This window comes from Cupressus sempervirens, chromosome 7 (assembly GCF_028749045.1).
Source record: "Cupressus sempervirens isolate cs-2001-9-10 chromosome 7, ASM2874904v1, whole genome shotgun sequence".
Taxonomy (NCBI): domain Eukaryota; kingdom Viridiplantae; phylum Streptophyta; class Pinopsida; order Cupressales; family Cupressaceae; genus Cupressus; species Cupressus sempervirens.
In genome coordinates, this window is record NC_143124.1 from 596,065,688 (window position 1) to 596,354,045 (window position 288,358).

The window sequence follows — 288,358 nt, forward strand, 5'->3', positions numbered from 1 at the left end:
ATACATACTCCTACTAGGGCTACACCTTTTTCATTTGTTTTATGGTTTTGAGGATGTCTTACCTTTAGAAGTCAAGATTCCCTTACTATGAGTCTCCCTATAGGGGTTAATAACTAATGAAGACCATAGGGCTATGAGAATACATGAGCTAGAAACCCTCAATGAGTGCCACAAGGCTACTTTTGATCACATGAGAGCTTATCAAAAATGGATGTCTACTACCTACAAATAAAAGGTTCATTCTTGTTACTTCCAAGTGGGTGAGCTTGTGCTTTTAGAAAACCCCAAAATCAGTAAAAAAGGGAACAAAATGGAAAATTTGAGCCTAATTGGTTGGGTCCTTACATTGTCACAACAAAGTTTTGATCTGGTGCTATCAACTTTCTACTTCCAAATGGGAACAACTTGTTGAGCCTATCAACATTCTACATTTGAAGAAATTCTATGCTTAAGGGTCATAGCTCAACTATATATATATATATATATATATATATATATATATATATATATATATATATATATTTATTTATTTATTTATTTATTTATTTATTTATTTATTTATTTATTTATTTAATTTATTTATTTTTATTTATTTATTTATTTATTTTTATTTTTTAATCGTGAAGAAATCCTAAAAATTAGAAAAAGTCATAAATAAATTGATCATCTTAGTGTAAAACCTAGCAATAGGTGCTTTGATGTATCACTAAAAAAAATTAAAAAATTGAAAAAAGTCCTAGAAAATTCTCCCAAGTGGTTAAAACCTAGAAATAAGTGAGACCCTCACACTTATGTCTATCAATCTCACTCATTCACTCCACACTACATTTCATAGTTTGGAATTGTATCTTGTCCTCGTCTAGGGGGCACAACTTCTTAGCTTATCAGGGTCTTCTTGTGCATTAGGGTTTCTTTGGTAACTCATACAAAATAATATTTCTCAACACTTCCCCCTTGACATCGAGTTTTTCTCAACACTTTTTTGGATACCTACTATCTAGGATGATATAATATTTCTCACTATCAAATTTGAGTCTCGATAAAATGGCCACGTGATATACATACACACACTTAAATATTAAACTTGATGAGTTATGATGAACTTTATCTTCTTTGTGTGTTGTCTCTTATGATTTCCTTGTTGAGTGTTCCCTCCCTAATAGTCTTTAAAGGATGCCGTGGACTAGAAGACTAGGGGCATGGGGCATGTTTAACTCTCTTTTTGTTTGTGGGTATATTTTGTTATCCTAAGGTGTCTAGACCATTCATGATTTTCGTACTTGACACTTTGGACCTACAATGTGTCATCCTCTTCTCTTTTTTCAAGACCGCACTCATGGGTTATCCTAGCTCTCATGCCTTGATATAAGTGTAAGCTTGCTATACTAAAACTACATTGGTCACCTTTACCTACATGTCTTTGATGCTTAGGTTGGATTCCCACATTTCTATCTAACATAGATCATAGTCATATCCTCATGGTTATACTAGTAAGCATTGTATGATCTTTTGATGTCCCTAATAATGCTCAATCATGAAATCAAAGTCTAAATGTTTTGTGTCCCTTGCAAGTAAACCATTTTTCATACTAGTTTGCATCATAGGTACATTCTATCTTAGTCTTGCATTTTTCATATGGGGAGAGATCTCCCTTCATCTTTCACGAACATGTCAACTAAATGCTTTCATATTGTCTTCACTTCACTTCCTTCATTCTTCCCTAGCTATCTATCACTCCACCTCCAAATGAGGCTCTACTAAATAATCCCTTAGAGATCACTCCCACCTATCATCCTCTTCTCAAGTATCCACTAACTACTTGTCTCTGATTGCTATGGTCATCCTCAACATTTGTAACACTTCCTCTAGGGCACAAATCCTAGCATCCTAGTCATCCTCTCCATCTCCCCTGGTAGGCTACTCCTACCATGGATCTACTTGCTCCACTCTCTTGGGTCTCAATGGACACTCCTCCTCCTCCTCCTTATACTTGTTGTCCTCATCTCTTGTAGCCTGGGCTTACATTTGTCTCCTCCCAACTGCTCAGGAACTACTCCCAACCTCCATCCACCTACCACCCCTACCTCTTCCTCCTTCACCATCTCCTCCATCTCCCCCTTGTCCTTCTAACACTAGTGATGCATCTAGTCATGTAAATATCAAGAAGGGATGCCTTTGCATCTCATATAAATATACCAGATTTGTCGTCACATATGCTAAGTTTGGGTGATAATCCTAGGACTCCAACATCAATGTTGTAGTATCTCTCAAGGCTACATGGTAGTCCAACATGGGAAACCATCCCTGTGCCTCCTCACAAAACTGAGCATAGGTTGTGGTCTCCATCAAGATCACCTACCTCTAAGAAAATTGATGCCATACTCAGGTGATCACAAATTGCTCCACTATGTTTGAGTATCTCCCAACTAGTGGCCAACTATATTTCATGTACTCTAGCTCCCATGCATCTGACCATCTAGCACATAGATGATATGGCCACTAGAAAAAAATGTAAGCTCATCAAAAAGGTATCATTAGTTTTTCACATCCCCACTATGGCTCTAAGGGATGAACCCCATGTATCTAAATATGAATGGCTCACTATGCTCTCACAACTGCACTTGTGGTCAGATCACTACAATATGGTCCCATGGCCATATCTGGGCCAACACTTTACTACATTCCCAAGTATGCCCCTCTTGGTAGGCTATCTCATAGAGCTCATGATGCATATATGCTAGGATGGCAAGTCCCCAAGCCATCCTCCTAAGCTGCCCAATCAAGTCTACAACTAGTTGACCCCATCCTAAAGGGAAGCCCTTCTAGCCCTTGTTGGTAACTAAAGCCTGGGCAACCAATAAGTATTATTTTTGTGATGACTTCATCAATGGAATTTAATCTTTCCACATGGTAAACCAAACATTTTTGCCTACAGCTTAAGAGTCATGTCTTATTTGATGGACACATTTTCCAATGTGTGGTAAATCTTTAAGTTAGGTTATATATTAAGCACATATAATTGACACATGTTGCTATTCTGGAGACATTCCAAGTAATTTTTTATCCTTTTAATATTTGGCCCAAAATAGGTTTCATTGTGGATATGTATCATTATTCCAAACACTTTCTTTAAAACTTGTTCTCCTTTAACATTTTGGATCAATTTTTCCTTTTACTTGAGGTAGTTGTTGGGTTACTCTATTTAGGCAATTCAAAATGATCTGAATGGGGAACATGTGTGTCATGAGGGACTTATGGTTCTTATTATGAATGTTTTGAAATCCAAAAAGGTTGAAAAACCTAGGGGTAGTTTGAAGGTGGTGGAGTATGAAACAGAGGGCAACCTCTCAGAGAAAGGCTATGATATGGACACTGAGGATGAAGTAGAGGGGAGAAATATGAGTTTGAAAGGGGGTATTGGGTGTAGCTCTTAGAAGAAGAAGAAGAAAGCTGAGGGGAGTGACTCTAACCATGGCAGTGACTTTGTTGAGGAAATGATGAGAGGTTCCAAGAATAAGAGGAGTAGTGGAAAGGGACTAGGTATTAAGGGTCACAATGATGATAGGGTTTTGACCCCATTAGATGATGAACTTCTTGCTTATAGAATGGAGAGGAAGAGAAAATTGATGAGGTTTCAAGAGGAGGGGGTTGAGAATTATATGGAGAATGTGGCACTGGAAAGAGAGGAATATGGGGATCAGGAGCAAATTCTAGATTTTGACAAGGATGAGGGTGAGGTTGGCATTACTAAAGGACCTTTAGGAAGCCCTGGGATCATTCTGAAGGAAGTTGGAAATTTGAAACAACAAATGTAGTTTATTGTTAAGGAAGTTGAGTAGGTAAGAAAATTGGCCAGAGGGGAGCACACTTTAGGTCAACATATTGACTAGCTTTTTGAGGTTATTGGAAATGCTAAAGAGGTTAAAAACCTTATGAAAAAGATTCCATAGATTGAAGCCAAAAACAAGGTATTGGAGAAGGCTAATAGTGATAATCAGAAGAAGGTGACAAACCTGGAGGCCAAGGTGAATAATATTGAAAATATGATCAAGAAAATGGTTAATAATAATAGTAATTCATTAAAAACTATGGCAGATAATGTGAGCAGTCTCCTAAAAAAGTATGAGCAAGATAAAGGATAGGATTCCCCTACTGTGGTTTAGAACTAGCGACCTAGCAAATGCACTTGGGCTCATTCTAAGAAGAACGAGGATATAAAAAAGATGGAAGAGGTGAAGGCCACTGTGAAGAATATGCACATCTTGGTAGACTAGGCTACTGACCTACTGAAGACTATGTAACTATTTGAGAGCTGGTTTTTCACTGTCCTTCTATTATCTTTTCAACTTTGTTTCTAGTTAGCCTCCTATTTCTCTATTTTTCTTTGCTCTTTTCGGAGGCCTTTTATATGGTGAACTTTTCTATTAGACTTAGATGTTAGCTTTTATGTTTTTCTCTCAAGACTTTTTGTTATTTTGTAAAAGGTTTCGGGTCCTTTAAAACCTATTTTTACTTAATCAAAACATTTTGGACCGAAATAGGATTTATACTATTGATTTAGGATCATTTGACGGTTATTAAATAGGGTTATTATGTTTAGATGATATAAAATTATGGTTTTTAGGTATTTGCACTTATGGTCGCGCATTTCTTTAATAATTAGAAATTCACCAAGGTTTTATAGAATTACCATGCAATAGAAATAAAATTGTCAATAAAATTATTATTTTTCCTAGTTTGGAAAAAAAAACCAATAGAAATTAAAATTTTCCCACTAAAATAATATTGGATTTGCCATGATTTTATTTTTGTTTTTTTTGGTGGGGTTTCTTTAATTTATCCATCCATTCAGTGTGACAAATAATATCAGGAATTGATTAATTATTCCTATGTTATTCTTTTATGTGACATTATGAGATGCACTCTATGTAGTTGATTCTTGTGACCATCCTGAGATAACATTTGTATTTTTATTGGTATTTGACTTATAGTATAATGATTTGTTGAGTTATGTTGTAGTTATTACCTAGATTCATATGACATCATGATATTGTAATGTGAGTACTCTTGAGATGTGATCATTGGTTGCATTGAGTGATGTATTTGATTACTATACTTTTTTCTAGTTCATATAACAATGTTGGTGGTTATATAAGATCATGTTGTTACTAATATTTTGATCTCACCTTCATGACGAGATGATTTGATGAACATATATACATAGTATAATATTTTTAATATGTTAGGACTACATTGATATTCAATTTGATCGCATCGACATGAAGATCCTAGTGATGTAACATGATGCTTTATGATTATGCATAGTTTATTTTGTATTTAGACTTGAATTATCAATCATGCATTTGGAGGATTTTTACTAGACACATGATTATTGTTCCTTTATGTTGTGGATAATTGTATTTTACTTTTAGTTGATATATGCACTAAGATATCCTTTAAATGATTATTTAAATGTTTTAACTTAATACAATGTTATATGATTTTATGTTGTGTATCAAAGTACTGCAACCATGTTATGCATTTTGTCTATTGGTGTAAGACCCCTCCTCATATGTACTTATTTAAACATGATTTTTTTTAAAATTAAATCCTTTATAGGGGAATTGAATGCATGTATGAACATGATGAAGTAATGGTAGGAGAAATGATGGTGTTCTTGCTAGAAACCATGTAGAGGATATTATGATAATTATGGCTATCTTAAGTATTATGATTTGATAATTGTGGCAATAATATAACTTAATATTTACACTCTTATGAATCATTTGACATTTAAAGAGAAATATTATCAATTCTCTAGAAGAGCCTTAAGTAGCATAATTTTAAATACTATAAACTATACATGGCAATGTGCTAAGGTGGTTAGTTGGGTATCATGTACAAGAGGTTATAATTTTTTATTGGGGTGATTATTTGGTTACTCAGAATTATGGTTTAAATTATAAACATTGCATGAGTTTTCTATGCTACATCTATATAATTAGGTGATATAAATTTATGGACTTATATGATTATGATGATGGTTATGAATTAAGGTTTTATGGTTTAGGTGTCCTAATGAAAATTGAGATTAGTTGATACATTTATGTTTTGATACCCCATGATTTGAGACTTACTACATTGTTCAACTATTTAAATATTGATTTTTACTAACAATGTTATGAGGTGTTTCACCTTATGATGATGTTTATTTATGGTACCTTGATGATTAGGCTGCATGCATTCAAATAGTTTAGTAAGGTCTATTGATGATGTCTATGATGTTTTAGGTATACACATGCATTATGATGATTATTTTAGAATTTTAATTCAAAATGATGAATATGATATGATGATTCAATTATGAGATTATTGATGTTAATCTATGTACATAAATAGGAAAAGTTTATTTAAATAAAAGTTATAATAATTTGATTATGTAAATTTGGTTTGTGTGTGTGTGTGTGTGTGTGTGTGTGTGTGTGTGTGTGTGTGTGTGTGTGTGTGTGTGTGTGTGATTTAATGAACTACTGATATTCACATTGAGTGTGTAGGAAATTTAACCATGGAATTAATTGGAGAAATAGTAACCAAACTTGTGTAAAAATTATAAGACCAAGGTTTAATCCAATAAAGTTATTTAGACCTCATTGTTAAGTGTTTAATTTGTATCATAATTTGAATGTATGTGTATCATTTTTTATTTTGTGATTTTTTGAATATTATGTAAAATTAAATCTTATGGTGTCACTTGACACTCGTTATATGCATATGTGTATTAACATGTCAATTAGGGTTGGCAATATAACTTGTTAACCTAAGACTGATTTAGTTAGTAGCCTAAATTAATTCCCCTTTATTAGGTTTAGTGGAAAGGTTACATCCTTAGGATTTTGGAGATCAAATAGTTCAAGCCACTTGTATAGGTCATGAATTGGTCCTAGAAGCCATATTTAATGTAATCCAAGTGCCCAAGTGGTAGGGGTATGGGTTAGGAACATTTTCCACCCTTCTAGAACTTCCTAGCAACATTTATGACCACTAAAATATCTCAATTTCCCTTTGTTGCGAAAAAGGATCATCTCCATGAGGTTATCAAAGTTTACACTCTTGCTAAGAGGTTTCCTTTATGGCAAGGAAAGTGGGGAGACCAAAGGAGGCTTAGATTCAAGTTTTAGTTATTGCTAATTTTGGGTGGGTGAGTTTAGAAGCTATTTAGAGCCCCTTTGAAGAGTCGGAGGGTGTTCACCCACTCTTTATTTTTGGAGAAGTCAAGCTTTGGAATTGGAAGGAGGAAAGGATTATTTCTTAGATTTTATTTAATTGCATTGAATCTTAATAGTTAATCTTTCATATTAATTCCTAATTTATCTTGCATATACTCTCTTATCCAAAAAATCTAAAAATATTTCATCTATCTTGCTTGTGTATTATCTTTTCCATAGATCTTGCACTTTCACATCATTGTTAGATTTGAGGCAAGTTCCTCATACTTTCTCTCAAATCTTTCATATTTTTCATCTTGTACTCTTTGCATTATTTTTCATATCATTGTGTTGGGAAAGCATAACCACAATAATCTTAAAGAGAAAATTCAAAAAACATTTTTGGGTGCCCTTTCTCATTGAGGTTGTAGTATGAATTACTTGTTTTATTTTATTTTGGAAATGGATAATATGTAATGTGGTTTTGTTTGATGTTTTAGTGTTTCAACTTTTAGAAAATATGTGCATATTTTACACATACAAGTGCATATATCGTTATATACCATTTCAATTCTACATCCCTAGTCTATCATTTAAATCCACCTTGAAATAGGCAACCACATGCTTAGTGGATATATAATCCTTAAGTATGAAAATTTATCCTAGTTATTACTTAACCTATTCTTTGGGGGGGGGGGGGAATTGGTTCCATTCTTGGAGAGGAAGAAATAAGAGTCCTTGGGTCTATGATACATAGGTAAAAGAGTCTTCTTGAAAACTTAAAGAGAGGAGAACCTCACTAGCCTCAAAATTATTCCCTTACAACAAGATGAGCACCATGGTATATTATACTAGGGAAAATTAGATTGGAAGATTTTCTACCCCTCAAATTTCAACTACCACTTCCCATATGGTCATTTCTCACTAGAAACTCTCTTTTATGATTTAGGTTAAATACTTTGTTTATTGTAGTACCTTGTGATGGTTTAGAGTTTACTTGTTTTAATAATAAGATTGGTTTAATACAACTATAATTACCTTTATGAAATTAATTATTAATGGATGAAGTGTGATATAAGTTCTTGTATCCAAGTGATTTATTTGCTTGTAGCTATTTGGTATATGCATGATTAAATAGAATTTATGTAATGAATAAATGGATGTAAAATAAATGAGTTGTATATATTGTGTTGTTAACCTCTCTCTATAGGATTGAGTCAACAAGGAAGAAGGGGTGGATTCAACAGAGTGGCAAGTATTTAGATTCCTTAGAAGACCAACTCAAGATAGCATAAAGAGAATAGTAATAGCTAGAGTGTATTTCTTTTGAGCTCAAATGATTCCTTGGGTGGCATGGTTATGTTGTCTTTATTGATAGAATATCTAGGAACTTAAGTTTTCTATATTCTCTCATGTGATTGTGCATGGAAGACTTGTTCTTTGTTGTTGAGCTAAAAATTCATTAGCTTCTTAATATAAATAAATACCATCATTAATGAAAAAGTGGTTAGCGATAGGTTTAGGTAGTTTAGCTGAGCGTACAAATAAGTTGTTGTACTCTTCTACAAGTTATCATGTAGATAGAAATTATACAATTATATCATTATGTTGTTGTGTTGTTTTACTTTTATATCAACAATATATATTGATTTCGTTCCCAATGTGTAATCAATTTATTTTTCATGAATAAAAGAGAAAATATTATGTTGATTTCATAGATTATTAGTAACTTGGCTTTACTCACCCAAGGGGGTTTACTTGGTGAGTGAACTTTAGAAAATTCATACTTTCCTAGTTAGTCTTCAAAATTTTGTTCTTTCCTACAACCACTTGGAATCAAAACTAGTGATTGTTTCTATTGTCAAGGTTGGAAAAGTAGTTCCTAATTATGAATTCTAAATATCTTATTTCTTACATTTTATCCCCTATGTTGAGAGGTTAAGAATTAAACTCCAACATTTACTTTCTATAATATTACTTCTAAGTTATCAAGGCTTCACAAAGTAACTTAGTGCATATATCTTGTTGCACCATTTCTAGTCTACAACACTAGTCCGACATTTAAATGCACCTTAAAATAGGCAATTAGTTTTTTAGTAGATCTAAAATCCTTAAGTATGGGAAGCTCCCCTAGTGATTAACATATTATTAAGGAAAGCATTTTTTTCTCTATTATCATAGATGGTGTTAAGATAAGAGCCCAATGAAGTCTTTAGTTTTAGTTGACCTAGAATTTGTTACATAATTTTTCAAGATAGTAATCCAATATTTTTACCAATTCGGGTTAATTTAATTTTTTTTACTAGATCTATATGAGTATAAGAAGAAGAGAAAGATATGCATCTAAGAGGTTTTCCACAATGACAACAATAATTAGATTGAACCTATTAATACCCCTCAACAATAATAAGAAGAGAACTCCTATGCTGATGTTGCCCAATAATTACCCATAAGCTCATCCTCCTTTGAAGAATACCCATTTCACATCCATGTTTTTGAAGAACCTAAAGATATTCATCATTTTTCATAAATCCTAGCCAATTTTCATAAAATAATCCTCATCCAGATCCTAACCAAGGTAAATTTAACAATAACATGGTTCATCTAGATGTCTAGGTATGACAAACTCACCTCCTACTTGTTATTTCCAATTTCTAACGAGCATGAAAATAACAACCTTAAGAACATACCAGTGTTGACCTTTCCAAAGTTCTATGTGTCGGTCACAAAGGACCCTTATACTTTTCTCTTTGAATTTAACATCCTTTGTAGAATTTATGATTATAATAATGATTCCAATAGGCTTAAATTGTTTCTTGCAACCCTTAAGAACTCAAATCTTAGATGGTTCTTGGGGTTAGTGGTGATGTTGTTCACAATGGATATGAAATAAAAACTTTCTCTTTGAGAAACTATAATGATTATTGTAGGGGGGGATAATTTAAGAGGGGATATTATTTTCAAGACAACTAAAAAGGAGTATGAGAGCTTAGAGAACTATGTTTCAACATTGTTTTTAAGTCTCCAAAAGAACACCTAATATGAACTAAATGCAGAGTCACAAAAGTTGTTATTGTTGGCAGTCTTAATTGGGAAACAAGATACTGAGGCGGGGGAGGAGGGGGGCGTGAATCGGGATCTATAAAACTTTTATCCCTTAAAAGAATCTTTACTATATTCACCACATTTTGCATCTCATATCTAATTCATGCATAGAATAACTTGTAAAATCAAAATGTTGTAACATGTACATCTAACTACCAATCACATGCATGAAATGTAAACACATAACACAAAGATTTGGTTACCCAGAAACCCTCCAAGGTGAAGGTAAAATTGGGGTGGGGATGACACCCACAAATCTTCACTACTACAGTAACAAAGTTAACTAGTTAGGGTTACAATTTTGATCATTTCTAATTATCTACCCTATGAGGGGTCTGCCCTATTAAAGGTTGTTAAGATTGTTAGGTCTTACCTTGGGAGAGGATTGTATACTTACAATAAGGTAAGGACTTAGTTAAGAGATTTACAAAAGGTTTAAGAGATTATCCCTAATTCAATCTATTAGAATTGTCTCAGTACCTAATCCTTCAATCTGTACTGTAATTGATGATTACGTATCTCTTCTCTTCAATTTTGATATGATCTTTGATCTAATGTATCTTTTCTCAATCCTTCACTACTTCATAGGATCACCATACTCTGTTCTTCTTTACTCTTCTCAAACATGCAACATCCAAAACTTAACTCCTTCACTTCCTTCGCACACTTCACATACTTATATGATAGCTATCCTCACTCATATGAAAATAGGTTCAGATATGCCTATTTAAAAATTTCTAAACAATTTTCTAGATGCTTCCCTTTTTGCCTCTTCATTTGATCAGTTGTTCATTCTTCATAGGGATTGGTGATCGACATCAAAATGTGTAAAAACCTTTGTAATAAAATCTACAATCATTAAATGTCATGTCCATGTCAACTTGAAATGGTTTACCTCAAATTTTCTAACATTTTAGATGTTAATGACAACACTGTGTTGCTCGACACTTACTATCTATAATGCTTAGTCATAACTATTCTTTGTTCTATTGCTCGGCCTTTACTATACTTGACACCTTGTTGAGATAATGGGTGTTGCACACATTGCATAATATTGTTATATTATTTTATTTTATTTTAGTATGTAATGTTGCACCTAGATGGATGTGCAACATGTAGAGATTCTCATGGGATATACTTGATGAGTTGTATTGTAACACTGTGATAATATTTCATGTAATTATTTAACATTGGGGAAAAGAATTAAAATTTCAATATTAAATATGGGGTCAAGGGATTAGGTAGCACATGATTTTAGCACATGGTTTATGTAATACCACTTGGTGGTTTTGTGAGACTTGCTACTATATAAGCAGCCACAAAGGTAGTTGTTGTGTGAGAAGATAAAAGGGCAAAAGAGAAAGAGTCGAGTGGGACAAGGCTTGACAGGTTAGCCAAGGGAGCATTTGTGAAGGTTGGAAGTATGGCATGGGTGTGTGGATTCATGTTTGTTCACATGGATTGCTTGGTCGTAGCTATGGCCTTGAAGGCTTCCATGGTTTTATTACAATGGTGTTTTTTTCTGAATAATACATGGTAATGGATGCTTTTGGAGGCTAGATTTTTTCCTCAATGAGGGTTTCCTAGGGTATATCTTATGTCACATTTTTTTGTGGGTATGTTGTCTATTCTCTTGCATGTGGATTTCAATTGCATGTTTATTTCAAATCTACTATGGGTTATGTGGAAATGGGTATATTCTTTCTTGCAAGTTTCTTTACAAGTGGTATCATAGCCAGGTTTTATTATTGTAACCCTAGAGTGAATCCATGGGAATGCATGAGAGGATAAAAGAAAGGGCAAGATATATTAGTTATTTATTGTAGATTTGAAGGTTTTGGTTTGCTATTATGATGGGATTTTGGTAGATTTTGGAAATGAAAGAGTTTTTTAGTTTCAGCCCATGATGGCCGTCAAATTTAATCCAATTTAAATTTTTATTTTTAAAAAAAATCACAGTGAAAATGGTAAAAAGACTACCTTAGTAAAATGACCATAACTTTCTCTCAGGATATTGGATTTCAAACTCTTATAGGCATTGGAAAGTTAATTTAGAGTACTACAACTTGGTATAGGTTTGATTCTATGATCTTGACACTTTGTCAGGTTTTAAGAGCTTGAAAGTCAAATGTTGTTTATTTTGAGCATAAATTAGGGCATAACTTGGGCATACAGAGTGAGATTTTGGACTTCAAGTAGTCAACGAAAAGCTCTTAGAGAGCTCTACACATTGGTTTAGATATGGTCTAGGTTTGGAAGGATTTATTTGTTGATATATTAATCTAAAAATTTTATGGTATATATTGACTATGGTAACATTATGAGTTTATGACATTGTATATATTTGAAGATTTGGATTTGATGTCATTATATACTCAGTTCATATTTTAGATTGGTCTGACGATGATATAAGTATCAGTATTTGGTTTGGATATGTATCATGACCTACTAGGTCTACAAGTTGTGCAGTGTTGTAAGTGGTCTATACTTAAAGGTTACATTTATGGCTTGGTTATGGGTTGTCTTTGTCCATTTACCTTTCATTATTGATGCATATTTAGATTGGTGGATTTGATTTGCACTATCTATGCCCTAAGTCACATGATTTCCTAATTTTTTTTCTTCATGTAGAAGGGATGAGATGGTGTTACTAGGTATAGTCATGGTGGAGAATTATGGTTGACTATTTTATGCTGACAGGTTGGACACTTTGAGAGTTAGTTGCTTAGTTCATGGATGTGATCATGGTACTATAGATTTTGGTATGACATGATTGGATATACAAGTACATCCTTGATGTTCATTAGTTTGGATTCCTAATTTCATTATGGTGGTTTATATCTTCTTGGTTGAGGATCATGGTTATTTGGTTTCTTTTGTGGAGCTCATGATGTGCACTTTGAGTTCCTTGATGGTTTAATGACTTGGTTGATTCTCATGGTTAGAGGATGGATTTTTTCATCATGTTTCATGGATATCTTGGATACATAGTTTAGTGGGAGCTTGTGGCAGTGATGAGGTGATAGTACAGGATTAGTTCCTAGTTTTGGTTTGTATCTTCTTGGTTTGGAGATCTTGGTTTCATTTGGCAGTAACACTTTGGTTGTGTGAGTGTAGACCTAGAGGATCTTCATGTAGGAGATGAATTTTATGATGGCATAGGTGACTTGGTACCACAGTTGAGTGAAATTTATTAGCATTGATAAATTTATTGAGTGTTTGCAGATGTTCAAGGTTTGTCTTAGATCCTATTGCTGCAGAAGTGTCTTTAACATTTGCATGGTGCACTTGGTTATCTTCATGGTGTGGACATGGTTCTTCATGGTATGTGGAGATGGTTGCATCTTGGTTGCATCTTGTCTTTCATGGATATGGATCTTGAGTTAAGGTACATGAGTTAGTTCGGGAGGGTTCATTTGGGAGATGGTTTAGCATTGGTTATCTCCATTTACATATGTTGTTATGCTGGTTGAGTTTGGAAAATGGTTTTATATTAGGAATGGTTTATGAGTTTGATCTTCTTATGAGAGGCTTACATCCATGATTAGTTATATGGTATATTCTGGGTGTTGTTGAGGCTTCTTTGTTGGAGTTTTATGGAGCAGATCATACTTGTACAATTTACATCTAGAGGTGTGTGTAAAAAGGACATGATACAGGATATGATTTGCATGGTTTCTCTTTGGTCTAGGTTATCTTCCTAGATGTTTAGTTTCACTTACATTGGATTTGAGATTGGTTAGAGATTGTGATCACTTATGTCATGTGAGAGATGTCATGGTTATTCCTTTATCTCTTTCCTCTATTGGTTGTGGAGAGCTTGGGAGACTATTGGAAATTTTTTATGAGAGTTTTTCTTGTAGGTTATTGGTTTATGTATTGTGGATGTTCTTGAGATTACATAGATTCACTTCTTTGAGATGTTTTGAGTGGATTGGTTATAGATTTGACATTATCTTTTGTAGTAGGAGCTTCTTGGTATATATATCATAGGTTTTGCTCTTGAGGCTCGTGATTGGAAGTTACATATTAGATATGTTGATGATGTGAGATTCATTTGGTATATCTTTGGAGGTATAGATAGTTGGATGGGTTTGACATTTGTTGTGGGTGTCATTTCAACTATGAATATTTTGACAACTACGGATATATGTGATTACCTTTGGATCAAGTTTTTGTGCTTGGCATTTCAATTGATACAGGATTTTCTGATCTTCTAATGCAATAGGTTGGGTGGCTTTCCCTTTGGATGGTTTCTATGTATTTTCAGTCATAGTGGCATAATAGGAAGTGAGATCATTCATATTTGAGATGTTGGATACTTTGGTTTTGTTACAAGTACCAAGATGGAGCACTTGGTGTACTTTGATCTATGATGGTGAATTTGTTGGGAGGGATTGTTCCCTTGTTCATTTATGTGGCTACAGATTGACCCTATGCAATGTATACAATAAGTGGAAGATTGTTGAGATAATGGGTGTTGCACGCATTGCATAATATAGTTATATTGTATTATTTTATTTTAGTATGTAATGTTGCACCTAGCTTGACATGCAACATGTAAAGATTCTCATGGGATATACTTGATGAGTTGTATTGTAACATTGTGATAATATTTCATGTAATTTTTTAATATTGAGAAAAACAATTAAAATTCTAATATTAAATGTTGGGTCAAGGGTTTAGGTGGCACATGGTTTATGTAATACCACTTGGTGGTTTTGTGAGACTTTCTACTATATAAGTAGCCACAAGGGTAGTTGTTGTGTGAGAAGACAAAAGATCAAAAGAGAAAGAGTTGAGTGGGACAAGGCTTGACATGTTAGCTAAGGGAGCATTTGTGAAGGTTAAAAACATGGTATGAGATGTGTGGATTCATGCTTGTTCACATGGATTGCTTGGTTGTGGCTATGGCTTTGAAGGCTTCCATGGTTGTATTGCAATGGTGTTTTTTGTTGAATAATACATAATGATGGATGCTTTTGGATGCTAGGTTTTTTCTCTCAACGAGGGTTTCCCAGGGTATATCTTGTGTCACAATTTTTTGTGGGTATATTGTCTATTCTCGCATGTGGATTTCAATTGCATATTTATTTCAGATCTATTACAGGTCATGTGAAAATGGTTATATTCTTTCTTGCAAGTTTCCTTCCACACCTTTTGTACAACTTGGCATCAATGTGCACTATCTACTTGACATTCACTAGGTTCGGCTTATACTAAAAATACTTGGCGACCAAAGACTTGCTCAACTCTTATAGATCTTGGCATAAACATGTTTATTTATAAATCTTTCACATGATTTGACTTATATCTCAGTTGCAGTGATGACCAATGAACTCTACCTTATATATGATTAAGTGTTTGACACTAATAGACAACAAGATTTAGAGATACCAACAATCTCCCCCTTTGACATTAGTGCCAAAAACACTTTTTCATGATTACAACTTTACAATTAAAGAATAAGAGTAGTCCCCCTAAGCCTATGACTCAATTCTTATAGAACGTCAAAAACTTTTCTGATTGAACAAGATAACAATACATATATTTTAAGGACTCTAAGTAGTCTGATTATGTTTGTTTCATACCATGTCTTCTGAACTCTAAAATCTAACTCTTTTATGCCTCCTAATCTCATCATTATCCCATTCAATGTAATCATTAATATTACATTCCCCCTTTGTTTTTGTCACTCATGGTTGTTGCTAGGGTTGAGTAGGTGGAATCAAACCATATTTTTCAATAAATGGTTTATGTATCTAGTTGATCATGGTAAGAGCATGATCACATGTGGTTCTAGTGGATTCCAATACATGAATCTACAATTCCAATCTTGTTGCCAAGTCAATTAAATTGCCAACAATTGAAAGATTTTGATCTATTGGAATTACATCCTTTGCTAATTTTAGTTCACATTGCATAACCTTCAGATGAGGTATCAATATTGACTAGATTGAGATCAGTTTGGCCTACATGTTGTTGTTAATTGTTTGTAATTGGGCCAATTTTCCTAATGCAAAAAATACTTTATTGTAATGCATTGTACTGGATTCAACTAACTATGAAAAAAGCCACTTGTTTGCTTCATTTCATCCTCAATCCACTGTATGTTTGCCTGGAAATCATTTGTGAATCTTGGCACATCACATTAAATATTATACAAATATTGTATCTTATGTACAAGCACTACTACATTTGGGCCCAAATTGTGACCACCTGTCGCCCAAGTGATAGTACCACAAATTGGCTCTCATTAGACAGGCGTTGAACTTTTGTTGTCACAAATTGTGACAAAAAGGGCATCTATTACAATTTTGATAGATGAAGCTTTGATAACTTGAAACAGGCAAGGGAAAGAGTTCATCTTCTTGTCATCCCAATTACGATAGTAGACCGTTGCAATTGTGATGGTCTAAACTTTCAATATGCAATAGTCATTCTGTGGGAGTGATGACTATTCATCAGAATAGTCTGTCACAATTATGATGGGTATGTGACAACAATGTTGTATGTGTGACTACTATCTATTGTAACAAGTCATCACAATTGTGACAGATTGTTAAATTATTTTAAAAAATTGGCGACAAACATTGAACTATATATTTATTGCATTTGCATTTTCTTTTCCATTGCTTATATAGTAGCTACTATATATTTATTGCATTTGCATTTTCTTTTCCATTGCTTATAAGAGTGTTTCAAGGTTGGGAAGCACTTCAACATCCTTTGCATGGTTTAGAAGTAATGTCATTGTGGCAGAGGCTTTTGCAAGGGAATGAGCCTCGTGAGTTAACATATAATGTCTTAAAATAGCTAAGTGCTACCTAACTATGTCCAAGGCATCTACACACTGGAGGCATACTCCGTCTATGAGGCTACCTACATACCCGTATCCACGTGATCAAGACCTTTGAACTACTCACTCTAACAAATATGCAGTTCTAGTTTCTAATTGTTTTGATGTAGTTGTATTCCTATAACCACTAGTGAGCTTTACTCACCCAATACAGCTCTTCACCATCATACACCCACTTGGGTGAATCAGATAGTTTTCTATAATTACAATATTGTAATACCCTGTTGCAACCTATGTGTTGTAGTTTATAGTTAATGTAAGGTTGACCTATATATGTCCTAACTCACTCCTTATATAGTTATGTTTAAAAGCTTGTGACAATAATGAATGGATCTAAATATGACAATAATGAATGGATCTAAATAGACCAGTCAAGTTAATGTTGAAACTCAAAGTTTAGCCTTCTATTTTTAAAAGCCAGGTAGACTAGGTTGCATTTGTTGAAATGTCTTAAGATGAACCACAAGCATAGATTCTTCATTCTAAAAGGGGACCCTTTACTCAAATGTAAAACTAGTTACACATGCATGATTCTTTTGTTTAATGCAAAGTTGGTTTTGAAGCACATATTCCTTTTAATAAATATAAGGTTGATTAACTAAACATCCATATGTGTATAAGCATGGTAAGTTGCCTAGAATTTCATGAGATCAATCTTTAAAGTACTTGGAATGTCCTCATCGCCTCCTACTACTCTCAAGGGAAGTCCACCTACATTGCTCATGAGTAATTCATCACAATTCTTTAGTGATTCTTGTACATCTAACATGCGTACATCCAAGAATGTCCTCATCGCGTCCCACTTAAATGAATCCAATATTACAAAATTCTCCCTAAGAAATAATAGTTCAATTGAAATAAACACATGAAAAATGAGAGAGAAAACATCCATATGTGTATAAGCATGGTAAGTTGCCTAGAATTTCATGAGATCAATCTTTAAAGTACTTGGAATGTCCTCATCGCCTCCTACTACTCTCAAGGGAAGTCCACCTACATTGCTCATGAGTAATTCATCACAATTCTTTAGTGATTCTTGTACATCTAACATGCGTACATCCAAGAATGTCCTCATCGCGTCCCACTTAAATGAATCCAATATTACAAAATTCTCCCTAAGAAATAATAGTTCAATTGAAATAAACACATGAAAAATGAGAGAGAAAAGCAAAAATTTACTTACCAATAGGCATTTCCATCGCATCTGTGGCCATGCTACGTGTTGAGTGATTTATTTTTTTGTTGTGCCAAGATCTCTTTGTTTATATACATACATACATAGACACACACACATATGTCTATGTATGTATGTATATATACACATGTGTGTGTATATATACATATACATATGTGTATATATATATGTATATACATACATATACATATGTGTATATATATATATGTATATACATACATATACATATGTGTATATATATGTATATAGATACATATACACATAATACATACATACATAGATACATACATATAATACATACATATATATACATATGTATATGTATATATGTATATACATACATACATACACACATACATATAGATACATACATGTATGTATATATGTATGTATATAGAGATCTTTTTTAAGGTGCTTATTACATCTTAGCACAATAGAAAAATTAATCCAACTGCATACATATTGCAGAATCTAGATAATAAAACAATAAAATTTACTTAACTTGAGCTAAGTGACTTACCTCAAAATCATGCACACAAATAATGCAGAGTTAATGGACAATGTGTGTGTGTGTGTGTGTGTACGTAGTGGAAATATAATGCCCATTAACAATGATATTAACTCTACCATTTTTCCTAGTCTCTATATATATGTACATACATACATACATATACATACATATATACATACATATACACATACATATATACATACATACATCTACATTCTTTGCATGGTTTATAGGTAATGCCATTGTGGCAAAGGCTTCTGCAAGGGAGTGAGGCTTGTGATTATTACATTTACACAGAAGAAAAAATTTCTTCTTCAACTCCTTACACTCAACTCTTCACTAAAGTTATTCTTCCACTACTGAGAATAGCTACTACAAATTCCTAGAAGCCAAGGGACCCTAGACCTATGCTATGTTTTCTAGAGACATGGGAGATGTTACTACTGGCTTCAATACTTCATAACATTTTGGATCATATAGTGATGCCCAAATTAATAGTAGTAGTAGATACTTGAGATCCTCACAGGGAGATTGTGCCAATACATGCATGGTTACATCCTTGGCTTCCATGGTTGGCCCAGCATATGGAGCCTTTATATCCAACCATTCATCATAAATTGAAGAATGCACTTCATGCCTGGCATGCAAGTGATGCATTTGCATATGTAAATTTATCACCTTGGAAAAAAGTATTTGATCATTGGCTTTGTTCAAGTCCTAATTTTAATGAAGTAACAAAGTGGTTTTTAGGGTGGAAAGGACTATTTTTCCCTGAGCTTCTTGCTAATGAGAGGATAAGAAGTCAGCTAAATGTAGCCCTTGAAATGATAAATCAAGATGTAGAGGGTACGAATGTGGAACTACCTGGGGCTAGAGAGAATGTAAGCTATCACAGGGCAACGGAGCAATGTCAATTTGAGGCACTTTAGTAGCAACAAGTAGCAGCAACATATGCTCAACAATAAACCTCAACTTCCATGGGTAGTGGAATTCACCTGAATAATTCCATGGGTGTACCTCAGTTGATTTTGAAGAAAGTGATTGAAATATATGCACAAGAACATGACATCAAATTTTTCTCTAGAGTGGGACACACACATGATGATCTTAAAATTTATGGTTTTGGAACTCTTAGTATCTATCTAGATTCTGTAAAACAACAAGTGCTTGCATAATCTAGAGATGGATGGGTGATTGCATCATTGGAGAAACTAGTTTAAATGCATTGTGGTTAAACTGGAGGAAATCATTGATAAACCAAACATATAATGAAGAGGAAACTTAAAAACTTCAATGTTAAAATGAAAGCTATCGATGATCAAACACCTATGCTAGAGTTACAACAAAAATATGAAGTTGATTTTAGATATAAACAAAAACCAAAAAAATATGACATAAATCATTCCCCATTTGTTTTGATTGTGGAGAGTTGTGCACAAAAGAGGGTGGAGAGCTCCAAACGAGGGTGGGGAGCTCTAAACAATGGTGGAGAGCTCTAAGCTCTGAACATTTGTGGAGATTTCAATATCATGCCCTTGTGATCACTGCATTTCATTTTTGTACCCTTATGATCTTTGCATTTTTTTGTTGTTCCCTTGGTGGAGATCAGTGGAGATCTAGAATTTCATTGGCATGCCCTTGTGATCACTAGATTTCATTTTCATGCCCTTGTGATCTTTGTATTTTGTTGTTGTTCCCTTGTGATATTTGTGCCCTTGCTCTACGATTTCGTTGTTGCACCATGCCCTTGTGATCTATGTGCCCTTGCTCTACGATTTTCTTCAAGGGGAGATAAAATCTTGAGATGACATTTGAATAAAATTATTGTGATGTTGTTTTACAGACAACCTATATGGATTCACATCTAATGATCATAGGCCAAAGGTATTCATGTGTATCATACACTTTTCATGAAAATACCCCTAGTTACATAATTTATTTCTACCACTGGAGCAAGTATTTGCCCTTGAGTGAGAAACTATACGCCATCTATAAAAGTCCTTTACTTTTTTGGGACATGGAGAACATTCTATGTTAGTAAAATTCAGGTTTGCAATTATTGGCATTTTTTTCCAAAGATATGAACAATGATTGATTAGAATTTCCTACATTTGTTTCTAGATATTACCCACTATCATTTCCTTTTGATATTATTGTCATCTTTAATTTCCCAAATCTATTCATACACACCTTCCTTCTACTCCACCATAGGCAAGGACTAGAGTTGCATGCAACCCTTCTTCTCTAACACACATATGATCAAATATAGACATGAATTACATAGGCATTATTTGCTGACCTACATATGATATTTTATTTTATGCAGTCCTCCATATGACCTATTACAAATATACAGTCTAATTTTAAGAAAAATAATAGTCTTAAATATATGTGATTAAATAAAATAAACAAGATCGTTGTATAATTCTAGTATTACTGATTATGTTAAACAAAATGTTCAATAAAACAAGTATGAAGTAACATAAATGGATCATCTACTCGATCCTATTATGACTTAATGTGAAATCATCTCATCATTACTTGGATGATATTATGCATGAGATCTTTACTCAATCACTAAGAGATAATATAATCTGTAAGTACATATTTCTACATACTTAGTTTGGTATGAATAGTTTCTATTGAATGCAAGGATAACTGCTTGTGTGAATTCAAGACATGAATGATTAATTTAATTTAGCACCAGTACTATGCAAGTGTATATGTATGCATGTAAAGCAGTTCACATAGTGAACTGATATACGTACATTACACATATGCATATAATCATCATAATTGGTTATCCTTGAATCTAACCAAAGCTTTTATATGTGAACAAGAGATACATGTTTAGAAGGAAAAAATACCATTTACATAGGTACCTCTTCTCCACTTGAAGAAAATTGTAGAGCAAGGGAACATAGATCACAAGGGCATGACATGACAATGAAATGCAATGATCACAAGGGAATGACAAAAAATTCCTAGATCTCCACTGATCTCCACCAAAGTTCAGAGCTCTCCACCCTGTTTTGCATGCAGCTCTCCACAATCAATCAAAATAAATGGAGAATGATTAATGTCATGTTTTTTTTTTTTTCTATAATCCATAATCCATAATCCACAAGATCTCTCTCTATATATATACATACATACATACATACATACATATATCTATACATACATATATACATACATATACATACATACATACATATACATATATACATACATACACAAAAACAACAATGCATTTTCTAAGAGTTTACAATTGTTCAACAAAATTAATATTTTACAAGAAAATGCACCTGAAGAACTGTTAGCTCATAAGCAAAAACAAGGTGTTGAAATAGTATAGAAAGTGCTTGACGTGAGAGGTCCACAAGTGAGGGTGTTGACCAATCTTGAAAACTTGAATGTTGAAATGAAAGTTATCGATGATTAAACACTTATGCTAGAATTACAACACAATGTGAAGTTGATTCTAGATATGGTAGAGGCAGATATTTAGAAGTTTGATGATCAAAATTTAAGGCATGAGAGCGAAAGAGGAGGGACTTTAGAAAGAGAAGGAGAAGGAGCGGCTTTAGAAAGAGACTACATAGTAGAAACAACAACTAGACAACATAGAGGATATTATGGGAGCCACTAGATAGAATCCAAGAAAGTGTTGTGGTAGGTACTATGAAATTTGAATCACTTGCAAGTGTCTTTGAGAATTTATAGTCCAAATATCAAGAGGACTACAAGTTGTGCAATTTATCATGTATTGTATTTGCATTTGCTTATAAGAGTGTTTCAAGTATTAGCACAATTTCCTTGCGATGATCCCAAGTATCAAATGCTTATAAGAGTGTTTCAAAGTTGGGAACCACTTCAACATCCTTTGCATGGTTTAGAGGTAATGTCATTGTGGTAGAGGCTTCTACAAGGGAATGAGCCTCGTGATTATGGCATTTACATAAAAGCATAACTTACTTCTTCAACTCCTTACACTCAACTATTCACTGAGGTTAACCTATGCTACATTTTTTGGAGACATGTGATAAGTTATTATCGGCTTTAGTACTTCATAACATTCTGGATCATATAGTGATGCCCAAATTAATAGCAGCAGTAGATACTCAAGATCCTCACAAGGAGAGTGTGCCAATACATGCATGGTTACATCCTTGACTTCCATTCTTGGGCAAAAAATGAAGCCTTTATATCCAAACATTGGTTATTACTTGGGGAATGCGCTTCGTGCCTGTCATGCAAGTGATGCATTTGCATATGCAATTTTATCACCTTGGAAAACTATATTTGATCTTGCTAGCTGAGAACATCTAATTGTTCATTTTATTGTACGTAATCTGATGACAATTCTATGAGAATTTGTAATCAACCCAACTAATCAGCAACTAGACCCATTTAACTAGGTTATTGCTAGTTTCTTTCTAAAAGTATCTACTATGATATTGTTTTGTAAAATTTCTTGTGAAATCTTCCTATTTATCCTGGTCTACATTATTTTTGTGTAGGATCTTGAGGTAAGTTACTTAGTACAAGTTGAGTGAGTTTTATTGTTTTATTATTTGAATTTTGGATTATGTGTGCAACTAGATCAATTTTTTGTTGTGCTAAGATGTAATAAGAACCTTAAAAAAGATCTCTAAGATATACATTTATAGAAGGAAATATAAAGAGATACCTATTTAGAAGGAAAAGAAAAGAACACTTACATAGCCCTTGAAGAAAATTGCAACGCAAGGGCATGACAATAAAATCGCAAAGCAAGGGCACAACATGGCAACAAAATCACAGAGCAAGGACACAAACATCACAAGGGCACGACATGGCAACAAAATCACAGAACAAGGGCATGATAATGAAATCGCAAAGAAAGGGCACAACAACAAAACAGAGAGATCACAAGGGCATGACAATGAAATCGTAGAGCGACCACAAAATGTTAGGATCATAGCAACAAAATGGAGATATTACAACAAAAAAATGAACCAATCACAAGGGCACGACAACATTTAGAGCTCTCCACCCTTGTTCGGAGCTCTCCACCCTCCTTCGTGTGCAACTCTTGACACAGTCAAAACAAATGGAGAATGATTTATGTCATTCTTTTAGTTTATACTCACAAGGGCGTCGCAATTATGATGCCAACGTTGGTATTGCGATGATGTCAAGGACAATTGCAAAAAAAAATGAAAATCACCACAAATTACGCCACTGTCGCAAATTACCATTGCAATTTTACCCCAGATGTTGTAGTGAAGCTCTTATGTGTTCTGTACATGTGTCTGCAATTCAACCTTTAACTCGGCAATTGTTGTAGATATTTTCTCTATAACTTTATTCTCAAATTTCTTTGCTAACCATGCCATTAATTTCTCATTGGCTTCAATATCTCCAATATTTATTTGTTCAACAATCTGTACAAACTAGGAAATAATTGGGGCTTGCCCATCAATATTTTGTACTTTAAAAGCATCAATGAATATTTCCTTTAGATCATGCAACACTTGCTTTTTTTTGTTCTCTTCTCATTTCTCCTCGTTTCTTCTTCTTTTCCAAAATCTCATGCAACATGATAGTTTGTTCCAAAGTGAGATTTGTCAGATCCCATTTTGGCATCTCAATGACTTCATCTAGATTGACAATGATATCTAGAGAACTATCCTTAATTTCTTTTCCTTTACTTATTGATGTAGTGTTGTTGCTCGACACTAATTTTGTGGGAGTAGGTGATGGGGTATCACCATTTGGTCTTGTATGAACTTCAGTGCTTGAGACAACAATTGTAGCACTCGACACTATATTCTTCGCACCTTGTCTTGTTTCCTTGTTTCCCTTGATTTGAGGTCCTGAAACATTTGGTCCTTCTTGACTTGAAGTAGAAATATCTACATTAGTGTCTTTGGTTATTTTATTTGTCTCTTGCTCTTCTCCTTCATTGTCTTAGGACTTGTGTTTCTCACCAATTGGTGTGTTAGGTGTGGTGGCATGAATAGATGAAATGTTTCCTTGTGGGCTTAGCACACTTGAACTCTCTTCATCGCTCTGATCATCTTCAATGGTCACTATCTCTATTTCTTTCTCATCTTCCACTCCTTTATTGGTTAGATCAAAAACTCTTTTCCACAATAACTCATTTTGTTGTCCTATAGCCTCAATCTTATTTTGAAGAATCATAAAAATTGTAAACTTAGGAATAGATCAGTTGCTATACTTGTCCAAAAATGTTGACTTCTAATCTTTTGACAACTCAGGCATAATTTTGGCCAAAGTGTCTTCTCTTATTTGTGTTTCTACTTCTAATCTATTGTTAAAATCAATTCTAGTCTATTATACAAATCAATTGGAATCTTCTTTTCCAATTCAGTAGGAACCAATTTATTGTTATCCATCATATCTATCATGGCCTCCTCTACATTAGATATGTCACCATTATTCAATGTATCATACTTTACAAATCTAAAACTTGATAAGCATGTAGAGCTTCTAAGGTCATCACATACCTCATCAATATTCTTTGGTTTTTAGGTACTGTAACTCAGTGATGTCCCAATTCATCTAATTTGATACTCTCTACATCTTCCTTTTCACCGTCTTTCTTCTTTACTAACTGTCATCTCTTTGTCTAGCTCACAAGGGCTTGAGTTTTCTTCTTTTCAGTACTGAAGCTACTCAGTTTGGTAATCTTGACTACCCCTTTCTTTGTTGATGGCTCAACACTAGCTACTGCCACCTTGGTCCTTAGCTTAGTGCTAGAGGGGAGAGAGGTGCTACTACTAGCTTATTTATAACCTCCTTTGATTAGGCTTTGTGATTTTTACAGTTTTATCCTTCTTTGCTAGTGGAGTGATCACTAATAGAGCTTTACCCTAATCTCCTTCTTCCTCTTCCTCTTCCTCTTCCTCATCATCATTGTTTATGTCTTCATCTTCACAAGACCTGAAGTAAGCTTCAAAGGTTCCTTGCCTTTGTTGTGTGTTCCTAGTTTTTGCTCTAGGTCTTCAATCTTTTTCTTTATTTTCTTCTCTTTTGAAGCTATTTTGATATTAATTGTGATTCTTTCCTTAGCTTCTTGATACTTTCCAAAGGGTTCTGCTTCTGCATCAATTTCATCTTTAAGTAGTGGATCAACATTTGCACTCATGTTGTCACTATCAACTTCATAATCAAATGATTTGAGCCATGCTTTCCTGGGCTTCATTGCCTATACAAATGTATTATCTGTGTCTACTAGAAAGCATACATCATTATAATATTTCATCACTAGCTTTGTTTAGATCCTCATCCTTTTCCTTATTCTTTGTTTAAACTCCTCAAAATATATATCCATAACATTCTCAAAATTTTCTCCAAAGTTATGTATTCACTAATCTATCTTGTGACAGGTTTGCCTTACTCCCAAAGAATATTTCCAATGGTAGGAAAACAATTATGAACATAAAAGAAGATACACATAATCAGTGATCCAAATGTACACATCAAATTCTTCACCTTCCTGATTGATGTCAAGTTTTCTACCAACTGTGATCTTTGCAACTCGGCAAGATCATATTCATGGTCTTTCATAACAATCTTCCAAGCTTGATCGACTGTCATACATGACACATTGTTTAGTCTACTCGACTAATAGAATTTGTGAGAAATGACTCTCACTGTGAACTCAACCTATGATGGCAAAGATGAACAACTCTCATCCATTCCATTGGCCTTTTTGTTAGCCTCAATGACAACATACAATGTTCTTCTTGTCCAGTATTGGATACCCTGTAACCTTGTGAATTGTCTTCTTTGTTATCTTAGTACGTCCATTAGCTAGCCATAACTTCATAGCATGGATTTTTCTTAGTACCACCTTAATCCATTCAATCTTGAAATTCCTCAGAAAATCTAAGGCACGAGTTAACCCTTTCTTTTAAACAATTTTGAATTCATCCTTCAGTACTCCTTCATTACATAACTTTTCATATGCCTATTGCATCTCATAATCACCATCTTCTCCAATCTTACACATGTAACAACTTCGTACATCATGGATCATAATGAATTTAGGTGGTATCGATGATACCCATTGAATCACCTTTCATAGCAATCTCAAGAAGAACTCAAAATTTTGGTGGAAGACAAGCATCATTCTTCACCAATTAAACATTACTTACCTCTACTCCTTGATTCTTTCCTGCAAATGATGATGTTTCCTCATTAGGATTTTGAAGCTTTGTCCCCTAAAAAACTTGGCACAACTTAAATCTTCACTCGATAAAACATTTTCCTTAAAATTGCTTTTGTAAATCACTCAAATTGCTTTATGCTCTTGAAATCTAAATGCAAGGTATGAAAAGTGTCTTTAGATTTTCAATATATACCTCCATTTGTTCGAAATAGGGTCTCCATTAATGTTGTGTTCATTGTTAGGTGGAATCCATCTGTCTCGTTCGATATTGTGCCTTTGAACTCTAGCCTTCACTATATAGCTTGGTCTATTCCATCTAACTCGACCTATACATCAATTTGATATTGAAGTCAATTGATTAGTTTTGTACAATTATTGTTTGGTTCTGAAATCTTATTATTTTAGCTTCCTTTTGCACCTAGTTTGGGGCCCTAAATTTTTGTGTGTGAGGAGAGTCATAGTTTTGAATCCACATAGGTCTAAAATCCTTAAAACCTAGGGTTTTGTACAAAAAATGCATTTTCTCTACCATTCCTTGGTCAGGACTTAATTGCCTCCTTGGAATGCTAGGTATGCTTGTATAATTTGTGTTTGTTCAATTTTTGGGCTTGCCAAGATTGTTTCTCTAATTCTGCAATGATGCCCAAGGCTAATCATTGGGTAGCTTGAGCCAAGAAGAGAAAAATAAAGGTTTATTACAATGAACATTGTATTTGATGGTGGAATTTGAAGGAAAGATAGGCTTCCTTAGACAAGTGCATACTCCATTCAAGTGCCTAGACTTCAAATTAACTGCACTGGCGAAGGTTTATAATCATTGCTTGTAAGACTGCCTAAAATTGTTCATTAAACCTACAAAGTGCCCAATTTGGGTTTAGTATCTTTAAAGGAAAACCCAAGTGCAATTCCTTGATATTGTTTAGAGCTCCCAAATGGGAGTTATAAATTGTAATTTAAATGTTGGGGTTGTTCAACTAGTTCGTAAGCTAAAGGCTAAATACTTGATAGGTAGAGCTAGTTGTATTAGGCCTATTAGGACTTCTTATAGCAACTTAAGCAAGTTTGATTAGAACTCATTGAACCATTGACTAAATGGAATGAAACCAACCTACTTCAATGCCATTAAGGGTATTAGCACAATGAGATCCTAGTTGGTGGAGGAATTGTGATAATAGTCCTTTGGAAGGAGAAACTTGTTAGGTCGACAAGGTTGTGAAAGGTATACAACCTAGGAGCAAGTAGATTGGTTTGCTTAGATGGTTAGTGAGACTTAACTTGCTAGTTAAGCCTTGATGTGCGATGAACCACAAGTTCTTATGCATCATATATTCATGAATGCATTATCACAATCCTAATGAAGTTGTATAACCTTAAGCCATAAAAATGCAACTAACAATCCCATACACATCAATGACAATAAACTAGTTTTACATCAACAACAAACTATAATTGGAACCAGTCTTCATCACCTTCTTCAATCACTAAATCAACAAGCACACACAGACTTGCAAGATTGATTCAACCTCCATCTCATATGGCTATAGGATATTTATTAGTCAAAAATTGTAGGAACTATATTAGTTTGTCATACTTGAGTGTTGCAAAAATAGTTAGTATGGCAATTACCATATCCACATCTAATCACATTTTCCTCAAATATCAGTACGAAGGTGCAATCTATAAGTCTTGATACATATAAAACATCAAGCTCTAAGAACTGTAAACATTACTTAAAAGAGGTTTAAACATATTCATGAAATCTGTCTAAAAGAGGTATAAAATTATCTCATCAAAGGTTAGGGTTCTACAAATAAAGCCTAGGATTAATGTTGGGCCTAACATTAAGTTTATATCATGGTTCAATTATGGTTAGCATCAAGGCTCACTTATGGTTAAGATCGTGGCTCAATTATAGTTAGAGTTAAAAATTGGGTTTACTTAGTTTTAATAGTATTGTTAGAGCTAGAGTTCAATTAGTTTACAATAAGATTAGGATTAGAGTTAAAGAGTTTAGATTCATTAAAGGTTCAATTTGGGTTATAATTAGTTTGTGTTTAAAGTTGGATTATGGTTATAAATTTATAAGGGTCGTGTTTAGGATTCAATTATGGTAATAGTTTAGTTAACATTCAATTTTAAGGTTATAATTAGGTTAGGATTAAGGGTCAATTAGCCTCAACAAAGGTATCTCTTGACATATTTTATATAGAACATTAAAGATGTGTGCACTAGTTATAATGTATAAACAAAGTAATAGTTTCACGTGTGTAACTATCACTAGTAAATAACGTTTTTTTCATAATTTCTATTTTATTTAAAATTTGATATTTTTATTTCCTTAAACACTTCCAACTTACTTTATGTTTGGATAAATGGATGGAATAATAATCCAAATCTCATTGTGATATATTTATTTTGCATCATTCTTAAATTTTAAGTAAAACAACAATTAAATAGAAACCATTGATGAAATAGAAGCAACTTCATGCAATTATTATTTCATTGCAACATATTTAAATAACTACATCTTTGGCTAATTTGTATTGATTGGCTCTATAATTGTGAAAAGCTATTCTAGCACCATAACATACAGTCTCAACTATGATTTGCATTGTGACTTATGAAATTTAACATTGTAACTCCCTTGATAGAAATTATATCTTGTAAAATAAAAGTTGGCTTAAGTGAAGAAAAATTATCATTTTATAATGTTGTGTTATTATTATTGCATTTGAAGACAACATAATATAATGGGCGAGGCATAGATTCTAACATTTTTTTTAAATGATTAAAAAAAATAAAACCCAGTATTGAATTTTAAGTGGTTTTTACGTGATAATATTTTTATTTTTTGGGTAATCGATCTTTTGAAGGTGAGTTTGTGTGTTATCAAGAGCATGTATTATTTGAATATTTGTATGTTTGACTCATTCCTCACTATTTTCCTAAGCCAATGTTGCCTTTTTCATGTACTAATTTTGGTTTCGTCCCAATAGTATTGGTGCACATAGACATTGTACACTACAAGTCAGGAGACATTATAATTAAACTTTCTTAAAGATCTTAAATGAGATCAACTCAGAAACTATGTCTTCATGTGGATTCTTAGATAAATACTCTTCGGTATGTCAAATTCTTATAATTACTCTCCTCTATGTAGGATTCTTAGATAATTACTCTCCTCCATGTTGTAGAAATCATACATCTATTTTGTGCATGTAACTCTATATATAGTACTGGTGAAGGAGGAACTGGTATAGATTTTAACTATTTTGTAAGCATTGAAAAATACATAGGCCCACATCAAGACATTACATTACACAAAAGATCAAGAGATATTAGCAATAAACTCGACTCGAGAGATCTTTAACAAGATAAACTCAGAACCCCTCATCTCCATATGAGATTCTTAAGGAAACTAATACCCTCCATGTTGTAGAAATAATACATCTATAAATGTCTAATTAAATTACTTTTCTCTTACACTTCATTGTATGTGTAACTGCACATGAACTATATTTCTAGCAATCATTGAATAAATCTTGAAAGTCTAAATTTCCAAAAAGCTAATAACTAAAGAAAGACAATACCCAAGTCAATAGCAAGGAGTACCTTTATTTCCCATTTCAATCAATTGGTAATGCTTCTATGTAATGGCATCTTAACCCCTTTTATTTTGGTACAAAGTTTTATGGTAGAAAACATAAATTTTATCATACATGATACATGCTTAAAAGTATACCTCATTTTTTGTTTATTTCTCTTAAGCTAGCTATTAGACAAGAGGAGAAACTCCAAACAGGAAAGTTTTTGAGAGATATATAAACACCAAGAGACATTGATTGAAATTTCCTTACATGTTAGGAATACCCTATACATGTTTTTGAGATAGAGACGTGTTTCTGAGACTCAAAAAGAGCCAGGGTACAAGATTCTAGGTAAACATGTACTGGTGTCACCAAAGATTCAAGTAATCACATGCCCATTTGGACATCTTTTTCAATACAACCGATAATACCAAAAATGAGATCTAGTCTAGCACTTGAAAATAAGAAATCAACAACTTCGTGATGAGCCCCACATCATTTCCTATGATGACTCACACTCAAACTTGTGTTATCATTCTACAACCATTACCTATCCTAATTGCAATTAATTACCTATCCAAATTGTCAATATAATAAAACTCAAAGCAAAGATTAAATTCACATACTGCAAGGCATCTAGCTATTGGACAAAGAATAATGAGTAATGAAATCCGCAACAAATTCTGAGAACCTAATCATTGAATCCAAAATCAATCACTAATTTGCAAGCTCCCCATTTTTATCATTGTGAGCGAGCACTACTAAAGGCTTTTCCTCGATTACATTTACAATGTTTTCATCAAGTTCATTCATGATGGCTTCCACAAATTCAGGCGAGTTGTAAGTCTCCGCCCTATCTGTCCTTAGTGCCAAATACATTGTGAAACTAATATATGCAATAAAAGTGCCAACACCAAGTGCCCCAAAGAATATGATACTTGATCTTGGCAGTGCAGTACTTACAATCCAATTAAAAAATCCAATGGCTAAATAGACCATGTTTACTAATATAATACAGAAACCTATAATCCATGTCAGCACTGTGACCTGAAAATAAAGAACCATGACAGTAGATGTTCAGCAATATTAAGCTACTGATCAGTCCAGCAATATTAGACTAGTGACTAGTCCAGCAATAAAAGAACAAAGAGGACATATTCTGAAATCTTACTAGAAAATATGTCATGACACACAATAATCTAAAATATAGCTCTGCAAATAAAATGCATTATGCAGTAATTCACGTGCCAGAGATTGCTATCAAACAATTATGATGTTTTCCATTTACATTGCGTTGGCTTCGTCTAATTCACAAGATAATATCAATACAAATTATATGGTGATGTGGAAGGTAGAGATTCAAACAACTTGAGGATCTTTGCTCAGGCTAACCTATTCTCAATGGTTAAATTGTAGGTTGCAAAAAGATATACAATTTATTGATAGCACTACAAAACTCAGTTTCCAGACCTTTTTTGGTCAGTCTGTTGTCAGAATCCTCATACACAATCAAGTCCAAGTCATTTGGAAGAGGCATGTAAGAATGGCAAGCAGGGAAAAAGCCTAAGGGTTATTCAGTAATCATCCAAGAAGAGAGAAAACAAAAGATGGCAAGTGATGAAAGGGCAATTAAAACGTAAAAGGGGCAAATGTAGTATGAAAACTCATCATCTTAAGTCAGCTGCCTTTTGAAGGTGGAAAAATTTGTAAGAGAACTACATGTAAGCATAGTGGTAAAGTCCTAAAGCATTGTGCAGATAGCACTTAAAGGTCATGAAAAGAAGTCTATGGCACCATTTAGGACTTGCATTGCCCTCTCAAAGTTCTTCCTGGCACTTGCAAAATGTAGCTCAAATCTTCCAAGGTTCTTCAATACATCCAAGTGTTGAAATGATATAAAATCATACCAATATGATAAAAGGAGGGCAATACTGTTAATATGGGTCAAAAGGTGGCAGATACCTTAATGAAGCATTCCAAGCCTAAAATCAGCACCCTTTAGTCATGGCAAAGCCAGGGATAAACTCCACCAAGGTTCCTAAAAAGGCATGAAGTGATTAGCACCCAGTGTTAAAGGATAAGAATAAGCAAAACTTGGACATGCTTTTCAAGTGGCATTTCCCTCTCAAAATTCCACCCAAAGTCATAGAATAGGGCAAACTTCATATGGAATTTCACCCAAAGCTAAAAGAGGTTTAAGTGACAAACACAAATGCACATTTTATGATGGCTTGTTGCTTATAAATTCCTCCCAAGAAAAAAAAAAAAATTCTGGCAAAGCCACTAGGAAGTTCTCTCTCTTGTTTTCAGTTAGATTAGAGCAAACAACTGAGTTTTAAAAAAGAAAGTGAAGTATGCATTAATTAATCAAGGATGGTCTCCTTTCAAACTTCAACAAATTCCTATCTGTATTTGTGGATAATTCAAGACCGCTTTATCTAGATCCCAACCATTGGAGATTTTACCTGAGAAAACATAACATTAATCTACACTTGGAACTGACAAAATTAAATGAATCAATTGATATTTTGTACTGATATAGTTCTGCATCATATAGATCTCTTAGAAGCTAGTATAAACAAAAGAATGCAATTAATGTCCATGTTCCTAAGCTAATTTCTCTTTATGTTTAGGCAAACTAGTTATGCCTTTCTACCTCATTACCACTTGTCACTCAACTGTAGTCCTATGCTGACACTATTGATCTCTCATTCCGATAAGTGAAAAACTATGTTCCTAGGGAACACGTACCTGGCCAAAATACAGGAGTTTCCAGACGGGGGCGTCCTGGGGATGGGTCTAAGATGTGCCCCAGCCGTCCCCAAAAAAGGCAAATTATTAGTGGACGTCCTCGAAACTTGGGGACGGCTGGGAAAGGGGACGCCTAGACGTCCCCCAACCATACCGGGTACAGCCAGCCATCCCCAAATTTTTTATTTCTTTTAATTATTTTTTTAAATTTGAATTTTTCTTTTTTTTATCCAAAAAAATTAAGAAGTGAATATTAAAAAATAATTGTAAGGCTCCTAACTAGGTCACCCTCCAATATGGTAGGGGCGGAATAGGAGCAGCAATCTGATTCATTTTTCTATGTTATGTTTTTTATGTTGAACATGAACATGATTATGATACATTGATACTTATTATTTTATGGCAGCCCTCTAGCCTTTGGGTGTATAGCTTTAGGCATATTTAGATTTAGATTTATCATGTTTATCATTATGATATTGTTCACTGATATTGATATGCATTTTGACAATTGAGTACTGAAATTGGATATTATTTCCTAGATGGCATTCAAATGTTGTATGTTATGGTTCTATGATGTTTAAATGACACGATTTGTGCTTAGTTTCATATGAATGACATGTATATTTTAAAATTTTCCTATATATATATATAGCCATCCTTGTTTGGCATCTCCCCTATCCCTAAAATCGCCAAAAAAAATTTCTGTCCTGGATACCTATCTTTCCATCCTTCGCCGTCCCCGTACCAGAAACTCAGGGTAACATAGGTAAAAAAAAAAAATCACGAGAGGACACAAGTAGCAAAAAATGGATTTCTTTAACAATCTCTAGAGCATGAATAAAATCATTGGAAAATTTTCTGACCTTTTTCGAATTGACGTGAGGACCCATCTTAACATTGTTGCTTGTAAATTTTAGAAGTGGAAGAAGAGCAAACGGAAGCTCAAAGGAAAGAATCATCTGAAACATTTATAGTCACTGATCAGCCCACATCCAAGCTGGAAAGCAAAGCTCTGGCAATGAAGCGCTTAATTGGTATAAATCATTAATATATAGTACCCAAAGCAGTGTGGTATAAGCAATTCTTACTGAAGAGATAATAATGAGTTTTCCAGCACCCCTGAGACCTCCAATAAGAGCAGCAACCAAGCTAGGTACAATTGCGACACACCTTGTAAGCAAATTTCGGACCCATGGTGCAAACCGCAACTGTAGAAAGCCCTACAGAAAACATTACAGAGAAACCATTGGCTCAGAACTATCAGTTCATGCTACTACAAGGATGAGAAAAAACTTCACGAAAAATTTCCTTCAAAATCAAAATTCTACACAGAATTGTGAAAACTAATACAAAGTTCAAACACAAGGTGACTGACAAAAGTATATTTTTTATGGATTAGATCAATGAAACAAGATGGGACTCTTCCAGTGCCTATCCAAAATGCTATAGTCTAATAATGAGTGAATTAAACAGCATAACCTTTGAGAAGCAAATCAATATCCTGCATATTTAATTTATGGATGGACAGCTTTTTCTAAGGAGAATATGGGGAAAATGGGCATATGCTTTAATGTGTGTGCATGCATATGGTAATGAAGGAAGATGTTAAATCAGTTGTATCTTGCATTGCGTAAGTTAATTAATGCAAAGTCTTTACAACTTTACAACATTATAAACATAAATATCTTATGTAATACAAAAATAAATCATGTCTAATATTCAATAGCTAAATGGATACAACCAAAGCCTATCTCAAAATTTTACAAATTTATCACGGCCAAGTGATTTCTCATCATGTGTATTACGCTCCTCAATGCTACAGTAATGAACTACTAAATGCATTTAATACTAGCATGATATAGGTAAAGTGACCTCAATGTTATTTGTAATATCCCGATGGATACTTTTTCTCCAATTTCTTCACAAATAATTTTCAGAAATATAACAGAGAATTTTTATGCAATTAAATCAGCAAATTTAACCAGCAAGCTCATGTAAAAATACTCAAAATTCGTTATTGCATTATAATAATAGAAAATAATAACATGATCAAACATCCAATCTTAAAACAGTTCCAATAATCAGATTGGAAAAAGACTATGAAATGCACCTATAACTCAAGATTTGAATTCTGATGTGAATTCACTATAGTTGATGTTAAACCGAGTTTGCATCCGATTCACCACAAGAATTCTAAAGGTTCCCGTCCTCAGGTTTCAGCAAGAGAAAGCTAGAAGCTACCCAAAATTCTCCAAAGAGAAATAAAAAAGTCAATCATAAATCCAAGCATGCTGAAAATGAGCTCCCTTTTCCTCCTTTAAGCACAACTGATTGACTCTTCATATTCCCTTGCCTATCTTCATTTTTATTCTCTTTTCCCTTTTAATTGTTCTTTACCCCACGTAAGAGAATAAAAGTGACCTATTAATTTTCCTTTTAATTTAAGAGTTCCTTTATTAAAACAATTTAATCTTCAAGCATTATAATAGACAATCAAATGGACTCAGAAAACCACTTGTGATAGCTCATCAAAAAGGTCTTGGTGAGATACTCCAAGTCCCACACTCAAAACCCAAAAAAGGAACCATTTTTAACTTACTATCAATAGTGAGTATCTAGAAATTCTTGGCATATCAACTCTGATTGGCCTGAAACAGAAAGTGCCTAGGTCAAATCTTGTACTGATCCTTGTAAGCTCTTGGTTAGCCCATGGGACTATGGTGAAAAGGGTTAACACCGTATCAGAGATTCATGGCTAGAAAAAGGGGACATTACAATCCTCCCTTCCAAAAGATCATTTACCCTCAAGCAATTTGTATTTGTATGATGTGACCAAAATGCTTGGATCCCATATCAACCTCCAGGAAGCTGCACCACCAAGCCGTTGTGCTACTTTGATATAAACAGCATGCCTAAAATTGTGAATCCACTCATCAATTCTCAAAAAGAGTAATGCAACAATCATACTAACACTAGGATCCCAGATCACTCCATGTGCATAATATGTCAAATTAACTTACCATGTGCTACTATCATAAATGGGAAAATCCTCAATCCAACTAAGAATTTCACTCAAACTAAAATCACAAGCACTACTAAGGCCAAATAAAGGTGGGAGCTCAACATTATGCCAAACAACTCCCTGAAAAAATAATAACCATGTGAGCTTCCCCCATGGGCCCCACAAGCAAAAAGGCCATCCATCATCCCAATTGTCTGTGATATCCTAACAATCCATACCTGTAATAGGTGGAATATCTAGGATGTCCAACTTCCACTCTAACAAGTATCCTGAATTAGTGATTGTACTGAAGAAGCAAACTTTAATTCTATTGGATATCACTTCCTCCTTCCTGAAAGGAAGAGTACCAAACCAATCATCCATCTCACACCCATGCAGAAATCAAAATAACAAGTCCTTCACAAGTAGCTTGGATGAAGAGCAAAACGCATCCCATACAATGCGGTCATAATGTAATGCACTAACTCGCTCCTCCAAGATTCCATACCTGTCTCTCTGTACCATAAAACAAATAATGCACATCATAGTGTAAAAACTCATACCATCAATATTACCAAACTCAACCATCCCATACTAAGTAGACTCCAACCAAGTGTCAACATTGTGCTCAACATTTGTGATAGTAGAATAACCATAGACACTATATAAATGTGGTTGAGTCCTAACTATATGAGGAGAAGAACCAAGCAATGGACACTCATTTGCACTGTCCTTTCTCCTTATATGCTCCCTGGCCATATTGTTAGCTAAGTCTCTATAGAAGGCTGATTTATAATTAACACTATGTCCCTCTGTCAAATGTAACAAGGTAGCCACCTTCTAGCTGTGATCATTATCAATATGGGACTCTTGATCAATTTCAAGAAGTGTTCCATCATTCAATTCAAATAGAGGATTCTCAATACCCAATCAACATCCATCTCAAAAAGTAAGTTACTATGCTTCATCAAATCAACATCGTGTTGGCTCAAAGTATTACCACCATTATAATTAATATCCTCATGCCTACCCTCAGTTACTACTACACAATTAGCTGACCTAAAAGATGTGTAATCAATCCAGAAGTCTTCAACCAAAGGACATGATGCCATGATGCAAGGAGACTCCTTCAAATTCCCAGGTGGCTGATCCATAATTGTCTTTTTCAGCCTTGTGGTCCCTAAGAACACCGGCTGCTTCATCCCTACTACACTGCCCATATGCCGGAATTTTGTCTCTCTTTTAATGACCCTTTATAGGCTGAAACAAATCTTCTTTCCTTCCTTCCTCAATCTTGCCCCTTGTTAAGAATGGTTTAAATTTTCACTTAAATTGTTTGATAACTTTGTTAACCAAACTACAAGCATCAGAACAAGTAACATGTGTTTGTTTGAAATCAGCCAATATAGTAGTAGAAGAAGTGTTGTGAATCATCACTAATGTCCTCAATGATCAAAGAAATAATGAATTGCATAAAAGATAAAACATTTTGCTTGTGATCCCTTTTAATAGCAAACTGATGGAACATTTCAAGAATTAAGTATTCACAACCAAGATCTAACATAATCACACAAGCTCTAAGTCTTGCAACTGTTCCTAAAATTCTGAGTGTCCTACTGAAGGATAGATTATGGATATTATTTAATACTTGAAAACTTTCTACGATCAATTGGAATACCCCCTTCATAACCTCTCTCCTGCAAGGATCGTCTGTTGTTGCTATCCTCATAACATGAACAAATCATTGAGTAACTACAAGTCTTACCTCTCTATCTAGATGTCTCAACAATGCTGGCTTAACCAAAGGAATCACAACAAGAAGGATGTTGACTTGTTTACTCTTACAACCTACTTTCTCTATTGTGGATAAACAATTCTTTATAGCCTTCCAAATTGCAAAGTAATTCATATTTTGATTGATACAAACATGCAAATTTTCTTTCTAAACTGTAGAGTTTTTCTTTGAGGATTGTTCCTTGTTCTTGGCAAAAAATTTTGGCAGTTGCCTAAACATGTTTGTGGATTTCAGATGCACACTAATGAAAACTAACACCACTGAAATGGTCACCCCTCTTCCAAAGGTCTTGAGGTTTATAATTTTTCATATGCTGAGCTGTTCGTTGAGGCCCAAAGAGAAGTAGCACCTAAACTAATTCAGCTTACAGAGTTTTGACAAACAGTTGTGATACAGTCTGATTTTGTGAGTTCTGATTTGAACTTTGTACAGATGTTGTTACATTGTCTTGCAATACCAATTGTTGCTCTGGAAAGTCAGCAATCAACCTTTGCTCCTCCAGAAACTCTAATTATTACATGGAGTCAGTGTGACAGAAATATTTTACTATGCCGACCAATACAAACCATGGATTGCAAACTGAGTACTTGTGAGCTATTCCCATCCTCGAGTGATTGCAAGCTTAACTTGGTAGAAATCAACACACAAAGGGTTTTTGGAAAAACTTGTTAACTCAACACAGTAGGGGAATTTTGGATTTGAATCAAGTTCACCCAACTATTTTTCCTTTTTTTCATCCATATAAATCTATGAACCATTCTATTTTCTGACAAATGTAAAATTTACATGATTTATTGCATTGACCTGATCCAATTTATGTGAACTTGTTTGTTGATTAAAACTTTACTGATACACTGGTTTGGATAAATGGAAAACATTTTTATTTTTCTTGAGGATACATTGGGTACCTTTTAGGGTTAAAAGATGTAATTACTGTCAAAGTTGTTAATTCAAATACCATATAACTGTATTGTGTTTCAGTTTTAAATGCAGTTAAATTTTACATGATTATTTTTCAAATCAAGTTCAAATTGCTATATATATATATATATATATATATATATATATATATATATATATATATATATATATATATATATATATATATATATATAATTTAGTCCTCATTGATATTGTGGGTTAGTATACAATAAACCCTAGCTTTTCATTAGGATCAGACTAAGAAAGTGGATGTTGTCCCACTACAACTAAACCCCTAGAAGCCATGACTCCACTTGAAAATGTCCTAATGGAGTTGATGGTGGGAACCTTAATTTCAAACCAGCAGTCAAAGAGGTTTAGTGGGCACATCAATTGCCTCAAATATCATCTGTCAAGCATTCCTAATTATTATACAAGCCATGGAATGGCCCTAAAAGAGGTGAAAAAGAGACAATGACACTTTCTATATCACCTGGATAGAAACAAATAGGAGAGGGCCAAGGCACAAGCATAGAAGTGCCCATTCTTCCTAATCTCCCAACAAAATCAGATGTAGACATGTCATTGTTTTTTTAAATTTTAAACATGAATGCTTTCAATTGCTATCTTAAGCCTGATCTGAGCTTAGTCGTCTATTTAAAAATGCATTTTAATTGAGAGTACATCACTCTTGATTTAAATTCTTCGATAGAAGCTTTCAATACTAGGGATAAAGCCCAATGGGGCTTTGATTGAAGCATTTCATGCTTGCTAAACCAAGTATAAAGCTTGACACGAACAGAAGGGCACATTTCAATCAAAAATATCTTGCAATGCCTAGTGTAATGCCCAATTTAGGGCATATAATGAAAACACTGTTTTATGCTTGCTTTTACAAATACAAACCACCTTTATATCTCCTGATCATCATTTTTGTCGAAAAATGCAAGGTGACTTGCACTCTTGATCATGAACCCCGATTTTGTGAGTGAAAGAATCTTTGGATTTACTATATTCAAGCATTTTGGTTTTTCAATCTTGACCATTTGTCAAGGGATTCTACATGACTGAAATGCATTGATAAGGAAGTGATTTGATCAATTTTTCACTTGCCTATATAGTTGCATTGGAAGATCTTTCCTTAGATTTGAAGCAAGGATTTTAGGGTATTTTCTAAAAGACAACTTTTTCATTGCATATTTGGTTTTTCCAAAGAGGCATGGCTTTCTTTTTTTGCATTTGTTCTTCATTTTCGAAGAGTATTTTATGAAGTTTTCACCTCCATGCTCAAAGCACCTAAGGTTTTGTATATATGTTTGTATCTAAGTTTTTATAAATAATTTTCAGATTTATAAAGGCTTTTGTCTTTGAAAGTTTGAGCATATTGTTTTCAAAAAAGTACAAGTTCTTCCCAAAAATGTTGGAAGAAGAGATTCAAGTTTTTCTGCTAATGAAAGAGCTTCAAAAATCCATGTCCTTGTCCACTTGCAATAGGATTTCAAACCCCAATCGCGAGTTCATTTTGCCAAAAAAAAGCCAAGTTATTCCCATACATGTAGTCTGACTTTAAACATCTGATTGGAAATGTTTCCCAAGCATAATTGAAAACTCTTTCCTACTAGCAGTCGGACTTTAAAAACCTGATTGCAAGTAATAAACCTTCCTAAATGCACTTGTAATTGGATTTAAAAATCCTAGTTACAAGCAAGAAAGACACTTCCATTGTACATATATGCATTTGTGCATAAAAGCCTATCATTTTGACACAAAGTGCTTATATCCCGGTCACCTACAAAACTCAGAAAAAAAACCCTAAAATTCTTCATTGTTCCTACTTTGCAGAAGGATATGAAGCAAGAACAACCACATGATGTAGCTTACAAGGAGGTGAAAAAATGTTAAAAGTAATTGAGAGCATAGAATGCTTTAAAGATTGATTCCAAGCACATGGTTTAGAAGGGATTGTGAACATTCTTCCAGTAATGGTTGAGAAAAAAAATAGTGATTTGTTGATGCTACCAAATTCAGATATCAAAGTGTTATGTTTTGCAAATGTTCCCAGCCATGTATCGACTTGAAGATTTTTCGACAACTCACAATCTAATGACAAAAAGACCTCTTAGGCGCTTTGATAGAGGATGATGTAATAGGAGTCATGTCCTGTCAGACAGTTTATTTTCATCGTGCATTTTTAAATTCTGGTGACAGTTTACATGTAACACAAAAGCAAGTTGTAATTCCAAGTGAACTTTCACCTGTAAAGTCAATACATGTAATCAAATTACAGGTCAAGCGCATTAGGACTTGTAATTTGAACAAGTCAAATTTGTTAAAGTTTCCCCGGGCTCTCACAAGTCCTTAACAATATAAAGGAGTGGGCTTCATTGTAAAAAAAACATCTTTTCTTTATGCAAGAAGTCTATGCTGAAATTGCTTGTGGAGTGAACTTTGTGTTTTATAGTACATACTACAAAGTTTCAAAGTGAATACCTAAGTTACCGGTACTTCCTCTTTTGCCTTCAGATGCTGGTACAGTACGTATCGGATTCAGATACATCCAAAAAACCCAGTGGAATCGGACAGGATTCAGATTTTTGAAGGCTGAAACATATTTACAATTTTCAACCCATATCCAAATGTTTTTGTGATGACATGGCAATTTGACTACAATTTGAGTTCGATTCTAGGTATTCTGAACATGATGTGCTTTTTTTTAACCCTTCTTTCCACTTGCAAAAACCCTAAATTTGAATCTGGAAAGCAATTTACATCTGCTGCTTGGTCATTCTTTTGGCTGCAAAACAAAACCCTTTGGTCGGACGGTAGCAGCAGCTGTGAGGACGGGAATCCACTGCAACTGTGACGCCAACCTGTGTTAATCTGTGTCTAAGTTGAGAATTTAGACAGGTATCGAGGTGTGGAAAATCTGCATTTAAAATCTGCAACGCCTCCAAGTTCATTCTGCAAACAGCGTTTAAGTTCATTACAGGTATCGGGGTGTGTATTAAAATGATATATGTTTTGTTTTAAAATTTATTTGATGTTTTAAACTTCAAAACATTATATATAATATGAATCATATATAATTATTAATATAGTAAGTTTTTAATTTTTTTAATAAATTAAATATAACATTTAAATTTAGATTGTAAGTTTTTATAATATTCAGGTAGTATAGTGTTATGTAATATTATAATGACTAATATATTATAATATATTTTAATATTTATATTATAACTGTTATAAATTGTAATGTTATAATCTTAATATATATTCAATATATATTATTTAATGTTTAAAATATAATTTATAAATGTTCCAGTGCAATATTTATGGTAGTTTGTTTTGTTTCTACTTTTCAAGCTGTATATATATATAAGATTTTTATATTTTTTTTGTATGGATGTACCCAGACGTACCCAAACCCACCTCCCAAAAAATTGCCGTACCCACGTATGTGTACCCGTGCCTGTACCTGTACCGGCAACTTAGGTGAATATTAATGAAAGATCCCCACTGGCTATACAGGTCAAATACTGGTAGTTTTATCAGATTAGTCTTTGACAGTGATTTAGGAGATTGTTTTGGGCTTTGATGTATTCTGATTTGTTGTTTTGGGGATTTTACGTTTGTTTGGAATTTCTGACAAATATTGATGGCAAGAAAACAAACCGCTAACAAATATACAATTCTGAGACTAACAACTGAAAGTCTTAATTACAAATTCAAGGGGATTGATCTACAGCTGAACTGTAACAACAAATGAGGTTTAACAAACCAATAAACAATGCTCAATGAACTGAAACAACAAGTGCTGGAAATCGTACCAGCATTAGAAATGAGTTTCAACTGCTGGATGTGTTCGTAACTTTATTTTAAATACAAGTATATGCATTTAACATCACCCCTTTATGGCTTATGAGTAAGAAACATAAATGGTGGAGTTTTAGAACTAACATGCCTGTCCAAAAATAAAACATGTCATTATGCAATATTAATTAAAAAATCTACATTATGGCACAGAGGTCTCTCATTTTTAAATTTACATGTAATTTTAGTTTTAATGCAGAGATATGTAAAGAGACTTTAAAAGTCCACCTTTACATTAGAAACATACTAAAAAGTAATTGAAGTCTCCCATGTTTAGATTTGAAATTTTAAATGGAGTTCTAAATCCATCTTATAAGAAAATGATACCTTTTATGCTTACTTACTGGTTCGAGTTCGATTTGAAATTTGGGTTCGAAGAACCGGTTCACCAGTTCAGTAAAATTTTGGAAAGGGTTTTGGGTTCGTTTGGGTTCGTTTGTACAGAAACATGGATAAAATAATATATATATATATATATATATATAGAGAGAGAGAGAGAGAGAGAGAGAGAGAGAGAGAGAGAGAGAGAGAGAGAGAGAGATCAATTTGAAATTTGGGTTCAAATAACCCGTTCACCAGTTCGGTAAAATTTTGGAAAGGGTTTTGAGATCGTTTGGATTCGTTTGTACGGAAACATGGAATATATATATATATATATATATATATATATATATATATATATATATATATATATATATATATATATATATATATATATATATATATATATATATATGAAGCCTAGAAGCATAGAGTATCATAAAATCATATGATTTAATCTTAATTAATCATTTCAACAACAAAAACACCATAGGCATAAACTTTAAACATGTAAGTTGTAAACATAGCATCATGAATCAAGATCATGCCATCATATATTTCAATTAAAAAATTTCAAGTTCAACATCAAAGATTCAAAACTTTAAAATCATGATATCCATGAATCAAAACAAGAAGTTCAAGTATCATTGTTTCAAGTTCAAGCTTCAACTAATCATAATGTATTAAATTTTAATATTCATCATCTTCTTCTTCTTCTTCTTCTTCTCATAGTCCTTACGCATTAGTTGACTCAGCAATAGAGCTAAGGCCAATGGGATCAGCACCAACGACAATAGTATGGGCATCAAAATCTTCTAAGTCTTCAATTGTAAGCTGAGAAGCAAAAGCATCCAAGTCCACCAACTCTGCATCTACATCCCACCTCTTTGTCTCCCCTTCTTTGTATTTTTTATTCTTGTGTGAGAGGAGACGCAAGTTGTAATGCACAAACACTTCAATATAGCTCGCAATCCAATCTTCCAACTCCTCTTTGCACAAACTTACTTTTGCTCAATCACCTATTTGCTCACAAAATCACCTATTTGCACACCACAAATGATGTTAGAAGCCAAAATAACCTATTTACATTCACTTTTTAGGGCAGCAGAACTCAAAACTTTATCAATTTTTTTATTAAAAACAACATAAAGCCATCCAACACTGCAAATTCGCCTAGGGTTCGCTTGAAATTCGATCTAGGCAATGAAATTCGTCCAGGTTCAGTTTTCTAGAATCTGGGTTCGAACCACCCCCAAGGAATTGGAACCCTGGCCGAATTTTGCTCGAACCAAACTAGTATTTCAAACTAGTTCAAACCTAGATAGGGTTCTCTAGGCAAAAGGATGAACCCGGGTAACTAAGATTCTATGCAATGCAATTGCCAACAAAAAGCCCACTAATGATAGGTTTTAATTTGAAGTACAAGGATATGTAGTCATGTCGAAAAACCCCACTTGCAAAATGCTTAATTCCTTAATAACATTGATAGACAACTCCAACAGAGGCCAAAGATAGTTCGAAACGAGCGGAATTCAAAATGCTAAAATATTAGGATGAAAACAAAATGAAAAACCTAGCAATCAATCAAGAAAAACCAAACAAACTTGCCTTAAAGAATTTAAACCACAAATATTCCGTGGGGTTGTCTAATTTTTTGAATACAAAATTGAGGACAATAGCTGGCTCTAAATGAGGAAAGTAGCTCGTTTGTTCTTAGAAATGAGGAATGTAGAATCTAGAATCTCCAAGAGCCTTAGTATCGATTGGACTACAAAATCAACCATCAAAAAACCAAAACGACAAGTATGACACAATAGACACAAAGAAAAACCAGTTAAAACAAGACAAACTGGTGCAAATGCACTTATTGAAAATGAAGAAGACCTACCTAACTAAATAAAACTAGCCAACAATGAAGCTTTTCGGATAAAACCATTTACTCGCACAACAAAATAGCACCTAATTTTCTCGGCAGCTTGTAGTACCTTGCATGTTCATAGACACCATAGTATAGATGAACCATGACCAACTAGAGCAATGATGTCAATGCTTGATGCAACACCTCTTGGGAGACATGAAATAATTCACCTTCTTGAGATGAATCATGTGTACTACTACTTGAAAGTAGGTCCATGATTTCAGACTATTTCGGCTAAAAGGCAAATGCATGTTTAGCATCTTAATCAATTGTATCTTCATGCTCAAGTACAATTGGAATATCTATCTTTCCGTTGGCCTCCAATCAAGGCAAGTGTCTTATTGGACATCCCCTTAATTGTACATATTGGACATCCCCTTAATTGTACAAAGACTAAACTCTTGCATGTTGTGACTTGCTTGATTGATTTATCAACCACTAGCACCTCAAGTTGATTGAGACAACATTGTTCATGTGATTTAGGTGATGACATGACTAAATTGCATACCTGAGTATGTTGTTCAGAAACTACATAGGAAAGTCTTCATTATTAATGAGAAGTTCCTCTTCGAGCTCTAGGATAGGATATTCATGAAAAATGTATTCAAGTTCATGACCCTGAGATACAAGTGCATCATTTTCAGATGATTAGAACCTTCATGTATGTCCATATTTTCATGTCCACTAACATTATTGTCTTCATTCATTTGAACATCAAAAAAATGATTTTCATCTTTTTCCCTTTTCATCAAAGACTTTTTGAGACTGTGTAAACCATAAATAAGAGTTACCAGCTATATTTGCTTCCTTTTCATGGAAAAGAATAGTAGGATCACTAGCTTCAGTTTCTAGGTGCTTCGATGTTGCCTTCATTGATGGTGCCTTAAGAGCGAGTTTCTTTGGTGATGCAACTATTTGCTTTTTATTTGGTACATCCTTGTGAGAAATAAAGAATATGTCTTGAGCTATTTACCTTTTGACAGAAAGCAAATCAATTTCTAACCCTACACTACAGGATCAGTCCTTATGATGAAAGAAAATGAAATAGAAGAAAGACAACTTCCTTCAAACCCACTTGCTTCAATTCTCATCTGCCCACCAATAATGATATCTTGAATTTCAATCGCCAATGTCTATGCAACTACAAGAATAGTTGGGGCTGCTCTTAACAAAAATCTGACTCTGTAAATTTGAGCATTGAGAAAGAAACACTTCAAATTTGCAGTTGTCGGTTGAGAAACAACTGGAATTCTTCATGTCAACTTGTTGAAATGAGCAACTAATTCACGCATAGGCACATAAGATGCCTTCTTTGGCTGAGTAAGTTGGGCCAATAGTGCCTTCTTCCAACTTGGTTATGAGAGTAGCCTAGTTTGTGATGATTTGTTGTAAAACCAGTCAGTAGCCATGCCTTGGAGAGTTTCCACAAACAATCTTACGGACACGCCCTCATGTTCAATACCAAACACAACATGCAATGTAAAAAGTAGCAATATGTTCATTAGGATGTTGTCCATCACCAAAGAATTTTGGAAACTTCTTCCACGAGGCAAACCTCAAATCAGCTCATCACCTCCTTCCTCACTCCTATGACTCCCATTCGGGGGTCACTGTGGTGGTTCGACTCTCTTTTGGGTCACACCATATCTATGAGACTTCACAAAGGTCATAGTTGACAACACCACTCCATTTCCAATGGCTCTTTGAGACGATCCAGGGCACACCCTTGCCCCGGACTGTATCCTTCAATTCTAGGCTACTTCTCGTCTATGAGGAGTTCTTAGTCCTTTTTCTTCTTTTTCTTTCTTGCTTGTTCTTTCCCCGGACTCCATTTGGTGCTCCCACTACTGGTTGTTGCCCTGTTCTACTTCCAGTCCCTTAGATCCTTGTGGTCTCTTGTTGGACATAAATAAATTTATCTCATCTTATCCATGAGCCATGACGAAGACCATGAAGAAGCGAAGTCAAATTCAACGAACCCAAAGCGTTCCCCAAGGACCTTGGGCAGCCATTTACATGTCCTTGGTAAACGCTTGAAAAACTAAAAGAATTAAAAATTACATTGAATAGGACACGGGTAATATTTCAAACGAAAGCATGGGTTCGAATATGTGCCATGTCTGCAACAAAGTCACAATTTGTAAGTTGTGGTCTCAATGACTTACTCATTTTTAGCCAACAAACTAAAATATCCCTGCTGGCTATGCAGATAAAATGCTGGTGTTTTATCACATTAGTTTTTGATAGCAATTTAGCAGATTGTTTTGGGTTTTGATGTATTCTGATTATTTTTGTTGTTTTGGGGATTTTGTGCTTTTTTGAGTTTTAGACAACAAACAGCTAACAAAGATACAATTCTGAAACTAACAAAAGCAACTCTAAATTACAAATTCAAGAATTTTTGATCTGCAACTGAACTGTAACAGAAAATGAGGTTTAACAAACCAATATACAATGCTATAACAAACCAATATACAATGCTAGATGAACCAAAACAATAAGAGCTCGAAATCATACCAGGCCACAAATTAGAGAGTTTGTTATTGCAAGTCCCATTAATGATGCATATCCAATTTAATACTGCTGCCACAGCCAACGAATGTTGAGATTTCCATTCAAAAGGCTATTGCAGTCAAATAATGATGGTGTCAGGCACTGTAAGACACAATTCCAGACCAGACACACTTGTAAACTTATTGCTCAACCCTTGTCAAAGGCTGTTCTACTTTAGTCAAACAATTCTGGGCTGAGATAATTCCTTCTGCTGGTCCAGATTACTATTGGCATCAGACCTGGTCTGTATTCCTTACCGATCTGTGGTTGGTGTGAAGTTTAGGCTTCTACAGAATGGTTTCTAAGTCCAGTTGATAGTGTTCAACCCCAAACAAATCCCTGTGGCACAACTGGATGCACTTCACTCCACACCTGCAGCTCTATGTGTGACATGTATTATGGCTTTGTGGTTAATAGAAATGATGGAATGGACAGAATTCTACTTCCCTTCATGCAATATGATGATTCCCCAGTATGGATTCCTTCCTCCAACCATTGCAAACTGTCTTTTACTCCAACAATTATCTAAGACTGACCTGGGCATGGGCAATCCCAGTGCTGAGATTATTGACTCAGCTGTGACTGCAAGGGGGTGAAGTCCCTGTAGCCTATAGAAAATGACGCAAACCTCTGGTTGCAAGAAAATAAGTTCTTTCTAATCAAAACCAAAATGCTGGAATCGATGCCAAGACTTCTTTTTATTTTCTTCTCATCAAAGTGAAACCCTAATAAGGTCCTTCATCCACTTTGCACTTTGAATGATAATAAATTAATTCTCCTCTACACTCATACGCCAAGGTGAAATAGTTAATTTTTTTACTACCCTTAATTTAATAACAACTAATAAGTTGTTAGCCTAGGTGATGAATCACCATGGGCCTTATTTAAGTTATAAAAAGGGAAGTGATTATAACATTACATTAGATTTATTATATTGCTAAATTATCACTTTATTGTTATTTAATCAAATCAACTTGGGAAATATTTTAATATATCCTATATATTTATCAAATATTCAAATGAGCTCAGAACTGTAACCCAACTGAAACCACCTGACTATGGATGATGCCTGAATCATCCGAACCAACTGGCAGACTTCCCCTAAAATCTAGGGATGCTCCTAAAATGTAGGAGACTGAGCCTGTCATTTTGAAACTGAGCTCAACTAGTTCTCTCAACTGTGTGCATCTCTGGAATGTCAGGCAGTGAATTGGGAGGTCCTCCTAAAAATTGGAAATGTGTCAAATGTCTCCAAACTGTTCCCAATGGTCTTTGGATACCTCTTGGACAGCTCTCAGTCAGTAATTAAAAATAGGGACCACTCCTAAATTTTAGGAACCCATTCTCAGCTAACCCAAACCATCGAAAAAGTTCATGTCTAGCTCTCTACACCTTGTATGAGTCCCTTGCACACTCCATTGGCCTGTAGAAACTCCAGAAATAGGCCAACCCTGAACAACTGCCTGTCATCCTAGAAAGGGGACATTACAAATAAAGAACAAGTTTACCCATACTTTGTGTTGTGAAGCTTGTGAATGATTTAAGTATTCTTTCTTATGTTGCATAGATTATTCAATCTTTGATTCATTGAGTGTCTTACTTCAATAATCTTTCGAGCATTTGATTTGTGTCTTTTGGAGACTTTGCACTACAAAAGAGACACTTTTATATAATTTAGAGTGACTTCAAATACTTAAAGTTGAGTGATTTTGTGCCTTAGTTTCGACTAAATTCAATAGAACTTAGAAAGTGTTTGGTGAAAGACTTTACACTTTGCCTTGTACTCAAGTTGTTGGTTTATTATTTGGGATAAGTATAGAAGACTTTGGGTTTCTGCAACTATTTCACACTAGAAATTAGATTGGTATCTTTTGTGTTGCTCTTATGTCAGCTTAAAAGCTATTGAGATTATTGTAGCAACAACTCCTTTTTGTTTAAGTTTTAGTGTTGTTCAGAAAATATTCTAAAATCATTGCTAAAAAAAGAGGAATAGATTCTGAGAACTGCCCTTTTTTGCAATTACTAGTTAAGTCCTTGTTGTAGCCACCTACGGTAAGAAAGGAATCTCCCCTATTGCAAAGAGGAGAGAGTAATCTCACTAAACGTTGTCTAAAGTCGCAGTTTTGTAAGTTCTGGTCACAATGACTTACAAATAAATTAGCCAACAAAAATGTCAGTCTCATAGAAGCCGCCAAGCCCTAAAATATGGAGTTAGCAGGAGTCGTCGAGCTCTATCATGGAATTTGTCCATTCCCAAAACTGCAAATTGGAAATCCAAGACCTTGCCAATTCTCTAACAAGATTACACAATCAGTTCTGGCCAATGAACGAGAATCGCCTTGATGCCATAGAATTGGCGAAGAGGTGTAGATAATATCAATATGCTCATAATCTTACGGACACCGAGGAATTCACCGGCAAAGAAGCCACGGAATGGTGAAGAGGTGTATATAATAGCAAGGTGATCTTAATCTTTCAGACACTTAGGATTCACCTGGGCATAGAAGCCATAGATTGGTGAAGAGGTGGAATTAACCTGCAAGAATCAACAATGAAATAAGATTTGAATAATGAATAATTAATAGCTCATGCATATCTCGGTAATGGAATCTGTTGTCAAGTCGAGTGGTGATCGGGTTCACGAACCCAACTGAAATCCTTGGCCAAAGTAGTTTTAGGCATATGTGCCAATCTTAAGATCTTTTGTTTGTCCGCAAACGTTAGTTATATAGGTATAACTAATTGGGCACTCAAACCACCTAGTAGCTCGGATGGCTGGACTGAAGAACATCTCAAGCCCGATCTCGAGGTAGGGAGGGCCATTCTAATAAGTTAGGATGTGTAGGGGTAAGGATAGTCCGAGGTTGGAAGGTTAAACCTATGTCAATGCTTCTCCTCTCACCAATGCCAAAGCTTGAATAACAAAGATAAAGAATTCTTTCGTTAATACTATATGTTTCTTTTACACTTTTACTATTAACCCTTAGAAGAATAATTAGATAGTTTAGTTTTCTAAATAGCATAAATAATGACATTTACATTGAATAAATATTTCAATTGATATAAATCAGTTAAGAAAGTTAGACGTTACTTTATTTTCAATTGAATACGTTATCAATTAAAAATGGATAAATTGTCAACAATGTATTTGTATACTTTTATTTATTCCTTTTGATCTCGATATATCAGCTGAACGTGAAACACAGTTTGATTAGAAACAGTTACTTTTATCATAGTTTTATTCAGTTAATGGAAGTCATTGTCATGTGAAATGGAATTAATTACTTATTAAATCAGATTATTAGGAGATTTAAATTGGTTATAAAAATTCATTTGTTACACACTTGCATGTAAAGTGCATCCTCCATCCGCATTCGCATCTCATCTCACCTTTCATCTCTTGTTGCAAGTTGCACTTACATGTAGTCATTTTTCATGCAATAATGTGTTGAAGACCCTAAGTCATGTTTGAAATCAGCAACCTTCATTTGCACGCATTCCCATGCGTTCCACCTTCACACATTTTCATTTCACTCTATTCATTTTCCACCTTCATAATACTTCATTCTTCATTCTATTTCCATTCATTTTCTGTAATATCCCGAACCGGATTTTTGCTAAACTTTTCGTTCAGCAATATATTCAGAAATAAAACATTCAGATCTTTTCCAGCACAATCATAACCAGTAGAAAACCCAATAGATATCAAATTCTTCTTAGATATAATATCCAACTCATCCAAGATAGATATAATACAATGTAACAATAAAACCAGCAAATTCTCCACAAGAAAATAACCATCTTTCGAAGATATTATTCAAGATTTGAACATATGAAAGTACGTCACAAATCAATAATATAAAACCAGCAATGTAAACCATAGGAAATAATCCAACTGATAGATATCCGGTTTTTTTCTCAAACTGGTATTCAACACTTGAATATAGGTAGATGTATTCCGAAACACAATAGAAAATCAAAAGATTTACCATAAGATATTAACCTGTTCTTCTCATAATAGTATTCAAGATCCAAGCATATAAAATGCGTTACAAACCAGTAATATAAAAACCATTAAACTCTTATATGACTCCTTAGAATACATTATTGCATTTTACAACAGCAATACAATAACCGACTTCCAACATCCAATGCTATATACTGCTTAACAATTAGATTGGAAAAACTTAAGAAAAGAGCCTGGTAAGCACATGTGAAACACCTGAATTGGTGTCTACCTAGACAATGGATTTGCGTCCACTGTCTGCCGGCACAAGGGGCTACGTCCTCATTTTAGCCAAAAGCTAAAGTTTTACAAACACTTTTGCAAGAGAGAAACTGAAATAATAAATCTAGCATATCCAAGAATGGGCCTCTTTCCCTTTTAATACACGAACTGAGACTTTTCAACTCCCCTCTGGCTTTCATCTTATTCCTCTGTGACTCTTCAACTTCCCTCCGGCTTTTTGTCTTATTCCTCCTTGACCTTTAGTCCCCTTTATAACATTAAATTGACCTTTTAATAATTTGAGCCTTCATCTCATAGTCAATTTTAACATTATATAAAATAAGTCTTTTTATTTCTAATGTCCCAAAAGGGGACATTACAAATCTCCTCTCCTTAAAATTGCTTGTCCTCAAGCAATCAGTACCAGAATCCCATACGAATCTGCAGGTAGCCTTGTAGTCCAAACTGAAAACAATTCCAACCATATTACGAAGCAAGATGTCACTCTACAATCTATCTCTGAACCGGATCCCTAGATCCCATATAACTCTCTAAAAAAACCCTGCACCTGTATACTGAAAAACTCTAACCATCACTAATACCACTGAATCTAACCTCATACTAAGTAGAATCACAACAAGGTCCTTGACAAGCTAAAAATGCCTATGCTCAACACCTAGATCCCAAACCCTGTTGTCATAACCAGCCGATATGATAAGATAGAAATGTATCAGTGAACTATGCATGATCCAGAAGATGATGACAACCCAACCTAAATAGATGATGTAATAAACAAGTCACTCAAAAACTGAATGTAACATCCTGGGCACAAAAATTACTAAACTGTCATCTTCAATCTAGAGAATCTCTGAGTACATAGGTATTATAAATAAGAATGGAGCTGAAAGAGCATTCCCTATGATCAAAACAAAACTCTCCTCAAAACTACACCAAAAACTATCCAAAAGCTGATGTAAATAATCCAACCAGCTCCTGTATGGTGTGAAATCAAGAGCCCAATGTAGACTGATCCTATGATGCACAACCGTGGTCAAATCACCACTTCCATCCTATGATCCAAATTCCTTGCTAGGAATCGTACCAGGATTCCATATCCTGAAATTAGAATCATCTTCATCATGATAATCAAAAGGATAGTCCTCATTTAACTCAAAAAGAGAATTATCAAAATCCAATCAGCATCTACTTCAAACACGGGGTTATTGATAAGTTGAATGTGATCTGAAACTTTGGTACTTGGTCTTTTAGGGCAACTATCCAAGTCATAAGTTTGTTGAATGCTATCAAGCTCAACAATGACTTCTTTGAAAAACTCTTGCCTCGCCTTACCCTCATGTTCCCGAGAGTGATTCGTGATCCTAATCTGATTTTCTGCTTCCTAAAAGGAAATCCAAGCATCATTTAATGCCTCCTATGTTTCCTTAAGCTCTCTATTGAGCTCCTTAATCCCATTCCTTTCTTTATTCAGCTAATCAACACGTGTTTCAGCAACCTTAAGAAGGTTATCCCTGTCAGAAAGCAAATACAAATATTCTGATTTCAAAGTTTCAAGTGTTGTTTTGACCACTTGCAAATCAAGAACAAGCCATTCTTCTTCCACTCCGTTTTGAACTTTCCTATAGAGATCCTCAATCATCTTGTGAGAGCTATCATAAAGTACCAAAGATGCCACAACCATTTCTTTATTAACCCTCAGCTGATTTCTGAATACATACATTTCATTATCATGCTGATACATCTCATCATCTTATAGTGTCATCTTGGATTGTTCCTCTGAATTCCTATCATAGGTGTAGGAAATATCCGGTTCATCACGCAAAGACTCCAACCTGCTATTACCTCGTGTGCAACCGATCTCCTCAACCTACTTGTCAAAGCTAATCTCCCAATCGCCAACATAGAAACTTGAACTTTGTGTCACCTCTTCTATGTGATCATCAAAAAGTTGTAAATCAAACAGGGTTGACTATTCTACTTTTTCAAAGTCTTCTATTCAATGATTTTGATCTATTGGAAAATCCTCATACCCATTTTTGCGCAGGTTTTTTTCAAGGATATCCTAACCTAATTCCAAATACTTTCTTTTCACCATGTTAGTCTTATTTTTGCTGCTCTAGGTGAAAATCCATATAATCACTGAACGGTAAGTCATTTTGAACTCGAGTAGGAAGTTTTTGATACTCTTTGTAAATGTTGAATATTTATGTTCTTATATCTGCTGATTGGGGCACCCACGGTCCAGAATATTCAACTCTTTCTTCAGGATTGCTATAACTCATGGAGGGTTGCATATTGACTTGCCTTTCATCCCTTTTGTAATTACTCGTAGAGACAGAAGAGCAGAATCCATTGTTTATAAAACCAAGCTTAATTTTGGTGGATGCCAACTCCTGTTGTTGCAAGACCTTTGTTCCCTCATTAACATCAAAGGTACTTTCCCCAATTGTATTTCCAATAAGCGTCTTGGTGTCAAAAGAATCAATAGATGCTTTGGTTGTAAATTCCAAGCTGCTCTGTAATGGACTTAGTTTTGAACTCATCATACCTCCAGGCTGCCTTCCAACTCTGGTTCCCTGGGAAGTTGGGTTGCTATTGGCTGCTCTAGTTTTAGGCTGTGCAGAGATAACAAAGGAGGTTGCCACTATAGCAGAATCATGCATCTCGAGTGTTCCATTTGCACCTTCATTATGTTGATGATTCAGCATGCTACCTAAAGTGGGTAATATTTCAATAGCATTCATTTGATGTGTTTCCCCACCTATATCAAGCACTATAAGCAATACGTCTGTTTCAAATCATATAGTTCCAAATTATCTTAATAGCACTTCTTATCTATTTTCTTGTTTATGATTGATCACTTCAAACAGTCAATTGATAAGCCTTATTACCTTTTGCAGATTGAGCACTTGTCAATAAATATATCAAAACAAAATCAGTCTTACAAAATAAGGATATCGAGCGTGTACAAATCACATCATACTATCAATTCACCCAAGATTAGCTATTGAACACACTTTCCAAAAAATCATGATAATTCCACTGCATACTTAGTGATCGCATCAACTTTAGGAGTTAGAACCAACACACTAAACAAGACCCATACACTTCAGATTATCCAAGTCTAGGACCCGTGTATGCAAATACCACCAACAATACAAAACAAGGTTCCTTCATGCCATCACAAGACTTTTCTGTCTAAACTCTAATAACAGGGATAAAAAATCATGCACACCCGTCTAGAGATGAATTATTGATTTGTCTCAAAGAAGAAGACATGGACTTTCAAATGAGTTCAAATCTTATTAAATAACATGAGCAAGTTTGACTGCAATATTAGTCAGCTCAGAACTCTCGAAAGACTTCATCCCATTGCATAATCCACTCCTCACAGATGGTACTGTTCTACTAGACAATGATACTGTATGGCGCCATGTTGGAGGCCAGTCTATGCCCATCAAAATTGAAAACAGCAGCATAGTAGACTCCTTAACGTCTATATCTATGTCCAAGTAGCCTTCCACGTTGAGTAACTGACTGCGACAGCATGAATGATATAATGTCTCCGCAGAACATGTTACCTCTACCCAATGTGTTATAATATAATCATGACTTACTATATTTGACATTCCCGACAGGTGAAAACTAACCAATCATGTCTTACTTGAAGGCTTTGAGCTTTTTGTTCTTCAACACATACTTCTCAGTTATCATATTCCATTCACGACAACAACACCCAATTTCACCAATATTAGGCAACAACACAAAAAATATATCCCAAACTATCATTTGAATTTTATGTATACCTTCACGAGAGTTACAAAGCTTTTACCTCTCCGACCCATTTTAAAGTAAAATAATCAATTGGCGGAAAATATATTCTTCTTCCCAAACCGCGAGAAGATGGAATGGCACCCTTCTTTGGCGTTACACACGAAATTACCGACTACTTCCTATATCCATTTTGAGTGATTCTCAAAGTCTTTTAATCTTTCCTGCAACTAAAGTGACTACACAAAATAAACTTCCTAGTTATTCTCTGTTGATGAAGAGGTTGGCACTTAAGCTTCCAGTAATACATTCCTTTCTCCCAACTCACATATTTTTGGTAGTTCTCAAGTTCCTCCAAAAGGAATTTTTCTTCAATTTTCGCTTGTGTTACCTCCGGGTGGTTTTGATATTTCTCTTCTAATAACTTGTATTCAAATGCCAATGATTCCAATTCATCTTTTCAGTAGTGCTCAATTGTGATGGCACCATCAATAAGGCTTTCTAGGTGAGCAATTTTCTCCTCTCTAGCCTACTGTATCAAGAAATTGCATTCTCTTTCATGTTTGTATTATCAATTTGCATGCTTCTGTGATGTCTAGCTACCGCAACGGTAATTGCGAAATTTTGAATGAGGTTACGAGTTTTCCAACTTACGGCATAACTTGCATAACTCCAGACTATATTTCTTAGTACACGATATCAATCACCACTGCGAAGGAAGCCTAAAAAATGTGCAATTTCTTCTTAATATTTCCACTTGAGTCGAGAATGGTTCCTAGCGGCAATATTCGAGGAAATATTTAATCTATCAAAAACTGTACCTCTCAACACTCATTAAATGACTTCTTGAAAATTTCAAAGTTTATAAAATCTTAGGTGCAGAGGTCAATATATGTATTTGATGGAGGTCGCAACACTATGGTTAATTTGTATTCTGCTCAATAAATAATAGAAGCCCAAATTTGCTCACGAAAAGCTCCACAAATAATGCATCCAGATCTAACTGCCATCTTTAAGCTCCAATTTAAATTTTTACCAAGCTCCGGTAAATTTCTTCAAGGTCTTGATCAAATTTGGCTAGATATATTAATATTGTTGGGCCAATATGTCATACACATTCCTGGTAGTTCTAAACAAATATTCTGCACAATATTACCCATCTAAGTCTCTGTTATATGGCTCCAGAATTTGTGTATGAGGGAAACTCTTGTAATAAAATATTCAGTTCTTTCTTTTAATAAGTTTCACAGGATGGCAGGATGTATGGCTCTCTTATAGCTACACAGGCTAGCAGGAAGACTAACTCTGATACTACTGTAATATCTCGAACTGGACTTTTACTAAACATTTTGTTCAACAATATATTCAGAAATATAACATTGCAGATCTTTTTGGCACAATCATAACTAGTAGAAAACCCAGTAGATATCAAATTCTTCTTAGATATAATATCCAACTCAACAAAGACAGATATAATACGATGTAACAATAAAACCAGTAGATTATCCACAAAAAAACAACCATCTTTCCAAGATACTATTCAGGATTTGAACATATGAAAGTATGTCACAAATTAGTAATATAAAACCAGCAATGTAAACCATAGGAAATAATCGAATTGATAGATATTTGGTTGTTTCCTCAAACTGGTATTCACACTTGAATACAGGCAAATGTATTATGAAACACAAAAATTAGAAGATTTACCATAAGATATTAACACGTTCTTCTCATAATAGTATTCAAGATCAAAGCATATAAAATGTGTTACAAACAAGTTTATAAAAGACCATTAAACTCTTATACGACTCCTTAGAACACGTTATTGCATCATACAACAGCAATACAATAATCGACTTCCAACATCCAATCTTAAATACAGCTTAACAGTCAAATTGGAAAAACTTAAGAAAAGAGCCTAGTAAGCACATGTGAAACACCTGAAGTGGTGTCTCCCTGGACAATGGATTTGTGTCCACTGTCTGCCGTGATGAGGGGCCACGTCCTCATACTAGCTAAAAGCTGAAGCTTTCCAAACACTCTTGCAAGAGAGAAACTTAAATCTGAAATAATAAATCCAGCATATCCAGGAATGAGCCTCTTTCCTTTTTAATACACAAACTGAGACTCTTTGATTCCCCTCTGGCTTTCGTCTTATTCCCCTGTGACTCGTCAACTTCCCTCTGGTTTTTTGTCTTATTCCTCATTGACCTTTAGCCCCCTTTATAACATTAAATTGACCTTTTAATAATTTGAGTCTCTGTCTCATAGTCAATTTTAACATTATATAAAATAAGTCTTCAATATTTCTAATGTCCCAAAAAGGGGACATTACATTTTCCATCTTCCATGTACTTTGACTTCACCTTTTCACCAGAGATGATTCTAAAGCTCATTATTCCTCTTCCATTTTCCATTTTCATCTCTCCATATGCATTCGCACCTTCATGAGCAAATACATGTTCCTACATCTTTCCATGCTTCGCACCTCATCCTCCATTCACACTTGCATGTAAAGTGCATCCTCCATCCACATCTGCATCTCATCTCACCTTTCATCTCCTGTTGCATGTTGCACTTACATGTAGTCATTTTCCATGCAATAACGTCTTGAAGGCCTTAAGTCGCATTTGAAATCAGCAATCTTCATCTGCATGCATTCCACCTTCACACATTTTCATTTCATTCCATTCATTTTCCACCTTCATAACACTTCATTCCACATTCAGTTTCCATTCATTTTCCATCTTCGTTCACTGCATATGCATATGATTTCTTTTTGAGATCATTTCGTTGGATCTACGAAGTCTCCAATCTGTTTCTGAATCTTTGTTGTTGATCTCAAATCAACTTGTATGGTGATTCCTTCTAATGATGTGTTTATGTTTTGGGATTTTTGTGTTGCAGTGCAAATGCAAGAGATGCACTCATCATCAAAATCCAAAGGAAAGATGCAATATCAATATGATAAAGATTTGGCTCATGTGACTCCATCATCAGTTGCATTTGTTCTTGATAATGTAATGGACACAATGAGCGGTCATGTGGACATGGCTGATTTTTTGTGAAGAGTTGAAACTCCTATTGGTCATGAGGTGAAGCACATCAAAAGAAGTAACATTCACTTGGTGTCTGTATTTGCAATGGCAGCCATGGAACCTGATTTTGTTCTTGGATGTGCACGGCATTTTAGTCCAAAAGCAAAGACTATCAAGGATGCTGACGACAAAGTTGTCATTAGCCTTGATCCACAGGTCATTGAGCGGATCTTAAAAGTACCACATAGAGTAGAGTGCACAAATCTAACCAAAGAATCATCTTTGACATGCTGGAATGAGCAGATAGGTGATTATCAAAAGTATGTCAACCAATACTGGTTAGACAATAAAAGGAACAACTTCTCAAGATGGCCAAAGACCGTTCATTGATCTAACTTCAAACAAGAGTACAAGGATCTCATCATCCTTCTCAGTAGAGTTTGTGGTCTCAAAGATTCTACGGATTTCAAGCCATGGATGCACAAGTTCATCTTCCAAATCATGAAAAATAAAGAACACATCTTTTGGGGACAATTGATTAGCACTGCACTTTTCCAGCAATCACTCAATGTAGGAACTCCAGCACCTTTCTACATGAACTTCTATCTTTTCTACATTGCTTCTGCCATGGGATCTTTCTCTGGGATCTTTTTCTGCCGTTGCCTTATGAATCTGGAAGGTGGGAGGAACGAAGATTAATGCCAAATCAGCTTAACAAGGATCGGAATAAGGTGAAGGAAAAAGATGGAATCCGTATTGCGCAAGAGAATTTAATTCTAGCACAGCAAGCCGAACGCCGACAAAGATTTCAAAGGATTGCCGACGGAAACCGAAGTGCGGAGGAATTGTTGGAGGAGACCCGGCAGCGGATGGAATTGGTGGAAGAAGCACGGGAGGAGTTCTTGAATTTGTGTTCGCAGAGGGAAGAAAATTCAGACGGGAGAGCATCAACTCGCACGGCTCGCGGTGCCGACGGAGCACGAGCGTGGAGTGACCTCTTCGTCCAGGATAGACTTCCGCGGGAAACAATTTCGGAGGATCCTCCGTCTTCACCAAGGGTTGCAGCTGTCGACACCTCCGGTGTGGGAGTGCAGACTGCCGGTGTGGGAGTACAGACTACCGGTGTGGGAGTGCCGACCACTGTAGGAGTGCAGACCTCCAGAGTTATGGCGGGACCCAAAGAAAAATTACCAAAATTTGAGGGCGATGGTACAGTCGACCCCCTCCGACATTGTAAGACATGTGAGACGATCTAGCGGGCAAATGGAATCACAGATGCCGACGAATGGGCCAGGCAATTTCCGGCAACCCTACGGGGTGTCGCGATTGATTGGTTTTCGGATATGGATCCGTAGAAGCTGGATACATGGGATAACATTAAAAAGGAGTTTTTGGCGGAATTTAAACTCTTACGGGATGATAATGAAATCGTAGCGAAAATTTTCAATACCAAGCAAGGGAAGCACGAAACTGTCTGTGTCTACGCCAGGAGATTGAAAGACTTAATAAACAAAATGGAAAGCAAACCAGCGGACGGGTTGCAGAAAAGGTGGTTTGTGGACGGCCTACGCTCGAAGTTGCGGAGGAAAATGAAAATTGTGCCACCGTCATCATATGTGGACGCGTATAACAGAGCACTGGACCTTGAAAGTGAGCAGAAGACAAAGAAGAAGAAAACTAGCTCCTCTGATTCTGATGACGACAAGCCTGCCGGAGATGATAGTAGCAACGACGAAGGCAGCAACAAGAAGGTTCGTGCCCTACAGAAGGATATGGTTCGCATGATGAAGGAATTTAAAAACATGCAGAAGGAGCCCAAAGGCAGTGAGCTGTGGTGCACAGAGTGTAAGACAGACGGCCATACTAAAGGATCGTGTCCAAAGAACCAATTCTGTGACATTTGTCAGAGCATGGGCCATTCGACAAAGGAGTGCCCCTTTAACATGAAGACAAGAGGACCTCCGCAAGTGTTTCTCACACAGGAGGCTTCCCCGTCGGGTAGTAGCGGAAACACGAATACCGCCGGTGCTACATCTAGAGGATACAAGAATAATAGTAGAGGGCAAAATAACAACAATGCAACCAATAACAATAATGGAAGCCAAAGTCGAACCCAGTATGATGCAAACGGACGGCCGATCGTTCAATGCCAAGCATGTAATTTGTGGGGTCATTTTGCACGGGATTGTGCAGCGGCAAACACATTGAAATTATTATGCAGATGGTGCGGACCCGGCGATCACGAAGATTCCAAGTGTCCAAAGGCTGGAGTAAACTTGATCACTGTTGGCACGGATATAGAGGAGGTTCTGGCAATTACACGGAGGCAAACAGAGGCAAAGAGAAAAGTGGGGGAAGCGCAGGCGGAAATTGCAAAGGCATCGTCAGCGGGGACATCTCAGTTGAAGGATATTACCGGCACCTTGGCAAGGAACTTTGCAGAACAAAACATTGTACGACAGATCCTACAAACGGAGATACCGATCAAGATAAGTGACCTCCTTCTCACAATGCCCCAGTTACGGACGGCCATTCTGAATCATACACCGTTTTCGAAAGCAACGGAGGACACAGGAAGGGACAGTAGGGAAGCGACGGCAACAGACCCAATGCTGCTGGCACTCACCTCCGGACGGTATCCAGCAGTCGTTGAGATGGGGATTTTGGGAAATGTTTTGACAGAGACAATTGTTGACGGAGGGTCCGGCGTGAATGTGTTGCCGGAGGATACTTGGAAGAAGTTGGGAAAGCCGACGCTGTGGCCACCTGCATTTCAGTTGCTCACGGCAGACCAACATGGAATCAAACCGTTGGGAATTCTGAAAGCGCAACCGGTAACAATTGGTACGCAACCATTTTTATTGGATTTTGTGGTCATTCCATTAAAAAGAAAAGGCTATGATGCTATTCTGGGACAGGATTGGTTGGTGGAAGCAAAAGTACAACATGATTGGAAACGCAATACCCTATCAATGGAGCGCGGAGGCAAAAGATTCATAATTGACCTGCATACGCAAATGGTCGGCGAGGAGGCAGCATTGTCAGATTCTGATAGTGAAGGCGAAAGTGATGACGAAGGACAGAGGAGAATGGAACCGGATGAAGGAGGAGTATTGAGACTTGACGGAGGATCGAATGACAACGACCTGGACTCGGTTAATGGCCTTTACCACTGGCAAATAGAAGACTGCGAACTCTTTCCGAGTTGCAATATGCTAAGGGTCGACGAAGATGAGAAAAAGGAGGAAAATGAATGTCCGGAGGAATGCAGGGAAGTGGAAGAAGGAAAAGTTGCCATGGCTGAAGCTGAGGGGAAGAACATATAGTCTGAACACAGAAAAACGAAAAATTCCACTGTCCGGTACATGGTGAATGGACCGTGCGAAAAGAAAAGGTTACACCGCAGCGTAAAATTAGTGGAAGGGCACCGAAAGCAAAGAAATAATCCAGTTGCGTGACGACCGCAGGCACAGTGGGCGACGAGGTTGGCACAGAACAAATGTAAGGCGTACGACAGTCAAAATGAAATCAAAGTGGAAAAGTTTAAGGGCAGTTGGGTTGGACCATATCAGATTCGGAAGGTCGGCGACAATGGAGCGATCAGATTATCAACTTTGGACGGGCAGAAAGTACCTCCGGCAGTCAACAGATCCAAATTTAAAATATATGGGGCCGGGAAGACTCCGTCGCTGTCACAAGATGGCCAGCTGACTCCGTCGTCGTTGCAGAATGGCGACGCCGGGAGACAAAACGGAGGTACCTTTGTTATTTGATTTCTTTTAGGTAATTAAAAAAAAAAAAAAAAAAAAAAAATTTGAAAGGCCCCGCGGGCAGCACTTGCCGGAGGCCCCGCGGGCAACACCTGCCGGAGGTCCCGCGGACAAACCAAACGAAGGCCCGGACAAACTAAAGGGAGGCCCCGCGGGTGGACAAAAGCCCCGCGGGCAGAGTCTGTCCGCGGGTGGACAAACGCCCCGCGGGCAATCTGTCCACGGGCTTCAAATTTCCTTGTCCGCGGAGTTCGGAATGTAGCACGTGAATAAAACGAAGGCAGAACGGGAGGAGAATGAAGTTTAGTTTGCACGGATGTGAAAGACTCTGTCCGCGGAAGCAGCTTAAGCTGCGGAGTTCCTTTCCTGACCGCGGGTTTGGCTTTGTGACATTTTTCTTTTCCCATAACACCGAGGAAGCTGATCGGCAAGGTTGGAAATCCTGCAGTTCCTTAATGCATAGTTCCCGCTACCACTTGCTGCTCCGTTTTCACTATATTGCATATTCTTTTCCTCCCCCGCGGGGTGAGACCTTCTATAACGGGCGGAGGAGGCAAAACTTTAATTTAAAAAAAAACGACGACAAAATCAAGTTGTTCAGAATGAGTGACAGATGATGCCAAAGGGAAGGGGACACATCCGTGGTTGCCAGAAAGAGTGCAGAATTGGCAGATAATGACAGAAATGGTGTGTTCCGTGCATTTTTGTGTGGGTTTCGAAGTGCTAATTTGGTCTTGGTCGGGGCGCTGCCCCAGGACCCCGCGGGGGCGCTGCCCCTCGACCCCGCCGGGGGCGTTGCCCCCTGGACCCCCAGTCGTGGCGGATATCAGTCATGGGAGTCTGACCAGTTGAGAAGAGTTGAAGTTGTTGCAAGCATGGACTTTCTATGTACCAGAGGCAGTGGAAGCAAGTGTTGGCTGTGAGGCTGTCTTGGTGGATGCATAGAGAGCTCGGGAGGAGCTGATCATCCGGTTGGAGGCAGTGCAGCGACACTTGGCTTAGGGTACCGAGGAATTGAAAACAGAGAAAGAAGCACAGGTGGCTATCAAGGTCAGCTTGAGGAGACAGTATTGTGTTAGTAGAGGCTACAGATGTAACGGGATGAATGTGGAAGTGATATGACAGAAGCAAATTTCTCTTGTTGTAATCACTCTATTAATGTATTTTGTTTGTTAATTTGTCTCAGATATTTTGTCAGTCGTCAGGAGACGACTTTTCTTTTTGGGGGGGATGGTGTTAGCCGACTGGATGGTTTCGGCGGTATTTTGTATTCTATAGCCGACGGTCCGGCGATCTTTCTGTAGCCGACGATCCGGCAGTGTTTCTGTATTCTGTAGCCGACGGTCCGGCGGTGTTTCTGTAGCCGACGGTCCAGCGGTGTTTCTGTATTCTGTAGCCGACGGTCCGGCGGTGTTTCGGTATTCCGTAGCCGACGGTCCGGCGGTAAATAGTTTGTAACGGATAGAATAATTGTGGCCGACGAACTCCTTCAGGAAGGTTCGGCAGTAGTATTTATATCCCGTCTGGGATCATTGCAAATCATCATTAATCTAATATTGCGAATATAATTCTGCTATTCTGCTATTATTGTCTGTATGTGTTGACTTCTTTACCTGTACGGTAAACAATCTTTCTCTGGTCTCTCAACCAAAGGAGATGGTCTTCAGATTCTTGTTTGAGATTACTATGACCACATCACTCTGGCAAATAGTAAATTTCATTACAGAAGAGTCTAAGATGCCTTCTTTGGGCATTTCCTACTTATTTGATAGACAATTATCTGTCAAGAGGGTATTTGATGCAGCATGGAAAAAGGTGAATCAATACAACTGTATTTTCATTCAATTTCCAACTTTTACATACTTAAGAGTTGGGTATTTCAAAGGCAAACCGTATACCTTACCTAGGTATGCTACAAATTAAATCATCTTGATGGAGCTAGCTGGACAACTCATGGACGTGCAAAGTGATCAGCATGCTATGCATAAGTGTAATAACTCGAACCGGTTATAACTTCGTAAAACACCAAATTCTTCTCTAATTCAGTTGTTTGACATTTTGTCAAACACTTTGCAAGCAAGCTCTTATACCACTGTAAAATCTTGTGCAATTCTGATTTTTATTTCCTGATTGCTAACTTGAAAATTTCGTCTAACACTTTGCACACAAGGGATATATATTTGATTACTTTCTAAATGCCAAACTTTAATTGATACGCTTGCAAAACTCCAAAAAAACAACAAATGTTTTTGTATAACACTGATTACAAATAGGAAAATATGCATTTACATCACTAAGACATTAGGGCAACAATTCTGATGTAAAACTCTGATATAAATCAGATTACAAATGATCTCTAAATTCTTCACATGCCCTAAAATATTCAAATCTAACCTCCATTCAATACAAATGGAATAGATAGGAACCTGGAAAACTGCTCAAGGGAATCTGAATTGTTTTATAGCAAGTTCCCGTATCACCAATGACACTGTAGCAAATTATTGTAGCAGCGGCACTGTAGTAGCGTCATTGTAGCAGCGGTACTGTAGCAACGTTACTATAGCAAAGTACCTGTAGCAGCGGTACTGTAGCAAGTTATTGTAGTAGCAGTATTGTAGTAAAATTACTGTAGCAACAATACTGTAGCAGAGTTCCTGTAGCAATATCCAACTTATTCCTTCTCCACACAACTTATTCCTTCTCCAAAAATATGGCTCTAGGCCACAAATTCGGCACAATGAAAAGACTAATTTGTCTTCTCCAACAACTGCAACCCTTCAAAAGATATTTCACCACCTCAGTTATGCAAATCTTGGGAGTGTTCATTCCCAACGATCAATGTAGCAACTACAGAATCCTTTGAGTTCACAAGTTACCCAAAAGACATGTCCCCAATTTTCGGTGGCAGTCTGATTAATTAATTTGATTAACTTGGTTGTCCAAAATAATGAATATTTTATGAGGACGACTAATTAATCATTTTAATTAAATAAATAAGTGATATTAAGTTAATTACTTATAAAGTTATCAAATAAATAAATATTAAAAGGTAACTTTATATTTAATTAATTTAATAAAGTGACTTGGATTATAAAAAATATTTAATAAAGTCACTTAAGAGATAAAATCAGAAATGTTCTAGAAGTCTCTGGAGAAGATGGAGAGAAAAGAATAAATAGGCACCCCGGGGCTCTATTCGAATCAAGCAGTTGTTTTATCTCTCTTTGATTTCAGATTGTGATTCCATCACCGGTGCATTGTAGAACCTAGGGTTTCTGCAATTGTCACAACGGGCCATTGAGAACGATAACTCTCAATCGGTACGCAATTTTGAGGGTGTGAAATATCATCTGAATTATTGCAGATTGGAGGTGACATTCAGTCATTTCATCAGGGCGATTATTGGTGGCTTAAGGCCAACTTTACGGTTTATGCATCATTGTTCATTTAGGAAGCAGCAAGGATAGAGTTAGTCATCGTTTCACAAATTGTTGCAGAGATTGGAGAGAATTCGGAAGGAATTAACTTCTAATCAGGAGTTCGATCCAGAACAACAGGACAAGAAGGTGCAATTTGCAGAAGACATTATAGGCATAGATTCATTTCACTTGCAAGCAAATTTGAGTGGCTGGATCAAGTTGGGCATGCGAGTCTCAGGTCAGGCTCGGATGACCTGTCATTGAGGTTACACGAGTTGCTTGGATGAGTCGGCAGTTACTTCAAGACCCTTCCCGTCACAGACTGAGATCCCATTAACGACGAATATTCAAGGGTTGAGACTCGCTGGAACCAGAGTCCTCTCAGTCAGCATTGCTCACGGAATACATACTGCACGTCTTCGCAGGATTCGTATTACAACACGATCGTCAGTTACCTGTTTGGGAGTTAAAGAGAACGCAAGAATATCCCGCGGGTTATGAGATTAATCACAGACTTTTCTGGACTTAGCAGAAATCGTGATTCAATATTGGGCGAACCTACAGACATCATCCGACTCAGCCAGCTAGTTCATCATTTGGAGAGGGTTTGAAAGGGCGTCCAACACGATTTGGTAAACCCGTCAGTTACTACATCAGCCGGACATGGAGAAACCTCAGATACCCGCGATCTCCATATTGGTTAATGCGTGTGCAGCCTGCGATTTGTCCACAAGGAATAATATTGTATAATCTGTCATTAACGTGGATAAGAGATAATCGCATAACCATCAAGCGGCCAGTTTCAGAGGTATCAATACAGCCCCAAACCAGTTGTTGCAGATCCAGCATTTGGAAAACCAAGGAAAAAGGGTTAATCATTGGAAGCTACAGCAGTGTATAGAAATAAGAGCTGAAGAGAGTCGATTAATCTTCTATAGGCATGGGGTTTGAAATCTTCATTTGAGATTTGAAGGTGGTTACCATCTACAGTTGCAGTTTTAACTTCAGCAGTTCAAAGGGCCACATCCAGGTCAGAATATCCATGGTTAGTGCACCAAATTGTTAGTAAACTCTTCCGTGTTTTATGAATAACGATGTCAAGCTAGACATATAATTATTTGATAAAATGTCCCTGAGAATTTTGTAACTGAAAACATTCATTAGAATTGTTATCACTGAGATTGTTGTTCATACTATGGATGCTCTTAGCTTGGCATTACTATTTCTATGATTTCATGCTTTCTAAGCTATTGGCAATGCCAACCTTCAATTAAAATCTGTTAGAAAAATTCAGAATCTTAGACCAACCGTTTGACAAAATTTCTTGAAGACATATTGAGTATTAGTGGCTTGGGAAAAGTAAAACTTGAAGGGGTTATTTCAGTGGTATCAGAGCGGTTTTCTTGCCATCCTGTGGGGTGAGAACCGAATTACATGAGTGATCAGTACTCTACTTCAACCAAGATGGACAGGTACAGCACAAAATCTTCAAGGACACAATCCTGGACATTTGATAGACACAGTATTCAGAGTCGAAGTTGTGGAAAGGAGGGCTATTCAGACATTCAGAATGAACTCAGGAAAATAAGGCATAACTTGTCTGAACTGCTGATCAAGCACCACCGTATAAATGACAGGCTGTCCGATCCAGCTAAAGTGGATAAGTCAACTGGATTTCGATTTGGCAAATCTTCTCGCAAAGCTTTGATTGATACAGTGGGAGATGTTACTAGAAACCTTAATGAGGAGTTCGAGAAACAAGTTTGCAACCAGTTAGAGGTTTCAGTTCAGCCACAAGTGGTAAAAGATATTACGCTGATGGATAGTAACTGTCAACTTGGTACAGTTGTATACAGGCTGCCAGAGGGTGATGTCACAGGCACTCGGGATGGCTTGGTTCCGACAGGCAATGATTACCGTGAGGTGAGTTCAAGTGATGATAAGGATGCTGATGGTGAGATACCAAGTAGAAATGAGCAAACACTGAGTATTCATGATTTTGCTGAGAGAGAGTACCAGGCTCAGTTAGACGCTTCGTCACATGAGGTTGAGACTGGCAGTACTTCACATGATTTGTCCAGCCAGCTGAAGGTAAGTGAAGATAGTATTGTGACTTCCTTATCTCATCATGACAAGATCCGAGACATGATAGAGGATCACATCCAAATGATTCAGTTACAGGATAGACATAAGGAAGTTCAGGCAAAGTCCTCTTGCGTTGACTTACAGGCGATTAGAGAGGGAATGGGAACGATATCATGCTCTGCTCAAATATCAGATTCAAAATCAGTTGGGTCATTCGTTTGTGATTCCAATTCATCTCATTCTCTAGCACATCCAACTGTTTCACAATACCCTATATCTCAAAATCTCCATCCCTTGGCAGAGAAGTACATCCTCTACAGGTATAATAAATACCAAACCTTCTGTCACCATCCATAATATTGAAAGCCAAGTCCTCTACCTGTGGGTCAAAAAAAAAGTGATGAGCACTCCTCATAGTGTAATATCGATAAAAACTCTCAGGCTCTATCAAGGGGTCAGATGGAGCCCTATTTTATTCCCAAAAAGTAAAGGCTCTATTTAAGAGATGATTTTGGAGACATGATGAACTATTATGGCTTGACAAATATATTTACTATTATCACCAGATTTATTTATTTCCTTTATTCATCCCACTTCAATAAGTTAGTTCTTTTCCAATATTCTGCTAACAAACAAGATTGGAAGTCATTGTCTTATATTATACAATTTCAGAACCTCCACTTAACAATAAGGAGAGATGTTAACAAACAACATAAATACAGTGCCATTGTTGATGACTAATGATATGACACTGTGTCATATATGAAGAGTATACGGTTGACACAGTCATATGATACAACCAAAGAGAACCTAGTAGAAATATGATAAGAAATTGAATCTGCAAGATCAGAATTTACTCCCAAACATAGGCCACACCTATGTTCTTCTTGACAGTCAAGACCTAGAGTCATTTAAGAAAATATATATGTATATATATAGATACATACATATACATATATACATACATACATGTATATATACATAAATACATGTATGTATGTATGTATGTATGTATATACATACATACATGCATACATATATATATATACATAAATACATATATCTATACATATATGTACATACATACATACATACATACATGTATTTATGTATATATACATGTATGTATGTACATACATACATGTATATATACATAAATACATGTATGTATGTATATGTACATATATATACATGTATGTATATATACATATACATATATACATACATACATGTATATATACATAAATACATGTATGTATGTATACATATATATATGTACATACATACACATACATATATATGTATGTATGTATGTGTATGTATATTTATGTATGTATGTATGTACATACATACATACATATATATATACATACATACATAGATACATATATGTACATACATATATGTATGTGTATGTATATATAGATGACTCCAGAAAAATGGAAATACAACATATTGAGTTCACTCAAATATTGTATATAGATGATATTTATACCCTCTGTTCAGAAGTGGTGTGCCGTTGTTTAGAAGTGACAAAGTATGGCACTCGTGTGTCTCTTTTCAGAATCGACAAAGTATAAAGGGTGCGTTCAAATCCAATGCCTGCTTTGTGCGTTGGATGATTGTATTCGAATGAAATGTTCGTTAGAAGCCATTGACTAGTCTCAAGGGTATTAAAAACATGATGCCAACTCATGACTTATTTTGTTGGAATCTTAAACCTTTATCTTTGCTTTTCCTCTATGATGTTGGACAAGCAGGCAACTGGACTGGTCGCTTCATTTATCAAATGCTTCTTCTTTAATTATTGCAAGATTTTGATATAGCACCGATATGTACTTTAAATGATAATTTTTCACATCATCCACAAAATGCTACAGAAACAAATATATATGGAATGCACAACATAATATGCCAAAGGCAAACAACAACATTTGTAATCCATAAAATAAGAGAGCAAGATAACATAAAGACTTTCGACAAAAGCAGCATCCAGTGAAGTGTGATGGGAGTGGAATATAAACGACAAATGGAGTGTTGAAATTACCCATGCGTCTATCTTTGAAACATCCATCATATAAGGATATCATCCATACATAGTGGCAATATCATACCTTCAAGGAGGAATATATTTATAGCAAAGAATGAGTACAAGTTCATCCCATACAAGTGATTGAATCAATAGAAAATTTCAAGAGAATGATACGAATGGCGGAAACTCAACTATCAGGAGCAGCTTTGAACGAATCAATAATAAAATGCATTGTTCCAATACATATGATATGTAAGAGAAAGATATATTAAAGAAGATTAGAGTTGATGATTAAAGTAATTATGTTATGAAAAACTGCAATTTGTATTTTGGAGACGCAACCTTTGAAATTTGAAAAGTTGTATTACTTCTATTTTGTAAGATATAAAAAGGATATCATTTACCCAGAAAACCATAGAGTTCAATATTCGAACATCTACATTCAACAAAAAGCATTTTATATCTACTTGTATGGAGGAATAAGGGCTCAATGTGGATTTGTAATATGACCTCTATTATTTTATTTTTTATAATAAAATAAAATATCTTTTGTTTATTTTAAAATGGCTTGGAGATTTAAACTGCAGAGGAATCATCCTTTGTAATTATTTTTTGGAAATTTGCATACAATTTAAATGTCAGATAAGTGGACATGGTCATTTAGCATTTTAAATTCGATCATCACAAATATTGTGAAATATTAAATTGTTTCCATATATGTGTCTAGTTTGTCTCCCTACCGGAGGAGTTAAAATTCAATCTGGACTTATTTAAGATTGCGTAATATTTTGTCTGTCGCATCTTGATCATTTAATTGTTGGCAATATAAGTGCATAAGAACTTTATAAAGTTGTACGTGAAAAATCATTGAAGTTGACTCTATTTCCCGGATGAGCAGAGGCACTGGTCTTTCTATTATTGAAGTTAGAAAATCTATATATTCCTTCTACAAGCATCAGATCGATTATTAAAACCTTATACAATTCATTCAATTCAAACATTTAGCATCTAGTTTCATTTTAAATCGAGTTCAAGGACTTTGCCAACTGAAGAACTCTAAAGTTCAAAACCACTTTAGAAAAGCTCTGAAACAAGTAATCAAGTTTGAGGATAAGGTCTACCTGCCTAGGTGTAGCGGAGCCTAAAGTGCAAGGGAATAGAAAAGTATTCCCATTTGTTGGCCAGAACTGATTGAGAAGTCCTATCGGAGAAGTGGCAGGCTCTTGGATTTCCAATCTACAGTTTTGGGAACCAACAGATTGATGACTCTACTGGGGAACTATCCATTAGATATTTTGGAAGTTTACCTACTTTGATCTACAAAAGATCTTGAGAACTTTTACTCGCCCCATCCGAGTCCACCAACAGATTGGCGATTCTACTAGGGAGAGTTGCTTGCAATAGGTGTTGTGCAGTTACCTAAAGTTTCAGATTTCGTAGACCAGAATCAAAAAGTAGTTGTATCAGTTTTGTTTGGAAGCATACTCTGCTAGAAGTAAGAACCCAGGAAGATCAGAAATCAATACCCTCCTCGAAAGAGGTGGCGACTCTGTTGAATAAAGTTTCAGTTGATAGCTCTGTTGCGGGAGAAGACTCAGAAGGAAATAACTTGATTGTGTCTAACATGGAGAATATGTACTATGATCAGGAAGCAGATTTATGTTACACCATGGAGGAAGTCGATATACACCCACTTGATGCCTTTTTCAATCTAGAAAGATATGAAGGCGAGACATCAGCACATTTATTTTTTTATAAGGATGGTGGATTTTTTCATGAAGTACCTTCAGACATCATGCCTTTATGCAAGGAATTGATAAGAAAGTTTTGTGAGTTGGGAATCTCGCCAAAAGATCCTAATTTGATGCTTCTCTTCCAAATATTGGATGAAAGTCCGAGTTATATATCTCCTTTGGATGCATATTTGAATTTAGAAAAGCAAGAAGATGAATCTGCAACACAATTCTTTATGAGGATGTTTAATACTTATCAAGAAATACCTTTAGAATACAAGCCTCCATCATCTTATCTTCTCAACAGGATGCAAGAATTAGGTCTCTTATATGATTATCAGTTTCTTAACTTTCTCAAACTTATGGATAATGAACTAGTTGCAAAGGAAAATGAATGCGAGATTGAAGTAACATATGAGTCAAATGAAGTTTCAGATTCAAATGGAGATGAAAATTTTGAACATTCTGAAGGAGAATCAGCCCATAATGATACTTATATGCCTACAGATGATAGTGAATGTGAAAATGAGAAAAAGGATTCTCAGAGTGTGGAAGAGATTTCAGCCTTTTTAATATGGAGTATCAAAAACATGTTGAAAGAAATGGTCCAAATTTTTGCTCAATTCACCATGGTGAGCAAATTGATGCATCAATGCATTCTCAAGATGTACTGGATGAAGGAGATGGTAATTCACAGGAATCATAGAGTGAGGTTGAAGTAGAACATCATATGGTATATGAACAAGAGGAAATTTTAGAAGATAATGTTGATGACACATCTGCTGATCCGGACGAAAGCTCTCATGATAGTATGCCTGAATTATCTTTGTTCATGAAGCCATTGTATGAAGAGGAACCAGAACAAGATAATTATAATTTTTCCATGTTTTTGAATCCATTATTTGAGGAGGATTGTCCATGCAATCAAGTTCATCAGCAAAATGATGAAGATAACAGGCCCACTTTTGAAGTTGATAAAACTTATGTTGTGCATTCAAAAGGTGAGATATCTTTCAGGTCATCACATGAGCAGCAATTGCATCAAATATGTGAGGAAGAAATAAAATCAGCAAGGCATCATGAGGAGGATGTATTGAAGAGCAGTTCTGAAAATTGTCCTAGTATCTTATCTAATCAGAAAGAAGATCCTCAAATACAGTTACCTTCAAAAGCTTCTTGTGAGAGGAAACATATGGAGTGTGTAGCAAATTGTATGCAAGGATATATTCAAAACCCTGATCTAGATGTTTGTATAGTTGATCACATACATGGCTATGAGGATTTTCCATTCAGTAAGGACATAAGTATGTCTGATAACCTTTTAAATGCAAAACAGAAGTTAGACATCAAATATGGCATTGTTGAAGTAGAAACAAAGAAGCATACCATCGTTAGAAGAAAGATGGTGTAACATGATCACAATCAAGTGTTTGATAGAGGGAAGAACAAATGTTCACTTTTTGGGAGGGCTGGGGCCACCCAATTTCACCCATGCATCATGTTAAGCATGATTGCTCAGTCTGCTCTTCTAGAGATGATGTTGGAGACTTGATGAAGTATTATGGCTTCAAAAATATATTTACTATTATCACCAAATTTATTTGGTTACTTTATTCAGCCCACTTCAATAGGTTAGTTCTTTTCCAATATTCTGCTAATAAACAGGGTTGGAAGTCATTGTCTTATACTATACAATTTCAGAGCCTCCACTTAGCAATAAGGAGAGATGTAAACAAACAACATAAATACAGTGCCATTGTTGATGACTGATGCTATGACACTGTGTCATGTATGAAGAGTATATAGTTGACACAGTCATATGATGCAACAGAAGAGAACCTAGTAGAAATATGAAAAGAAATTGAATTTGCAAGATAGGAATTTACTCCCAAACACATGCCTCACCTATGTTCTTATTGACAGTCGAGACCTAGAGTCATTTAAGAAAAAATTGGAGCAGTCATACATATATATATATATATATATATATATACTTGTTACACAGAAATATTGGTCAGTATTTACAATCAAATTGTATTGAGTTCACAGAGCAATTCAGATGTTGATGACTCCAGACAAGTGGAAATGCAACATATTGAGTTCACTCAAATATTGTTTATAGATGATATTTATATCCTCTGTTCAGAAATGGTGTGTCTTTCTTTAGAAATGACGGAGTATGGCAGTCATGTGTCTCTTTTCAGAATTGACAAAGTATAAGGGTGTGTTCAAATCCAATGCCTGCTTTGTGCGTTAGATGATTGTATTCGAATGCAATTTTCGTTGGAAGCCATTGACTAGTCTCAAGGGTATTAAAATATGATGCCAACTCATGAGTTATTTTGTTGGAATCTTAAACCTTTATCTTTTCCTTTCCTCTATGATGTCGGACAAGCAGGCAACTGGACTGGTCACTTCATTTATCAAACGCTTCTTTAATTATTGCAAGATTTCAATATAGCACTGATATGTACTGTAAATGATAATTTTTCACATCATCCACAAAGTGCTACAGAAACAAATATATATGGAATGCACAACATAATATGCCAAAGGCAAACAACAACATCGATAATCCATAAAATAAGAGGGCATGATAACATAAAGACTTTCAACAAAAGAAGCATCCGGTGAAGTGTGATGGGAGTGGAAGATAAAACAACAAATGGAGTGTTGAAATTACCCATGCGTCTATCTTTGAAACATCCATCGTATAAAGGATATTATCTATACGCAGAGGCAATATCATACCTTCAAGGAGGACTATTTATAACAAAGAACGAGTACAAGTTCATCTCATACAAGTGATTGAATCAATAGGAAATTTAAAGACAATGATACGAATGGCGGCAACTCAACTATCAGGAGCAGCTTTGGATGAATCAATAATAAAATGCATAGTTCCAATACATATGATATGTAAGGGAAAGATATATTAAAGAAGATTAGAGTTGATGATTAAAGTAATTATGTTATGAGAAACTGTGATTTGTATTTTGGAGACAACCTTTGAAATTTGCAAATTCGTGTTGCTTCTATTCTCCAAGATGTAAAAAGGAGATCATTTACCCAAAAAAAGACAAAATTCAATATTCGAACATCTACATTCAGCAAAAAGCATTTTATATCTGCTTGTATGCAGGAATAAGGGCTCAATATGTCTTTGTAATATGAACTCTATTATTTTATTTTTATAATAAAATAAAATATCTTTCATTTATTTTTAAATGGCTTGGAGATTTAAACTATCGAAAAATCGTCCTTTGTAATTTTTTTTTGAATTCTGTATACAATTTAAATGTCGGATAAATGGACATGGTCATTTGGCATTTTAAATTCGATCATCACAGATATTGTGAAATATTAAATTGTTTCCATCTCTGTGTGTCCAATTTGTCACCCTACCAAAGGAGTTAAAATTAAATCTGGACTAATTTAAGATTGTGTACTATTTGGTCTACCACATCTTGATGATTTAATTGTTGGCAGTATAAGTGCATAAGAATTTTACAGAGTTGTACATGAAAATTCACTGAAGTTGACTCTATTGCCCGGATGAGCAGAGGCACTGGTCTTTCTATTACTAAAGTCAGAAAATCTATATATTCCTTCTACAAACATCAGATCCATTATTAAAAACTTATATAATTCATTCAATTCAAACATTCAGCATCCAATTTCATTTTAAATCGAGTTCAAGGACTTTGCTAGCCAAAGAACTCTGAAGTTTAAATTCGCTTTAGAAAAGCTCTGAACCAAGTAATCAAGTTCGAGGATAAGGTCTACCCGCCTAAGTGTAGCGGAGCTTGAAGTGCAAGAGAATCGAAAAGTATTCCCGTTCATTGGCCAAAACTAATTGAGAAGTCCTATCAGACAAGTGGCAAGCTCTTTGATTTCCAATCTGCGATTTTGGGAACCAAAAGGCTCATCATCATCAAACTGGGAATCAAAAGATGGCTCCAATCTCTGACTCAGAACTATTCAGATGTTGATGACTCCAGACAAGTGGAAATACAACATATTGAGTTCACTCAAATATTGTATATAGATGATATTTATATCCTCTGTTCAGAAGTGGTGTCTTTCTTTAGAAGTGACAGAATATGGCAATCGTGTGTCTCTTTTCAGAATTGACAAAGTATAAAGGGTGCGTTCAAATCCAATGCTTGCTTTGTGCGTTAGATGATTGTATTTGAATGCAATGTTCATTGGAAGCCACTGACTGGTCTCAAGGGTATTAAAATATGACGCCAACTCATGAGTTATTTTGTTGGAACCTTAAACCTTTATCCTTGCCTTTCCTCTATGATGTTGAACAAGCAAGCAACTAGACTAGTCACTTCATTTATCAAACGCTTCTTCTTTAATTATTGCAAGATTTCGATACAGCACCGATATGTGTTGTAAATGATAATTTTTCACATCATCCAGAAAATGCTATAGAAACAAATATATATGGAATGCACAACATAATATGCCAAAGGCAAAAACCAACATCGATAATCCATAAAATAAGAGGGCATGATAACATAAAGACTTTCGACAAAAGAAGCATCTGGTGAAGTGTGATGGGAGTGGAAGATAAAATGACAAATGGAGTGTTGAAATTACCCATGTGTCTATCTTTGAAACATCCATCGTATAAAGGATATTATCCATATCCAGTGGCAATATCATACCTTCAAGGAGGAATATATTTACAGCAAATAACAAGTACAAGTTCGTCCCATACAAGTGATTGAATCAATAGGAAATTTAAAGACAATCATACGAATGGCGGCAACTCAACTATCGGGAGTAGCTTTGAACGAATCAATAATAAAATGCATAGTTCCAATACATATGATATGTAAGGTAAAGATATATTAGAGAAGATTAGAGTTGATGATTAAAGTAATTATGTAATGAGAAACTGTGATTTGTATTTTGGAGACAACCTTTGAAATTTGAAAAGTCGTGTTGCTTCTATTCTCCAAGATATAAAAAGGACATCATTTACCCAAAAAAAGACAGAATTCAATATTTGAACATCTACATTCAGCAAAAAGCATTTTATATCTGCTTGTATGGAGGAATAAGGGCTCAATATGGCTTTGTAATATGAACTCTATTGTTTTATTAAATAAAATATCTTTCGTTTATTTTTAAATGGCTTGGAGATTTAAACCACAGATAAATCATCCTTTGTAATTATTTTTTGGAATTCTATATACAATTTAAATGTCCGATAAGTGGACATGGTCATTTAGCATTTTAAATTCAATCATCACAAATATTGTGAAATATTAAATTGTTTTTGTCTCTATGTCCAATTTGAATCCCTACCAAAGGAGTTAAAATTCAATCTAGACTAATTTAAGATTGCGCAATATTTGGTCTATCACATCTTGATCATTTAATTGTTGGTAGTATAACTGCATAAGAACTTTATACAGTTGTACATGAAAATTCACTGAAGTTGACTCTATTGCCCAGATGAGCAGAGTCACTGGTCTTTCTATTATTGAAGTCAGAAAATCTATATATTCCTTCTACAAACATCAAATCCATTATTAAAAACTTATACAATTCATTCAATTCAAACATTTAGCATCCAATTTCATTTCAAATCAAGCTCCAGGACTTTGCTAGCCAAAGAACTCTAAAGTTTAAATTCGCTTTAGAAAAGCTCTGAACCAAGTAATCGTGTTCGAGGATAAGGTCTACCCGCCTAAGTGTAGCGGAGCCTAAAGTGCAGGGGATTTGAGAAGTATTACCATTCATTGGCCAAAATTGATTGAGAACTCCTATCAGACAAGTGGCAGGCTCTTGGATTTCCAATCTATGATTTTGCAAACCAACAGGCTCATCATCATCAAACTGGGAATCAGAAGATGGCTCCAATCTCTAACTCAGAATTATTCAGATGTTGATAACCCCAAACAAGTGGTAATACAACATATTGAGTTCACTCAAATATTGTATATAGATGATATTTATATCCTTTGTTCAGAAGTGGTGTGTCTTTCTTTAGAAGTGATAGAGTATGGTAGTCGTGTGTCTCATTTCAAAATTGACAAAGGATAAAGGGTGCGTTCAAATCCAATGCCTTCTTTGTGCATTAGATGATTGTATTTGAATGCAATGTTTGTTGGAAGCCATTGACTGGTCTCAAGGGTATTAAAATATGATGCCAACTCATGAGTTATTTTTGTTGGAATCTTAAACCTTTATCCTTGGCTTTCCTCTATGATGTCGGAGAAGTAGGCAACTAGACTGGTCACTTCATTTATCAAACGCTTCTTCTTTAATTATTGCAAGATTTCTATATAGCACCGATATGTACTGTAAATGATAATTTTTCACATCATCCACAAAATGCTACAGAAACAAATATATATGGAATGCACAACATAATATGCCAAAGGCAAACAACAACATCAATAATCCATAAAATAAGAGGGCATGATAACATAAAGACTTTTGGCAAAAGAAGCATCCAGTGAAGTGTGATGGGAGTGGAAGATAAAACGGAAAATGGAGTGTTGAAATTACCCATGTGTCTATCTTTGGAACATCCATCGTATAAAGGATATTATCCATATGCAGTGGCAATGTCATACCTGCAAGGAGGAATATATTTATAGCAAAGAACGAGTACAAGTTCATCCCATACAAGTGATTGAATCAATAGGAAATTTAAAGACAATGATACGAATGGCAGCAACTCAACTATCAAGAGCAGCTTTGAACGAATCAATAATAAAATGCATAGTTCTAATACATATGATATGTAGGGAAAGATATATTAAAGAAGATTAGAGTCAATGATTAAAGTAATTATGTTATGAGAAACTGTGATTTGTATTTTAGAGACAACCTTTGAAATTTGAAAAGTCGTGTTGCTTTTATTCTCCAAGATATAAAAAGGAGATCATTTACCCAAAAAAAGACAGAATTCAATATTTGAACATCTACATTGAGCAAAAAGCATTTTATATCTGCTTGTATGGAGGAATAAGGGCTCAATATGGCTTTGTAATATGAACTCTATTATTTTATTTTTATAATAAAATAAAATATCTTTCGTTTAATTTTAAATGGCTTGGAGATTTAAACTGCAGATAAATCGTCTTTTGTAATTATTTTTTGGAATTTTATATACAATTTGAATGTCGGATAAGTGGACATGGTCATTTAGCATTTTAAATTCGATCATCATAGATATTGTGAAATATTAAATTGTTTCCGTCCTTGTGTCCAATTTGTCTCCCTACCAAAGGAGTTAAAATTCAATCTGGACTAATTTAAGATTGCGTAATATTTGGTCTATCACATCTTGATCATTTAATTGTTGGCAGTACAAGTGCATAAGAACTTTATAAAGTTGTACATGAAAATTCACTGAAGTTGACTCTATTGCCCAGATGAGCAGAGGCACTGGTCTTTCTATTATTGAAGTCAGAAAATCTATATATTCCTTCTACAAACATCAGATCCATTATTAAAAACTTATACAATTCATTCAATTCAAACATTTAGCATCCAATTTCATTTTAAATTGAGGTCAAGGACTTTGCTAGCCAAAGAACTCTTAAGTTTAAATTCGCTCTAGAAAAGCTCTGAACCAAGTAAGCAAGTTCGAGGATAAGGTCTACCTGCCTAAGTGTAGCAGAGTCTGAAGTGCAGGGGAATCGAGAAGTATTCTCGTTCATTGGCTAAAACTGATTGAGAAGTCCTATCAGACAAGTGGCCGGCTCTTGGATTTCCAATCTGCAATTTTGGGAACCAACAGGCTCATCATCATCAAACTGGGAATCAAAAGATGGCTCCAATCTCTAACTCAGAACTATTGGTCGGGTAGGATCCTGGGCAACCCTCTCAGCAAACCCAACCACAAAATCCCTATTGGGAAGCATTGTAGCCAAAGTCTCTAGAATCTTCCTCACTAATCGTTGTATAGCACGAGAGTGCCAAATGAGAGTACCCTCAGATATACTGTATAAAACCTCTTGCAAATCTGAGCTCTCAATCAAATACTCAATGAATGACTCAGTACAGTAGAAATTGTTTGTGGAAGGATCAATCTCCTCCCCCACAATCTATAGTTGATCCCTCTGAAAATGTGACAATGCCAACTGTCCAATGCTACCAGCTGTATAAAAAGAAAAAATAGTTTCACTTCCAGTAGAAGGAAGCAAATCACCATGAGAACCCATCTCCACTAAAGCTCTCACCTCCTCTGTACATACTACACTCATATCCTGGATGAATGTGTTCGCCACATCATCACGTCCCTCATTCTCAACTGTAGAAACAAACTCACCACCAACCACAATATGTAACTAAACAGACTCTAGGGCCAGTGTCGACTGTACCCGTTCTAACTCCACAACAACCTCATCCAACTGTGGTTGTGACTCCTGAAGAGCCCACTGAGTATACTAAAGAGAGTCCATTGTCACCTCAAGCTCCTGGGTGAGCTCAGCCACCTCCTCCTCTTTCCCTAACATCTCATAGTAGGTGGTACCCCACTCTAGAAGGTAATCCCTATCAGTAACCAACTAAGAATAACTATGCTTCAAGATCCTAACAGCCTCTTGAAGTGCATGAACCTCTGCTAGAGAAAGAGTACTATCACCATGCTCATCAGACATAGGAGCACCCCAACCAAATGTAGCTGACATCTAACGGACAGCATCATAATGTTCAAGAGCTAAAGAAATGGTACTATCACTCACCTTCAGCTGACAAGTGACATGATGCCTCTGTAATCCCTAACTCCTATGCAAGATCTCTATCTCACTAACTACACTAAGATAAGAAACTAAATTAGAACTCTCCACCACAAGATCGCTCATATGGGTGATATCTTCCTCGCACAATTCTACATCCGACATACAATTGCCATGTACTTCAACCAACTCCTCATCCGAAGAAATGGAAGCCCTTGCCATATCAATCTCCTTGCATGTCTCAGCTTCCACCTCAATAGTAAGATCCTGTAAGCATTGATCCTAGGACTCATCCAAAACCTCCTCAGAGTCGTCACCCAATATCTGACGAGGGGTGTCATACCCAGTACATCTCATAGCATCATCAAATGGATCATCAGATGTGTCCATACTATCTGCATCGACATCTCTTGACAAAGCCTCAACTGTGGACTCCTGACTCTACACACATGACTCAACTCCAGGCTACAAATCAATAATACTAGAGCATAAACCCACATCTACTGACTCCGCTGAAACACCCACATCACCAACATCATAGTTGGGTGACTCTATACGTGTCTCGATCCCACCTGAGCTCTTGCACTGTAGTAACATCATGAGATCTCACATATAAATCTCCAATAATAATCCTGTCCTTGAGAGAGCCGAAAGTATCACTGGTAACAACTACATCAATTGTCTCTGCACTAACTATAAAACAGCTCTGGGAACCTCAACCTGCTAAAGCTTGGTGCCACTATCCTCTGTTGCCACTGACACAGCCACATGTCCCTATGATATAAGTCCATCGTCAACACTGCAGATAGGATTAATAGGTATCGTACTAAATATAGGTACGTCTACATTAGGGGCTTCTGTCAGGGAAAACTCAAGCTTTCTTCTTTGCAACCTCGATGTCGGCCTTCTAAAGGCGGAAACCATATACCTCGCTGCCCTTTCAACTATCTCTGGATCCAACAAGCTCTTTGCCAACCTCTGTTGACGAAGCTTAAGTTTCTTCATACTTTCCTGCAAAGCATTCATCTTCGCACTAACTTCCTCATTACTCCACTGACTTCTAGAACTGCCACTCCTCCTACGTCCGTTCATGGCTAGAAAATGGTAGAGTGCTGGTCACTCCAATTGCAACAGCAAATCTGACAATAATTAATATTTTCCTACCCCACAAAATGGTAGGAAACCGCTCTCATACCACTGTAATAACCCCATCCGGTTATAACTTCGTAAAACACCAAATTCTTCTCTAATTCTGTTGTTTGACATTTCATCAAACACTTTGCAAGCAAGGTCTTATACCACTGTAAAATCCTATGCAATTCTGATTTTTATTTCCTGATTGCTAACTTGAGAATTTTGTCAAACACTTTGCACACAAGGGATATATATATATACATATATTAAAGTCTGATTACTTTCTAAATGCCAAACTTTTATTGATACACTTGCAAAACTCCAAACAACCAACAAATGTTTTTGTATAACACTAATTACAAATAGGAAAATATGCATCTACATCAATAAGACATTAGGGTAACAATTATGATGTAAAACTCTGATATAAATCAGATTACAAATGATCTCTAAATTCTTCACATGCCCTAAAATATTCAAATCTAACCTCCATGCATTACAAATGAAATAGATAAGAACCTTGAAAACTACTCAAGGGAAATTGGATTTTTTCTGTAGCAGCAATGACACTGTAGCGAATTACTATAGCAGCGTCACTATAGCAAGTTATTGTAGTACCAATACTGTAGCAAAGTAATTGTAGCAGCAGTAGTGTAGCAAGTTATTGTAACAGTAGTACTATAGCAAAGTTCCTGTAGCAATATCCAACTTATTCCTTCTTCACAAATCTGGCCCTAGGCCACAAATTCGACACAATGAAAAGACTGATTTGTCTTCTCCAACAACCGCAACCCTTCGGAAGATATTTCACCACCTCAGTTATGCAAATCAATGAGAGTGTTCGTTTCCAACGATCAATGTAGCAACTACAGAAACCCTTGGCTCCAAAAATTATCCAGAAGAGTAGATGGCAACACATTCGATGCTCAACAATGAGGCTGCCCTCCCTATTTATTGTTTTCCTCCAATAGATGGACCTCCTTCTAGAAGAAATAAAATAATATTTAATTCCCCTTTCTAGAAGATTCTTTTTATTTATTTAATTAACTTTAATTACTTTTAATTAAATTAATTAAATATAAAATCACCTTTTAATTTTAATTTATTTAATGATTTTATAAGAAATTAATTTAATCAATTTCTCCTTATTTCTCCACTTAGCCTTTGGAGAATGAAAAGCTAAGAAATCCATTAAGAGGCTAAAAGATGGAGACATTAGAATATGCCTGATTTTGGTATTACTTCAGCCAAACCCTTGGCAATTGGCAACTATTCAATCAATTTTGTGCCCAAAGAAAAGAACATGGGAACAAAGTTGAAGTTGATCACCTTGAAGAAGTTCAAGGCAATATTTGATTTTGGTTACCAAGAGATGAATTCTCAAATGAAAAGAGTTGACACTCATGTTCATCGCATCGAGAACATTTGGATTGATATGAGAACAAAGCTTGATATAACGAAGATGGACTACTTTAGATTAACCATGTAGCATATTATTGATCTCAAAATGTTGGAGATACCTTCAGATTTCCAAGTTGAAGATGACTACAACATCCTTGATCTGGAGTTTCATTAAGCCGGTTAAGATAAGAACTGTCCTTTTCTTATTCAGTGACAATAGAAGGAAGGTACATCTATCATGGATAGATTTCAATCCATCATGGTAACACTAACAAATGTCTAAAAAATAAAGGCCTTAAAAGAGTTAATCCTAAGATGGGCTTGGACTGTGAAAGCTTTGGCCCTCCTGGTAGAAAGTCACAACTAGAGATTATAGGAAAAGATGGTGCCTCATCTTCTAATGCTAAGGGATCTCTTAAATTCAAATTAAAGGGTGGAAAAGGCTCCAAGTCATCTCAGATCTTTGAACTAGTTCAAGAATTAGAGGAAGAATCAGAAGAGGAACAGGAGACAAAATTAGGTAAAGAAGATACAGATGAAGAAAGGGAAGTCATGATCATATCTCCCCCAAGGTTTACACAAACTCGTGCACCATCCATACATGAAGCACCTTTTCTGGATGAGGTAGATGATGATGTGGATTTATTCTCCACGGTTTTCACTCCTAATTCAGTCTTGGAAGTCAATACAATGGCCCTTCCTATTTCTTTTGTTGCTCCTCTCATTCCCACAAATGAACAATATGAGCATTTGGCAATTGTGTTTGAGGATTTTCCAACTCTTACAAGTGGTCAAGTTTCCCAACTTGATACATCTTTGATGGGTTTGGAGCTTTTCATGACAGAGTGTTGTTAGCATGTTCCTATGCCTTCAATTGTGCGGACTGAATCTTGCTCAGTCATGATAGAAATACAATCTGGATCAATGCCAATGGTCTCCACTATACCTACTTCTACGGATGAAGGTTTCAATTTGCCTGCATGGGTGAGCAGAATAACAACAAAGAGAAGAAAAGTGGTTGTATCGTCGGATAATCTCCGTGTTAAGAAGACTAAATAAAAATCTTTGAAAAATAAGATTGTTTAGAGGATTTTGGTTGATTCAAATAAAACTAAATTTGTTGAAGTTGTTGAATCCTTGGTGGACAAACCTGCGGAAGAACTTACTTGTTCTAATTAAAAGTTTACTTAGGTTGAAATCAGGAAACAATCACATCTGAGTTGTTTACAAGATGCTCAAGATACATTGGCTAATGTATCAAAGAGCAATCACAAGCTATGGGAGAAGAAAAATCAACTCAAACAAGAGGTTTCTCACCTGAATGAGGTCATTCGGCAACAATCTTCTCAAAGTGTTGTTATGTCTCAAACATCCAAGGAAAGGAAGCTAAATCAAGACGCCAAGTCTTGGATAGGAGAAATCATCTCTGAAGGACTCTGAGCCATCACGGAGACATTTGCAATTCTTAGGCGTGTCAAAGGCATGAATGAAATGGAACGAAACTTGATCTCTTATGTGACTCAAGAAGCAAATAATTTGAAGGAAATCCTCAATGATTGGGATGAAATGGCACGATTTGATATAGATGCTTTGGTTTCATGTGACATTCTTCCGTCATGTGAAATGTTCTTTAGATTCCAAGGACTTAACGGTTACAAAGAAGAAACAGTGAGGAAGCTGATTACAAAGTTGCAGGCAGCCCTTGGATATTGTCAGGCAGTTGAAACAAGTGTTACTTGTGATTTGGAACAAATGGGATGTTAGGTTATTGATGAATCTGGTAATCTTGTTGCAGTTGAAAGGGTGAGCTCGGAATATACAATCAGGATCAATGCTGATGTAGATTTTGAAGACTTTGGTTCACACACAATGAACAGGTTTGTCTTGTATAAAACCTCGACAAAACACTTGTTGGATTCTCTGGCAACAAACTCCAAAGTTGTACAATCAGTGTATGCAAATGCAGTGAGGATTGAAGACATATCAAAGACAATGGAAATTGTTGATCTTTCCATTGTGCATGATATCAACGTCAAATTCAAGGCACTGAGAAAAAATCTTTAAGATTGTTGTTTTTGTTTTTATTCCCGTTTGTATGTCTAAGAGGATGCATTACATGGAAAGATGTAATTACATGTAATGAGAGTTGCATGTTCATAAGAAGGCATAATGCGAGTTGCATGTGTAGTTGCATGTAACCCTATATTTTCTCTTTTAGTTAGACTAGGTCAAAGTTGGTTGAGTTTATCCCATTTTTTCCTCCACCTTTTTCTCAACTCATGTGCCTATATAAAGAAGTGCCCCCTCGTTGTAAAAATCATCTTTATCTTTATGCAAGAGAGCTCTAGAGAAATTGTGCCAACAAAACTTTGTTTATGTAGCACCATTTTAACAGAAAGTGAATACAAAGGAGCATTTGAGACTTAACTTTGATTAAGTAAGATTGCTACTTGTGTGAGTTAAAAGCTGTCTACAATTCATCTAAGTTATCTTTGATTCTTGTTTGCTTGTGTTATTGGTAATTGTATCTCGCAAATTGAATATAAAAGAGTTAAGAAACAATTGGAGCCAGAGCTTTGACCAAGACCGATTGTGGAAGTGTATAGCTAGATACTTTGTCTGTAGCTTATACTTTGTTTCTTAATTCGCAAAATAGTTAAGTTATTCTTACTTTTAGGAGTCTTTGTGCTCTCATTGTAAAGCTTTTCCATATAGAAGTACAACCGGACTTAGAGCCAAACCGGTACATTTTCAGCTAGCCTTTGAGTTAGTGAAGGTTTATCGGTATCACTGTTTCCAGCTCTTCATATAAGTGTAATTAGAGATTCACCCTGCTCATTACTCGCTCCACGAGTAACTGGATTCTTTCTTAAAAGATAAGAAGAAAGGATATTGGTAACACCCATTTTATAAAATCTCTCGACTTCTTGCTTACCTTTAGTTGATCCAATGAACGGTGAGAAAGGAAGCCTTCCCTTTAAGGTAGGAGAGACTCTGTCTCACACATTGTGGCTGGTCATCCTATTTTGCAACTAGATTTTTACCCAAAATTGTCGGTTGCAAAATATCCACCCAATGCCTTCATATATAGGTGCTTCCCAAAAATCCCAATTGCACAATCTTATATATTACAATGGTGTTTCCAAATCAAGATTCCTGATCCTGATTGCATAAATTAGTACATGCAGCCTCACATGAAGTTCAATGTGTAGCACACTCTAAAAGGTCCCATTAAATGCCCACATACTATGAATTTCAGGATATTTTTCGTACCGTTTGCATATACCACTACATGTCACTTTACATGCAATGTAATATGCAATCATGTTCAAAATCCCAGATAGCATTTTTGTTTCAAGTCCTACCTTCTTCTGAAATTGGGATTTTTAGTACCTATTATATGTGTTGTTGCATGTAATCTTAAGTATAATTACCTTCAAATTTCTCCATACCCATATGTGCAAATTGGAAATATTTACACCAACTACATGTTTTGTTATATGCAGTCACATGCACAATCACATCCAAAAACCTTAACAATACTCAAGTTTACCCTTTTGAAAATTCCAAATGCAAGTAAATTTTGGAATTTTTTGACATGAATACAAGTTGAACTACACATGCAGTTACACATGCAATCCAAACTGTAGTTAGGATCAAAAACCCCGATTTCACTTGAATCATATGTTTTCCCATTGTAGTACGAACTTCTTGGACCAAGTCCATAAACTTTTACAAGTTGAGCTGCACTTGCACTTTCATCTGTAGTGCACTTCAAAATTTTCGAATTGCAACTATGGCTCACAAAAAGCAACTTTTTTCATGTCAGCCATGTTTAAAGCCTAGTTTGCACATATGATTTACAAGATTTAAAATCAAAGCATGAACTTTGTGGAGAATCATATGGAACTAGTGTCAACACAATCTATTGTTATGGTGTTTTGGTCTTTCATCTCAGTGCTACAAGTGCTCATCCAAAGTCATAATGGCCAACCATCACGCATGAGAAAAAGATGAAATTCAAGTTTCATATATATTAAATGCTTTAAGACTGATTCCAAGGTTGTGGCAAAACAATAAGAAAGTCCATTAACATTTTTCAATCATGAGTTAGAATGACAGTCAATTAACTTGTTGATGGCACGAAATGCAGAGGTCAAAGTGTTGCTTTCTATAAATGTTCCCACCCATGTACAGATTTAAAGATTTCAACCACTTGACAATCTAGTGACAGGAAGACCTCTTTGATAGAGGCTGATGTAATAGGAGTCATGTCTTGTTAGAAACTTAGTTTAGTTTTCATAATGCATAAAAAATTATTGCACAAAAATTGACAAGTTAAATATAAAGCATTAAATTGCAATTGCATATTTAATGTCACATGTAAAGCAAAAAAATTCATTTGTGTAATCTCATTACATATAATCACATTATATAGGACAATAATGTTGAATAAGTCAATAATAGGTATGCAGCTTTCCACCTTTTTCCCTTAGCCTATCTTCTAAAAATCAAGAGGGCTCATTGTAAATAAAGATCTTTTGGCAAGGCAATAAAACTTTGACAGTTTGTATATGCACTCTAAGACATTGAGCTTAGATATAAATAAGGATTGTTGTCAATAAAAGAGGCACGTTGTTTTGAGACTTTGTGCCTATCCAAACTGTTATGTTCTGACATTTTCTCAAGTTGATTGCGAGTTTTGTGCTTTTGTTTAAAAGGGATTTGAACTCAAGCTTGCAGACTTTGAGCTACATATTGCATTCAAAGTTATAATTGGCTTTACATTCAGTCTAGGAGACTTTGAGCTGCTTATCAAGTCTGGAATTTTCATAGAATGTTCAAGCAAGGAAATAGCTCACAGACTTTGTGTTGCTTCGTTTTCTTTGTTCGTGCATGCAAGGTGAAATACATGTTGGAATCATAGAGCTGCACATGCATTTCATTTTTACTCTCATAATCTCATAAGGGATCATTAAAAGACACTGAGCTTTTGTGAGCTCCCAAGTTATTGAAAGTTGCTGGCATGCTGGAGGTTATTGATTGGCAGATTAACGGATTTCCGGATGATTGATTGATTAACAGAGGAACAAATGTGTTCCTTATAAAGAATTACAAGGACGTTGTTTCTAGACGGAATTAGAAACAAAACTAGAGATAGGATAGAAAACATTGCTATCTGGACTGAAGAAAAAAGAGACGGGATAGGAAACATTCCTATCTAGACTGAAAGACGAACTACAGACAAGTAGTTGACTATTATAGAAAGTATAAGATATTATCTTAATACCCTCCCTTAATGGTCAACGTATGGATGTCGAAACATTCTGTGATAACTGAGACCCTCCCTGGATCTACAGAATGCTGAAACCAAGAAGCTTTGCCAGAAGAGTGCTATGACTCAAAATAAGTTGCAATTACAAAACTTCGTTTTTGTGGAAAAAAGGGTAAAACCCAAGAATCTCACGCAACCTTGCATATTACAGACAACTTGAAATGATTTTTGAGGAGAAAATCAACAAACCCAAAAAAACAGGGACAAATTCAGAAGGCGAAAAATGCAGCTTCGCCTTGATCAGGAAGCTCAACAACTTGTGTTGTTGGCTGGGAAGCATTTTGCCTTGCTTGGGCAGCCAAACGTTTCCGGCACTCGAATTTCATATGGCCGAACTTGTGATAGTAATTACACTGTACATTTTGCTTCGTAGAGCCATCCAAGGATTGAGCAGAAGGTTGATGCTAAGAAGACTGATGGTTGCCAATGTTCTGTTGAAAGGATTTTGCAGCAAAGGATTGCTCAGTGGAGGTGGAATTGGAGCTGCTACCAAACTGTTGTTTCCACCGATCTTGCTGAAGCAGCAGGGTACAAAGGTCAGTGAACTTTAGATCAACACCAGTAGATGTGATGTTGAGAGTCTCGATAAAATGCTCATAGGATTTTGGTAAACTCCGAAGAGTGATTACCACATGGCAAGTAACTGATCACGGATTTCCTGAATCCGATTCAGGTGTGCCTGGAGCGAGGTGCGCTCATCCATGACAATAGAAAACAGAGTGTTTTTCAGAAAGAAGGCTCTGCTCTTGTCGGAAGTCTCATGAAGACCTTTTAGATGTGTCCAGATTTCGGCAGCTATCTTGCCGGACGGAATCTAAGAAAGCTGGTCATCAGCTACAGATAGTTTGAGAAGCATTATTGCCTCTCAATTGTTCAGATCCCATGTATCTTGATCAGGACCTGGAGAAGTCGGACACTGCTTAACACCCAGAACAAGTTGATCGGTGTTTCAATATTCGAAGATTGCGATGATGCGCTGCTTCCAAGTTCCATAATTGCGACCATTGAATTTGGAATTATGCTCAAGCAGAATATTTGTCAGAGATGCCATGGCACGTTTTTCAATGAAAACTGTGAAAATCTATGAAGGCACGTACTTCGAGGCAAAAATACGGAAGACCTAGAAGAATCAGAGAATGACCCAGAAGAGAGCTCGAAAAACCCAGAAGGAATCTTCTATCGTTTTTTGGATCCGCTGGCTCAAAAATCGAGGCACCCAGAAAAAATGGACGACAACCCAGTTGAACTCTCGAAAAACCCACCAATAATCTGCAAACAAAATATTTTTTCGAGGTCAAAAACTAGGGTTTCGAGAAAAATAACAGTCGGCGACCAAAGAGGTCGGATTTGCAGAAAAAAATGGCGGATTTGGATAAATGAACACCCGAAATGCTGGCAAAGATAGGCGAAAGGGCTGGATAGACAAAAACAACCCTTCAGCAATGATTATAGCAGACGAAATACCGATTTTTTCAAGCATTTTTCGGCTCCAAAAAAACGATTTACAGAAAACGTGAGACATTTTTGTTTGCAGAAATCGTGAGACATTTTTGTTTGCAGAAAACAAATGCGAGCAGCAGAAACATGAATCACGCGTTACAAATTGAAACGAAGCTCGCGATTTTCAGACTGAGCCGCAATAGGGTTTGTAAAAAAAATGCCAAGAATCTGCCTGCAATTTGCACGTGAAAAAACTCCAAAATCTCCCCGCAATTCTCAGAAGAAAAACCCTAGCCAAAACTGAGATTTTTCACAGATGAATTTCTCAACAAAAACAAAAAACCCTAGACGGGTTGTTTGAGAAAAAACCTCAAAAATTAGTTCAAAAAATTTTAGCAAATAATTTCGAATGAAACTATAAAATTTTCAAAGAAATTCAAGTATTGGCTCTGATACCATGTTACAAGATTCAAGAAGAGTTGGCAGATTACTGGATTTTCGGATGATTGATTGATTAACAGAGGAACAAATGTGTTCCTTATAAAGAATTACAAGGACGTTGTTTCTAAAAGAAACAACGTAGACTGAAGACGGAATTAGAAACAAAACTAGAGACAGGATAGGAAACATTCCTATCTAGACTGAAGAAAAAAGAGACGGGATAGGAAACATTCCTATCTAGACTGAAAGACGGACTACAGACAAGTAGTTGACTATTATAGAAAGTATAAGATATTATCTTAATAACGAACACTTTGTAAGTGAAATACACCATTGATTAAAGATCATATTGTAATGGTAACATCTATTCTGAAATAAGAGAACATGAATGTACCGGCTTGAGTTAGCTCAATGTAAATAGAAGTAGCTAAGTGTTTCGTTGATTCTAGTAGCAATAAGAAGGTGGAGCCTTCCCTTATAATTAGGAGACACTATATCTCACATACCATTGTTTTGCAATTGATCCTTTACACTGTCGATTGCAAAATATCCACCCAACAAAATGCTCTGAGTAAGTATTTGTAGTTTTGGATACACAAATGGATTTGTAAGAAGAGTTTAGTGATAAGATAAATGGATCATTAATGTAAAGCATTAACAACTAGAAAGTTACAGGTCTCATGTTTGACTCTATGGCCCGTGACAAGGCACTGGTCTACGAGGATCTTGAAGTGTTTAGTTTGTAATCAATGATATCTAAAGCTAAATGACATTATGCTTTGAAGTTAGTGTAAAATGTACACATTATATTAGATCTAAGACCTATCCAATATTATAGTTTTGTAATTGTTGTTTGGAATGAGTTTATGATATGCTTCAAACCTATTAGTAAGATTACTCTCTTGAGTTTGTAAAACTCAAAATGAATAAGGTTAGTATAGCCTTGTTGATGTTACATTTTGTTTTCTTCAATCAATGAATAGAGTTGGATATATTGTCAAAGTTCCAATTCTTCTAAATTTCATTTAGGATTGAAGGTAGCAAGAAAAAACAGTAACACATACCTTGATAGTCCTACAGACAGCTGGGAATCGACACTTTCAGTACCATTTTTATTAAAAAAAAAATAGTTCTATTATTTGCCTATGTAAACCCTGTGCCCATCTAACCCTAATAAAAATAAAAATAAATCTAAATTTTCGGGTTCCTTATAAAAAACCTAGAATCTAGTCCTAGTATGGTTATTGATTTGGTTCTGAGTTAGTTATCCTTGGGTTCCACCTAGGTTTTGCAAGGGAGCTTGAGCGAAACCCAAGGAGAACCCAAAGGCTTGAACAAGGATAAACGGTTGCGGATGCTCAACAATGGACCCTACATGCCATAAAAATATATTTTAAACCTAAAAAATCAACAAAAATTTTAATTTCAACCTCTAAAGTATGTCTTTCTTAATTTTATGTTATTTCATTCTTCTCTCAAACATATTTCATCATTTTTGCTTTGTTCTGGAGCTGTAGCATTTTTCTTTCAAAGGTGAATACTATAACGAACTGTGGCGACCATCTAAGGTTTAGAAATCAATTATTTTGAATTTATGAGTATCACACTTCTAACTTATTACTATTTTATGTTTGAAGCGTTGAAGTTTTGAACCAAGGATGAATGAATTGAACTGTTCTTAATCAAGATTGCACTTATAGCAAGATGCAGAATCTAGCCATCCTATTGAAACATGAAAACTCTCTCGGGTGGTGGGTTGTCCTAAAATGAGAGATGAATCTCCAAATGCTAGGCCGGTTCCTAAATAGTGATCACCTAAAAACCTAAATTATACACAAGATAAGGGACAAGAAGTGAATGACAAATAATGAATACTAACCTAAATGAGGTGATACACCGATTGTTTTAAATGTAGCTTTGATCAAATCAACACAAATTATGCAAGACATAGTTGATTCACAATACTCAGACAAACATGCAACTACAAAAGTGTTTCTATGCAAGGACCTAAATCTTCTGCTTTGAAAGGAAAACCTAAGTTTTACCAATTTTATGCAAAAAGAACAATGGACACAAACAGAGATCTATAATCACACGTATCAAGATTCAAATTTGCAATAAGGAATATAACTTAAATGAAGGCGAACACAACATAAAAGTAAAGAATCCACAATATTGCACGAGAATCAATGAGAAGGAACCATTGAATCTCTATAACCAATGCTGAAAAAACTTCTTTTACAAATTGCTCTTACAATCAACTCAAAATCTGCAATGCGCAAAAAATCTGAATACGAAAGATCTCTCATAATGAGGTGAATGTACAATATATAGAACTCATAACCCTAATTCGGATTCCAAGATCACGCCTAGAGAAAGTAAGTAAAAAATGATAAAAAACTATGAAGAAGCCTCTGAAAACTGCTCTCAACCACCTGTCCAATTGATAAATAATTGATAAACTACCTCTAGCTCCTCAAAATCATGCATAAAACCCTAACTCGGATCCCTAAGGTAACCCAAAAATATATCATGTAAAACTCCTCATAAATATGCAAAGTATGCATAAAACAGACTCTCATCATGAACTGCATGCAAAACTGGCCTTAACTGCTCCATAAATCACCAAAAATAGCACTTAAGTGCCCCATCATTGCATGGGAAACTCGAACTGCTCTTAGCCTCTAAAAATAGCTCCATATTTGACTCCATCACTGCATGTAACGTTCAGTTAACTTAAGCAGTCCATCTTTGCTAAAAATATAACTCCTATTGTCTTTCCATGAAAGAGTCAACTGAATGTCGCTTCGGAGTTTCAAAAATAGCCACTAAACTTCTCTCCTTGCATTTAGGCATTTAAAATTGTTAACTCATCTTAACTCCCTCTATTTAATTAATAAAATCAAAGGCTTTATAATTATAGCCATTTGATATATTAATTTTACAATAATAATCTTCTTTTTCTCTCCTTTTTTTATATTTATTAATATTCATGTGTTTAATAATTAACATTATATTTATTAATTTTAAACACATTAGCATTAATGAATATAATAAAGGGAATATGAAATATATTTTTTATAAGTTTTATATGTATTAAATGACTAAAATATAGACATTATTCATTTAATATATATAAAACCTATGTCAAATATTTTATAGAGTTTCAAAAAATCAATAATCAAAACCTCTAAAAATGGACCCGAAATTTCTATCAAATATAGCAAAGGGCCATTAAAAAGCAAATATCGCCAAAGGCAAGAAGGTAAAAATTTGTTTTGTTTTGTTCACTTGGGGCCCGTTTGGTTGCAAGCGTAGGAATTGAGAATTAGAATAGAAAATTTGAATGAGAATGGAAAATGAAGAATAGGAATGGAAAAATGCAATCCAATCTTGTTTATCCCCTGTTTGGTTATGCAAGCTTAAATTGGAATAGGGTTAACTTGCAATTGGCGCCATTTGAAAATATTTCTGAAGATGCAATCGGCGCCATTGGAAAATCGCTGAAATATTTGAAAATATTGAAAACAAAGTTCCAGCGCTCACCCCAGGTCAAAGCGGATTTGAAAATTTAATCAAATTTGAAAAAGTTAAAATGAATGCAAGAATAGCAATTCCAATTACAGGTATTTTTGGGAATGGACAAAAGCTCATTTTGGGGCTAAAATGAGAATACGTATTCCTATTCCCTATTCCTATTCCATGCACCAAACAAAGAATACAAATCATATTCTAATTTCCTATTCCTATTCCGGTTGTATTCCAGCAACCAAATAGGCCCTTGGTGATTCACGCAAGGAAGGAGAAGAAGGTTTTTTCAAACCCTAGCTGCCATGATCATTTTCTTCTGTGATTTTATCCTTGCATTGGACGCCATTTTCTGCAGATTTTGTGTTAGTTTGTTTGGACGCCATGCCTTTGTTGGGATATTTCTCTGGTTTGAATGCCTGACGTTTTGCTGTGAGCTTCTTTCATGGACGTTTGTTGAGGTTTAGACACCATTTTATGAGCTCGGTTCTGATTTTTTCTTGCTGACTTCTGCTAGCCATGGACGCCATGATTTCTTCTTGTTTTCTCTTGCAGATTTCATCATGCCATGAGAGTTATTGGGATTTTCTCTATTGTATGGCTTGGTTGGATTTCTTCAGCTGGGTTTATCCGGTTACTATGAGATGCCATTCTTTCTAGGTGTCATTTTTTGCTGTACAGCCGCCATTTTTTGTTGGACAGCTGCCATTTTTACGAGGTTATAGACTCCATATCTGTCATGTTTTCTTGAGGGTTTCTAGTGCTAGTGCGTTGGCTCTTCTTATGCACCATTTTGTGGCTCCTCCTATAGCTAAGTTTTGGACGCCGTCACTACATCTTTAACACAAGTTATGGGATTTCAGGGAAATGCTGACTGGCCATTATTATCTATATTTCCATTTTCTTGCATATTGAGCGGTTATTATTTGGATGCCATCACTACAAATTTTCTTACAAGTTTCAATCAATTTTGCTCCCTTTAGCTGTGACTGCTATATGCTTTTAATTTGCTAATGTACGATATTATGTTTCTATCATTGTTATGACTGGTATTTGCTACTTCATGAAGCATATTTGTCACTAGTTAAAAAATTGTGAGTCATCTGCAGGCTGTAAGTTTCATTGACTTTTATATATTCATGGGTCTAACTTGCTGATTTTCTTTGTGAGCCTCTTTCATGGCTATTGAATCTATGAGAGTTCTCTTTGTGTTGGATTCACAAATATGGGTTTCTTTACCTTCATGAATGCTGGTGTGAACTCCATTTGGTGAGTTGCTGTTTGCAAGAAGTGAGAATTCTTTGTTGATACTATGGCTTCACCTTCATGGTACTCAATTCTGGGTTTTTTCCAGTTTATGGCTTTTATAGATATAGAGCTAGTTTTTGTTGATAATATGAACATTGGGTCTCTTTTATGGCCAGATCTATGAAGGTTTAGATTCCATTCCATCTTGCTATTCACATGCTGTGAGTTCTTTTGATGGTTCTGCTGTTGAGGACCGATGCCTTGCTGTTCACATTTAAGAACATAGACTTCTTTCAAATTTCTTTATCAGCTCTTGGTAGAAAGTATTTCTCGTAGCTATCATACTTCTACAAAAAATTTGAATCACTGCTGTGCATATCTAAATGTGTCCTCCCCTTATAACTCAACCCTCTTCTCACAAGTTAAATCCACAACTACAATAACATTTTTTTAGTGCAGCTGGTAGGTTTAACTCACTTTACTGCTAATGAATTAGAAAGTGTTAAGTGTTAATGTATATGCACTATTTCTTGCATAGAGCATGTCTACACATAGTATCACACTTTTTGATAGATTTTCATTTTGTTTCACAGCACTAAAAATGCTATATAGATTGTTCCTGGCAATATAATTTGTAGCTGCTCCATTGATGAATATTGATATTCTTCATTCTCTATTTGATGTTCTTTACTTTCAGATTATTGTTGGTGTATGATACTTTTGACTGTGCTTACCAATTTGCTATTCTGAAAAGTACATACAGTATGGAATGTTTCTTTTTTGTAACAAAAAAGTATCATATTCACAGAGGTTTACCTACTTCGTGTAACTGTAATTACTGTCATGAATTCCTCCATATAGTCTCTAAACTATTCAATAGCAGCAACCAAGTCTTGCAAATTTATCACTACATATTTTGTCTGATCTTGATAATTGAGAATTGTTGTTCTTTTCATCTCGTACCGTGTTTTGCCTGTATACTTGTAAAGCTCCAATCCCTCCATCTTGTAGACTAAAAATTTCATACGCCCTCCATGATTAGACTGAAAGGTTTCATACCTGCTCTTATGTATGTCCCTTTAACAATCTCCTCGTGTCTTCAACCTTCTACTATGGTTCAACTAGAAGGCCCCATACTTGTAATTTACGTATGCCCCCTCAACAGTCTCTTCATGTCTTTAGTCTTCGCCTCTACATGATTTGACCAAAAGGTTTCACGCTTGTAATTTATGCGTGTCCCTTCAATAGCCTCCTCAATCCTTCGGTCTTGGTCTCTACATGATTCAATCGAAAGGCTTCATGCGTGTAACTTATGCAAAATCCTTCAACAACCTCAAACTTCATACTTATATCTGCACATGAAACAAACTCATTAGCATAAACGTGTTTTACTTTCAAATTTCTCTCTTGCCTTAATGTCTTTTAATATAGTTATCTGAATAACCATGTTGTAGGAACAGTAGTGTAGAGATAACTGGAAATATTTCCATTGCTCAGTTCATATGAACTGACCCTACTCTTCTTTTATTTTTTTGTAGGGCTATGGCGGAGATGTGGGCTCACTCCTTCAACATTCAGAACAACAAATCTTCCATTCAGGCAATGGAGGCCTTTCCCTTTATCTTATCAGTATTTTTTTGTTTATACAGTGTGTTTATTCAGGTATTATGTTAGGAGTGGAGAATGCTTGTGTGGTATCTAAATGCATTGTATTTAAGTATTGTGTAAAAAATTGAACACTTTGTACCTTATCAAAACAATTCTTTTTGATATTTCAATAAAAATGTATTGTTTTGGTACTTGTATCTTAAATAAAAATGATCAATTTTTTATTTACTGATTTCTGTACTTACTTTCTGCATCCACTTCATTCTGTAATATGTATGCTTAGCAACTAAAAAAAAAAAACTAACTCAGTATAAAGGCAAGCATAACATAGCAATTTAGGAGGTATGTCAAATTGGTAACATGAACATATATGAATCTCTGGTGTATATAAATTTATTATTTGGAGTCATCAATGTGTGTATTTATTATATGTACGCATGCTATGTATATGTATGTATGTGTGCGCACATGTATATATATACACACAAATATACATACACATATATATATGTATACATATATATATGCATATACACACACATATATATATGTATACACATATATATATACATATATATTATATATACATATACATATACAATGCATATACATATATATGGAACTAGAATCCAAACAAGAAAAAATGTTGAACCCCTAGCAGAACCAAGATTGGTAACTTAGCATAAAACTCTATATCTTAGGCATTTGAAAGTGCTATAGCCATTAGGCATTTTGGTGTATGCAGTATTAGTAATTAGTATTTTTCAATTTTATATCATATGCATATTGACATGAATTACGAAAGCAATTAAGTATTAGTATTGATTTGTTCCACTCTCATGTGAACTCTATTGTTGTGTTTGACTTTAAATTCTATATTGTATATGTCAATATGATGATATGCATCTTTGTCAATGTTATCATATGAATATTTGAAATTTTCAAATTTCCCTATATTTTAACTATGTTTATGTATATGTATATAGCAATCATTGTTTCTGATGAAGATTGTAACTGAGATTTAGAGATCTTTATCTCTGATTTTTTAGAAATATAATTGTTATAACCGTTATGGTCATCTTCAGCAAAAAAAGACATTTGTGATAATAATTGAGATAATGTTTAATCTAGTGACATGTGTCATACGTCATGCATAGAGGCATGCAATTGTAAATATGAAGATACTAGTTTTGGGAATTTTAAGAGACCTTTTGTTGTGATATGAAGAATCTCTCAAACTCTATATATATTTGCATGATTACTTTGTGTATGTGCAACACATCAAAAGAAAAGCATTGTACTTGAAGTGATATTTTTGGTTGTGTGGTTGGGACTTTCCCTTCAAGTGGAAGGGTTTTCCCAAGATAATCTGTGTCTTTTGTTTCTATTTTTCTCTCCCTTATTATTGTTTACCTTTATTTTCTGGGTAGAACATTAATATGGTATCAGAGACAAGGTGTTTTATGTTTTAGAGATGCCCTTTATTATTAAGATCTGTTGTTTTTGGCATCACGTATGTTTGTTTTCAGAAAAGGTGTGGATCATCTTTTGAAACTCCTTTCACATGTTAGTGGTGATTAAATAAATATCCGTTTTGGTCATAGCAGGAAGAGTTGTCTTCATCATGTGTTTTATTTGGTTTTAATTAATATATTCAAAGATTTCTTCAAGCTTATTTGCCTTCTTCCAGCAAGTTTTTTTGGTATTATTTCCATCCATTTGTGTCATATATGTCTTGAGTTTGTTCATGATCGAAGAATTCAGATTTTTTGTTCATTCTCAAGTTCAGTCCATTGCAAAGGGGAAACTGAAAAACAAAACAAACAACAAAAGTAAGAAGAGAAGTGAGGAATCAATCATGGCAGAAGAACTAGTATTGCGTGGCACTATGGAGGGGCGCTCTACCAGGGGACGGCCATTGCGACACCCATTCGGAAATGATTGTGTCTGCCTCAAACAACAAATCCATCCTACTATGGTAACTAACCAAGGTCACCGCCTATGGTATCCCATGGCATCGCCTTACAGGCCACACACTTCATGAAGGATGTGGTGATCTCGTCCGATGGGTAGTCTTCTCTCCCAAGATTGTGGGATGGTGAGTTGTGGCAATGGGATCTCAACGAGGGCCTTACTACTTGGCGATTCTTGGGGATTTTCTCAGTGTGGCATTTTCATTGACAATTGTCAAATCGTTTCAGCCTCGCGGGATTGCACCATCAAACTCCGTAACCCTCTAGGCAAGTGCAAGTATACCATTCAAGCCGATGTTGACTCTATTTGGATCACTTGTGTTTGTTTTAGTCCCTCTACAAGTATTGGCTTTGCGTTGCCACGCAACAGTACATCAAAAGTTGAGGTCTTGAGAGAAAGAGAGTTGTTGATCTTTGTCCCGATTTCATTCCCATGAAGAAATCCCAAAGAGTGGACTCTCTTCTACATAAGTAAAAATCTGGTCTATTAGAATGAGGAAATTTGTTGGAGTTTGCAATAGAAGAGGTGTCCATCAAAGGAATTCCAAAAGATGATATTGGTGTAACACACAAGCCTCATGTTATAGTGTGTGCACACAGTGAGGGGCCAAAAACAATGAATAGATTCACTTGAGTAGGCCCTTGAGCTCGGATGGCAGGGGAATGAAACCTGTGGCTTCAATTCCATGCTCTGATTATTTTGTCAACCTGTCAATCTTAGGCATTGTATCCACTACAAACACCGTTAATCTTGTTGACAGAAGATCGAGGAGACAAGTCATTTTTGCATAGGCTTCTATTAGTCAATTGCTATTCATGGTCATCAAATTTTTTTATTCTCACCGTAACGTTACGATTCTTGGCAATGCATTGTGAAGTCAATTAGTCACCTTTCCTATTTGGACTGTGTCTTGTAACCGACAATAACCTGTTGGTATTGTTCACCTCTTCTCTCTGAATTCAGTAAAGATTTGCATTGTATTTTGAAAACTTTAGTCAGCTCATAATCAGGTCCAACTCCACTTCTTGTATTGTACAAAAACCTTAAACTTCGCAGCAAATTGTCCCTGCTAGAACTTCTTTGGTTTTAGAAGGAATAGATTCAAGAGAATGGATGGTAGTATTTCACATCAATGTGTGATGACTATAACAACTGTTGAATGGATTTTGGTTAGGCACCAGCACAAAGATAAGTATTTCATTTTTATAGCCCATGAATTTTGTTAAAATAACTAAAAATAGTGTATGCGATTGCAATGGTCTCTATGATTGATTGATCTTGATCTCTATCAGTTGCAGGACGCAATGGGATTATGTATTCTGAAGGAGGATGTTTCTTTAGAGAGAGATGTTTTAGCTTCAACGGGAGGGTTCAGCTGCTATACTTTTATGAGAATCAAAGTTATTTTTGTTAGGAGGGAGTCTTTATGGAATCCAAACCATTCTTATACATGTTGTTAATGAATTTTTATTTAGTTAGGTAATGTATAAATTGAGACTCCTAACAAAAACAAGTCTCAGCTATGATTTTTCTTGTTGAATATGAGCTCTTATTAAATTAATAAAGTTACAAGGACAGCTATCAAAACTCTTTCACTTATGAGGTTAATCATAGTGAACATCATGTAGAGAGAGTCCATGATGTCATCATCTGGAGAGATTCTATGATGGGAATTGGATGTCATGTTGAGAGATTCCATGACAACATCACATTGAGAATCTATGATATAAGCTGGTTGTGAGCCTTGCAAACTTGTCATGTTGAGAGGTTCCATGACAACATCACATTGAGAGTGTGTGATGTAAGAGCCTTGCAAGCTTGTCATGTTGAGAGATCCCATGACAACATCACATTGAAATAGTCTTGCAAATTTTTCATGTTGAGTGATTCCGTGAATTATGTTATGCTGAGATAATATGGTTTTTTATGAAAACCTATGTGATTAGAATTTATCCTTGACATTTTTTTGTTGTAGCTATGTGTGACTGCTATGTTAAAGATATCTCTCTTGCTAAGAGGGAGTGTTGAAGATCGCAACTACGATAGAGATCTTTATCTCTAGTTTTTAGAATATGATCCTTATAATCTTTATGGTCATCTTCAGCAGGAAAAGAACTTTGCGATAATAATAGAGATAATATTAAATATAGCGAAATGTGTCTTACATCATGCGTAGAGGCATGCATTTGCAAATATGGAGAGACGTGTTTTGGGAATTTGAAGAGACGTTCCATTGTGATGTGAAGAGTCTCTCAAACTCTATATATTTACATGATTATTTTATGAATGTGCAACACATCAAGTGAAAAAGATTGTATTTGAACCTTTTCTTGATCAATAAAAGTGATATTTTTGGTTGTGTGGCTGGATTTTGCCCTTCAAGTGGAAGGGTTTCCCCAAGATAATCTAGTGTGTTTCTTGTATCTATTTCGCTCTCCCTTATTTCCGTTTATCTTTATCTTCTGTGCAGAATAATAACATTTTTCCATTCCAATAATGGCCTAAAAAAATTATTTCCCCAAAGCACATTTCCCTGTCTGAGAAACTTAGGGGAACATACAAGTTTATGAAAATATTTGCAACAAAAAAATACCTGAATGCCTGCACTGTGATACACTAATAAAAACTTGATTGAATTTGCATCATTAGGCTTACAGAATACCTAGATTATCCAATACCATTAATCCTTAACAAACCAAAAAATAGAATTGCGAAAACTTTAACATCAAAAGCAAGTAAATAGTACTTAAGTCCTGCAACACATAAATAGTAAACCCTTGTTTATGCGGCAACAGTAAGGATACGAGTTGGTAAAAGATCTTAATTACCTAAGAGCTTTATTTTGAAATTCAGGTTCACCATTTAGGGGTACTTCAAGAATTGATAAAGAATATGAGGACAATAGATAAAACTGTTGCTTAGATTTTTAGTGATACATAACAGAATTTAAATTTACAATTGAAAATACAAGCTCCAGTCCAGTTTCAAAGTTATGATCATTCCAACTTAAAAAGACAGAAAAATCTAAAATTCACCTGCATAACATACTGGCCAGCATAGGTTCCTGTTATAGTTGAACTTTGTCCAGAAGCTAGCAGAGCAATAGCAAACAATGTTGAACTCCAGCCCCCAAGGACATGCTGCCAACTCAAAAATGGAAAAATATCAGAGGCAGGCAATATCACTACAAAATAGTTAAACTAAAATCAACTCTCTATCTTCTTTCAACGTTAACTGAATGACATCAGCACTAGGATGCCTAAATAGTTGATAATACAAATTCCACAATGAGACTGGCTAACAATATACATATTTTGAGTTTTCTGCTGTATATTCAATCATCAGCCATGTTAATGTTTGAGCTGTCCTTTCTAAGACAAGTTAAATCAGACAGTGTGAACAGTTGAGCTAATCTTCAACTTTGCAATGTCCCCATCTAGATTTAGCACTACAATCACAATTTGCAACAAGTCAGAGTTAGGAAGCTGAGTTAAACAAATTTATTTCTTTGTTTTGCTCCTCATTATAATCCTGCAACCACATAGGGACACAGTTGCATGCATATCTACACCGGCTAATAATGCTAGTTAGCTTAATATATATGAACTTAGAGCATTGACTTGGCCAAGCCAACCACGTGCTAAGCCCAAGACTGGAACTTTGGTACCCTTGGCTTTTGTAGCATGACTTTGACATCCACATGAAGTGGCCTACCAAGTGGGATGTTTCCCTTGCTTCCTATCTATGCTTTATCCCTTATAGTTGATTAGCTCATCATGGGAAGAATGGTAGGGAGATTGTAGGGGGGTTCCTTGACTCGTCCATTCTAAGACCAAGAGCAGAACTTTGACATGTGAATAATTTGATAAAAGTGAAAATGGTGTGGATTTTGTGTTCATTTTTCACTCCTTAGGCATGCTCTGGCAACTTAGGTGCACTTTTGCAATGACTTAGCCATTTTTTTGATATGGACTTGTGATGGCTTAGCCAAATCAATTATGTCCCTCAAAAATTTCACTTGCTGGGCAGAATTTTCACTTTCTTACCAGCTTCCCCTCACTTAGGCACAGTTTCCAAATCGATTGACCACGTTAAAATAGTGTCTAACAAGTAGTTATGCATTTATACCATCTTTACAAATTTGCGACTACATCACTGCCATTTTGAGCTAGTTTGACTATCTTGAAAGTGCACCAAACTTTGAGAAATGACTATCATTCCATCATAGTTCAGTCAGCTGGCATTGCCGTCCAAATGGCAAGCTGAGAGTTCTTCTTTCATTATGTTGGTTCAACATTTTCATCCTACATATTCATAATTTTCAACTTTGCCTCTTACAAAATTGATAGTCTCAGAATACCGAGGGCAAAACAACTTTGGCCGCTTTGACTTGGAAGGTCAATAACCAAGTTATACATATTGCAACACTAAGGACTTACTAGCAACAAACTAGCAAAGAAAGAACAAAAGATGGAATCTTGTAGGAAGTATGTTGGCCCACTAATGGTCCCCGATTTTAAAAAAATCAAAGTCAGGTCTCCCCCACTTCAAACCTTACTCAGACCAACATTTTACCCTTAAATTTCACTTTCAAGATCTGATAAGCTATGAGTCCTGAACTTTTTCATGCAAGTACATCTGGGTTCAAACCTGTTCAGAATGTTTCAGAAAGGTTCACAAGTCCAACAAGCTCAGAAGTTCAAGATTCAGGTCCAAAGGCTTGACTCATCAGCTCAAAGGCATAGTTCCATGGTACAAGTTTGCCAGGGTTCATATATTCAATAAAGTTCCTCTTGGTTCAGCATAGTTCAAATGGGTTCAAGATGGTTCACTCCAGTTCATGTTGGTTCAATATGGTTCAGCAGGGTACAATATGGTTCAAACCGGTTTAGGATGGTTTGCATAGGTTCAGATAGGTTCACAATCGTTCAACGGTTCAACCAACCTATCCAGTTCGATGGATCAAATGATTGTAATGGGCAGATTGAATTGCTTTAAGGTTTACAATTTCAGACTTTTAAAATCTGATAATTTCCCAAGTTTCGGGGATATGAAAGGTTGTTGATAGAGCTCACAAAATATCCTATGCATTTAGAGATCAACATGTATTTTGAGAAAAGAGTTCAATATGCTTAGTACTCGATCATTGGCTGATATGTTATGGACATTTACATGACATTCAAGTTTAAATCAATGGAATAACAGAGACAGAATTTAATGTTACGTTTTCCATTCAGATCAAAAATAAGACCGGGTGAGTGTATTCCATTTACTATGATCAAGCTCTCTCAACATCAACTAATAATAGCAGTGATAGTAAGAGAAGCAAATACTAATGCCAATATTACTAGCAGCAATAATACCACACACAGTCGGGCTGATGAATAACCAGTTTCTGTATGGGAAATATTTTAAAGTTCTACTTTCTCAAAGAATTGTCCAATATACATAGAATTAAATCAAATTTGAAGTATGGGCATGAACATTGTTTATAGTTTTCAATGCAACCAACAACCATGAATTTTTTTGAATGCAGAAAAATCAGTCTTGGTATGGGGGGCATAACTCGCAATCCCACTATTGGATCGGACTAATTTTTGGCTATGTTTGGGCAAGCCTAATTCTCCAGATTCTCACCAAACGGTTTTGCAAAGTTCATTACAGATCAAAAGATATCGATGATTGAGTGTAGAACTCTTGAAGTTGTCAATAACAGTCATGATGCAAAGGATGAAAATTCAATTATCAAAACTCATTATTGATAATATTCACAAAAGATATGGTAAAGTGACAACTCAATCTAACTAGTGTAAGAGATGTCCAGCTATCAACATGGAAAGAAATATGTTATGAAAGCATTGTGCTTATTGTTAAGTTTGTAGCTTCAAGTCAGATTGATTTGATTATGAGATTCATTGTTGATGTTAAATCATATTTTAGACAAATATTCTTATATATATCTATCTATATATATATATATATATATATATGTATGTATAATATCAATATGCATATATGGTTATTTATATTATTGTTAATATATTTATTATTATCTAATGATGATTAACCATAGAGACATGTCTATATGTCTATTCATGAGACATGTCTCCTCCTCTCATATTTATAAGTCTTCAAATCTGCTTTTGGAACACACCAATAAAAATGGCAATGTTATTATATTTGCAGAAATCGATCTTTAATACAAAAACATGGTATCAAAGCTTAGACTGCAAATGTAAGAAAGTGTTTAAAGACAAGATAGATACATACAAATTTCAGATTTTAAAGTGGAAAGTCAAATAACCATTTAAGGGAACCAAATATAAGGAAGAGACACAATCGGAGCAACATAAGCAAGGAGTAGAAGTTGACGGTAGCAGTTTGCAATTGATACAGTCAACACTGATAATCCAGAAGCTGCAAACATTCATCATCGTACATTCTGTTGGTTCCCAAAACCACAGATTGGAATCCTGCAAGCCTTTCCTGGTCGATGCTAGGATATCCAACCGGTTAAGGCCAACTTGATGGGATTGATCGATGTGATCCAAATAACCTACATTTCTGGCTCTGCAAAACCAAGGTAGGTGTACCTGATCCTGGACAAAACACTTAGATCCAAGACACTTATAGTAGATTGATTAGAATGCAAATGTATTGAAAGTTTTCCTAATGGCAAGAATTATAGAAAAACTTTAAACTTAAAAATTATGAATTAATAAATAAATGTGATAATGTTTTAAATAAAGAATGAACACAACAAATGAATATACTAATTCCTCAGTAGAAAGAAATGAAATAGTTGCCAGCATATGGATTACGAATCAAGAGTAATATAAAGACCAGTGCTTAATTAAATGGGCAATCAGAGTCAATATTATAAGTTGACACGTACAACTTTATAAAGTTCAATGTATTTAAACTATAAACAAATTAATAATCCAGATGCGACGAATCAATTATATGTACGCGTTTTAAACTAGTCTAGGATGCACTTTAACTCCTGTGATATGGAGATAAACTAGACATAAATACAGGAATAATTAAATATTTCACAATATTTATGTTTATCAACTTTTAAAGGCAATAATGACCTGGTCCACTTGTCCGAACATTAAAACATTTATAGAATTTTACAAATAATTATAAAGGACACAACTTAATAATATTTCAACTCCAAAATTTAAAAATAAATGACTATGCTAGAAATAAAATCGCAATAAAGACACTCCTTGTAGATGATCTATCTACTAGGAATCTATCCGGATCCCACGAAATTCACCCAATAATTCAATCCACGGGCTTTGTTCAAGAATTCATTTCTTCGAAAATGGGAGAATATAATACATCATAAGTGCATCATAATATATATAATTTTAAAATATAAATATGAATTGTCTCCTTCCTTATTGTTTCATTTTACATCTTGTATTTATACACTAGCAAGGGGTGTCGGTTACTTCTAAGGCATCGCCTCTCTTCATAACAAAAAAAAAGTAACCTTAATAAACACAAAACTTTAGTATAATTTATGACTTAGCGATTAATGTTTCATGTTCAATAAATGATGCCCAGACTTAATTTTAATAGTTTAGCCGATAGTGGAATAAATTGAATTCCCGTGCTCCATATCCACGAGGGCTCCTCCATCCAACGTGTAATTCCAAACGCTTAAACCATTTGCTGGGAATACCAACGTTGCAACTCTAGATGATCCACTTGAGGCACTCAGGTTTGGTATGCATTCAAACATTGAAGTGAAGCTTTCCATATCTGATCTTTGCTTTAAACTTGTCTTCATTCGATCCATATCTTTGTCGGGCCTGTACTGTCCTCGAACTCCACACATACACATATACTCTGCAGCTATTCCTGCAACAAATATAGAGAAGTGCTGAAATAATTCGCAAAAAATCCTTGCGTGACATTCTAAGGGCTTCCCGATGGTGTTCCAGGCCTACACAATGATTTCCAATGCTCAAATATGATTTTTTGTTGTCGTCTCTGCAAATTACAAATACTGGATTCATGCATAGCATGCAACCTTTGTCAAATTAGGTGATATGGAAAATACAGACCATGCAAATTATTTAATAGTGGTCATCACTCTTTCCTCTCATACCATTGAAATTTGGCTATCACCATCAACGGAGTCTGAGACATGGTTTCCAGGAAAGCTCTGTGACTTTGAATAAGTGACACCACACATCAAAGCCCACAATACTCTCCAGAGAGATAATGGTATTTTGTGTAAAGTTTCTGCTAATTCTTTGTTCTTTGGATCAGACTTTTAGTTTAGTCTTGAATTGCTGAGAATGGTCTTCTAAGTTCTTATGAATATTCAGATTGTTGAGGAAGTTAACACTTATCTTAAATGCAGATCCAATACTCTATAATCGATCTTGATTGAATTAGAATATCTCTGATTTAGAATTCTCTGGATGTAAAATGCTTCGAGGAGCAAACTGCTGTAACTATGTGTCCTATAAACTGCATTTACAACCTACTATATATTCTTTCTAAAGGGTATGTCCCTTAAGGGACATAACCCTTCCTAACTTGGCACTAATTAAATACTTCCTAAGTCGGCAATCTGGGAGACACAAGTTAGTAAAGACTAACTAACTAAGAGTTTGTTTGTTTAAGCATTAACAATTGCATCTTTAGAAATTGCCAGCACCTATAGGAGAGATGCATAAATGCCATCATTAGAGATATATCATCATGAAGAGGAAGTACAGTCTGTAATGTCAGACCTGTAGGTTTATCTTGGTTAATATTCTTAACACTCCCTCTTAACCTGATAATCCTACAAAGAGATTATATCTAGCAACACCAATACAAATGAATAAGCAAGAATTAATACTCTATATCTGAATACTCTATATCTGTCTGTCTCTTCTTAGTATGTGATATCATAGAACACATGATACAAAGTCATATTACTAAACCTATGATATGACAAATCACTGCCACTAGTGATATTATACAAGATAAATCTGAAGAGTAATCTCTTCATTTATCCAAGTTATGATTTCATAGAAATTGGTATTTCCATATCACAACACAATCTTGAGTTTTAAGATCTACCAAAATACAAGATAAACCCAGAGAAAACTAAGATTCTTCCTTTATCCAATTTGTGACCCATGAACATAGCAATATCAACATCACAAAATGATCTTGAACTCATCTAGATCTTACAGTAGAACTCTATTGTTTAGCACATTATCTAAGCGATCGTCACCTCTTATAATGTTTTATACAAGTGTTCATTATTTTCAGAGATCGTCACCTCTTAAAATAATGAATACAAATGAAAATAAATGGTGAAGCCCATAACAGTCAATAGCCTAACAAAATAAAATTATTTTATTAATAATCAAGAGAGTACAAATGGATTACAACTCAACCATACCAAGTCTCCTCCTAAAGTGTTCTATCTTCACTCTAGATAGAGGTTTGGTGAGTATGTCTGTTATTTGATCTACAATGCAAATGTATTCCAATTTTACAAAATTCTTGTCTACCATATCTCTTACATAATGGTAAGGAATTTCAATATGCTTGGACATGTCATGGAAAACTAGATTCACTGAGAGCTTGATGGAACTCTGATTATCACAATGAATAATCGTGGGATTCATAGCTTGCCCAAATAATCCCACAAGTAACTTCCTCAGCCATACTTCTTCTATGAAGGCCATCGGTGTTGTGATGTATTCGGCTTCCGTGGAACTCTGTGATACTAAAGACTATTTTCTACATATCCAAGATATCATTGCTGATCCCAAATTGAAATAGCATCCTGAAGTACTTTTCCTGTCTTTAACACTTCCACCCCAATTTGAATCAGTGATTCCATGTAAGTCTAAAGCAACTTTCTCATATTTGAGTCTGAGATTAAGAGTGCCTTGTAAGTATCTCATAATGTGTTTAACTACGACTAGATGAATCTCCTTCGGTTCACACATAAACTAACTTAAGGCATTAACTGCATAGCAAATATCTGGTCTTGTATTTACTAAGTACATAAGAGACCCAATCATCTGTCTATAGAGAGTTGAATCTATGGATGGGGATTCTGCAGCTACTTCCTTAAGTTTATGTAGATTAGTCTCCATAGGAGAAAAAATAGGTTTGCAATTCCACATTCCAAATTTTTTTTAAATATCTGATGTATACTTCCCTTGATTTAGTATGATACTGTCAGAATTTTGTCATACTTCCAGTCCTAGGAAGTAATGAAGGAGTCCCAAACCTTTCATCTCAAATTCTCTAGTTAGATCTTTTTTGCACTGATCTATGAGATGATCATCACCTATTATTAGTAGATCATCAACATACAGTATCAAAATTACCATATCATCTTTATCTCTTTTATAATATAAATTTGGATCAGCTTCATTCTTGGAGAATCCTAAGCTGGTGAGATACTTATCAACTCTTTCGTACCAGGCCCTAGGAGCCTGTTTAAGCCCATAGAGAGCTTTCTTGAGCCTGCAAACAAAAGCGTTAAGATCATGAGTTTCAAATCCTTCAGGTTGCTCCAGATATACTTCTTCTGAAATCTTTCCATTTAGGAATGTTGTTTTCACATCCATCTGATGTACCTTCCATCCCTTTGATGCGGCAATTGCTAAGACTGCTCTTACGGAGGTATATCTGGCAACAGGAGCAAAGGTTTCTTCATAATCAATCCCTTCTTTTTGAGAAAATCCTCTAGCTACAAATCTGGCTTTATACTTCTCAATACTACCATCAGCAACATGCTTTATTTCAAATATCCACTTGGAAGAAACAACAGATTTTCCTTTAGGTTTTGGAACAATTTCCCAAACATCATTTTCCATAATAGATTGGTATTCTTGTGTCATAACTTCTTTCCAAGCTATATGTGTAATAGCATCAGAGGGATTGGTTGGCTCTGTTTTGGATAAATCACTTATGTTAGCTGTATAACCAGAGAATCTTTTAGGTCTTTGCTTTCTCTGACTGTTCCTGAAGGTGCAGCAAAGTCTTGAGCTACTTCAATTTTTTTAATGGCCCAAAGTGGTCTTTTCTTTGAATTTTCTTCAAGGTTCATATTTTGAATTTCATCTTCGATTTCTTCTAAGTTCTCCCTCTGGGGACCCAGATTCACTATTTCTTTCAGAACTAGATAAAGGAGAAGGTTCATCAGAACTTATGGCTCTTTTGAATGCAAGATTTTCTTCAAAGATTACATCTCTACTAAGTTCAATATTTTTCTGTCCAAGTATGAAAATCCTATATGCTTTAGAAGTTTCACTATACCCTACAAAAATACCTTTCCTCCCAGAAGGTTCTAAATTGGTTCTCTTTTCTTTTGGAACATGGATATATACAGGACATTCAAAAATTCTAAGATGACTTATATTGGGTTTTACTTTAGTAAATACTTCTTCATGGGTTTTATCTTTAAGATAGGAGTGAGGACTTCTATTTTGAATATATACATCAGTACAAAAGGCTTCAGCCCAAAGATAATATTCTAAGTTTTGGTCAAAAATCATAGCCCTAGCAGCTTCTATAATTGTCCTATTATTTCTTTCTACTTCCCCATTTTGCTCTGGGTTATAAGGAACAATGTACTCCCTCTTAATCCTTAATTCTTTACAAAACCTTTTAAACAAGTCTAAGGTATATTCTCCTCCATTATCAATTCTAAGGGCTTTAATTTTATGTCTCGAAAAATTTTCAGTTAATGCTTTGAATTCTTTAAATCTTTGTAGGATTTCTTCTGATTCATTGCATTTTAAAAAGTAAATCCATGTTTTCCTAGAGAAGTCATCTATGAACAAGATATAATACCAGAATCCTCCAAGAGAAGGAACAGACATAGGTCCACATAAATCTGAATGAATTAATTCTAGTACATTATTTGTTTTCCTAGTACTATCATGAAAGGGACTTCTGGTGCTTTTACCCAGAGCACACCCTTTGCAAATACTAGGGTGGTTTTTATTTAATTTGGGTAATCCAATAACCATCTTTTCCATAGTTGATAAAGTTTTAAAATTTAGATGCCCTAATCTTCTATGCCATATTTCATTTGAATTTTCGACTTCGTGAACTAGGGCTTGAATGGATCGACTAGATTTTGTATTCAATTCATACAAATATCCCTTTCTTTGACCAATTAACTTTGCTTTATTGATGGAAGAGTTCTTAGCCCAAGTTAATACTTTGCCATCCACGAATGCAACATTGTGTCCATCATCTTCAAGTGTTGTAATTGAGATTAGGTTTCTTTTAATCCCTGGTACATAGAGTACACCTTTAAGAAGAAGAGTATTTCCTGATTTTAGTTTCAAAGTACAATTTCCAATTCCTTCAACATAGTGTGCTGAGATATCACCAATAGTAACTTCACCGTTAACCTTCTCTGATAAAGAATCTAGAGTTTTTGTATCCCGTTATATGTCTAGAAGATCCACTATCAATTACCCATGCTTTATTTGAAATTTCATTTGATAGAGAGGAATACAAAACACGGTTCTCAAGATCATAAGTATCTTCTTCTCTAATGACATTTGTACAATTTGACTGTTGTTTGGAATTTTCAAGACAATTATATCTATAGTGTCCAAATTTTTCACATTTGAAACACTTTATTTTAGATAGATCTTTCTTGGGCTTGTCGTTCTTTTGATTTTCCTTTTTCTTCTTAAAATGCTTCTTCTTGCCCTTATAGGAGTTTGTATTAAGCACGTGAAGTTCTTCATCTTCTACTTTTGGTTTTCGTCCTTTCTTTAGTTTTCTGGATTCCTCTTGAAGACAATCATTCTTGAGTCTGTTGAAGTCCAGAAGCTAATCTCTAGCACTTATTCCTTGTGCAAATGTCTCCCATGAATTTGGCAATCCATCTATAGCCATAAGTGTTAATTTTGTGTCACTAATGATGGTTCATATGCTTGATAGTTCATCTCTAATGCCAGCAACTCTTAGGAAATAAGAATTTATCGATTCTCTTTTCTTTATTTGAATGTGATTTAGTTGCCTTTTTAGTGCAACAACCCTGGTTGCATTGTTTACTTCATATGCATTTCGTAATGCATTCATCATATCAAAGGCAATTTGATGTTTTGTAAGCATAGGTACAATATCGTTTTTAACTCCATCCAAGATGATTCAAATAGCTTTTCTATTTCCTTTGCTCCATATAGATTTGTGAGGTTCAATTAGGGGTTGTTTGGATGCTCCATCAACGAATTGTTTAACATTATTCTCTTCAAGAATTATCAAGATTCTAAATTTCCAAGCTTCAAAGTGTTTTTTCCCATCAAACCTGTCCTCGGGTCTGATTGTGTATGCCATTGAAGATAGGAGAAAGCTACTAAATATATATGAAGTCTGATAACTGAATTTTGCAGAGCCCTAGATCTGATAACTTGGCTTTGATACCATGTAAAGTTTCTGCTAATTCTTTGTTCTTTGGATCAGACTTTTAGTTCAGTCTTGAATTGCTGAGAATGGTCTTCTAAGTTCTTATGAATATTCAGATTGTTGAGGAAGTTAACACTTATCTTAAATGCAGATCCAATACTCTATAATCGATCTTGATTGAATTAGAATATCTCTAAAATTCACTGGATGTAAAATGCTTAGAGGAGCAGACTACTGTAACTGTGTCCTATAAACTGCATTTACAACCTACTATATATCCTTTCTAAAGGGTATGTCCCTTAAGAGACATAACCCTTCCTAACTTGGCACAAATTAAATACTTCCTAAGTCAGCGATCTGAGAGACACAAGTTAGTAAAGACTAAGAGTTAGTTTCTTTAAGCATTAACAATTGCATCTTTAAAAATCGTCGGCACCTATAGGAGAGATACATAAATGCCATCATTAGAGATATATCATCATGAAGAGGAAGTATAGTCTGTACTGTCAGACCTGTAGGTTTATCTTGGTTAATATTCTTAACATTTTGTCCAGACGTGCCCTTTGACTATTGATAGGGAAAACTTCCACATAACTTTGGTGAACGATCATATGGTTGCTCATTTTTCATCACTATATGGCAGTATCTCCAGAATCGAATAAGGTTTTGAGCATTGATATCACACTTATACAGTCAACAGCTCTGTTCTGAATCCATGTAACCATCTGAATGCCCCGTATTTCTACCATCTGAAGGAATATATTGCTGCCTCAGACTGAAGTAAATATCACTCCTTGCATACACTGACTATTATAAGCACAGTTTAAATTTTTCTTATTGTGATATATGAATTTGCCAAAACATATTCTTCAGCAATATGTTTATAAAATCAATTCATAATGAAATGGATTTATTTTTTACGTGAAGTCTTTGAAGCCTTTACTTGTGTATGAATTTTGACTATTATTGCCTTCATAATTGTTCATCTAATATAAACTTCAAGTTATATTGCATGACTTTCCTAGTATTGTAACTAACACCTTCAGACTCAATGTCTGTAATATGAATTACTGATAAAGAATATGCAAGAAAAGATTACTGAATAAATACTGAATAGAAACAGCAAGCCCAGATGTGTGAACATAAAGCTCTGAACCCCTCTTGTTCCAAATCTCCATATCTACTATGTCATGTTTTCTTTTTAGATGACTAGTTCACGCAACTGGAGATTTTTACACTCATCATATGCAGACCTCAACAAAGAAGCACCTTTGATTGTAAGGAGAGCAGAGTGAAATCTTTTCTATGAAATAGGTTTTTGTATACCAAGATATGCTTTTAAAATCCTTCATCAATCTCCAAACATACTTCCTAAATGAAGACTCTAAAATTAGAGTCCCATCACATCCAAGGAAGGAACAAATAAGCAGCGACTATAATCCAACATGGTAAACATCAGGAAATCAGGAATAGCGATGACAGTCATCCCGACTTTATAAAATTCAGGAAGAACTTTAGAGATTCACTCTTAAACAGTTCGAAGGCAGCAAAATGTTCGGGAATGAGTAAGGACATAGGGATGAGGAGTTGATTAGAGAAATCTGCATTTCATTAAGGAGAGTTGTGTCGAATTACAATAAACATAAGATGGAGTCTATAACGTATACTAGTTTAACCATCTTCTGCAAATAATATTCAGCGATCAGACAGAGATATGTATAATGATCATAAGATATTGCAGGAATTCAATAAAGTAAGAAAGGTGATCTGCTGAATAAGGGGAGTCAACGCAAGTAAACATTTAAGCAATAAATCACATGTCAGCAAGAAATGGAAGGAGTGTCAAATATAATTGCAAATATGACCTGATCATGTCCTTAGCATGACAGATACGTTTCAGGTCAGTCAATGATAAATGAGATATGCCATCAATGATAAATGAGATATGCCAACATTCAAGAGGCACGAATTACACAGATTCAATGGTCAACGACTAATATATTAAACAACCATAATAATATTAATAGGAAGAACAAACACATGGGCAGAGATATATTGAAGAAGTAAATCATGGTCAGTAATTCTATTGGCAAACACCCCAACTCCTCAGACAGGGAGAATGAGAAACTCATCTAGTGACTTACACTACCTGACATGGACTTTCCTCCCCTTAATAATCAATTGAACATTTGAAAGAAATTCAGTGGTCAATATTGACCATTTACATTATTTATTACATATTGTGTCATCATCATAGAAGAATAAAACTTGGTATCAAATATAAGAACAAAGCATGAAATCCTTTTATTAAGGAATGTTAAATTTCTTATCAAATATGTTAGTCAAAACCAACAATGAAGAGAGTTTGTGAATTATATGAAAACAAGGGAAAATACATGGGACACACCTAATTAATAATTGCAATCGAAAAGCTTAGAAGTAACCTAAAACTAGTACCTTGCCATTGATGGTGGCATATAAACTATTCTCTTGCAGCATGGTTACCACCGAAGTTTTAGGGGAGATTGGTATTCAACCCTCATAAAACAAGATGCAAAGTGTGGAAGAATCATTTTCAATTTTAGTGACCAAGTATCTCAACAATTCCCCATGCCAAGTTGCAGTAATCCAGTTACAATATTAATGGATGATCATCATTCGGAGACCCCCATGTAGGTTACTTGATATGGAGAATATTGCATATGTAATGATGAAGAGAATATAAAAGAATATTTCAGGTCTACGAAAGGTTAGATGGATAGGTATACAAATCATTCTTGAGCAGATATATAAGACTTATGTGAAAAGTAATCCAGCACATACACTAAATCCATGAAAAAGTGTACAGAATGTTTCAAGATTGTGAAAGGTTCCATAGGCAGATTCGAATGTCATATAAATCCACTACCATTCTAGCACACCTGTGAAGAAATTTTTGTGCCAAACTTGAGAGGTTGATTCAAGAAGCTTACATCAACGTCAACCAAAGCTCCAATATCATGAATTTGTTGTATGATGGATAACATTAATTACAATTAGAATGGCCAAACTATCCAAATGGTTTAATTATGGTTACCAAAGAATTTGAACCATCAGTGGTTATCCACCTGATGATCAAAGCCCTGAGCATGAGTAATGTTGTCCTAGATTTTGTCACCACAAAATGTAGGTAACAGTACGAATGTTTTTCAAACTAGTTTCGCATTTCTCTAAGTTGAATTTGTTATTCAAGTGGTTAATGTTGATCAATCAATCAACTCCAATTCACATTGCAAATTCTTTTACTGAAGGCTTTCTTCAAGTCTTTTTCTTTTTCTATTTATTGAGCCAACGTTTGATTTTTTAGGCCTTCATCGTCCTTTCTTTCATTTTTGAGTGTGTGTTTCTTGGTTTTTAATCCTTTGATTTTGCTCAAATCATTGCTTTCGGTTTTCACTTCAATTTGATCCAACTTGGGGCTTAATCGGAGTTGTTAGTCAAAAGATATGACCATTTTAATGCCCAAAAAGTGGATTTTTTATAATGCAATTACACGAATTAAAAATATCATGTTATATTTTTAATTTCACATTCATTTTTTGAAAAATATAACTTAAATTTACTTTATGTTATGTTTTTAAGTTGCTTTATCAATTAAATTTGCATTTAAAGTAACTATAGTGCATATGGAATCTGTTAACCATATTTTTCTTCATTGTTGTTATGCTATGGATGTTTGGAAGGACGTTTTGAATTTCTGAGATATTCAATGGACTTTTCAGGAGAATCTTTCTAACAGTTTTTCAAGCTGGAGTAGCCCCTTCAAAGGAGAGTATGTTTGTATCCTCTGGCAGTATTCTTCTCCCTAGATCTATTGGGGCTTGTGGAAAGAAAGGAATAACAGAATCTTCAAAGACACCATTGCCCCTTCATGGGTCATTAGTAAAAGAATTATTAGAAACATAAAAAAAAAAATTATATCACATTTGGGCCCCTCAACAAATCTCAACATGGAGACCCTGGTCAAAATAGTAAAGTTAAAAAGGATAATTTGAGGGGGAATGCCATTTGGTTATCACCTCCCAATGGCTAGATTAAGGTTAATTTTGATGGTGCTTCCAAAGGGAGCCCAGGCAAGGCCGGGTGTAGAGGAGTCATTAAGGACTGTAATTGCAACATCATCATGGCTCAGGCTATTCCACTTGGTATTACTTCTAGCCATAAAGATGAGATGGCTGGAGCATATTATATGATCAAGCTGGCTCATGACACCGGTTACAGGAACCTTTGGCTGGAAGGGGACTCCATGTCAATATCCTTAATAATAAAAATGACCTTGCTTGGAATATTTCTAACCTTCTTTGGGAAAGCAAAGAAGACCTCAAGTTTTTTCAAAATGTGTTCATTTCTCATAACTATCGTGAGACGAACACGTTGGCTGATTGGACGGCCAACCTGATAGTTCAAAGCAATGAAATAGTCACGTGGACTAGCCAGCTAAGCATGGATGACGATCTAAAAGCTGAGTGTCATTATGAAATAAACATATCTCAAGAAGGGAAAATCTACATTTGATATGCTCACTGCGTCCACTTATCAAATCATCACCACTTCCATTTATTGCTTTAAATGGAACGGTTTCCATGCTTGCATGTTTGTCAGGACTTCACATGAGTTGTGGGTGCATTTTGGGCTTTCAAGAGGTAATAAGTTGAACCTTTCTTGGGGTATTTCTCTTAGCCACTACTAGAAAAAGAATAAGGAAGTTTAGCACCAGCTCGAGAAAGGAAAGGTGACCAACTATATTGAAAAACTTCATGGTTACATACATCATGTCACGGATAGTTTCTACAAAGCTTGGGATGGTGACATGGTTACACTATGTGTTAGACAGTTTACCCTTAATGCTGATTTCATTGCTGAGGTTACTGGGCTGCTGAATGAAGGTATGAGATTTTTCAAGTAGAAAAAAGTTTCGGAAGAGGCGGTCAAGCGCTTTCCCAAAAACAGCCAAGAGGATGCAAGACTGGTGAAGGTCAGTAACTTCTATGATCTTGCTCAAATTAAGGACATTTGCAAGAAGTTCTCACCTATATGCGAATGTGTTTCATTCTATTTCATTCTAGATGGTAGGGTTTTGAGGGTTCATCAATAACACTTTGTTTTTCTGAATCATTTCCATTATAAGAAAAGAATCTCCTTTCCTTACTATTTGGCGCATTCTCTCTTGAACGAGATCAAAGCCCATACGAATAAGGATTCTAGACCTATCATCCATAAGGGTCTCATCCTGCTTATCACTGAGTTTTGCCGAGACAACACCCCTGCTCACTCTGTTTCTAGCAGTAAACGGAAAAAAGGGAAGGGGATGGCACACCCAGCGGACAGGAGATTGTTGGTGGTTCTTCGATGAAAAACAAAATAATTGCAAACAGGCTTTGGCAATGAAAACGGACTCTGCTCAAAGCTCGGATGGTTTAGAGGATGATGATGCCCCCCTGGATGATGAATTGGCCCATACTGCGAGTGACAAGTGCTCTTTTGAGACCAATGATACTGCTCTCAGCCTGGAAGATATCTCCGCCCATGATTCTCTGCATTCTTCCCTTAGTACTGTCAGCAAGAGAAGTAAGCCCTCTTCTAATAAGGGTAAAGCTAAGGATAATGTCCCTTCCTCGAAGCGTAAAAGAAAAAATAGGATTAATACTAGCCTTGAGATCAAGGGTGTTATCACTAAAGAGGATAGTGGAAAGATGGTGAATAAGGTCTTGCATGATAAAAATGATAGAAAGGAGAATAGTAACAATGACAAAGATGGGCTAATCAACCTGATTACCCATACACTGGATACGAAGAATGCTAAGAACTCCCTTGTTAATGCTACCCTTTCCCTTGGTCCAGTGTCAACTAATACTTCTCTAGCCATATGTGGTCATGAAGATATTAATCTTGGTACAGACAATGAGCCCAATACCCAAAACCAAGACTATAAAGAAAAGCTAGAAAATATTAATTCTCTAGAGAATGATGACTCTAAGGGTGATGATAATGTTCTATAATTTCTAAATAAAGCCAAAGACAAAGCTAATGATGGGATGGTGATGGACAACTGAATGTAGAATGAAATTAAAAAGCTTCACTTATCTATTTCTTCCTTACAAGAGAAGTCCCTATTTTTATAGGTAAAGCTCGACAAGGAAAGTAAGAAGCAAAGGGAGTTGGAATCTCTAGTTGGGAACATCCCAACTAAACTTCAAGATTATTGAAGTATCCCTTAAAAAACTGATTAAGAACAGTGATTAAGAACAGTGAAGTGGGTATGCAAGGTGTTACCTCGTCCAATTTGGCTGGTGCAGCTTCTATGGGAAAAGTTTCTCCAAATGAAGCTAACTCGACCGGTCATGCTCTGTTGTTGATTGGTGGCCTAAGTAGAAGAACTAAACAAAGTACTAAGAAAGCAGACCTCCAGCTTCTTGCAAAGAATATTCAAGACTCTCTCAGAGAGGTTGTTGTTATAGGCACTTCTATTATTGGTGCTATTAAAGATCTTATCTAAGTTTTTTCTTGGTTTTTTCTAGACTTTTGATCCCTGTTGTTTTGTTGACTTATGTTGGTTGTTGGTCCCTGTAAAACCAGCTTGACTTGGTTGCTAGTCCCTGTAAAACCAGCCTTTGAATTTTACAGTGATATTCTGGGTTGCTAATCCTTGTAAAACCAGCTCCCAACTTTGGTGCTTTTTAGTTTGGGATTTCAGGTCCCCTTCAAACCTGCTTTTACCTAATCAAAATTATAGTGCACTTTATGTTTTATTTTTTAGTTGAGTTGTTTTTTGATTTTTCACTTAAGTGACTATATTAACTATATAGTACAATTTAATTTTTGACATTTAAATCAAATGCTCTAGTAAATATTACTTATTAAATTATATTTCAACATTATATTGTTAATATGATAATGTAAATATAATTTATGTCCCACTTCAGTAATATATTATCAAAATTAAATTGACATGTGCTTATTAAAATCACTTAAACATGTAAAAATCACTTCAAACTAGACCTTTTTCTTGTCATTACATGTTAAAATCAGTAATCACTTAAAAGTGGACCTTTTTCATGCCATTACATGTATAACTCAACTTAAAATGTAAAATCACTTAGAAATGGACCTTTTTTATGCCATTGCATGTAAACTCACTTAAAATGTGCAATCACATCAAAAAGATGAGCTACATGTGTTATATGCATATGCACCAAAAAGGTGAGCTTTAGCCTTGAGTTGCATATGCATGTAACTTAAACATGTCTTTACACCAAAAAGGTGAGTTTTTGCACCAAGGACATGTATTTGCACTTCCCAAACCCATTTTTGGGCAAATAACATGTTTTAAAAACATACATATGCACCAAAAAGGTGCAATTTTGCCTTTGAAGAGTCATTAAATGTTTTTAAAACATGTAATGTTTTCTAAAAGGTGTGTTTGGGTCTATGTTGCATTTTAAACATGTAATCACACAAAAAAGGTCCATTTTGCATTCAACTTCATGCATTTGCCCTTCCAAAACCCGTTTTTGAAGAATTTCATGACTTTAGCCTCCAAGAACCCATTTTTTGGTGATTTCTTCTAGATTTCTCCATGCAATGACTTAAAATCTTTCCCAAAAGAGGCATTTTCGCATCCTCATGGATTGCCATGCATTTGGCAACCTCATTCATGCTAAAAACATTTTATTTCAGCCTCATTTGGAGCCACGTTTTGGACAAAAATAACCAGATTGAGCCTTCAAAATTCACGCTTTGGCCAAATAAGGGGTCATTTTGGAGTTTTGATCATTGTATATGCATTTGAGAAAGTCGTTTTTTCATTCACAAGTCAAAAATGACTCAAAAACATGCTTTTTTGGCCACATTTTTTTTAAAATGGTACAGATTTTTGCATTAAAAAGTCACTTTTTTTTTCAAAAAACTCGAAAAAAGGTATTTCCAGCCCATACCTTTGCTCAAGAGGGGTCGTTTTTTAGTTTTCATGCATGCTATTGTCTTTGGAGACTACCTTTTTTGCATTCTCATGTCAAATTCGACCATTGAATGTCCATTACATGCAAGTATGGAAGAAGTCAAAAAGTCATTTGAAAATCCGGATTTGAGGAAGAATTGGTCTTCAGAATCTATAAATCTTGCTATTTTGGCTCATAACCTCAAAGTAGGTGGACATTTTCAAATTTGCTCATCAATTCATGCTTATCTTGCTATTTTCATGCATATTATGGCTTGTTATTGCACATTTGTCCAAATATATGCCATTAATAGTGCATTTTTCATTTAAATATGATAAAATGGTTCATTTTCATGTTTTTGGTTTTTTTCCCAAACTCCAATTTCGAATTTGCATGTTGAAGTGACTTGCTTGTTGAAAGGTTTGAGTTTTTTGCCAAAGGTCCGTTCTTCTTTTGAAGTTTGTTTTTGTGTTTTATGTGTTTGTTTTTCGGTTTTTCTTCATTTTGGGAGAAGTTGCAAGTTCTTTCCCAAGAACTTGGTCATGTTTCACTTCACTCCACCTTCCATTTCATGCAAGAGCATCATCACATTTCATTTCCATCATTCCGTGCCACAACACTTTGCATCTCATTCGTCAAATGTAATTACATGTATTTCATCTCATCCGTCATCCGCATGTACATATAAGCTCATCCTCCATCTGCATTCGCATGTCATTTCACTTTTCATTTCTCATTACATGTTGTATATTCATGTAATCCACTTTTCGTGCAATGACATATTGAAAGCCCAAGTCACTTTTTAAGAGTCAAGAGTCGTCATTCACATGCATTCCCAATGTGTTCCACCTTCATGTCTTAAAGCATATCCATCTCCCTCTATTCTCACTTCACCTACCATTTTCCATCCAAATACAAATGCTTTCCCATCAAGAAGGCATCTTTTGATTCTCAAGAAGCAGTAATTCATTTGATCTTCAACCTGAGTTCGTTTGGGAATGCATCAAGCACTTTGTTTTTTTTTTTTTTTTTTTTAAATCTAAGGTGTTGATGGAAAGTTGTTCTAAGTTTACATCTAGACACCGTCAAGAAGGTTTTCAAAGTGTTAGAAATTCCAGAAGGTGTCAATCTACAAAGGAGAATTTATGACAACTTGAGCGAGAAAAGTTTGATCACATCAAGTTTTCAAATGACAACAAACAATTCGTCAAAGAGGGCCAAAAACTATCAAAAGACACAAGACCATGGTTATCAAGGTAAATGCAATGATACAAAATACAGGAACTCTCGATCCTGTGATCATCTAGGATTGCATTGCCAAGTACAAGGTCCTTCAAAACAATCGCTAGGATTGTTTCAATTCTCTTTTGTCTTTCTTTTTCTTCTTTCATGTTTGTAATTGAAGAAGATGCATTGCATGCAAAGATGTAATTACATGTAATGCAAGTTGCATATAACCCAATAATTTGTCTCATTAGTTAAACCGGGTCAAAGTTGGTTGAGTTGCTCCCACTTTTTCCTTCAGTTTTTTCTCAACTCCTTTGCCTATATAAAGGAGTGCCCCCTCATTGTAAAAATCATCTTTTGTTGTATGCAAAAAAGCTCTGCAACATTTGTGCAAGCATAATTTTGATTGTGTAAAACGAATTTGGAAGAAAAGTGAATAAAAGAAGCAATTGAATTCAAAGCTTTAACTAGAAGCAATTATAATAGAGCAAATTAGAAGCTTTGACTGTAATTTGTGCTTATTGTCTTTGATTCGTGTCATTATTGTGTGTTCAATAATAGAGCATAGTGATTTAAAAAGCTATTGAAGCCAAAGCTTTGACTGGAAGCGCTTGTGGCAATACATAGACTAGGAGCTTTGACTGTAACTTGTATTACCATCTCAAATTTACAAAAATAGTTACAATTCCCTACTTCTAGAAGTTTGTCTGCCCCAATAGTTGAGGTTATTCTTATAGAATAGGTTAAAATAGGACTTAGAGACAAACTGGTACGCTTTCAACTAACCTTTGAGGTAGTGTTGGTTTATCGATATCACCATTTACGACTTTAGATAGAAAGTTTGAGATTTCATCTTGCCCATTACTCTCTCTACAGGTAAGTGGAATCTTTCTTGAAAGCTAAGAGGAAAGAATATTAGTAACACCCCTTACAAAATCTCTCAACTTCTTGTTTACCTTGAGTTGATCCAAGAAACGGTGAGAAGGGGGAGTCTTCCCTTTAAGGTAGGCGAGACTTTGTCTCACACATTGTGGCCGGTTATTATATTTTGCGACTGGATTTTACCCCAAACTGTCGGTTGCAAAATATCCACCCAACAAGTAATAGATTCATGAACACTCTAAATCAAAATATTGGTATATGGTGGATGGGTTTAGAGAAATGTAAATATTCATTTGCCTCTATTGATAAGCTTAATGAATGTTTGGATCTTCATTAAATGAAAGGATCAAACTAGAAAGAAGATTAATACTTAGGGAGAAGAAAGAAGAAGCTAGTAACAGAGATAGAGGTTGATATCATTTTGGATGATCATCTCTTATTAGACTTCATATTGACTGAAAACTTTATAAAAATAAAATATGTGGGAATTTTACATTGTGGGGGGAGCGGGGGAGCAAGGGGGGCGGGGGCAAGGAGGGGGAGGGGGGGGGGAACAATTACCTTAACCCAATGTTTCATTCCCACTGGAGGCATTTTCTGATTTGATGCATATAAACCTTCATTGGAGAAATTAGTATCAAGAATTTTTATGTACGTATAAGTATTTTTGTGAATTACATTTATCTACTCATTATAGTCTCTCTTATTTGTATTTCTATATGTACTATATGAGCTTATTTCCTTGATCTTTTCCTTTGTATCTGAAGATGATCTTGCAGGAAAAAAAGGTTGGTACTTTACACGTGCTACCAAATATTGTGCAGACTCAATCTTATGATAGTGGCTCAAAAGAAGCTATGATCTAGAATTCATTAGTCATTTGATGATCAATGAGGTTCTTGAAATTGAATATTCTTGATGATGAGAGTTCTTGATGATTGATGATTTTATATATATATATAATGCAAAATATGTATAATATGCATATATAATTATTTATATTATTGTTAATATGTTTATTATTATCTAATAATGATTAACCGTAGAGACATCTCTCTATGAGGCATGACTCCTCTCATATTTATAAGTCTTCAAATCTGCATTTGGAACACACCAATAAAAATGGCAATGTAATTACATTTACAGAAAACGATCTTTAATACAACAACAGTTATAATGTTATTACTTACGGTATCAAAAGAGAGGTTCTAAAATGGTTAAAAGCTTTTACTTTTCAAGATTCAGTTATGAAACTGAATATTGGGCACATAAGTCTATTTATTGTAAAATTCTTGATAGGAAACGGGCTTTTTTTTTGGTTTTCTTTTAGAGATCTTTCTGGTGTAGGGGAATAAGGGAGGAAAGTTAGAATAGATGGGAATTTTCAATTGAGCAGAAATGAATTTTGCATATTTCAATATCGGAAGATCTTGTCTTTGAGCACGGATACTTTTATTAATATATGGACATATTCATATAATATTAAAGACATATAATATTAAAATTGACTTTGGGAGCATGGATTCAAATTATAAAAGGTCAATTTAATATTATACAGTGGGCTAAAAATGACAAGGAGAGATAAGAGGAAAAGCCAGGGAGTCGAAGAGTCACTGTTGTGAGGATAAAAGAAGAAGAGATTCATTCATTTTGGATGCTTGGTTTATGATTCAAATTTCAATTTCTCTCTTGTGGGAGTTATTTGGAAAGCTTCAGCTTTCAGCTAGTGTGAGGACGTAGCCCCTCATGCCGGCAAACAGTGGACGCAAACCCATTGTCTATGGAGATGTCACTTCAGGTGTCTCGCATGTGCTTACAAGTTCCTTTCTTAGTGTTTCAATTTGACTGTAACATTGTGTTTAAGATCGGATTTGAAATGCTAGTTATTGTATTGTTGTTGTATAATGCAATAGCATGTTTTAAGGAATTTTATGAGAGTTTATTGGTTTTATATTGTTAGTTTGTAAAGCATTCTCATATGCTTGAATCATGAATATTATTTTGAGGAAGAAACTGGATAAATATCTATTGGGGATATTTCCTATGGTTTACATTATTGATTTATTTATAATGCGATTCATATGTTTATGATCTAAATGTTATCTTGAGAAAGAAATCAGGTCAATATCCGTTTGGGATATTTCAGTGGTATCAAAGCTATTGAACCTGTCATTATAGTGGGTATATTCAGAGTTTTGAATCAGAGCTGAGTTGCAAATATCCAGATAGAGTATTGGAAAACTGATATATATTAGGGTATGATTTATTCTGAAGCCCATTTTTAACAAAGAGCAGCCTTTTCAAAATTATGAGATTATAATTCTTTGTAGTCAAGGGAAATGAAATGAAAATGTCACATGAGTCCCTGCCCTGAGACTATGGTCATAAAGCTACACATCGATAGAGATAACTAGGAGGATTGAGGGAGTTTGGAACAGTTCCTTGGAAGGTGGGACGATTAACTAAGGCAACGCCAATCCCAGCTTATCACCTTGCGGCCGCTCAGTAATCACATTATAGGGGATAATCAAACACAGACATAGCAAGAGAACAAGCTATGTTAGGATCCTATAGACTGTAAATTTACCTAATCGAATGGTGTCTAGTTCGGTACTCGTAAGGAACTAAGGGTGGAAATCATTGTCCATATTCCACTTGCTGGTCCAACATAACATGGGTGTAGCAATAGCAACCGGGAGGCAGCATAGTGGCAGATTTTAGAGTTGTGGGGAGTCACAGAGATTAGTGGGGACAGCTACTTCAATACCAAGTACCGGCAATCTTCACCAATTAATACCATCTACGACAAACAAGGGGATTGGCTCCAGCGAGTGTTTCCAGTGGATTCGGATTAAAAGGCTCACGTCTTAATGCCAATAACAGAAGTGGAGTGTAGTTTGAAGAGTCTTAGCTATTCGAAATCCAAGAAGAAGTGCATTGAACAGGTATTAACAATTCATGAGATTTTGGTAACAATAAAAGTCAGCATCAAGCATACTCGTTCTCAATTGGTAGAACAGACCCATCATTTATCAGCATAGTTACATGGGTACCAATACAGTGAGGACAAACAGTGATTGGTGTATAGGATATCAGACTTCAACGTTCTTCAATGGTAAAGGAACAAACGACAATATCTAGTGTAGAGGCAAGAGAACTCAAGGGATGGCTTGAGTTACTCTCATCGTGGTTTATCAACTCTATTAGCAGGTGTGGGAAAACAGTGACCAACAACGATGGTATTAGGACTGAACGCAGGAGGTGACAAGGTGCTCAATCCCACATTATTAGCCGTCAACAATAACAGCAGGCCGAGTCATCACGGTAGCCTCTGGATTCTCAATCACGTGCATCTACAGCTGGACGGCAAGGAAGTCTGACTTAATAACATTAGGACAGTGGTAGGATAGTGTCTTGGTTGCATATGTTAATAGTTCATGCTCGGCATCCACCTTAGTTACAAATATAATTGGAGTCATTTGAATTTGGAAAGGCATATGAAGCTTGGGAAAAATAATAGTTTTTATTCGCAAATTAAGAGGAGTACGTGCCAATGGAATGAAAGCCATCAAACTACATTTGAGGAAGCGGAAGAGAATTTTTTTATTTTTGTTTCTCTTTGTGCAATTCTTTCTAAGCGTTACAAATCTCATATAAAGGAGGAACCCTAGCACTCAATAGGAATTTGGTCAGTTTTGACAAAGAATGGTGATTGGCATGGCATCAACCAACATCATGAGAGAATTGGTAACATGTGGCACAAACCAAACAAGAATCGAGTCTGGTATGCATTCTTTTATACCATAATTATCACCTAGCAATTTGTTCGTTGAGGAAAACATGGCAATAGAAACAATCAGAGAAACGATGCATGAAGAATTTCAAATGCATAGAGCAGTTGAGAAAAGTAACGAAGTCCATTATTGTCATAAACCTTATGGTCGAAGCTTATACTGAAGTTTGAGTGAAAAGTATTAAGTGGTGATATGGTGTAATGTTTGGCTATATAGCAACTACACCAATATTATCTTCGAGGCTTACTATAAATTAAATTTTGAGCTTTTATTAGTAGTTGTATTCCTTTCATGACAAAAACATCGGCTCTATAATACGTAACCCATAAGAAAGCAGCTTATATCATTGGACAAAGTGTTATTACAAAGAATAGGCTTCAATTGGGAGCAAGACCTGTGGAGGGCAAGCTAATATCGACAGAAGACAACTAGATGTAATACAGTAATGAATAGTTTAGCTTGGGAGTCCTGAAGGAGAGTAAGCATTAGTTGCAGTTGCCATCTCCTAGATAGAGAATTGGTATGAACAGGCAGTGGTAAGACAAAATGGCTTGGTGTCTTAATCAATTCACAGTGATTGGGAGAGAGTTTTCAACTACTGAGTACATATGATAGGTTCTGAACTTTATGTTACAATGTTGTCAGGAAGCTCTTGTGTTATTAATAGGTAGGGGACACAGTTTATGGAAAAGGGTTAATCTTGAGTCAAGAGTTGTTGATTACAAGAACTCTTTCTTTCACTATAGGATACTACTTTGGTGACGCCTCTATGTTTGTGTGAATGCGCCTACATTGATTACTTGACTATTTAAATAAGTCGTGAAGACATTAGAAACGTTGGAGTCATCAAGAATTGGATTGAGCAGCAATGACATTGTTTTGGATTTAAGTCCAGCACCAGCAATGTTAAAATCTGAAATGCAAACCAGAGAGAAGTGTACGATAGTGTTTAATGCTGTGTTTGAGGTCAAATGTATGAAACTGTAACCACATTAATCCCTTCATGACAAATGTTTGACAAAATGCATCTAGGGAAAACAACAAGATATTGGTAAAGATTAGCTGAGATCTTGGAGAGGTTCTCGTATAGGAAATAAAGATCTTCTAAGCAACAGATAATTTCAATGATTACATTTGGGTTCGGAGGTGAGCACTTTTGAACATTCGCTTGCACAAACAAGTAGTGTACCTATGAAAAAATACAGGGCTAGGACTAAATGGATTAAATCGTGAAAAATATTATGAAGCAACAACAATAGAAAGCCCATAATTTTGAACCCGATATAAGAGCAGAAATACTCCATATTTATAGAGTATAAAAAACTTCCTACCTGAGTTCAAAATGACTTATCGTTCAGTGATTACATGGATTTTCATCCAAAGCAGCAAAATAAAACTGATATGGCAAAAATGAAGTATTTGGGATTGGTTTGGGATCTCCTTGCAAAAGACCAGTGCAAAAATGTGTATGAAGAATTTCCAGCAGACCAAAACCATCTAATAGAGGGTCTTGACAAAGAAGAGCAATCAGCTACCATTGATTTGCAGCCTTCTCGTGATCACGTAGATGTTACACAGGGTGCAAGTTTCTACGTTGGTGATTTGGAGGTTAGCTTTGACAAGCAGGTTGATGAGATCGGTTGCACAGGAGGAAATAGCAAGTTGGGGTCTTTGTGTGATGAGCCTTTATATACAAATGATAACATGGAAACACTTTGGCCTTTGCATACAAATCAAGAGAATGGGGAAAGAAAGCCTATGATTTTGAAAGGTGTGATGAACCATATATTTCTGATGCCCATGACATGAATTTAGAGGAACAATCCAAGATGACACTACAGGACAATGAACCGCTTCAACATGACAATAATGAAATGCATACCTTAAAGAACCAGTTGAAGGTTAGTGAAGACATGGTTGTGGCATCTTTGGTACGTTATGACAGCATTCACAATATGGTTGAGGATTTCTACAAGAAGACTCAAAGGGAAGTGGAAGGAGATTGGCTCGTTATTGATTTGCAGGTAGTCAAAATAACTCTTGAAACTATGAAATCAAATTATTTATGTTTTCTTTTTACAAACAATATATTCTTAAGGTTGCTGAAATACATGTTGATTAGTCAGATAAAGAAAGGAACGAGATTATGAGGCTCGACAGGGAGCTTAAGTATTCATGAGGCATTGGATGATAGTCAAGTTTCGCTTTATGAAGCAGAAGATTAGGTTAGGATCACAAATGATTTGCAGGAGCATGAGGGTAAAGAGAGGCAGGAGTTTTTCCAAGAAGTAATTGAGGAACTTGATAGCATTCAGCAGACTTATGACTTGGACAGCTGTCCTAAAATATCAAGTATCAAATTTTCAAATCACATTCAGCTTATAGACAACCCCATGTTTGAAGTGGATGCTGATTGGATTTCCAATAATCCTCTTTTTGAGACAAATGAGGAAACTCCTTTTGATTGTCATGAAGAGGATGATACAGACTTGAGAATTTTGGATCCAAATACAGTTCCTAGTGATGAATTTTGGTCATAGGATATAAGTGGTGAGTTGACTACTGTTGCTTGTCATTTGATCAGTCCAAATATGGTTCCCGATTTCAACCCATATAGGAGTTGGATGGATTTCCTACATTAGCCATTGAATAGATCTTGGTGGCATATTGATGAGAGTTACATTTCAATCATAGCGAATGGCTTTTTAGCTTCATATTTACTCATAGCACCTATGTACTTGAGGGTTCTCCAGATTTATGACGATGGTATAATTTTTGATGTGCTTGTGGTGTTAGTTTCAGCTTTTGAGCAGCTCGTTTCATACATCAGTTGTTTAGGTCAAGTCATCACCATCTACTGGGTTATACATAGCCCCTTGATACATTTCTACCTCATCATATTTGTTGGTCAAGAAGATAGGTTTTGGGATCCAGGTGTTGACCATATGTATCTATGGTTTGTTGAGGATTTTGTTGTAGTTCTACTCCGTTTGAGACTGGATGCGATGATAATCAGCGTTGTACATATTGAGTGGATAGTTTGCAACCGACAATTTTAGGTAAGAATCTCGTTGCAAAATAGGATGACCAGCCACAACTTAAAGGGAAAGCTCCCCCTTTTCACCATTCCTTGGATCAACTCAAGGTAAGCAAGAAGTCGAAAGATTATGTAAAAAAGGTGTTACCAATATCCTTTCTTCTTAACTTTCAAGAAAGAATCCACTTACTCGTGGAGCGAGTAGTGCGCAAAGTGAATCTCTAACTACACTTCTATCTAAAACTAGAAATGGTGATACCAATAAACTAACACTAACTCAAAGGCTAGCTGAAAGTGTACCAATTTGGCTCTAAGTCCAGTCGTACTTCTATATGAAAAAGCTTTACAAATGAGGCACAAAAACTTCCAAAAGTAAAGATAACTATTTTGCGAATTAAGAAAGAAATATGAGCTACAAACAAAGCTTCTAGCTATATATTTTCACAATTGCTCCTAGTTAAAGCTTCGGCTTCAATAGCTTCTTAACTCTTTTACATTCAATTACCAAGAACACAAGAGAACATGAATCAAAAATAACTTAAATGAATTACAGACAAAGCTTATAATTCACACAAGTAACAATCTCACTTAATCAAAGTTAAGTCTCAAATGCTCCTTTGTATTCACTTTTCTCTCAAAATAGTGCTACATAAAGAAAGTTTTGCTAACACAATTTCTCCAGAGCTCTCTTGCATAAAGATAAAGATGAATTTTACAATGAGGAGGCACTCCTTTATATAGGCACAGGAGTTGAGAAACAGATGGAGGAAAAAGTGGGAGCAACTCAACCAACATTGACCTAGTCTAACTAAAAGAGAAATTATAGGGTTACATGCAACAGCACATGTAACTCGCATTACATCTTTTCATGCACATGTAACTCGCATACATGTAATTACATCTTTTCATGCAATGCATCCTCTTAGACCTACAAATAGAAATAAAAACAAAATTAACAATCTTAAAGATTGTTTTTCAGTGCCTTGAACTTGAAGATGACATCACACACTGTAGGAAGATCAGCAATCTTCATTGTCTTTGATATGGCTTCAATCCTCACTGCATCTACATATGCTGATTGCGCAACCTTGGAATTTGTTGCCAGAGAATCTAACAAGTGCTTTGTCGGGGATTTATACAAGACAAACTTGTTCATTGTGCGCAAACCAAAGTCTTCAAAATCCACATCAGCATTGATCCTAATTGTATATTCTAAGCTTGCCCTTTCAACTGTAATAAGATTAATGTGTTCACCAAGAACCCGGCATCCCATTTGTTCCAAATTACAAGTAACACCTGTTTCAACTGCTTGACAATCTCCAAGGGCTGCCTACAACTTTGTAATCAGCTTCTTCAATGTTTCCTCTTTGTAGCCAATAAGTCCTTGAAATCTAAAGAACATCTCACATGATGGAAGAATGTCACATGAGACCAAGGCATCTAGATCAAATTTTGCAACTTCATCCCAATCATTGAGGATTTCCTTAAAATCATTTGCTTCTCGAGTCAAACAAGAGATCGCGTATCGCTCCATTTCATTCATCTCTTTGACATGCCTAAGAACTACAAATGTTTCCATGATGGCTCGAACTACTTCAAAGATGATTTCTCCTATCCAAGACTTGGTGGCTTCAATCAATTTCCTTTCCTTAGATTTCTAAGACATAACAACAGCACTTTGAGAAGATTGTTTCCGAATGACCTCGTTCGGGCAAGAAACCTCCTGTTTGAGCTGATTTTTCTTCTCCCATAGCTTATGATTACTTTTCAATACATTAGCTAATGCATCCTGAGCATCTTGTAAACAACTAAGACATAATTGTTTCCCGATTTCAACCTTAGTGAACTTCTAATCAGAACAAGTAAGTTCATCAACAGGTTTGTCCACTAGTGGCTCAACAACTTCTACAAATTTGGTTTTATCTAAATTGAACAAAATCCTTGAAACAATCTTATCTTACAAAGATTTAGATTTGGTTTTCTTGACAAGTAGATTGTCCGAAGGTACAACCACTTTTCTTCTCTTTGTTGTGATTCTGCTCAACCATGCAGGCAAGTTGAAAACTTCATTTGTGGAAGTAGGTACAATGGAGACCATTGGCATTGATCCAAATTGTATCTTCGTCGTGATTGAACAAGATTCAGTCTACACAGCTGAATTCATTGGTGCATGATGAAAGGACTCCGTCATAAAAAACTCAAAACCCATCAAAGATGTATCAAGTTGGGAAACTTGACCACTTGTAAGAGTTGGAAAATCCTCAAACACATTTCCCAAGTGTTCATATTGTTCACTTGCCAGGATAAGAGGAGCAGCAGAAGAAATAGGAAGAGTCAATGTATTGACTTCTGAAACTGGAATAGAAGGTACGAAGATAGTGGAGAATGAATTCACATCATCATCTACTCCATCCAGAAAAGGCGCTTCATGCATGGATGGTGCATGAGTTTGTGCAGGCCTTGGGGGAGATATGATCATGACTTCCCCTTCTTCTTCCTTATCTTCTTCATCTAATTCTGTCTCCAATTCTTCCTCTGATTCATCTGACTTTTCTTCATCTGATTTTGGAATCTAAGATGACTTAGATCTTTTTCCGCCCTTTAACTTGAATTTGAGAGAATTCTTCACATCAGAAGAGGAGGCACCATCTTTCCCTGTAATTTCCAGCTATGACTTCCTTCCAAGAGGGCCAAAGCTTCCACAATCCAAACCCAACTTAGGATTAACTCTTTTTAGGCCTTTAATTTTCAGCTACTTGTTGGTGTTTGCCAAAATCGATTGAAATGTATCCAAGATAGATGTACCTTATTTTTGCTACCACTGAATAGGAAAAGGACACCTTTTATCAAAACCGGCTCAATGAAATTCTGGATCAAGGATGTTGTCGTCATTTTCAACTTGAAAATCTGAAAGAATCTCCAACATGTTAAAATCGATTATCTGCTACAAAGTCGATCTACAGTAGTCCATCTTCATTGTATTCAACTCTGCTCTCATATCAATCCAGATGTCCTTGATGCGATGAACGTGCGTGTAAGCCCTTGAACTTCTTCAAGGTGATCAACTACAACTCTGCTTCCATATTCTTTCGTTTGTGGACAGAGTTGATCGAATAGTTACCAATTGCCAAAGGTTTGGCAGAAATGATACCGAAACCAGGCCTATGCAAAGTATGCTGATCACTCTGCACTTCCATGAGTTCTCTAGCTAACTCTATTAGAATGATTCTATCTGTAGCATACCAAGGTAAGGTATATGGTTCAACTTTGAAATACCCAACTCTCAAGTATGTAAAGTTAGAAACTGAATGAAAATACAACCATATTGATTCACCTTTTCCCATGCTGCATCATAAGACCGTATTTTGGTACTTTTGAAACTATATAAGGTTGTGTATGCTCATAAGACAATATAAGTGGATGTAATATAAAAGTCTGTTCAAATTATTCATGTGGAGGCATTGGTTAGAATTGAAGTTGTTGTAGCAGATGTGCATTGATTCTTCTCTCACCTAGTGAACTAGAGGCTAGGCCCCCTCTTGGGAAACTCGGTGAGACAATTCTTGTTTGTTTAAATAGATTTTAATTACATGATTGATTTGCAATCTCATGTGAATGGTTTGTTTATATTCTGTTTCGTTAATCTGTTCAATTTTGATATAAAGAAAACTATGGATGTGTGAGTAAGCAGCTTGCATGCTTTGTTGCATGAATCCCATTAAGTTGTAAATGCTTGATCACTGCTATTTCAATTTACTCCTCTTGTCCAGTATTCTGAACGTTGTGTCAAGCATATTATCCTATTTGTCACACTGTACCAGGAACCTCCCATTGCTCATATCATTCTATTTGTCACATTATAAAAGAAACTTCCTGACGCAGCTGAATTCTCTATCCTAGCCCTCATCATTATTCCACATATTAGAACATTTAAAGAATGATCCTCAGTATTGATAGCTAACGTATCAAGTCAGATTATTGATGGTGATTTCCAGTAGTAGTTAAGATAAGTGTGATTGTGAATTCTGATTTCCATTTTTAGTAACTAGTGCAATGACGTTAGATTTTAAAGTGATTAGATTGAATTCAAATGTGAATAAAGGTTTCTTTCTAAGAATAAGAATATTTTATGACAAAGATCTCTATTCTTTAAGGAATTCTTTGAAGTGTGTCTTTCAATTCATTAGCTAGAGTGTTTTTCTTAGTGCTCAAATTAGATTGTATACATAACCACTTGGCTTGTTATCTTCACCCCTTGAGCAAATAGCCATTATATCTCTCATCAGCTTATGAGTCCCAGATTGACAATCTTAGGGTATTCTAGACCAGATTATATCTCAAAATAGCTCTTTGAAATAGACCCCAAGTTTGCCCTACACTTTGTACCGAGTACACCGCTTTGTTTTGAGTCTTTTATTCAAAACTTGGCTAATTTTGTATATTTTGCAGTCATTGTGTTCCTTATTGCTCAAAACCATAAATGTCTTTATATGGCATTATTCATTTTTCTTTGTTCTAAATGTTATTGTTTTTGGCTTTAGTTTTTGTTGTTTATGAATGATATTTTTAATCCATCATTCTTCCTATGTGGCTGCAACAAGCCAGAATTTAATCCTTCAATGCATGAGTTCTTCCCCACTTGCAATCACATTTCTAAAACCTGATTTCAAGTCCATCTTTCCAAACAAAGCTAAGGCATTTCCCTACTTGCAGTGAGGATTTGAAAACCTGATTGCAAGTGTTTCTCAAGCCAAGAATGAAAGATTTTCCTACTTGTAATTGGGGTTTAAAGTCCCAAATGCAAGTAAAAGCATTTCCTAAAAGCACTTGTAATTGAATTTCAAAATCTCAATTACAACAAAAAGTTGTTCTCCTCAATATAGATATGCATTTGCGCATTAAGCTTCCCATTTTGAAAATAAGTGCATATGCTTTATCTGCCTGCAGTGGCCACAAAAAATCTCAAAATTCCTCATGGGCCTCATTTTGCAAGTGGATTTCAAGGTTGGAGCTTGGTGCAAGGAAGAACGTAATGACAAAGCCATACAAGGGGGTGAATGTATGACAGGAGTGATGGAGAGCACAAAATTCTTTCAAGATGGATAGGGAAGATGCTTTATCAATAAAAGTTACTATGATGCAATTCAAGATGATGGCCCTATTCCGGGACAGAATGCTTTCACCATGCCAAGAATCTTCAAAGTGTTAGCATCATATAGCAATATAAAATATGACAGAAGGATGATGTAGATAGGTGTCATGTCTTGTCAAACACTTAGAATAATTTTTATTGTGTATTTATAATTTAATTTTGACATATTACATGCAATGTAAAAACAAGATGTGATTGCATGTGATGGTCTCACCTAAGTTATTACATGTAATCACATAGGACATCAAGACTTGCAATGTTGAATAAGTCAACTAAAGGTAGGTAGTCATTAAATAAGTCCCCGGTTAGTGGGGTCTCTCCCACTTTTCGCTCTCAGCCCCTCACCTATAAATAAAGGAGGGTGCTCTTTGTAATTTTATCTTTTGGCAATGCAAGAAAACTCTTGCCAGTTTGTATATGTACTCTTAAGACTTTGAGTTTGGATGTAGATTAAATTTCTTTCAATAAAAGAGACAGCTTGCTTTCAAACTTTGTGTTGATTGAAGGTGTTAAGTGACAACATTGTTTGAATATTGATTGTGAGTTGTGTTTTTGTTTAAGAGGGATTTAAACTTAATCTTGCGGACTTGTCGCTGCATATTGCAGTTAGAGTTATAATTTGTTTCCAAACCTGCTCATGCAAACTTTGAGCTACTTATCAAGTTTGAAGCTATTATAGAACAAAGAGACAAGGAGGTAATTTGCAGACTTTGTGCTTCTTTTACTTTCTCAGTTTGTGCATGCAAGGCAGGATATGTGTTGGAAATTTTGAGCTGCACATGTGTTTCGATCTTGTTCTCAAAATCTCATAAAGAGCCACGAAAGACTTTTAAGCTTTCATGAGTTTCTAGGTTACATAAAATGCCGGTATGCTGATGATTAGTCTTACATCTAATCTTCTCTTTAGCAGAATTATTGCTCCAATAAATACTTTATAGGTGAATTGTGCCATGGATTAAAGATTGTGTTGTACTGATAACATCTATTTTGAAATAACAGAATAGGTTCAATGTCTTGCCCTAATTAAGCTTGGTGTAAATAGTGGTTAAGTGTTTTATTAATTCCAGTAGCAATAGAAGGGGGAACCTTCCCTTAGAAGTAGGAGAGACTGTCTCTCCTACACTATGGTTGGAACCATTATTTTGCAATTGACCCTTAAAACCGTTGGTTGCAAAATACCCACCCAATAAGCTCCAATTATATTTAAATTGCAACAAGATAAATAAGTTTAGAGTTGAATGCCTTTATTAAATACATGACAGAGTGTGCTTCTAAAATTCCGTCAATCAGTTACAGAGCTTTAATCCAAAGAAATTCAGTGAAATGATTTTATCAGGACTTAAAAATTAATGTCAAATTACCAAAATAAGTCAGATTTTAAAAAGTAAATAAGCAATGGTATCTTCAGTTTCCTTTTAGTTTTCTACCTAATAATGAATAAATAGGCTAACTGGCTTCTGATTTGTTTTCCATTTAGTTCACCAGTATCTCAAGCACTGCAACTTTCTTTTAAGGAATTGTAACTCTCTACTTTAGTGGTACAAAAACATTTCACAGTAATCCCCAGTAACTATAATGTATGTAATTCTACTAGCATACTTTTAGCAAGAAAGGCGCATGGTTCAGATCAAGGCTGCTGCAGTTCTTTTTATCTTCATTTGAAAGCCCTCTACTGCTACATACAGCTGCACTAACTGATACAACAGCAACATTGATTGCAAAAGACAACAGAAGAGCCAAACTGCACTCAATAATATTGTATCTGCATCCATCCTACAAAGCAAAACAAATAAAGGAAATAAGATTCAAATTTATTCTGCTAGAAGTTGCAACTGAGAAATTTACATGATTATACACTTATTGCACATGTAGATGTATCTATTCTATTGTTTGCAACTTAGAGGATACCCTAACAATTCTTTCTGATAGGAACAAGCCAGCTTGTAAGCATAACATATTTTTTGTATCAATAAGAAACATTGGAGACTGTTCAAGATCACAAAGAAAGTTCAATTGACCCATGGCCAGGAATGCCTACAGGAGCACACGCTAAAATGAATTCTAATGTGTTGCAAACCAAATGGATGAACATGATTGAGTACATAATTTGCAATCTCTATGAGTACTCTCTTAGTTTGCGAGTATCTTTCTTTTTTTGGCTAGGTGAGTTTTCATATGTTTAACTCTCTTGAATTTATAGACAAAAATATACGGGTAAAAATGTCGATGCGGGTGAAATACTGGTTTGAAATGTATTTTTCACATGGTGTTTCTGCTATAAAATCTTGCATTTTCTCTTTAAGGGTGTCCATTCTTAATTTAAGACGTTTTATAATTGAATTTAACAAAAAAAAACATTTCTTTAGGAGATTTTAATTTTAACTACCAGGATACCGAATTTTCGCAGAGTTTTTGCTGTACAATCAGAGTCTGAGTCTACAAACTATGATTGAGTGTCATGACAATAAAATCCAGAATGCCAAAGCAGATAGATCATAAAAACGATGGAAGATGCTATCACAATGAAACATTCTGCTAGAACTGTATGAGCAATTGTATTATACAAGATTGCTCCTGTAAAATAATTTGAGAGGTTGTGTATCAACCAAAGGTGTTAGTGAGCAATTGTATTATACAAGATTGCTTCTGTACAATAATTTGAGAGGTTGTGTCTCAACCAAAGGTGTTAGTGTCTTAGTTCCCATCATGTTTGTTGTGCATATTCAAAGATATGACTATGTCACAATCATATACAACAGAAGAAGAAAAGGGGACATTAAAGCATTTTCAAGAGCAACAGCAGCTTACCTTTAATTTTCTCTTTTGTCAACTCTGGATGTACTGAACAGCTATGCTAAACAGGGACTATATTGTCAGATCTGTGCAGAATACAATACTGAGAGTTCCATCTTCATGATAAGACCACGCACTTAGGATGGCTGAGAGTCTAGCACCAGAGATGGAATATATCAATTGGATACTCATAGATTGGCCACCCTTCCATAAGAAGAATTGTCCCGATTGTGACACAATGAGACATTAATACAAACTTATGAGGCTTGGACACTGCTCAAACTTGGCAAGCTAATGGACTAGGTGCTCAAACTCAACCAAGACTTGGAAAAGACAAAGAAAATAGTAAAAACCATGAAATATAACGACTTTTTTAGAATTTAAAACTTTCAATCATGCCCCCGTTTTTGGATTCCTAATGAACCCATGAAAATAATTAATCAATTAATTTTAATTATTCCGGAAATGTACATTAAAAGACAACTTTAATTCATTATTTATAGATTGACTAAGTGCCTAAACATATTGAAATAAGTCATGTTTTAGAGAAATAAAGATAATTAAATTATAAAGTGATTTTAATTCTTTATTTCTGGAAGTTTATAAAGATGATTACTAAAGAGGGATGGGGTCTCATTTGGAAACATACAAAAGATCCAGAAGCTTTATCTTTCTCTATGAAGATTCCAGATGGTTGTGCCTGCGAACCAAACTTAGCTGGAGGAACAAAAAACCCAAACGATTTCCGGAGTGGTTCCACACAGGGATCATCACAATGTTGAAGATTGGAGTGAGGACGAAAACCCTCATTCATGGTGCAACTGCTCTTTGTTCAGTTTTCCCAAGTTTTCCGATTAACATTTGTGGAAGTCTTTGAGCTGCTTGTGTGTCTTTGATATTTCCATAGCTGATCATTTCAAACGGGATGAATAAATTTCATTTAAGGGATAAATGAATGGATATATTGTAAATCTTGAAGAGGTCGATAAAGCAAACTCGGTCAATATTTTTTTTGTGTGCATGAGTTCTATAAAATCCTAAAGCAGTTGTTAAATCTTAAAAATTGTCATTGCAGTCCATTTGGATTTTGTGGGACAATTAGAAAATATTACTATTGATGTGATAAAATAAGGTCCTGAGTGAATTGTTTTGACTCTTGGTTTAGTTGGAATGGTGTTTGGTCATACTTAATAGCTGGATCGGTGTTCCTTTTCAGAGATGGCACCAGAGATTGCAAGGCAAGAAAGCATATTAATCAACCATTTCATTGCAAGTTATTATTTCAGGATCAGACATAGCATCTATATCGCATTAGGTGATATCTCCTATCATATATTGCATCTATTTATGGTTTATGTCAGAGACAGCAAATACTTATTGCTATAAGCAATATCATATCTCATTGCATATTCACATTGCTGTACTTGACACAGCAGAGATCATTGCACTTGGTAAAAATCATATAATTCGCTTTAGAATATATACTATTGTATATATTAGAAATAGCAAGTGAAATTGTCCATATTCTCCATTACTTGGTATTGCAAGAAAAAGATAGAGTGAGTGTGAGGAATTTAAGTAATTGTCCCAATATTCCAAGATATCCAAAAATGGAACATTACAGAACTGGATACTATAGGGGTAATACAATTTATATGCCAATGTTAGAAAATGTCGTAAGATGAGCATCAACCATCTCATTGCAAGTTATTATTTCAGGATCAGACATAGCAACCATATCGCCTTAGTTATATTGTATGTACTAATAGTTTATATCAGAGACAGAAACTGCATATTGCAATAAGCAATGTCATATCTCATTGCATATTTATATTGCTATACTTGACACAGCAGAGATCATTGCACTTAGTACAAATCATAGCATTTCACTTTAGCATATATATTATTGGATATATTAGAAATACCAAGAGATATTGTTCATATTCTCCATTACATAGTTGAATTGCAAGAATTAGACAGTGTAAGTATGAGGAATTGATGTAATTGTATGATATTCCAAAATATCCAAAAAGGGAACATTACAGAACCGGATACTAAAGAGAGACCACAATAACCTTAATTCCTTGAACTGTTCTGGGAGTTCTCCTTGACAGTACAAGAGCTGAATGTAAAAATAAGTTATGCCTGTAAAACAAAACAGAATTGATTAAAACAATTTAGGATGCTTTACAAATAATGAACATGGAAAAGATCTAAATAAAAATATTTCTACCTTACAGCAGTGCCAAATGTTACAAACAATGATTGAAGCATACATTTTGAGTATAAAGAATAGAGCAAATTTAATTATAAGAAAGACAATGTGCTAAATAAAACAGAAGTTCAATCTTCTTGAACTAACACAAACCATTACCGACATGCCCAAACATCATGTAATAATGTCAATAATGTGCAGTGAGAAAATAAATTTCCAAAAGCTATGAGAGAGATAGTTCTCTCTTATTATGAAAATGAGAACCACAAACACCACCACCTCATTTTTGAAACTCAGTAACCAAAAATATCTTTACATTGGGAAGAATTTATACCAGCAATTAATGTTCAACTCTAGCAAAGATATAAAAATACCTAAAAGAGATATTTCCACTTCTGCCAAAGAGATCTTGACAAAATATGACAAATGTCTTAAAATCAACAAATTCTATAAAATGGTCATGAAATTCTTATAAAGGAAGCTCATTCATTTTCATAAATGTAGGAAACCTTCTGGTCCTAACTTTGATGAATCATTAGATTTGCTTTAATTAATGGTTCTCTGACATTTTCTCAAACACTTTGCATACAAACTTGGATTTTTGTTCAGTCTTTCCAATTTAAACACTTTTTCGGTCTCTATATATATGCGTTGAAGATATGGATAAATTTTATCAAATAACAATGCTTGAATTTTTAAGATGCAGTTTCAGACTACATTCTGTTCTCCTCCACTTTTTAATCACAAAATGAAGGTAACAGTACAAAACTTTTCCAAATGAGTTTCGCTTTTCTCTAAGGTAACTCATTATTTGATTGGTAAATAGAGATCATCAATAACCAATTCGTATAAAGAAACGTTTTACCGAAGGTTCTCATCAAGTCTTTCATTTTTTCAACTTGTCAGCCTATACTTGATTTTTGAGACCTTCAAAGTCCCTTTTGCATTTTTAAGAGTTTGTTTTGATTGTTTTTATCTTTTTGTTCTTAAATCTCTTTCCTTCAGTTTTTCCTTCGATTCAAGATATCTTGGGGCTTAAACAAAGTTGTTAGGTAAAAGATAGTAAGGATTAAGAGCCCAAAAAGTAGGGTTTGCAACTTCAATTGAATATTTAAAATATTAAACTTATATTTTAATGTTGAGGTGCACTTCTTGAAAATAATAACTTAAAATGACTTTATGTTATGCTTTTAAGTTACTTTAATACTTTAAAATTATCACTTAAGTGATTAAAGTCATTATAGTGCACTTTATGTTATAATTTAATGTTGAGGTGTTTTTTAATTTATCACATTATAGTCCAATTTGATGTAGAGATTTGCTTTAATGTTTTTTTTCAAAACATTTAAGTAAAATATCACTTTTTGAACATATTTACACGTAATATGTAAAATATAGTGTACATATGTATTTGACCCCTTTTAAGTGAGATTTGCTTAAGAAAATCAAATAGACATGTGCTAAATAGAAAACTGAAGTGATGCACATCTATTACATATTATTTATTAAATGAAATACATGTAATAGCTCCTCCAAAACCCGATTTTTGTCTTTTTATGCATTTACATGCACATATAATGGCATTTCTCAACCATAATTTGCTAAGGATTGCATTTAGATAAGAATGCAAATCATTTTAAACATGCATTGCACCTCCAGAAACCCTTTTTGGTCTAAGCCCCCAAATGTATGCAAATGCATTGCATGTAAAAGGTTTTTCAAACCATGTTTTTGGCTTCTAAGGCAAGACGTTACATGCATAACACCTCTAGAAACCCAGTTTTGGTCTAAAGAGGCATTTTTTAGCATTTATATGTCAGATTTTAAACATGTAAAGCATCTTGAGAAATCCGATTTGGGTCTTAAGGCAAAAACGCCTTGTTAAGTCCTAAAATTTGCACCCAACCAGACTCAAAGAAAAGAACTGGAAATTTTAGGTAACATTGAACCACTCACAGACAGTGGGATTTTCCTATGAAGTTGAGTAGATCTTCGGGTTATAGGCCAGCTCCTTGGGATAATCACCTAAGCTCTTGTAACTAAAATGAATTGAATTTGATCGAAAAAGGGAGAAAGATGCAAAAAGAAACCTAAAACTGAACCTAGCTAATAGGTGATACACCAAAACTTATGAATACTTAAGATATGACTGTTATCAAAACTATGAAACTCCCCTTGTTTACCAACACGTAGATCTTATACTAGCTTGCATTAATATTTCATAATGAGGTCCTAATAATGAGAGTTAAGGAACATGATGACGTTCACATAACAGTCCCAAAATGGAAGACACAAACTATAACCTGCAAGAAAAAGTACAAACTACAACTAAGTGATAATCGAGATAGAGTGAGAAGGAATCCTAAAAATTCATTTAACACTTCATCAATCAGATATTACTCACACACAGTAATAGAAAGGATTAAGGCTAAATCTGAAAAAATATCACTAAATGACTCAATACATATATCAAGTATCCCAAAAATGAATTACAAAAGATGCGGAAAAATGTCAAGGACATGAAAATATGTCGCAAAATTTCTCTTTGCATAATCAGAACTCCTTTTACAAATACCAATCCAAAAGCCTAAGTAACAATCTTTATGTGTTGCTGGTTAGATTGTGCTTTAATGCTGTCTATGATATCATATTGAGCTCCCACAGTTGCCAGCCTATCAGCATGTTGGTTTTTACTTCTCGGGATGGCAAGTATCTTAAAGGCATCAAAATCCTCAAGAAGATCCCACACTCTATGCTTATAGGATTTAAGAACTTCATTTTTAACAACATTCAAGCCTCTCACTTGATTTACTATTAATTCGTTGTCACCATGAACATTCAAACACTTGATACCATGCTTTTGTGCCCAATCTAACCCCTGGATAAGGCCTTCATACTCTATTGTATTATTTGTGAATGAAAAACTGAATCTAAAAGCAGCATAATACCTTTCATCTTTAGGTGAGACTAACATAACACCCCTATCAACACCTTGCCTACCCCTTGAGCCATCAAAAAACATACCCCAGACCTCAACTTGCTATTTTGAATCAGATTCCATCACTTTCACTAAATTTAGCATAACTAAATCAGCCTCTTGAAATATATAGCTACCCATCCCGATATCTTCAGCTACTGGGCAGTTTTCAGCATGATGGTAACTTTCAGCCCATTCATCTAACAGTATATCAGGAATACCAGTGGTAGAGGTATGTGAAACACGATCAGCATGTTCATCTTGTTCAAAATTAACATAGTTTGCATTCATCATACTGGGAATATAGTGTTCTATGATATCCCTTGCAAGTTATTTTGATCTTAGGTTTACTTTTGTTCCATATCTTGTGCGGAAAATCATATGAGACCAATCAGATGGCAGATAACCTCCTATCTTAGCTATAAATTCTTTTGATAAGCAAAGGCCAAAATAGGGAGGTTGATCTATCACGTATGCCTTGTGGAATAGAGAAAGTAGGGCAAGCATGTGTTACATCCCAATTTTTGCCCTAAAATTTTTAAGCTAAATATAGCCGTTGAACCAAATTAATTTTTCATGTTCAAGTGAAATTGAGTTAGTTCATAACAGTCGTTATATTATGGTAGTTATAGCCGTTGTTTATTTATTCATGTTCATGTGAAATTGAATCAGTTAATTTTAGCCGTTGCATCGATCTGATTATCAAATGAAACGAAGTCAGTTAAATCTAGCTGTTGTGTTCATGTGAAATGGAATTAGTTAAATTTAGTCGTCGTACATTTATGATGAATGAGTTAGTTATTATAATGGAATTTCCTAACGATCACTTGATGATTTTGTTTAACAAATTATGAATCTTGAATTGATGTTTTGGCAAGAATGTTGTTTTTTAAGACCGGAGAGAGAGGGGAAGCATTACGAAACGAGGTCATCCGAATGGGATGGTCATAAGATTTAGTCATCAGAAATGACAGATTTGACCTAAAAATTGCCCTGGCAAGGTTATTAGGACTTGACAATAAATTTCTTGGTGGAAACCGCATGAGCTAAAATTAAAAACAATATATAATATTAAAAAATAAATAAACAAAATTCTTATCTTAATTAAATTTATCAAATAATAATATCACTTAATATTATTTTACTCTCTCGATTAAGATCATAAATAAATAAATTCAAAGTGGCACCATTACATTAGAGTTATTAATCCAATAATGCCACCTTGCAAATACGTATTTATAAACTTAACCAAGATGATAAAATAATATAAAATAATATTAATTAATGGACTCTTCATCTTTCCTCTTCATTTCAATTTTTCCCTCTTTTCGTATTTCTTCTTTCCAAACCGATTGATAAAGAATTCAAATATAATCTTGTAACAACAGGAAGCCGTAAGGACAATTCTAACTTTATATATTTCATAGTCTTGTTGTGTATCAGCAATCCTGATATCCGACTCCCTATTTTTCCATACGACCTCTCTGTGAATTGCTCTTTCTTGCTACGTTGCCACCAGCACCCGAAATTCATCATTTTCTTTTGAAATATATAATCCCTTGTTACAATGTAAGTCTGAGAAGGAAGTATTGAATCCAGGGAAAGCATTTTCGACTGTAGAGCCACGAGCCAATAGCATCAGAGTTCATACGTCTTTGCATTCAGAGTTTAAACGTCTTTGCATTCAGAGTTTATACGTCTCTGCATCCAGAATAAATACGTCCTTGCATCCATAAACAACTGCTTTCAGTGGAATCTGAAGGAGGTGTTGAGTCCAGTAAAAGTAGTTCATCTGCAGGGCAGTGAGTCACGTAAGGAGATGTTTTGTCTTTTCTACCTTATTTCTTTCTTAAACTTGTTTAAGTTGAGTCGGTTTTAAGTCTTTATCCATGTTTCCGATCAATATTAAAACAAATTGTCTTCCACATGTTATGGAACATAAGTAATCATCAAAGTCTGTATTTATGTCCACATAATTCTGCAAAGCATAAACTTAGTTGGATATTAATGTTTGTCCAAGTAATACTTTCAGTTCAGTCAAATGTCTGGAAAGGATAGAATAAATCCAAGATTGCCAATCCTTTGAATAAATCTCTGAAGTTCTTCATTTATAACTTACTTTTATCCTTTTGAAAATATGTCATAATATCTTATTACAGTAATGAGAGCACCAAGGATATCACCCGGCTAATGCCAGAATGAGGTGATGAGGGTGCAAGCTCTACAAAATAAGGATAACTGTTCAGGCACCAAAGAGTCACCGGCCTGATGGCCTGTTATGGTGAGGAGGTGTAGATGAACCTATTAAAAAGAAACACATGAATGAAATCAGTACCATTTTTATATAAATAAAATCTAATGAAATTAGCTCATGCAAATTCCACTTTTGAAATTAGCTGTCAAGCTGAGTGGTGGAGATCGGATTATAAACCCACATTTCGAAATCCTTGGCCAGGGTGGTAATAGGTAGACTTGTCACAAAAAATTGATCGCGTTGTTGTCTAGACGCTTCAATTATTCATTCGAATAGCTGTTGGGACCTCAACCGACCTGATTGCTTCGATGGCTGGATCAATGAACATCTCAAGCCCGACCTTAGGGTAGGGAGAGTCGTTATATTAATTTAGAACCTGTGGGGATAAGTAAAAGGGTCTGTGGTTGGAAAGTTAAGCCTATGATAATGCTTCTCCTCTTACCAAATTCAAAGCTTGGACAACCAATTTAGAAAGTCTCTCAACTAGAAACAGTATGTTCTATTTAACCTGTAAGCTTAGTATTTTCCTTTCAAGCTACAGATTTCATTTACTGAAAAATTAGATGTTATCTTCAAATTTATTTAGTTGTTCATGAGCATATTAAACTGCATTTTCATTTCAGTAATCTATAATTAGTTTAGATTTATTTTCAGCTGAATATATCAATTATTAGATAATGATAAACTTGTTTGAATAAAAAAGCAATATACACTTAAATTCAGTTATAAAACCGTTTTAAAATTCTATGTCATGTGAATATGAATTATAGTTCAGTTAGTTTAATGATAAAGTAGGTAGTAAAAACGAGTTGTTACAGCATGTAAGGTAAGACTAGCATTCTTTATGAGACCTATGGAATTTACAGATGTACCATCTAGCTAGACTACCCCTTTCTCTATTGGCTCGTATTTTAACTCTAATTGATCAGCTACCCTTTTTGGCATAACAGAACAAGTTGCTCCACTGTCAACCATACAATTATGTACCAAATTTTTTCCAATAATTAGGGAAACATAGAAAGGAGGAGGTCTCACGTCCTTACCTTGAACTGTTGTAGGTTTCCTGTTCACATCAATTTTTTGCTCAACATTTTTCATCACCACCTTCTCACGACTTCCAATAGCTTGCTCTTGCACATCTTCACCACTCAATGCTTTCCTCAACATCTCAACTTGTCCCAAAATAGATAGGGAGTCCCACATAGTCATTGACACGTTCATCCTCTTCATGCTGTCCACTATGCTGTAAGGTACAGCTGAATGTACTTGCTGGTATATTTTAGCAGCAGCCGAGTTTGCATCTTTGTGAGGCTGATTGCTGGTTTGCTGGATTGGAGGCTTCTATGGTATACTTTGACCCTTTGTAGAGGATGGTCCAACATTCATGATAGGTTATTTACCTTTGTCAGTTGTTTGATCCATGTCTAGAGCCCTTTTCTTTGCTCTAGCATATGTTATGATTGTTGGATCATCATTTACACCACAAAATTCAACACTTTGTCAATTCAAGAATGTTGTCTCATTGGGATGCGCATCTTGTTGTTGTTCAGGTACAGCAGAAGATGCATCTTGTTGTATACCAGCAGCATTTTGGGCCATGAGTGCTTGATTGGTCACCCCATTTGAACAGGTGGCTTGATTATGTGTTTGGTTGCATGGATAACACCATTCAAAATCTGCTGCCAGATTATTTTGTGCTGGAACAATATCTCTCACTGAATTTGTTGCATTTGAAAGCCCTGAATTATATGGCTGAAATGGTCTTTGATTACATTTTGTCATTGTCCTTGATAGTTCCCTTGGTATGGCTTTCTATTCTTCTAAAACTATTGATTAAACCCCTAGTTTTGATAGGATTGAGTCGCTCCTTGGTACTGCTGGTTATACCCTTTAAATGGTGGCCTAAGACCTTGGTATTGTTGTTTCTTCATGCTGGTTAATTCATTCCCCAAGGTCTGCAAAAAGGTCTTAATTTCTTGTAGCTCATTTGAGGGTCCGGCTGTTACATCCCAAATTTTGCCCTAATTTTTTATTTGATCATAATTATTGGTTTAACGAATTATTCATGTTCACGTGAAACAAGTTAATTATATACATTGTATCAACTGCTAGCAGATTATTTCTTTTTCCTAGTCATGTGAAACAAGTTAGTTAATTATATACAATGTATCAACTGTTAACAGATTGTTTCTTTTTCCCGATCATGCGAAACGAGTTAGTTAATTAAATATGTTGTACCAACCGATAACGGATTATTTCTTTCATGTTCATGTGAAATGAGTTAGTTAATATAGACATTGAGGAAAATAATCAAGCAACCTATAACTGTCATTAGATGATTGACAATTATTTTGATTAGAATTAACGATAAATATATTTTTGAATTAATGTCTTGGTGAGAATGTATTGTTTGGGTGATTGCAAGAAGAAGATTGAGGAGAGGGGAAGCATTGCTAAACGGGATCATCAAAAGGGGATGGTCGATGGGTTCAGTCATCAGGATCGACATGTATGACCTACGACTACCTTGGAAAGGATACGAAGACTTGACCACAGGTTGCATTATAGGACTACATGAGCTATTAGGAAAACAATAAAATAAAAACTTTAAATAAATTAAATTAAATATAAATCATACCTTGGAAGATTTATTTTTGACAATCTCTTATTTAATCATTATCATAAACTCTCGAATACGAATATATATATATATAAAGATGAAGTGGAACCAACAAATTATAATTATATAATCTATTGATGTCATCTCATCGATATACATATATAAACGCACATAAGGGCTTATAATAATAATAAAATAAAGATTGAACCCTTCAACTTTTAATTCTTTTTCCTTCCTTATTTCTTCTTTTCAAAAATTCAAATTTATGAAGAAATCAAAAGAAAGTTTTCTTGATAACCGATGGTAGCCTAAAGGTCACGGCTAACCATTAAAAGTCCATCCTTGAGATTGTTTGGAGCAACCTTTTCTATTCTGCAATTTCCTCTATTCTCCCAAGAATCTGCTACGTTTTTATTCTCAGTATTCTGCCCTTATGTTAAACCATTCTATCCCTGCAAATCGGAAACTATTCCTCTAATTTTTCATTTAAAACCACAGTAATAGAATCGCATCAAGGCTATACTCAGCAGGAATCAAGACTTTCAGTTGGCAAAGAGAGAAACCAGTGTTGGAGATCAAGTTTTGCTTCCTTGTTTTAATTTTTCAGTCGTTTTTCCTTATCATTCAATCTGATAACTTTCAAAGATCTGTAGAAGTCGAAAATTGTCTTGATGTTGTAAATGCTACAGAGCCGAATTAATAGTTTAGTCGAATTGTCCAAAGTCATGTTTCTTGTCATACATCTGCATACGAAAGACTGAGAATTTGAATGAGTAGTAGTCAATATCTATTCTCATGCATAATCCATTTACCTTAATTCTTCTTTCTCAATCTAAAATGATTTAACCTCCTCAGTCGATTAAGACTGTAATATTAGAGATAATACACTATACCATCTGCTGATATATATTGGAGTATTCATGATTTTGTCAAATAACAATAATACCTTGAGTTCACACTAGTGATTCAGTTTTATTTTGAACCCAAATAATTTGGAAGGTATCCAAATGTTGCAAAGCTTAAACAAGCCACCTTGAGTGGAATTGGATTATAGTGACACCAAGGAAATTCACCTGGCAGAAAGGCAAATGATCGGTGAAGAGGTGTAAAATCTAACCTGCAAACAAAATCAAGATTGAAATCAACTAACTAAAAAAAAAAAAACATATAATAGCTCATGCATTTCCTAATGATGAAACCTATTCTCAAGTCGAGAGGTGGAGATCGGGTTTATGTACCCAATTTGAAATCCTTGGCCAAGGTAGAAATAGGCAGATGTGCCGATCATGAGATCTTTTTTTTGTTTGTCCAGATGCTTCAGTTATTTAGTAAAAAACTGATGGGACACTCAAACCACCAGATGGCTCAGATGGTTGGACTCCAGAACATCCCAAGCCCAATTCCGAGGTAGGGAGGGTCATTCTATTAAGATAGGATGTGAAGGGATAAGTATGGTCCGCGGTTGGGAGGTTAAGCCTATGTGAATGCTTCTCCTCTCACCAATGTCGAGGCTTGGACAACAAGATAAAGGGAACACTCCATCATTTTTGTATGTTCTTTTACCTTTGAAAACATAGAAGCATATGGTTCAAAATCATATGTAGGAATATATTAAATGTTTAATCTTATAGTTGCTACTTTATTTACAGATGAACATGTTAGATTGACAGCATTGTAATCATTTATTATTTCCTTTACATTCGTAGATTTTAAATTACAAATAGTTTAAGTAGCAGTTATTTCTTTCTAGTTATAATTAGCTAATGGTAGTCATTGTCATATGATTGGGATTAGTTGATTGTTAAATACTTATTTTACAACGGTTATGAAAAATTGGTATGTTACAGTGGCAATAGCATTGGTTTGACTTCCTATTGATTCTATAGCTGGAACAGCAGGTATGGCAACCAAATGGGGTGTATGTAAACCAAAAGGGGTGTATGTAGTGGTATATTTGGATGTATATCCGAAAAGTATGGCATAGGAGGTCTAGGGGCTATCTTCCTTGCCTAAATAAGCCTAGTTTCTGCCCTAATAGCTACACTATAAGCTTGAGGTAATGACTAACCCTCCATAGATTGTATCATTACAGATATATCACTATTAAGGCTTTTCAAATAATATAGAAATGCATGATCAGCAAAAGGCCTTACCGTAACAGGTATCCTATTCCAAGTTTTTTTGAATTGAATGATGAAATCTATCATTTGCTCTTGAGGAGCTCTCTTGATGGTAATTAGCTACTCTACTAATGATAAATGATTCGATTTCTCTTCAAAAACTCTTGCGAATGCATCGTCCAGCTCGTCCCAAGTTGATATAGAAGCCACAGGAAGACTTCTAAACCATTCTAACGCCTTCTTCTTGAATGACGTAGCCAATAGTCTCATAGCCACGTTCTCATGAGTCACATGGTGAACATTGCATAATGCTGCCACATATCGTGTTCAAAAGGCGTGATTTGTTCTTCTCCCATGAACTCCAACAGTCCTTTCAAGGCTGCTAGTGGTATATCATTGTGTTGCTGAAGATTCAGAGGGCTACCTTGATTGAAAGGTACGAAAGCAAAAGCTCTCGGTGCGGCCATTGTGTGAGACTGTGTTGATATACTTGCTAGAGCTGAGCTTGTGCTTGCTTTGAAAGTGATGAAAAGTGCTTGTACTTGCAGTAGAAAAACTCACACTTGTACCAAAATTATTTCTGCTGTTTTGAAAGTTGAAATCTCTAGAAATAACAACTGGCAGTTGACGATGATGAATGTCTCGCAGGACGTTTACTGTGTAATAATCTTCCTCTTCTAGCATACACTCTTGGAGGAGTTGTCTAAACTCTCTTTGTACAAGGAGTTCGATCAAGAGTCCTTCCTTTCCTCTTAGGTGTTGACAGCTGCAAGTATTCGAAAGACTTTGAACTTCTTGTTTCCACCTTTTTTCATGAAGTTTTCACATGGTCACCTTCCTTCACAAACGGAGTCACCAGATATGCTGAAACTTAACTTCTTTAAAGTTGTAAACTTGTTGTATCATATCAAAACAGCGAGGACTGATGAAAGTTTTGACTTCAAGTCCCATCGGGCGTGCCAAAACTGTTAAGTCCTTAAATTTGCACCCAACCAGACTTAAAGAAAAGAATTGAAAATTTCAAGTAACATTGAACCACTTACAGGCAGTGGGATTTTCCTATGAAGCTGAGTGGATCTCCAGGTTATAGACCAGCTCCTTGGGATAATCAACTAAGCTCTTGTAACTAAAATGAATTGAATTTGATAGGAAAAGGGAAAAAGATGCAGAAAGAAACCTAAAATTGAACCTAGCTAATAGGTGATACACCAAAACTTATGAATACTTAAGATATGACTATTATCAAAACAGTGAAACTCCCCTTGTTTACCAACACATAGATCCTATACTGCCTTGCATTAATATTTCATAAAGAGGTCCTGCTAATGAGAGTTAAGGAACATGAAGACGAAAGAAACCTAAAATTGAACCTAGCTAATAGGTGATACACCAAAACTTATGAATACTTAAGATATGACTATTATCAAAATAGTGAAACTCCCCTTGTTTACCAACACGTAGATCCTATACTGCCTTGCATTAATATTTCATAAAGAGGTCCTGATAATGAGAGTTAAGGAACATGAAGACGTTCACATAACAATCCCAAAATGGAAGACACAAACTATAACCTACAAGCAAAAGTAAAAACTGCAACTAGGTGATAACCGAGGCAGAGTGAGAAGGAATCCTAAAAATTTACTAAACACTTCATCAATCAATTATTACTCACACACAGTAACAGAAAGGATTAAGGCTGAATCTGAAAAATATCACTAAACGACTCAATACATATATCAAGTATCGCATAAATGAATTACAAAAGATGCAAAAAAATACCAAGGGCATGAAAAATATGTCGCAAAATTTCTCTCTACATAATCAGAACTCCTTTTACAAATAACAGTCCAAAAGAGTAAGTAACAATCTTTTGGGGTCGAAACCATGAAACTAGACTCCAAAAAAGGAGTCAAGTCTTATGAAAAATGATGACTCACTACCTCATAACCCCACTAAGTCATAAAGGAACCTATGACTCACTCCTAACTGCCCTTAAAGTTCTCCAATAAATCATAAAGACCCTCAAGATGCCTAGTCAAAGTCCAAATTCGACCCTACACTGAGCTCCTACAATCTCTCCTCATGATTTAAAATGATTTGCAATGCTAAATCTTCACCTAATATTTCTCCTCCTTTCCCTCCTTAAACACATGTCAATTTTATCCTAAGTACTAATCCTAATTAAAAGAATAAGTCATAAGAAAGAATTAACACATATAATAAAAATATAAAATAGCTTATAAAAGCACTGTTGTATATTTTTATTTCACATGTGATATGCCTTCATGACAAGTGTTATATAACACTTAAGTCAAATTCCATAACCCGTGACCATATAGAAGGAAAATATATTTCAACCCGTTACCATATAGAAGGAAAATATATTGGGAAATAGAATCCCACCAAATGCATTGGATCTCAAATTTTATACGATATGATCGAGGGCATTATATCTTCATACAATAACCCTAAGATCATTCATTTTGCATATCGTTCTTGGAGAGCTTGAGGGAAATGAAACAAACAGGGTTTGAAGCCGTGGGCTATGACCGTCATTTTTTTGTTCTACTTTGGATCTCTGGTTTTGACATCTGAACTCAGAAGCAAATATTGGTGCTTTTCTTGCATCCAATGCATGAGTGTTATCTTTGGGTCTGCACGTGAAGTATGAAGTGATTCTAGACTTGGAGCGTGGCTCCACATCTGCTGGATATCTCTTTCCTCCACTTTCGACCTTTCATTTCAACTGTAATTATCACCTGCTGCTGTTGGTATTTCTGTATTCTTTAGTTAAATCTGGAATTAGACGTCTTTATTTGTGGCTGAATCTGGACTTTTATGGAGCCTCCATGTAATTCTTGGGCATGTTTCCTTTGAACCACCATGATTTTGGAGGTATCTTCTAGTTTTCTTTGCTCACTGTTGGTATCTTTATGGAGTTTCGTTTGTTGTTAGCATAAATGAAGGCTCATCTATTCTATTGTTGTTGCCGTTTTGCTAGACCTTCCTCATGGTATCCATGATTTGTGCAGTAACTTTGAGTTTGTAATTTTCTTGCTCATGTCTGGTGATCTTGAACATTGGAGCATTGAGCCATGATCTTTCTCTGTTTTTCTTCTTCTGGCACTCAATCCTTCATTTCTTCAAAACCCAAAATGGGTTTCTTACCTTGCTGTTTGGAATTATGGGATTTGGTTTGCTTCATTTGTTGTTGACATTTTCCAAGCATTTCTTCCATTTTCATATGATGTCTCCAGCTTTGTATTCTTTTGTTGTTTAAAATGGAGATATATCCCTTACTTGTTATTTGATTTTTGGGGTTTTACATTTGAAGATCTGTTGTATCCATGCTTGCTATGATAGTCATGATTGTTGCAAGATTATGAGTTTGATTTTCTTACGTTAAGGCAAATCTCTGCTACGGCATGCATCTTTCTGTCTCCTCCTTGATACTTGATTCGCCATTTACAACTCATGCATTAGCCCTTTTTGCTGTGACTAGGGTATTTCTGAAAAACATCTTCATTTGGAAGGGTTTTGAACATATATTCTGATGTTTGCTACATTTGACTACTGTAGATAGCTATGATGTTGAATTTTGTTGTTGGTTGAAGGCTGCCATATCTTTTGTATACATATTTGAAAGTGTTAGAACTTTCATTGTAGGATTTTCATGCTCATTCTGTGTTATTTTACCTTCTGTAGCAGCTTATTGTTTCAGATCTGCTCTCTCTCTTCACATCATGAGTTATATCTGTATTCCTGTAGCTTGTATTTCTGTAGATTTGAATGTTATTTCCAGCTTTTAGTCAATTATTGTTGACACATTACCACATTACTATTTAATCACTAAGTGCTGGTAGAAATTTTAGCTTTACATTACATTTCCAGCCACCTTTAGTTTATGATTTGACTTTCCTGAACATATCATTGATGCTGAAATTAAGAGCTTCATTGATATAGATGCAATGCATATTCATTTAGCTCAAAAACATGCACAAAAATCTGTTTTGTTTTTTTGGTAACACTCTATCTTGGTAAGCAATTTATTTCTTGTTACTCTGTTGTGACCTCCTGTCACAATACAATTTATAAATATCTTGTTGAATGCACCTTCCTGTAGCATGAGCTGCCTCTTGTAGCATTATCAGATTTTTTTTGTTATTTGCATATGTATCCTCACTAAATGCCTTTTGGGGATTTTTTCCCTCTGATCAACAGCCACTGTAGCTTTCTGCCCATTATGTTCTTCCTGATACTTTTGATCAGCTTCATAGGTTCTATTTCTAACCGATACGTCAGGCTCAATAACCCTTATGGGAGCTTGCTGTTATATCTGCGTACCCATTAGAAACAGAACACTGCACAAGAAACAAACATGTTAGTAGTAAAGCATTTTAGTGTGACAGTTTTCTTTCCTTGTTGATATATGTTTTATTTTATGAAAATGAATGGCACGTCAGAAAAATGATTGAGATGAATGAGACGCTTTGCATTTCTTAGATCCATTGGATCTAACAAATTGCCTTATGAATGCAGGACTTGGATGCTTGGATGGGACGCAGCTCGAGGCAGCGGATGGGTGGAAGTGGATGGACGGAAAACTAGTCATTACAGGCAATGACTAGTGCCCATGACTTCTACTCTTTCTTTTTCTTTTCTATCATTTACTTTGGTAGAGTGGAATATATATCAGCAAGGGACTACTCTCATGGTCACTTGTGTGAGATAATTTTATTTTCAGCATTTTTTGATTATCACAGTTCTTTTGTAAATATCAATTGTATATTCGAAATGAATAATACAAGGACATTTGTTATTCTTTTTGCACATAATGGACATGATCTCAATATGCATGAACTGAATAAAATGTAAAATGTTTATGAATTTGCATGAAACCTTTGAAATCAGAACTAAATTTCAGCATGTGTAGAAATTTAGTAACATGCCCATAATAGTGGCATTTCAAAACACATTTTAAGTGCATCTTGCTTGGGTGTCCAATTGCATGTGTTTCCATTACATGCAATGACATCAACGAAATCTGATTTTAGCTTGCACTTGATTTCCATAGATTTAGAATGCATATTTTAAATGTGTTTGGACTTATAAAACCCGATTTTGGCTTGTAAGGAAAAAAAACATCCCATGCATTGCATCTTGTAAAGCACGATTTGTGGCTTGCATGCATATGTGCTGCACTTTTAAAACACGGTTTGGCCTTCCAAAGCCTGATTTAGGTCTTCCAAGGCAAAACACTACATGTAAAAAGGCTTTTCCATCATTTTATACTAAGGCATCACATGCAATAGGGCCTCCAAACCCCAATTTGCCAAGGGAAAAGAAAGCCGTTTGCAACAAGTCTTTGCATCATTATATGCACGCATGATGCAAGCTCTAAACCACAATTTGCTCATGGGAAGGCATTTTCAAACACAAAAGTCACTTGGAGAAATGCAAGCTGCGCTTTGAAAGTCATTTACATTGTTTTGTACATGCATTTGCATCTCCAAACCACAATTTGAAGCCAAGGGTTGAATCTTTCAAAGGCATTTGATTTGCACATGCAAGCACAATTCTAAAACCCGATTTTGGAGAGAACATGTTCATTCAAACTTCTTCTACTTCCAAATTTTGTTCATTGCTCTCCAAGTAAGTGTGAGGATTCGATTTTGTTTGCATTTCTTTCTTATTTTGCTAAATTATAGTATTCTTTGGCTCTTTATCATCCATTTCTTCAAATGCAGTCCTAGCTTTTTTGCTTCAAGTTATTTAATAAGTTTGAAACTTCCATTTTCTTGCAAATGCAAAAGCTCTCTCATCTCAAAAACGAAATTGCATGCAAAGTAGAACTTATCAAGTTTGAGTCAAAGCAAGAGGTATGTTCTTTTTGTTTTTCATGTTTTGTATATACTTTGATACTTGTTTTCAGTTTATTTTTGAAGAATAAATGGAGATTTCCCCTCAAGAATGCAAGTACCTTTCTGATGACGGGCCACATCACCTGTACCAACTCACAACCAAAAATGCAACAATATGGAGACAAGAGAGAGATGACAAAAAGCTTCATAAAGCATCCATTAATACTTGAAATTTATTAGAATATTCTCCAAATGGGAAAACTCCAAATTCTTACAATATAAGAGAGATTGCTCTCTAAGAGTTTCTACAAGAAATTACATCCGAAGAGCTTCTACTTGAAGAGCTTGTCTTGAAGAGCTTCTATTTCTCCAACTTCCATTAGAAGAGCTTCCATTTCTTGAACTTTTACTTCTACTTGAAGAGCTACACCTTGAGAGCTTGATTACAAATGAACATAAGCCTTCCTTATATAGGCACTTACCACCCAAGGCATGATTTATCCACAACATTCTAGAATCTCCACAACCTTCTACAATATCTACAACCTTCTAGAATTTCCACCTAAATACAACTAAGCGCCACTATGTGGCCCAATTAGAAAATTACATTTCTTTTGTGGATCACAACAAATATTAAATGCATGATGCCACCTACACACCTCAATTAATGGAATAACAGCTATTTTTATTATTTTTTTCTATGCATGATGCCACCTACACACCTCAATTAATGGAATAACAACTAATTTTATTATTTTTCTATTTATGCCACCCATGCACCTTGAAAATAGAGATTCCCCTTTTCTCCACTTTTCCTATTTTCTATTTTTAATTATTTTCCTTCCATTTTAGTCACTTTCTCTCTCCTCCACAAATTTTTTTTTTTTTTTTTTTTTCCTCTTTTTTTTTCTCTCTTTTTTTTTTTTTTTTTTTTCTTTCTAATAATTTAATTTTTCCATGCAAGATGCTCCTGCATCAAACTCCCTTGGTAGATAGAAAAGTGTGTCCCACACTTTGATGTCAAAAGAGAGATATAGAACCATCTTCATCTTCACCACAAGCTTCCACCTCAATAGGGACAAAAAAACCAACATGCAAATCTTCCACATTTTTTTTTTTTTTTTGCCGATGCATGATGCTCCTGCATCCGACTCCCGTGGTAGGAAAAATTTTGTGAATATGGATTCACAAAATGAAGTAGCCACTGTTGACAGATTTTTTTCCTCTTCCTCCAACACATAGCTGGAACAAGTATCCGATGTCGATATATTTCCTTCTTTCTTCTTTTCCAACACCTAGCTGGAACAAGTGTTTGCTGCAGAAATCTCTCTTCCTCATCCAATCTTGTTGAATTAATCACACCTGTAATAAACCCAGCAACACCATACCAATCTTCCTTTGCATACCATACATCACGAACAAGATCCTCATGCAAACCATCATTAGTATCTTTCAAAATCACCTCAAATTCAGCATCATATAATTCATAAGAATTTACCTCTTTGACATATTCATCTTTTCTTGCCTCTTTCATGCATGTAACTACTTCACTTGTTTGATCTCCAACTAAGCCACTATACTTCTCCTCCATTGCTGCAATCTTCAAATCATCTTGATCTACTTCAGGTTCGTAAATCTTGTCATCTTTATGCTCTTCCTCTTCTCGTTCATCTTCTTCAACTTTAGGTTCACAAATGATTTCCTCTTCATCCGCTTGTTCTTCCACTGGATCATCTTTCTTTTCCACATCCAAGGAATTATCAACATCTCTTTTCTGGTGACATGCTCTTTGTTTCCGCAACTCAGCTTCTAATTCATTCACTTGCTTCTGCAAATCAACTAGCAATGATTGTTGATTTCTTGCTCTAAATTTCTCAAGTCGAGGAATCCTCAGAATCCATCCAATCACAAAAGTCATCTTCTTCTTTCTCTTCTCCATAATCAAGTCTTTAGAAGACAAATCTCATGCAACACAAGAACCTTGTGCAAACTGCCTCACAGTCGGCGATCTATCTACACAATCAAGAACTTCTTGACAAACTTCAACCAACTCAAGGTCCTGGTGCAAACTGCCTCACGTTCGGCGATCTGTTCGCACTCTCAGGAACTCCTGCTCTGATACCATTGATGACGGGCCACACCACCCATACCAACTCACAACCAAAAATGCAACAATATGGAGACAAGAGAGAGATGACAAAAAGCTTCATAAAGCATCCATTAATACTTGAAATTCATTAGAATATTCTCCAAATGGGAAAACTCCAAATTCTTACAATATAAGAGAGATTGCTCTCTAAGAGCTTCTACAAGAAATTACATCCGAAGAGCTTCTACTTGAAGAGCTTGTCTTGAAGAGCTTCTATTTCTCCAACTTCCATTAGAAGAGCTTCCATTTCTTGAACTTTTACTTCTACTTGAAGAGCTACACCTTGAGAGCTTGATTACAAATGAACATAAGCCTTCCTTATATAGGCACTTACCACCCAAGGCATGATTTATCCACAACATTCTAGAATCTCCACAACCTTCTACAATATCTACAACCTTCTAGAATTTCCACCTAAATACAACTAAGCGCCACTATGTGGCCCAATTAGAAAATTACATTTCTTTTGTGGATCACAACAAATATTAAATGCATGATGCCACCTACACACCTCAATTAATGGAATAACAGCTATTTTTATTATTTTTTTCTATGCATGATGCCACCTACACACCTCAATTAATGGAATAACAACTAATTTTATTATTTTTCTATTTATGCCACCCATGCACCTTGAAAATAGAGATTCCTCTTTTCTCCACTTTTCCTATTTTCTATTTTTAATTATTTTCCTTCCATTTTCGTCACTTTCTCTCTCCTCCACAAATTTTTTTTTTTTTTTTTTTCCTCTTTTTTTCTCTCTTTTTTTTTTTTTTTTTTTTTTTTTTTCTAATAATTTAATTTTTCCATGCAAGATGCTCCTGCATCAGCATGCATCACTTTCATGATTTCACCTTCCATAATTCAGATTTCTCCAATTACACCAAATTCCATATTCCTAAATATGTAATTGCATCTCCAAAACTTGATTACATATTTACACCAAGTTAAAATATGAGTTTTTTACCACATGTAACTGCATCTCCAAAACCCGATTTTGGTAAAAAATCACATTTGCAAACACAAAAAATCTCATCCCACACACATCCATAAACTTCAAACTTGCATTCTTAGCCATCCAAAACAAAAGCACCATTTTGCCTACATGTAATCCACATTCCAAAAACCGATTTTGGTCATCTTTGCCCAAAATACAAGTTGTCTTGTTCATTTCCAGCCTTCTAATGTGTTCAATAAGTATCTAATCCATACTTCGAACACCTATCCTTCATAGATCCAACATTGCAACTCAAATCCCAAAGCCTTCATGGATCCAATCCCATCAAATGATGTACTCACAATTTGGAATTTCCATGTTGCAGCATGAGATATGTCCACACCTCCAAAAGCTTAAGGAAAAATGAAGTATTAGTACGATAAGGAGCCAGCTCACGCAACTCCATCACAAGTTTCATCTACTTTTGATGAGATCTCAAATACGGAGATTGGTCATGTTGACATTGCTAATTTCTTATAGAGGGTTGAAACATCTTCCAATCATGAAATGCAACAAATCAAAATAAGTCACATCCATTTGGTATCCACCTTTCCTATGGCAGCCCTCAAACCTAAGTTCGTGTGGGAATGCGCAAATCACTTTGATGTCAAGTCAAAAATGGTTAAAGATGCAGACAAGAAGGTAGTTTTCAGCTTGCATCCGGATATGATTGAGAAAATTTTCAAAGTCCCTGAAACTCCAAAATGCGTGGATCTAACCAAAGAAAGATCCTTGCAGGTATGAATTCAGAACAAAACAGATTATCATAGGCATGTTAACGACAAGTGGTCAACCAATAAAATATCAAACTTCTCCAGATGGCCAAGGACAATACACAGATCTGATTTCTCCCAAGAGCTCAACAATCTGATCACACTTCTCAGCAAGATTTGCGGTCTCAAAGAATCCAACCATTTTGAGATATGGATGTACAAATTCATCTATCAAATTCTCGAACACAGATAACCCATCTACTGGGGTGAAATCATACATACAGTGTCATGTGAGCAATTGGTTCATGTGAAGACGTCATTCTCCTTCCACATGAATTTATACTTAGTCTACATCGTTGCAACTATGGGGACGTAATCAAGACTCTACCAAGCAAGACTGGTCCCTAGTTCCCATCTGGAACTACTATGATCAGCTCACTCTCATGCAAAGTAAACATCGCTATAGAAAGGTGCAAGATGCATTTTATGGGCATTTCAAGTGCCTTTTCAACAAGTATAGTATCAAATGAGGCATAGGAGAAAGTAAATTAGTACAGATGCATATTCCTACAATTTCCAATTTTTACTTACCTGAGAGTTGGTTACTTTGAAGGAGAGCCATACACTTTGCCAAGATATCCTACTAATCTGATAATTCTCATGGAGTTAGCAAGGCAGCTCATGATAGTGCAGACATATCAGCTCAGTCAACACAAGCCTGGATTTGGGATCTCCTCGACAAATCCTTTGCAAATTGGTAAGTATGCATTAACCATTGTACATAAAGCCAAAGGCATGGAATCTGAACTTCAACTCATCACACTGGAAAAGTTCAATGTCAAATCTAACATTGATTTCAGAGGTATGCATTCCAAGATGAAGAGGGCATTCTCCCATGTTCATTGCAAGGAGGATGTGTTGGTTCCCAAAACCACAGATTGGAAATCCAAGAGCTTTGCCAATTCTCCAATAGGATTGCCCAATCAATTTTGGCCAACGAACGGGAATAACCTTGATTCCACTGCACTTTAGGCTTCGCTACACCTAGGTGGGTATACCTTCACCTTAATCCTCGATTGCTTAGTTCAAAGGTTTTTCTACAGCGAATTTAAACTTGGTGAGTTCTTAAGTTGGCAAGGTCTTTAAAACTTGTTCAAAATAAAGTTATATGAATGCTTTGATATGATTGAATGTTTTATATAATAACTGAGCTTATGCTTGTAAGGAAGAAATATATAGATTACTGACTTCAATTATAAATCCAATAAATGTACTTCAATGATTTCAAAAGACCGGTGTCTTGTCTTATTCAAGCAACAAAGTCAACCACAATGAAGATTATTACTTACAACTTGATGAGACAATATTTATTTAAAATATCATCAATTATCCCTATACTCCAAATGCAGAAGATAATTCTTGTATGCAATTCAACGTTAATCTAAAAGGAATTTAAGTTCTCTAGTGGAAAGCCCCAATTAGACAAAGATGAGGAAATACCTATATATTTCATGCCTATTCCTGATAATCAAACAAAGAATGCGGTAAAAAATCCAATGCATAAGCTTTGTCAGAATAGTTCAATAATGTTCTTACTGGTCATAAAGGATGAATCCAAATAGTAATTTAAATCTCTATGCCTTCAATAAATATAAACAAAAAGGCCTTTTATTCATCATTAAAATATAATATTTATTAATTCATATTAAAGTCACGCTTTAATATTTACATTCCTCCTTACAAATAAATATATCTCCTTTTACATCTCTTTCGAATATGTTTCTTGTTGCTTCGTATTATCTTCTTCCATATCTTATTATCTTTTTTATTTTAAAGATGTGTCTTTTCAAAGGAAAAGTCATAAATATATCTTACCTCTCCTAAGGTTAATCGCACTTTTTAATACTATTCTTTAACTTTTGATTAATTTAATTCTTGGAGCTACGCAATGAATTAGGATGAAAGTCTTTGCTTTTAATCTTTTGATTTCAATGACAACTACCATTCCTTTTATTTGAATATCCTCTTACACGGACATTTTGTTTTTGGTATAACTATTTGCAGGTTTCTTGGCAGGTTTTCTTCCATTCATCGATTCTATCGTGCCACAAATACCATCATCCCTTCAATAACACTGTGAGACTTTCTTCTTAATATCTTCTAAATTGCAATGGCTCCCCTATTAATATCCTTCCATCATTTTTGTGTAGAAACTTTGGTCGCTTTTTCTATGCATAGAATCTTACTCGATGGTTGATGGCAAACCATATTTATTAGCATCCATTGCTATCAAAAACAGAAATAACACTCGTATATGCCCGAACAGCATGCTTTGTCTAGCCACATATAGTGTACTGACTCCTAGTAAGCATGAGATGGAATCCAAATTTCCTCAGCATGCTTGGTTTGATTCATCTCGTCGCCTGGAGTTTGGTATCGCTGAAAAAGAGTCTTGACCATACATCTTTCATGTATCTTCTTGCCCATGGAGGTCACTTATGAAATGCTTCCATGTTGCATGGTATACGTACATACTGCTATATATGACTTATCCTTGCACTATGCCCTATCATTTAATATTCTTATAAATTTGTTCACCGCATACTCACGCATGTTAGGGGATTGGTAGAAGTTTATGATTGTCGAAGTAATCATTGTTTCCTCACTATAGAGACGGTTCCTATTCACACTAGTCATGTTCCATTGCCTCATGTCGTCACTCTTTTTTGAGGTACTGTAGACTCCCAAATCAACAAACTTCATCTTATTTTTATGTTTGTATGAAAACTCTCGGCAACATATGTATACAAATTGATTATTCTTTGACCATACTGGTGACTTGGCAAATATATCTCTTCTTTGATCCTTGATACATATGATTGTCGTTGGGCACATATATAATATCATCGGTGCACTAATTTCCATATTTCATTATCTCTTATCGGGTTTATAGACAAAATCAAAGCCAAGTAGTGCTTTGAGTGGGTTCCGGAAACAAGTTGGCTCTCAATATTCCACAATTACAATCTGATATTGTTTAATTCTGTCGTTCCACCTTCTCATTTTCTTTTATAGAGCTCTTGATTGGATCTCTTCATCATCACACCTCTATCACTTTATTCTTGTTAGAGCTATTGTCATCTTTGACTATCATCGCTGCATAATGTTATATACACAGAGGATGTCGTCTATATATCTCATGCCGCTACAATATTGATATGAATCTCCAATGATAAATTCCCAGTTAAGTCCAGTATATCCTGCCATCTCAAAATAATCGTACATTTATTGGGGCATCATATTGCCGACATCATTGTACTCCTTTTGTAACCACGCAAGGCCTTTTTCTTGACAAAGGGTCCACCAAACGATCAAGTGAGTCCCACGGATTTTATTTATAATCTACGTATGAAAGATCACCAAATAAAAGAAACACATCGTGTTTGAAATTCTATACATTGAACTTGTCCACTTTGTTTGGCCAAGGTCACTCATGCATTATTTTGACTCTCCAAATTCTTTGTAGCAATAATATCCAAAAGACGAGAGTAGAAGCCTAGTGTATAGTAGAGTAGTTTTGATTGAGCTTGGAAGTAGTCATAGTACAAAGGTAGGGATTGAAGTGTGTGCACAGCCTTCAATGTTATATCCTTAATTTGTTGTCCCCTCTGCCCCAATCTCAATTAATCCACCACCAAGGCAGGTCTCTGTAAGGTCTCCAAGGAGGGGGCTCCAACTAAGTTTACTCAACTCTTCTATTATTTGACAGACACCAAACCTACAGATTGTTATGTGATGTCTACTTTCCCAAAACATTTATTGTATAACGATGTTGAGCATAGCACATTTGTGTCTAGAAGAGATTGCAAATATTTCTTTGTGTCATTCAGAGTGTGAGCCCAATATGTGACCATAAAATTGACCATTGCATGCTTCGAAGAAAACCACTTGAGATTTTACAGATGGAAGAGTTGACCAGAACACTGGTTCTTTCATGTATTGAAACCAGCCAAGCTAGTCCATTACACTTATTCTCACCATTCCTTCAAAAGTAGAGTTTTGCTTCCACACTAGGCTTCACTGTTGCCATCAAAAACAATACTTTCATCAATTATGTCCTAGCCTTTGTAGTTGAGTACATAAACCCTCTATGACATCAATGACAATTTCACAAAATCTCCAACATTATCTTTCAAATGGAAGCCCTATATTTAGGGCTTCATCACGATGTATGGATAAATCTACGCAGTGAGGTAGACATCATTAGGATGGACTATTGCAAGCTCACTCTATGACAAATCATTGATCTCGAGTTGGTCACTATTCCAGAAGGGGTCAAGGATGACCGCATGATTCTAGACAAAGAATTCCACAATAGCCAACTAGAGAAACTTGTTCCCATTCCCATCAAATAACAGCAGAAAGAAGCAATTTTTATCTTTGATGGATTTCAAATCTATGCATGTTGTTGTATTGTTGGTTTATTATACAATAACAAATCTACAGTTGTATTAAACTAGGTATTTTAATGAGCATCTACTAGTTTATAATGCAATAACAAACTTTGACATTGTAAGAGTATTTTACTAGCCATTTACTAGTTTATGTTGCCTTAAATGTCTATTTATAGTCTGAAATTTTCAGTGAGAGAAAAATTGTGGAAAATATCCATTCAGGATATTACATGTTCGCATCCAAAGGCAAAAATGAAACTTGGCATACGGCTTGCTTTGTTTTCTTTGGACGATTTTCTTGCAAATATTTGTTACTAGACGTCATTGACTATAATTTTATCCAAACCAGAAATATAAACTTGGTCCTGAATGTATTAATAATTTTATATATTACATATTTTATATTTACGCATTAACATTAACAAATTAATTATTTATATTTAAATTTAACATTAATATTAATAATTAATTATTAAAATATTATATTTATATTATAATTAGTGTTGAAAATTGTTGTTTTCAGAGGATCATTGCAAATGTATTTGCATACAATTGTATTCGATATGTGTTTTCCAAATGGAGGTGACCTCATATTTCTAATGAAAAAAGGTTGAGAAGAGACATGTCCCTTCACGAGACATGTCGAAGGGACATGTCTATTTGTTAATTTGACAATTACTATAATATATATATATTTCTCTCATATAATAAACTTATAGCTCATGTAATTATATCTCATGTATAATTTTACATAGTCATAGGTTTATCCGACTGGTAGCTTATATATATATATATAAATTTCTCTTCATATAATAAACTTATACCTCATATGTAATTATATCTCATATATAATTATACATAGTCATAGGTTTATCCGACTGAAGCTACAAAACATCAACACTCCCTCTTAGCTAAAAAGGATAAATACACGTATTACCTCAAAGTAATATCAAGTAAGCAAGATAAAGGATATCTTTGATCAGAACATATCCATCATTTTGATACCAGATTTGATATCAAGAGTATTGGTCCCCCAGAATATCAAGATATGATATTCACCAAATACTCAATAAGATTTGATATTACATATGATATCTTGAGTATTGGCCTCCCAAAATGTTGAGATGCAAGACATTCACCAAATATTGTGAGTAATGGCCTTCCAGAACATCAAGACGAATGATATTCACCAAGTACTCTATGTAATGGCCTTCTAGAATATCAATATGCATAACATTCACCATGTACTCAAAAAATGTTGATAAGGCATGTGCACACACATTCTTATAATGCTTACCATATAAACAACCACCATGCAAAGTATAATCTATTATGATCTGCATAGACATTGTAAGATATCCATCATAATAGAAAATTAAGTTATTGTAAGATCGTCATCTTTCAATAACTTCTGCAAATACAAATTGACATCATTTGAAATTCGTCACTTCCTCATCATGTACACAGGGGGGTAGGCCTATTAAAATCATAGTCACGAGTATATTTATGAATCAAAACCCTCTTGACTGCTACAATTTATTGATCACTAGAGAATCCATCTCAACATGGTTTACTCCCTTTGAATCAATATGATCGAGATCATCGAAGGTTGACTGAATCATCTCCACTATTTGCTCCCTCTCTTTCAAGGTTTGCCTCTAGTGAAATGCCAGGCTCCCTCTAAATCTCAATCTCCCTCTTTTTCCTACAAGAACATTCTCGAAGGAAAAGATCAAGGCACATAACCCTTATAGTATAATAAAGAAGAGAGAAACTACAATGAATAGACAATTGTAATGCTCAAGGAAAACATATACTTATCAGCATCCTTGATTGTCCTCGTCATCGCTAGTGTAGTCATTATACATACATTGAATTTCTTTCACCCTTCTTATAAGATATCATATTGATCTCATAAAATATCAATCATTTCTTAAATAAATATTATTCATATAAATTATCTAATTTTAAGAAATTTACAATGTTTTACACATGTACGTTCATATAATATATATATATATATATATTTGTAAAATGTTCATTACCAAAAAGATTCATAATTATAAAAGTAGATGCATAACTTTATACCTTATCAATGCCTTTTACCTTATTATTTCCAACAAAAGGGTAGCAACATTCTTTACTCCCTGCATAACATGGTACACCCAATGGTCCAAGGCAACACTTTTAATTCTATATGTCCTATCATATCCTTTGTTTATTGCTCATTATAAAAGGACCTTTGTTCTAGTTAAGGTAGTCTTATATTATCCTTTGTGGACTGCACTTTTCTATACACGTACCTCCCTCATTGCTGGTATGACACGTGGCCAGACTTTTGATTGACTTCAGTCAGAGATCTCATAGCTGAATTTTACATTCGATGTGGAAGCTTAGACAAATCGTATGCAACTCCCGCAAAATGCAGGCAAAGAATTCATCCATTTGCAAGTCATTCATCTCTGCTGCATTGGAGGCACAGTGAAATATCCAGCGATCCACATCGCCCCAGCGCTAGTACATGACCTGATCCACCTGTGCTTCATTGACTCCAGATCTACACAATCTTCAATCTTGCAAATATTCATGACTATGATTTCTTCATATGATTAGAGATTCGAAAATGTTTTGATCTTAATTTTATCATTTATTCGATTTGCAATTCGAGCATCTCATTTTTCGAAAAGAGAATCATTAGATATTGAATCTCTTGATGTTAGTGCGCATAGAGACTATAGTAAATTCAATGAAGCACTGCAAGCTCTCCACTGCCATGTTACTAAAAAACGCTCTACATTTTTCTTTGTAAATATCAGTGCTAGAAAACCGCCACATTAGAGTTGCCAACATTGCTCTAGAAGCCATTATTAGTTATTTTGAAATTACCAATTGTCTTTTCTGATTAAAGGAAACTGAGAGATGATAACTTTCTCTTTAGGTCATTAGTGAGGTTTCTCATATGGCAGAGGCTAACAGAATGCTCTTCACATCGAAGAGATTAGGACAACCATACCGTCAAATAGGCAAAGGAAACATGTATAATTGTCACCTACCATGTCTTCATTTCTGATATTATACTTGTGCAGCCTTTGTTATCTATATCAGGCTGTTGACTGTTATCCAACATAATCTTCCTACCTCCTTGGTCTTTCCTTTTCCACTGCTTGTTATGAATTCTACATTTGCAGTTGACTCTAATACTTGTTTTCAAAGGATCGCTGCAAATGTATTTGCACTGCCATTGTATTTGGTATGTGTTTTCCAAATGGCAGTGACCTCTTATTTATAATGAAAAAAGGTTGAGAAGAGACATGTATCTATTCGTTAATTTGACAATTAATATAATAATAAATATAATCATAGTTATGTGTGTGTGTGTGTATCATTATATATTAATTTCTCTCATATAATAAACTTATATCTCATATGTAATTATATCTCAAGTGTAATTATATCTCATATATAATTATACATAGTCATAGGTTTATCTGACTGAAGCTACCAAACATCAAAAAAATCGATAAATTATATATATACACAAACCCATGAAGCTAAACCAAATCCTATATAGTACTGACAAGTGATGTGATTTGCTATGAACAATAAAGAGTTGCAACCATTCGTATTCATATCCCTTTTAGGCTTGTTAAAGCTATATCAACAGCATTCATCAATCAATCAATTAGTAATCATTCAATCAGTTTATTCCTTCAGATTCATGTGGAAGTAATCCACTATTTGTTGGAAATCCAGATCACATGAACATAGAGATCCCAATCAGGAACAGCAATCTAATCATTGCATAAGCATTAAGTTCTATTTCAGATCAGCTATCATTAATCACTACCAATATAAAAGATATTGTACCAAACAAGAAGACAGAATTCATCAAGGATTTTACAGGCCAACCAGCATCAAACATATCGCATTCACTCTAAGGAAGATACCAGAGGTAGAGACGTACATATACATTCAGATCAGTATAGTTCATATCGCATTCACTCTAAGGAAGATATCAGAGACAGCGATAAATAAATGCATTCAGTGGATATTGTTTTAAAATGGATCAATATATTATATCAATAATATCCATCAATTTATATTGTTCAATATTTAGTTCAATATAAGGTTCATAACATCCACAAGTACTGAATAGAATTTCTAATCATTAACAGATTGGATAAGACATACTATTTTCAGATTGACCTTCTTATCTAAAGCAATTGGGATATAAAGTTGATCATTGAAGGTCAAAGACAATCTCCATCATTTTACAATTCCATATTATTCTTCATTAGTGGTAGCAAGACATTTGCATCTATATATTGTTCTATATAGTTGATATTATGATCAAAGATAATCTGCATTTAATAAAAAGTATTCTAGCAGTCAATTAAGAATTTCAGAATTATTGTCGATATAATTCTTACATAACATCAAGATAAACCCACATTTTTCCCTTAGGAATATTGTCACTGTACAATACACTCATTTGTGGAAAACTAAAGAATTGAAAATAAGTCATAGATGGAAAGAACTCTCTTGCAATTCGAATTATAAGAGTATTATTCAAAACCCAAAGATATTGCATAAAGGGACATTACAATCATTATCAAGTTGTTGAAGATGGGAATGAAAATCAAGTCACCACTAGTTCCTGACAGAGCTCCCTGCATGCCATCTTGAGCTTTCAAATAACTTATAAACATGTGTTCTTCCTAATTTCATCTTCTCAATCACTATATAAAATAAAAAAACATTAAATTGACCACAATCTGAATATAACCTTCATTTGCATTACACAATCTGTAAAAAGGACATCATCAGAGCCTCTCAAGTCTTTTTTTTGGGCCAAAAAGAGATATTGACAATCTCACACTCAAGGCCATATAACTTTCACTCTCCAAATACATTCTTGTTAACAAAATTGTTCTTTTACAAAAGGGTTTCAAATCTTCTTAAGCGTATTCACTCTCAATAGAAAATATCAACCTTTTAAGAATGCTTCCTATCTGATTTTCCCCAAATAACATAAAGATCATGCACATTCCCAAATAACTAATTCTTCAAAAAGAACACAAAGATCTTTTTAGGATACTTAGTCATAAAGATAATAAACTATCTTATACCCCCATGTAACAGCCTCTAACTTGTTATGCAAAAATAAGCACACCTCAGTTCATTAATCAACTCTTTCCATACCATTCTTCCCTAGGTTTCACCCCTAGAGATTGTTTCTTCCTCTGCAATTCCAATGACCAAATAAGTGTGTATGCACAACAACTATTGGCATTCCATTTAATGTCCATTTCCAAGTAGTCAAAGAAGACCGGTTTAGCCTATTTAATTCCTATAGCCTAATTTTGGGCTAAATCAGGGAATAAATATTAGCTAATTAAAGTTGTCAAATAAAGCAAATTTTACAGAGGATTTGAGAGCTCTTTACTCATGCTTGTTTATTTTTCTCTATTGAGGAGTTTGAACATTTTGCTTCAGCATATCCTAGTATAAAAACCCAAAGGCAATCAGCTTTATATCCTAGCTGGTTGCAGGTGCAATCACACACCTTTCACAAAGGGAGTCAGCATTTGAAGACTTATAACTTGTGAAGTCTTGTATGCACATGTGTCAGGCGTCACAGCCTAAGAGCTGGCATGGAAATTTATGGCAGGTTTCAGTGATTTAATTCATTCATTTTAGACAAATTGCTATCCCAATATTAAGGTGACTCGTTAAATAAGAGAAATGTGGGATTTTATGCTTGCTTGGCATGAGTTTCAGATCTTGTTAGGTATTTGAAATCAAATAAAATGTTCGAAGGTATTTGTCCAAGGAGTTCTCCCTTCAATCCAAGATAACAATCGCAGGACATAAATTTTCAGCAAGCAGGTGTGGATTGATTGAGGACAAGAAATCTTCGGTGATGGAGGACTGTAATGTCCCTTTCTTCTCAGTAATTTCATGTGGAGTTGGTTAGCCTATTTTCTCATTCCAATTGGCCTATTAAGTATTAATTATTAAAAGGGATGCACTTCCATACGGGACTTTATTCATGGAGAAATGGAGGGAATGAAATATTATTTAAACAGGCTTTATAAGGTTAAAGACACTTTAAGTTATACATTAACATTATAAAAATAAAGTAACTTTATAACATGACAATAAAAATAAAAGTGGCTTTTATCCCATGTTACTTACTCGATGTGTTTCAACCATAGTAATGAGAATAGCCATGAAATCGCCTGAATCGCCAGTTTGGTGATTCAATTCATGGTTCCTAATTTTTTTGAAACTGGTGAATCAGTTCAGCAATTTCATGGCATGAATCACCGATTCATGTGATCCATGCAAAAAATTGCATGAATCAACTCTTTGTTTTAACCCTAAAGGGCCTTCTAATTGTTTAACATGAGTAGAAGAAATGAAAAGAGAGAGAAGAAGAGAAAAGAAAAACTACAGGTTTGCAACCAGCAATAAGAGCACCAAAAAAGGATACGTTTACAGATACTAATAGACATACATTTACAGATACTGATAGACATACATTTCATGGATCTTTATTCTTCATCTAAAATACATTTATGATTTGATGTCTTATGAATCTTCATCTTACATACATTCTATGATTTGACTCACTATGATCCTATGATTTCTATTTCATCTTACACAAATTCATTAGTTGTGTTCATTGACTGGATTCAGACTGAAGCTGTAACCTTTGATCTTAACTTGCTGTTGTATTCACCAAATTTCTGACATCTGTTTTGGTATAAGATTTATCCTTTGTAGTCAAGTCTGAAACAGATTGACTATCACCAAGAATAAATTTTGGTCACAATCTGGGTGTATCTATGAGTACATTTCCTTATGATTAATTCTGTAACAGGAAGCACTCTGTTTATAAGTAGAGCAAGGTTTAGATGCAGTGTTTAGTTTTGTCTATAGCTTGTATGTAATCTATATGACAAAATGTCTTCGCGAAGTCTGACGCTTTTTCAGAATGGTATGTCTGTTTTGTACAAGTGCTCACATATGAAGTCATTTGAGAGGGATATGTCTGCCAGTGTTTCTTAAACTGCTGATGCATAAAACTTTGGTTTTTTGGTGAAGTGTAGCTTGGATTTCTAAGTTTAAATAGCAGATTACTAACCTTGTAAGTGTTTGACAAAATTCCTATGCAAAGAATTTGTGTCATGTAATGTCTTTTCGAAAATTTTAGATCAGACCCTGCACACCACCTGTTTCACAGAATGCCTGAGTCAAAACTGAATATTTAAGGACAGAGTAGGAAGGGAATCTTACATATAAGAGAAACATCCTACAGCATCTTACTCCTTTTAGGAGGATTGGTGGTCTTCTGTATAGCCCTGCCCGATATTAGAGACTGAATCGTCATTATTAATGTTGTTGGTAAGCATGTTCATTGTTCAAGTTTTAAGAGAAACAATAATAAGAAAACTAACGTGATAGGGCTACATAAGGTGACACAACTGATGAGGAGCAAAAGTATATGAAATTGAAAACCATGGCAAAGAAGAATCAAAAAACATTGGATAGATGCAGTCCTCTGACCTCGCTCTTTGATGTTTATGGATCTTCAGTCCTTTCTTGTGATGACATTTTATATGTCTAGCAGTTCATTTCTTTAATGCTTTCAATATTATATTTAATTACTTATATGACAACTGTAAATCATGCATGTCTGGAAATAAAGAGAGCCCTCAATCCTCGAACTTTATAATGATACAAACTAGCACTCCTATGAAAAGCTGTGCATATAACAGACCATAGTAATGCCATACATAATAAGGTTTGTAAATTTTAATATAAAGTTTGATACTCGGTGAGAAAAAAGAACTGGAATATTTATTAAATCATAGGATAAGCAAGCAAAATCAAATTGCTTCTATTTTGGCAGACTCCTACTGCCATTCCATTTAACATTACTTACGGCATGACCATTGCACCAAGAAGAGAGATTGCTATTCCAGTTGCTCCGTGACTACTTAATCTTGGTATAAACAGCCCTTGAACAACTTCATGAATTGATATTTTTGTATATTTTATCTCTACAAAGAAACAGCTGGCTATGGTGAGGACCAGAAAGGATATAAATAGCTCCAACTTCCGCACCTGCACCAATAATAAAGTAATAATCTCAGAATTCTTCTCCCAATGCAGAATAGAAATATTTCCAGATAATTCTCTTGACCATGATTGTTTGGTGCACAGGGAAACAATTGTGAGAGAGAATCCCTGGATCACTTTCAATCATATTATCATCAAGACACTTGATAAGTTGTGACTATCAATTTTTTCCTACAAATTAAAGCATTAAGCCTAAAATTACAAGGCACTCACCCCATAATGCTGCAAGGCAAGAAAAATCAGAGTACTAAATCCTGCCAAGATAACTCCTACCCACAGTGGAAGATGGAACAACATATTTAAGGCATACGCTGTCCCAATAACTGAAATATTCAAATTTTACAAACAGAAACATGCACAGTAAGTCTTTTGGCAACATAAAAAAACCTTTGAAAGGAAGAAAAAAGGCATATTGATTACAAACTTTAATACATAGAAATAAACATGTAATAAAAAAATGTAATTACACTTTAACATAATACCCACCCAAATGTCTATAACATGTGGAAGTGTACTCAAGAAAACAGTATAGAAAAAATAATCCTAAAATGTAAAATAATCCATTTTAATTCCAGTAAAAAGTTATAACCTTCTGGAATATCACTAGCAACAACAGCCAGTTCAGCTAGTACCCAGAGTATATAGTTAATTTCTGTAGGATATTCTGCTCGACAATGTTCAGCTAAATGTTTACCTGCACGTTTCCAATTTACAGAAAATTCCAATCAGAATTACATTGCAAATTCATCTATAACTGAATCAATTAAAATGATGGAATAATAATGGCATTAATCATCACTAACCCTCCAAAAGAATAAAATGAACAAAAACGTTGTAAAACTAAGTAAATATGGTAAAAGTGGCACTCACCAGTCACAACTCCTAAATTTGAAGCTAGTGATTGAATCAGGGCCCCAGATATAGTAGCCAGCAAAAGTACCCAAAGAAGCTGCAAGATCAGGCTTTAAAAATCATCATCTATGTTTTAAAATCAACAACAGACAGTGGCATCTCTTGTCTATTCAAGTATTGTATTCAGAATTAATATAATTTAAACATACAGAAGCTATAATGGAGCTATAAATTTTACTTAAGAGCCATAATACGAATCCCAGTTTATTCTTTCAAAAAGGAGTTTATGACAGATCCGTAGATACCCTAGATTAATTGGTGCAAATGGATGATAACTTGACAATCCAAAATTGACAAAGACCCAATTAAGATGGTTTTCAACTTTTCACAAAAAAAGAAAAATTTGAAGATGATTGTACCATCTTAAAATGGAAGCACTTTTAAGACTTTTTAGCCCTCCATAGTGTGGTTTTGTTCTCTCTCTCTCTTCTTCCAATCTTGCTAAAATTTCTAAGTCATCTCTCATTTTCTGGTATGGTCCTTTAGGTGCTATTTTATCACCTTTTTTGTCATATCTTCCAACAATTTCAGTATATCCTGAATCTTTCTGCACTTTCCCCTAGACCTTGGGGTCCCCTTTCTTGGGAATACCCTAAGGTATAGGTCAACCTATACCCAGAGGAATTTAGGTCCTAGGGAAGTATCTCAAGTATTTAATTGTTTGATTTTGTCTCCTAGGTCGGACTTCTTTGTTTTTGATCTAGAAAAGCATTTCATTTTCATCCATCAAGCTATCCGTCCATTGTCAAGATCAAGCACACACACCTACATTAGACTTCAAGCAGCATTTTCAAGCATCTACATCAAGCATTCTTCAAGACCTACATTTCCTTCTTGCATCAAGCTTCTATCTTCAAGGTGGTAGTGGAGTTTGGCTTCCAAGGAGGAGATCTTTCATTCATCCATTCAAGTTTTTCCATTCTTCATCAAGGCATGACACAATAATTTCCATTCATGAGGTTTTTACTTCCATAGTGTTTCTTTGAGTCAAGGCTATTACATTTGCATACTTGATCACATACCAAATTCAATTGCAGCTATGAAGGTTACGTATTTCTCATTGTCAAATTCAGTTCTACTATGTGTTAGCATTTCCTTTATCATTATTATCATTTTAATTTCAAGGTTGATCCCTAAATCTAGGGTTCGACCAAGGGAATCTCTCATCAAACAAAACAAAAACAAATTTTCTAACTACCTTTATATATAATGTCCAAGTCTTTTTTAGTTTAGTATTTTTGTTTTTAGCCGCCTGACTCTATAGCCCAATGGAGTAGATAAAGGCACTTAGAGGTCTAGATTCTACATCCCTCTTTCTTTCTAAGAACAAATGAGGTACGTCCCCCAATTAGAGCCAGCTGTTGTTCGCAATTTTGACATCACAAAATTGAGGCAACCATACGTAATTTTTTCATGGATTCGTAAGTGCATCCTCTTTGTTTCAATGCATTAATGAGACATCATGAAAACAATTTATTATCCCGAAATTGTTCTTAGTGTAGTCTTATTTATGTATTCTTTTGAAAGTTTTCCATCGAGATTATCCCCAATTGTTTGTAGGTAAGAGTTGTCCTTCTTGCATTACAAACACTCGATTTTGGCAAACTTTCACGTCTTTTCTTTGTTTTTCTGTGTTGAAAATAGTTTTTTGTTTTTGTTTTTGCCTGAGATGAATAGTCTTTGGAATTCCCCTTGATTTGAGCTAACTTAGGTCGAAATCAGATTTGTCTAGCTCAAGTTATAAGGGAAAAAGTGGGGTTTTTTAGGACAATTGCATATCTTTATTAAAGAACCTCATAAAAGTGGGTCTTTTATTGGCAATTGCACGATACAAAATTATATTTGATATTTAAAGTCGATTTTGTGGTCCATTTTAAAATTTCAGCTCATTCTGAGTTGATTTGACCATAGCTTTTTATGTTTTATGAAAATAGTCTTTTTCAAGACTATTTTTCATGTTACTTTATTAAAAACTATAGTTAAATATTAAATATAATTACATTAGATAACTTAAGTGCATAAGTGGGATTTTTAATTCATATTGCATATATCGACATGCAAAATACTTCATAAAAGTCCACTTTCAATAAATTCTAAGTCCCAGCATCATTAAAAGTGTGCTTTTTAAATGCAATTGCATATGTGATTGTGTTAAAAGTCGATTTTTAACTATTACAAGCATGTGTTTTTAATCACCATTTAAAGTGGGTTTTTGAAACTCATTTACATGTGAATATTAAATTGAAATGAGTTCTTTATTCATTTTAATTCAAAGTGGTGATTTTGGACCCAAATACATATATGTTTTTAATTAAAAAATATGTTTTCCTTTAAAGCTTAAGGCAAAAGTGGCAATTTTAAAGCTAATTGCATATGTTATGAACACATAATCCCTTTCCAAAAAATATGTTTCCCATTAGCAAATAAAATGGTCAATTATAAGTGGCGATTTTTTGCTCAAAAGCATGTCATTTCAAATATGTCAATGCATCTCAAAAACCCGTTATGCTTTTGGTCATAGAGGAAAAAGTCAAGGGTGGTGATTTTCTACCCTATTACATATGTTTTTAAAAATATATGCATATACCTTCTTAAAATGCATTCTCCATTGAGTTTCTCTTCCATTTCTTATGGTAGCGATTTTTTGTGGTTTTACATCTTTTTAAATACATGTCTTTGCCTCTAAAAAAATATGTTTTCCCTTACCAAGTCATGGGTGGCATTTTTTGGTGCTTTGGCATGTGTCAAAATAACATGTTTTTGACATTTCATAAAGCATTTTTCCTCTCAAGACTCTAAACGGTGATTTATGAAAAGATTGCATATGTTTTTAAACACATGTTAAGGCTCCCAAAATGTGTGTTTTGGCTTGAAAATGCCTTAATCTCTTTGAGCGGTGATTTTTAGAGTAAGTGCATACATCTTGTAACATGAAAATGCCTCTCCAAAAGGCATTTTAAATCTTCGTTTTTCCTATTAAGAGCTGGGTGGCGATTTTTGGAGGATTTGCATATGTTATAACATATGCGTTTTGTATGAAACAGCCTATCTAGGGCATATTCTCCATCATTAATAGCTCATAGCTATGTGTTTTGGCATTGAATCTCTGCAAGGAAAATTCTAAGGTAAGGGTTTTTGAATTTAAGCTTGTTTTTCATCATTTTGCAACCTATTTTCTTGCCCTAGACATCTTTTTTATGTGTCTTTGCATTTGGAGATGCTAAGTCAAAATTAGTTCCACATTTTGGGGATTGCATTTCTCTAACCATATCCACATGTCCAAATTCAAACCATTTTATGAGGAATTCGAAATCTATTAAGTCTTGGCTTTTGACAAATCTAAAATCTGAAAATCTCTTGGATTCTTTTCAGATTTGCTCAAGATTTGGACAAGGTTTTGTCTTTCTCATTTTTGGTGGAGTTGAGGTAATTTTCCTTGCTTATTTTCTCTAAGGCATTTGTATATATTTGTTTAAATGTTCTTGCAAGTCATTGACATTTCCCTTTTTAGATTTGTATGATCTTCATTCTTGAAGTTATTTATTCTATCTTCCATCTTCTTCTCCAAGTTGTATTTTACTTGCATACGCAGTCGGGTGTAAAATCCCATTGCAAAAAGAAAGATAAGTTTGTCTTTCCCTTACATGCAAATGCAAGATAAAACCCCACCATTACGCATTTCATGTACCTCCATATGGCTGCCCTATGGTATTTCCCAAATGCTTGCAGGATAGAATCTCATATTTTGCACTTATTTATACATGAGGTGCTTGATGTGTTATTCATTTTTCTCCTTCCTCACTTAGATCCAAGCTTTCTGGTCACATATGTAATTCATCCTAACAGACTCATTTTAGGCTATTTTACTCACGATTTGGCCATTATGAGCTTGACCCATTTGTTCATTATCTATCCTCATTCATTCCATCCATTTTCCCCACTTATACCTTGTTCAAAATCCATCAAAACCTTGCTATGGATCCTTCACATGAAGATGTTCTCATTTTATGGGGTTTTCATGTAACAGTTGTGCAAGCGTACCATTTTGCAATGTCAAGAGAATCTACTCCAGTAAAGGGCAAAGACAAAAAGAAGATGAATACCTGTATGATCACTACCATAACTCCATCCCTTCATCACAAGTAACCTCATACTGTGATGAAGTACGGGATACTGATATTTCTCATATGAACATTGAAGACTTTCTTGAAGGAGTTGAGGCTGCAGCTACCGAAGATATGGTGTGGATCAAACAGAATCATATTCATCATCTATCCGCTTCCTCCTTGGCAGCTCATGAACCAGAATTCATCCTTGCATGTGCAAGACATTTTGATGCGGCTTCAAGAACCATCAAAGATCAAGATGGCAATACTATCATTAGTCTTGATCCTAAGACTATTGATCGTATATTTCATGTCCCTCACACTCTGATTGTTACGAATATCATGAGGAAGAAGGCTATGGAGCGATGGAATGAGGAAACTCCATCTTGTACCAAGATTGTGAATGACAACTGGTTGACTACTAAGAGACCAAATCTTGTTAGATGGCTGGTTAAAGGAGTACGCAAATGTGATTTCAAAGAGAAAATCAATGACCTCGTCACACTTCTCAGTCGATTGGCAGGGCTCAAGGATTCAAACACCTTCGAATCCTAGATGTATAAGTACATCTCACTCATAATACAGTCAAAAAAGAATGTGTTTTGGGCTGAATTGGTGAGTGACTCAATACGCGAACAATCGGTGAACGTTCTATCAACTAGTGCGTTCAACATAAACTCCTACATGGTGTACATTGCTGCTTCTCTAGGCACCTTTTCTGGTATATCAACTAGACACGACAGGTCTATAGTTCATGTGTGGGAATATTATGAGCAATTGTCTTTGAAGCAAAGTTGGATACATTTCGGAAGAGTTCAAGATGCCTTCTTTGCGCATTTTATGTGCTTGTTTGATAAAGAGATTCCTAATAAGCATCTTGTGAGGCATGGAATAAGGTTAATGAGTATGGTTGCAAGTTTTTACAATTCCCCAACTTTACATATTTGCAAGTTGGGTGTTTCAACAGAGAGCCAAACACACTACCCAGGTATCCCACCGATATAATTGCTTTAATTAAATTTACACTGTCATCAATATCGCACACTCTTGACAACACTGAAATTTGAAATACCTGAGCATGCTGGGAGTCTCTGGCTGGAAGGGAAAGGCGAAAGGAACACTTCCTAGGGATACAACTAATTCCAGCAAACAGTTTAAAACAACTTATAGATGGTTGTGAGACACTTCCGGTGAGCAGTGCCTGCATAGTAAAAGCCTATCGGCTAAAAAAATTTCAATTCAGAGGCAATACATCAATGGCATCAGCTGCTATCTTGTAATTATTAGTATTAGTCTTGTTCAAATCATGACGAAACACTACAATGAATCCGAATATGATTATCAAAAAATAGATTTGTCAAATTGGAAATAATATGGGTGAAATTACTGTTGATATGAGGGACTGTCTATTGGTAATTGATAACCTTCTGATTTTGACAAAAAAACCTATAGAGAAGGCCTCGGATAAAAATTAGTACTGTAGATGACAGGAAGTAATGAAAAACAATGCAAGCAAATAATCTGCTGTTCCACTGCTATGTTGCTGATGAAAGGAGAAATTGATACTAATCAATCATGTTTCCAGCAATTCATCTTTTGTTTTCTGCCTTCAGTGGACTAAGTAAAGGAGTCTGTTTTTCTCTGATTTACTATTTAGAGCTGACTCCAATCTTTTGACTAAATGCTATAATTTATATCTGATTTGACTTTTTAAAGGGGTGTGAAAAGTTGGGAAAAAGAATGCATCCCCAAAGCTTAATCAGTCATTCTTAGCAAGTTGCTTGTTTTTTGCAGAAATCAGAAAGAAGACCTTCTGCTAGGCGCATCTTTAAAAAGAAAGAGAAATCCTTTTATTTATCCCAGTCACTCTTTGCAGAGATGTGTGTCCATGGTACAAACGACATTTTAGTTTGCAAACTTTGAAAAAAATTTCTTACCTGGACATGCACCTATGCCCTATGAATTTAGGGTGAAAATCTCATTGCTATTTTATTATACACGTTGAGCACTCATCTTCACAAATTTGCACTTTTTGTTTAGAAACTAATTCCTTTATGTAGGCATGCTCTCATGATTTTATCAAATGAGTCTTCCCACCCATATCTCGGTATGGCCACATTTTTGCCAAACATTATTCGTTTTATGCATTATAAACATGCAATTATATAGTGCTTGCTTTTGAAAATTTTGCATCCTCTGTAATTTATATCCAAAAGACCAATCTGCAAATTATATCTAAAAGTATTAATCATTTTTTTTGGAAAGCAATTCTCAGTATGATAGCAATTCCTGTCTAAAACTTCTTACTCCTAATCAGTGTTCAGTGCTGATCACTGTTGGGTGATACTTGAATTTTGAAACCATATGTGCTGCTGTTTACGGATATTCCAAGATATTGTGAAATAATTTCGACTTTAAGCAGAAACCAACACACTCAAATATATCACTGCATTCTTCTTTTAATGAAACTTTTGTCTATCAATCAAGAGGCACAATGATCAACACTCCATGCCTTGCATCTTTTGACTTCAACCAAACTTGGAACCAGCGTTAGTTATTATTTTGTTACCAACTTACCATTAATTGATCTTCATTCTTCACCTTTCTAAATGCATCTGAAAGTTCATTTCATTTCCTTGCATTAAGATGACAGAAGGACCAAAAATACATGGACCAATGTACAAAGTTTGAAATATGACTCTTAGCATTGATGGAAACACTGGATTTTTGCTCGAAATTGATCTTCATACAAATAATGGTATGATTACATCAAATTGGCAATTTCACATAGTAAATACATGCATTAAATTATTGTCAAATAGGTCCAGTTCATTAATAAAAGCTTTCCTTTCCCTCCACCTATTCATTTTTATGCACTTCCACTTCCATTCATGGTATTGTACAAAAATAATTCGAATAACATTATGAACTACATGTTGCCATCCCATCAATTCCCAATACAATATACTTGATTTCTTTAAATCAAAATGCTCTTCATCCAGAACACTAACCTCGTATTTATAAACAGCACCTGCTTGAAGATCACTTTCAACTGCAAGAAAGTGAGAAAAAAATACTTTACTGTCTTAAAAAGAAAATTAAAGGTAAAGCTATTCCATTCAGATCAAATGTGTGTGGAATATTTACTCACAATTCCCAGGGTCCACATAAGCAATTGCAACCAAGAAACCAGGACCAAAATAAGCTAGCAACTTCCTCAAGCCTTGTTTCTGAATTCAAGGAGTAAAAATAAGCATATGTCAATTTGCAAACAAAGGAACAGAAACAAAATCTTAGCAATTTAAATACAAAAGAAAAAGAAACAAATGTAGGCAAACAGAAAAGCCTTTTTTCTTATCTTGAAATACACTTAACAAACCCATAGACACAGCATACTTTCTAGCTAAGTCAAAAACCAACTTGTGTAGTCGACACTAGAACATTCGTAGATTGATAAACTGAAGTCACTGGTTTATTTTTTGTCCCAACACCTTGTTAACTTTGGTTTAGGTCATCTGTACACTGCAGGAAGATACTAATGATGAAGAATACAAAAATTAAAATAATTTTGTTGATTACCACGACCATTGTTTTGGCAATACTAATTCTTAAACAAATACCGTTCATGAATTACTCTTGGAATATCAGTAAATTGATCGATTAAACAAGATATTGGGCCTTGCAATTCGTACTTGGCATAACTTTTCCTAAATTTTCCTAGTTGACATAATTACTCCCCAGCCTACATTTTTTATTTTCTCCAAATGTACAGTTTTTATGATTTGAATAGGACTACAAATATGTATCTAGATATATTTTCCAGAAAAACTAAACTCCTCCCCCTTCACTGTTCATGTACTCTTCCCTACTAAAACTGAACCAGTTTCTCCTCGTCACAGTTATATTTGTCCTTCATCCACTCCTAGGCTGAGTGGGACATTGGCCTGCCCCCTCAAGAACACCATAGCCTTCTATTAAGAATTCTTATTTCAATTCAGAGCTGCAGTTTCAAACCAACATGATAAGGTCAGCAAGGAATGAACTTCAATTATTGACAATTGCTACCCTCACAGGACAGACAGGTTTTTCCTTCAATTCCAAGGATAATGGATTGGTATCTACAAATAGACATGCAATCTAAACTTAGACTGCCTCCAAAGGAAATGGTTAAAAAAATGTGACTTAAAAAGGGCTCTGAACTATTGATCCATAGGAGCCATTGCTGTGCCAAGGACCTTGTGAACTTTGGTAAACTTGGATTTTCTATGAAGGAAATGGAGAACAGATTGTGACTTTCAGAATAAGAACTCTGAATTATAGATTTGACTGAATACTGTCAGGTTGTATGTAAATTTTTAATTATTCCCACGGGCTATTTCATGGCTGACTTCTCCAAACACAAGAAGGATCAAACTTCGTAAAAAGTGACTAGATTTAAGAAACAATTTGGCTGTTTTCATGAAACACTGATTCCCAACTTCTAAATTTCTAATCAAACAAAGGATCTTCCAAGCATTGTTTCTATCTTGTGCTAAGACACCCCATTTACCAAATATGTAAAAACATCAGAAGCCCTGCAATTCTTGACTACACCCACATCTATATCAATATAAATCTTGAGAAAGCCTTCCCTGGCAGAGATATTCTACTAAAGGGAGAGAATGAATGGGAATGAACCACTGATTCTGTGGATATTTCATTTGCATGAAGATTCTATCCTGATGGATTCTTTTCCCAAGAATCCATAGAATACTTTCCTGACATCAACAACATTAGAAAACAGCTTAGAAAGAAGAAAACCTCTACACCAAGGCAGACATGCAACAATAGGCCCCCAAGGACCTCCATAGAATCAATTAAACCAAAGAGCAATTATATATACAAGAAATTTCAAATGTATATGAGGAAAAAAAGCAGTGTTGGGTGGATATTTTGCAGCCGACAGTCTTAAGGAACAATTGCAAAACAGTGGTTCCACCCACGGCATTGTAGACACACTCTCTCCTAATTGAGGAAGGTTCCCCCTTCTTATTGATACTTGAATCAACAAAACACTTAAATACTTCTATTTACACTAAGATAAAAAAAGGTGTTACATTAATCATATTCTCTTATTTCAGAATAGTTACCTTCACAACGCAATCCTTAGTTGATGGTGTAATTTAATTACAAAGTATCCATTGGGGCAATACTACCAATGAACAAAAGGTTAGACGTAAGAATAACCTTCAGCATACCAACAAATTTTAGTAACCTAGAAGTTCACTTAAGTTCAAAGTCTTTCCATCTCTCCTTACAAGATTTTGAGAACAGGAATGAAACACACATGCATCTCAATGTCTCCAGCATGCATTTCACCTTGCATGTACAAAATGATAAAACAGAGCAGCACAAAGTCTGCAAGCTATTTCCTTTTTTGAGTGTTCTATGCTAATCTCAGACTTGATAAGCAGATCAAAGTCTGCAAGACAAAATATGAAAACAAACTATAACTTTGAATGCAATAAGCAGCTCAAAGTCTGCAAGATTGAGTTCAAATCCCTCACAAATGAAAGCATAGAACTCACAATCAATTCTAAAAAATGTCGTCGCAAACTTGAACTGGCACAAAGTCTCAAAACAACCTGCCTCTTTTATTGAAAGCAATCTAACTTACATCTAAGCTCAAAGTCTTAGAGTGCATATACAAACTCACAAAATTTTTACTACATTGTCAAAAGATAAGAATTACAATGAGCACCCTCTCTTATTTATAGGTGAGAAAAGAAAAAGGTGGGAGAAGTTCAACTAACTCTGACTTTCCCACAACTATTACTTATTCCAAATTGCAGGCCTGATGTAACTTGACTTGAAATATGTTTATATGTAATATAAGGTACAACTTTGCAAGTGGTATGTCACTTGCAATAACATTTTTTCATTTTACATGTAATTTGTAAAAAAGAAATTACTATTGCATACTTGAAAACTATTCTTAAGTGTCTAACAAGACACGACTCTTTAAATCACCCTTGGTTAATCTTTGTGTTCCTACAAAATGTTGGTTGGTTCTGTTGGTTCCCAAAACCACAAATTAGAATCCTACAAGTCTTGCCAACTCGATGCACGGATATCCAACCAGTTATGGCCAACTTGACGGGATTGATCAATGCGATCCAAATCCCCTGCACTTCTAGCTCTGCAAAACCAAGGTGGGTGTACCTAATCCTAAACAAAACACTTAAGCCCAGGATGCTTATAGCATATCGATTAGAATGCGAATGCGATGAAAATTTTCCTAATGGCAAGAATTACAGAAAACTTTAAATTTGCAAATGACGAATTAATAATAATAAATGAATATATGAATGTTTTCAAAATAAGAATAAATATAGATTAATGCAACAAATGAATATATTAACTCTTCAAAGGCAAGATATGAAATAATTGCTAGCATATAGATTACGAATTATGGAAAATATAAAGACCAGTGCCAAAGGGCAATAGAATCAGTATTATAAGTTTAAAACATACAACTTTATAAAATTCTACGCACATTAATTATAAACAATTCAGTAATCAAGATGCGACAGATCAACTATATGGACACAATTTTAAACTAGTCTAGAATGTATTTTAAATCCTGTGATTCACAGACAAACTAGACATAGATTCGGAAACAATTAAATTTTTCTCAATATCTATGATGTTTGATTTTAAAATGCTATAATTGATCCTATCCACCTATCTATCATATCAATGATTTTTAAAATAATTATAAAGGACAAAACTATATAATATTTTAACTCTAAAGCTTCATGCAAATAAAAAATAAATATCTCTTCCTGATCATGCCGGAAATAAAATTGCACTGAAGACACTCCTTATGGATGATCCATCCAATGCATTTTGACTCCAGAATCGCATATAAATTTATTCAATAATCCAACACCCATGAGCTTAGTTCAAAAATTCATTATCTCCACCAATGAGAAAATAATATATCAAGTGTGCAATGATAACTTGTGTAAAATTTTAGGAATTGTGTATACGAAATTGTTCATTTTCTGATTTACATCTCCTATTTATGGACGGGTGAAAAGGTGTGACAACCCTTTCAAAACAACAATCCCTTTCCTAACAAATAACTAAACAACTACATAAAATTCTTAATACACTTGAGGCTTAATCGGACCAATATTTTCATAATTGTGTGAACTTTATTCGGAAGCGGTGGCACATTTGGTTTAAATAGTTTACTCACTAAAATCCTCAATTCCAATTTTATGCTCATCTTTCCTCCTCCCTATAGGACAGGCATATGTACATCTCCCGGTAATAGAGCTTTGTCATTTGATTGGAATAATTTTCCAATAAAAGGAGACGAGTATTTTGGAAGTAAGCACCTTCAGACATGTGCTCTCCATATCATCGAATCATTGCAAATCATATCAATACTAGCTCTCAAAGCTGCAATCAAGTATATAGTAACATTAGATATGGGTCATCAAACAATAATTTGTAATAGACGACGTTCTAGCGGCTCTGTGAAATATGGGCACCAAAATCTCCATAGTTGTGCATATTCACGGTAAGGATACTGAAGACGTATTGAATTCCAACATCGTTGTGTAATTGTCGTGCTATAAAGTCAAACCTTCCGCAGTAGCTTCCACATATTTGTTTGTCGGACATCATCCACGAGCATATGTGCTCTATATTATATTATGATAGTACTGGTTCCACATTGTCGTGTTAAACTCCTATTGATATATATATGTGTGTGTGTGTGGGGGGGGGGGGACATATATTCTTCTTCCTTTCTTGCCGTGATTGCTATGGGGCCTTCACCTTGGCGATGATGTTTTAATATTTTGCAGATTCATATAGATGGCACATTTGAAATACAACGTGCCTTCGAAATCCTGTTAATTATATTTTCCAGAATACTCTAATTCCATCATGTTGTGTATCTATAACCCTCTTCTAAGAATTATCAAATTCAATGAGACTCTAATTCTGGAATCAATAATTTGCTCTGGTGCGGATCAGGCAGCACCACAATTGTATTTATATCTAAATACTTTGCACATACCTGATGCTTATTAGCCTTTAGTTGATATATTCTGGAACTATATACATACTTCATCTTGATAACAATTTCCAGCAGCTTCTTTTGAATTTATCATTGATTGCTACACTGTACATTGCTTCTTAAGCAGATCACTTATATGGTCAAGAATGTTGATAGTTCCATGAATGATAATTACCGCAACATTAACATCTATTCAATCTCTCCATGCATATTTTTATTTTATCATTTGACATTTAATGCTGCACCTCATTATATACTTAGTCTTACTAGATCGTATACATATATATTGAAACATCATATATATGTAGTCTTTATCATTCTTCTTATCAACTTGCTTTTGTATTCGAACTTGTGCACATGGTGTTCTCTATATACAGAAGGACTTACTGTAATATGTTATTTCCCTCAACATCATTGTGACAACATACTTAACTCTGTTCATTAACTTTCTTGATGATAATTGCTCCACTATGGCATGCTGATTAGATGAAATGACAATCATATATAATCCATCAAGGACAATTTATGTTAAGTCTCCAACATTTTTTCTCAAATGGCGATAATAGGAGACTGAATCAATCAGCAAACCTTTATACAGTGCTAATCTGATAACCAAAACAGATTCTTGACTACCCCAATATTCTGACTGTGTCATCTTTTAAAAGGGCTTTGAATTTGCTGCTTAGATATTTTAGTGAATAAGTACCGCCCTGGTATTAGCCGCTGGTGAAATTATGGCAAATAAGTCCCTTTTACGATGCCAAGATATTGAGCTTACAGGCTTCTAATGGATTAGTTTGAGAGCATTAAACTTTTCAAGTTGAGTCAACTTAATATGGCCAGTTATCAACATTATGTTGCTTGCTCAAATTCAGCCGCTTGTGATATTTTGAGAAGACCAAAACTATAGAAATGTAAATGATCAATAGACATGACATAAATTGGGTAAAGGATAGGAAAATGTCCATAAATGGAGCATCTAAAATTTGGGCTCCATCAGATTGAAGAACTCAGGTTTGGTGGAACCATCTTGAACCACAGTGGGAAATAGCATCCTTGGTTGTTCTGCATCACAGCAGCCTTTATTGGGAAACCATCTCAGTCTCGAAAGCATTCTGTGCTCTCAATCATTCCAGTCACTTATCCGCCTCCTTGCATGACTCTATCATGTTGTTGTTCTTGCTTTGTGTCACTCTCCACTCTTCGAATCTGCTTGCAAAATAAGGCCCATGCCTTAATTTGTTGATTTGGTAGGTTGTGATTGCAAACAGGATTGTCAAGGGAAGAATAAAGAAATGCCCAAAAATGGGATCACAAGTGACTTTCGGACCTTGAGAAGTATATTGCAAGTTGGGAAAGTATTTCACTTGCAAATGGGAAGATATTGTTGCACTTTACATATTCAAGGGAAGTGAGTCAACTTGCACTTGTGATCGGGCCTCAAAGACCTGACTTCGAGTGATTTTTTAATGCATTTAGGACTGCATTCGGTTTTGGAAGATCACCTGCAAGTTTTGGGAAGAACCTTATAGTTTAGAAGTGTAAAATATGCCTTACAAGGCTAAATTCAGGTCCTAGGGAATAACATTACAAGTTGGGAAAAAATTGTAATGCAAGTGACTTATATGCACCTCAAGCCAATATCAGGTTTTGGAAGGTCATTGCTTGTAATCAGAACTAGTTACATGTTTTAGAGGACCCTATCTCAGAAAAGCATTATACTTGCAACCTTAATCGCATTTGGAACAATGTGAATGCAAATGACATTTTCATGAATGATTACAAAAGTAGTGCTACAAAACAAATTGAAAACCATTGCCCTCTACTAGCATATCACTTTCTGATTTCCACGTCATCTTGCAATCATTGTTCTCAATAGGAGTGCTCATAGTTTCAACACTCTTCACTCACATTGTCCTTTGTTTTCCACAACCTTATGTTGTGAGCATCTTCCTTCATACAAATTGTATCCTCTTTCCTAAATATGATAGTGATCATGCTTAAAAAACAAATAAGATGAGTGGAAAATGCAGAAGGGCAGATGGGGCAACAATTTAATAAGTGATCTGCCTTTCCTTCTGACCCTTTTGAAGTCACTCGTGGACATACACTACAGTGGATCTTCCATGATGGAAGATGAGTGGATAGTGCACTCATAGGCTACTCTTCAAGGTGGAGATAGAAGGTTACCAAGATCAAAGTACTTTCATGATTTTGCTCATCCTTGGTGTGGAAAGCAAAAGATTGGCAAATCTGGGGTTTTGAAAGATAAGAACCCCATTGAGCATAAAGAGAGGCCAACTAAATCTCAAGAGGACTATGAGTATAGGAAGAGTTCTTCCTGGTGTTGGAGCTTTGGGGATGTTAGGGTTTTCAAAAAGCAATCTCGAATTCCCTTCAAATCCTAGGCAGATGTGGTGAATACAAACAAGAAGGCTACTATGGTGGGATTTGGGTTAATTCAAAAGGAAGTTATGAAGGAGAGTGATCCTACCCTGGCAAATTTAAACCCTTTTAAAGCTATCTTCTCCAATCAAGAAGGTGGGGGTTACTGCAAACCCTAAGGATAAAAGCGAGGTTGCTCCTCCTAAGGTTTCTAGTAAGGATAATACAGATCTTGATGTTCCTCTGGCAAAATAGGTTTCTAACGTATGGACTCTAGTTTTGCTCATTAATGCGCTTGATTCTCCTTTTAACAAAAAAGTAAAATATATGCATTCCTTAGCAATAATCATTCGGGCATGAAAAGGTTTATTTGTCTCGGTTTCAAAAACTTCAGAGTCTGAAGTGGTATGATATTGTTTGATTGCAAATTTTGCCTATTGATACTTTCACTGTGATTTTTTCCACTGAAGATGCTAACTTAAAAATTTTAAATCAAATTTTTTTGCATTGAAAAGAACTTGGTCTTTACTTGTCCACGAAAGTCATTTTTTAACCCTCATATGGATCTCATGAAGGAGGTCGCAGTCTCGTTTGATCTTCCAAACATCCCTTAGGAGATACCCCAAGTATTGGAAAATCTGGGTAAATTGTTTGGGAATTTTCTGCTCTCTTGTTCTAAATTTGTAAATGGCTTTTTATTGGTTAAGAATTGTGTCTTAATTAATTCCTCTAATATGAAAGCTATTAATGGAATTCCTTTGCTACTGAAGTGGAAGAAACCCTCTTCAAATATTAACCATTTAGATCCTCGATCTACTTGTCAAGGACTATCCACTCTTGATATAATGTCTAAGGAACAAATAAATGACCTACTTAATGAAAATATGAGAACTAGTTCTTGTCCTAGGCTGAAAAAGTTTTGGAAACCTCTTGTGCTGCAAACTTTAATGTCTCTCGTCCCCAAGATGTTGGTCCCTTGAAATCTCATGCTATAGTTTAAAAGCTAAGTTGCACAAGTACCTCCCCCCCCTGCCTTCGGACCCAGGAAAGTTCAAACCGGTTCGAAGTTCGGGTCTAGTTCGAACTTGGTTCGACCAAGGTGCAATTTTTGCACTCCTGGTTCGATCTGGTTTGAACCCGGGTGAACCACCTTGAAATTTTTGAACCCAGTTCGAACCTACGGCTAAGCTTCTGAGTCATAATGAACTGTTTATCATTTTTTCAATATTAAATACCGCATTATAAACACATTTGATGGTAATCCATATCCAATGACACCCCAAGGTTTGAAGTTTCATTCTATAGCATTCCCAAAAACTGATCTTGTCCTCTGAATTTGCGATCTCTTCTAGTTATAAACAGAACCGCAACTGACATATAAGCAAAGTCAACCCACAAAATATAAGCTTGCATTCCCGTGTGACACATGGCTTCTTCTTTTTGCAAGCACAATTGTTGAGTAGTTCAAGAGATATGTTGCATGGGCCTTATGGAATTATGTAATGAATCCATCAAGAAATTGAAAGCTCTACCTTTATAAACTATATCAAGTCCTTGGCCAATAAGGTCAGTTTGAATTGGAAGGTATATTACATAATTAAAGGTAAGATAACTTGCCCAAAATCCAATCAAACAGCGATATTAAATGGCTTTTAGAACCTAGATGATTTAAACAGATTTTCTCAAGTTTCACCCTATTCTAAACTGTGCACAGAATATATACTAATAGATATTTTAAATCATTTTTATGAGATTCTATTATTATTGTGATGAAGGTTTACTTATGAAGTTTGTATATCAAGACTCTCAGTTATTGCTTAACACCCTTAGGTTTCTTTACATTTTGATATCTATTTTATACTTCATAGTACATAGCTTACTTCAATATTATATGTAATACAGCAAGTGTAGATTTGATTTTTATAATTGCTTATGGAACAAGGATAACATTCTAATTTTAACTCATGCTTCATAAATATATATAAATATAAATATATATTTATTTATTTATTTATTTATTTATTTATTTATTTATTTATAATTTTTACATGTTTTTGTACTAACGAACTCAAACCCCTTTCCAAAATTTTGTCAAACTTGTGAACCGGTTCTCGAACTTCTAACTTCAAACCGAACCTGAACCGGCAACTTAGTTTAAAAGACTTATGATAATTCCTTTTGGGGAATATTGCTCCTAAAGGGATCTCTTCCCCTTCCCATGCAATTACTTTGGGGGATTATGTTGAGTAACAAGATCAAAGGAAGGAAGCTTTGTGACAAGAATAAACAAAAGTAATTAATTGAAGCCTTCAGAAATGCTGGAATTTTGACCTGATACAAAGATGACGGTGACAGAGGCTAAAGATGATTGAGATTTAAAAATCTAAAAATGATTCAATTCGGTAAATCAAATTTCCTACCTCTAGTCCAAATCTTAGCATTCCACAAGGTATTTTGGTTTTTTGACTAGACCCAAATCCGAAAATTAGGTTGCTATTTTTAATGAGTTGTTTTAGGTTTATCCAAAAGGTTTGTAATAAGGTGGTGTCTTTTCACCCTAAAGAAGTGTGAAAGCCACTCAACCGCATATAGATACCTAATGTAAAATGTAAAAAGAGCAAGAATTCAGATTTGAGAACAAAAAATAAAATAAGTACTGATTTGCAGATTGTAAACAAAATATGATTCAATAAAATTTTGAGATTTCTTCTTCTCAATTGTTTTGTGGAGTATTTTCCTGTTCTGATCAGTTCTCTATTGTAATTATCTTGAAGTTCACAATTGCTACTCTAAGTCACTATGTGAATGAATTGTGTGATGCTAAATAGTTTGAACATCAAGATACATCTGAGATTTGTTTGGTCTAATGTGTCTTGTCTAATTGGTCTTTCGCAGTGAGAGTTAAATTCAATTAGACAAGTTGTGAGGATTATTATACAATTTCATAGCATTAGAGGTGTTGGTTCCCAAAACCGCAGATTGGAAATCCAAGGGCTTTGTCAATTCTCCAATAGGATCACTCAATCAGTTCTGGCCAACAAACGGGAATAATCCAAATTTCCCTACACTTCAAGCTTCGCTTCACCTAGGTGGGTAGACCTTCACTTCAAACTGATCACCTAGTTCAAAGTTTTTTTATAGCGAGTTTAGACTTGGTGGGTTCTTAGATTGGTAAAATCCACAAACTCAATCAAATAAGTTTATATGAATGCTTAAAATAATTGAATGTTTGTAGAAGATTTTGGATAAACTCTTTGCAATAAGGAAATGCAAAGATTACTGACTTCAACTATAAATCCAACGGTTATATTTCAATGATTCAAAAGACTAGTGTCTTTTCTTATTCGGGCATTAGAGTCAACTACAATGAAGATTATTATGTAGAACCTTATGAGACAATATTCATCAAAATATCATCAATTACTCATGTGCTCTGCAAAAGACAAATCTTTATATGCAATTTGATGTTAATCCAAAAGGAATTTAAATTTCTTACATGGGAATCCTGATTGGCCAGAGATGAGGAAACACATGTATATTTCACACTATTCCTGTTTGTTGAACAAAGAATAGCGACAAAATATAATACATGAGCCTTATTTGGAATAATTCAATAATTGTTTTATTGATCATAAAGGACAAACCTTAATCACAATTTGAAACTCTTTGCCTTTTAGCAAACACGAACAAAGGATCTTTCATTTATCATTAAAATATGACATTATTTTATGTACAAGTCATGTTTTATAATCTACAATCCTCCTTACAAGGCCTGAATACATCTTTTTTCAATTTGTATCTCTCCTCCGAATATGTCTTGTTATTATTTCTATCTATAAAATACCCTATATATATATATATATATATATATATATATATATATATATATTCCATCTAAGAATGGATGCGAATTTTCAAAAAGCCACATCTCATACAAACGAAACAAATCACATTTTAAATAAATCATTTGCTATATTATGTGGTTCGGTATTTTATGGCATCCCTAATTAAAATTAGAGATGAATAATGCTCCATCCTCAATTTATACTTCTTGCGCTGAATAGTTCCATGAATGGCACCAGCCATAGTTGTTTTTCATTTCAGGCATTCGCTGCATACTTGATATTAGTTGGATTTCTTACGTAGACTCTATGCTTGTAATCACATATGGTTGATTTTGATGTGCCGTCTTCAGATTTGACTCGCCTCACTTTGTGCTTCACCAGGATTTCACAGATTCAACAGGCCTGTTATTCAAAAATTTACTTTCACTTTCAATGACATCTTAGGGGCAGCTCTCTTTTACTAATTTTGTGCCTGATGATTCTCGCACATTCAGAAGTGACATACGTATTATATTGCCTCTGTGTGTTTGTCATGGATTGACATTTGGTGCCCCTCATGCCACCTTCAGCAGATAATAAAAAAAAAATTCTCTTCAGTATCTATCAAGTAAACACCATCGATGCCAAACAAGAAAATTCTTAATTGCTGTCACTTATACTTGTCAAGCCAACGTTGCATATCCTTCTATTCTCATCATTCATATATTTAGTCATGTCCCCAAACATTTTTCTCATCAATCAAGGTTTAATAACTTCCTAAGGAACTGTTATATGATTCCATAATTGACTGTACATGGGAAGATGATCCTTTGATGCCTGCTGATTGCAGATAGTGATATCAAGGAAGCTCACTGTAATGTAAAAACAATATGATTGGCCTGAAGTTGTTGATTAGGAGTCAGAAGCAATGATGTTCAATAGTGTAGAGGTGGATGCAGACTGTACTTTCCAGAAAATGTTTGCTGATCGTTTTGCTATTTGGGTCTATAAACAATAACTTTTCTTGCGCACACAACAGCTGCCTTAATGTGTTTGAGTGGCATTCTTCTATTGTTCTCCTCTGAATCTCATCCAATTTACTTGGGCTCATACAGCTGAGCTGAATCATTGTTATCATTGATGCTTTCTTAAAAACTCAACCCATGATGACTAAACCCAGGTGAACAACTTAATGAATGAATCTATGCCAGATATATACTCTGCCATTTATCACTGCAAAGTGCATATTCTGTCTAGCTTATTTAATACCTATCACGTCTCAAGAAAGCTGGTGTATGTATGTGTGATATTTGTATTATCGCTGCAAGCCCAGACTTAAACGTTACCAACTGTCACACATGTTGCTGCTGTCTAATGTAAACCCCAACAAGATTCATTACTGATGTATCTAACTATTTGCCTCCTTTTGAGCCTCATCTACATTGTTGCCATCACTCTTTCTTATTGCCAAGTGGAAGTTCTAAGACTGTATGGAGGATTAATGACATCCAACCATGTATATTAGCAAAATATTGGTGAAAAAATAGGCTTTTGAAGTGGGATGAATCAGCAAAATCTGGTGATAGTAATATTCATCCAGCCATGATATATGTTTTTCTAACATTATCATAGTAGAGATAGGTGATAGAATGGTATTCAAGTGGAGGCCCTAGTCTTCTAAATTGGGGCTCCATCAAGAGGCTGGGTAGTTGACAGGTTCATTCAAGGGATAGACTTATAAACTGTCCTTCAGATTTATACATGGGGTTTGGAAGTGGACGACTCTATTGCCCAAGCAAGGAGAAGGCACTGATCTACTATATATAAAATATTCAAAATTAAAACAAATTTTAGTAGGAAGATATCAAATCAAAAGTTAATTGTAGACCACGAAATGCAAATAACTAAGAGTAAAATTGAAAGGGGCTTAAGACTAACTTCAATTCATATGTCAAATTGAATTGGTCAAGTAAGAAATAAAACACAATAAGTCTACCACCATATTTTCAATCAAAAGAAGCGAGGAAACATCAAAATATCAGGTACACCCATCTTGGTTTGGTAGAGCCAGAAGTGCAGAGGAAGTCAACTACGAGTTAGTTACTCATGTTCGTTGGCCAGGTCAAGTGGAGAGTTTGAATATAGAATCAGGTACAATATTAAAACTTTGCAAGCAGTTGATTTGGGAACCAACAAATTGGTGATCCTACTGGGGAGAACATTGAAGATCACCATTGGGAAGAGTCAGGAATTGTGCACCTACTTTTTAAGGTGACTTTGCTGGAGTGAAGAACCTGGAGAACCAAATAAATTTTTCCTCATCAAGAGGTGGTGACTCTACAAAATTAAAATTTGTTTATAGCTGCAAATTCTGAAAGTATAAATAGTGTTCACATAAACATTCATGTAAGAAAGAGACTATGTTGTGTGATCAATCTAAGTTGCATAATAGGAGAAATTTCAGTATTGATAGATACAAGGCATTAGATTTTTGTGGCATCATTGGTCATCCAAATGCTATCCCATCTGATGTCAGAAATGAGTTACCAACATTCCATGGTGCAAAGGATGAATCAGCAGAAAAAAGTTAGAATATCTAGTAGAAGACTATGAAGTTGATCATGAAGACATTATCATGAATCTCTTTGTATAATCCTTAAAGGATGAGGCAAGAGAGCGGTTCTCATATTTACTACCATACTCCATTTTTCCATGGGAGGAACTCAAAACAACTTTCATTTTTCAATTCGGTGAAAGAGTCAATGAAACAATTTTAGTCAAAGAATTCACCGATGTTTGCATTAAGGATGGTGAATTGATGCCAGCATTTAATTTTAGATTTTCAAAATAATTCAACAAATTCCAGAGCACATGAAGCGTAATCATACATTTCCATTATTATTTTACTTGGGTGCCTTTGATGAAAACATGAGTTACAAATTAAGGAGGTAACAACCAAGCAGTTTGCATGAGGCATTCATAATTGCTATAGATATTGAGAACATGTAGAAATTTTATATGTGGTCAAGACTCCCAAAGAAAGAAGCCATTCATGAAAATAAGCAATACAATAGGGAAGTAAATAACATCTCAAGTGATTCCCAATTTTCTACACCACCTAACAAATCATTTTCTAGTGGAAGGTATGTGCCTGGATTTAACTTAGGAAGTAATTTATCATAAGAAGATGGATCTTATGAACCTCAAATCTAAGCGTATGGGAAGCCATATGATTTAAAAGACAGAGACATGAGTAACTTGAATGAAGGTTGTAAAATTAGTTATAAAGGGGCTTCATTTGTAGCGCATTATTATGAGAACTGAGGATATGTCAATAGTTATGTTGATGGAGATAGTGAAGAGGGTAAGGTTTTTTTGTCTTCCTTCCACATATGAAGATGATTGTCATAGTCATTGCTCTTGCAATACACATGATCCGCAATCAAATATACATAAGCCTATATATAGTTCCTCAAAACAAGAGTTTATTGTATATAATCACAATATGGTTAAAAGTATAAATCAGATCAAGCCCAAGGTTTCTTATCAAGAAAATGGTAACATAGTACAGATGAATGGTGATGTTCTATTAGAGATTAATGAAGATGTACATTGTGAAAAGAAAAAGGAAAATAGATATGTAGTTGAAACTAGTTTGAACTACTCAAACTCACCATACAATGAGGAAATCAAGGGAGATCAAATAATGCTTTGTCAAGGAATATTGGAAGATACTTATTATAAGTTCTCTAATCCACTATGTATGGAAGAAAATGAGTTTGCAAATAACCAGAATGTTAAGTCAGCCTAAAATGACAAATTGTATGGAGTTCAAGTAAAGACACATAACACATGCTATGAGACTTGAACATGTCGATAAAAATGATGATAATGACTGTTGTCCTGCATTTTGTCACCACAAAATGTAGGTAACAGTACGAAACTTTTCAACTTAGTTTTGCATTTCTCTGAGTTTAGTTCATTACTTAATTGGTTAGTATTGATCAACCAATCAATTTCAATTGATATAATGAATCCTTTTACTGAATGTTTTCGTCAAGTATTTTAAACTTTTTTGTTTGTTGAGCCTATGCTTGATTTTGAAGCCTTCAATGTCCTTTTTGGCTCATGGAGGAATTGATTTGGGGTTTTTTTGATCCATATCATTGTTATTGGAATCACATTTTTGCCATCCACTTGAAAAAACGATTTATTTTGGGGCAGATTTGAAACACGTTTTTGATTAAAAAAACGTACCAAGAACTTGCATTTGTAAAAAAATGTTGGTTTTTTGAGGGATTGTCGGGCACATTTTTGGCATTCCTATCCAAAAAATGTCTCATTGAATGCTCATTTTGAGTTCATCATTGCAAGATTGAAGAGGTCAAAGTTTTTTTGAGAATTCTTCAAAGTTGGAATTTCTTTCTCCTTCATGCTTGGCTCTTAATCTTCAAGTAAGCGGACATTTTCCATTTTGCTAATTAATTCATGCTTATCTTGTTGTTTTGATGCATGTTTTAGCTTGATGTTGCACACTTGTTGATATAGATGCCATGAAAAGCGCATTTTCTCTTTAAAAATGATGAAAAGTCTCATTTTCATACTTTTGGGGTTTTCCCGAATTCCAAATTCGAATTTGCATTATGAAGTAACTTGCTTGTTGACATGTTTGAGTCTAATACCAAAGGTATGTGTTTCTTTTGTGCTTGTTTTCATTGTTTGTTTGCTTGCTTTCTTGTTATTCTTCATTTGGAAGAAATTGCAAGTTCTTTCCCAAGAACTTGAGCACGTTTCACTTCACTCCACTTTCCATCATCGTGTGCAAGTGCATCATTTCATTCCATATTCGCCATTACATCGCAAGGCACATTGCATCCATTCCTTTCATATGCAATTACACTTCAAGAGCAATTACATATAATTCCACTTTTCATGTCATGACACATTGCATCTCATTCTATACATGCAATTACATGTAATCTCACCCTCCATCCGTATTTACACGCGATCTCATCCTTCGTTCCCAATCGCATGTCACATATACATGTAACTCACTTTTCATGCAATGACATCTTGAGAACCCGTTTTTGACTAAAATTCGTTCTTTAAAGATCAAAAATTTTCACTTGCCTTAAAGCATATTCATAAAAGCTCACTTCTACTTCATGTTTCAATCTTCTCAAGTCATATTTCAGCCTTTACATATGCATGTTATCTCCTTTCAAGATCATTATATTAGATCTTTGAAGTGTCTAATCCATCCTTCAAACCTTTGTTGCTAATCAAGAATCAACGTTTTTATGGTAACAATATCCTCTGATGATGTGTTCACATTGTGGAATTTTCATGTTGCAGCACAAGCACAAGAAACGCCCTCATTCATAATCAGAAAGAAAAATGAAATATCAATTTGATAAAAAGTTGGCTCCTACAACTCCATCTTAGGTCACATCTATTCTTGATAGTGTGTCAAATACAAAGATCGAGCATGTAGATATAATAGATTTCTTGTGAAGGATAGAAGCCCCTGCTAATCATGAGATGAAACGCAACAAAAGGAGTAATATTCATTTGGTGTCTACATTCCCTATGGCTGCCCTAGAACCGGAATTTGTTCTAGGATGTGCAAAGCATTTTAGTTCAAAGTCTAAAATGATCAAGGATGCAGATGGTAATTTCATTATTAGCCTTGATCTTGAGGTTATTGAACAAATTTTCAAAGTACTACAGAGTACAGAATGTTTGGATTTGACAAAGAAAGCATCTTGGAAAATATGGAATGAAAACAAGGGAAATTATCAGAAATATGTTAATTTATATTGGTTGGATTCCAAGAGAAGCAATTTTTCAAGATGGCCTAAAACCATTCACAGATCCAGTTTTAACTATCTCTGACACTCAGTCATAACTGTTCTTTGTTCTATTGCTCGGCTTTTACTGTACTTGACACCTTGTTGAGATAATGGGTGTTGCACACATTGCATAATATTGTTATATTATATTATTTTATTTTGGTATGGAATATTGCACCTTGATGGACGTGCAACATGTAAAGATTCCTATGGGATACACTTGATGAGTTGTATTGTAATATTGTGTTAATATTCGATGTAATTATTTAATATTGGGGAAAAGAATTAAATGTTCAATATTAAATGTAGGGTTAATGGGTTAGGTAGCACATGGTTTATGTAATACCACTCGGTGGTTTTGTGGGATTTGCTACTATATAAGCAGCCACAAGAGTAGTTGTAGAAACAAGACAAAAGAGAAAAAGGCAAGACTTGAGCAAGACAAGGCTTGACAGGTTAGCCAAGGGAGCATTTGTGAAGGTTGGAAGCATGGCATAGGATGTGTGGATTCAGGTTCGTTCACATGGATTGCTTGGTTGTGGCTATGGCTTTGAAGGCTTCCATGGTTGTATTGCAATGGTGATTTTGCTGAATAATACATGGTGATGGATGCTTTTGGAGCCTAGATTTTTTCCCTCAATGAGGGTTTCCCAAGGTATATCTTGTGTCACATTTTTGTGCATATGTTGTCTATTCTCTTACATGTGGATTTTAATTACATATTTATTTCATATCTATTATGGGTTACGTGGAATCGGTTATATTGTTTGGTTGCAAGTTTCCTTACACATCTTCCTCTGATAGAAAGAAATCTCTCAAATTCAAATTAAAAGGTGGAAAGGGATTTAAATTATCTCAAGCACCTGAACAAGCTCAAGAGTCAGAAGGAGAATCAGATGGACTCAATAAAGAAGACGAGGAGGAAGAAGGAGAAGTTGTGATCATATCTCCTCCACGAACTACATAAACTCAGGGACCATCTATGCAAGAAGCACCTTTTTTGAGTGCAATAGATGATGATGTAGATGCATTCTCCACTCCCTTCACACCTTCTATCCCAATTTCAGAAGTAAATACATTGGCACTTTCTATATCTTCAGCAACTCCTCCCATTTTAACACCTGAACAATGTGAACACTTAGGGAATGTGTTCGTGGATTTTCCAACCCTCACAGAAGGCCAAGTTTCTCAGCTTGATACATCCCTGACTGGTTTTGAGTTGTTCATGACAGAATCTTCCTATCATGCACCCATGATTTCAATTGTACAAATTGAGTCATGCTTAGTCACAACAAAGATACAATCACGATCAATGCCTATGGTCTCCACTGTACCTGTTTCTATAGATGAAAATTTCAATTTGCCTACATGGTTGAGTAAGATACGATGAAGAGAAGAAAGGTTGTAATACCCCCAAATGACCTTCCTATTAAGAAAACTAAGTATAAATCTTTAAAACATGAGATTGTTTCTAGGATCATAGTTGATTCTGAAAAGACTAAGGTTGTAGAAGTTGTTGAGCAATTGGTGGACAAGCCAATTGAAGAACTTAGTCGTTCTGATTAAAGTTCACCAAAGTGAAAATTGGAAAGCAGTCACGATTGGGTTGTTTACAAGATGCACTTGCCAATGTGTCAAAGAGCAATCATGAATTATGAGAGAAGAAAAATCAGCTCAAATAGGAGGTTGCTCGTTTAAATGAGGTCATTTGACAGCAATCCTCACAACATGCAGTTGTTGCATCCCAAACATCTAAAAAAAAAAGGATAGTAGAAGCTGCAAAGTCTTGGATGGGAGAAGTTGTTTCTAAAGGAATGCAGGCCATTGCAAATACGACCAAAGTCCTTGGACATATCAAAAGTGTGGAAGTAATGGTACATGATTTCACTACATCTTTGACTCAGGAATCTAACACTTTGAAAGAAATTATGAATGACTAGGATGAGATTGCCAAATTTAATCTAGACGCCATGGTCACATGTGGCGCTGTTCCATCTTGTGAAATGTTTTATAGATGCCACAAACTCATGGGTTATAAAGAAGATACACTAAGAAGCTTGAAACAAATTTGCAGGCAACCTTATAAGATTGTCAGGCAATAGAAACTGGAATCATGAGCGACTTGGAACAAATGGGATGTCAAATTCTTGATGAACAAGGTAACTTGATTGCAATTGAAGGAATGACTTTGGAATATACAATCAGGGTCAATGCTGATTTAGATTCTGAAGATTTTGGTTCCCATACAATGAACAAGTTTGCTTTGTACAAATCCTTAGCGAAGCACTTCTAGGATTCTCTATCGGCAAATTCCAAGATTGTGAAATCAGCATATGCCAATGCAATGAGGATAGAAGTCATTTCAAATACAATGGAGATTTTGGATCTTCCTACAGACCGTGATGTCATCATCAAATTCAAGGCACTAAAGAACAATCTTTAAGATTGTTATTTTGTTTTCATGTTTGAAGACTGAAGAGGATGTATTGCATGAAATTGAGTAATTACATTAATACGATTTGCATGTGTAGTGACATGTAATCCAATAATTTCTCTTGTTAGTTAAACCGGGTCAAAGTTGATTGAGTTGCTCCCACTTTTTCCTCCTTCTCAACTCCTTTGCCTATATAAAGGAGTGGTCTCTCGTTGTAAAATGATCTTTTATTTTGTATGCAAGAGAGCTCTAGAGAAATTGTGCAAGCATAACTTTGATTGTGTAGCATCATTTTTAAAAAAAAGTGAATACAAAGAATCAATTGAAACTGAACTTTGATTGAGTGCAATTGTTACTTGTGCAAGTTAGAGGCTTTGATTGTGATTTGCATTTTTTATCTTTGATTCATGTGTTTTTTGCATTCTTCATAATTGAGTATAAAAAAATTAGGAAGCAATCGAAGCTGAAGCTTTGACTGAGAGTGGTTGTAGAGATACATAGACTAAAAGCTTCGACTATAGCTTATATCTCTTTCTTGATTCACAAAATAGTTAGAATCCTTTACTTCTGGAAGTCTTTGTGCCCCAATAGTAAAGGTTATTCTTATAGCGTAGATTAAAACCAGACTTAGAGACAAACTGGTACGCTTTCAACTAGTCTTTGAATTAGTGTTAGTTTATCGGTATCACGTTTACAACTCTAGATAGAAGTGTAGTTCAAAGTTTCATCTTGCCCATTACTCACTCCATGAGTAAGTGGATTTTTTCCTGAAAGCTAAGAGGAAAGAATATTGGTAATAATCTTTTAAAATCTCTCAATTTCTTGTTTACCTTGAGTTGATCCAAGAAATGGTGAGAAGGAGGAGCCTTCCCTTTAAGGTAAGAGAGACTTTGTCTCACATGCTCTGGCTAGTCATTCTATTTTGTGACTGAATTTTACTCAAAATTGTCAATTGCAAAATATCCACCGAACAGTGACTATTATTTTCTTGCTCATATGGAGAACGATGATACTGCACAGTATGTATCATATGATGAGGACATGGACATAGATTCAAATTTTGATTGTGAACCAAAGCATTGTGATGAACAAGAACCAAAGGAAATAAGCATGCATCCTAGGGAGGAATTATATTTAGAAATAGGAATTTGGATAAGGTATTGGAGAACATGTCTTATGATCAAAATTCACAAGAAATAGAAATAGATGATTGTTTAGATATGACTAATAATGCATCAAAATTTTCTTTAAGTTATAATCATGATAAAAGAAATGATGACGCCAATGGAGAAGTGTGTTTTCTAACTAACAAACAAGAAGCATGTCACGAGTATAATAACAAACATGCAGAGTTATCAGAGTGCAGCAACACTACCGGTCAGGGAAATATAAGTGAAGATGAGTTTGGAGATGCACTATAGAATCTAGATGAGCTTTTTATTGACAATCTTGAAGAAAATACTAATGTGTATTTATACAATGGGGAACACAATTTATAGATGCAGGATAAAGTCATTGATGGTCATGATAGAGGCATAGGTATTTTTGGATATGATTTTGAGATATTCAATAATAGTGGGCATAATCGCTTAAGGGAAATATCAACATTCTTTACCAAACATATCTTAGTACCATTTACAAATTGAGACTATTGCAAAATAATGAAAATCTAATTTTTTACAAAGTTAAATGTGAGTCTTCAGGGTGATAACAACCAAATAAGGTTGTGAGGTACTAAAGCATACAATAATTTCTCGACACTGGGTCTGCTTCTCCAAAGATAATTGAGATCTTGCCATGCTCACAGGGAGCATATGTCCCCAAAAAGAGCCACTGATGGAACCCTAAATTTTTGCAAATTCATAAGTCCCAACCCATCACCATGAAGCAAATTTCTCCATACTTTCAGGATTAGGATGAAGGAAATGGTTACATATGCACCATATCGAATAGATCAACATTATCGGGGAAACATTGCCTGATGAAAAGAGTGACCAATGATAAGAAGGTGCATCGAAAAAAGTCCTACCGAAAAGGTTATCGATGTAAGAATGATGTTCAATATGAGTAGCTCTGTATTTTCCCAATGCCCAATGAAGTTATCGGTGTACATGTTGCCAATAGGAATTCATCAATATAATGTGTAGCACAGGGGAGTTGGCTAACATGTTATGTCGATTCCTGATGTGAGCATCGCTAAAACCTTGCGCAATGAAAAGCATCAGAGTAACAATGACAATTGGTCAAGAATGATTTCAGTTTCCCCAATGCCCGATAGAAAGATCAGGTTGTTACATAACGATGATAATATCAGGGTAATAGATGGTAGCGGACAAAAAGAATTTAAGATACTCCGATACCCGATGAAGGCTTCGGGATTGTGCATGTTGATAATACAATCACATTGGAGTAGGGTAAGTGATCGGTGGGCTATGAAGATGGATATCCCAATGACTGATGAAGCTAGCAGGATGACTTATGCTAATGCAATTTGGCAAAATGATGTTGTGCTAAAAAGAGGTTCTAAAAAGACAATTTTTTTCATTTTAAACATGATACATGAGGTGTTTGCGAAACAGCGAGAATGAGGTAATTCAATGAGAAGGGGATCAAGGACGATGGAAGCATATGATGAGTAGGAAGATCAAAGGAAGGAAGCTTAGTGACAAGAATAAACAGAACTAATTAATCGAAGCCTTCAGAAATGTCGGAATTGTGACCTGCTGCAAAGATGATGCTGACAGAGGCTGAAGATGATTGAGATTTAAAAGTCTAAAAACGGCTCAATTTGGGAAATCACAATTCCTAGCTCTAGTCCAAATCTTAGCTTTCCACGAGGTGTTTTGGTTTTTCGACCAGACCCAGATCCGAAAGTTAGGTAGTTATTTTTAATTAGTTGTTTAAGTACTTCCAAAAGGTTTGTAATACGGTGGTGTCTTTTCACCCGGAAGAGGTGCAAAAGCCACTCAACTACATATATATACATAATGTAAAATGTAAAGAGAGCAAGAATTCAGATTTGAGAACAAAAAATAAAAGACATATTGATTTGCAGATTGTAAATAAAATATGATTCAATAAAATTTTCAGATTTCTTCTTCTCATTTGTTTTGTGGAGCATTTTCATTTTCAGATCAGTTCTCTACTGTAATTATCTTAAAGTTAATAATTGCTACTCCAAGCCACTATGTGAATGAATTGTGTGATGTTAAACAGTTTGAACATCAACATACATATGAGATTCGTTTAGCCTATTGTGTCTTGTCTAATTGGTCTTTTGCAGTAAGAGTTAAATTCAATTAGACTAGCTGTGAGGATTATTATACAATTTCATAGCATCAAAGATTGGGTAGTTGACAAGTCCATTAAAGGGGTGGACTTAAAAATTGTCCTTCAGAGTTATACATGGGATTTGGAAGTGGACGACTCTATTGCCCAAGCGAGGAGAAGGCACTAATCTATTATATATAAAAACATTCAAAATTAAGTCAGATCTTTGTGAAAGATATCAAATCCAAAGTTAATTGTAGACCAGGAAGTGCAAATAACTAAGAGTAAAATTGAAAGGGGCTTAAGACTAACTTCAATTCATATGCTGATTGAATTGGTCAAGTAAGAAATAATATACAATAAATCTACCACTATATTGTCAATCAAAAGGAGAGAGGAAATATCAAAATGTCAGGTACACCCACCTTGATTTGGTAGAGCCATAAGTGCAAAGGAAGTCAACTACAAGTTAGTTACTCTTGTTGGTGGGCCAGGTCAAGTGGAGAATTTGAACATAGAATTAGGCATAATCTTATAACTTTCCAAGCAGTTGATTTGGGAACCAACAGGGTCAGCCACAATTTCCTAGTTCAGCAGGAAGCAGACCTCAATAGCACTTGGTTCAGCTGAAGCTAAGTACATAGCAACCCATTTGGCAAGTTGTGAAGCAATTTGACTTTGCAAGCTGCTTACAAGTTTATTTGACCAGGAGTTGGAGCCTACTATGATAAATTGTGAAAATCGGAGTTGCATAAAACTCTCAAAGAATTCAGTGTTTCATGATAGGTCAAAACAGATTGATATGGGATATCATTTCATCAGAGACAGGGACTGGAAGGGAACAATTAAGTTATAGTATATTTCAACAAGTGAAAAAGTTGCAAACATACTCACCAAACCCTTGGTAAAAGAGAAGTTTGTTTTCTTTCGAGATGAGCTTCAATTGGTGGTTAATACCTTCCTCACTAAAAGTAAGTGTTGATAATTCTAACTCAAAAAGATAAGTTAGAAGTAGAGTTCAATCTGGACTCTACTTGGAGGAAGTAGAGTTCAAGTACGACTCTACTTGGAGGAAGTAGAGTCAAGTAGGACTCTACTTTAAGAAAGTAGAGTTCAAGTAGAAGTCTATCCACCTAACTAATTAGTCACCTAAGAAGTAGAGTTCAAGTACGACTCTACTTTATGGAAGTAGACTTCAAGTAGGACTCTACTTTAAGGAAGTAGAGTTCAAGTAGGACTCTACTTTACCCAACTGCTGTTATAAAAGGAAGCTAAGGGTTAGAGTAGAATTCAATTTTACTTTTTCTCAAGGACATTGAGAGGTCAATTATCTTTCTCAAGAAGGACAGAGAGAGAGAGAGAGAAGAAATTTCTGATTTTCAGCAAGGCACAGAGGAGAAAGTTTACAGCAGTCAACAGAAAAGGAGAGGGTAGTAATACCAAGTATATCTCAGGTTTTCTGTTTTGTTTGTAACTTGTTTCAGAGTCATTTTCCCATGTACTAGGAGCTCTTGTAAGTTCTGAAGTTGTTTTGAATGATGAACTAATTGAAGAGTATATGAACTGTGCATGATTGTGTTTTCCTTTCTTAATTTTCTGCTGTTTTATTTCGTTAAATAAATCTAGTAGTGTAAATCTAGATCTGATCTATTTACCTAGATATTGGACTAACCAATATTAACATTAAGCAAATGAAACTAATGAACAAAAATGAAAATATTTAATAAGTATTACATTATCATCAGGAGCAATATCAATAAGGAGAAACAAAAATTTAAAATACAGCATCATCCAATCACACTGTTGAGGTGGCATCAATATATAACGAGCAGAAGGTGGTCTGACAAATATTAATACAATTACTACCATTCAATGATTGATCATTGCTTGGCACACAGATTTAATCAAGGCTAGCCCATCTTTCTTGAGCTATGCAGTTGCTTGATGTCATTGGCAGGTGCCCTAAGAAGGCAATATATTTTAATCTGGTATCAATCAATTTGGGTTTTGGCTTAATCAAGCATTATCATTGGCTTCCAACTTCACTTTCAACTATGACAATGTTACTGGAAGTGTACATTAAGTTACTTCACCAGCCAGTTCGCATTGGTTCAATGCATTTTTCTATTAACAATGTTTGGGAACGACAGTATATCTTCTACTTCTAATCCACCAGCAATCAATCTACAACATATTGATGCTGGCTGTGACACTATTGTTTCCTTTTGACTGCAACCAATTTGATTGGACAGAGATATTTTCTTATTAGATTACTTGCAGGAGTGCTTGTACTTGTTAGTGATCATCATCAATACGAGCGACTTCCAATGTCAGTCAATCATTATCAATCACTTTTGCACACCTCACTTACCAGAGATTCTCATCTGATCAGGTTGCCTATTTTGCTTATCATATTTGAAGGTTTTGGTTCTATCACTGCATTTTTTGAATAATTCTATTAATCTACAATGGTTTCTACACTTCATTATTTGATCATATTGAAGAGGGGGAAATATAGGCAGTGGAGAGATTGCATTATTAACAATCTTCGTGGGCTTCCCTTATTGCCAGATTTGAATATTCATTATTCTCTTGCAGTCATACTTTGTCAAAAAAATGATAGGAAATGCCATAGGGATCTAGTCTTGGAGTTATTTTTGATAATGTAGATGATGAGATCTTGGAGTCTATTGTTGATCTTGAGTGTACTCATGCTCTTTGAGCTCACTTTTGGAGTTATACGGAGATATTTATGCTCAACCCTTCCCAGATGACCCTATTGCGTCTCTCCATTCTTCAGAAAATATATCATATGCTTGTGATACTTTGGAGGCTTTTGACACTTCAGCTTTACTTCAGAGGTTTCTGATTCTTCTTCATAGATAGGGGCTCCACCTTCCCAATCATTCACTTCTTCGAAGTCGCTAATTAAGACTTTCATCGTTCCTGATCAGCGGAGCTATCATTGTCTTTCATATTTAGTTAAGGACATATTTCAGTATATTCATCTTTGGAGCTTGTTCTATATCAGTTTCCGCATAGTTCCAGTTTGTCACTTTCTTGTTTGTTTGGAAATGTACCTAAATGGATTGAAGCATCATTATCTTTCATCATCAAGAAGACACATTAGCATTTTTCAAAGACATCTTCACTCTTCATGCTTTCATCTTTCACTGCAAATCCAGAATGGGAAGCACACCTGCAGCTATATATGGTTTTGTCTCTTTCTAAGAGGAGACAAGTTGCTTGTAAGCATTGGATCAACTTTTGTCTTCAAACACTTACTATCCTTGCAGGGGATTATTATGTATGGGGGGGCTATATAGCCCCTATGTTTCTCTCCTATGGGAGTATGGGAGGTTATCGATTGGATTCTTGTGATGGATGTGATTCTTGAGGGCTATTGATGTGAGACATCCATACATCACTTCATCTTCTGCATATCTTTTGTGAGAGGAGTTTTGTCCTATGAGATTTTCTCCTTTTCTCTGTTAGTGAGAGATTAGTTGCATGATTAGTTGTGCATGGGTACCTAACATAGCCTAGTAGCCATATTGCATTGCAATATCTTCGATCTCATTGTTCATTTCTCTCATGGTTGATAGTTTCCTGGTTCGCTCCCTTAAAGTGTGTGTAATGTCCCCTAAATTTAAATAAGGAATAAATGATATTAATTATTTGATATTAGTTAAATGTTCATAAACTAATATTATTTAATTAATCATAATTAGTTAATATTGATTAATATATCAAAACTAATATCAAATAATTAATTATAATGTTAAATATTAATTTACAGTTTGGGAAGAAGTTATTTATGGGAATGACGAACTGAAATGTTTCTTATAAGAAGCATCAAGGGGAAGATACAAGCAGGTTGGAATTTAATGAATGTCAGTTTCTTTCGCATTGAGAGCCAAAAGGTCATTTCACCAGGGAAAGACCCGGTCTAATGTTGGAGATCAAATGACAGGAAGGTGTTTAAAGCAGAATTCAGAAGTAATTGAAATATTAAGTTAATCAGGTGATATCACCAATTTGCATTCCTTTTTAGCATTGATACACACAGGCCAACACTACTGTTTGTTGGGGCTCGTACCAATTATTTATTCTAGCAATCTACACCTCCAATATTGCTTCAGAAAAGACAAAGTTAATATTATTGTTGGAAAACGATGACTTGAGGATAGCGTGTCGCTCATTCTGAATATGAACTTGGACCAGTGTTCACTCTTTTTTAACTGATGCATATTCTGGACACATTGATATAGACACACGATAGTTGGAGAGACAGGAATCATCAAGCTGCAACTCTATTGTTGTAAATTGCTGTTATTTGGCTCATTGGACTTGAAAGCCACAGTGAAGGTATTGCTGGAGACGCGGGGGTTTGGTAAGAAGATGCAGCCATTCTGAAGACAAGTGTTCCAGAAGCAGGTGTTCCATGAGGAGAAGCCACACAGCTGCAGTTGGTCATTCTATTTGCAAGAAAATAGCCCGTAGCAGCCAAACATTGGGAGTTGGAAATAACCAGAAGTATTGACAGCCAGAAGCTTGAGTGCAACAGTCAGAAAACTCACGAAAAATATTTAAACCATATAGAGAGCAGTACAGGTGCACAATTATTTCAAAATACTTTTGGAAAGTGTACTACCTGTTGCTCAGATATAGTTGAATGCTGGCACATTAAAGAATGATTTGTATCATTCTAATTTCTTTTAAATAAAGATGCTAGAAACTTATAAAGAGGTTCATTTGAATTCTGGAAAAGTTACTTGTATTGCCTTCCCTGAAAATATAGCAGACGTTGCATTATTTCTGTTCTTGGCATCCTATATCTTCAACATAATATTATGGAAACATATAAAGTCTGCAAAAAAACTATCAAAGATGTGTGAAAACTGTTTGCTGTAATGTTCTTGCAGGTAGAATTAGTCAACTCATCAACTGTTTGTCAAAATGACTGAATTCTGAATCATTGAAAAGCTTAGTATAAGGATCCCAATCTGAAAATAACAGTAGGGGATTTTACAGTATGGCCAGCTTCATGGCCTCATAATTTTTCCAACAGTGTTGACTAGGCAAAGGAGAAAAAAGCAACATCATCAGCCCAACCAATGAAATATATTAGATATATTGAGCAAACAAGGGCAAAATAGGAAGGTAAGATGGAGGAGATAAAGGACTACACCCAGACATAATGGCATTATATTTCCACAGCCTATGAAGTTAAATTAGAGGGCTTCTGTTTAAAACTATGCGAGGGTTTTTTAATCAATGCTTCGGATCAATGTTTATGATCCATCATCAAAAAGAGGAAAAATCCAATCAATGATCAGAAAGACAGGATGGGCACAAATGAGCATGTTAAAGACAATTGTAAGGCAAAAGGAGGGTGCCAAAAGGAAAGGCATCCAAGGCACAAAATACCTCTCAACATTTACCTGAGCCGACCAACCACAGTGTTGATTTGGGAGGTTAATATACCTGCAAGTCTTGTCAAATCAAAATGCTGAGAAATCAACACAAATACATAAATATGATCAGAAATCAGCATTATATTCCACAACCCATGAAAATAAATTAGAATGCTTCTAGTTAAAACTGTGTGAGAATTTTTGAATCAATGTTTTGGATCAATGCATATGATCCACCATGAAAAAGAGACACAAAATGTAATTAATGATCAGAAATACAAGATAAGACCAAGGAGGTTAACAATAATTTTAAGGCAAAAGGAGGGTACCAAAGGGAAAGGCATCGAAAGCACAAATAGCTCTCAACATGCACTTGAGCCAGCCCACCCCAATCTTGCTGGGAGGACATTATACCCAAAAGTCTCACCAAAACAACATTCTAATAAGACGATTTACAGGTGTATACGTATTCTAGTTATACTGGAACCATTATAAAATAGACTGATTCCAATTAACATACAACATAAATGTAATGGTTTACTACTGTGAATTTTCTTTCATCACATTTACATAGTTTATCTGCAAGAGTCATCATGGTTGGGCATTATAGATTATGCTAGATTATATTGTTCTCTGACCGCTAAATATAATGATGCTCTTCATTTTGCACCCAATGAACGTTTGAAGATCTGTGCGACAGATGCATGCCACATACCTTGTCAATGTAGGTGTTGTGTTCCAAACACCTTTGCTATAAATGCTCGGCTCTGTTGTAAGGACACCACCAGGAGGATGCACTGATGTGGAATGGTTTTGGAGAAAAATCTTAACTACCAGCTAAATGACATGGGTTGTGTCACGATTAAGTCTACGCCTATTGGATGTAGCTTCTTACAATATAATGGAAAAGTTGTTTAAAGGGGTGTGCAATATTTTTGTTCTAGAGGTTTTGCAATTTGAATTGATGCCATTGTAATTGAAGCTTTCTGCAAGTAATATTGAAAAGAATAAAATAATATAGTTTTCAAATTCGAGTGTTTTTAAGTACACTTACGTTTTCAATGAAAAGGGGATTTAATCCCAGATACCCGTTCATTTCTTTGCTTATCAGTAGATATTCGTACTGTGTAGATCTGCATTGTTAGAAATTGTCCTATACTATTATATACTCTACATGCTCTTCTTAGTGTTCTTGTCTCCAACAAAATCTCAGACAAATTGCATATGTCCTGTACAAGATTTTAGCTTGGTTGGACTAAGTTTCAATAGCAAGAGCGAGCATGAAGATGAATGGAAACAAAACGAATGAGTTTAAATTTAAAAATAGAGCATGCCCCTGTCAGAGAAAACCGCTATTTCTTCTTCCACTGACATAACATGCCGAATTTTCAAGCCCTATAAAATTCCAACTTATGTGCCTTGATAACTATATTTTATCAGCGACAGGGTTAATCACTGTGCAGTAGAATTAAGGTTGCCCAAGTCACAGAAGCCGCACTGTTTCGGTGAGATTGAAGGTAGAGAAGATCCCCACCTCCTTTCTGATATATATATATATATACTTGCAGGACTTCATGAAAACAATGATTCTAAATGTCCCTGTGTAATCAATCTGAATAGTTTTGGAGGAAATAGAAAATCGAATTGCGCAATTGAAAATCCTAAAGAAGCACCAACCTCGGGAATGGTTATTTGAGTAATCTTGAGATCCCTCTGAACATCGAGATCATCGTAATTGGAAGATATCCGAGTGTAATTGTTAATGTTCTTCTCCTGTAGCTGGACCTCTTCGGTTTGCCTCATGCTGTTTCTATTGCATTTACATGGAAAACTATCTGTGTCATAAATTTGTGCAAGTGTGATCTGCTTTTGTGTTCATTCCCTCGGGTTTTACAGCTGTGCTCATTCAAGTCACACAGATGTTTAAGAGTATCTCTCTGTTCGAGAGTCAAAAGGTCGAGAAAATTGAAAATATACATAAATTGGCTAAAATATTAATTTGGATCTTTTCTTTTTTTTATAGCATTGTAGATATTGTGTTAAGAAGATCTTAAAAACTTAATTAATTTAGGTTAGATTCTATTTAATTGATTTAAAATTAAATATAATTAATAGGGAAAATAAAGAAAATTACTAAAAAAATATAAAGAAATGAATTTTAATGTTTCTTTAGATTTTTAAATATTTATATGTAAAAAATGTAATTCTTTTAAATACTACTAATTATTGAACTATTTTCAGGCAAGAGTCTACAACATAATGGTAAAGTGTGAACTTTTTATCGAAGAGGTCTTGGGTTCGAATCTACTCATGATTGCACTTAATAAGTTATAATAATAGTAACTAATTAAAACACATAATAATTAATCTTGGCTTCGGCCACTTATCAAGCAAAAAAAAAAATTATTGAACTATTTTCTTACAAATATATTTATTGTTCCTATTTGTAAGATTTATCAACCTTATATTCAATGGGTTGTCCAAGAGGTATGAAAGATCAATTAGGTAAAAGAAATTGTTTGTTTGTTTTTTGCATAAATTTGTGTTGTGCATGAGGTCAATTAGTAGACTATATAGCAAATATATTGATCTCTAAGCCTATGTTGTCGATCAGTGTCCATACACTTAGTCATTTGATAGTCATTTACTAAGCAAGATACAAGGTCATCACTGTGACCAAGTTATCTAGTAAAGGCCAAGCATACAACACTTATATCAAGCATTCAATAGAGACTAGGCAGAGATATGAACTGGGCAATACAATATGAGCCGAGCAATACAATGAAGATCGAGCATATTAATAAGTTATATAGAAGTCGAGTAACAACACAAAGGCTTATGCATGACCAAGTTCTAGAGCATTCAAGTGCCGAGTAGTTTAGTTTTGATATGAGAGTTTGTAATGGTGAAAACTCATATGTATACCGTTTTGGCCAACTTTTCTATGATATTTAATATTTGAAGAGCTAGCTAAGATGTTTATTATGCGTCATTGCAGAAGGTAATGATCCCTAGGTGAACGATTCAACCAATTAGAAAGGGATGTAAATGGTAAAAGATGGTGAAGTGTAAACCGTCAATCAAGATCTACAGCCTTCACAGAATGTCTATTTAAAGAGGATTCTAACCCTAGAATCATGTGTATGAGAGAGAGAGAGAGAGAGAGAGAGAGAGAGAGAGAGAGAGAGAGAGAGAGAGAGAGAGAGAGAGAGAGAGAGAGATTGTATGAAGAAGGTGAAGTCTAAGAGCAGAGCAAACAGAGAGCAATCAAAGCAGTGAAGGATTGAACAGAGCTATCAAATTAAGAGAATCAAATCAATGATACAATAAGGAGGAGACCCAATATTAGCTTGCAGAGTATACCATGGGTCATGCAATGAATCAATTATTGTTAATTGAGAAAGAGTAAATCTCTTAACAGAGTGATCCTAACAAGCTTATGTAAATCTCCAAACAGAGTCCTTACTTCATTGTGAGTGAAAAATCTTTTAACAAGGTGAGGCCTAATAGTCTCTTAAACTTTTAATGGGGTAGACCCCTCACAGGGTGGATCATATTTTATGATCAAACATTGTAACCCTAATAGGTTAACTTTATTGGTGCAATAGTGAAAATTTGTCAGTTTCATCCCCACCCTAGTTTTTACCTTCATCTTGAAGTGTTTATGGGTTACCACATCATTGTGTTATGTGTTGAACTATTTATGGGTGTGATGTATTCATTTAAGCTACAACATGTCAGTTTTAATGGTAGATCTATGAGATGAATTAGGTGTGAATTTATATTATTGGTTTTGCTAAAAGTTTAAAATCCTAATTCACTCCCCTCCTCCATCCCTCTTAGAATCTTGTTTCCCATATACTTATTCCAACAATTGGTATCAGAGCTCATTTCTCTTGTCTCAAAGCCTAACAACTTCAAAGGAAAAGATCATTGAGAATCAGATGATTGAAATCTAGATTAGGTTACAACAATTAGGGCCCATTTGGCAACGGGAATACAAGCGGAATAGGCATATTTAAATTCTTAAAATTTTGAATTCTTTGTTTGGATGCACCAAATTGGAATTGGAATACAAAATAAAATAGGAATATATATTCCAATTTTGGCCCAAAAATGAAGTTTTGCAATTCCACCTAAGTAGGTGGAGTTGGAATATGTATTCTTATTCCAATTTTATTTATTTTAGAAAACATAATTTTTTTGGTCCGTGAATTCCCCATCAAATTATGGCTGAACCAAATAGAGAATAGGAATATGTACCCCCATTTTCTATTCCATAATAGCTATTACTATTCCCCTATTCCTATTCCCGTAGCCAAACAGGCCCTTAGAGACAACAAAAGAAGAGTTAAGGAAAACCCTAAATAGAAGAAGAGAGATAGCTATTCAGCTAAATGACACTCAATACATAGAAGTTGGCATTGAAGGACTATTGGATAGTGGAAAGACTGCTAACAATAAGGAAGCAATGATAGAATTGCTAGTAAAGAATAGTGCCCTAGTGGAAGAAGTCAAGGTCTCAAGACAAAACAAGAAATTCAATCAGTTACTCTTTGTGAAGCAATTGAACAAAAGAAGAAAGCAATGGAAGACAAGCTCGTGGCTAAAGAAGACAAAAGGCATATGACTAGAAAACTTGAAGAAAGATCATTTAAAGTATGAAAGCTTACAAACAAACAACTGAACATGATAAATTAGTTAGTAACTGCAAATCAGGAAGCAAATAGAAAGGATGTGGAGATCACAAATCTGAAGCTACAAAATGAACAATTGAAAAGTGATTTAAGGCATGAAAAGGAACTCGTGGAAAGAATGAACAAACCAAATGAAGCAATCAAGCATTTTGAAGACATGATGAAGTCACCTAGAACAAAAGATACATCTGGACAAGGATACAACAAGCAATCTTCATCTACTGAAGAAGGAGAATCATCTAAGAGTGGAGAACAAAGGAATGCAAAGTCAAAAGGAAAACCTAGATGTCATTACTATGGGAAGATTGGTCATACAACTAACATTTGCAGAAGCAACAATGGTAAGAAAATTCCTAAACCTAAACCAAGTGGTAATTGTTTTAATTGCAAGAAAGTAGGACATCAAGCATGTGAATGTAGATCAAAGAATAATGACTCAACCAAGAAAACATCTAAATTCCAAGGCCATTGCTACAATTATCAAAAGTATGGACATAGAGCCCATGAATGCAAACTTAAGAAAAAGTCAAATTGTACACCTAAAAAACAAAGTTAAACAACAAAGAAAGGAAATTCATACAATAGGGATTACAATACATGTTACATTTGTCACTATTGTGGATAATATGGATACATTCTAGAGAATTGCATCAAAACACATTTCAGAGGAAGTTACAAGAAATGGTTAAATGAAGAAATAATATGTTTCAGTTGGCTCAAAGTTAGACACATTAGTAGGAATTGCAAAACCAGAACACCAACACCAACACTAAGCAATGGAAATGACAAACCTAAAGGAAAGAAAACATGGATAAAGATAGTAAGAGTTAGAAGCAGTAAAGTAGAAGAGATAGTGATCACCCAATCTAATGGATTAGGTGATCACACCACATCTCACTAAAGAAAATAAGGTATGTAGGAACTGTATACTTATTGTTATATTTTACATTAGTTCCTAGCATAGAAGTGATGAAAAGTCATATCTACATAAATGAAGATGTATTAAGAATTGTTAGAAATTGAAAGTCATAAAGTATCAAGCACCAGTGGTACAGTCTCTATTGACCAAGCCTTGTAGTATAGACTGAGTTATCAAGGAAGATAACATATCAATCAAGTGAATTGGTTATGACTGAGTGAATAACCTTGACCAAGCTGAAGTGCAAACTGAGCTAGTTGTCATACACCAACCAAGTACAAAGACATTAATTTCAAACCTAAAATTGAAAGATCAAAGGTATTTATCGAATTTGGTGATTCATTTGCACCCACTAAGTGACCAAGAGCTCAAGAAAAGATTTTAAGATGAAAATAGCAATTGTAGCAAACAGAGCAAAGAATCTCAACATATTATCAATAAATTTATGAAATGAAGTAAGTATCATTCTCAGTACTGAGTTAAAATATTCAGTGAAAGTCTTGTTTAAAACCCTAATTTGAGATGGCATTTGGAAGTGAAATGGTGAAAGATAGTAGTGCGCAAATCATTAGGAATGAGTAGAGTCCCCCACTAAAATTCATAAATTCAATGAACATTGATAACATTGTTGATGATATGGGAGCGTTATCATTAATTTCACCTAGAGTCTTGACTACAAGACCTAAAATCATGCTATTAATGCAAAGTTGTAGAAATTGGAGATTTTGAAATAAGAGCAGCTTATGAGAAGCTATGTGTTGATGGAAACCTAAAAGATGAATACAAGATCATTGTAGAGAAAGGGCTTACCCATGCCCTGGGATTTCCTAAAGTTTTCAAGGTTGAATGGATCAAGATCTTGCTTAGCTAAGTTCATGGCATGGAATTTTGGTTGGAAGGAGGACCAATAAAGATTAACAAACCAATCATTCACGAGGTAACTGGGTACCCTACTTTAGATCGACCAAAGAGCATAAAGGTTGGAACAAAAAATCAGGTTGAAATTTTGACCAAGGCAAAATGGAATGGTTGTGGTATGTTAATTGATGGCATTGAGGACCCATTAATTGAATTTTTCTTCATGTGATTGCACACAAGTTTTATCAATCAAGAAAATTGAACAATGTGCCTTGTGATTTGGGATACAAAATTGTGAGGAATGATCATTCCTATGATCTTGTAGAGCTACAACTACACTAACTTACAGAGAACCTAGAGGTGGTAAGAAAAGCAAAGAACACCTCTTGTAATTTTGGTTCCCTACTAGTTTGCATATTTTTCTATGTACATAATTATTTTCCTACCATTGGAACAATTGGATGGGATAGGAATAGGACTGCTATGGAGAAATTGGATGACCTAATAAACAAATTGGGAGAGAATTTTGAGCCAATAATGGATAACTAACTACTTTGAAGAGTTCAAAGTTAAAATGAAGAACATAATGAGAATTCCAAAGTCTATTGTAGATAAGCATTATGGTGAAATATGTTTCAGTGTAGACATAGATTTTGTGTATGCATAGGCAGTGTTACTAAGGGTAGCATGGCTAAGGCCAATGCCCTATGAGGTAAATGTGGATGATGTAACAACAATAGTTACTACACTCGTAATAGAAGAAGTTGATGCTAGTGCCAAATAGTTTGGCACATATGAGACTGTTATTGTCAAGCTGATTGCAAATTCTGGCACACATGAGGTAGGTAAAAAAAGGAAAAGGAAAGTGGTCGAGGCAAGTAAGAAAGAATAAGGAGAAGGGTCTAGACAACCCTTAGAGGTTGAGGAAGGAAAAGGAAAAGAGCTTGCAATTATCAAGCCAAGGGCCACCAAACAAAAGAAGGTCGTTACAATTGAATCCAAGGTGCAAGAAGACCTGAAGAAGGACATACAAGAAATAATGACACCATAGAGGCCAAAGGGCAAGGTGATCATCACTAGAAAAAGGTCGCCACAACCTTCTATCAAGCTACTCACAGGAAGTCCATCAAAGAGGAGGAAACTGGTTGAAGTTCAAGCAAAGCGAAAGAAAAAGTTGATCATTGCACAAGAGGAGGAGGAAGATGAATAAAAGACTAAGTCTAATGAAACTACCAAACTTCAAGTAGTGAACTGACTCCCTCCAATGATTGTATATCAGGTATGTGAGAAATTGACATAATTAGAAACCATAATGATGATCAAGTTAAGCTTGAATATGCAATGATAGATGTGATGATCAAGTTCATGTGCACAACCCTAGAATTAGGAACTAGATTTTTAGTGGGATTATACAAAAGAGTGGATGCTAAGTGGAAATAGGAATTTTCCACTAAAAAGCAAATAAGAGACAACATTAGCACAATGTATGCCACATTTAGGGAAGACACACATGTCTACAACCCTTAAAGATTTTGTTAAGAAGTTTATGCGAAGGGATAGGCCATATAAAGTTTTGAAGAATAAATCTCATGAAGTTGAGCAAGATAGTATAAGAGTATGGAAAGAAGCATTTGGAGTGCTTACTCCAACAATAGAGTTGAGGGAAGGTCAAGATGCTATTGAATTTGAAGATGAATTTAAGTAGGAAATGACCAAGCTGACAAAAGAAATTCAACAACTTGTCAGTGGATATGAATAGAAAGACATAGTAACAATTGAAGATGACACTAACACCCCTCCACCTAATCCTAATTATATATCGATTGAAGAGGAAATTCAAAGTTTAAAGATGAACTCAAGCAAACTCTATACTAACCCAATTTTGCTACAAATAGTTGAATATCCAAAGCTTGAAGTCAAGAAGACTGATGATGTTACAGTCACACTAATTATATAAGCTACAAGTTTTGACCAACTTGGTAAGGCATTAATTGTATATATGTCACTAACTTATATGCCAATTTTGCAAAAGGTTGCAAATTTTGATAAAGATTTATGCACTCAATCAGTAGAAGATGAAATAAAATAGAAAGAGCAAGAGGCTACTCAAGCTCTTAGTTATCTACCAAGTGCAAAGGTTGTAGAACCAACAAATGTGACACCTATGCAATAGATGATATCTACACTAGTACAGCAGTGAAAGGTGAGATCAAGTGACAAGGGGAAGCAATTGCAACTATCACTGCTAAATGATACACCCTCCAAATCTTAGGATGCGACTCATGTAGATGAGGAAGGTGATGAGACAGTGAACCTTAATGAAGTAATTACTTTACCTACATATGATTTGAATAATCTTATGCTAGAGAAAATGTAAGAATTGCAAATCTTGTTGATTCGTAAGGTAAAACAAGAACATCTAAGAAGGGAGCAGAAGAGAAGACATGTACTTCATATTCTCAAAGATATTTTTACAGATGCATTTGGAATCTTGGATGTAAATAATCAACATACAATTTTGGATCAAGTAGCGTATGTAGTTGATAGAATTCAGATAGTTGATATAGAGACAAATGAGAAGTTATTACAATGGTTTAAAAGAAGAATGGAGCATAAAGTGTTACAAAAAGTTTTACAGGAACTTGTATAGAGACAAGTCAAGCTTTCTACATCTATTACATAGTTGGAAACAATTTTGAAGACCATCAATTCTTTATATTTAAAATTGTGTGATATAGATTTATTTATAACAGATACTATGTGCTCATTAGAGCTATTGCATGTGGATAGAAGAGCTAATGTTATTACATTGGGCAAGATCACAAGTTCAAGCTCGTCCTCTTACAGTGAACTAACATTAAATCACAAGAGGTTAGCCAAGATCATGGCTAAAGATACAGAGATAAGGAATAAGTTGGCATTGATTCAACTTCAGTTATTGCCGCATATTGAGCTAATTTAGAAGGTAATCTTTGTTACTAGAGATATTTTGAAGAAAGAGACACATTTTTCCAATATTATGGATTCATTGATCTAGTTTCCAAGCTAGAAATTCAATTTTAGATTTTGGAATAGGTATAGGAAAGATGGAATACTGGCTATGCCACTATTGTGGCAAGTCATCAACTATTCTTTGATAAGTATCAGCTAACCCCAATAACCCCAAGTTCCATTAATGACAAAAACAAGAAGGATAAGGATAAGAAAGGGTAATGAAAGGGAATAAAGTAATAAGATGGAAGGGTAAGAAATAAAGAAGAAAAATAAGGTTCAAAGATCATATATCAGATTTTACAGGATTACATTATGGTTATAAGGGGAGTATACATTTTTGGAACAAAATGATTTCATGACAAAGTGTTTTTGCCACTAATGTCAAAGGGGGAGATTGTTGATCTCTAATCCTATGTTGTCAATTAGTGTGCAAACACTTAGTAATTTTCTAGTCATTTACTAGGCAAGATTACAAGGTCATCACTATGATCGAGTTATCTAGTAAAGGCCAAGCATACAACACTTATATCAAACATTCAGTAGAGACCAAGTAGAGACATGAGTCGAGAAATATAGTATCAGCTAAGCAATACAATGAAGACTGAGCATATTGATAAGTTATATGGAAGTCCAATAACAACACGAAGGCTTATGCATAATCGAGCATTAGAGCATTCAAGTCTCGAGTAGTTCAATTTTGACATGAGAGTCTATAATGGCATAAACTCGTATCTATATCATTTTGACAGACTTTTCTATGATATTTAATAAGATGGTGAAGTGTAAATCATCTATCAAGATCTAGAGCCTTCACAAATGTCTATTTAAAGAGGATTATAACCCTAAAATCATGTGTATGTGTGTGTGTGTGTGTGTGTGTGTGTGTGTGTGTGTGAGAGAGAGAGAGAGAGAGAGAGAGAGAGAGAGAGAGAGAGAGAGAGAGAGAGAGAGAGAGAGAGAGAGAGAGAGAGAGAGAGAGAGAGAGAGAGAGAGAGAGAGAGAGAGAGAGATTGCAAGCATATGAAGAAGGTGAAGTTTGAGAGCAAAGTAGACAGAGAGAAATCAAAGCAGTAAAGGACTAAATAGAGTTATTAGATTAGTGATATAGCAAGGAGGAGACCTAATATCAGCTTGTAGAACATAACGAGGCTCAGGTACTAAATCTATTATTGTAAATTGAGACAGGGTAAATCTCTTAATAGAGAGGTCCTAACAAGCCTATGTGAATCTCCTAACAAAGTCCTTACTCCATTGTGATGGAAAATTCCTTTAACAAGATGAGACAAAATAGTCTCTTAAGCTTTTAACATGGCAGGCGCCTCACAGGGTAGATCATATTTTATGATCAAGTTGATAAGAGATTTGACTCTAAACTAGTAGTGAACAAATTATAGTGAGGTAACAAACTTCGAACTATCAGTGAACAAAGATCAACAAGGTTGATAATCATTAATGCATAGTTTGATGTGAAGTTATGAAACTAAAGATTAGGACAAGGTTGTTAAGACAATACTGAAATTTATGTGATGTGATGAGAATTGATATGTCTAAGAAGGAATAAATTAGATCAAGAATCTCAAGAGAAGAAATTGTTAATGATCTCAACTTGATGTGAAGTGATGAAGATGAGATGCCTCTAGCTATTATAACACAACATAATCAAATTTCATCTTTAAAAGATTGATGATAGAATATTTATGCACCCTTGGGATTGAAATCAATGTGATGTAGAGGAGATATTGAAATGAGATAGATTTGATCAAATCAAGTTAAGAGAAGGTCCATGATGATAGATGTGTGATTCAGAAAGCATAAAACCAAGTTTGACCACCAAGCGAAGAGAATATGCCCCAATTTGAGTGATTTTGACCAAAAAGGTATAGCATTAGAATTAGGTCAACGTAGGAAGAAATGTGATGATGAAGAAATTTGGATGATGTTTGCCTCAAAATGAAAAGATAAGCCTCAAAAGGCTAGTTAACTGTGTCGAAAAGAAAACAATTTCATAATGCGATTTTGACTAGCAAGATGAATCTGAATTTTGATTTCAATCTCAAAAATAAATCTAGGGTGTTGAAATTAAGTTAGGGTGCAATTTTCATAGAAATATGAAATACTAAAGATTAGACCAAAATGCTGAAAAGGGGGTGAAAAAAGGATCATTTTCAAAGTATTTGTTCTTTCATCCTTTAGTGAGTTCAGAGCATATTTGAGAGAGAAAATGCAGGTTCAAGTCCATGAGCATCGATTTGAGCTGAGCAGGATGTATATTAGGCCTCAAGACTACCCCACACCAGTAAGTGATCAAAGACCAAACTCATGTTTGCTCTCATCTGTGAGATTCTTTCATTTTTTTAGCTTAGAAACTTTAATTTTTGTACAATAGTTTAGAATATTGTATGTCCTTAGAAGAAACATTGTATGACCTTTCTCACAGCCATGATTTATAACCTTGCCTTTATCCAGAATAACATTTGATACATACTCACATGTTGTATGACATGGTATAAAATATTACAAGAATAAGTTATATCACAATACAAATGGTGAAATATCGTATGATGATTGTTCAACATTTTCTTTATTGCACAAGAAAATTTGAGTACTTGATGCTTTTTTTACTAACTAGTTGAACATCTTAGTTATCTTGAATTATTCTTTGATGTACCTATATGCATTTTGATATTCCATTGATGTTTTCTGGCATGTTTTCTTGCTATTGTGATGCAATGATGATTCCCAAATTTTCATGTGAGATGTCCTTATCTAGTAGGTCTGAGATTAGTGCACCATTTATCAGATGAGGACACATAGATGTTGGATGCTATGGGCTTAGGGTCTTTATTATATTTTCCCCATATCTAGGAAAATCATGTCCTTTTGACTACTCTAGCTAAGATATTTCATTCAGAGCATAACACATTTAATTTATTGACCAGAGAGGTGACCACTACCCTAGAGGATGTGTATCACATTCTTCGTATTACTTGCAAAGGAAATCTATTGAGTATGGTTGATGTTGTTCTTTCACTTCTTTCCTTATGATATATTCATGATGACAAATACTAATATAAATCTCTAACTTGTGATGTAGGTATATTTTGATCAAACTCCCAAGAGGGTATAATAGCGGTGTGTCAAGTCTTTGATGATGAGACCATCATAGGAAAATTCATCCAATGGGAGAATATGATGTCTCATTACAGTGATGATTTCCCTATTACCTATATATATTGTTCTTTGATTGGATGCGTCATTAGAGCTTATAAGAGCTAGAAGAGCTTCTAGTGTGGTTGGGGTCGATTAGTTAGAAACTTGATATCTCATCCTTGGTGCATGGCATAGGGCCCTTCCATTCTCTATGATATGTATAAAGAGATAAATGATATAATTTACATGGAGGAGAAGACATGGTTTACCAAAGTTTTGATTGCCTAGATCTAGGCGTAGGTGCATATAGTTGTGACTTGCCCTGCAGTACAACCAGGATAAAGAAGACAACCCTACACACACACACACACACACACACACACACGATATATTTAGTAGACTCAACTATGTGATACCCTGTTTTGGAGGTTTCAGTTAAATGACATCACATCAATGAAATAGAGACCCTACCAAAGATGCGACCATTGAGAAGGTTCAAATTAGGAGCTCTCATACATGTTATATAGTAGGTCATTGTTGGGAAAACACACAAGATTGGTTGAGAGGTTTTTCACCAGTCAAGTGTGGAGATAATTTGATGAAAATAGGTTATCAACACAAAGATGACAAACTATGGTACCTATCATGTGGAGAAGACCCTAGGATGGACTCATGTGGTCAGTTATGATTTGTGCCTTTAGAAGGATCGAGAGTTATAATTTGTGGCCTTGGATTTGCTTCCTGATATTGCAGATGTGGGTGTGACACTCAAGTACTGGCAATTGTTGCACCAACATCCTTACCCTAGATTCATTAATCCCACAGAGAGAGTGCCCCAGAAAGGAGGTGGAGGTGGTGATGTGTATGATGGGGTAGATGATGGAGAAAAAGGGCATGGAGGAGTGACACTGGGGAAAGTACCCATTCTAGTAGTTGGCTAGGTCCACAAATTATGAGTAGAGGAGAGAATGACACATTAGGCTCAGTGGGGTTGGCAATTGCGATGGATAAGGATGATCTAGAGGGATGGAGATTGGTGAGGAGAAAATAGGTGGATAGTTTATTAGGATGAAGCCATAGATAGACTATGTAATAGTAGGAGCAGAGAGGAGAGGGGAGCTCATCAGTAGAGTGAATAAGGGCACTAAAGGCCAAGGTAGAGTAGTTATGCATTCTTGTAGCAGCGAGAGACCAACATCTCATTAATGAGTGAACATGAAGTGAGGGCCTTATATAGGAGAGAGATCGAGCTCACTAGGATGCAGAACAACATGGAGCTAGGCAATGTACTACAAAGTTGCATGCATTGCTACCATACCAGAGGGTCAAAGAGTACCAGACTACTCTTAACAAGTAGGGAGATTAGAGGGCTTAGTCCATCCCCTGAATAGGACATATGCTCTTGCCCCTCCTCCTCCTACACAAGAGGGTGGGAGTCAACCATGAGATCTCAATTCATAGATTATACTTAGGGCCATATTGAGACATTTAGAGATTTTGTGATATTATCCAGATTTTGATCTCATTGTACTCATATTTAATCCATCTTGATTATATACACACAAACATGTGTATGTATGATATACACACATAAATATATATATATATACACATGTATATATATGATATACATATATACATATGTATACATATATATATATATATATATATATATATATATATATATATATATATATATATATATATATATATATATATATATATATATATATATATATATATATAGATACACATATATACATATCTATATATATACATAAATACATACATACATCCATGCATATATATATAGTGTGTGTGTGTGTGTGTGTGTGTGTGTGTAAATGTATGTATGAGATATTGATTTCAACTTATATGCATCATTGTGTACTTGTCTCTTATGCTTATGTATATATCATGTATATGTCCTTAACTTTCAACACTTTCCTTTATGCTCATGTGATGTTGATGTACATATGCTCTTTGTATCCTTCCAATACCATGTTGTATGTATGATGTTCTCATATATGTGATTCTTTTTTAATATGTTATGAACTTAATGATTTAAAATATAGCAGTTTGGATAAGATAAGATTAGATGATATGATTAGCACCTTTGATTGCAAGATAAAAGAGAAGAAATGATGATGAGTGAGAGACTAAGAGATGATGAAGATATGATTACTTGAGAGAGGAAGAGATGCAAGGATGAACTCAGTCGACTAACAAAGACTCTTTCCTCATTCAAATGAAAAATATGAAAACTAATATGCAAGTTAGCGTGAAATGCAAGAGCGACTTGCAACAATCATTAGGTAGGTCCTTGTTTTTTATCATTGATCCTTATTGAGGCACATCATAAGATTATAAAACCATCACTATTGCAATGTAACTATGAAGATATGAATATGATCTATATCAAATAAGGTTTAGGAACCTAATAGGAGCACCAAAAACATAGAGATCAAGATGGCTCATTTTTAAATTCCAATTTAATGTTGCAAGATTATGCTCGCATTGAGACATAGATTTCGTGATGGCCATAAGCACATTCTTTAAAAAAAATAAAATGTAATAGTTAAGGACATAGTTCTAACATAGAAAAAATAGAATATAAGAGTTAAGGACATAGTTATAACTCACGTAAGTGTCCAAATGAATATGGTCAAGGTATATGTAGTCTTCTAACCAAAAGCGGACACTTATTATAGACACTCAATTTACTATAACACATAGGATCATTGAAACTACACCCATAGGAAGAAGACAAAGAAAATATGCCCATTCCCCTAGTTTTCTAGTTCAGTGACATCCTTGAGAGACTAAGGATGAAACATAAATGAAAATCAATAATAGAAATTAGCACACAATGAAAATCATCAAGCATGTCTTAATTGTTTTAGATTAAGTATGGTGTGAAAAAGATAATCACTGACTCTCTAGGATGTATGCCTGCAAGTGAGATATACCGCACAATCCTAGATTGTTGGCAAGGTGTTGGTTCAAAGTAAACTATTTGATAAGTATTGAGAAACATCCGATGTCAAGATGGAAAGCATTAAGAAACACTAGTTAGGGTGGTGTTGAGAAATACCAACGCATCCAAGAGATTGAAGATGATACAATTCTTCCCTACCTAGACCTAGACAAAGACCAATTATAGACCAAGGAGAGAAGAATGCATGATGAAAGTCAAGTGGTTCATGGTCAAAGCCATTAAGTAATAAATGACAACACAAATGTCTCAAGTTGTGCCTATTTCTAGGCTTTCACCACTTGGGAGATTTTTTTTTTTTTTTTTTTTTTTAACTAGAACTTTTTATTTAAAAAAAAATATTTTTCTAATATTTGATTTTTTTTGGTAATGCACCAAAGCATCTATTGCTAGGTTTTCACTAGGATGGTCATTTTTTAAGGAAATTTTATGATTTTTTCAAGTTCATATTTGATTTTTTTTTTTTGTATTTTTTTAGGATCATAAGCTATGTACAAGAGCTCTGGAGATAAAGAGCAACAAGCATAGAAATTGTTGAGATGGAGAATGTTGATAGGCTCAGGATGTTGGTCTCCCTCTCGTGTTGAGAGCTAATATGCACTAGATTCAAAAGTAGTTGTAATGATATAAGGACCTAACCAAAGGTTCAAACTTCCCCTTTTTTTGTCATTTTTGCTAATTCTCAGGGTAGAGCTCAAGGCCAAGTCATAGACTTTAAAAGCTCAATGGTATACTTTCTTATCATAGCTCTTAGGCATCCATTTATGGTAAACTCTAATGTGATCAAAGGTATCCTATCTATGTTCATCTAATAACTCTAGTTCTTGCATATGGGATATGCGATAGTCCTCATTTTTTATAAGTCCCCTTAGGGAGACTTGAATTGATGGCATCTTGACTTCAATAGGTGAAACAATGCCATCCCCATATACAAGGGTGAAAGGAGTAGCTTGTAGGTGTGTATGTGCTAGTTCTTTAGGCTCATAAAGTAGATTCTAATCCCTACCGAATTTACCAAATGTCTTGTGTAAGATCTCGAGGAGAGTCTTATTTGAAGCTTCAATTTGTCTATTTCTTTTAGGGTAGTAGATAGAAAACCGATGTTGCTTAATCTTGAACTTATTATTCAGTTGTTTCAGATCTTTATTTTTCAATTGACCTCCATTATCAACTACTATAGAGGATGACACACCATATCGATGGATGATATAATTTGGGATGAACAATGGCACTTCTTTTCATGTAACAACTGAAAGTGATACAACCTCAACCCATTTTGTGAAGCATTCAGTATAAGTGATGATAACATTGTATTCACTTGATGAGTTAGGATGCATTTAGCCTACTAGATCAAAGGCCCACTGTTGAAAAGGCCAATGCGAGATAGAGAGAATAAGGTCTCTTCCTAGAGCATGGATCAAGTTACCATGCATTTGACATTTCTTAAAAGATTTGGAAATTCTAACATTATATGTCTTTATAGTAGGTTGGTAATAACCATCCCTAAGTAGCTTATAAGCTAGTGAAACACCATTAGAGTGAGACCCACAGACGCCCTCATGGACTTTGGCTAATGTATGTTTGGATTCTTCTCTCTCCAAGCACCTTAGAAGTGTTTTGTCTAGAACCTTCCTAAACAAGTCATCATAGATGAGCATATAGAAAGAGGCACTGTTGATGAGTTGTCATTTTTCATTGCAAGTAAGGCCATCAGGGATGATTAGGTCATGAGTTTAGGAATAAATGTAGATAATGTGGTTGTTAAGGGAATCATAATTAGGATAGCATAGTTCTTCCACCAAAAATTTGTATCTTGACTCAATGCTCATGTAACTAAAGGATCGAATCCAATGTAGCCATAACATCAACCACTTTATTCTTAGTTCTAGAATCTACTAGAAATCCACAAAGGTGAAATAGTTCTTAAGATCATCAACCATCTTCCTATAAGGTATCAACTTTTCATCTTTAGTTTGATAATTATTATTTGTTTGATTGATGCCAAGCTAAGAATATCCAAAGATAAGTAGCTTGTAAATCCTTCAATCAATCGTTAGCTTGATTTTATTTGTCAATGTAACATACTCAGCTATGTTATTTGTATAAGGAAATAACAACTTGTAAGATTTAGGAATAGTGTATCCTTGAGGAGTGATAAATAGGGCTCTAACACTAGGACCATTTTGTGTATATAAACCATCAAAGAATAGTTTTTATGTGCACACGGTCATGTACATAATGGAAGAATCAGGATAATCTATCTACATTGGTACATTGTCATGTAACAAAAAATCTATTAGCTAATCAATAATGGTTTTCCCTTTGATTTCCTTACGATTGACATACTCAATGTCAGATTCAGAAAAAAATCATCTATTTTGCCAATAGACTATTAAGGGTATATATTCTTAGTAAATATTTTAGTGGATATATCTTAGCAAAAAATTATATAATATGAGCCAACATATAGTGTCTAAGTTTTTGGGATGCAAGAACTACTACAAGACAAGCTTTCTCAATTCTTTTATAGTTGATCTCGTAAGCCACAAGTTCTTTGTTGATATCATAGATGGCTCTTATTCCCTATTTAATCGTGTTGTGCTAGTAATACTCCCAAGGATGTTGTTGTAGCTTAAGATGTATGGTATAAGTGGTTTCCAGGGAATAGGAGGATTATCCAAGTATGCTTTGATATGATTCAAACTCTTTTCACATTCTTCATTCCATATACATGTAGCTCCTTTGTACAAATTCTTGTTAAATAGTTGTGCTCTATCAACAAGCTAAGATATGAACCTCCTAATGGATTGTAGATGTCCTTGAAGACTTCTCATTTGACTGATATTTTTAGGAGGTGGCATATCCATAATAGCTTGAATTATTTTTTGGGTCAACCTCAATACCCTTTGAAGGAAACATATATCCAAATAGTTTTCCTAAGGTGACACCAAAGGCACATTTCTTTAGATTTAATCTAAGCTTGAACTCTTCCATCCAATCTAGGATCAAACCTAAATCTTCAAGATGTGTGTTTTGTTTCTTATATTTTTCCAAGGTATCATCCACATAATCTTCCATAGATTTAAGCATCATATCATGAAAGTAAGTGGTCATAGCTCTAGAATTTTTTATACCAAAAAACATAGCATTCCAACAAAAAGTTCCCCATGCACATGTGAAATGAGTCTTTTCTTGAACTTTAGGAGCTATTTTAATTTTATTGTAACCCAATAATCCATCCATTAGAGAGTAAATTTCATAGCTCATTGTCATGTCCACTATCATGTTAATGTTTGAGAGTGAAAAATATCCTTAGGGAAAGTTTTAGTTAGATCTCATAATTATGTGCATACTTGAATGCATTTATCATGTTTTTTTGATAAACATTCCTTTTCTATTAATAAATAATATACTAAGATTACAATTCACAAAAAAAGGGCCAAGGGATACAAGATCATCCTGTGAGAGTTCACACAGTCAAAGCCAAAATCATAAAGTACTCATAATATATATATATATATATATATATATATATATATATATGGCAACCTCAGGTGGCTAAAGCAGTGCCTGTTGAGTGAGGTGGCTCATTGTGATCATGGAATCCCCAATCATCTTTGGGATTGGGAGGCAGATTGGGAATAGTCCAGTTGTCAGCAGTAGCATCAGCAACCTCAGTGGCTTGGTCAACATCCTTCATATCTAGCTGAAGAGATGAAATAGACAGTTCTAGGCGAAAAGGCCATTTCCTAGAGACCACTTGTCTAGCACCAGGAGGAGGAGCTAGGGACTAGCCAGTGCCACCATGGGGTGAGGAAATTGAGCGGTGCCTCCATCCATCATTGCCACCAATGGGAGAGCGATGACAGGAAGCCCGATAATGTGGAATATGCGAGCAACAGCCTGAAGAGTTGTGCCTCTGACGGTGGCCTTTAGGCATCATGGTATTAACTGAGGCATTTGGAGGTACCCTAGAAATAGTACAAGGGGCATTACCCAGTGATTAAGAAGCTCTTGCAGGTGGGCCACCTGCAAGACCACATTGTTAGCTTGTACTTGAATCTGCATCAGAACATTATTACAAATGCATGCTTTAGTGTACATAGCAATATTAATATCAAGAAAACTGTGAGTGAAAAGAGAAAATTTCTATCTCTCCACAAAGTGAACAAAATCTCCATCCTAAAGGTATGCCAAATTTGAGAAATTTTTTGAGGGATCCTAGGGGAATCACCCAAAACAACCATGTGCCAAGAAAATGGTTCAGGCTAAAAAGGCTTAAAGAAATTGTGAATCATGTGCCAATAATTTTGAGCATGACTAAAAAACCATAAAACATGCAAGAAAGACTCTAGTTCTCCACAGAATGGACATCTAGGATCTAGAACCCCAATATGCTTGAGCTGAGGCCTAAGGGGAAGGCCTTGAAAAGCTAGGCACCAAGCAAAATGGGAAATCTTTGGTTCTGTAATAGTACTCCAAATAGTGTCAAAGCACTTTCTTGATTGAGAAAGAGAAGATTGTAAGTGCCATCTCTGATTGAGCGTATCAACCATTGACAGATGGGGAGAAATCCATCTATAACCTAGACTTGGTTTTTAATTGGTGAAAGGAGTGATATGATACCACTTCTAATCAGTCCACCAAGGTCTAACAAATTGAATACCCACTTTATGAATCAAGTGCACTAGAATTGTAGAAAGCAATAAGTCAAAAGTCTGTCAATCTACGGGCAAGATGGTACTGGACTTGTATATCTTTCCAAGATCTAAAACTCATGGAAGCCCTAGAGAAAATATCTTTAGGAGTCTTGATGCCTCGTTTCAAAAAACACAGAGCATTATCACCTTGAGTCTTGGCAAGGGGAATACCTTGGATGAAAAACAAGGGAGACCACCAAATGTTCTATTGATTCAAAGAGAGGCCATCATGGAATTCATCACCAGACCAGCGAAGCCAAGGCTTGAAAGCTTCTCAATCTTTCCATATATTCTTGATAACAAAAGAGCCATGTATGAGCACAGGCTCTCGCATGATGAGAAGGGTGTGAAAGCCAATCCCCTTTCATATAGGCTTGTTGATAGGAAATCTAGAAGAAATGCAATATCAAACCAAAATCTTCTAGGCTTCATCTCCAATGATGGCACACATAATCCATTTGGTACACAGAGCAAGGCCTTGCTTCTATGTGGAAAGCAGGCCAAGACCTCCAGACTCTTTTGGGAGACAATAGAAATCCCAAGCAACTCTGTGAAAGCCATGATGATCTGAACCAGAGGCCTAGAGAAAATCATAGAGCAATCACTCTAATTTTTTATAGGAGGCTTTAGAAGGAGCCCAAAAAGAAGAATAATAGACATGAATTGTTGTAAGAACTTTTGAGCAAATCTAGAATTCGCCTGCAAGAGAAAGCTATTTCGTAAGCCAATAATTCAGTTTCTTAGTAATCTTGGAAAGCACTACATTCCATAGATCCATTGGCGATGCTTGAAAAGCAAAAGGAATGCCTAGAAAGTGGAAAATCTCCCCATGAGTGACCCATTTCCATTCAAACTGGCTAAGCCAAGGTGGTGTTGGCAAAAAATATTGGCAATAACAAAGTATTTTATGCCATTGAATAGTAAAGCCAAAGGCTTGACAAAAAGTTTCAAGGCAATTTAAGGCATTATTGATGTTTTATTCATCCTCCAAAAGAGAGAGAAAGGAATCATCAACAAAATGACCATTGACCAACTAGGAAGAGGATTCTGGCAAAGAAATGCCACGAACCAAACCTAAAGACATAGAGTGGGCTAATAGATAGCCAAACCCTTTAGCAACAAGAACATAAAGTGTCAGAGTCAGAGGGAAACCTTGCCTAATGGAGCAAAAAATCCCAAAGGCATCAGATTGGGTGTTATTGATGGTAATGGAAGCATTAGCATCTACAAAGAGCATTTCCACGGACTGCAAAAAATTGGGACCAAAACTAAGACCCTGGAGCATAGCCAATATAAAAGGCCACTCAATTTGGTCAAAAGCTTTAGTAAAATCTATTTTCAAAAAATATATCCAGCTACTTGGACTTGTTTTCCCACTCCATTCCTTCCTAGATTGCAATAACGTTGTCAAGAATATATCTGGACTAGATAAAGCCAGTTTGTTTAGGCTGCACAATTAAAGGTAGGATGTGGCAAATTTTGAGAGAAATTACCTTGGCAATGATCTTATAAGACACATTCAGAAGGGTAATGGGTTGCCAATTAAAAATATCCTCAAGATCTCCAACTTTAGGTATGAATTTAATGTTTCCTTTGTTGATAATAGTTCCTAAACTTTTAGAATGATAGGCTTCAAGATAAACTTTGTGCAAATTAGGACCAATATGCTCCTAGAGATGTTTGTAAAATTCACATGGAAACACATCACACCCAAGGGATTTGTCATCTACCATGGAGAAAACTACCTCTTTAAGGTCTTGGAGGGTAAGCAGTTGCTCACAGAATGCACATTGCTCAACTGCTAGGCAGTTTCAAGTAACAAAAAAACACTTTCTAAGAGCTTCCTCCCGAGCAACTAAATTTCCCTGCGAAGTAAAAACATTCTCATAGTGATGAACAAATTCTTGTAGGATGTCTGGGAGAGTGGAGAGAATAGAAGTGCCTTGTTTGATTTTTTAATCCCAAAATTGGTATGTCAGGCTCGAAGAGCCTGGAAGAACTCCTTGGAGGCTTTATTGCCAACCTCCAACTAATGGAGGCAAGCTTTGATTTGGGCTCCTTGAGCGCATAATTATCTGCAACTTGTTTATCATGGTGAAGTTTGGCAAGATGGATTTGCAAATCAACATCAAAAGGATTAAGGGTGAGCGCCTCAAGCTTTTTTGAGCACAGAAGTAGTGGTTTCATAAGACCACATTCTTAAAATTGCCAACTGTCATCCATAGATGCACAAAAAGTGAGCAGTTTCGATAATGGCATCATTCCACTACTAAACCCACTGTATTTGGGAATGTGAAACTGGCTCTAGATTCTAGACATGTAGGATATGAGCAATAGTGGAAGCATGCATCAACACAAACATGTTGGGGAAGAATTACAACTTGACAACTTTTTGGATAGCTGTTTGCCATGAAATAGAAAAATAAATGGGATAGTGGTCAGATAACATCACATTTGGCAAGGGAATGAAAGGTAAATCTTGATCCTCAAAAAAAGGAGACAAAATATTGTGCAGTAATCATGGCATGATCGAGATGTTTTAAAATGTGGTCAAAGCCAGCTCGAAAGTTGGACCAAGTGTGCTAAAACCCCACTATGTTGGCAGCAGTTAATATTGGGATAAAAAAGGCCCAATTTATTGTGCATGTAGTACCAGGCTTCCCTTTCCCCAACTATCTAGTGAAAAGGAAAAATGCCATCTTTGTCAGAGGTCACCTCAACCATATTGAAGTCACCACACATAACCCAAGTAGTTGGCGACAAGTTGTCAGTCGACCAGCTCCACAATTGAGATCTTTCTACAACATCATTGGGAGCATAAACATTAATGACTCCAAAAGAATGATTGTTAATGGAAAGCAATAGACAAATTATTTTATGCATGGGATCAGAACGATGCGAAATAATAGTAGAATGAAGACGAGGTGACAAGAGAGTAACTACACCACCTCTACCAGCTTTGTGCTGAGAAGAAAACATAATGTCATTTGGCCAAATGACAAATCATGTAGAAGAGAGCATGAAACCAGACATCTTAACTTCTTGCATATAGAGAAAATCTAAATTTCCTAGTCTATGACAGGTATCCCTAACATAGTACTTTCTGGAGAGGTCTGTGAGACCTCACACATTCCATGATAAAAAATTCATGAAAATTCTTCCATATCTTCCTCGTCCTCAAGAGAGGAACAACTATTCTATAGGAAATTAGAAACTAGGTTGAAGCCAAAAGGAAAATCTTCTAGACTGATGGCCTGTCGTTTCTCCTCTGATTTCTCAACACGTATGGGAGGACTGCAAGAATGTTGCACATTTTGAATCGCTATGGAAGAAACAACAAGAGGGGTGTGAATCACCACTGAGGCATTAGCCCTGGTGGCTGCATTAATCCCCTATGAAACACTAGGGTTTGAAACCTATGAAACACCAGGGTTTGGTTCCAAAAAAATTGCTTGCATCCCTAGACTAGCTGGGGTTTGCACTCCTATTGAAATCGGAGGAACCAAAATGACTGTCGCATATGAATGTTTAGGAGCCAAAGGAGCCTTACCCTTGCACCCAATAGTAGTCCATTCTTCTTTTTTCCCTTCTACTAGCTTGGCAAGAACCTCTTTAGGTAGGGGTTTAACCCTAGGCACAACCAAAGGGAAATACCTGATCTTGTGTTTTACTAACTGGCACCTATAGTGGGTGTTAGGTAGATTCAAATAAAGAACCTTCTGAGGGAAGGTTTGAGCCCCAATGTGTATTTCCACAGAATCCTTAAGATCCTTGGAAAGATCAACCTCAATGCAAATGCATTTTTGAGGGTGAGTGTTGAAAAATTTCTCATGTTCCTTTGTGATAACTTTGCTAAGAGTTTTGGCAATGGACTCAATAAAAGGCCAACATGGCAAGGGTAAACCTAGGAACTTGACCCACACAAGAACCCTAAGGTTTTTTTTGTCAAAAATAGTGAAGTCTCTCGACCATCTTTGAAAAACAAGTATGAAAGAACACATATACCAAGGATCATTGCTAAAACTGTGTTTTCTTGCGACGGGTTAGTACAGCAAAATAAAAAAACCTTTGGAAAGGTTTTGCATAGCATCAAGGTGAACTCCATGAGGAGTCTAGCTCTTCTTAACCCATTCTCAGAGCATAGCTTCAGGAGGAGTCCTACCCACAAAATACCCTATTAAGGTATGCTATTCTAAACAATCACAAGCAACATCAAATTCTTGCAAAGGAAGGATAATATTAGGATTACCTCATGAAAAACCTTCAAGATGAATTTGCAAGGACATTTGTTTAATGGAGGCACCATGGCTATCCGAAGTAGTAGCATGAACACCAGTATCAACAACTACATCACCACTGGCCAGGGCCATTATTATTACAAGGTAATTGGTAAATACTTGTTTGTTATTAACAGAGACCAAGAGGTCAATTTATAGAAAAGAATGAGATGATGTTTCCTTAGGAAATGATCGTAAAGAATAGAAACATTCTATTCTAGAGAAAGAAAAAAATGAAAGCAAACTAAAGCTTAAGATATTTATAAGATAACCATTAACTAATAATAGACGACTTATCTATTATTGCAATGTCCTCCCTTAATGGTTAATCTATCAAACACACCAAGTTGTCCTATGAATTTGACAAACTTACCAAGACCAATAGGCTTGGTGAAAATGTCTATAGTCTGATCTGTGGTAGCAACATACTGCAGATCTATAGTCCCGTCTTCAACCAGCTATCATATGTAATGACAATAAACATCCACGTGCTTGGTTCGTTCATGGAAGACTAGATTCTGTGCTGACTTGATAACACCTTCATTATCAAAAAACAGAGTAGTCAGTCCTACTGGTGACATCTACATATCCCCAAGCATTCAACGAAGCCAAACAACTTCACATCCTGCCTTAATAGTCCCTCTATATTCAACCTCTATAGAAGAGAGAGAAATTGCTTGCTACTTCTTGCTAGCCCATGTGATTCCACCAGATCCCAAATTGAACACATATCCAGATGTTGACTTTTTATCATCAACAAAGCCTACCCAATCTGAATGTTTGAACTCACTAAGTTTAGGATTAGAACTTTGAGATTACAGAAGTGCATAATCTGAAGTGCCCTTCACATAACGAAGCACACACTTTGCTGCCATCCAATGATCAGCCTTAGGAGCTATCATAAAGCATGAAATATTGCTGACTATGAAGCTGATATCAGGCCTAGTAGTAGAGAGGTAGATGAGGCTGCCTACTAGTTTCCTATATGCAGTATCATCAACAAAAGGAGAATCAAACTTTGCTGATAACTTGAGACCTTTCTCCATAGGTGTAGATGCAGGGTTGCAATCCTACATTCATAATTTGTCTAACAAGGCCCTAACATATTTGGACTAAGAGATGAATATACCAGAAGACTGTTGCCAAACTTCAACACCTAAGAAATAATGCATGAGTCCATGGTTAGTCATATCAAAAGACTAGCATAAGTTCTGTTTGATTCCCTAAATCAAAGATGTCAAACTGCTAGTGATGATCATATCATCCACATAGATAACTAGAAGGATGATGTCACTGTGAGTAGTCTTGATGTATAGATTTGAGTCTGAAGAACTCCTCTTGAAGCCTTAATCACTGAGGTGCTTATTATTCTTGATGTACCATGCCCGAGGGGCCGGCTTCAAACCATAGAGAGCTTTTACCAATATGAGAACATGATGGTCTTTACCAACAACCTTGAAACTAGGAGGCTATGTCATGTAGACCTCTTCATGGAGATCACCATTCAAGAAAGCACTCTTTACGTCCATCTGATGGACCTTCCATCTAAACTGTGCTGCCATGGCTAGGACTAATCTGATGGTGCTCATCTTTGTAGTAGGAGCAAAGGTCCCCTCATAATCAATGCCCTGAAATTGAGAAAAGCCCTTTGCCACTAAACAAGCTTTGTATTTATCCAAAGTACCATCTAATTTGTATTTGATTTTGTAAACCCATTTTCAGCCAATGGGTTTCTTCCATGGTGGAAGATCAGAAAGGACCCAGGTGTTGTTCTTTAGCAGGCTCTAATGTTTAGATTTCATGCCTATTCCCACTCTAGAATTCCTTTAGCCTCAGAATATGTTTGAGGTTCAAACACACTGTTATGTTGTGGCATGTGGGGTATGGTGAACTGGCGTTGGATTCCATGTGTATCCAAGAAGTTTGGGAAAGCATTAGAACAAAATTCCCCTCCATTATCTGATCTAAGAGTAATAATAGATTTCCCAGATTGTTTTTCAACTAAGGGTTTAAACTTCTAAAATACTAGTAAATGCATATGATTTATTTTTAATGAAATACACCCACATTTTTCTACTGAAATCATCTACAAACAATAGAAAATACCTGGACCCAAGAATAGGAGTGGCCATAGGGCCGTAGATATCAACACGAACAAGTTGAAGTACCTAAGAAGCTCACCAAGAATCGCCACTGGTGAAAGGTGTGCAATGTTGCTTCTCAGCCTAACATGCATCACAAACTCCAAAGTGTTGAGTTTGAATCTATGGCAAACCAAGAACAAGCTCATCTTGGGCAAGCTGTGAGAGATAATGCACATTTAAGTGCCCATATTGCTAATGCCAAAGTGTGTTGATAGAAGATCACCGAGCAACGATAGCTAAGTCCTAAGAATCACCATAATCAGTAAGTCTGAAAAGACCATGATCCTCAAGACCTGCAATAGTAGAATTAGTTGCTTGATCATTGATGGTGCATTGATGTGAACTAAAGGTGACTACCAAGTGTGGAGAATTTCATAGTAGCTGACTGACTGAGATTAGATTTAGTTCCATCCTTGAAACTTAGTACACATCAAGGAATATGAGATTCCTCCCCATAGACTAAATCTGAATGTTGCCTTTACTAACAACCGTGTACTCTTCTCTGCCACCAAAAATAATAGAATCTAAATAAGGTTGGTAGTTAGTTGACCATTCTCTACCATGAGTGAAATGTCAAGAGGCACTTGAATCAATGTACCAAGTAGATGACTTCACATGATCTGCAAGTCTTTAGCCATAAAGGCATAAAAGGCAGATTCTGCTTGCTCAGTGTGCTCTGCACTATTCACTTTGGGTTGCGAACTTGATTGCTTAGATTGGGTAGCTAGGCATTTTAGACATTCAACCTTCATGTGACCAAACTTGTGGCAATAGTTGCATTGAATGTTCTTCTTTTTGGTACCATCGAATGCTGGAGGAGAAGACTTCTACTGAGATGGTTGCTAAAACTTGCCCTTATCCTTCTAAAAGGACTTTGCAACAAAGGCTTGCTTAGTGGAGGTGGAACTGGAGCTGCTACTAAACTATTGTTTCCACCAGTCTTGTTGAAGCAATAGGGTGCAGAGATCAGTGAACTTTAGATCAACACTAATAGATGTGATGTTGAGAGTCTCGATAAAATGCTCATAGGATTTTGGTAAACTCTGAAGAGTGATTACCACAATATCTCTTCCTCCATCTTGCAATCGATGGCAAGTAGCTAATAACAAATTTCCTAAATCTGATTCAGGTGTGCCTAGAGTGTGGTGCGCTCATCCATGACAATAGAAAATAGAGTGTTTTTTAGAAAGAAAGCTCTGCTCTTATCGAAAGTCTCATGAAGACCTTTGAGGTGTATCTAGATTTTGACAGCTGTCTTGCCAGATGGAATATGAGAAAGTTGATAATCAACTATAGATAATTTGAGAAGCATACTGCCTCTCAGTTATTCAAATCCCATGCATCTTGATTAGGACTCAGAGAAGTCGGATGTTGCGTAACACCCAGAACAAGTTGATCGATGTTCTGATATTCAAAGGTTGCGATGATGCGCTGCTTCTAAGTTCCATAATTGTGACCATTGAATTTGGAGTTATGCTCGAGTAGAATATTTTTCAGAGATGCCATGGTACATTTTTCAATGAAAAACTATGAAAATCTGTGAAGGCACATTCTTCGAGGCAAAAATACGAAAGACCTAGAAGAATCAGAGAGTGACCCAGAAGAGAGCTAAAAAAACCTAGAAGGAATCTTTTGTCATTTTTTGGATCTATTGGCTTGAAAATTGAGGCACCTAGAAAAAATAGATGACAATCCAGTTGAGCTCTCAAAAAACCCACCAAGAATCTATAAACAAAAAAGTTTTTGACCCCAAAAATTAGTGTTTTGGGCAAAACCCTAGCTGTCAGATTGGAGATAAAAAAATGGCAGATTTGGTGAAAAAATGTCTGATCTATTGCCCAAAGCATGACTACGGGCTGAGATGATGCCAAAAAGATAGATTTGACCTTCCAAAAATAGTGGCATATTTAGGAAATCATGAAGACCTGATTGAGGAAATCATAGAGCCATTTAAAAAGAAAAAATTCATTAAAAAAATGACCTATGAAGTGAGGATCTGGTTACAAGCTGAGAAGTATGGAAAAAACATAGTGTTTTATTCCTTAAATCGCGAGTTTATCCAACAAAAAATCATGAGTTTCAGATGCGATTTGCAACTCATGTTTTGTAGATTTGCTGAAGACAAGACAACCTGCACAGTATGCCAAAGACATGATTTACAGAGAACATGCGATTTGCATAGAGGGTTCAAACCCTAGCTTGAGTATTAGTCTGATTCAAATTTCTCCAAGCAAAAAAACCTAAGCGAGTTTTTGAGAAATTCGATTGAATTTTTTTTGAAAATAATTAAACAAATAATTTCTAGAAGAAATTATAAAATTTTCCAAAAAAATTTAAGTATTCGAGCTGATACTATATTGCAAGGTAATTGGTAAATACTTGCTTGTTATTAACAAAGACCGATAGGTCAATTTATACAAAAGAACGAGACGATGTTTCCTTAGGAAATGATCATAAAGAATATAAATATTCTATTCTAGAGAAAGCAAAAAATGAAAGCAAACTAAGGCTTAAGATATTTACAAGATAATTGTTAACTAATAATAGATGACTTATCTATTATTGTAATAATTATAACCTAGCCTAAAAGCTCCTATAATAAATGTGGTATGACAAGTGGAAACAATAGAAGGAAAGCTTAGACAAAGAGTTGTACACAAGAAAACTAAAAACTCACATGAATCCCTAGCCGTATTTATCATGTTTTGAGATAGGTACAATGTTTGAAATCTATTTAGCATAGTCAATAGCTCATATAAATCCAACATTGAGTAGTTCTTAGAATTATGCTTTGACTAGTTATTCAAGGTCCAAATGTCCAATTAAAACCCCCCTTTTTTATCAAGTTAAGTGAGCCTATTAAACTGTTCATGTATCCAAGCTTAAACTTTTCTTATTTAGCAAGTTACTATAAATCAACATACAAGCATAACATATAAAAGATCAATAGTGATTTATGTGGAAACCCAATTTGGGAAAAACCACCAGTAATATGCTACTCAATTCTCACTCTTCTGAAGTGATGCCCTATGAAAGGTCTGCCCTATTAAAGGCTACAACACACTATTAAATGTGACCTGTTTAAAGGATTTAACTACCTTGTTAGAAGTGGGCTTGGTTAGAGGACTTTAGAACATTGACTTGGAATGCCACCGTATTAAGGGATTTAAAAATGGCTATTAAACCAACCTAAGTCCATAGGATTTTACCCTAGTTTGCACAATTTTTAGAGATTAACAACAAGATCTTTTGACTTGATACAACTCACAACTTAACTTGCAAATTTTAGATCACAGTTTAGCTCTTCACAGTTTGCCTAGCTTTGAGTCTCTGTAGCTCTGACAGCTTGTTCTCCTTTCAACCTTCATCTCCTTAAGTCTTTATGCTTAATGTACTAGTAAAATCTCCTATATGAGCACTTGTTGAAGTAGAGTCCCTGTGCTCTGTTCTTCCTTCTTCTTGATGACTTCTCCTTGACACCCTTTCTACAATTTCAACCTAGCAACTCTTGCTTCTTGGTCTATGACTCCTTAAATAGAAGTCTGGAATTGCTTTTCCTGCTCAATTCTTCCCTCTTTTAATATTAGTTCAAATGGATTAGGTAGAATTCAATGAATCTTACCCATATCTTGCTCCTTCTAGAAACATAATGAAGGATCCTCTTGAATTCACCTAAAAATGATTTATCTAAAATTCTGTGCCTCTAGCTCATCATCCTTATCCTCCATCACATTCACAAAATTCAAGGTAACAATCTTGTCAGCTCAGATTTGGTGAATCTTTGACATTTCACATAATGCAGTAGCTTGACACTTTTGAAAGTCTGGTGCTCGGCACATACTGTGTTACTCAGCATCAACTACATTTTACTGATACTCTCCACCTACAATGGATTCACTCGGCATCCACTATGTTTTACTGATGCTCCACACCTATTACTTTGCTTGGCACCTGAACATGCTTGGATCCTTCTATATCACTCGACACACACTAGATTTTTCAGTTGCTTGACACTAACTAAAAATCTGCTTGGCTCGAACTAGCTTGCTCGACACTCACTAATGAACTTAGTTAAGCTTTGCAGACAACCTTGTTGCAACTTATTCTTCCAATGTTTCTAAGTGTGGCCAACCTCTATATCTTCAAGTGTATTTTCAATACATCATTTTATCATTGTCTTAACTGATCCTTGCACTTCATTACAAAACCATAACTGAACCTTTCCCTTAGGTGGATTTGTTACATCTTGTTGATTAAATGCTCTGCATTAATCAACTAAGTGATAGTACTTGGATGTTATAAGAAATTGTCATTCCAACAAATAGTAGGTTTGACATCAGTGACAAAACAATGATTGAAAACATTCTTTATCAACAATCTCCCTCTTTGCAATCAATCTTCTTCTTACAATGATCTTTTCAATTAGATTTCCAACAACATGTAGATGCATCTTGCTCAATTTTTGTTTAACAAGTTTTACACTAGGATCTATAGATAAATAATGCTTGATGAGATTAGTGTTAAGCCCTGGCATGTTTGAATATGTTCAAGCAAAGTTAATCTTTTTTTGCACAAAGAAACCTGTGAATTTCTTCTTCTCTTCCTTTGATAGGGATTGAGCTAAGTGAGTAATATGTGGAGTCTCTTATATCCCAATATCAATTGGTTGAGTTGGTTCTATCAAGACTAATAATCTTTCTTCAAAATAATTGTTTAGACTACTAAGTATCTCATCCTTGGATGCCTTAGGGAGGTTTTCACCCTTGGATATGTCTTTTCTTTTTACTATTTTAGAAAGTGGTTTTCACCATTAGAGCACTTGTTCTTTTTCATTTTTATTTTTATGTTTTGACTAAGAAACTTGATGTTTGATTCATTTATGCTTGTAGAAGGTTCACTGGTGGAAGAGACTTCAACTTAACAATGTTTAGGTAGCAGGCAATTTCATAGTCATTTTGAAAAGTGAGGTGTTTATGTTGTTGGTTGTTGAGATAATGGGTGTTGCACACATTGCATATATTATTATATTTTATTATTTGATTTTATTATGTAATGTTACATCTAGGAGCACCTAGATGGATGTGCAATATGCAGAGATTCCCATGGGATATTTTTGATGAGTTGTAATGTAACATCATGATAATATTTGATGTAATTATTTAATATTGGTGAAAATAACTTAAATTTCCAATATTAAATGTGTGTCAATGGGGGTTTGGTAGCACATGGTTTATATAATACCACTTGGTAGTTTTGTGGGAGCTTACTACTATAAAATCAACCACAAGGGTAGTTGTAGAGGCAAGACAAAAGGAAAAAATAAAGTTAAGCAAGACAAGGAGAGACATGTTAGCCAAGGGAGCATTTGTGAAGGCTAGAAGCATGGCATGGATATGTGGATTCATGCTTTTTCACATGGATTGCTTGGTTGTGGCTATGGATTTGAAGGCTTCTATGGTTGTATTGCAAAGGCATTTTTTTGAATAATACATGGTGATGGATGTTTTTGGAGGCTGGGTTTTTCCTTTAATGAAGGTTTCCTAGGATATATCGTGTGCTTATTTATTTTAGATCTATTGTGGGTTATGTGGAAACAATAATATTTTTTGGTTGCAAGTTTCCTTGCATTGGTTTCAGTGTGACCAATCAATAATGTTGGGGTGCACACTAAAAAGCAATATGAAGGGTTCCAAAGTGTTGATGTGATAGGAGTCATCTCTAGTAATAAGTTATCTAGGGCCTATAATGTATTCTTTAAAGATATCTAAATTGATTAGTCCCCTAACATGGTCAGTATGGTCAATACGAGCAATATGTAGATTTAATTCATCAAGCCTTATGGGTGACTCATCTTCTACCTCAGTTTGGTTTTATATGTGGATTCAACTACTCTAAGGCATGATCACTCAATTGATATATAGTTAAGCTCATATCCCATTAAACTGTAACCGATTTAGTAGATAGCCTTCTCTTTACCTTCTTGATCTTGTTGCACCAATAAGGCCCCCAAAGAATTTTTAGTCATTGATATGTATAAAAAGAGTAGATTTCCATGTATAGGTGACATCAAAGCTGGTGGGTTTGTTAATATTGTTTTATATTTCCAAAAGATTCTTCATAAACAATATCCCATCAAAATGGTACATTCTTGTGTAACAAGTGCATGAAATGATTATTTTTTTCATCCAGTTATGAAAAAAACCTTCTAATGGATTGTAATTGCCCTTGTAATGATCTTAACTAACTTATATTTTTAGGTGGTGACATCTCCATTATTTCTCTAACTTTTTTTTGGATCAACTTCTATCCCTTTTGTAGAAACTATGTATCCTAATAATCTTCTAGATGTAATGCCCAAAGCACATTTCTTGGGATTTAATCTGACATGATATTTCTCCATCCTGGTAAATAATTTATCCAACAATTTCAAATGATCTTTCCTTGGTTTTTATTTTCCTATAATTATATTTGCATAATCTTCCATTATAGTATACATTATGTCGTGAAAGATTGTGATCATAGTGCTTTGATAAATAACACTTGCATTTTTAGTCCAAAAGGCATAACATTTTCGGCAATAAGTTCCCATGGAAATATAAAAGCAGCCTTCTCCTAGTCTTCAGGTGCAATCTTTATCTAGTTAAAACTAGAGAATCTGTCCATTAAAGACAACATTTCTTGTCCTACTATGATATCTACAATGATTTCAATCTTTGGCAAGGGAAAATTGTCATTAATAAAAACCATGTTAAGATCTCTAAAATGTGTACATACTCTGGTAGACTCATCTAGTTTTGAAACATAAACAATATTTTATATTCATTTTGCATAATACATTTCTCTGATAAAGCTTGTATCCAATAATTTCTTCAATTTTTTTTTTGACTAGTAGTACAATATGCAGATGCATCTTTCTAAGTTTTTGTTTCACTAATTTAATCCCTGGAGATTTAGATAAATCGTGCATTATGATATTGGCATCTAAACTATACATATACACATATGATCATGCAAAGTTGATTTGTTTAGCTCTAAAATTTGTAGAAACTCTTCTCTTTCTAAAATCACAAAGATGCAACTACTTTTGTATTACATTGAGATTCCTCTATTCCAATGTTGATTGGAATTGTTGGTTCAATGAGTATTGTTGATTGCTCTCAATATAAATAATCAAGAAAAGTGTCAGTCCTTTCATCCTTAGGTGCCTTAGAGAAATTTTCACCCTCAAATATGTCTTTTCTTTTTACTATTTTTTGATCTAATACTACCACATAGTGGTTTTCACCATTAGATCTATTGACCATTTTTAGATTTTTATGACTAAATCAATTAACACTCTCACCAAAATTAGCCATGTCATTGAGTTCAATGGGAAACCATGTCTTGTGATCTCCCAATGGTAAATGATCTATGATCCCAAGATAGTCAATAAGTTTCATCATTACAAAAAACATCAAGTTCAGGAATAGGAGGTGAATCCCAATCTATAAGTTTGGGACATAAATGTGGCAATGGATCATTTTGGTCATGTTTGAAGGCAGTGTTGGTATTGATAGAGAAATTCTCAAGATTTTGGAATGTATCTATAGGACCAAAAAATGGGTTAGTATCTAGCATTCTACGAGCAATCACAAAAGTCAATAAACATACACTAAAACCCTTCTAATCTACCATGAAAGCCAAATAGAACAAAGGAAGCAACATATGTAAAACTCTCTCTTTAGTTGTAGCTCCCATGTCCTTTTTTCTTCTCCATTTGTTGTAGCTCCAATTGCCTACAATGCACACAATTGAAAGCAAAATCCTATTGATGAGATGATGCTATTGAGAGTACTAGAAGAGTGATTTCAAGCCTAATGGATGCTAAGAGATGAAGATGTTGAAGACAAAATGATGAAACTAGAATGTTGAAGACAAATGTTGAGGACTGAAAATTGGAGAAAGAACGCTCAATTTATAGCCAGCGTGCAAGAGGAGATAATTTAAAGAGAGGGTGGACACTTGTCAATGAAAATGTGCAACTTGGCATGGATATTCCTTAGAGTATCTATGACAACCATGACACAATATGCCAAATGTGAGATTCTATGACACATGAAAGTCAACATGCCTAAAAGTGGAAGAGAATCTATGATGTGCATTTGCCACCTCAAAGACACTTGTAGGATTCTATAACACATGGAATTCAACATGGCTATAAGTGCAAGAGAATCTATGATGTGCATATGACACCTCAAAGCCACTTGTAGCCAAGAATATATGACAATGGAGGCTTATTATAGACATGTGTAAGGAATAGAATATACAAATTACATATTTTAGCTAGGTGTAAGGATAGAATCTATCATGCATCATGTCCATGTGGCAAGATTATGTGGAATATTTGAATTAAAAATCCATATATCCATACAAATGAAAATTAGTAAAATGGCATTTAGAGGTGGAAAATAAAACTTAGGAAATTGAGAATTCCCATAGCTCAAGAAGGATGAATAAATTAATTAATTAAGAATGTTAGTTAGGAAGAACAATTAGTAATTTTTGATGAAAATGATCAGACCAACATAGGATTAGATTATGGGTTATATAATCCTATAGGATGAATTAGTAAATGATTGGCCAGTTTGATGAAATAAATGATGATAATATCCTTTGATGAAATGCAGATTGACTAGGATGATGATGGGTAGATCAAAGCGATGATCAAATTGAATGTCTGAGTAGGATTGATAACATGCTAAGGACACATGACATGGATTAAGAATATGTAACATTTAACAGACATTGTAAATGCTATAGGATCAAAATTGATTGATAGGGTTGATCATAATAACATTGACAAACATTGCCAATGTTATTAAATTGGTTTGATAATGCCCTAATCTAATACTAAGCGATTCAAAAATGTTAATGATTAGATGATAAGAATGATAGTTTGACCAAGTTTTGAGGGACATGATAGTATTAAGGTCAGATTTGATGGGTTTGATAAGCTTTGATAGGTTTCCAAGGCACCGAGGGACACGATAATGCTTTGGGTTTGACAAATGATGATTGATTTGAGATATCTGACATTTTAAAGGTTGATTAGGGTTAATTTGGGATATTTTTGGGTTGATTTGGGGTGATTCCAGGTTGATTAGAGGGATCTTGATGATGTTGAAATGGTTTTGGATTGAGCGGATGATATTATGAAATGATCTACAATTGATGTGAAAAATGGATAAGAATGATGGAGGATATTGTTGAAATATAATCATATGACAATTAAGATGGCGAAAAGATTAGAATTAGTGAAATGAGAAAATGGGATGAGTTAGTATGAAAAAGTGATTAAACATTAGACACAAACCATTTTTGAGCATCTACATTTCCCCCCTCTTTGATACAATATGATTTGGAGCATTGTGTCAAAGAATAATTGATGAGAAAGACAACTCTACCTAGTAGGATGATATATATGGGTTAACCCTCAATAAATTGACCAAATAATGAAAATTATACATCAATCTATTAACAATGAAGAGACATCCAATGCAACTGATGGATAAAGATTCAGAGTTGAAACACAAAAGTTATGGGGTCTAAAGTGCAAAATAAGGGTCAATGGAGGCCCTAAAAGTAGTTTCATGTGTGCCTCAAGAAATTGACTTAAAAATGAAAATGATAGATAAAATTTTTTAGAACAAGAAGATGAATCTAATGCAATAGATGGATCAAAAATTAGAGCTCAAATGCAAAAGTTATGGGTCCAAAGTGCAAAATAGGGGTCAATCGAGGCCCCAGGAGTAGTTATAGGCATCCAACTATCCCAAGTACAACCAAAATGCACCCAAGTGCATAGAGGGTCCACTTGGTCATGCCAAGTGTGCTCCAAGATGACCAAGTGTGCCATGTGCTCACTTGGGAAGCCCAACTTGCGCCCTAACAATGCAAACTACACCCTAGAAGGCTCTAGGAGCCAAAATAGTTTGACTAGACTCTAAATGGCCTAAAACTTTGTGTGCATGCCCAAAACCATGGAAAGAGGTCAAAACATGGGTAAAATTAGTCAAACATGGTTAAATGTGGTCAAAATTTTTCAAACATAGGTCAAATTGAGACCAAACTTGGTGGAAATCCATAGAAGGTTGATAGATAGTGTATGATGATGCATGAATGCAGGAATTTAGGATGAAGATGATTTGGTGTATTAGAATACATGATCATGATGGTGGTTGATGAGATGAACAATTGAAGACCAGGGAGATGTGATGAGGACCAATTAGAAGGAGGTGAGGATTTTTTCTTTCAGAAAAAACACTATATGTCAATGGAGCTTTATTTTGATCTGGAAAATGCAATGCAACACATCATGGCATAAATGGGTAGAGTGAAAATGCAAACCTTTTGTGTAAACAAGCATGATGTAGATAAAAAATGACCTTGTCCTTCCTAAGGCATATATACATGCCCCAAAATCTTAAAGGTACATGTTTAATAGATAGAAAACAAAAGATGACCATGAACCATCCCGATCACTCTCATAGATCAATTTATATCATTGAGTGGCATAGGAACATGATCAAAGAAAAAATAAATCACTCACTAAAAAACATGATCCAATAACTATTCTTGCCCATTGTTAGTTTCTTTTTAGTGTTTTAGGTCTTTAGAGAGTGTTTGATAGGTTGATCATGTGATAGGTTTCTGTGTTGGTTTGGTTGATAGTGACAAGTGGGATTGATTGTTGGTTCACATTGCTTAGATAGTGTAATTGTCATTCAAGTGCAATGCTTTGAGTTTTATTTTGTGAAAGTGTGAGTATTTAAGCAAAAGGGGTGATTATGCACAGTGAGTATTTACAAGGTTTATTGCAATTTTTTCAGTGGGTTTTGTGATTTTTAGGGCTTTTGAGGATATTTGATATTTTTGTGCTACCCATTTCTTCAGGACATTTTATGATTTTTAGGGTTTGTTTCAAGATGTTTTATGATCTCTTGTGTGTTTTTTCAGGATATTTTATAATTTTTTATCAATTTGTTCAAGACATTTAATAATTTTAGTGATTTGTTCAGGACATTTTTTTTATGGATTTGTTCAGGATGTTATATGAATTTTTTTTGTTCATTTTTTTAGGACATTATGTGATTTTTAGTATTTTTTTAGGATCATATCTAAATTTCTAGGAGTTTTTCAAGATCGTATTTGAATTTTTAGGAGTTTTTCAGGATTGTAAAAGATTCGCAAATGTTAGCTCCAATCCAATATGTGATAATTCCAATGGATAACATTTTCTTAGGGACATGCCCCCAGTTCAATTTCAAACTTGTGCATTATGTAGGTGATATGCCCCTAGACAAGACACAAATTATGTACAAAGGCCAAAGATAGAGTATGTATAGACTGGTGACACTTGGGTAAGATAACGATGGATATTAACTAGTTTGTGGGCCATGATCAAGGACTAGGGATGTCTTGCAATATGAATGATGTGATCAATGAATGAAAAAAAGGAGGAGAAACTAGATGGAATCCCAATATATAGAGGAGAAACTACTAATTGCACTTGGCACCTATTTGCTAGGTTTTCACCATGGTACTTTCCCAAAGAACTCGTTTGCCAGGTTTTCACTTTTGGATGAAATTTTTCTCTTGACTCAAATTTTTGTGCCAAGACACTTGTTTGCCAGGTTTTCATTTAGGCATCCATTTTTTTCATGACTTTTTGTTATTTTTAAAATATATTTTTAGGACTTTTTGCCATTTTTTGATATTTTTTGAGGACTTTTATACAAAATAAAGTATAGTACTTGTGGAGATGCATGTTGTTCATGGACATAGGTAGTGGGTCACTCTCTAGAGTTGCAAGCTGATATACTCCATACCCAAATGTTGCACTAACTACATAGGGTCCTTCCTAAATTGGTTCAAATTTTCCTAGCTTCTCTATATGTTGCTGAGTCTTGTAGTTCATCTTTAGGACTAGATCACTGACCTCAAAATGATGACCTCATACCTTCTTGTTCTAACTCCATTTGAGTCAGTTTTGGTTAGCTTGTAGATGTGTCAAGGCAACTTGCCTCCACTCATCAAGCATTTCAAGTTCATGGAATCAAGATACTTTGTAGTTTTCATCATCAACAACACCTTGTAGGGATACTCTTAATGATGGAATTTTGAATTCAATGGGAAGTATTGCCTCAGTGCCATAGACAAGAGAGTATGGTGTTGCACCAGTGGAAACACACACACTTGTTTTGTAGGCCCAAAGAGCTAGATTTAGTTGTAAGTGCTAGTCTCGACCAGAATCATTGACAATCTTTTGGAGAACCTTGACAATGGTCTTATTAGATGCTTCTACTTGGCCATTTCCCCATGGATGATGAATACTAGAATATCCATGGTAGATGTTGTATTTCTCACAAAGCTTATCAACATCTTTGTTTTGGAATGAAGTACCATGATCAGAAATAATAGCCAAGGGGACGCCGTACCAACATATTATATAGTTCAATATGAACCTGGAAATATGCTTTCCTATGTTGAAAGTTAGGGGGATGACTTCAAACTACTTGGTAAAGTATTCATTGGCTATGATGATGAACTTATGATCATCTTAGGAAGGAGGAGAAATAGCCCTAACAAGATCAAATGACCACTATGAGAAGTGTCATGGAGATTTGACTAGTTGCAGTTCTTGTGCTGGTGCATGGATTAGATTACTATGTATCTGGCACTTATGACATTTTTTGGAAAAATTATATGCATCTTATTCCATGGTGGGCCAATCATATCTAGATCTTACCAAATTCTTGGCTAGACTCAAACCATTGAAATGACCTCCACATATACCTTCATGTACCTCATGTAAGGTAGTTTCAGCTTCTTGTGAATCAAGGAATCTTAGAAGGGTTTGGTCAAAGGATCTCTTATAAAGGGTATCATTGATGGTGACATATCTAGCAGCTTGGTAGATAAAGGCTCGACATTCAGTCTTGGATAGGTCAAGGGTAGGATTTGGGCATGTAGGTAATCATAAATATCTTGATACCTTGGGGAATTCAGACCAACAAGTTCATACACAAAATTAGATTGAGAGAGTTCAAATTCTGGAATCAAAAGTTTCTCTACAAGGAACTCACAATGTTTCACATTATGAGGCACATCAATCATAGAAGTGATAGTAGCCATTCTGTCAGCTTGCTTGTGTATTCTTGGGAGCTGACAAAAAGAAATAGTAACAAATTTAGATTTGAGAAAGTTTGCCATTTTCTTGTAAGGCATTAGGTTATCATATTTTGTTTCATAGTCACCATTGACTTGACATATGACTAACTAGGAATCACCAAATACTTGCAAATGTTGTATGTTCCATTGGATGGCTAGCTTCAGTCCTGTGATCATCACCTCAAACTCTGCTAAGTTGTTTGTGCAACTAAATTCTATCTGGTATAACTTGGGGATTATGTCACCTTGTGGTGTGATAAACATAATGCCAGCTCCTAAACTATTTCTTGTATGCGATCCATCAAAGTAAAGCTTCCATTCATTAGCTATAGCCATGTTAAAGATGGCTTCATCTAGAAAGTCTATCAACATTGGATGATCGTCTATCATAGGTGCTTCTACTATTTGATATGCTCGTACTGGCCCTTTGATCACCTTTCTTTCCACATATTCAATGTCAAATTCACTAAGGATCATAACCCATTTTGCTAAGAACCTTGTGAGAGCAACTTTCCTTAGGAGATATTTTAATGGGTCAATCTTATAGACAAGCATTGTCTTCTGATGGAGCATGTAATGTCTTACCTTTTGGGTGGCACAGATGATGACAAGGCATGCTCATTCAATGAGTGAATAATTCAGTTCATATCCTTCCTAATGTAGTAAATGGACTGCTCTTGTCCTTGGTCATAAGTTTGTGCTAGGAGAGATCCTAATGCTATCTTTGTGGCTGAGATGTACAAAATGAATGGTTTTCCTGGAATAGGAGCCATTAAAACTGGTGGATGCAAAAGATAACCTTTGAGCTATTAAAAAGACTCATTACACTCATTGTTCAATTGAAAGGATACACCTTTGCATAATAAATGTTGGAATGAGTGACATTTATTTGCTAGTTATGCAATGAATCAGCAAATAGATTGAAATCTCCCTTGTAGACTTCTTAATGTTCTTAGATTTGTTGGATGAGGCATTTCAAATATTTCTTTCACTTTTGTAGGATCAACCTCGATGCCTCACTGAGAAAAAATATACCCTACAAGCTTTCTAGAAATAACTCAGAATATACACTTTTTTGGATTCAGACAGAGCTTATAGCTTTCCATTCTATTGAATATTTTGTCTAGGATGCCCAAAAGATCACTCCTTCTAGGGGATTTGCAAAGTAAGCCATCTAAATAATCTTCCATTACGATGTGAATGAAATCATGGAAGATGGTAGTCATTGCTCTTTGATATGTTACCCTAACATTTTTAAGGCCAAAAGGCATGAAATTCTAGCAGTATGTTCCCCAAGGGCATGTGAAAGCTATTTTGTGCTGATCTTCAGGAGCTATTCTTAGCTAATTGTATCTAGAGAATCCATCCATTAGTGATAACATCTCATATCTAGTCATAATGTCTATAATGATGTCTATATTAGGAAATGGAAAGTCATCTTTAGGACATGCTTTGTTAAGGTCACTAGATTCTGTGCATATTCAAATGCCCCTAGAGTGTTTTCTTACTAGTACTAGATTGGATATCCACTTTGCATAGTCAATGGGTCTTATGAAGCCTGCATCCAATAATTTATTCAATTCTTCTTTGACAAGGAGAGCCACTTGGGGATGCATCTTCCTCAACTTTTTCTTTACTAGTTTCGCTCCTGGTTTTAGTGGCAAGTGATGAAGGACTAGTTCAAGATCTAATCTCGACATGTCTACATAAGAACATGTGAAGTTGATTTGTCTCTCTAAAAAGGATCTGACAAACTCTTCTCTTTCCTCTAGTGATAATGAGGCTACAAAATGTATGATTGTAGAGTTGTCAGGTGTTCCTAGATTTATCTCTTCTTTCATTTCCATTAGTAATGTTGATCTTTCCTTCAACGGGGTATGTCCAATCTTCCATCCTTGGATGCCTCAAAGAGGTTTTCACCCTTGGATACTATTGGTGTAAATAATTATTCACTATTTACACTTAAGTTTACTTTGGTTAATGAATTATTTTAATATTTATTAATTAATCACCTAGGAGTATGCGTACTCTTGTGAGTTGTCATGTTGAAAACATAGGAGTTCACACCTCATTTATGCACATGGTGTCTACAACACAGGAGTAAACACTTTATTTAAGCACATGGTATCTACAACATCTCCACACGTGGGGCACCTTGTCATGCTTATCCTCTTATTGTTACATGTATATTCATACAAAATGGAGGACATGTGCTTAGTTATCATGCTTATCTCCTAGCACCTTCTAGAGACATTCTAGATGCATCTTAGAGGCCTTTAAATATAGGCACTCCTAGTGTGTACACCAATCTGAACATAGTGATGTATCAAGACATGCTATGATATATTGATCATACTCTTTTAGGTCTACAGTTGTGCTTGTGTTCGAGTTTTTCGATTTTGGGTGAATTTTCCCTAAGACAAATTCTTACATGGTATCAGAGCTCTTGGAGAATTTCTCTTCACATAGCCATTCGAGACCATCTTATTGCTTTAGCACCTTGGCCCAAATCTAGAGTATCACAGTCATTGGGAGCATCTAGAGCCAGATCTGACCTTGCCATTACATCTAGAATGTCAATTCGGTGAAAATTAGCTACCCTAGCCCAATGTTGATCGTGAGGAATTTTTTTTTTTCAAATCGGCACCCGGAGGCCTAATTTGCAATCTTGGTATGATCATCTTTTAGATCTGCAATTTCATTTGATTTAGATCGGTATTTGTTATTTTCCTATAGATTTTTTAAATTTTCTCGGCCAAGTGGCCTTGTAGAGAAATTTTTTACACATGCACTGGGCAGTCACACCCCAGCCCTGTAGCACAAAATATCCCATTTGGGCTCAGAAAATATTCTTCTAAGTGATGAGCATCAATGGATATTTCGACCAACTTATACCTTGGCAGTCGCACAATCTCAACAAACGACAACAATGCTTCATAATTTGATGGATGTACTTGGGAGGCCTTTCTTTTAAAAGGCTTGCAAAGCCTACAATACAACCAATGTGGGACTAATGACATTTCCCAATGGCTCCTGTAGAACTTTCCCAGTGCACTATCTTTTTTGGTAGCAATAATCACGGTTTCCTAGAATCTCCGAAACAACGACACCGCTTAATAAAATTGGCACCCGTTTATCTCCCTCTGGCCACAACATCTTTCAACTCCCCACCACATGGTACTGTCTTAGGCCATCCTCCATTCAAAAGTGAATTCAAGCATAGGCCAACTCAGCCCCTTCTATCCTCCATGTGGAGCTCAGAAGACCCCACCACGTGGACTCTCGCAATCACATGGACAGAAACTTTGCCAACTTAGCCAACCACCAATTGGACCTTCCAAAATTGATATGTCAACATTTTATAGTGTGGACCATACCCTTGCCACATCATCTGACATGTGTTATATTTTTGTACTACCATACAACCATGTCAGCGTATAACCCTGCTACATCATCCAAGGTGACTTTTTTCATTGACGTTAGCCAGATAGGGGATTAAATTTGATGGCTATTTGACTATCATTTTAAGGAATTTTATAACTACTATGACAGTTGTTTGACCATCAAATTTAAGTTCACAATTTTCTACCCAAACCTCTCTCTAGATTCAATTTTGATTTGGCAGCCTAACTTTGCGAGACCATAACTCGGTCATCCAAACTCCAAGTCAAGTGCAATTTTGTTTTGATTTTGAGTAGAATTTCTTGAACTCTTCATTGGTGCTAGTATTTTCTCATTTTGGTGCATGGATTTGTCATAAATTGCATCTTTTGGTGATTGTACCTATCCAATCTTACATTTTGCAACTTGAAACGCTCCGTACGAGCTCATCTGGAAACATTCTCAGGTTCTATTTTTTTGAAAGTATGCTATATTTTGTCTACTTTCCAGTTCTATAATTAGATTATAGGGTTCTATGGACATAAATATTACTTTCAGCGGTAGGGTCTTTTTTGCATTGTATTGCTTTGATTACTTTCCAGAATTGTTGTACATCTGAGCTATAGTGCTTAGTTCCAAATTTAGGCCTCAAAAGGTAGTTGTAGCTAGCAAAATCAGAAGTCCATCTTTTACATTTCGAGAAGTGGCCTATTGTACACACACCACTTCTAAAGTACTGAATCATTCATTAGGAGGGGTTCCTTGATTTTTTTTGCATATTTGGGGGTTATATTGATTAGTCCATCATGGAAGAGGAAGATGTGATTATCTTGACACCAGACAACTATTAAGAATGGAGTCAATTGGCTATCAAATATCTTAATCAGCACAATGCACTACCATATGCAAGAGGACTTACATATGATGTTGGCACTTTTTCCATCATTAGTAGTACTTTCTTTCTATATGTGGATATGGAGATTTTGGATTCACTTATTGACATTAAGTCATCTAATCCATATGTTTTTTGGATTTATCTTTGGGAGACATATGGAGATCCACACATCCCTCCATTCCCCAAAGATCTTCTACCTCAAGTTGTAGTTGCATTCTCTCTAGATGAGATCACACCTCTAGATGCTCCTGTTGCTATTATTGATCCTGTTCCAGCCATAGACGCTTCAGATTTAGTGCAATAGGAACTTTCATGTCTTCCTAATTTACCTTCATTTGATGACTTCCTTCCAGCCATTGCAACTCTATTTGCGGAGTCTCGCGTTGAAGATGTGGGAGACATCCTTGATGATATTCATCTTCTTTTTGAGGAAAATTATTCATCCATTGCCACAATGATTGATCCGGCACAACGAGGTACACTTTATCTTCCAGTTCCAGCCTCAAGTGACAATTTCTTGGCAGACATTTTAGGTTTGTTCATGGAGTCACACATTGCAGACGTGGGAGACTTCTTTGATGATATACCACTTCTCTTTGATGAGGACAATCCGTCCACAGTTCTTGTGAGGGCTCGCTCTGACCTTCATGTCCATTCTCTACATGATTAGTCTTTATAGGCCAATGTGATTGCGGATCCTTATGTGTAGTAGTTGTAGGAGGTCTCTTTATCATTTGAGGAGACTGTTGGTTCTTTGAATTAGGTTCTACAACAATCCTTGCTAGATCTACACTTCTTCTCAGCAATTTTGGAAGGAGCCACCATTAGCATCGACACAGGGACAGTTGAGCAGGTTTCAGAGACACTATTCATCATTGAGATTCTTTCCATACAAAGGGGAAGCATCTCACATGTACCTCTACCATTGTTTCTTCCAAAGGGGAGGAACACCATTCAACGGTTATGGATCAACTTCTACATTGGAGCATTTCTCACTAGTCGACACACTACTTTTGGGGCGGGGGGGACTACCTTGTCTCCTTCTTCTCCTTTATGGGGGGGACATTTTCATCTTACAGGGGTTTTGTCCTTCTACTTTTCACTATTGTATATACTTGATGTGTGTTGTAATGGGGGGGTCTTGATTACTCCATTCATCCATGCGTCTTATCTTTTTATCTTTCTTTTTGGGGGAGGGTTTTTCCCATGAGGTTTTCCCTCTTTCTCCACTTTATGAGAGATTGCATTTGATTATGTACATGGGTACCTAACATGGCCTAGTAGCTAGGACCCATTATGCATTTCATCCTAGTTTTTTTGAACTTAAGTGCATTCCCCTAAGTTGCACTTAAGGGAGGGTGTTGGCATAAATAATTATTCACTATGTACACTTAAGTTTACTTAGGTTAATGCATTATTTTAATATTTATTAATTAGTCACCTAGGAGTATGTGTACTCTTGTGAGTTTTCATTTTGACAACATAGGAGGAGTTCACACCTCATTTATGCACATGGTGTGTACAACACAAGAGCAAGCACTTTATTTAAACACATGGTGTCTACAACATCTCCACATGCGGGACACCTTGTCATTTGTATCCTCTCATTGTTGCACATATATTCATGCACAATGGAGGACGTGTGCTTAGTTTTCATGCTTATCTCCTAGCACCTTCTAGAGACATTCTAGATGCATCTTAGAGGCCTTTATATATAGGCACTCCTAGTGTGTACACCAATATGAACATAGTGATGTATCAGGACATGCTATGATATATTGATCATACTCTTTTTGGTCTACAATTGTGCTTGTGTGCGATATGCTATGATGTAGATAGGTTCCCAACCATGGCCTGGAATTTGGAAACATCAATGTTATTTGGTACTATGAACTCTTTTAGAACTTGGTCAAGGATCTTTTGATGCTAGTGGGTGTATGCAACAAATCTAGGATGGATATTTGCCTAGGGGTTTTTCCAAGAGAGTCTACAAGACTGTAATATGAAGAAGTGGGGTCAATAGTTCTACCAGGGACCATGGGTCTAGTAGAGGTGGTAGGTTTGACTAGGGTCATAGGTCTGACTAAGGCCCTAGGTAAGGTAATCTAAGTGTGGCATATGGTAACAACACAATGAGGTTCTTCAACTTTTAAGGTAAATGTAGATGTGCATGAGTTAGACTTATTGAAATAGTTGATGGTATAGTCATATCTAGTGGGTGTGTAGTTAGCCTATGAGTTAGAGTTTGAATTGGAGGATTTTCCTTTGTCATGATTACCCAAAGGATCTTTAAAAATAGTATGATCAAAATTGGATGCTAGTAGCGAAAAATATACTGTGATCAAACTGTCATCAATAAGGTCTTGGATCTCATGCTTAAGTTGAAAACATGACATGGTGTTGTGTCCTTTGGTGTGGTGGTAATCACATAATTTGTTATCATCCCACTAAGAAGGTTTTGTTTCTGGTTTATCTTTGACTAGGGGCAACAACAAGAAGTTATTATTGAGTAATTGTTGAAGTGTAGCCTCAAGAGGTATCCCCAAGGGTGTGAATTTCCTGTCTTTATTTTGAGGATGTCTTTGAGGTCTATCATGCATGGAAGTATCAGTTATCTATTATTGAGGTTGTGTTTTATTGGGAGTTTGTGAATTTGTGGGATTTGCACCTTTTAGAGTTAGTTGAGGTTGTGTTGTACTGATCGTGTGTGCATCCACAATGCCATCATTGGTTACATTCTTGCTTTTGGAGACAAAATTTGCCTTGTCATTAGACAAATTTGTATTGTTGTTTTCCTTTTTTATTTTGGGGATGCCCTTATAGATGAGGGCATCTTCAATACTATCCCCCCTTTTTATCAACTTGGAAATGGTGCTTGGACTTTTGATCTTGAGTTCGTACAATAGGTCAAGGACTAGGTTTTTAATGCACATATTTACTTCTTGTTCTTCAAGAATATTCATTGAGAATTGACTAACTAGGTTTCTCCAATGTAATAAGAATGTGATGAATTACTCCCTTGTCTTTTATTTAGTTGAGCACAAATTAGAAAGTGTCACCTTATTTGTAATGTTGGAAGCAAAGTGGGAGATGAATTTTTTTGGTAATTTTGACCAAGATTACATGTTACCAGGAAGTTTGGAGTACCATTCAAGTTGGGCCCACCCAAAGAATTTGAGAATAGTCTCATGAGGTATGTGGGCTCATCACTGGGTTCAATACAAGAGGCACAAAATTCCTTATTGTGATTAATTGGGTTGCCTTTTCCTTGATATTTTTTAAATCTTGGTACCTTGAAATATTTTGGGAATGGAGGCATATATAGATTTTTGTTAAAGGAATTAGGACATAAATCCCTTTATATGTATAGAGCCTGTTTCTTCTAGACTCCCAATGCCTTAACTTGTTTGGATAGTTGTTTGAATTGTTGTAGTAAATCTTCATTAGGGTTTTGAATGATAGTCCTTTCTTTGAGTCTTTTGTATCTACGAGTAGATCATTTGTTATGGTGAGAAAGATGTCTACTTAGTTCTAACATCTCTGTATCTGATGACTCAGGTAATGTGTTGTTGGGTGGTGGTGGTATGTTATAACCTCAAAGAAAAAAAGGTCCTTGTTGTGGTATTGATTGTGATTATTCTACCATGGGTTGTTGTTGCATCTCTTGTTATGGTTCTTATTGAGATACCTATGTTGGTTAAATGTGAGGCCATGTATGTGAGTAGTATTGTAGAGGTATCTGTTGAGGTTGTTGTGGCTTGTTCTTGTAATAAGTGTTTTTGATAGGCAATTTGTTGCTCTATACATCTTTTTTATTCCAACTACTATTTTAGTTGCTCTTGTTGTTTAGCAAACATGGCTTGTTGTTGTTGGAATTATTGCTAGTACATTGCATGTAAGTCAAGTGGATTTACATTGGGTTGTGTGTTAGGGATGTTGGATCCTTGCACCACTTAAGGTTGTTGTTGTTGATATGTTGTATGCATGTTAAGTAGATTTTGACTTGGTTGTGCATTAGGGATGTTAAGTCCTCGCACCACTTGAGGTTGTTGTTATCTTGGAAGTTGGTTATGTCCTTTAGAGTTGAACATCATTTTTGGGTCTTTGTTTTGATACTTTTGTGTGTTAGATGTTTCTCCTTTGGACATCATATTGATTTGGCAATGAGACGTATTCCTTTGGGGAATGGGTGAAATATCGATAAGACTCTTCCTTTGTATGTCACTAGGGGTTTTTGCAATTAATGTTTTGCATGGCATACACATAGGAGGCTTCATAACATTTGATTTCATAACAGTTGGTAAAGTTAGGAGCAAGGGCATGCTTTGTTGAATATCCTCCAAAGGAGGTATGTTTGGAAACCCTAGAGTGCAAGTCCCCTTAGGCACATCTTGTTGTTCCATTATTTGATTGAGGTCAATTCTTAATGTCCTTTTGGGATATTTTGGAAGAGTTTTGTTGCCATTGATGGATGGAGGTTTGTCAAACAAGGGATTGATATTAATGTGTTCGAAAGTACTTTGGAAAATTTTGATGGTTGATTATTGGTGAGATCTTATAGGTGTTATTTGTGTGTTTGAAAATTCCAAAGGTTTTTGAACCCCACTCCATTAGCTTTTCATTTGCATCCATATCATATTTATTGATCTTCTCAACAATATGAACTAATTAAGAAAAATAGTGTCAAAATAAAATGGTGGAGTGGTGGAGAATAGGGTTCCCGAATAGGTTTACAAAGGGTTTTATTAAATAGGGTAGAAATTTTCAAAACTCGAGAAGGTTTGAGCCGTTTAGGAGACATTAAGGTTTGAGATATCAGGGAAATAGCACTAGGAGATGTTAAGGAGGTAGAAAAAATTTTCAAGATAGGTTTCAGTGGAAAACAATGGGACAACACAATGGAAGAAAATGACAAAAAGAGGGAGAAAAGAAAAGTTTTAATGGATAGAGGAGTCATCCAGAGTAGAGGTTCAAATCTATTAACTTGGGGGGAAAAGTGGTTTTTGAAGATATTGCAACAAGACTAAGGAAACCATAGATAGTAGTAAACCAAGAGAAGAAGATGATAGAGGATCAACAAAGGACAAGGTGCATAGTTGGGAGGGTGGTGTTAGATTTGGGTCCAATAAAGGAGAAGATGGATTTGCTTGAAAATAATGCTTTCTTTATAAAATGGGGAGGACCATGACCTACAATAGGGAAAATAAAATCATGGTGTGATGAGAAATGAGGAAAGATGAAACATTTTAAGACTCTAGAGGATGGGTTCTACATGGTTATGGTGGAGATGGCTCAAGATAGAGATTGAATTCTAAATGGTGGACCATATTTTCTAGAGGGTTTTAGGTTTTACATGAAAATGTGGGTCCCAAACTTTGACTTGATAAAGGAAATAATAAAGCAATTCCATCTATGGGTGGGCTTGAGAATTTTCCTTAGGAATATTGGAATGAAGATTGTTATAATGAGATTGCGAATAAACTTGGTACATTTATTAAGGATGTATAAATGGTGGATAAGGAAACTCTACAAATGCTTTCAAGAATATGCATAATGTGGAATGACTACCACCCTTTACCTAAAATGGTGGAGATCTTGTATGAGGGAATGATATGGAGATAGTTTGTGTCAATGGAAGAAGGTTCAATGGTGTGTGAGCATTGTCTAGGAGAGGAACATGATTTAGAAATCTATAAGCAAGAGGGCCACTACAAAGGGAAAGAGGAGGAAAAGTTTTTAAAGGTAGTTGAGATGGCTAAAACAAAGGAAAATATATAATGAGAGTTAGAGAAGTTCTCAAAGGGGGTTGCAATAGAGGTGGAAATATTAATGATGTGGAAAATCAAAGAAAATAATTATCAAGAAAGTGAAAAAAGTGTGGTGGATTTAAGGGGGTGGAGTAGGGTGTTGGTTCTAGAGGAGATGTGGATAGTAGTTTACAACAGGTCCTCTAGTAGTTAAAGGAAAGGATTGAGGCTGAGAACATGATAGGCTCTGATAGAGAAGTGAGAAATGTAGAAGTGCATGGACTTAGAGGGAACTTTGGGGGGGAGGTAATAGGTAAAACAAGGGAGGAACAAATGGCTCTTATTTGCCAAGAGGAACCTCAAATGCCACAAAGTAATATGAGAAGGGAAGAAGATGAGGTTATAAGGAATGAGGAAGCACAATAGAGGTGGGAGTAAGATGAAGGATTTAGGATAGTTTCTAAAGGGGAAGAAGATAGAGGTTTTGGGGAGGTGTTTAAAGACATTGGAATCTCCCCACCTAGAAATGTAAAAGGCAGCTCTAGAGATTCAAGCTTGAAGGAGAGCTCAATGGAGGAAGAATTGGAAAGGGATTTTGTAGGGGAAGAGGATTACCTAGGGTTGGAAGAGAACATGGCCCTCAAAGAAAAAAGAACTTTGGAAAAACTGGAAAAGAAAAAGCTTAAAGTACAGGTAGGGGAGAGCCAAAAGAGGGGGAGAAGAACACTAAATGCTTTGTTAGAAATTATAGGGAGTGTGAGAGGCTAAAGTAAACTAAAAATAGGAAGGGGGAAGAGCCCCTCTCAGAAGGGATGAAGATCCTTTCATGGAATGTCAGGGGTTGTAATGCCCTTTACAAGATGCACTTGATCGGGAGAGGCCTTGATCAAGCAAAACTGGATGTGGTTTTATTTCAAGAAACAAAGATAAAAAGTGAGGATGTAGAAGGTGTAAAAAAGAATTTTGGGAAATGGTAAAATGATTGGGTTGCTAAAGAAGGAGCATCAAGGGGCATAAGTGTCTTATTGAAGGAGGATTTGGTGGTTGGGGTTGTAATGTAGAAGAAGAAAAATTGGAAATGGATCAAGGTAATTTCAAAACAACTAAGGTATGATTTCACTATTGTCAATGTATATGGACCAATTCAGAGTAGGGATAAAAGAGAGTTATGGAAAGCTTTGATAGAAGTTTTAGAAATTGTACAAGATGAAATTATAATTCTAGGAGGAGATTTCAATGCCATTCTTTATCTTGAGGAGAAAAGAGGGGGAAGGGGTTGGAGAACATGCAAACAGGAGGTTTTTTAGCTTTTGTGACTAATAATGGTTTAGTAAACATTCCTTTTAAGAAGGGAATTCACTTGGAATAATAGAAGACTAGGATTTGTGAATATTGCTGAAAAGTTGGATATATTCCTTTTAGGGGGTGATTGGATATAGGTGGAGTGGATGGTAGATGCTGAAATCCTTCCTATTCATGGATCTGACTACTTTCTAATTAGTTTGAGAATTCAGGAAGAATGCTCCCCTAATAGATGTTCGTTCAAATTTGAAACAATGTGGATAAGGGTGGATGATTTTAGGGAGATGGTAGAATAGTGGTGAAGAGAGGCCCCTGTCTTGGAAGGAACAAGGCTTTCAATTTTTTAAAAAAGCTACAACATATACAAGTAAGGTGAAAGGTCTAGAATAGGGAATCTTTCCAAAAAAAATTTAGGAAAAAAGAAGAGATGCAAGGGTCCTTGAAAAATTTAAATGAGAGGATCATTCAACAAGGAATGAATGAGGAGGACTTCAAAGAAGAAAGGAATCTAAAAGTAGAATACAAAGAAATTCTAAGAAGAGAAGAATTTTTTTGAAGGTAGAAATTAAGAGAAATATGGCTAAAAGGAGGTGATAGGAATACAAAGTTTTTCCACAATTCAATTAAAGTTAGAAGAGATCATAATAAGATTTTCTCCATAAAAAGATGTGGATGATTTAGTGACAAATGATCCAGAGGTGATTAAGAGAGAGGGTGTATTTTTTTTCAAGGAAAGAGGAAGGCTAGAGGAAGATAGCAAGGCCTTAGAAGAGGAGATTTTGGAGTGTGTCCCATAGTGTGTTACAGAGATGAAAGATGTAATGTTGAATGCATCAGTGACTATAGAAGAAGTAAAAAAAGGCTCTTTGGGGATTAGGTAATGATAAAATGCTAGGGCCGAATGGCTTCATAAGAAGTTGTTTTAGACTCATGTGGGATTGCATAGGGAGTGAAGTTTGGAAAATGGTTGAGGAATCTAGGTGTGGGGTTTTTTTTTGAAAGACATAAACAATACTTTCATTGCTCTAGTGCCAAAGAAAGAGGAATGTAGGACTTTTGAGGATTTTAGACCTATTCCTTTGTGAAATATTTTGTATAAAATCATCTCAAAGGTGATTGAAAATAGGTTAAAATTGGTCCTAAATGATGTCATTTTAGAGGAATAGAGTGATTTTACTCCAAGTAGATCTATTTTTGAAGGGTTGACAATAGCCCATGAAATGATCCATTCTATAAGAGTAAAGAAACTTAGTAAAATGATGTGAAATTAGATATAAGGAGGGCCTATGATGAAGTTAAGAGGGAATTTTTGTTTAAAGTTTTGAAAATTTTGGTTTCAGCGAGGAATGTGTTAGATGGGTTAAAGGCTATTTAATTTCTATCAGATTTTCAGTCCTGGTGAATGGTAGTCCCTAGGGCTTCTTTGAGTTAGAAAAAGGCATAAGACAAGGGTATCCATTATCCCAATTTCTTTTTATTATTTTAGCAGAAGTTTTGGGGAGATTGATTCAAGAAAAATAGTGAGGGGTCTATGGAAAGGAGTTAGAGTGGCAAGACGAGTAGATCCTATCTCTTATCTTTAGTTTATGGATGACATCTTTCTTACAGGGGAAGCTATAGAGTAGGAAGCAAGACTGATGAAAAAGGTGCTAGGAATTTATGGGAAAGTTTTAGGGCAGAAAATCAATTGGACAAAATCAGAATTATTCTTTTTCAATACTCCCATAAATTAAAGAGTGGCTATAGGGAGAATTCTAAACATTAAGGAAGGTTTACTTCCAAGTAGGTATTTGGGGATCCCATTGTTTCAAGGAAGAATCAAAAGTGATGTATGCAAGGATTTGGCTGAAAAGTGTTTTAGAAAAATGGAAGGACGAAAGGGTAAATGGTTGTTGTCAATAGAGAGAATCCTAATGCTAAAATTAGTTGTCTCTATAGTGCCTATTTTTTCAATGATGCTAAAAGGAAATTAATATGGCAGAAAAATAGATGTGAAGATTCTTTTGGAGTAGTGTAGAGGACTATAAAAATGACTGTTATTAAAGTGGAAAAAAGTTTACAGAACAAAAAAATACGGGGGAGTTGGAATTAGAGATTGGAATACTATGAATACTACCTTGAGAGAAAAATTAGTTTGGCAGATGGCAAGTGATGTTGATTAGATTTGGACCAAAACTCTGAAGGAAAAATGCCTAGATTCAATTGAGAACATAAGGATTTTAACAATCCAAAACCCATTGAAAGGGTCAGCAATTTGGAATTTTATTTTATCATGTAGATATGTTATTATAAACCATATTTCATGGGTAATAGGAGATGGTAATCAAGAAAAGTTCTAGAAGGATTCATGGAATTGTTATAAAACTTTAGATGAAGAATGTCAGGATAAAGAGTTGAAACATAAAATGTGCGAGCTTTGGGGAAGGAGTGTACGGGATTATGTCTATGAAAAGGATGGGATCCTTGGAAAAGTGTGGGAATGGAAGGATTGGAGGCTTGAAGGCCTGTCACAGAGGCAACAACAATATCTAAAGGATATTTTTGCCCGAAGCAAAGTCCACATTATTGAAAAAAGAGATAAGATAAGTTGGTGTATGATAACCTCAAGGAAGTTCTGAGTGAAACTTGTTTATGAATTAATTGAAAACAAATATGAGGTCTATTTTGAAGTAGGGGATTTATGCTAGAAAAAAAAAAATTACCTAAGGTTGGAACTTTCTCTTGGTTAGCTATCTAAGGAAGGATATCGACATGGGATAGAAGAAGGAGATATGGATTTCAGGGACCAACAAAGTGTGTTATGTGTGGGAGAGAGGAAGAAAGTGTTAATCATCTATTGCTAAATTGTGATATTGTAACTAGATGTTGGAGTTATATTCAAGGGAAATTGGGATGATCTGGAATGTAGTGCCCTCTCTTATGGATTTCTTCTTGTCATGGCCTAGGAAGAGTAGGAGAAATATGCTTGAATGTGTGTGTAGGGTCATTCCTTCAATAGTTATATGGGAGGTGTGGAAGGAGAGAAATAGGAGGATTTTCTATGAAGTGATAGAAACTTTGGACCAGCTCTTGCAAAGGATTGACCACTCGATAGAAGAAGTTGTTAGTGTTGCTTTGTTTAGGAAAAAATTGTCAAGTAGTGTGTTTATGAGGTGTGATAGAGCTATTCAGAAGAAATGGCTTGGGATCAAAATTGGACAAGATGGAGCATAGGGGAAGATGTTTTCAAAGATGAATAAGAGGGAAAATGCAAGGTGGGAAGCTCCAAGAGAAGGTTGGATTAAAGTAAATTTTGATGGGGTGACCAAGGGAAATCCAAGAAAATTAGGGGCTAGATGCATAGTTAGAGATAATTTAGGGGAGACAATGGCCTTTGGTGCAAAAATACTTTTGGATGGCACAAATAATGAAGTCAAATTTTACTATTGGCAATTTAATGTGCAAAGAAGGTGGGCAGAGTTAAGGTGATTTTGGAAGGTGGCTCTATGGTAGTAGTGTAGGCATTGTGAGACAACATGATTCTCAACTTTGCACTTGGGTAATATTTTATTCTATGTTAATGAAGAGTTAAAATCACTGGAGGATTTCAAGATTTGCCATGTTTATCAAGAGGCCAATCGAGAAGTGGACCGACTTTCAAAATGGGTAGGTTTTTTTTTGGTTGAGGTAGTGTTTAGTTTTGAATGGTGTAGCAGTTGGGAAGGAATTTTGGAAAATGGTTAAGGAAAAAGTTAAGAACCTTTTATTTATGAGGCAAGTGGGTGAGAAGAAAATGACATCAAAAAAGATTGCCAACAAAAGTAAGTTTTTTTTTTAATGGGAGGGGTATTGCCAAGTATAACATTTGTATGAGAATGGGCGCTCTTTCAAAATTTGAATTAGCTAGTTCGCATGCAGGTAGGAAACTGGTTAGGGAGAATCTGGCTGGTGGTACAAACCCTAGGGGAATGACAAAGGATGCTGATAAGTTTACAGGGTCAGAATCTTTGGTTGATGCGGACAATGGAAAGTCTTTGGGCAATTCTGAACCTTTGTGTGGGGTCCATGTCCCACCTTTGGATTCCCTATCTGCTTTTCATGTTTCAGGATAGGATCTCGAGAAGGGGAAAGAAAACATTGTTTCTTTCAAGGAAAAGTCCTTTGGAGGGCAGAAGCAAGGGGCCTTAGAACAAAAAACTTGGTCATCCCTATTTGGCAAGAAACTAACTGGAAAGTCTCGCTTCCCACCAGTGACTGCCAAGACCTACTGCGAGAAAGGTGAGTTTCAAGTTTTTATTCCAGACCCTTTAGCTAATTTTTTCGTGTCTTCCATGGATTTCACTTTAGTGGGAAATTTTTTAGGCACTAGACCAGATCTTGAATCTCTTAGAAAGATGGTGAAAAGGAAATGGGTTATTAGAGGAGAGGTAGATATTGCCTCCATATTGAATGGCTTCTTTTCATTTATCTTCAACTATAAAGAAGACATGGATAGAGTTCTTTGTGGAGGGCCATGGTCTTTTGGTAAAAGTTCTCTCGCCATTAAAAAATGGGAACCCAACATGGATCTTTCAGACTCTTTCTTCTTAACCACTCCCATTTGGGCCAGACTTCCTAGACTCCCTTTAGAATTTTTGCATGAAGACATCTTTAAAGGTATCGCTAGTTCTTTTGGAGAACTAGTGGCTATGGATAATGCTACGGCTTCTAGATCCAAACTTAAATGTGCCATACTTTTTGTTAAGGTGGCAGACTTGAATCACCTCCCAGCAAAGGTGGATTTGATTTCCAAGTTGGGTAAAAGAACTCAAGAAATCCTTTTTGAATATCTGCCTAATTCTTGCTATGCTTGTAAGAAGCAGGGGAATTTGGTTAAAAATTGTCCTTCCAAAAGTAAAAACCAAGCTAGCAGTGGTTTGGAAGGGAAAAAGAATAAGGTTCAGCATAAGAAAGTATGGAAACCCAAAGAAGGCCAATGCAAGGAAGAAAAAAGTAATGAAAAATTTCAAGTTCCACAGGCTAAGGCAGAGAAAGAGCTCACTTTTGAGGAAGCCAACTCTAAGAAATAAGGTCCTGGTTTACAGTCTGAAACTAGTTTACCTGAACAAGAATTGGAAAATTAGGAAAATATATCAAAACAAATCATTATTTATCAGAGAATAGAAGAACAATGGGGAGATATTGATGACAAAATTGTGCTTGAAGATGGTGAAATCTTGGCTGATATTGGAAATTTACCCGAGGAAGGAGATCTTCCTTTTTCTCAATCTAGGGAGATTCAAGTGCAAACCCAGGTAGAAAATGAACTTTCTATGGTGGAGCCTCCTCCCCTGGATGATGTGAAATAAAATGGCTCAATTCATAAACCAAACCAAAGGAAGAGGGCTGAAAAAAAGAACAATACTAAGGGGGTAGAGACTAGAAGCAGCAAAATAGATTAGCATATCAAGGCTGATTCCAACATTAATGTGGATAGTCAGGCTGAATTCCTCAAAGTTATTCCTCCACTGATTACAAAGGAATAGAATAAAATGTCATGTTCAATTCCTAAGGATGATGAAATTCTCAAAGCTGTTAGCTCTCTAGGAGGAGATAAAGCCCCTGTTCCTGATGGATTCCCAATGTTTTTCTTCCAAAAGCTTTGGAAAGTTGTTGGTAAAGATGTTTGTGATGCTGTTAAGAAAATCTATGGGGCAAAACAAATGCTTAAAGAAATCAATTCCACCTTTCTGTGCCTTATTCCTAAGAAAGTTGGGGTTGATTCTCCGGATCAGTTTAGACCAATCAGCCTATGTAATTCTTTCTATAAAATTATTTCCAAAGTTCTCACCTCCAAACTTGTTTAGGTGATCTTGTTGATTATTGCAGAACAATAGAATGGTTTTGTCCCTGGTAGAAAAATCCTTAACTCTATCATCTCTACTCATGAGAATATTCATTCCTTGTCTTATTCTAACAATCAGGGCTTCATTATGAAAGTGGACATTGCTAAGGCCTATGATAGAGTGGATTGGTCTTTCCTCTGTAATATTTTTCTTGCTTTTGGCTTTGATCATAAGGTTGTGGGTCTGATTCGTCAATTGGTTTCTTTTGTCTCTATTGCGGTCTTGGTTAATGGTAGCTCCTCTCCTTTCTTTTTTCCTTCTTGAGGGCTGAGATGAGGTGATCCTTTATCCCCCATCCTTTTTGTTATTATGGCTGATTGCTTGGGGAGATTTATTGGGGACTTGGTCCAAAGAGGTTTGATTAAGGGCTTACAACCATCTTCCCATCCATTAGTTTGTTCTCATGGACAATATGTTGATGATACCATCTTCATGTGTAAGGCTGAAGTGAAGGAAGCTAGGATTTTAAAGCAAGCTATTAACTTATATTCTACCACTTCCGGACAAGGGGTTAACTAGAGTAAAAGTGCTGTGTTCTTCATTAACACCCTTATCCACAGATAATTTAAAATTGCTAAAATCTTGGGATGTTCTATAGGATCTCTCCCATCCTCTTACTTGGGGCTCCCCTTAGGCTTGAAGGTCCCTGATGCTTTCTGGGAAGATCTTATTAACAAATTCAGAAAAAAGTTGGTGGGATGAAAAGGAATTCTTTTAAGCTAGGCTGGTAAGTTAACTCTTCTCAAAGCCTATCTCCAAAGCATTCCTACTTATGCTCTAAGTCTTTTTAGAATTCCTTTTAAATTTGCTGAGTTAATTGATAAAATTCAAAGAAACTTCCTATGGACTGGCTCTAAGGAATAAAGGAGAATACCTTTAATTTCTTGGGATCAAGTATGCAAACCCCACAATGAAGGGGGATTGGGAATTTAGAAAATCAGAAGTTTGAATAAAGCCCTTTTAGCCAAACAGGGGTGGAGAGTTTACCATGACAACAAAGAGTGGAGTACCATTTGAAAACATAAGTATCTCTTCAATGCTTATTCCCTTCCAGATTACCTCAACTCTCCTGATGTTATTCACTCTTCCTCCATATGGGGAGCTGTTCAGGGGACCAAGAAAACTTTAGAAAAAGGCTATTCCTAGAAAGTTGGTAATGGGCTAAAAGTGAAATTTTGAGAGGATACCTGGCTTATGGACCATCCTTTGATTGAAGATTTTCATGACAAGGCCTTAATTGATCGGTGCAAGCAGATATTTGGCCTTCTTGTTAGTCATTACTGACAAAATGATTCATGGGTGAATTTAACTGATGTTGATCAAGGCTTCAATAATATCCAATTATCCCTAAATGCTATCTCTCTTTACCCTTATCTTGAGGATGAGATTATCTGGTATGTTGATCCTGTAATCACCTAAAAATGGTCGTCTAGACTATTAGCCCCTTTCTCAGCATTTTGGCTAAATTAATTTAATCATTTATCTAGACCAAATTGCTAATAATCAATTTATTTGATTATAACCTATAGTTTGACTATGCTATCCTAAGTTCATTATTTGATTAAAAGAACATGTCCCTTTTTAATTAAATAGAAGACCCCATTCTTCTAATCTACTTAAAGTGCACACATAAAGTCCTTTTTCTATTTTGCAATTAAAAGAAAAGGCTTGTGAGACTTTTGTCTTATATGACAAGTCAACTTATATTCTATTGGTTGACTTGTGTGTGCACATGGATCACTCCTCTTTTCAAATTCCACCATTGATCATCCACCATCTTCATCTTGATCTCTATCATCCATGTGACTTTAAAAAAGAGAGAGCTTTCCCCCTCAAATCGATCCTCATTTTGAATATTGTTATGCTACAGGTTTTCTAATAGGTTTCTTTGGAGCTTTGTGGAGAACTTCTATTTCTTGTCTACATTCTCTCATCCATGGCATCATGGCATTCTAGCTTAGCTTAGCTTTCATTTTTACATGTAGCTTAATCTCACATAGCTTAATAATGGTATTGTAACACTCTCATACATGTTTTAGCATAGCTCCACTTTGCATCTCATTCTAGCTTAATCTTCATTTGCATTGCATTCTTGAGGAACTCCTTGGGACATTTGCATTCTTGCATCTTGTCTTTGGAACCTCCCATTGCATGGTTTACTAGAAAGAAGAGTATATCTAAGGCTCATTTGAGAGCCTTCTTATTCTTAAAATATACTCTCTTGCACTCCATGGATAGGGAGCTCTAAGCTGGCATCCCAACATTCCAACTCATGGAATCGTTTGGATAGAAGGGTTTAGAGTGGGACACTTTCGAGTGTATAGATCCTAGTGGGAAATTTAAAGTCTCTTCTATCTTTGCTTCTAAGGATAAGAGTAATCAACCTCTCTGGTCACAAGCTTGGATTAAGGGTCTCATGCCCAAAATTAACATTTTCTTTTGGGCTCTTCTCCAAAACAAAATTCCCTTCCAGATTACCTCGATTCTCCTGATGTTATTCACTCTTCCTCCATATGGGGAGCTGTTTAGGGGACCAAGAAAACTTTAGAAAAAGGCTATTCTTGGAAAGTTGGTAATGGGCTAAAAGTGAAATTTTGAGAGGATACCTGGCTTATGGAGCATCCTTTGATTGAAGATTTTCATGACAAGGCCTTAATTGATCGGTGCAAGCAGAGATTTGGCCTTCTTGTTAGTCATTACTGGCAGAATGATTCATGGGTGAATTTAACTGATGTTGATCAAAGCTTCAATAATATCCAATTATCCCTAAATGCTATCTCTCTTTACCCTTATCTTGAGGATGAGATTATCTGGTATGTTGATCCTGTAATCACCTAAAAATGGTCATCTAGACTATTAGCCCCCTTCTCAACATTTTGGCTAAATTAATTTAATCATTTATCTAGACCAAATTGCTAATAATCAATTTATTTGATTATAACCTATAGTTTGACTATGCTATCCTAAATTCATTATTTGATTAAAAGAACATGTCCCCTTTTAATTAAATAGAAGACCCCATTCTTCTAACCCACTTAAAGTGCACACATAAAGTCCTTTTTCTATTTTGCAATTAAAAGAAAAGGCTTGTGAGACTTTTGTCTTATATGACAAGTCAACTTATATTCTATTGGTTGACTTGTGTGTGCACATGGATCACTCCTCTTTTCAAATTCCACCATTGATCAACCACCATCTTCATCTTGATCTCTACCATCCATGTGACTTTAAAAGGGAGAGAGCTTTCCCCCTAAAATCGATCCTCATTTTGAATATTGTTATGCTGCAGGTTTTCTAATAGGTTTCTTTGGAGCTTTGTAGAGAACTTCTATTTCTTGTCTACATTCTCTCATCCATGGCATCATGGCATTCTAGCTTAGCTTAGCTTTCATTTTTACATGTAGCTTAATCTCACATAGCTTAATAATGGTATTGTAACACTCTCATACATGTTTTAGCATAGCTCCACTTTGCATCTCATTCTAGCTTAATCTTCATTTGCATTGCATTCTTGAGGAACTCCTTGGGACATTTGCATTCTTGCATCTTGTCTTTGGAACCTCCCATTGCATGGTTTACTAGCAAGAAGAGTATATCTAAGGCTCATCTGAGAGACTTCTTATTCTTGAAATATACTCTCTTGCACTTCGTGGATAGGGAGCTCTAAGCTGGCATCCAAACATTCCAACTCATGGAATCATTTGGATAGAAGGGTTTAGAGTGGGACACTTTCGAGTGTACAGATCCTAGTGGGAAATTTAAAGTCTCTTCTATCTTTTCTTCTAAGGATAAGAGTAATCAACCTCTCTGGTCACAAGCTTGGATAAAGGGTCTCATACCCAAAATTAACATTTTCTTTTGGACTCTTCTCCAAAACAAAATTCCTTGACAACTTGCAAAAAAGAGGTATAAATTTGGTAAATAGGTGTTCTTTATACAGAAAGGGACTTGAAGATAAAGATCATATGTTTTTGAGGTGCTCTTATACCCAAGAAGTCTGGACTGAGATTTTGAATTTTTAGGGTATGACATGGGTCCATCAAAACAATGTGGATCTTTATTTCAAGAGTTGGAGATGCCCCTCAAAGGATCCTAATGCTCAATTTCTTTGGAAACTAACCCTCCCCCACCTTTGGTGGGGCATATGGAAAGAAAGAAATAACAAGATATTCGGCAATAAAGATCTTCTAGGATGGGTGCTTGGTCAGAATATCATTAGAGCCTTCAAGGAGAATTTTAAGTCCAAGAGGGAGCTTGCTCAAACCTTCCAACTTGATTACCCTTTAAGATCTCAAGGATCTAAGTTGAAAATTGATAATCCTAGATCGATTATAAAGTGGCTTGTTCCTCCTAATGGATGAATCAAAGGGAATTTTGATGGAGCTGCTAAGGGTAACTTGGGAAGAGCAAGATGTGGAGGTGTTCTTAGAGATCATATGGGAAATGTTATTGATGCTATGTCTATCGCTATTGGTCACTCGAATAGCAATATTGTTGAAGCTACTGCTGCCCTTTATACCACTATTTTAGCTATTGAATTGGGGTATTCCAAATTATGGTTGGAAGGTGATTCTCTGAATATTATTAATATCCTTAATAATAAAAATTCTATCTCATGGTCTATAGAGGCAACGATTATGAAAATCAAAACCTTATTTCAAAATTTTGAAAAAGTGGTCATTTCCCATCCTTATAGAGAAGCCAACGGGGTCGCTGATTGGATAGAAAATCATACAATTCAAATGGGGAAAAAGATGAGGTGGCTCAATGAATTAAACAAGCATGTGGATCTTAAAGCGATTATTAATTATGATTCTATTCATTCCAAAGTGGGAAATATTTGATTGGATTAGAAATTTAATGATTTGTGGGAGTGGCCTTACGACTGTTAGATTACCATGCCCGAGGAGGTACATTCATGTGAAGGTTATGTGTTCTTTGCAACCTCAATATCGTGTCATAAAAAATTGGTCTCACTTCAACCTATCTGCTATTGGTATCTGGGTGTCTCTGGTTTTTTGTTCGCTCTATAATATGGGGGGTGAACTGAGGAAGTAGGAGCCCAAAAAATGTGATCATTGGAAGGCTAGGCAGGATGTTTGGAAGATTCTCCAGAAAGGGAAGGTGGTCAGCTACCTGGAACGGTTGCATGGATTCAAACCCCATGTCACCATCGCCTTCTTCAAAAATTGGGTGGACAACAAAGTTACTTTACATGGAGTCTCTGTAAAGATTACTAAATAATTCATTGCCGAGGTCACTGGTCTCCCCATTAAAGGTATCAAATTCTCGAAGTAGACCAATATTTCCAATGTGGCCTACAAAAAATTCGTGAAGACGGATGAAGAGGAGATGCAATTGGAGAAGAATGGAGACTTCTTTGATGTGCAACATATTAAAGGTATTTGGCGTGATGTGCTTGGTTGTATTCGTGAGTATTTTATCCTTGATGGAAGGAATAAAAGGTGCAAAAATTCCACTTTGTCTTTCTTCACCATTTCAGGTACAAGGACAAAATTTCCTTCCCTTTCTATTTGCAGTTTTCTTTGCTCCAAAGTTTGAATGCCCATAGAAAGAAATAGTCTCAACCCATTTTACATGAAGGTATGATTTTGCTCATTGAGGGTTTTTGTAAAAATAAATCCATTGCTTCATCTCCTTCCACTGACAAGCATAAGAATCCTAAACCCTTAAAAGGTAAAACTGATGAGAATGTTAAAGAGAAAGTTAAGGCTAAACTAAAACCCTCCATCTCTCGAAGACAAATTGTGGAAGAGGATACATAGGTGGAGAGTACTGAAGGCTCAGATAAGGATGTCCCTGAGGAAGAGGAAGAGATGGATGCTAGGAAGTTTAGCTCTAACCTGGAAGGTTATCCGGATACGAAAGACAAAAATGAGGAAGGGAGAGAAGAAGATACTACTGAGGATAACTTGGAACATAGCAAGTCTAATAATGAGGGTACTCATATTGTGTCTGGGGGAGGTGATAAAGAGAAAGAAAATTTAATCGATGATCTAGCCATTTTGAGTGAGGAGGAAAACATGGGGATAGCTTCCACTCTTGTAAAGGAGATAGAGGGACAAGATAAGGAGGTCCTGAGCCAACATATCCCTACAAATTTTGGTGAGGAGGAGTCGTTGGATGGGGAGGTATAAATTGAAAAAGTTGGCCCCTTACCACACACCACTACTGATGATGTAGGTGACTCCCCAGTGAGGGAAACCAAACTTTCCTTCCTACACTCTACCAAACAAAAAGCTGACTCTTTCCTTTAGCACGACTCCTAGATTTATAATGAAATAATGAGGCTGAAGAAGAAAGTGGAAACCTTGCAACATAACCAGGAGGCTGACTAGGCTATTATTCAACACATGGAGGTGCAAATGGGAGATATCCCAAAAAAACATAAGGATTATGAGTAGAATATTAGAATTCTTATCCAGAAAAGTGGAACAAGAATGGAGTAGGTAACCTCAAGCATCTGTGCTACTATGGTGACATTGGGCAAAAGAGCTAATGAAGGAACCATATCTTCGAAGGGCCCTAGCAAGAGGACAACACAGAGTTTGAGGAAGAAAGATTTGATTGTTGCTACTTCTTTGATTGCTAACTCCATCCAGGACATGGCTAAGATTGGTAAGGAGGCAGTTAAGATGATTATAGAACTGCAATAGTTTCTTGGGTCTTCTTTTTTGGTTGGGTTCCTGTTCAGGTCTTGTTTGTTGGTTGTTACTTCTAGTTCCTGTGTTTGGTCCTATTTTCTGGCTTTTAGTTTTTAAACTGTACTGATGGTTCTAGATCCTTGTAAAACCTGGGTACTTTATTTGGATTTTGTTAGTGGTTTCAGGTCCCTGTAAAACCTAGTTTTGGTACTGCTTCTAGTAGTTATAAGGACTATTTCCTGATGGATGGCTTGTTTTTTCCTTTTTTGAGGATGTGAAAGGGTTTCAGGGTCCCTTCAAAACCTATTTTTACTGTAATCTAAAACAAAAGTAAGTTTTTAGATTTGAAAGGTTTGCAATAAATATTAACATGATGGAAGGCCATGCAAACAATAAAGAAAAAAATGATGATTTTTAGTGGTAAATTGAAAGAAGCATAAAGTGAAACTACTGTCAGGCTATAAAAAAAATAGTTTGAAAAGGTATTTTTAACAAGCTAAATAATAAATTCTAATTTTGGTGAAAGTGACAGAAAAAAGTGAAAGGATGGAGGTTATCTTTACTTTCAAAATGTGAAGACAACAAAAGGATCTGTTTGGCCTAATTCATCACCAGAGGTTGAAGTTACTATTGAAATGTCCAACGCAAGGAGTGGTGAAAGCTATAAATGAAACAATGGGGGAATTATTTTAAAACTTGACCCACCATTGGCAAATTAATGTTGACATAGCAACAATGGTGATAGCTTGGGGTCTAGAATTAGCATTTCTAGAAAGGGAGTTTGAATGGGTAATAAAAATGCTTTACTTTGAGAATTTTATAGATGAGATTGATTCCCTCTTGGAGTGGGCATTCCTAGGATAGGGGTTTGATTATACTAATTTTTTTTGAAAACATAGAGGAGGGGTGGGCTCAAGGGAAATTTGGGTTTGTGTGGTGGCCAACAGGGGTGGATAAAGAAGCCTACAAAGTCAAGATTAAGGTGGCTTGGTAGTGGTTGGTGGAGGAAATTAGAACTTTCAAGGAGAGGGAGGGTAGGAAGGTGAAAAGATTTCTTATGACCCATCCAAAGCAGTAGAGAAGTGTAGGGAATAGGAGGCGCCGAGTTGTGAGAATTCGTTTCCTAGTGAGGGTGGAAGATTGAAATAAAGAGTAGATGGTTTTTGAAATTTTTTTATTTTTCACTAAGAAAGCCAATAGAAGAAAAGGGATTTTATTTTATTTGCAAATGAACACCATGAAAACTAGGCAGATTTAGGTAAGCCCCAATTTTGAGAAGAACTTAGCTATGGGCGGAAAATAGATAATGGAGGAGTTGGTGTAATGTTTGAACATAGGACAGATATGGAAAAGGAAGGAAGGATAATCAACAAAGCTTTGAGGGGGGATTCACATTACATGAACTTTGCAGGTGTCACTTCAAAGAAAAGAAAGGACACATGACATTGATGATTAATGGCCTTTTTGTAATGTAATTGGGTAAAGGTTTTATATAAAAATGTATAGCTTGTAAAAAGGGGCAATAGTTGATTAGGGTAAAAATGATTAGTAGAATGTAGGCAGATGTTATAAGTATGTTATAAGTGTAAAGAAAGGGAAAGGCTAACTAAGAAATCCTATGTTTGTATTGATGTAAAAATCCTTTATTTAAATAAAATGATAAATTATTACCAAAAAAAAATGTTTCCAAAGGTTTTTTTCCCTTGTAGAAGTCCAAATTAATCATGGGTTGTATGTTTTTGCGTGTTGGGGTTTCTTGATATTTGGAATCAAGTCCCTCCAAGTTTGGATTAAAATTGACTATTTCTTGGGCTATGAAAAGTTTATATATATATTTGATCATAATGCATAGATATTAAGCCCCCTTATGAGAACCCTAACTAAGAAGGCCATTTGATCACCTAGATTGCTTGGTGCACCAAAAAAAACCTATTGCACTCAATAATAAACTAAAAAGGACACCAACTAATGATAAACTAAAAAATACACCAATTGTTAATGAACTCAAAAAGACATTGGCTAATAACAAATTGTCTAAAAAATGATATGAAAGTCCCCTCAACTATTAAAAAAGAACAAAAATCCTCTCCCCTAATTGAGTACATTAAAAAATAATAACCAACTCTCATTTTTTCATTAATCTCCTCTAGGGTGTCTCAAAAATTAAAATCACATGCCAATCCCCTTCAAAGTACAAAAATACCCTTTCTTTTTTGTATTATAATAGTGCTATCATGAGTAGAATTTATTTCTCTACCTCCCATACTTCTTTGAAGAGAAAAATTAGATTCTTTGATATCTCCATTAATCAACAATACATAGAATGTAGAGTACATAGCTCTAAAATTAGTAAAATAGCAAAGTAAAAAGTAATATGGTTTCTTGTTGAGATGGAAATCATAGAATAAACTTTTTGTTTAGAATAATACTCTATAGGTACCTTCTTACCACAACTTCAATCGTGATGCTAAGAGATGGATAAGCAAGGGGCTTAGGTTCACCTTCCTCAATTACCTATGCTAATATAATTCTTTGTATTTAATTTCATTTATATTCTTTTATTTTATGATTTGGTGAGAATGCACCATTTTTTGGTAAGAAAGTTGATAATTACCATGCAATGAATCCCACACAAATAGATATTACTTTCCTATCTAATCAAATAATGTACACATTTTGAACATATGTATCACCTCTCGAAATTTATTCATCATTTTTATACACTTACACAAAGATGGACTTGAGTTGATTTTAAAGTAGATTTGATCCATGAAGCTAAAGTCGATTGCAATTTTTACTCTCTAAAATAAGTTTAACAATTAGTGAGCAACACATCATAAAATTTAATTCAACATTAAAAATAATTTAATGATTACAAATGTAGATAATGCATTTTTGTGGTTTTGATTTCAATACATTATAGATTTATTTAAGTTCTAATATTTTAATTTAATATAATATATTTTGCATTGATATAATTATTAAAATATTTATATACATATATAAATCTATAATGTATTTTTTATGAAATTATTTCTGTTATAATTTATAGAGTGGTGTCAAACTAATTTCAACTCTTATCAAACTGTAAATGCTAATATTTGGCTAATACTTTAAACTCACAAATATCAAATTTTAATTTTACCATCTAGAATAATTTATAAGATATTTCAAGAAATGATTCATGCCTATTGACTTTTTTCCTATACTTTTATTTACATTTATACTAAGTGATTTGAATATTTTATCTTATATGTTTATATACTTGTAATGAATTAGATAATAAGACGTTAAAAAATATCTTGTTTCTTTTATATAATCATTGTTAACTTCAAGTCTTTCACTAGTATGGATCTCACTTTTTTAATTTGTTGTAATATGTTTTTGACAAATATAATTAAAACTACGACAATTCTAGAGAGTATCTTTGACCTTGGTGGAGCTTCTTTACTCAACTAATGTATAGCTCCAAGTGAACTGTCTAATGAAATTATTGAATTTGATGATCTATGAACCCAACAAGGAGGTAATAATGTCCATACATGATTCTCTAGATCCAATCTTGCATGTTTTCATGCTAGGGTAGAGCATGGAGGCAAGTTAGAATGTGAGTGGTCACTCTAATCTTCAATGTAAAGTACTATGGAGAATTAAATACACATCTTCGAGAAGAAGTTGATAGTTGTAAGAGGGATTTTGGACCTTATTTTCATGGGGAACCCTAAGTTTACCAAGGATTCTTTGAAATCACTTGCCCATGTGGTTGTCAAAATTGGAGATTAATTAGTACTTGCAATTCTAAAAAAATTCTAATCTATTGTTTGGGTATGAAAAATTGGAATTAGAATTAGGAAAAATTAGCCTTTGATATTTCCATTCACCCCCTAAAACCAAAATTTAATCTTAAATCTAAATAATTAGAATTTGATCAAATTCTATTGTAATTCTAATTTTCCAAAAAAGAGTTATTATGAATTGAAATTAAAAAAAAAAGGATCTACCTGACCTACTTGGCTTTATTAATCCAAAAAATTTTATTCATCTTAGTTCTTGCCACCTCTACTCTACTCATGTTTTCCCCTGCTCTGCACTCATTTTCCTCTACTTGCTTGCAGATACAATAGGTATGCATTTTCATTTGCTCTACTCTCATTTTCCTCTACTTGCTTGTAGATACAATAGGTATGTGTTTTCCTCTGCTAGTCACATTTTCATGGTTTCAACTTGTTTGAAGATTGTCATTTATAAACACAATGATCAACTCAAACTTCTCCCTTGGTTTTTTCTACCTTTTTTATTGCCATGAAAATCTAAGCCCACCTAACAATGAAACATCTATGTAACATAGACATATTTTCCAAGGAGAGGAACTGCCTATAACCAACCTTTTCATTTTACTGGCTCACACACTTAAGTTTTTTCCCCTTGTTTATCAAAAGAGAACAAATTCTGTAAAGCCATGTTGTTATATTCAAATACCCTAGTATCACTATTTGTCTAGGGTAATTCTATTTGTAATGTCTCTCATTCTACTTGGGTTTATAGAGTTGTCCATTTCATCATATGCTTAATTTAGAACCCACAAAAACCTATAGAGACTATGATGAATTTGACTCATTTCTTAAAGTAGTATGATGGATAATAAGACTTGTGTTCCCTTGTTTCATATTTTTCTTTTCATATGAATGCAAATAATGTTATGATTTTAGATGTAATGGCTATCATTACCATCTTACATATTATGGTCATTAATAATTTTGTTTTAAATTAAGTTATGTGTCACGAATTCAAAGAAAAACTAATCACTCTATTTGTAGGACACAAATCTAAATGGTGCACTTCTTAAAGTTTAATTAATAGTCTATTTCCTCATTCATGTATGAACTGGGTTTTATGTAGCTATACTCTATTTAGTCATTAATGTCTAAATTTGGTTTTTTGAGCATATACTCTATCTTCTTGGTAATGTCTGAATTGGGTGTTTCAAGCTTATACTCTACTTCCTCATGCATGTTTGGATTGGGTTTTCCACATACAAATTTTAGGGCTTTGGCTTCATGACATTGCTAAAACCCCTATGCCCAGAAAGTGTGGTCTTATTTATTGTTTTAAAAATTTCTAATCTAATGGATTTCCACTGAGTATAGAATTGTTTTAGTAGGTTCTTGGCCATCTCATGATAAACATTAGTTGCAGGATTATATCTCATTGCATTGTCAAATGTTAGATCTATATCATGAGAAAATTTTGTGGGATGTGATTAGAGATTGTTTTGTATCCTTGATCTTATGGTGGAGAGATCTATTGGCTCTTTGATGAAATTTCTATACCTTGGAGTATCCCATTCCTCAAGATCCAAAGATTCTTTGAAAGGCCAAGCATGAGGATCAAATGATTAAACTTTGGATTATATCCATGCACTTGTATTTTAATGCAGGCCCAAATTTTGTCAAAGTTATGGCATCTATTCAAAACTCTTCTTTCATTTTGGTCACCAACATTGGAATGCCTTTGCATTCTTGTGTCACAAAAAATTGATAGATTTAATTAATGTGTCCACATAGCTTAAATTCACTTTATTTCCTCCGTTTGCAATGACCCCAAACGAAGAGGATTTAATTATTGTGGAATTTAATGAGTATTGACTTATGATGACTACTGCTTTGTATTGTATGTGATTTTAATAAGTATTGAAAATTATTAGTTGATGGTATACTTTGTTGATATTTATATAATTCTCGCAACCCTTGGTTTGGTAAAAAACAATGGTTGAATTAGAGATTGATTGAAAAGTGATAAATATGTATATATGGATGATTGTGTAGTTTCAAGTTCTAGTTGCCATCTTGAGCTTGATGATTTGAGTTAAAGTAAGAAGTTCAATATTATTTCTTAGAAGAATGGAAAAATAAAAAAATATGATTTAAGGTTTAAAAATTAGAAGATATCAGGAATGCTACATTGAAGAGTTGGACAATAAGCATGTAATGTTAGATAGCCTGAAGGATGAAATTTAATCTTGCTTAGAGCTAGTCAAATTAAAAGAAGAAATTGAGGAGAAATAGAAAGATGGTTGGGACTCTATTCTTCTCATGGTTTGAGTGTATATTGGATGTTTGGAATGAATTTGTAGGTGCCTTAAAGTTCCAATGTTTTTGGGTAAAAAATAACATAGTTTTGGACAAAACTTAGTGTTAAGAAGAAAACTCAAAAGATTTGTTCGGGCACTATAAAGAAACAATCCTCCAAATTTTTGTATGCTGATGGGGCTACATCATGACCCTCAAATAATTAATAAATATTGTATCTATCAATTTCTTGTTTGAGAATGAGAAAATCCTCTAGAATTATCTTGTCAAAAGATGAACCCATTCTTTCTCATCACAACCAAATAGTTCCCTAATTCATTTGGTGCTTCACCCTTATAATAGACCTAAAATTATGTCTCATAGTGTTGTGCTCATACTCTTTTTACTGGTGATGAATTCATCTTTGGAAGTAGTGAAGGATGTGATAAATTCCATTTCATAGGTTGTAGCTAGCGGTGAGAGCGCACAATGGCTTCAAAAATATTTTATAGCTACTGTAATTTTTTTTTCTTTTCTAACTTCTATGACTCTTAGTAATAAAATAATCTTTTTTAGCTTAGGGTTTTGTAATTTTTTCTAATTAGAAGGTTATTTTTATGATTTATGATTACTTGTTTGTCTTTTGGATCACATTGGAAATAACCCTCATTCCCCTTCTAGATTGATCAAATATGATGAATTTCTTTTGGAATGTTTTAAAGCATTATATTTACAATCATCTAGACATATTTAATTAATTCAAAAACTTGAATATTCCATTTGCCAAAGTTTGGGCTCTCAAACAAAGCATCTTCTTTTAAGATAATTGCATAATTAACCATAACAATAGGAATGTGAATGATTATTTTTACCTATTCTAGGACATACGGATGAGTAGCTTTGGATACCTGATTTTAAGAATTTATTGCCAAAGGCAGTTGAGATTATGCCATGGGCCTTTAAGTGTTTACCACATAAATAATAAAATTGTAAACTTAGAAGCATGTCAAATATCTTCATAATTGTAATGCTATAGTGCCTGTTAATTACAATTTTATCATTGATAGTCCATGTTCTAGCACCGTATGTACTAGAAAAACACATTTAAAGATGTCTATGTCCCCTATATCCCTAGCTTGTTCCCCTACTCAAAACTTCTAATCTTTTATTCAAAATAATTGAAGAATCTAAACTATCCTGCACTGCCATGTTGTAGAGCTACACATAAGGTATGCAACTGGCATTCAAAACTATTACAAAAGACAAGTTATATTTGGAATTGGCTCTGAGAAAAACCACTTCCTAAAAGTGGTTAGACAATTTGTTGGGTTTGGCAATGTTGCAAGTGTAAGAAAAATTAATGTTCTTAGAAATAGTAAGCTCATAGTATTTTATAGTCTACCTCATTAATGTAGTAATTTTTTATGATCTTTATTTATCATTAATGAAACAATGCCTATTATTGTGTATCACTATAAAATAGTTGGGAATGGAAAACACACACCATCCTAAGATTAAGACAAACCCATCAATAATAAAATGACAGTGTCTTTCTCCAATGGAAAATAATTATAAATTTTTTATTCTGCAAGCTACAAAGAGGTAACAACACCACAAGTAAGAAAATGAAAAGGCATGGCAGATTTTGGTTATTTTAGCACACCATTAAGGCTTCGTAGAAAGAGTATCCTTAAAGGAGTTTCTCAATATCATACATGTTTTGATACTAATCTTGTCAACCCATGTTTATGATTAATAGAAGAGCATTTGCACTATATTTATATGTGAATTAATGTATTTGAAATATTTTAGGTTTATGTTTCTAACCCATTAGCATTATGCTTCAAAAACCTATAACTAATCCTAAGAAAACACACATACCCCCACATTAACCATCTTGGTTCTTGGAAAAAATTCTAGCAATAGTTTTAATTTTTTAAATACATTTTTTTGGATTCATTTTTATAATTGGAGATGATATAACCAAAAAAATGGTAAATTTGTACCTCTAGAAGGAAACAATACCCTCTTCTTCACATCTCTTTTCCTTGACAAATTTGTTCAGTCCTTTGGTTAGGACATAGCTCTGACTACTCTTCTAGTAGCTGCTCTTCTACAATGAGTACCTGAATGCCCATACTTTTCTTTTCTCAACATCAACAAATAAAAGCCTTTCATCCTTGTCTTTAATCTATAACTCACATGAGCGACGTTCCTCTCTGCATGCTTCTTTGGAATAAAAAATATGTTGAGTTTCCCTACATCACTAATAGCCACTTCCTTATCAAATAGATGTTTTAGAATGGTGTTGTCATTATGATGGTCCATAAGACATAGCTTTGATTACTTTTGATGAAATAACTTGTCCCTACTCATGTTGGCTATAAAATATTTTAGATGTTCTTTATGAGTGTGTTTCCTCATCATCTTCACTACATGCTTGTCTTTGCACTATTATTGAGACATCACTGTACACTAAAAATGTGTCACACTCTAAACCATTCTATCCAAACGATTCCATGAGTTGGAATGCTTGGATGCCAGCTTAGAGCTCCCTATCTACGAAGTGCAAGAAGGTATTGTTTCAAGTTTGAAGGCTCTCAGCCAAGCCTTAGAGATAAGCTTCTTGCTATTAAACCATGCAACGAGAGGTTCTTTGAGACAAGAGCAAGAATGCAAGTATCTACAATGAATCCCTCAAGGATACAAATGTGAATATTAAGACTATACTAGAATGAATATGCAAAGTGCAACTATTCTAAGCATGAATGAGAATATTACAAAACCAAATATTAAGCTATGTGAGATTATTGCAAAAATGAAAGCTAAACTAACATGCAACTATGCTAAGAATGCCATATGATCCTATGCTAATATGATGGAATGAGAGAATGTAGACTAGGAGTGAGAAGTTCTCCACAAAGCTCCCAAGAAACCTGTTAGAAAACCTGTAGCATAACAATATTCAAAAGATGGATGGATCCTTTGAGGGGGAAAGCTCTCTCCCTTTTAAACTCGCATGGATGGTAGAGATCAAGATGAAGATGGTGGATGATCAATGGTGGAATTTGAAAAGAGGAGTGATCCATGTGCACACACAAGTCAACCAATAGAATATAAGTTGACTTGTCATATAAGACAAAAGTCTCACAAGCCTTTTCTTTTCATTGCAAAATAGAAAAATGACTTTATGTGTGCACTTTAAGTAGGTTAGAAGAATGGGGTCTTCTATTTAATTAAAAGGGGACATGTTCTTTTAATCAAATAATGAACTTAGGATAGCATAGTCAAACTATAGGTTATAATCAAATAAATTGATTATTAGCAATTTGGTCTAGATAAATGATTAAATTAATTTAGCCAAAATGCTGAGAAGGGGGCTAATAGTCTAGATGACCATTTTTAGGTGATTACATTTTCCTCTCTTTGACTAATGCGTGATCGATCTAGGAACACATTATGTCAAAGAAAATCGAAGTCAAGTAGGCAATGATAGATATAGATATCTGATTCCAAAGAATGAAATGCAAAAATAGATAGCAAGTCCTGAATGCACAGCCTGATAGCGGTAGTACTGAACATTAGGAAGATGATGTTAGGATCTGAAAAGAATTCTAACATCTAGCAAAGAGAATAGATTGAGAGCAAGTGATAAGGTCAAACAAATGCTCCTAAGAAATAGATAACTGTAACAATCAACAATAGAGTATTTCTGCCCCCTTGAGATCGAAATTGAAATGAGGTATGAGGAAGCAGAAAGTAGCTAGACATGAGAAAATTGAGATATAGCAATGTTTGATATGATAGATAAATGATTAGAACCCAAGAATGACTATAATAAAATGATAAAATGCCCCAGTTTGACCAAAGTTGACTGCGAAACATAAATCATAAAAATTAGGTCAAATTGAGTAGAAAGAGAATTCAGATGTGAAAAGGTGAATAGAAGTAGATATGAAGCATAGAAATGATGAAGTCATGAAGAAATGAAGATGCCCCAGCGATGATTCAAAGATTAGACCTCAAACGGTTAGCTAACTACTCAGAAAAAGGTAAAATTTTAAAATGCAATTTTGACCATCAAGATGAACTCAAATTTTGATTTCAATCCCGAAAAATGGATCTAGGACGTCAAAATTAGCTAGGGGTGCAATTTTTGCGCAATTCCAAGGAGTTTGAAAATTAGGTCAAAATGAGGTTGGAGGCTATAAAAGGGGTCCAATTGTCATTTTCACTATTCATTTGTCTTTTTGTGATTTTGAGAGATTTTGTGTGGTCCACATAGCATCATGGCTTAGGCAAACATTCCTCTTCATCGACACCATTTTGAGTGCAGCCGGTTGCACAACCGGCCAGAGCGATATGGGGCGCCGGTAAGTAACTACCTTTTTGTCACTTTTTTGCACATTTTAAAGTTTTTTGAAAAAAGTCATGCGATACTTTTAAAGTATCGCACGGGCTCATAAAAACTATCACGCAACACTTTTTTCCAAAAAAAGTATCGCACCGTTCAGAAAAATGTGTCGCGCTGGCCATACCCAAATGTTGAAAGACGTAGTGCAAAATATCGCATGACATAAAAATGTCGCACTCCTTATGTAAAAAGTGTAGCGCGACACTGTTTCAAAAAATGTGTCGCACTCTTTATGTAAAAAGTGTCACACGACTAGTTTTTTTGTTTTTCTTAATGCTTGTTTTCATCATGTGACTATTACTGATGATTGCTTGTTTTACCTGAACATGAGGTATTCCTAGCATTATAGATTAGAGCTCCCAGGGTGGTTGGTTTGCATGTTGTGGAGCATTTGAGTAATGAGGAGCAGACTGCGCTAGTGGCTATGGGCTTGCGTTGGGTTGTACAGATGCCCCATATTCAGGCAAACCACGGTTTGCTGCCTGCGCTGGTAGAGAGGTGGCATAGCGAGCATAACACCTTTCACTTATCGATTGATGAGGCATCGATTACCTTGGAGGACATATATCACATTCTGCGAGTGCCATGCCACGACGAGCTAGTAAGTTACTTGGTTAGTAGTTTGTTGATTTAGCCATTTCGATGTTGGATGCTAGGTGTACTGATGTTAAGTTTGGTGATGGCACAGGTGTACTATGATACGACCCCAACAGAGGGGCGAGCACGAGTGCAAGAGCTTTTCCAGGATGTGACCATTCTGGACCGTCACCTAAGTTGGGAGAGATTGATAACTGAGTATGGATATGATTATCCTTTGCCTAGCTTGTTATGCTCTTTGGTAGCCTAGGCCCTGGTGACAAACCAAGGCCAGAAGGGCTTTCTACTAGGATGGGGTCGACTGGTATATGATCTAATCTCTCGACCATGTAGGATGGCATGGGGGCCTGCTATACTGGCAGAGATGTATCATGAGCTTCATGAGATAATATACCATGAGGGTGGGTCATGGGCATGCGAAGCAGTGTTAGCACAGATCTGGGCTTGGGAGCACATTGCTATGATCTGACCATAGGTGCAGTCACAAGAGCGCAACCAGTCGTATATTTTTTGCTATAGAGGTTTCATCCCATAGAGGCATAGTGGAGATGTGACCTATTACTAATGCATGTTTGATGAGCTGACAACATTTACATGGCGACCATACTGTGAGTGTCAGTGGTGGTCAGATTCATGGGAGTTAGACTACATACGGTATAGCAGACCACTGGTGGGTCGGAGTGCAGACATTGTGGAGCGGTTTGTGATCAGTCGCGTATGGTGACTATTTACAGAGCAACAAGTGGTGTTAGTGGAGACCACTACCTATGCCCAGATCCACATAGATGAGGGATTGGGATGGCTACTGATGCTGGACTATTAGACATCAGTTTGGGATACCGCAGCACTAGTGGCAACTCCCTGGGATTATTTCCTAGATGTTGCAGATGCAAGGGCTGATCTGGGGTATCTTTATGAGATGTAGAGACACCCATTCCCCCGGTTCACACATCCATATGTAGCACCTACAGGAGTGGGAGGTGGAGGTGGCGATGGAGGAGGAGGAGGCAGAGGGAAAGGGAGGAGGAGAGGTGGTAGGCAGATGGAGGGGGAGAGTTCCCGAGCAGGGCGGAGGAGGATTTGAGCACAGGTGATGCAGGAGGGGGAGGAGTCATCAGAGTCTGATGGTGATGATGGTGGAGAGGAGGAGGTGCCCTTGAGGAGACAACGAGCGGTGAGGGTAGAGGCATTTGCAGAGCAGCCAACAGGAGGAGAGAAGCAAGGTGCGAGGATCCGTGCCTTGGAGGTAGAGCTGCAGGCAGCTTGGGTGACCATTGCAGTACGAGATCAGTAGCTGATGGATGAGCGAGCATAAGCAGATGAGCTACGCCGAGAGCAAGATACTGCAAGGCGAGAGGCAACGCATCCTGGTGCACAAGCTACATACTATTATGCTGCCTATAAGAGTGTGGTACCACCAGGACAGGGTCTTCCTGATTATTCAGAGTGAGCGGGTAGATTAGAGGGTGCAGTGCAGGCACCAGATAGGAGACAGGCTCCTCCACCAGGGCCAACACCAATCGTAGAGGGTGGTAGTTAGACATGACATTGTGTTTTGATTTGTACCTCATGTATTTTTGAGACATATATCCAGATTTTGGATCTCACATTTGTATATGTACCATGACACATTTGATATATATATGAGATACTAGGTTTATCGATATTCTTGTGTACTTGTCTCAAAATGTATGTTTTAGCTTTTATGTGATGTTTCAGTTTTTGTTTTCAGCTCATGTATGTGTATATGCTTATGTGTATTGATTTTGATCTCTCATATGAAAGGTATAGACTTAAATGTTTTTGTGAAAATGTGACACTTGGATAGATCGTATGTGATGATTTTTGGATTAACCCCTTGTGATGACAGGATAGCAAAGAAATGTAGCGAAAGATTAAGAAGGTGAAAAGATACGTAGAAGCAAAAGATAAAAGCAGCTAGCTAATATGTCCATGAAAAAGATGAAGAGAGAGAGCTCTTCCTACATGTAGGAATGTGCAACTAGAAAAAAAAATGACATGAACCTAAAATGAAAGCTACTATGAAAAGTAGTTTACCAACAAGAAACTCATAACATTTAGACTCTTAATTTCATCATTGAGCATTTATTAGGGACATCATGAGATCATACAACCATCACTAGTATAACTATGAGGATATGAATATGATCGATATTAGATAGGTATGTGGAAATCCAATCTAAGTATTAGAGACATGTAAGTCAAGATAACTACATGATTAGATTCCCTAAGTTTAATTTAGCAAGATTACACATGTATCAAGGCATAAGTGCCAAAATAAACCTTGAGTGTGGTCTTGCAAAACAGTCAAGGATGATACATTTGTAAGTCAATGTGTTGAATAGGACCAGCATAAATGCTTACAACACTATAGACAAACAAAAGTATACCCACAAACAAAAATCAAGAAATCATGTCCCATGCCCCCAGTATTCTAGTCAATGACATCCTTGAAAGACTATTAGGGAGGGAACATATGGCAAAGAAATCATCATAGATAGCACACAAAGTAGATAAAGATCAGCATAGCTCAATCGTTTAAGTGTTAAAGTGTGTGTGTGTGCAAGTTACTTGGCTATTTCTTCAAGATTTGATTATGATAGTGAGAAATATCGTGACATCGGAGGTCATAGGTAAACTATCTATAAAGTGTTGAAAAACACTTGATGTCAAAGTGGGTGGGGGTAGTGTTGAGAAACACTATTTTGTGAGTTGTCAAAGAAACCCTAATGCACAAGAATACCTCAATAGGCTAAGTAGCTATGCCCTCGAGATGAGGACTAGAAACAATTCCAAGCAAGGAAATGTGTAGCAAAGTGGATGATTGAGATTGATAGACATAGGTGCGAGGATTTCAAGTAGTGCCTATTTCCAGGTTTTCACCACTTGATAGATTTTTTCAGGAACTTTTTTTTTTTTTGTTTTGTTTTGTTTTGTATTTTTTGATTTTTTTGGTGATACATCAAAGTGCCCATTGCTAGGTTTTCACTAAGATGATCTTTTTTCATGACATTTTTTGATTTTTAGGATTTTTTCAGGATCATAGATATATACAAGATAGTTGAGCAGCAAGCCTCTAAGTATAGAACTTCTTCAAGTGTAGGATGTTGATAGGCTCTGCAAGCTCTTCACCCTCTGAAGTAGACAACTAGTAAGCACCAGACCCAAATGCTACTGTGATAATATAAGGACCTAACTAGTTAGGTTCAAATTTCCCTTTCTGCTCTCGATGTTGCTAATTTTTTGGATTCTCTCTAAGCACAAGTTCACCAACCTGGAACTCACGAGGGTGAACCTTCTTGTTATATTGTGTAGACATGCACTTCTGATAAGCTCTGATGTGATCAAAAGTAGCCTTGTGACGTTCATCCAGAGCTTCTAGTTCTTGTACTCGCATAGCTCTATGATCTTCATCATTTATTAACCCGTGTAAGGAGACGCGCAAGCAAGGTATCTCAACTTCTAACGGGAGAACAGCCTCAGAGCCATAGACTAGAGAAAAGGGTGTAGCCCCTGTAGGAGTATGAATGGTGGTACGATATGCCTAAAGTGCTGGATTTATTTTCAAGTGCCAATCTTTCCCAGACTTGTGAACTGTGCGGTGTAGGATTTTCACCAGTGTTTTATTAGAGGCCTCAGCTTGGCCATTCCCTTGGGGATAGTAAATAGAGGACCAGTGTTGCTTAATTCAAAACTTTTTGCACAGTTGTTTTAAGTCTTTATTCTTGAACTGCCCTCCATTATCCGTAACAATAGAGGATGGGATACCATATCGGAAAATGATGTGATTCAGTATAAACAGGGCAACATGTTTGCCTGTAGCAGCAGATAATGGTACAACTTCAACCCATTTAGTGAAATACTCTGTTGCTATGATGATGAATTTATGACTGCTGGATGAGCTTGGATGAATCTTTCCTACCAAGTCAAAAGCCCATTGCTGAAATAGCCAATATGTCACAGAAGGGATTAACTCTCGCCCAGGAGCATGTATCAAGTTTCCATGGAGCTAACATTTTTGACAGGACTTTGCATAGCGCACAACATCAGCTTGCATGGTGGGCCAGTAATAACCCATCCTAAGTAGTTTTCGGGCAAGTGCAAGGCCATTAGAATGTGCCCCACAAAAGCCATCATGGACTTCAGTAAGTGCCTTCTCGGACTCTTCTAGCTCTAAACACCTAAGCAACATTCCATCTAGACCCTTCCTATACAAGTCACCAGAGACCAAAGTGTAGTGTGAGGCATTACGAAGGAGTTGGCATTTTCGGTTGCACGTGAGGGTTTTGAGAATAACCTGATCGCGTAGGTAGGAGAAAATAGCCGCATAGTGGGAGGAATCGTGACCCACAACAGTGTAGATCACCCGATTATTTGAGGAAGCATAGGTTGGATGATGCAATTCTTCCACTAGGAACTCAAATCGTGATTCATGTTCTTGTAATTGGAGGATAGATGCTAAGTGTACACTCGAAAGTGTCCCACTCTAAACCCTTCTATCCAAACGATTCCATGAGTTTGGAATGTTCGAATGTCGGCTTAGAGCTCCCTATCCACAGAGTGCAAGAGAGTGTATTTCAAGTTCAAGGGCTCTCAGATGAGCCTTAGAGATACTCTTCTTGCTAGTAAACCATGCAATGGGAGGTTCCAAAGACAAGATGCAAGAATGCAAATGTCCCAAGGAGTTCCTCAAGGATGCAATGCAACTAAATATTAAACTAGAATGAGAATGTCAAATGCAGCTATGCTAGAATATGAATGAGAGTGTTACAATCCAAATATTAAGCTATGTGAGAGATTATTGCAAAATAGAAGCTAAACTAACATGCAACATGAATCTAAGCTAAAATGCCATGGATGAGAGAATGTAGACAAGGAAGAGAAGTTCTCCACAAAGCTCCAAAGAAAACCTGTTAGAAAACCTGCAGCATAACAATGTTCAAAAGATGGATTGATTGAGGGGGAAAGCTCTCTCCCTTTTAAAGATGTATGGATGGTGGAGATCAAGATGAAGATGGTGGATGATCAACGGTTGAATTCAAAAATAGGAGTGATCCATGTGCACACACAAATCAACCAATAGAATATAAGTTGACTTGTCATATAAGACAAAAGTCACAAAGCCTTTTCTTTTAATTGCAAAATAGAAAAAGGACTTTATGTGTGCACTTTAAGTGGGTTAGAAGAATGGGGTCTTTTATTTAATTAAAAGGGGACATGTTCTTTTAATCAAATAATGAACTTAGGATAGCATAGTCAAACTATAGGTTATAATCAAATAAATTGATTATTAGCAATTTGGTCTAGGTAAATGATTAAATTAATTTAGCCAAAATGCTGAGAAGGGGGCTAATAGTCTAGATGACCATTTTTAGGTGATTACATTTTCCCCTCTTTGACTAATGCGTGATCGATCTGGGAACACATTATGTCAAAGAAAATCGAAGCCAAGTAGGCGATGATAGATATAGATGTCTAATTCCGAAGAGTGAAATGCAAAAATAGATAGCAAGTCCTGAATGCACAGCCTGATAGCAGTAGTACTGAACACTAGGAAGAGATGATGTTAGAATTCAAGAAGAATACTAACACTTAGAAAAGCAGATAGAGTGAGAGCAAGTGAGAAGATCAAACAAATGCTCCTAAGCAGTGATAGAGTATTTTTGCCCCCTCGGGATCGAAATTGAAATGAGGTAAGGGGATGCAAAAACTGGCTAGAA

General features: G+C 35.3%; 1 protein-coding gene across 2 annotated transcripts; it reads right to left on the bottom strand.

Annotated features, from left to right (window-relative positions):
- Positions 1-31,256: 31,256 nt before the first annotated feature.
- LOC149548150 (metal transporter Nramp6-like) lies at positions 31,257-209,585 on the bottom strand. 2 transcript variants are annotated; one of them, XM_089792177.1, is made up of 14 exons: positions 209,419-209,585; positions 179,637-179,715; positions 179,497-179,537; positions 172,338-172,416; positions 172,057-172,161; positions 171,681-171,790; positions 171,271-171,452; positions 139,035-139,104; positions 135,766-135,939; positions 101,727-101,831; positions 34,484-34,615; positions 34,259-34,354; positions 32,607-32,682; positions 31,257-31,691 (listed from the first exon to the last, which is right to left on the bottom strand). In XM_089792177.1, the coding sequence occupies exons 1-13, from the start codon at positions 209,542-209,544 to the stop codon at positions 32,647-32,649; spliced, it is 1,335 nt and encodes a 444-aa protein (XP_089648303.1). In that variant the 5' UTR covers positions 209,545-209,585; the 3' UTR covers positions 31,257-31,691; positions 32,607-32,646. The 2 variants fall into 2 exon arrangements, with proteins under 2 accessions (XP_089648303.1, XP_089648302.1); XM_089792176.1 differs by lacking the exon at positions 32,607-32,682.
- Positions 209,586-288,358: the final 78,773 nt, after the last annotated feature.

Bases quoted from the DNA above. Each gene is read 5' to 3' on its own strand.
- LOC149548150 (XM_089792176.1), bottom strand. From the start codon at position 209,544: ATGAGGCAAACCGAAGAGGTCCAGCTACAGGAGAAGAACATTAACAAT. The intron at 172,162-172,337 runs GTGAGTGCCACT...GGAAACGTGCAG, and splicing joins AAATTTAGGAGTTGTGACTG to GTAAACATTTAGCTGAACAT. The intron at 171,453-171,680 runs GTGAGTGCCTTG...TTATTGGTGCAG, and splicing joins TTGCCTTGCAGCATTATGGG to GTGCGGAAGTTGGAGCTATT.